General features: G+C 42.9%; 2 protein-coding genes across 2 annotated transcripts in view; one reads left to right on the forward strand and one right to left on the reverse strand.

The window, feature by feature from the left end:
* Positions 1 to 38,721: 38,721 nt before the first annotated feature.
* Positions 38,722 to 163,287, forward strand: CCDC3 (coiled-coil domain containing 3). Its single transcript, XM_063448219.1, has 3 exons — positions 38,722 to 39,331; positions 82,071 to 82,245; positions 162,638 to 163,287. The coding sequence occupies exons 1-3, from the start codon at positions 38,970 to 38,972 to the stop codon at positions 162,911 to 162,913; spliced, it is 813 nt and encodes a 270-aa protein (XP_063304289.1). The 5' UTR covers positions 38,722 to 38,969; the 3' UTR covers positions 162,914 to 163,287.
* A 109,267-nt stretch (positions 163,288 to 272,554) lies between these two features.
* CAMK1D (calcium/calmodulin dependent protein kinase ID) overlaps positions 272,555 to 288,358 on the reverse strand; it is a 294,879-nt gene continuing 279,075 nt past the window's right edge. The window contains exons 9-11 of the mRNA XM_063448220.1: positions 283,008 to 283,095; positions 274,697 to 274,829; positions 272,555 to 273,594 (exon numbers count right to left, since the gene is read on the reverse strand). Of these exons, the coding sequence (XP_063304290.1) occupies positions 273,464 to 273,594; positions 274,697 to 274,829; positions 283,008 to 283,095 (352 nt within the window). The 3' untranslated portion in view covers positions 272,555 to 273,463. The remainder of the gene's footprint in view (positions 273,595 to 274,696; positions 274,830 to 283,007; positions 283,096 to 288,358) is intronic.

Genomic DNA, 288,358 nt, shown 5'->3' on the forward strand with positions numbered 1-288,358 from the left:
TGATAAAAATTCCCCAGGAGGCTCCCCAGGTAAATCAAGCTAAAGTCTCTCTATGAGAACAAAATAAAGGAAACATGCTAGTAAAGTTAAATTAAATAGTCGTTACTCAGTTCTTGTGCTCAGTGCTGAGGTCAGCCAATGCCTCTCTGCGGTGCTCCACTTTCCTGCCAAGAAAGTCTCTGTTGCCGGCCTCGTTGCCCTGCCGAGTAGGGTCCCGCATGCATGGTTTGTAGGGAAGGCCATTTTATGGAGATTTGCATGTTTCTCCTGTATGGCCTTGTGATCCGGCGTTAGCTGTGCGTCGGGTTCTTCGCTGTGGTCAGGTCTGGTTGTGGCAAGCTTCTTGTTGTATCTTTCTCTGCCTATCTTTTGTTGGGATGCCTGGCAGGGTTCCAATGGGCGGCTCGCTTTCGTAGTGAGCTGGGTCATTTGATCCGCCATTTTTGAGCCCCCTGTATTTTAAGCGCTATGAGTTTCCCGCATGGTCGTGAAGGCAGCTTGTGAGGTAAGTTTTCTCTTGCTTCTGGCAACAGGACCTGTCGCTGCCTGAGTTCCAGCTTTCTCCAAAAGACAGTGAATAAGCTGTCCAGTCTGGCTTTGAGGTCCCACCAACTTGTGTGTGATCATTTTCTGTTTCTCCGTGGCTGTCTGCTGCTTGGTCGGTAAGTGCTTATATGGCTTGTGGAGCAGGGTTGCCTCCCTGGAGTGGACCGGGATCACCCCCGACGGTCCCTGGGGGGGTAGGACCCCAATGAATCCGCACCACCACTGGCAGGCCGAGGAGAGCGGCCGTCTCTCCCCATCTCTGCCATCCGCAGGCCGCGGTTAAACATCTCGGGCTCCCCATCTCAAAATCTCTCGGGTAAGATGTCAGGGGATACACCAGAGCCACCCTAGCTTGGGTTGAGCTATGTGGTGCTTATTCAAGCTCTGCAATGTCGATTTTCTTTGAAAAATCCCCTGAAATAGCGGAAGCCCTGTGAACATGCGGCTGTTCGGCATGCCAGTCAGACTCCGCCCCTCCTGACAGTTATTTTGTGTTTTTCCATTTGCGAATAATCGCATCAACTGTTGTCACCTTCTCACTAAGCTGCTTGGTGATGGTCTTGTAGCCCATTCCAGACTTGTGTAGGTCTACAATCTTGTCCCTGACATCCTTGGACAGCTCTTTGGTCTTGGTCATGGTGGAGAGTTTGGAATCTGATTGATTGTTTCAGAAGAGTCTTTAAGAGAGTGCTCCTTATCTCAGCTTGTTAGCTGTATAAAAGAAACCTGGTAGCCAGAAATATTGCTGATTGATAGGGGATCAAATACTTATTTCACTAATTGACATGCAAATCAATTTATAACTTTTTTGACATGTGTTTTTCTGGATTTTTTGGTTGTTGTTATTCTGTCTCTCAATGTTAAAATACACCTACCATTAAAATGGTACACTGATCATTTCTTTGTCAGTGGGCAAACGTTCAAAATCAGCAGGGGATCAAATACTTTTCCCCCTCACTGTAGGCCATTGAAACCTTAAATGTGAAATTCACTTTTAATTCTATAAATAACCTGTTATTAGTATGATCTGCTCTGCCTGGGTCTGTCAGAAAAGTTCCTCTTACATACTTCCCTACACCAGCATCCTGAGAAGGGGCTGACATGCCCAAGTTAATGGCAGGTCAGCCTGTTGTGAATACACACCAGGCTGCATGTTCATCACCCAGGCTGGCCTGCTGAGGGTAGACACACAGGGAACACTGTTCGAGAACTTCCTGCAGAGTCCTAGTGCCCTGAACATAGCGCAAGTGCATCTTATGATGCAATTATGCTATAATTGTTGGGGACAGTTCCCTGGTGTCCTCACAATCGGGAGAGCAGGGAACAACAGCTTGACAGGACCTGAAAATTGGGACTGTCCAGCCGAAATAGGGATGTTTGGGAAGCATGCTCTTATGGCAGGCTGGCACTCCCTTTTATTGTAAAATAATTTGCCCCATAGTCTGGCTAGCTGACCATTACAGCAGGATTTAGTTTACTAGTAGTTATGATGCTTGGAGTAACCATTTAACCTATCTGAGGATCTTCATCCTACTGAGGCATATCCACTAGATAGGCAATGTTTGGTGTATATGTGAATCCTATACTCTGGGCTAAAACCAGTAATACACACACACAGACATTGACTTCTACCATTGGAATGTACTCATTCAGTGGTAATGACAAAATTTCAACTGGAATTTTAACTGGGTTGCTATGGTAACTTCCTAGCCAGCGCTATTTTAGGGAATATAGGAACATAATGACATCAGTCAGATGCCAGTATGCTAACATTGAAGTTAGCATGTCAGTGTTAAAGAGAAGGTTTGCCCTGTATGAGGAAGCATCCCTGAGTTGGGCAAATCAAAGAAGACTGTAAGCAGACCAAAGGCAGGCATTACAAACGTGTAACACCTGCCATTATGAGGACATAGTGGTGCTGGAGCAGAGGATGAGGTAAGCCTGTGACAGGTTCCAGTTAAATGTGTCATGAAAGGTTGCAATAATAATTACGTCCACTAGATGGTAGCATTTGCATTTCAATTAGTTGGAATGCTTATTTAATAGACAGTTCATATTTAAACGATTACTCCAAACATCCTAAATTGTGGTTATTATGTGAGGTGTAACCTGGCCCCGGGAATGGAGTAAACCAATTTGCAATTTGGGTCTCGATCGCTGCTGTGGGTCCTTCCTGCTCCGCATGCCAAGGACATCTCCATTCATTGGTTGAAACTGCACTCAGTCAAAGAATGCAATTCTGTGCATTGAGGTTGGTTAATGACACCTCAATAAAGCTGCCAAAGATGGAGTTACACCTCCAACATCAGATGAGTTAAACTCTGTATGTACATTCCAAGCAAAAACGCCGCACATAGAGACTCCAGGCACCATGACCACTTCATGACCAAGAATCGTCGACCCAGCATTGAGGGACTCTGTAATAGCATTTTTAACCCTTGCATTGCCATGGGGGGGGGGGGGGGGGGGGGGGGAGGGTATTGTTTCGGGGGGGACAGAAGGAACTATAGTGTTAGGAATACAGATTTGTATTCTACACTATAGAATCCCTTTGATGATTAGAATTTATAAGAATTTACGTAGTACTGAATCTTTAGATTGGCCATACAGTTGTTTTATATCATTGTTCTTTCATTCGTTTTTTAAAAATTGTAATTGCTACTTGGAAAACCACTCACGCTTGCTTATCATCAGCGGTGGAGCTACTGTTGGTTCAGCTGGTATGGCTGCACCAGGGTCTGCAGGCTGAGGGGGTCATTGGGGGCCCCATGCACTCAGGGCCACCTGATGGACATGTGTGTCAGTAAGTGTCCTGTTAAATCCCCAACCATATCTTGTCAGAGCAATAAAATGCCCAAGTCACAGAAAGACATGCTCCAGACGTGCAATTGAAATATAATATGTTATCTGTATAAAAAAAAAAAATGTATATGATTAAGTGATTTGAAAAGAATGTGCCATGGGCTAGTGATTAGATATGCAGTGAACCACCTTTAATGGATGTAGAATTAAACTTTTAGAGTGTTTATTCTACCCTTGTCTATCCAACTTGTAAAATGGATTAGGAAAATAAAATGAATTTTATGACTCTTGCAGTAGCCTCACTAGTGTTGCTAGTTTGCTAGAGTTCTTCTGAATTTAGTAGGCAGTTATAAGCCTTATGCCCAAAACTGTCTTTTTTTTTTTTTTTTTTTTTTTATAAAGAAAACAAATGGCTTTTCCTGTAGAAGAGATTTATTTACCAATAAGTCAGCTATTTTCTCAGAATGCCATTATGTTTGTATATGTTATTTTTTCCCACAGAGAAAATTACATTTTGGCTAGATCTGTTTATCCAGATGCAATGCAGACAATGATTAAACTGCAATATTTGTTGACTAATGAGCTTTTTCGAAAGCAAGATTTCATTTCAGAAGAACATTCTCTGTGCACCGTGCAGTGTGGGAAACGGAATCCTCGCTCAGAGTCACATGCGCCGTCCCTCAGTGGGATACCAAGTAGAGACAAAAGAATTAATATAAGTACACAGGTCAAATAAAGTGTATTTGGCATCAACTTTAAATTATACAAAGTTAATTATTTATGTGGGTAAACAATTTTATAATTTGCCCAATCCTACATTTTAATGCATATTTTCCACTTTTACTGTAGCAGCTACATCAGGAAAATGCGATTTTATTCCATGTAACCCTACTGGGTGAAGTGATGCACAAACTTGCTAATAAACAGTTTTTTTTCTCTCCAAATAATTTCAAGGCTAATGAAATGGCCTAGTTTTTGCTAATGAGGAGCCTTAAAAGGACACTATAGTCACCAGAACTACTACAGCTTAATGTAGTATGTCTCTGCAGGCTTTTTAATTTAAACACTGCGTTTGAGAGAAAAGTCAGTGTTTATATTAAATGCCTAGGAACACCTCTAGTGGCAGTCACTCAGATGGACACTAGAGGTGCTTCCTGGATCAGCACTGTTGTTCAGCATCAGGAGATGCTGATTGGGGCAGTGCAACATTTTGCCACGCATGCGCTATAGCCTCCCAAAGAGGAGGGGTGGGGTGGAGCCAGCCACATCGAGTCCTGCACAGGGTTGGAAGAAAGGTGAGTAAACTCTTCTGACAGGGGGCCTAAATATCAATTGGAAAACTAGTGTCAGGAATACATGTTTGTATTACTGTTCCTTTAAAGCCTTACCTATGATCATGTCCATTTCAAACATTTCATCTTGTCATTTGACATAAAGCATGGCCAGTGCAAAAATGTTCTTGCCTCGTGTAAGATACAACCCTGCTTGCAATCTCTTTGTGAATTGTCTGCCATGGATCCATAGAGAGGAGTGCATAGGAATTAGCTATTACTGATATTCAAAATACTACATCCCATTGTGGACGCACTCACCTTATTCATATTTCCACTTCTATGATTTGCCTTTCAGAAATGCACTTTTACACTATGTCACAACATACTGATCAATGTTTTAGTCACATGGAGCACATGATGTACCATTTTTTCAATGTGTTAATAAGTATGAAAGTATAAAAACTGTATCCACATCAGATTAATCAGAGGGCATGACTAACAAATATAAAAGTATAATTTAGATTTACTGAGCTCTCTCCAACATTAGGGCTTAAATGAATGGTATATATGGGCAGAGGCGTAACTAGAAAACACGGGGCTGTGGTGCGTAAATTGCCCTGGGGACTCCCCAAATGTCTACCCCCACACACATGCAGACAAACAGATACACTTGTAGACACACACACATAGACACACACATATACAGAGACACACACATACACATACACAGAGACACTCACATACATACAAACAAACACACAGAGACACATACATACTGACACAGACAGACATACACACACACACATACATATAGACACACAGACATACACACGTACATACAAACACACATACACACTAACACATACATACAAGCACACACACATACATACAGACACTCATACAGAGAAACATTTATACAGATACACAAACACACACATACATACACACACATATACAGACACTTACAGACGGACACACGTACAAAATGTTTTCGTCACACTCCTGTTTCTTACCTTTTAGGTGCTGGAGGGTGACTTTCCCAGTGGCTAAGCATGATGGGAGTCAGAGATCCCACTCTGACTCCCTCCTCTCCTTCCTTCCCCCACGCGGCTCCCAGTGATTGCTGGGAGGAAGTGACCGAAGCAGTCACTTTCTCCCAGCGTCTGACATCATCGCAGGGGGCTCGGTCGCCCTGTTAAAGCTGTTCAAGTATTTCCATCTGGTGGCCCTAAGAGCATGGGCCATCCAAAGGGCCGCTGAATGTGCGGCCCTGGTGGCTCTGCTGCGTGTGCCAGGGCTGTCTTACATATCCAGTGGGCACCGCGGTCGCAGGGGTCCGCAGCTGCAACTGCTGCGACCACCACGTTAGCTCCGCTACTCTAGATGGGATAGACAAGTTGTGACTAAGTTCCATTGATATTATATTTTCTCTAAAATGGCAATTTGATTAGTGTATAAATGAGCTATTAGTATTGAGTATTGCAGCTCAATCAGTTGTACAATGCATACACAAGCTATTATTAGTGAATATGTTTCTCTGACAGTGGTCTCTCTATGTTTTCTTCCCAATCTTTGGGATGATCTCTCAGTGTAGACTTTAAAATAGAGATGTAGCATATTTAAATTAGACCTTTTGCTCCTAAAATTTCTTACATGCTGTTTCACATGGGTATGAGGGAGTAGCAGTTGTCATTTCTATTTTGAGTTTGCAAAATGTGTATATCTTGGAAATACTTAAAGTAATCTTTCTAAGGCACTTCCTTTTTGTTACATAAAACCTGAAATGGAGCCAAACATCATCCTTTGATAAGACCCCCTCCACTCTCAAAATTCCAGGATTCCAAACTTGAAGGAACACTCCAAGCACCAGCACCCAAGTGTCAGCTGGGATAGGCTGAACGTCACCAGCCAACACTATTGCTGCTCAGTCTAGTGTTATTTCATTAGCCCCATCATCACAGAGGGCATCGATTGCTAGCCTAGGGACTCTGGTTCAGCATTGAAACATTAAAAATATTAAACTTTTACCTAGAAGACAGATTTGCCTTCACAGTTGAAGTTAAAATCTGTCTCTTGATAAAATTGGGAAAATTAACCAGATTCATGAAACCACTGAAAACTTTCAAGAATATGGAACTCCTGGGTTTTAGCCCTGCTGAGATTACCCTTGAATCTTCTGGTGGAGTAGTCCTTTTGTGTCGCGACCCTTGTGGTGGTGTACCTGCCTGCCACCTGTTTGGGGGTCTCTCACCTAAGTATTCTCCTTCATCCCCCTATTATTCCCAGCTTCCGTCCTGGCCTGATTGGCGATGTAGGGTTGGGTTCTCTTCTTAGCCCTTTCGCTTACTAGGTGTCTTTTGATTCTGTCTCTCCCTTTACTATTTGGACAGGATAGTTAGAAGATCTTGATAGTAATTGAAGCATAAGTACTAAGTAATAAAAGGCAGGGTAAAGTAACCTATTGTTCCTCATTGGCGGCCGGTGGGGTCCCTAAATAATAAGGGGGGTGGACCTGTTGCCCACCCATAAAAATGAAATAACTGTAAAATAAAAAAAAAATACTTAGATTCTAGTCTCCTTTCTCCTTCCGTCTTCTCTTCTTCAGAAAAAAGGCTAAATACAAATCCAAAAATTTGCATTACAACTATTAAAATAATAAAAAGGACCCATTCGCAAAAAAAAAGTAAATGGGGGGAAAAAAAAACATGACAAAAAAATAACCCATCTTCACACGGCGAGAGCTCCGCACATATTAAGCTTGCTTAAGTGAACCAATCACAGCGCTCTGACTCAAATTGTACAGCATGGAACAGCTTTATAATACTTTCCCCGCCCTCGCTGGCTAAAGATGGATTTTTAAATTTCCTGTGGTTTTTTTTGCAATTGGTGCCGGTTTAATGGTAAGTATTATTTTATTATTTATTTTACAGGTATTCAGTTTATTGGTCTCCCCTCAGTATTATTAGAGATAAGGCGGTTGGTGAGGTATTTCTTCATAAAGGGGGTAACTAAAACTTGGGGACCCGTAGTTACCACGTGGGGAAAATATTTTATGGGGTGGAAAATAGGTCCACACTCACTTATTATTTAGGGCCCCCATCCACTGCCAATCAGTGGGGACTGAGGGGATCATAGGTCCACCCACTTATTATTTAGGGACCCCGCCAACTGCCAATGGGTGGGGGTTTGTGGGTGGAAACCAGGTCCAATAACCTTATTATTTAGGGTCTCAACCCACTGCCAATGGAGGGGGCTGGAGGGAGATGATAGGTTCTCCCCCTTGTTATTTAGGGCCCCACCTCCTGCCAATGGGTGTGGTCTGGGGGGAACACTATGTCCCCTGGTTTATTTTACTTGGTAGCCCCAACCCATGGCCACGGGTTGGGGATGAATAGGGACACTAGTTCCCCAATTTTTTTAATAGCCCAAGCTCACAGGGCACAGGTGCGGCCATGTAGATAACATTATAAAAAGTGGCTCGTTTTTTGTTTTTATAACATGCCCCTAGTAGACATGTCACTACTCACGGCATGGTGGGTAGGGGCAGGAAGGAGTATTTAACCTAACCTTACATTAATTTGGAGGTCATATTGTCCCCCATAAGGTAAGGGGACATGGGGGATTTTTAAATATTACAAGGAGGGATCCAAAAGCCAGGAGCTCCCTCCTTGTAATAAACTAAAATGAATCAATGAAGAAAAAATAGCACAGACAAAATTTCATCTAACAAGCTATTTGTTCTTCATTTAATTTGTTGTTAATTCTATTTGTTCATTCATCTTTTGGACGAATGAACAAATTGGCGAAATGTGTTCATCAGTAAACAAGTCTAATTGACAGGTATTGACACTCCTTTATATGGAGCTTGAATCACAGGTCAGATGCATCCCCTTTCTCTGGATCATCTTTGAGAGGTTTCTATACTTGGATCATCTTTGTCTCAGTATTTCTCCTAGCTTGACAATGACAAGACTTGCCAAGATGAGGGAAATATGTAACAGTAAGTCTGAAACTAAAAAGGCACTTATTAGTGATATTTCAAAGACAGCACCTGTTACACTTAGTGGGCACCCCAAAATCCCACACACATATATATATATATATATATATATATATATATATATATATATATATATATATATACAAAATGCGTGAGTGTAGTGCTAAAAATAAATCTTTTGGGGTTGATACCATATATATAAAAAAACAAAATAAAGCACACAATAGTGTAATGGGTAGTATAATTGTGAAATGCAGACAAAAAAGTGAGTGATGGAAAACTCACATTTAATAGAGCCTTTTGACGGCATAGGCTCTAAACACAGGAACCTCCGAGCCTTTAAATCAACAACACTACCTTCTTTGAGTGGATTTCCAGTATATGTCTCCAATAACATGTATATAGGGATAAAACCCAAAGATGCAATCTGGATGTAGTATATAAAATATCAATATGCATTCAAACACCTTTAAGGTTTGTATATAGGTGTGTGCTCACCTTTTCAGAAGGTTTTCAGCCTACAGACAACTGGCTCAAAATTTGTGTGTCTGAAACCCCACACCTATTCACTCTGCTGTTAATTTGCATGAATATCCATAATAGCATATTTTATCAAGACAGTTTATGCTTCCGGCAAAGAATAATTTACTATTGCTCCTCACAAAACACAAAGAGCAACTACCATGTATATGATTTAAAAGTTATGTAATCGGTAAAAATAAACAAACTTTTAATGCAAGCATGGTTTATTTTCATTGATAAAATTTCAATTCACATTGTGATTATACGATAGGAAGGCTGGATGCAAGTGATTTGGAAGTGAAATTGGGATATGTTACAAGTTGAATGGGTGTGCAATACAGTAAGCGTGACAGAAACTCCTGTGTCACTGACTTTTGGGGAGGATTGAAGGCCAGACTCCTGCCCACAGAATATGGACCTGGTCCCAAGAACCCCTAAAAGGGGCTATTGTCATTGTGGGGAGGGTTATGGGGGCCCCGGATGCTTACTGTGCTTCCCAGCTGGACTTGAAGGGCTTGTTTTACACATTGAGCGCCTGACTGGGAGATCCCCTGAAACACTCTGGAACTGTTGGATTGGGATTGCACTAAGGTCTGGTAAATCTTTAAGTGGGTATCGCTCAGCCCCCAAGCTCCAAATAGAGCACTATCATTTTTTACTTAATCCTCACTATGAGTTTTTTGAGTGTGAATGTAATCTGATGTCCTTAATGAAGATGGCTCCTTTAAGAAAATTCACTAACTATGAGAACATTTAAGTTACCATTGCAGTTTCCCTTATGTTTATTTTCCATGGCTTCTCTCAAGCAAGCCAGGTTGTATTTCATGCAGAGCGTAGTGAGCACAGTGAACATCCCAATATGAAAATTGTTAAATGTGGCTTCAGTGTCAGATTTTGTATTTTGCAAATAAGCTAAGATCAACATGTAGGGATGCCAAGAACAAAGCATACAAAATAAAAATATATTATTATGGTATATTTTATATATCATTCTGTATACATTTTCAAATCATATGACCCTCGTAGCTTTGGCCATACATCCTTTGTGTAATTTGACTCTAAACCATTGCCAAACCCATACCTTCATGCCATCTTCCTATTATTTCTGCTACATCTATCTCCCTTCTGTCAGGGTCTTACCTGAGTTTGGAATCTGTAGCGCAGATATGTTGCTCACCCTTGCAGATAGCCACAGGCCAAGGTGGTCAGGTAAGAATTCACCTGGCCTGTGGGTCTGTGCATGGGGGCTGTGCAGGATGAAGTACCAAGTCGCAGGACAGGCAAGGACTCAAACAGCAGGATTGTCACGGGATAGCCGAGGTCAAAGGATGCCAGAGCACAGGAAAAACGAGGAGTAGCCGAAGTCAAGGGATGCCAGAGGTCAGAGTAGTGAGAAGTCAATAATAAGTAGTGAGAAGTCAATAATAAGTAGCAGATCAAACGACAGGAACACAGGTACAAAACACACAACAGGATCAAAGACTTGATCCTGATTACAGGGCGAGGCTGAGTTTAAATACCCCGCTGATGTCTGATCAGGGTCAGGTGAAGCACAGCCAAGTCAAGGTACAGCCCCCAGTGTTGTAGACATGCCAGGATGAACAGGACCGGAATGACTTGTAGATAAACAAAGCTGCTGTGGCTCAGAGTTAGGAAGCAGGACCAGGACTGCGAAGTTCCCCGGTTAAAATCCCCTGTTAGGATCTCCTGGGACGACCATGTCTGGCCGTCTGTCGCGGTGAGAACCGTAAAACCTTCATACCAATACTTCTCCAATTAAACACCCTTTTTTTTAATGCCATTTGTCTCTCCCTTAATGCCAGTTGTCCACACACTTCAAGCCAGCCTTCACTCTCTTTACCATAACTTCCCTTCTTTCATAATAGGTGTTCCCCACATTTGTTTCCGTCCCTCCATCATTTTATGTAACTCATACCTCCTTCACACACTTGTTTTAAGGCAGCTGCCTTTCTTATATCATACTATTTCGCTCATTTTTGGCATCTCCAATTTCTTTAAGAAAAAGGAGACAATAGTGTGTGCTAAAGAAAAAACAATATAAAACCGGAAGCAAATTTACATGTCAGGCACATCATTCTTTGGTGCCCCTGCTCCTCCCAAGAAAAAAGATAATATAATGTGTCCCCCCCTGAAGAAACAGCAGGATACTGCATACAATCACATTTGAATTTGTAATCCAGTTAAAGGTTTAGAGGTTTAGAGAAAAAGGCCCCTTTTTTATTTTTATTTTTTAAATATTTTTTATTGAGGTTGCATACGAAAATCAACAATGGTACAAGGAGTGCATGGCATCATTCATGGGTATGATAAGATAATTGTTTTGTTAAGTACATTTGAAATAGATAAGTGTTCCGGTAGATGTTTTACATATTTTTGACATATTTTTGTTCATCATATAGATATATAGAAGGCGTATGCCTGAAGTTGTGGGAGGGATTTAGGCATATATAAACCCAGCAAACCCCTACTCACCTGTCTTCGTCGATTCCGGAAGTTCGCCTTCATTCCGCTTCACAGACCCTCTGACGTCATTCGTCCGCGACGTTCGCACAGCCCGCCGTTCAGTGCAGTAACCACGCGAACGCTGGCATCAGTAAAATCACCCGACAACCATAAGTCCACTTCGTTAGTTGATTAATTCGTGTCATTTATACATTCGCATTCGGCTAAACAGCTCATAATTTCACTTACGTTTAAAAACGCCGTTCGTACAACGCATCTGATGTCTTCAGTACTATCACTTATCCTCCATAACGGCTATTCTTAGCTCAAATTCTCGTAAAATTTCGGTCTATGTTGGTGTTACTAAACTAGTTATTTTATATCCTTAGAGTGACATGCATTTAAACACATATAACATTTCTAATTTGCAACCAATTCAAGTACTTGAACGTTTCTGCGTAACAGGAAGGTATTATAATTTAGTATAGTGAGTTATGGTGACAGTTTGGCAATATTTTGGGTTAACATTAAATTCTACACATTACCATATCTTGAATTTCACTAGCAGTTGTTATGGTATATACAAATGGGTTAACCTTGTATGTGTATATTTTCGTTTACTTGCTAATTTAATTTTCTTTATTGGTTGCTAAATTCATGGGTCTCCTCTGTATGCTTTTGTTTTTAAAAAATTACAGGGGTAATCCTTCCAGGATACGTTCTTCAATTAAAGCTGTATTACAAGTTACGGTTTGGTTAGTAATATTTCCCTTCCTACACTACGTTATTCCTTCCTACCTTGCTCATTACTAATTGGAGTCGGTAACTCGTTTGTCTATTCTAAAAAAAAAAAAAAAAAATTCATAAACTAAAATTGGCTTGTTTCTTTTCTATTTTATCTAACATCACCTGTGTCCGTTTTTCTGCAATTTGGGACGTCAGCAGTACAAGCCGACAGTGTAAATTACTCTCTAGGTCATCTTAAGTTAATCCTGTCACTAATTCATCGTTCAGGTAAGTTTAATAATATTACAATACGAGCACGTTCAGTTTCGCCGCTATTCCCCCGTCCAGTTAGTCATTGCTGGTTGCTAGGGTTTTAGGAGCCCAATAGCGGTAATCTTCCCTGGCTTCTTCGCCTAGGTTAGTGGTCCCGCGAGGCCATCTCCCATCTTCAATTCGGAGGTACTACGTCCCTCGGGCCAAATCATAGTTAGCCGCCTCGCATTTTGTATAGAGAGGGCCTCACCAGTCACCCCCAGTCTGTCTTATGATTACTTCTCACCGAGAGGCCAACACCCCGCCACAACGCTCAGTGGCCTCAATTCCCCTCGCGCCAACTCATAGATAGAGCCTCTCAAGCCACTTGGCACTTAGCAGGGCCTCACCAGTCACCAACCTAGTTTAATTGCTTCGCCACGGTGTCAACCAGCATACACACACACATAAAAAAAATAAAAATATTAACACTAAGTTTCCTCTCATGCCGTAGCATGTCAACAGCCTCGGTACCAGACGATGAACTATCAGTCGCAAGCACTCCGTCCAGATCTAGCTCCCAGCCAAGACAGCCTAGTGCCTCATCCAGCTACAGATCCTGGACTATTCCAAAGATTACGGCCGAGCTGAATAGGAGGAATATTCCCTTCCCGGCTACAGCCAGGAAAGCTGAACTCTTCCGTTTGCTTAACGCCCAAATTGCAGAGGATTCACCAGGCCCTAGTTCTGACGGTTCTATACAGAATAGTTTAGCTGAACTGCGGAGCATGATGTCCTCTTTGGTGTCCTCTGTAGCCAGCATAAGTACCAGGTTAGATACCCTGGAAGCCTCTGGTCGGTCCGGCGTTACGGAAGTTCAGGTTCCTCTGGTACAACCAGAGTCCGACTTAGGAGGTAACTCCACTACTACTCCTGTCAGAAAGTCTAATATCGTTAATCCAGTTCATTTAATCCCACAAAACCTTAGACGGGACATAATAGAAGGGAAGGATGTTAACTTAGCTTCCCTCCTCATCGCATCACAGGATGTTATCGAGAACAGGGCTTACACCTTTGAAGATATATCCGTAGTGATGAAAGCCAGGGACCCTAGGCTTAATAAAAAACTTAATATTCCCGAATTCGTATTAGCCTTTGGTTTATATAGAGACGTAATTTGCTCCGCTTTCCCGCACCGTAGGGAAGAGCTGGACTTATATTTGCACAAGCTGGTGGACCTAGCCTACAAGTACGGTGGTTATGCGTTCTACGACTACCACAAGTCCTTTTCAGCCAGATCAGCCGCATCCCTGTCACAGTTCAACACTCCCACTGATTGGAGTCAGTTGGACACTGAATTATTTTTTAGGCATTTCGCCGGGCTTAAGACACCAGCGTGTGCAATATGCGCTTCAGCTTCCCATACCTCGAACTTTTGTCCTAGTACCGCAGTTAGTCCGTCTACTAGTTTCGCTAACCCAGACTATTCTAGTCAAAGGGAAATGAAGGACAAATTAGGCAGACCCATAGTGTTTCTCAGGAAAACGCAGGTATGTAATAACTTTAATGAAGGGGGATGTAGTTATAGCGCATGTAGATTGCTCCACGTTTGTTCTGTCTGTTTCAGGGCACACGCAAAAACGATGTGCCCGAACAAACTGTTTCCGAAAAAGGCAATTACTCCAATAAATGTACCGAATTTGCAACGTTACCTGACTGCACATCCTTCTTCTCAATTAGCGGACTTTCTCATCTCCGGTTTCACCAAAGGCTTTCACACAGGTTTTGCGGCACTCCCTTCAGGCACACTAGAATGCCCCAACCTGCAGTCGGCAATATCCGACCCAGCCAGTCTAAAACATCTCCTCGACAAAGAGGTGGAAAATGGTTTCATGATAGGTCCCTTCACCACACCACCTTTCACGTCCTGGAGAACAAGTCCTTTAGGTATAGCCACGGGTAAATTCAACGACAAAAAGAGGTTAATAATTGACTTCTCTGCACCGCACTCTTCCACCTTCCCAAGTTTAAATTCCCTTATTCCATCCGAAGACTTCTCACTGCAATACGCCAAGATAGACGATGCCATTCAAGCCATTGTCAACCTCGGTAAGGCAGCCTGGTTGAGCAAAACGGACATCTCGAATGCTTTTAAGCTGCTACCTATTAAGCAGTCGCTCTGGCACCTACATGGGGTCAAGTGGCAAGGGGAATATTATTTTGCAACCAGGCTGACCTTTGGCTCGAAAAGTAGCCCGAAACTTTTCGACTTGTTTGCAGAAACCCTGAATTGGCTGTTACTCAACGAGTCCAGATGCCCAGTAGTAATCCACTACCTCGACGATTTTCTGTATATAGAACCTCACTACTGCACACCGCTCAGCCTACATAGGGCACTCTCCTTATTTGAGGATCTTGGTGTTCCCATAGCCGCAAATAAGACTGAGGGTCCCAATACAGAAATCACCTTTTTAGGGATCACGATCAATTCTGTATCCATGCAAGCTAGCCTCCCTCAAATCAAGGTGGATAGGATTTTAGATTGCATTCACACCTGCACCAACCTCGGGTCTTGCACCAGGAAAGAATTACAGTCTCTCCTGGGCTCTCTTAACTTTGCCATGAGAGTTATCCCGCAAGGCAGATCTTTTATCTCCAGGTTACTCTCGCTACTACACGGCCTCCCTGACGACGACACTAAGATCAGTTTAGACAATTCAGCAAGGGCTGACCTAGAAATGTGGAAGCTATTCTTGTCCTCGTGGAATGGTAGGTCATTGTTCATTTCTCCCATCTCCGACGATTCTCCAGTTATCTGGACAGACGCTGCAGCTTCAGTCGGGTACGCAGCAATATTTGGGGACGAATGGGTATACGACAGTTGGCCGCCTGAGACTAACACACTAGATAACTTCAACAAAACCTCAGCGTTATTCGAAATCTTTCCCATAGTAGCTGCAGCACACATTTGGGGTGAAAACTGGAGGGGTAAAGCGGTTAAGTGTCTTTCGTATAACATAGCAGCCTGCAATATAATTAACAAAGGCCGGTCTCAGTCCCTGTCATCATGAAGTTAGTAAGAAAGCTCACTTGGTTGGCAGCAAACTGGCAGTTTTACATTTGTTGTATACATGTTCCAGGAATGTTCAATAACGCTGCTGACGCATTGTCACATTTCAATTTTCAGGAATTTTTCCGCCTTCACCCTACTGCGAACAAGCAACCCAAAACTCCCCCCCAGTTCGGAGATCTAATCATGCTTTAGATCAATTATTGGCCCAGGGTAAAGTTCTAGCACAGGCCGGGTTATCGGCAAACACAAAAAAAGCATACAATAGGGCAGGGGTAGGCAACCTACGGCACTAGTGCCATGCACGGCACTCGAGGTGCCTTTGCACGGCACTCGAGGTGCCTTTGCACGGCACTCAAGGCTGCTAGAGAAAAACAGGCTCTGGCCTATCAGGAGTCCCAGTAAAACTTCAGACATCTGCTAATCCGAGAAGGTGGTGAAGGACAATCCTCAATTTATGCATTGCAGCACGTAGAGGTAGTGATCTCAGAGCACTTGTGAATAGGAATCCACACTGTAGTAGAGCAGCCTGCAGCTGCTGTTGCAGCTCCTGTCCTTGACCTGTACCTTGCCAGCCTGGCCCCCACTGGAACCCAGGGAAGCCACCCACACTGCTAGATATACACAGAAATGCAGAATAACCCTCCCCTCATACAAATAATATGGACAGCCCACACACAAACATACACACAATCCGCACAAACGAAACACCACTAACAATCCACATACATGCACACAACCTCACATGCAATACCCCAAAAAGCCCCCACACACTACCAAACACACACTGTGACATATCCATCCACACACACACACAATTGCACAAGCGGCCCCCATACACAGCCCACATTCATATGTATCATACACAATACCATAAACTACTCATGAACATAAACAATATAATAGCTCATATACGCAGGGCCATCTTTAACGCAGGGCAAACTGGGCAGCTGCACCGTGAGCCCTGCTGGCCTCAACTATTTCTAACCCTCTGGCCGGTAATCTGCACACTAAGGAGGCCCACCGGGTGGCCCATGCACAAAGGACCACCTGGTGGGCTTCTGTCAGCAGGGGCCCGCCGCACGCTGAGGCGCTTTACCAGCGCGAGCGGGCCCCTTGCTTTTCGGCAGCAGGCTGGGAGGAAGTGACGGCCGCGCATTACTTCCTCCCACAAAGAGAGGAGCGCGCGGGAAAGAAGAGTAAGCAGATTGGAGGGGGGCTGGCCGAGAGCGCTAGACCCCAACTCCCAACACCTTCAACCACCAGCAGGAAAGGTAGGAAACTGGAGGGTGGGTTTTAAAGTGTATGTCTGTGTCAATATGTGTGTGTGTGTGTGTGTGTGTGTTAGTGTGTCTGTATGTATGTGTGTCATATCTGTGTGTGTCAGTATGTGTGTCAGTATGTCTTTGTGTGTCAGCATGTCTGTGTGTCAGCATGTGTCAGTATGTCTTTGTGTGTGTCTGTGTGTCAGTATGTCTTTGTGTGTGTCAGTATGTCTGTGTGTATGCCAGTATGTCTGTGTCAGTATATCTGTGTGTGTCAGTATGTTTGTATGTCAGCATATCTGTGTGTGTGTCAGTATGTCTGTGTGTGTATCTGTGTGTGTGCACGCATTTAAGTGTGTATATATCTCTGTGTGTGTATATGTGCATACATCTCAGCATTCACACACTAACACTAAACACAAATACACCTCTGCATTCAAATCTCAACACTACGTACAAACACATGTATGTGTTAAGAAGAGTAGGCAGATTGGAGGGGGGCTGGCAGAGAGCGCTAGACCCCAACTCCCAACACCTTCAACCACCAGCAGGAAAGGTAGGAAACTGGAGGGTGGGTTTTAAAGTGTATGTCTGTGTCAATATGTCTGTCAGTGTGTGTGTGTTAGTGTGTCTGTATGTATGTGTGTCATATCTGTGTGTGTCAGTATGTGTGTCAGTATGTCTTTGTGTGTCAGCATGTCTGTGTGTCTGTGTGTCAGTATGTCTTTGTGTGTGTCTGTGTGTCAGTATGTCTTTGTGTGTGTCAGTATGTCTGTGTGTGTGTCAGTATATCTGTGTGTGTCTGTATGTTTGTATGTCAGCATGTCTGTGTGTGTGTCAGTATGTCTGTGTGTGTATCTGTGTGTGTGTGTGCGCATTTTAGTGTGTATATATCTCTGTGTGTGTATATGTGCATACATCTCATCATTCACACACTAACACTACACACAAATACACCTCTGCATTCAAATCTCAACACTACGTACAAACACATGTCTGTGTTACACACCAAAATTATATGTAAATACACCCCTGCATTCAAAAACCAACACTACACAAATACATGCTTGCAATCACGCCAACACCACGTACAAACAAATTCCATACAAAAACCTGTTTACATTCAAACAAACAAAAACTGTTTAGTGCTAAATACAGACCTGCAAACATGGGTAAATGGTAGAGCCCCAGCTATCAATGCATTTCTGGAGTTGCACGACAGATGGGGATCTACCTTTTAATCACCCGTGCAACAGGGAGACCCCCAAAAATTCTTGCACCTCTCTACTTTAGGTCCGCCACTGCGTTGAGGTGGAGGACGTGATTGCATGCCTGGGAAGGAGGGACAGGGTCCAGGGGGCCCTAAGCAAATGCTTTGCCCAGGGTCCAGTCACTATTAAAGAAGGCCCTGCATATACGCACAAATACAACAATACAAAGCAATTACAGTAAAAGTAACACAAGCAGAATACGGCAGCATACACACCTTGAATTAAAAAAAAAAAAATAGGACCGGCACGCTACAGGACATCACAATCCTATATCGGCACAGTGCTGCTAAAAGGTTGCCTACCCCTGCAATAGGGCATTTGAAATGTTTAATAATTTTGTAAGCAACTTTAACATAATAAATCGATTTTCAGTAGAAACTATGGTTGCATTTTCAACTTTTTGCCACATCTCATTAAAGCTTGCATACAACACCATCAAACTATACTTAACAGGTATACAACACTTCATGCTTACTATCTATCCCGATAAGACCCCTTTCTTGTCCACATACCCAATTAAAAACATTCTTAAAGGTATCCAGAGACTAAATAACCATAAAACCCTTGAGAGACTCCCAATTGATAGTAACATCTTTGAGAGGATCTCTGAGCTCTTAGATAAAGGTCCTTTTGATTGTCCTACTAATCTGATAATTAAATCCGCAGCTTATTTGGCTTTTTTCGGATTCCTACGGCCCAAAGAGTTTTCAGTAGAAAAAATAACAGACACAGACACTTGCCTTAAACAGAAAAATTTGACCAAAATAAATGATCATTATATATTAGTTATTCCCCGTACAAAAACAAATCAAACAGGCCCCCCCGTGGAGGTTAAGTATTTCCCTACAGGGTCTAAATGTTGCCCAGTTCAGGTGCTGGATAATTTGTTAAGTCAGCAGATTAGGAATCCAGAACTGCCGCTTTTGTCCCTACAAGGAAAACCACTCACGACAAAACATTTCATGCTATACATACGTTCATTATTACTTAGACTTGGCCTCAATCCAAACTCCTTCTCAGGACACTCGTTTCGAATCGGAGCAGCCACCACGGCTTCAAGTAATCATGTCCCATCACATATAATAAAGAAAATGGGACGCTGGAAATCTGCAGTGTATAACCGGTACATTCCAAACCCAGAGAAAGAGATCAGACTCGCTTTTCACAGTATGTCTAAATAATGTTTATTATTGTGATGTTAATAAATATATAAACGTTACTCACTTTTTGGCCTCTTTTTTACAGGCCTAGCCTCTCGTCGGTTTCGGCACACCTCAACCGACTATTATTTGTTAAAACTAAACCTACTTGGAATGTACGCCCCTTTTCATAATCCCGTACACAAATAGAAGGCGTATGCCTGAAGTTGTGGGAGGGATTTAGGCATATATAAACCCAGCAAACCCCTACTCACCTGTCTTCGTCGATTCCGGAAGTTCCCCTCCCACCACACCCTCTTCACATATCATTATAACCAGGCGGGCCCTCTTTTTTACAGGCCTAGCCTCTCGTCGGTTTCGGCACACCTCAACCGACTATTATTTGTTAAAACTAAACCTACTTGGAATGTACGCCCCTTTTCATAATCCCGTACACAAATATATATATATATATATATATATGATAGGAAGGGCTGAGACAGGATCTGCAAAGGAACACCCCTGATATCAGTCCTATTACCCTGGTAGCGGTTACTAATATAGAATACTTGGCGTAAAGTGCCTTATTCTTATAAAGCACAAAAGGGCTATAAAATAAAATAAAGTAACTTTATTCCCCTAACCAGGTACACACATCTAAAATATAAAAAGACACCAAAGTGAAAAATAAGTGCAAAAAAGAAGATCAAATCAAAATATCAACTATTAAAATTGGACCAACTACTGAAGCTAATACATTTTTTACCCTACAACCATTACAACCTCGGTGAGAGTTCTTCTCTCTCCGACGCTGTATGTATATATATATATATATATATATATATATATATATATACACACACACAAAGTAAAACAGTACAGATAGTGAAATAATATTTATTTGATTATATATGAATGTTAGTGTAACCAACTTAGTTTAGCTAGTTTCAGGGTTGGAGACCCATGTGAATTTGAACAAATTGGGATTGGCTAGGTTTTGTGTGACGTGTACTGTGACATTACAGGGAGTGCAGAATTATTAGGCAAATGAGTATTTTGACCACATCATCCTCTTTATGCATGTTGTCTTACTCCAAGCTGTATAGGCTCGAAAGCCTACTACCAATTAAGCATATTAGGTGATGTGCATCTCTGTAATGAGAAGGGGTGTGGTCTAATGACATCAACACCCTATATCAGGTGTGCATAATTATTAGGCAACTTCCTTTCCTTTGGCAAAATGGGTCAAAAGAAGGACTTGACAGGCTCAGAAAAGTCAAAAATAGTGAGATATCTTGCAGAGGGATGCAGCACTCTTAAAATTGCAAAGCTTCTGAAGCGTGATCATCGAACAATCAAGCGTTTCATTCAAAATAGTCAACAGGGTCGCAAGAAGCGTGTGGAGAAACCAAGGCGCAAAATAACTGCCCATGAACTGAGAAAAGTTCTAAGATGCCACTTGCCACCAGTTTGGCCATATTTCAGAGCTGCAACATCACTGGAGTGCCCAAAAGCACAAGGTGTGCAATACTCAGAGACATGGCCAAGGTAAGAAAGGCTGAAAGACGACCACCACTGAACAAGACACACAAGCTGAAACGTCAAGACTGGGCCAAGAAATATCTCAAGACTGATTTTTCTAAGGTTTTATGGACTGATGAAATGAGAGTGAGTCTTGATGGGCCAGATGGATGGGCCCGTGGCTGGATTGGTAAAGGTGAGAGCTCCAGTCCGACTCAGACGCCAGCAAGGTGGAGGTGGAGTACTGGTTTGGGCTGGTATCATCAAAGATGAGCTTGTGGGGCCTTTTCGGGTTGAGGATGGAGTCAAGCTCAACTCCCAGTCCTACTGCCAGTTTCTGGAAGACACCTTCTTCAAGCAGTGGTACAGGAAGAAGTCTGCATCCTTCAAGAAAAACATGATTTTCATGCAGGACAATGCTCCATCACACGCGTCCAAGTACTCCACAGCGTGGCTGGCAAGAAAGGGTATAAAAGAAGAAAATCTAATAACATGGCCTCCTTGTTCACCTGATCTGAACCCCATTGAGAACCTGTGGTCCATCATCAAATGTGAGATTTACAAGGAGGGAAAACAGTACACCTCTCTGAACAGTGTCTGGGAGGCTGTGGTTGCTGCTGCACGCAATGTTGATGGTGAACAGATCAAAACACTGACAGAATCCATGGATGACAGGCTTTTGAGTGTCCTTGCAAACTGATTTGTTTTTGTTATGTTTTTGAATGTCAGAAATGTATATTTGTGAATGTTGAGATGTTATATTGGTTTCACTGGTAAAAATAAATAATTGAAATGGGTATATATTTGTTTTTTGTTAAGTTGCCTAATAATTATGCACAGTAATAGTCACCTGCACACACAGATATCCCCCTAAAATAGCTATAACTAAAAACAAACTAAAAACTACTTCCAAAAATATTCAGCTTTGATATTAATGAGTTTTTTGGGTTCATTGAGAATATGGTTGTTGTTCAATAATAAAATTAATCCTCAAAAATACAACTTGCCTAATAATTCTGCACTCCCTGTATGTCTGTTGCCCTCTTGTGGGTACAGAAATTGTAACCTTAGTTTCTTATATTGAATAGGAGATTCAAACTTAAATAGTGTTACAATAAAACTAAACTACAGCAAAAGAAAGTCATCTCTCCCACATCTCTCCCCATCGGTGAACATCAGAACTGGACCATGGATGGCCGAGTTTGTGTGCGTTGTTTACCTGGGGAAGAACTGTCAGCAGGATGCATGATGGATAGAAAAGCAGGCCAACAGAGGTAATGCTATGCTCTGGGCAATGTTCTGCTGGGAAACCTTGGGTCCTGGCATTCATGTGGATGTTACTCAGACACGTAGCACCTACCTAGAGATTGTTGGAGACCACATACACCCCTTCATGGTGATGGTGTTCCCTTAATGGCAGTGGCCAGAATAGTGCACCCTGCTACACTGCAAAAAATGTACAATGTGTGTAGCAACATATATAGTTTTAATACAGCACCCAAAATGCAAACAAAACAGCTCCACAAATATTTACTCTGTGCTGCTAACTTCCCCCTGTTGCGCCAGGTAGGGTACATCAAATACTAAATAGAATAAATGAAGATAGCATTGCAAGATGCAGTGCTGCACACACATGCTACATACAGCTTTATTTGAAGTGCAAGGAATATCCACAGACATTTCAGGTTGTTCTTTATCAATGCCATGTGTCCTTAACCAGAGACACACACTCTAAATGTCCCAGGGCCACCCCCAATGAGGAACTCTTTCTAGATACTTTTGGAGTATTCATTCACCGTTGTTCTGGAATTTCTGTGAGTTTGATGAAGTCACAGGACACATGATGATGTCTGACATGACACACACAGCCTCCTACATCACGAACGCTCTGTTACATAGTTACATAGTTACATAGTTACATAGTTAGATAGCTGAAAAGAGACTTGCGTCCATCAAGTTCAGCCTTCCTCACACCTGTTTTTTGCTGTTGATCCAAAAGAGAAAAAAAAAAAAAAAAAAAAAAAAAACCCCAGTTTGAAGCACAATTTTGCAACAAGCTAGGACAAAAAATTCCTTATTGACCCCAGAATGGCAGTCAGATTTATCCTTGAATCAAGCAGTTATTACCCTACATTGAAAGATTATATCCTTGAATATTCTGTCTTTGCAAGTATGCATCTAGTAGCTGTTTGAACATCTGTATGGACTCTGATAAAACCACTTCTTCAGGCAGAGAATTCCACATCCTGATTGTTCTTACAGTAAAAAAACCTTTCCTTTGCCTTAGACGAAATCTTCTTTCTTCCAGTCTAAACGCATGGCCTCGTGTCCTATGTAAAGTCCGGTTTGTGAATAGATTTCCACACAATGGTTTGTATTGGCCCCGAATATATTTGTATAATGTTATCATATCCCCTCTCAGGCGACGTTTTTCTAAACTAAATAGGTTTAAATTTGTTAACCTTTCTTCATAGCTGATATGTTCCATTCCTTTTATTAATTTTGTAGCCCGCCTCTGCACTTTTTCTAGTGCCATGATATCCTTCTTTAGAACAGGTGCCCAAAATTGCACAGCATATTCAATATGTGGTCTTACCAGTGATTTATAGAGAGGCAAAATGATATTCTCGTCCCGAGAATGAATGCCCTTTTTCATGCATGACAATACCTTACTGGCCTTGGCCACTGCTGATTGACATTGCACATTGTTGCATAGTTTGTTGTCTATAACAATTCCCAAGTCCTTTTCGTGTGTTGTTATCCCTAATTCGCTTCCATTAAGGGTATACGTTGCTTGTGTATTCTTTACGCCGAAGTGCATAACTTTGCATTTTTCAACATTAAATTTCATCTGCCATTTGAGTGCCCAGTCCTCCAGTCTATCTAAATCCTTCTGCAGCAAAGTAATATCTTGCTCACATTGTATTATTTTACAAAGTTTTGTGTCATCTGCAAACACTGAAACATGACTTTCAATGCTGTCTTCAAGATCATTTATAAAAATGTTAAATAGAAGGGGTCCCAGAACAGACCCCTGAGGGACACCACTTGCCACCTCTGTCCAGCTTGAAAATTTACCATTAACGACAACTCTTTGTATTCTGTTTTTAAGCCAATGTTCTACCCAAGAACAAGCATTTTCATCGAGACCGATTTCCTTGAGTTTGAACACTAATCTTTTGTGTGGAACTGTATCAAATGCCTTGGCAAAATCCAAATAGATCACATCCACTGCAACACCCTGATCTATACTTCTACTTACTTCTTCGTAGAACGCAATCAAGTTAGTTTGACATGACCTGTGCTTCATAAAACCGTGCTGATTTTTGCTGATAACCATATTCTTCTCAAGGAATTCTTGAATATTATCCCTTAATAACCTTTCAAATATTTTACCAGCCACAGAAGTTAAGCTCACAGGTCTATAATTTCCAGGCAAGGATTTTGAACCCTTTTTGAATATAGGAACCACATCTGCCTTCCTCCAATCCTCCGGAACACTTCCTGAAAGAAAAGAATCTTGAAAGATTAAAAACAGAGGTTCACTTATTTCTACACTTAGTTCCTTAAGTACACGTGGATGGATACCGTCAGGCCCTGGAGCTTTGTTTATATTAACTTTCTTTAGTTGCTGCAGCACATTGTCTTGAGTTAACCAATTACAATGATTCTGCAAGTTTTTAGTAGCAATCATTTGCACATCTATTGCCATGGGTTCTTCTTTAATATATACGGAGGAGAAATAGTTATTTAGAATTCCTGCCTTTTCTTGGTCTTCATTAACTAACACCCCCGTTTCAGTTTTAAGTGTACCTATACTTTCATTTTTGGGTTTTTTGGAATTTATGTACTTAAAAAATGCTTTGGGGTTGGTTTTGCTCTCTTTAGCTATCATTTTTTCATTTTGAAGTTTAGCAAGTTTAATTGCCTTTTTGCACGCATTATTTGCTTTCTTATATCTTTTATAAGATGCATCTGATTTGTCTGATTTAAATGCTTTAAATGCCCTTTTCTTATTTTTAATCTCTTGTTTTACTTCTCTACTAAGCCACATTGGTTTTAATTTGTTTCTTTTATACTTATTTCCCAATGGTACATACTGAGAAATGTACCTTTCTAATATTTGTTGGAAGATGATCCATTTATCCTCAGTGTTCTTTTCACTAAAGAGTTTATGCCAGTCAATATATTGTAAAGCTTCCCTTATCTTATTGAAATTGGCCTTTTTAAAATTATATGTTTTAGTATACCCCATGTGCTTTTGTTTTTTTGAGTTTATTTCAAAGGACACTATATTGTGATCACTATTTCCCAAGTGCTCACCTACTTGAATGTTGGTCAAAAGATCAACGTTGTTTGTTAAAACCAGGTCCAGACAAGCGTCCATTCTAGTTGGTGCTTGTACAAGTTGTGACATGAAGTTGTCATTTAACAAGTTTAAAAACCTAATTCCCTTTGCTGAGCTACTAGTCCCTATGTCCCAATTTATGTCTGGGTAATTAAAATCTCCAATAATTAAAGTGTTACCAAGATTTGCAGCTTTCTCAATTTGCTCAAACAGCTGTTGTTCCTCGTCAATATTAACATTAGGTGGTTTATAACATATCCCAACCAATAGTTGGTTTCCCTTCTTTTCCCCCAAGCAGATATTTACCCATAAAGCTTCCACATTTTCCTCATCGCATTCAATTTGCTTAAGATTTGGCTTTAAATCATGGTTGACATACAAACATACCCCACCACCCTTCTTGTTTTTCCTATCCTTCCTAAATAATGTGTACCCATTTAAGTTAACTGCCCAGTCATGTGTCTCATCCCACCATGTTTCAGTTATGCCTATTATATCATATTGTTTAGTGTATGCTAATGCCTCTAGTTCCCCCATTTTGTTATTTAGGCTCCTTGCATTAGTAAGCATACATTTAATATCATGCGTCTCTTGTTTATTTTGTGAATTACCAACATTACATAGCTTCTCTGTTCTGAGCTTGCCCCTCCCCCCGTCTCCACCCTCCTTATACTGTTCTAAAGCCCATCTCCTTTCTGTCCTATCTCCATTTTGTAGATTGCTATGACCCTCCCCCCCTACTACTAGTTTAAAATCTCCTCCAACCTTCTAGCCATCCTATCCCCCAGCACTGCAGACCCCCTTCCGTTTAGGTGCAATCCATCACTACTATATAGGTTGTACCCAATCGCAAAGTCGGCCCAGTGCTCTAAAAACCCAAAACCCTCCTTCCTGCACCAAGACTTCAGCCACGCATTAACCTCTCTAATCTCCCGCTGCCTTTCCACTGTAGCACGTGGCACAGGTAATATCTCAGAGAATACCACCTTGGAGGTCCTTTTCTTGAGTTTGCTACCTAATTCCCTGAAATCATTCTTTAGGACCTTCCATCTTCCTCTTACTTTGTCATTGGTACCAACATGGACCATGACCGCTGGGTCATCCCCAGCCCCTCCCAATAATCCATCCACTCTGTCAGCAACATGCCGGACCCGAGCACCCGGGAGACAGCAAACTGTCCGGTTGAGCCGATCAGAGTGGCAGATTGCCCTATCTGCTCTCCTAATGATAGAGTCCCCTACCACCACAACCTGTCTTGCCTTCCTTACATTTTGATCCCCACCCGTACTAGAGGGGCTGTCACCTCGGCTGTTAGAAGTAACAGCTTCCTCTAATACAGCTACTCCTGAGCTGATGCTCCCAACATCTTCCCTCAAACGGGCAAATCTGCTAGGTTGCACCAAATCAGGACTAGCTAGCCCTTTCCTCTTCCCTCCCCCCCTGCTTCCTCGCCCCACTGTCACCCAGCTACATGCCTGTTCCCCATCTGTCATATCTCCTCCCTCTCCACTACCTGTCCCCACTAAACTCTGCTCAGTCAGCAGCAGACTCCTCTCAAGATTGTCGATCTCCCTCAAAGTTGCGATTTGCTTCTCAAGATCTCCAATCTGAGCTTCCAGAGAAGCCACTCGCACACAACCATCACAGAGGTATGGACCATGGACGGGTACATCCAGGCATCCATACATGCAACAAGATGTGCATTGAGTTAAACTAACAATCTTGCTAACACTCATTAGCTCATCTGTTGCTATGATACAAGTAAACAAAATCATTCAGCTGCAAATCTTGGCTAAACTAGTTTATCAATTGATGCGAACATGTTCAGACATAACGTTATTCCATAAATAAAGTGAATATGCCATAGAAAATGATTTAACAAAACCATAGAGGTTTGTAATAGAGGTAATACACAATATAATAGAACATCTCCAAGGGGGCAGTGCCTGACTTCCGGTGAAGATTCTTGGTAGAGCGCTGAAGGTGAAGGCGATCTACCAGCTAACATATGTGGCAAAACCTGTCCTAAATCTCTCCTTAACACAATGTTATTCCTACTTCCAATCCATAAGATTGCGTGAGATGGGAGATGGTTGTAAATCTAAAAATCACACAACTGTGGCTCCGATATTCCACAACCAGGAGGAGTGGGACACGCCACGTGCAGAGGAACTGCCAAATTCTGAATCTGAATCGGAAGCAAGTGACTGCAGTGAAACCTCTAAACAACTGCCACTGTCCAGCGCATTCTGAAAGACATCAAATACCATAGGGCCTCTGAATTTGCCAAACACTTGGCCCCAATCGCAGAATGCCTGGCTGACCGTACCAAGGGAACGCACGAGTTAGAGGAAAAAGTGCACTAAATGGTCGCCACCACCAATGACCACACTATTCAAGAATTCAAGAGCAGCTCTGTGTTCTGGAGGACATCCATGAGGACCTCAACAACAGGTCCCGTAGAAACAATATCAGAATTCATGGAATGCTTTTTAAAAACACAATGGGCCATAGCCATGTGCAAGAGATTTGCCAGTTGTGTCCAGGCAACACTAACTCAGGGCCAGATCTCTTTAGTCTTTTTAACAGAGGTTTTTAGGCGGACTTATTATGTTTTAAGTAAAAAAAAATAAATGCCTTTGTATTTTACTAACTTATTTCTCAAATTAGTATATATATATTTTTTTTAAATTCTTTATTTTTTCGTGCAATAGGGTTAACAGACAAGCCTGCGGTGCCACAATAACAACTCAGGCGGTTCATAGCTCATATTGACATGAAAGAGGTACGTTGCACTTTTTTTTTTTTAAGAAACAGATTATAAACATTCGGTCGACAGAGATAAGTCAAGCCTTGTGGTAGTTACGTTTAGACCATAGTAATATTATATGATTTTAGCAAGCTTGACTAAATAGTGAGATCGTTAGAGTATAATTAAGCTCGTCGTCGCTTAACAGTGCTAATTTAGTAAGAGCTCAGTGCATAATAGAGTATGCTAACAACACTCTAACACATTATAGTAAGTGATATAAAATAAACAGTGCATTGATTTTAGAGTAAATTAACAGTTGGCGCATTCTGCAGTGGCATCTGGGTAGTTGATGCTGCTAGGGTTTGAGATAGAAGCCTAAGGTCAGTGCTTCAACTTAGGGTAACACCTGAGGTTCACTGTAGCATTAGTCTAGTCAGTGTGGTATGGTGCTGCAGGAAATCTTTACCGGATAAAGACCGTTATATTAGATAGGCAGGTGACTTGTGCAGGCTATGTTCCATTGTTTATGCTAGGACCAAGTGCCCTGACCATTAGGTGCCATCAGCTGTGCATGGATAATTAACTGAAACGTGAGCTTTGTACCATCAAACCAGTGTTGATGCGCATCAGCCCAATTTAATGCTTAAAAGAAATGCCAGGTAATAGCTGGTTAGTGAGTATATAGCTTGACATTGTAATCTGCATGGGTATTGCTTGGGTCAGATGGAGATTGAGCATGTATGACAAAAGTGGCTCTTTCAAGGCATGTATTAACATGCAGCTTGGGTGCATTATTCGCCAGATGTCACTTTACACTTATGCACTGCCTAATTTCTAAGCGTATTTGTAGAGAGAGGCATGGGATTGTATAGATGTCTAAACTCTGAGCTTTGGAACGTTAGAGACAGGTGATTTCTAGACATGAGTTAACGTGATAACGGTGGAGACCGCCGGCTTCACATCTATACAATACTACAGTATGTGAGGCAGATATGTGTAAGGCCTAAACAGACTAAACATTCATTTTCATTCATTCATTCATTCATTGGAATTGTGTATAGTTGAGGGATATTAAAAATGATAGTAAAGTAATCCAATATTAAGGCATAACAAATTAAAACAGGAGGTTAAGGCATAACAATTTTAACTGCTGCACATAGCTATGCTCTTTGGACCATCTTGGTAGCATAAGTCCTGTTTGGGCTCTGAGCAGTCAAGTCCCATGCGTTGCAGAGCTTCTGGGGACGAAGGACTCTATGTTGTCTATGTCCCAGGATCCGTCAGGTTTGTCAGGGGCATCGGTGGGTGCCCGTGTGGTAGGTAGTGGCAGACCGATCGCTTCCAGAAATGCGGTCATGTCATCCGGTGTGTGGAGCGTGTGTGTAGCTCCGTTGTACTTTGCCATGAGGGAGCCCGCCGGACCCCAGCGATACTGCACCCCTGAGGACCGCAGGTGAGTAGTGACTGTTCCCAGTGATCTGCGCCACTGAAGTGTTGCCTTGGAGAGGTCTTGAAAAAAGGTTAGCTGAGAGTCCTCAAACTGTAGGGGCGTCTTTCCGCGGACGGCAGCCATGATGTGGGCCTTGTCGGTGGCAGATATGCAGCGGACTATGACATCCCGCGCTGTGGTGGCAGTTCCTGTGCCTGGGATACGGAATATCCCTTCTAGGGTGAGTCTTTTGGTCACCGCGGGTGGCATGATAGTGGCTAGCAGCCTCCGGGTGTAATGCGGTAGTTCCTCCGCTGTTATTTCGGCTGGGATGCCCCTAATCTTGACATTATTGCGGCGTTGTTGGTCCTCCAGGTTAGCCACCCGCTGTGAGAGGTTGCACTGATGGGTATGTAGCTGCTGTATTGAGCTGTTGAAGTTGGACACTGCGATTTGGGTGTCATGGATATCATCCTCAGCGGCCTTAATGCGGTCTGTGTTGGCCTGTATTTCCGTCTGCAGGAGTGCTCGGTCCGCCGCCATCATTTGATGCAGATCAGCCAAGAGTATTTTAAGATCCCCTTTGGTCGTCGGGGCTGAGCTATCGGTAAGGTGAAGGCTCGCCGGTTGGTTTGGAGGTGGCGTATCCCTTGGAGCACTCTGTGGTATTTCGGGCTGTGGGTTCTCCGCCTGCGGAGTTTTAGGCGCCGCCGGCCGTTGGAGCATGGCCCCGATGTCCCTGTCGGGTTTTTGTGATCTGCGTCCCATGTGGAGGTTTTGTGGTTGTGGGGTTGACAGTTGAGACTCTGGGTCTCCTACGTCTTGTGCCTCCAGAAAGCTGTCGAGGAACGTTTCTAGGCCTCGGGTTTGTGAAGCGTGGTAGGCCCCAGCTTTGCGTTTTGGCTTTGTTTGCCTTGGGGTGAACGTGAAAGGCATCGGTGGATGCAGCTCGTCGCCCGGCTTGCAGTGCCGTGATTTATTTTGGGCTTTAACGGGTTTTTCTTGCAGTTTTCGGGTGTAATTTACACGGTAAGCGAGGAGCGATCAGGAGTTGCGACTGCTCGGCTCAAGCGTTGGCTCCGCCCCCCTCAAATTAGTATATTTTAAGTAAAGTTTTAATAAAATTATAGTAAAGTTTATATTTTTTATTTCATGTGAGTGCACTCCCAAATTCAGTGTTCTGTATATGCAAAGGACTGTGGTGGGCTTGTTGTGAATTACTAAAACTAGAATGTTTGTTGTTGTATGAACTTTACTATTAATAATAAACATTAAATAAAACATGATAAAGTAGCAGTATCAGTCCTTAGTCTCTTTCATCTATAATGTAGCAGATAACGATAATTTAGCTTTCTGCATCATACAATTCTTCACCTAATTCCGCATACCTGTATACATTATAGGTTTTCTGTTTTTTAAAAACTGTATTAACATGTATAAAATATACACCGTGTTAACTGCAATATATTAAGTAAAGAGTTTTATTGCAGACACAAATCAGCTTTGAGCACATGAGAAAATTATTTACCAGAGTAAAATAATCTGATCCATTTGTCTGGTTTTATAACATAATAAAGGAGAGATAGCCAGTGATTTGTTTGCTAACATAAGCCTTTGTTAAGTAGATCTCCAAGACTGTGAGAAGTTTGTACAAGTCTTACTTTTGGCATAATGAGCCAAATTGCCATACCAACTTGGCATTCTTTACAATGCTCTGTCTGTGCTATTGTGTGCTTAATGGCGAGGCTTAATAATAGTCATTGCATTAATACTCCTCACTCTGTGTTAGTAACATATATATATATATATATATATATTTAAAGGGACATTATGGGCACCCAGACCACTTCATTTCAATGTTTTAATTGTTTTAATCTTGCAGTTGAAAACATGGCTGTTCTGCAAAATGCCAATGTTTCTATTACAAGGTTTAAATGCCTCTAATATCACTCAGATAGTCACTAGAGGCAATTCCCATGGAATAGCAGAGTAAGAGAGAGACCACATGATTGGTGCAGAGTGTCATACTTATTACTATAATCTGTACTGCACTGTTTCCAATAGTATCAAATAACCAACCATACAATAAACAATATAGTTGTATTGGTATTTTTACATCAGTGTATGGGAGCTATACATACAGTTTCATGAAGACGGGAACGAAAATGATTTTACTATTTGGTGTCCAGTATTTGGTAGATCAATATTACTAATTCGACTAATAAATTGCACATGTGCCATAAAACCTTACATTTGAGGGATAGTGAAATAATCTATGTAAAAGAAACATATAAATGCTTATTTTTGGTAGTCAATATTTTTTTAATTGGAAGGTTTAGAAAAACTTTGAAAATGGTACGTAATATACGTAATTACAAGAAAAGATTAACTGGTGGCAGAATTTTATCTAGCTTTAGACAGGCAGCTAAGAATAGTTAAGATTTTTTTTTAGGAATTATGGAACAGTACCAGGTAGATTTAATACACTTTGTTTAGGCATTGGAGGTGACGGGATTTTGTTATTGAATATGAGGGCAAACATGATATAGTGTGGTTGGTGTTAATAACGTATCCCCTCTCTTCCAATGGCTAAAGATGGACACTTTAATTTAAGCAATTTGTTTTTAGGGAAATAGAAGGGGGGATGATGCATTACAGAAACATTTAGGTAACTCAAGATCGTAAACATAATTATGTAACTGAGAAGAAGAAACAGCATACATTATTAACACAAAATGCATTTATTTGCTTAAGTGTAACCACTAATTTTTAACCAATTTTGGCAGCTAACCAAGTTATATACAGTGAGGGAAATAAGTATTTGATCGCCTGCTGATTTTGAACTTTTGCCCACTGGCAAAGAAATGATCAGTCTATAATTTCGTTTTTCTGGATTTGTTTTTTGGTATTCTGTCTCTCACTGTTAAAATATACCAGCCCGGGGGGCGTGGCTAAGCGATTGAACTGAATGGACGCACGGTCTCAGAGCTCCGAGACACAGTGAGATATTTACCAACTTTACCCGCAGAATAGCCGAACCGAGACCACAGGAGAGGCAGGCGGTAGACCCACACTACAATATGGGCCGAAAAAACAAGAAGATAAAGCCCGACAGACCCCGATTAAGCCACGACATTGGCGTGCTCCTACGGCAGGCTCAACAGGCCGGCAGGCCCAAAATGGCCGACACTCAATGGCCGACTACTCAGACCTGTCTGAAGAACTGTCCCTTGAGGACGACGAGGACGAAATGCCGACTAGATCGGTACCAGCAGTTAAACCGGTCAGCCCAGACAAGGAGCCGGTAACGACAGCGGTGCTGAAAAGCCTGCTGACGGAATTACAACACAATATCCTGGCGGACGTAGCAAACCTCCGTGCAGACCTCCAGGGCCTGACAGGCCGGATCGGAGCCGTAGAAGTATCCGCAGAGGAGCACACACAACAAATTGCCTCCATGCAGCAAACGATACGGGGGCTTCTGAAACAGAACACAGCGTTCGATAATAGATTGGCGATACTGGAAGATATGCGGCGCAAAAATAACTTAAAAATCAGAGGCATCCCAGAGGCTATACCTACAGAGGAGCTACCACATATGGTGAGGCGCCTTATGGTAGCAATATTATCTCCACGACAGGCCAAAGCCATGACTATAGAGGACTGTTTCCGCATACCTAAAGCACCGAAAGCTCCAGCAACAGCTCCGAGGGATTTGATAGTCCGCTTCCGCAGTGGCAGGGACAAGGCGGCTATGCTGATGGCCCTCAAAGACCGGGACTCTTATAATTTTGAGGGAACGCACCTCGCCTTTTATCCTGACCTCTCGGGAGGGACACTGGCGTGGCGAAGATCCCTCAGACCAGTTACCTCCATCCTCAGGCAGAAGAGCATTCAGTACAAGTGGCGGCTGTCACGAACACTATTAATAATGCACGGAGAAATCCAGCACACAGTCCACGACCTCACTGCTCAGGCTCTACTGCACACAATGGGACTTACTATGGACTTACTGCCACCAGACGGATCCCTAAGGCCCAACCATGCACCTCAACGCTGGGACCCAGCGAAAGTGAAGGCATTCGTACCACGGAAGACCCCTCCGGCCGGAGCCGCAACGGTCACCACCTGAACCACTGAACTCTTGCCTCTATTGCGGAGAGCTCACCGCTCGAAGCTGCTCTAAGCTACCCTAGGCTATTACATGTTATGTTTTATGTTTTATGTTTTACAAGTTTTTGAGCATTTACACATGTTAGGCTTCACCCTGGACGCAGAACATAAACACACCCTAGTAAAGCGACCCTCTGACCGCACACCAACCCCCATATACCCGACTGACTCGCACTAACGAGTGACACAAGCAGCCCCTTAACCGGGTGCCAACCTCTGGGCCCCTACGATAGCCCAAGCGAGACCAGCAAACGCTAGCAGTTGACACTTCGCCGACTAGTACCTGGAAGGTACCATATCTTTAGTGCACACCCACTTCTTTGACTCTGAGAACAGAGCCTAGTTATCCCGACATCGCCCTCACACACAGAGTTCGCGGGTGGCATAATTCTCCACAACTGCCACATAATATCTACAGCATACCCGACCATTAGTCTCCCAATGTGACCGTTACTATATTGCATATATCCTGCTTGACATAACGATGTTTCACTTATCCTTTTAAACTAAAAAATTGTGCAGAATTAATGTAAGCCACACTGAAAATGTATATTAATGTTTTGCCCTGGACTGCTGTTGTGGCACCAAGGGCTCATTTGTGATTAACCGCACAGCCAAAATAAAGAATTGAAGAAAAAAAAAAAGAAAAAATATATATATATACCAGCCATTAAAATTATAGACTGATAATTTCTTTGTCAGTGGGCAAACGTTCAAAATCAGCAGGGGATCAAATACTTTTTTCCCTCACTGTACATAGATCAATTACATATTTTCAACTCTTAAATTCAGCAATGCAACTTCAGTAGACTCTTCCCATTATTGTAGTGGTATACATTGCATCTGAGAGTTTTGTGTTGCTTCTGGAACTAATTTATCAGGTCTGATGAATATGAAGTGTGTGTTCTGATCATTGGAGACCCACTGTAATAGAAATGTTGGATCCTAAACCATGGGAATAAAAACCACTGGTTTAAACTATAGTCAGGTTAATCATAAGGCATTTTAAGGCAGTTGCCTACAACCAGGGGTTTGACAGGGGTCTAAGTTCCATGACCAAGCTTGTTCTTATTCACTATGCTTATACTGTGAGTGAAAGAGGAGGCTAACTGTTACCTGCTTAGTGACCTGTGGGATCTTAGTCATTCACTTAACATACACTGATTAGCCAAAACATTAAGAAAAACTGAAAGATGAAGTGAATAGCATTGATTAGCAGGAAAAACGGACATGCAAAAAGAGTGACTTTGATAACGGCCAAATGCTGATGGCTAGATGACTGGATCAAAGCATCTCCAAAACACATTTCTATTGAGGTGTTCCTGGTATGCACTGGCTACTACCTACCAGAAGTGGTGCAAGGAAGGACAACCGGTGAACCAACAGGCAGGCTGGGGAAGAAGGCAGGCTGGCTGAGGCAGTGTTATGCTCTGGGCCATGTTCTGCTGGGAAACCTTGGGTTCTTTCACTCATGTGGATTTTACTTTGACACATACTACCTACCTAGAGATTGTTGCAGACCACATACACCCCTTAATGGCATTGGTGTTTCCTAATGGCAGTGGTCTATTTCACCAGGAAAATGCACCCTGCCACACTGCAAAAAATAATTATTTGAGAAATATGACAAATCGTTCGATATGTTGCCTTGGCCTCCAGATTTCACAGATCTCAATCCAATTGAGCATTTGTGGGATGTGCTTGAACAATAAATCAGATTCACGGAGGCCCCACCTCGCAACTTGCAGGACTTAAAGGATCTGCTTCTAATGTTTATGTAACAGATACCACAGGGCACGTGTGAAGGTCTTGTGGAGTCCATGATTCAACAATTCAGAGCTGTTTTGGCAGCACGAAGAGGACCTACACAATGTTAAGAAGGTGGTTTTAATGTTATGGCTGATCAGTGTATATCAATGTTCATTTGATTGGAGTAAGGCTACTTGATGTACTTTTACACAAAAAACACAAAACACTATGAAGTTCTAGTAGATTGAACTGCGGAAAATTGGGACACAATCATTTTGTTTCTAAATCTACTTAGATGGTAGTTTAGGTTACACAGTCTGAAAAGAAACATATGTACATCAAGTTCAGACTTTCTCACATCTGTTTTGAAGAACAGTTTGAAGAACTTTGCAATTTTGAAAAAAACAAACTAGTAATTAATTCTCTCTCAACCCCAGATTGGAGTCAAAAGTATCCTTGGATCAAATCTGCTACCCTACATATTAAACATTATATCCCTGAATATTATGTTTTCATCAATATTGTGTATTCATCCAATTGCTGTTTAAACATCTGTACGGACTATGATAAAACCACCTTTTCAGACAGAGAATTCCATATCCTTATTGTTACTTAATTTAAAATATATTTTCCTTCTTGTATCTCTTCTCCCCCTTATAAACTAGTTCATCCTTCACCAAAATGCAATTTGCATGCATAGTGTAGTTAAATTAATACTAAATACTAAAACAACAAAATTCCAAACAAATAAATTGAGCAGCCATGTAAATAATAAAAATATAGCGAACATGATACTGGTACAAAGAGCAGCATTTGCACTAGTTGCAGGCCCGGAGTGGCCATCGGGCAAATGCCCGGTGGGCCGCGATGGCCATGGGATTAGGCTGACAGGGAGATCACAAAACTCACGAATTGGATATAGGTGAATGCATCAAACTCCCGAACTGCATACCAGGGAATAAGGTAGCACTCCAAACTGGAACCTCACGAATAGCTGCTAGCAGACGAACAGGAAAAGCATACATCAGCTTACACTCCTAGCAATCAATCTCCAACAGCATACAGTGAATCCCCCCAAGAACGAGACAAGGCTCCGTGTTGAGGGTCAAGCAGTGGTCTGTTTATTGAGGGCTACCTGCCCCTGTATTTATGCAGGTCTCCCACCTTGTGGACACTCCCCTAGGGGATCAAATGGAAGACTGTAACACAGACAGACATGTATCACATTTCAGACTTACAGAAGTAAAACATCCCCACAATGCATCCTGGCTTCCTCCCTTCTGCCCTGGAGATAATTGGAGAAGTAATCCAATTATCTCCCAGGGCAAAGACAAAAACTCCATTAGACATGTGGGGACACAAACACAGTAATATGCTTTAAAATATATACAGTTACTTGTTACACATTAAACATGGACATGTTACATATCCCCAGATAGCTCAGGTCTGAGTGCACATTATTAGGTGAATGGCACTCAGACCAACTGAATACAGTTCAATCACCATGGAGCCAAAGTCTTTGATCACACGAATAGGCTCCATGGCATAGCTATCTGGGTTACTACAGTTCACATGAACCAAACTACCGTATGAACGGCTGTTCGGCTACATCCCCACGAACAGGAACCAGGAGACGGACGGCTCAGCGGTGTTCGTGCAAATAAGTGTCCGTTTATAGTTCCATAGTGTTAGGTGCCGAACACCGCTGGCCGTACGGTACTTGTAAAATGGCCGCCGCCACGTGTTCGGTCGACGAACAAAGACCACCCTGCCTTCGTCAATTAAGCTGCGGTTAACCGCAGCTTCAGGGTGGTCAATTGGCGGCACACTCCAGCTCCCAGGGGGTCGTGCCATCGGTAGTTTGTTCGGTAGATAAAATCTACCGAACACCCCGGCAGAAAAGGCACGAATAAGCCTTTCTGCAGGGAAAATAAGTCTTTTAAAATCTGGTCCATAGTCCAAAGGCAGCAGGCGGGCAACCAGGCTCCTCCAATGCAATGTGGCGAGATTGGTCTCGTCACATACATTTTTTTTTACATTTTACTCCACCCAGCCCCCCTACCTTTAGGAGTGCTGGCATGGAGTCCCTGTGATCCAATGCGGCTGCTGGGCAGCTGGCGAGCGATCCATGGGGTCCAGTGGGGCTGCTGATCAGCTGGCGTGCGAGGGAGCAGTGAGCTCCCTGCTCAGCTCCCTCGCACGCCTCTTAGTGATGCCGGAGTGACGTCATATTCCAGCTCCAGCATCACGGCTGTGCACGCGAGGGAGCTGAGCAGGGAGCTCACTGCTCCCTCGCCACCTGCGGACATTTTTTTTTTAAACTTTTGGCGGAACCCCAATTGGTGTTCTGCAGAACCCTGTAAATCTCAGCTTAGCAAATGTTTTTAAGAATGCTGTTATTTTTAGTTTGGTACCTAGGCAGACTTACACTGTGATTTAGTTGAGTACTTTGGTGGTATCAGTTTTGTTTTCTGTTTTTTTTTTGTTTTGTTTTTTATATAATTGTCATAGCATTAGTTTTCCATGCATTAATGCAAAATAGAAACATACAAAATTAAAGGGACACTATAGTCACCAGAACAACTACAGCTTATTTAATTTGTTCTGGTGAGTTGACTCATTACCTTCAGGCTTTTTGCAGTAAACTGTTTTTTTCAGAGAAAAAAACTAGGCAACATCGGAATATCTCCACTGGCTACTCCTTGGATGGCTACTAGAAGTGCTTCCTGTGGCAGTGCACTGACATTCAGTGTTTCCACCCTATGTATGCAGACACTAAACTTTCCTAATAGTGTTCCCTTAAGCCCTGTGCTCAAACACCTACTACTCCTGGGCGGCAGCAATTTCTATAGTACACATCAGCCCCAATACATACAATAAATTAAACAAAGGAAAAGAGTTACTTGTGCACTATCCCAAATCCCTATGCATTTTTATGTAACTGGAGGTTTTTAGTATCACCCAATGACCGTTTAAGCACAAGCTCACATGCCACATCAAAGCAAAACGTCTGTGAGTCCTACACTAACAATTCACCTTGCTGTCTTTAACTTCAAGTAAAAATCTCTACTGAGACAGCAAGGGGTATTTACAATAATTTATAATAGTTTAAATGCATTCATTCAAAATTAAGTATGTCCTTTATCCAATAGTTTCGTTTTTAAATAAATAAAAAAAATCAGTATACTGGAGGCTGTATAATTAATGAGCTGCTAAGTTTTCTAATGAAAGGTGAGTCCTTAGAATAGCATTCCTATACATCCACCTTCTTTCCCTTCACAGACAGCAATATATTCACAGTGTGAGCTGCTATAACCCCGCCCCAGAACGCCTGCTTTATGACGTCATAGTCAAGTGGGCGGGACCTTCAGTGAGAGCTCTTTAAACTGATATCAGTGTTCTATTTAACCAGTGCCGAGCCGGGCGGCGTGCTCAGCATCATCTCTCCTGGCTGTCACTGACGATACAAATTGCATGGCTCTGATGGGTCACTTTAGTTTGGACAGACACCCATTACCTTAGGTGTATAATAACAAGCCCAGTCTCCTGCATTAGCTATGGATCTTCAGAACTATATATAAAGCCTGTTCTAGCAGAAAAGGAAACTACTTCCCCATAGATATCCACTGAGAGCTCTAACTATAACTGAGGATAGTTTCTTTTCATCATGTTCCACGTTGTGTTGATGGTGCTAGTCCTAGCCAGCAGCTCTTGGGAATGTCAGTTACCATCGGACTGGAGACCCCTGAGTGAGGGTTGCAGAGCAGAGCTGGCAGAGATCATAGTGTTTGCTAAGGTGCTGGCAGTCTACCAGGAGACGTACAATGTGTATAACTACCTGTCCTGGCACTATGAAGCTGGTGAAGGGGGTCTCTTCTACTCTGCAGAGATTGAGATGCTGTGTGACCAAGCATGGGGCAGTATGCTGGAGCTGCCTGCTGGATCTAGGCTGAACCTCACTGGACTGGGCTATTTCTCCTGTCACTCTCACACAGTGCTGCAAGGACAGTCCTACTTCTTCTTTCTCAGGTGAGTAAAACCTCTGTGATGGCTAATGTTGGCACTTTGTAAAATAGTTTTTTTGACGATGTATCAAGGGCCATGTAAATCGCAAATATTTGCAGTACAATATCCCTGCCATTGGCAGCATGCATCTAACATCACTGGTAACTCGTACATGCTGATACATAACTCACAGGGTAGAAGGTGTAAAATGTGCTTAACAAATGAGTTCAACTTTAAAACAAACAGTTTAATATATACTGTGTTCAAATGGCCAATTTGCTTTATTTTATAGTTGGAAACCATGTGGTTTGGATAGTTTGGGCTTAAAAAATCCATCCAGACCAAACACTATTATTTTGATTTGTATCCAAAAAAGTTAGTTTTTTTCATGATGAAACCATGCTCTTTCACGGATAAGTGCTAATTTAGAAGCCACTTGTATAGAACTGCAAGAAAAGTCATCCTTGTGTCTGATTGAATAGCGATCGTATTGCCCAAAATATGGTCTTTGAATTCTGTCAAAATCTTCTAGATCACTGGTTCCCAACCTTTTTCACATGTGTACTACTTTGCAGCCCATTTCCATAAATTGTACCCCTCATATTAGCAAAATGTTTGTAATTATTATAATTGCTGCTATTACAAATGTGTACGTTTTTCTTTGTCCCATTTCCCATTTTTCTCCACCCCAGGCTCTCACTTTTTCTCCTCTACCCCAGGCTTCCTCTGCTTCTCCAGGCTCTACCTGCTTCTCCTCTTATACTTCAGTACACACACTGACACATATGCACAGATACACACACTGAGACACACCTACAGATACACACAATGACACACATGCTAATACACAGATACACTGACACACAACCAGATACAGACACACACAAACACTGATACATGGAGGTACACTGACACACAGAAACACACACTGACACATTCAGATACACAGATGCTCAGATACACACACTGACACTTATAGAAACAAACACTGACATACATACAAGCATAGACACAAAAACACATACAAATACACAGATATAAACACTGACACACATTCAGAAACAGATAAAAACACATGTGGAGCTACACAGACACACAGAAACAAATACTGACACATACATATACACAGACACACAAATACAAACACTGCCTCACATGCAGATACACACACTCACAAATACAGATACATAGGCAACACACAGCAACACATGCAAATGTACAGACTCAGAGAAGCAAGCATGGACATACATCTAGATACACAAACACACAGGAGCAAATGCTGACACACATCTAGATACACAAACAAGAAAACACGGACACACATCTAGATACACAGATACACTGACACTTATGCAGATACACACACTGACATATGCAGACACACAGATAGAAAAACTACCACACATGCTGATGCACTGATACACAAATACAAACACTGCCACACATGCAGATGCTCAGACACACAAAAGAAAAACACTGTTACACATCTAGATACACATACACACAGATACAAACACTGCCATACATGCAAATATACAGATAGATACAAACACTGCCACACATACATATACACACACTGACACATATGCAGATACTAAGATACAAACACTGCAACACATGCTATGCACTACACATACTGAAACTCATACAGACACTGACACTCAGAAACAAACACTGACACTCAGAAACAAACACTGACACTCAGAAACAAACACTGACATGCAGAAACAAAACACTAACACATATAGATACAGATATGCACACTGACACATGCAGATACAGACACAGAGATACAAACAGACACACATACAGATACACACACTGACACACATACAGATGTACTGACATACAGATACAGTGACACATACAGATACCCAGACACACAAAGCACACACACAGATATAAACACTGACACTCATACAGATACAAATTGTAGAAAATAATCCAGGCACTCCAATGAATTCCAAAGCATAGGCAATTTATTAGAACCAGAAGCTACACAGCAACGTTTCAACCCCTCAGGGTCTTTATCAGCTTTATCAGCAACGTTTCAACCCCTCAGGGTTTTTATCAAGCTGATAAAGCTGATAAAGACCCTGAGGGGTTGAAACGTTGCTGTGTAGCTTCTGGTTCTAATAAATTGCCTATACTTTGGAATTCATTGGAGTGCCTGGATTATTTTCTACAATTTATAACTTTACATTTGGTCTATTTTGGTACTGGGACCTATCCATTGGAGCACCCTGGATTCCTTGATGAAGGGTTGAGTGCACTTCCATCATTTCTTTACACTCATACAGATACAGACACACAGATACAAACACTGACATACATGCAGATACACAGACACACAGAAACAAACACTGACACATACATATACACAGGCATACAAAACACACACAGCTACAAACACTGCCACAGATGCAGATACAGACACACACATATACACACACACACACACACATATACACACATGCAGATACATAGACACAAACTGCCCCACATGCAGGTATACAGACTAACAGAAGCAGGCACTGACACACATCTAGATCAGAAACACACAGAAACAACTACTGACACATATCTAGATGCACAAACACACAGAAGCAAACACTGACACACATCTAGATACACAGGTACATGGACACACATGCAGATACAGACAGACACAAAAATTACCACACATGCAGATACACAGACACAGAAGCAAACACTGGCACACATCTAAATACTCTGATAGATACACCTGCAGATACACAGAAACACATATACAAACCCTGCCAAACATACATAAGCACAGACATACAGATACAAACACTGCCACGCATGCAGATACACAGACACAGAGAAAAAAAAATGCTGAAACACATCTAGATACATACTGACACATGCAGATACACATAAACACAGATACAAACCCTGCCACACACACAAATACACAGACAGATCTAAACACTGCCACACATGCAGATGCAAAGATAGACACACTGACACACATACAGATACAAACACACTGATACAAACACTGCCACATATCAGATGCACAGATAAACACACAGGAACACTGACACATGCAGATACACAGACACACAGATACAAACAAACACACATACAGATCCACACACTGACTCACATGCATATGTACATACACACAAATATACACGCTGACACACATACAGATACCAACACTGACATACATACAGGCACTGACACACACAGACACACAAACATACATACATAAACAAACCCTACACAGGCACACAGAAACAATCACTGACACGTACATACCCAGTCACACAGATACAAAAACTGATACACATGCAGATACAGACAAACATATAAACACACATACTGCCACACATGCAGATATACAGACTCACAGAACTAAGCACTGGTACACATTTACATACACAAACACACAGAAGCAAATACTGACACACATGTAGATACACAGACACACAGATATAAAAACTACCACACATCCCGACACACAGAAGCAAACACTGCCAAACATACATATGCACAGACACACAGATACAAACACTGCCACACTTGCAGATACACAGACACACAGAATAAAATGCTGACAAATATCTAGATACACAGACGCAACTACTGACTCAAATCTAGACACACACTGACATATATGCAGATACACAGATACAAACACTCACACATGGAGGTACACTAACACACAGAAACAAACCCTGACACACATATAAATACTGGTACGCACACTGACACATACAGATACCGATACACAGATACAAACAGACACACATACAGATACACACATGCAGATGTACAGACAAACAGATACAATGACACATACAGATACCCAGGCATACAGATACACAGGAAAACAAGAAATGTATAAGCCCACACCTCTCGAAATAAATTGTACAAAATAAATAACTTATCGCAGTGATATGACAGCTCCAGTGATATGACGTTCCAGACCTTATCCCGTATAGATAGAATGTATATATAGATAGCAGAGGATTATAGCTGATAATCTACAGAAAGAAAAACAATACAATAGTATAATACTGTAAATGAGCAATAACACTGTGCCAATATCAATATAACTCACAAGATGTAGATGGTAAAATCGCCTTATGGGGGTATATCCAGAACTCTCTCCCAGCTGGTTGGTGTAGTAGCCACAATATGGAAGTCTGGACACAGGAAGTGATAAAAAATAATCTGCTTTGCGGGGGCGGGGCTTAGCACCTGTGTCAAGTGGACACAATTATTCAGAGCTCCAGACACCGACCGCAAAAAACACACCTAATAACGGGGTACCCCTGGTCATCGGACCCCCTAACGGCACTCACCATACTCCTGAAGGGATAAGCTACAGGACTGGAGTTAAGGAAGGTGCACGTCAATGAAAAATTTCCAAGGCACACCTTCTTTAGATTTTTTTAACCTTCATCTTATTTTATAAATGTCTTATTTACCGCTTTAGTTTTTCTAGAAAAATGTGTATACTTCTAGATGAGAGGTTTATCAGTTTGAAGTAATTGTCAGATAGGAACAGTGCAAGCCAAGCACCATATTCACAACAGTGCACTGTAGTGGTTAGGGGGACAAGAGTGCACCAGTGCCTTCCAGGGTCAGTAGTTAAGCCATTTGGAAATGGTTTGACAATTTTAGTAGGGTCTGACAGGTGCTGGTCACCTCCTTCAGGGTTATCCCGTTGGTGCAAGGCTGAGCCAGTGAGCTAAGGAAAGTTAAGGGGAATCTCTGTAACACTCCACTTTCACATACAGACCACTACTGACACACACAACCCCACCTAACTAACAACAAATTCACTCACAAACACATGCAGTGGGACCAGGAAGCCTGCTTTAGTATTGCATCCCTCACAACATTGGGAGGTACGAAAATAGGATAGAGTGGGCTTGCCCAAACTCGGCAGTCTTGTTAAGAAAGTTGGTGGGGTCAAACAGAGAGAGAATTTGTCACCATTTGTTAAAAATCACACCTGGGTGACGGACAGTGTCAGTGTCAATCATGGCAGACCATACAGAGATTATTGCCAAAGTGCTCCCAGCATGGTCATATTACTCTCAGCACAGTAGTGTGTCTATTGTGTCTAATTATGTGGTAGCACTGTGTTGGCTGAGAGCAGTTCCATATTGTCCAACATATGGGACACCAGGGGCTGAAACTGCATTAGTTGGAGGGGATGTTTTGGATAAGATGTATAAAAGACAGTTTGGGTTAAGGATTTTCCTTTTACTAGGGAAATTGTATATATAGTTTGTGTGTTGACTGGAAATTGTGCTTCTGTTCCCTGGGGTGGTGCATCTGCAGAGCACGGTAGGCCTGAACTATGTGCCAGCCATGGGGAGCTGTTATGTGTTCAGAATAGTGGCGGATCTACCACGGTCTTAGGGTTCACAGCTGCGACCAGGCCGCTCTCCAGCTCCTCCCGCGAGCCCTGCCAGGAACCCTGGGGAAGAGCAACATCTACAGGCTGTCAGTAGGGTTAGGGGAGGGCCGGCAGGGGAGACACGTGTGTGTGTGTGTGTGTGAATATTTGCATGTATGTCAGTATGTGTCAGTGTTACTGTGTGTGCATATCTCCCGTAGTATATCCGTGTGTATATATGTCTGTGGGCATCCGTGTGGAAGTGAACATGTGTTTTTGAGTATAGCAAAGAGCCCCTGTATGTCTGTGTGGCAGTGCATATGTATTGGTGAATACACATTTGTATGCAATCACCAAAAGTAAACACAAACACACTCCTGCATTCAAACACCAACCTGTACACAAAAACAGCCCTGCATTTGAATGCCAACACTACATTCAAACACACCCCATTAAGCACACCGCTGCATTTATACACTAACGCTACCATAACAAAACCTTGCATTCAAACACCAACACTACACACCCCACTTATTTAAATGCCAACACTAAACACAAACAGAACCCCTGCACTCAATTTCTGATGTGGGTCCCTAGGGACCATAGACCATCGACACACATCGAATGCCCGGCCATTGCGAACTCTTTGAGAATTTGGGACGCTACCTCAACCAAATATGGTTTGTCACCCCGACTTTCCCCCCTAACTCCCTTTTTGAGAAACACAGCATTTCCACCGGGACTAAACGCTAGGGATTTTAGGGGTATTGAAGGCACAGGGGTACAACGTCTCTGCCACCTATATGAAGGCGGCTCTGTTATTTCATTTGAAGAACTTAAATCCAGGGCTACCTTATGCCCCGCTGACTTTTTTCGCTACCTCCAGGTGAGAGACTTCGCCCAGGCCCCTCTGATTAAAACCAGTGCACTGAGGCGGCCAACCTTCTTTGAATCTATGTGCCTCAAAGAACGGTTCCCTAGGAGCCTCATTTCCATCCTGTATACTCACCTGAGTACACATACGACGGAATGGGACGACCTCACATACATATCTCAGTGGGAAGCTGACCTGGGCGAGGAGCTGGAGGGCGTTGACTGGCAGGAAATCTGGGAGGCAGCAGCCACTTCGTCTATATGTGTCTCTATGCAGGAACAAGCATATAAAACCACCTTTCGGTGGTATACCACCCCGGTGAAGTTATATAAAATGCACAAAACGCCCACGGATCTATGCTGGAGAGGCTGCGGTCGGAAGGGATCTGACATACACATGTGGTGGGAATGTCCTGAAGCACAGAAATTTTGCAAACGGGTGGTGGGACTTTTGAAGGATATCTTCGATAGAGAGCTTAATTTAGACCCCTGGGTGTTCCTCCTGGCCAGACCTATTGATGACTGGCCCAGAGGGGAACAAAACTTACTACACAAAGTGAACTTAGCAGCCAGAAGAGCCCTGGCCCAGGTGTGGCTCCAGAACGAGACCCCCCCAATCGATGTAGTCGTACAAAAGATCAAAGATGCTTTCCTTATGGATAAGCTGACAGCGCGAGTTAGGGGCACCATTACAAAGTTTGACAGGGTTTGGGCCCCGTGGATAAACAGCGGATTTGGGGACTAGGGGAGGGGAGGAGGGGATCTATCCCGGAGCCCCCACTTGTGATATCATCTTCTTTGCTACACACCACCCTCTCGTTTGGGCCTCCTGCTGGAGCCTCCCAAGGCCCCACTGGGAGGGTTTTGGCTTGAGGCTTACGCCTGAGGCACCCTGATCTCCACCATGGCCCAATACCTTACATTATCGAGTTTAATTCGTGGAACCTACTCATAGTGATTGCGCGTTGCTACAGATTGTACCTACTCCTCCCATGAAAACTACAATGGAGGTATATAACCTGCACTAAATGAGGTTAGCAGAATGTCAAGAGAACCCTATAATATGTATCAGACAGGCATAAAGCTCTCCATCCATATATAATACACCAGTAAGGGATCCAGAGACCTCTCTACCTACTCCCCCATTCTGAAGACTTAATACTACCTTAGATCTATCCCTGTTACCTCGGCATAGCATAAAGCTATTGCCTACCAAAACCACTGGTTCTATAATAAAACTAAATAAACAAACAAGTGCTAACACCCATAACCCAAGTGCATGGTGAAAAAAATAACATCAAAAGAACGCCCGACGCGCGTATCGGCGTATCAAGACGCCGTCGTCAGGGGCAAAAAGCAAACAAACTAGCCACATCTCCAACTTCCTTAAATACCCAATATGTAATTAACCATATTGGTATCAGCCGGTTCCCATAAAGAATCCTCACATACCGTTGGTCCGGCCGAAGAACCGCCCAACTGACGTGCGGCAGCTCCCAGTTCAGCCCACATTACCTCTGTGTATCCTATGTATCAAATACATCACCACTAGGGGCGGTATCAATCACTCTTAGCCCAAGTTTTGGGCTGAAGGGCAGTGCCCAACCGGACCTGGAGTCAACCTTTAGACAGTTATTTGTATAGTCCTCCCTCTTCTCTATCCATTGCTCGCATCTGTGAATAGTAGGAAGCGATAGATAGTTAACTTGCAGCATTTTGTTCCTGGTATTAAGTTGGGAGCGTTTTGTCTTGTAATTTTTCAAGCAGTAGAGAATGCTTCCAGGTGTCATCCTGACTTAGAGCTCCAGGGGTATATGACATCATATAACATTGCATTGAGTCAGGATAAAGGACAGGAATGCAAGGAAGCCCCACAACGCTGGCACATGAAAACGCAGAGACCATACCCACCAACAATCCTAGATTTCACTGGACATTTCCATCCATTGGGGCTTCAAGTGAATTATTAGAAGCACTCAAGCAGTGCACAGTGTACTCAGTGGATTCAGCCTATGCAAGAGTGGTTCGCCAGGGCTCTGTGCATGCACCAAACGAGTGGGGTTGGACAGAGATGCCTGCCCCTACTTGCATCGTCACCATGTTCCCCCATGGATTGCCCAATACCCTGTCAAACATAGAATGTGAAAGTGTAAATTCTGCATTATTAATGTGGTCAAGGAAGGGTCAGTTGTTAGGTGCAGGGAAAAGTCATGTTTTTTGTCAAACCAAATGGTTTGATAACAAACATGTTACGGAACCCGAAGATTCCTTTGCATCATAGCTATTACACTGAATGGAAGTGTTTATTGTGCATAGAGTGTCCCCTTTAAAATTGCTAATTTAATGTTTTTTTACTTTATCATTTGTCTGTTGTTACACAACGTCATTAAAGGGACACTTCACTGCTCACTGCTTGACTGAGTGCCTGACTGTCAGACCTCCCCTGGCCACCAGTCTGACTTGCATCCTTATGATCTGCCCTGGTGCTTCAGAGCTTACAGGAGGAATTCCAGAAGAGGATCAAGCTACACAGAGCTCAGATGTTGTCAGAATTGCAGTTATAACCCAGAAATTCATTAGACCATCAAAATAGATATTACTGTAAGCCAGTTTAATCATCCTAATTTTATAACCTTTACAAGGATAACATGTTAAGTTGACTTTGGCAGCAATAGAATCAACAACATTGAAGTCTGAACAGATTGTACAGTTGTTGTATTACACTACTGATCTATAAATATATTAATTATTCAATGACGTTACCATAATTTCACATATTGCCGCATATCAAAATATTAACCAATTCTGGCCACACCACTAGGATTATTAGCATGACAGGGATCTTACACAAGGCAGGGTTATTCACTAGTGAGAATTCTAAGTAAATTTCAAATTTAACGGGACACTCCACTGTACAAGTCCCCCCCCCCCCCCCCCTCCAAAAAACAATCAATGTTTAGTAGATAGAACCCAATGAAAAACATGTACGTAAGTATTCATGGATTTTGTCCCTGGGTGTATATCTAAAAATAGCTAGCATAGCTGTAGTTCTTACATAAGGCCTGAAGCTGAAGTACTTTAGGGGTCTGGAATGTAACTTTAAGGTAACAGATGAACTTGAAAAAAATCTCTAAGTCAGCAAAGGTCAGGTCAGCTACTTTGGCCTTAAATTTGAAATTCTTGTTTAATTCTCACTTTAGTGAACAATCCTGACAGTGATTAATTCTGTTGAGAAGGTAACATTCAGTATGTAATAGCAATGCTGCATTCACATAAAGCTGATATAAAATATCAAAGTGTTGCTGTTGATGTTTAATTCAAAGAAATTAACTTTGGATTTTATGTTCTATATTGATTGTTGCCTTCTTACAGGGAGGGATAAATAGCTATAGTTGCCTTTGAAAGGAATAAATAGCAATAGTGGAAAGAAAATCACTTCCTACACGTTTTAAGGAGATGGCTAACTGTGCTTGAGTCCCTAGTGGGCTCATTTTTAGCCACAAACCAGCAGTTCTGCTTTTGGCCGAGGACTTGGAGAGAAAGCTGAAGTTCCAGCAATGTGCAGTTAAGTGTCATGCTGGAACTTCAGTGAAGTCTTCACAGACTGGGATGGATTCACTTACAGTTGCTAGCACACTAAGTAGTTGACTGGCTGGCGGTGGGGGTGACATGATCACTTGCGGTGGCCCTAGGCTTCCCCTGTTGTATAGATACCTGATGCTGTCCCTTGCTGGTGCTGTCATCTTCTTTCTTCAGCTTCTTATGCTTCATCTGCCATGAGCCTACGTCAGTCCTGTACTTTTGCACATGCACCAGAGTACAACATTAATGTCCATGGAGGATGCATCAAGACCGCAGGATATTATGTTGGTATGAGATCATTTGACGGCAGGATTTTACCATAAGTGGTCACTACTTTATCTAATATATTTTATCTGATATCTTTTGAAGATGTTATCTTCATGAAAAGCTCAAGTTTTTTTCTGATGACAGTGGTACTTTAAAATGCAGCATGCATAAGGAAAACCAAAGGGGAAAAAATGACAATGCCCCTTTCATTTAAAAAAAAAAAATGAAATACTAAAAGGATCTCTTCCTTGACATTTAAAACAGCACCCACTTAACCACCAAAATGACACTCAAGGTATTGTGTGATGCCACCAGAGCCAGTTTAGATAGGTTCAGATAGGTTCAGATAGGTCTTGGCCTGGTGCTGCGGCTTTAGATGAGGTGTGGAGCTGGACAATGGTGGTCTTGTGAGATGTCTTCCCGGAGCTACTGCTCACAGAGACAGGAGACATATTTGTAATATTGTTAAACAAGCAAAGCAGGAAGGGAAATTGGATGTACTTGTCCATCTAGGGACAAATGCAATGAGGTTTCAGAGGTAAAGGAAGTTTTTAGTGCTTTTGCCAATGATATACGGCAGGTTGCTTCCACGCTGTCATTCTCTGAAGTTCTGCCTGTGCATAACACTCAGAACGACAGGCAGATGCGTAACGGACCGTTTCGCTCACCAGAGGTTAAAAACCGTTTAGGTGATATTCCCCTTTCCAGATGCACAGGCAGCAACTGTAAGCACCAATCTCCCGAACTGCAAACTCCACGAATCCTGGAAACAGCCGAACTGGAAAAACCATACGAAAGTTTTACACTCCTGGCAGTCAGCATACAATCCAATTCCCCCAATAACGAGACGACACTTCGTTTTGAGGGTCAAGCAGAATCTGTCTGTACTGGTACATACAGTCTCTTTTATTCCCAATCCACAAACACAGTCCAGCCCACAGGGTTTTACAGAACAACCAATCAATCCGTACAATATACACTGACACTCCCACACAAAATCCTCCCCTCTGCCTGTGATATGATTACTGAACACAATGGGTATTCTCATTATCACAGGCAGAGGAATACAGTTTTTACACAATATTTATAACTTCTAAAATATACATGCCACAAACATAAAACATACATTTTCATAATCAGCATGTGGGAAATAAACACATACTCAAAAATCAGGGCAATCGGTTCAGGGGTTAAAAAGTTAGGTGGAAGTCCCATTCGAACGCTTCCTGTTCAGCAGCCGGCTGGGAGGAAATGAGTGCCGCGCGTCACTTCCTCCCACCGGAGATCAGAGCCGCGCCGGAGGACAAAGGCAGGGAGGAGGAGAGTTCCAGAAGATAACTCTTAACTGCCTCAGCCTGCCACTGGACCCCAGGGAAACCATCCTCTAGAAAAAGGTAAGAACCTGGAGGGTGGCTAAATGTAGCATGTGTGTCACTATGTGTGTGTGTCAGTATGTCTGTGTGTGTGTGTCAGTATGTCTATGTGTGTGTGTCAGTGTGTCAGTATGTCTGTGTGTATGTCAGTATGCGTGTGTGTGTCAGTATGTCTGTCAGTATGTGTGTGTGTGTGTCTGTGTGTCAGTATGTCTAAGTGCATGTCAGTATGCGTGTCAGTATGTCTGTTTGTGTGTGCATGTCAGTATGCCTGTGTGTGTGTCAGTATGTCTGTGTGTGTGTGTGTCACTATGCCTGTGTGTGTGTCAGTATGTCTGTGTGTATGTCAGTGTGACGGTAGTCATCTGTATCACCGTCCAATATTCCCTTTTTCCAATAGTAGCCCATTCCCAATAATCCACAGGAATAAATATCGCTGGTATCGCCAAATAATCCACACATGAGCCAAAGCTTAATGCTGGAACAAGACTGATTTACTGGAAGCAACCGGCATTCAATTTATACAGTAACAGACTCCTCCTCTGCGCCAGGCTAGATAATTGAGTTTCAGCAACATACTAAACTCAATTATCTGCTGTCCAGAAACATTACAATTTTCAACGTTTTTAGAAAAGTACTTTCTATATCACATACAAATATAACATTTACATCCCTGGGTAGCTGAGGATACTTGGAGTCACATATCCGAATCTTACGAAACTACGTTCGGTAGTTTCCGTGTCGCATCGTGTGGAAGTTTGACTGGCTCGCCATGGGGTGGTATCCGATTTACAGTTCCATGAAATCAGCAGCAAGAGCCAGTCTCCGTTCGCGCCTAATTACACGGAAACTACCATACGAACGTTGCAGTTTGTTATATGGAAATGCTCCCCTTGTTCGGTAGGTTCCATCTCCCGAATGCCGGTTTGATTCGTGGAGTGGAAAGTGGTCTCTGTTCGGTAGACGAATACATTGTTCAAATACATAGAAAAATGAACCGATTACAAGCATTTAAACAGCAGGGAGAGGATATAACCGAAGGCACACAGGTAAGTACATGAAGATCCTTTACAGTCCTGTGTGTGTGTGTGTCAGTATGTCTGTGTTTATGTCAGTATGCCTGTGTGTGTGTGTGTCAATCAATACATCTGTCAGTGTATGTGTCTGTGTGTGTTTCAGTATTTCTGTTAGTATATGTCTGTATGTGTGTTAGTATATTGGTCAGTGAATGTGTCTGTGTCTGTGTGTGTGTGTGTATGTCAGTATGTCTGAATATGTGTCAATATGTCTGCCAGTATATATGTGTGTGTCAGTATGTCTGTGTGTGTCAGTATGTATCTGCAAATCATAGGCGTGCGCACGGGGTGTGCCGGGTGTGCCTGGGCACACCCTAATCCCCATGGCACGCACTATGTATTGAGTCCTGCAGGAACAGCGTTCCTGCACTTTTATTTGAGCAGGAACGCTGTTCCTGCAGGCACTCAGTGCCCCCCAAATGCCCCCATGTTCCCCCTGTCATGGGGGGGGGGGCAAGAGGTGATCAACCCCCCCCCCCCCGTTCGGGTGCCTGTCTTCATCTCAGCCGCGGCGAGGGAGCTGTGTGCTCTCTGCTTCCTCTCGCCGCGCGCCGTTTGCTGATGCCGGAGCCGGAATATGACGTCATATTCCGGCTCCCAGCTACAGCAGACAGCCCGCACGGTGAGAGGGAGCAGACAGCACACAGCTCCCTCGCCGCGGCTGAGATGAAGACAGGCACCCGACCCACTGGACCCCAGGGACAAGTCCACGCCAGCACTCCAGGTAGGGAGGCTGGGTGGACATTTTTTTATTAAAAGAAAAATAATTTGTATGTGTGTGTCTGTAAGTGTGTCTGTCTGAGTGTGTGTGTGTATGTGTCTGTGAATGTATGTGTGTGTGTGTCTGTAAGTGTGTCTGTCTGTCTGAGTGTGTGTGTGTTTGTGAATGTATGTGTGTGTGTCTGTAAGTGTGTCTGTCTGTCTAAGTGTGTGTGTGTGTGTGTCTGTAAGTGTGTCTGTCTGTCTGAGTGTGTATGTGTCTGTGAATGTATGTGTGTGTGTCTGTAAGTGTGTCTGTCTGAGTGTGTGTGTCTGAGTGAATGTGTGTGTGTCTGTAAGTGTGTCTGTCTGTCTGAGTGTGTGTGTATGTGTCTGTGAATGTATGTGTGTGTGTCTGTAAGTGTGTCTGTCTGAGTGTGTGTGTGTCTGTGAATGTATGTGTGTGTGTCTGTAAGTGTGTCTGTCTGAGTGTGTGTGTGTCTGTGAATGTGTGTGTGTCTGTGAGTGTATGTGTGTATGTCTGTAAGTGTGTCTGTCTGAGTGTGTGTGTCTGTGAGTGTATGTGTGTATGTCTGTAAGTGTGTCTGTCTGAGTGTGTGTGTGTCTGTGAGTGTGTGTGTGTCTGTGAGTGTGTGGGAGTATGTGTGTGCACGCGTGTATATATATGTGTGTGTCTGTGTATGTGTGTCAGTATATATATATATACACACACACACATACACGTGTATATTATTTTTTTGGGGGTGGGAAAAGAGTTCCCACACTTTATTCCCCAGGAATTCTCCGGAGATCTCCGGATCTCCCCTGTCGGCTCACGCAGAGACGGCACTATCTGAGTGCCGGCTCTGCTATTAGCCTCCATGGGCTGGCGGGGAGATCAAAGATCTCTGCCAGGTTCCTTTCACAAGATCTGAGCATTGCCACGGCAACACTCAGATCTCGCGAGAGTTAACTCTAGCTCCGCAGGCTAGAGTTCACTCTCCACTGGACCACAAGGGATGGCGCATGGCAGCAAGGATCCCCCCTCCCTACATAAGGTAGGGAGGGGGGATATTTACTAACCTGCCCCCACCTCCACAATCCCTCCAAACATACAGCCCACACACACACACACAGCACCTAGACACATACAGCACGCTCACACACACAGTACACTAACCGCACCCTCACAAACACACACAGCACCTTTACAAACACACAACACCCTCACACACAGCACACTAACAGCACCCTCACAAACACCCACACACACACACAAACAGCACCCTCACAAATACACGACACCCACACACAGCACCCTTACACAGCACAGTAACAGGACCCTAACAAACACACAAACACCCTCACACACAGCACACTACCAGCACCCTCACACACAAACAGCACCCACACAAACACCCTCACCCACATAGCACACTACCAGCACCCTCACACACACATCACACTAACAGCACCCTCAGACACACACTAACAGCACCCTCACGCCACCCTCACACAGCACACTAGCAGCACACACACACACACAGCAGTGTATGTGTATATATATATATATATATATATATATATATATATTACACATGCGGCGTGCGTTGTGCTTTAGGGTGCACACCCTAATGCAATAGGCTGCGCACGCCTATGCTGCAAATGTGTCAATATGTTTGTCTGTGTGTGTAGTATGTGTCAGTATGTCTGTCAGTGTATATGGCTGTGTAAGTATGTTTTGAACCTCTCTACTTTAGTTCATCCACTGCATTGGGGTGAAAAGTGTGATTGGGGGTTGGGTGTAATTGGGGGGCTGAGAGGGGCAGGAGACCCAGAGGGCCCAAGAAAATGCTTTGCCCAGGGTCCTATTCATATTATAGACGTCCCTGGGTTTTGCTAGGATGTATTTAAACTATGAGGGGGGCAAAAGGGAGATAAAACATCAATCCAATTGCCCCCCAAAACAAGGACAGAAGGTGCCTGTAGCAAGTGTGTTAAAATGATAAGCTTAGTGTCATGTCTACAAATGCTCATAGTTAGGGAATAAGATCCACGAACTTGTGGCAATAATGGCAACTGATAATGTAGATTTAGTCTCTGTTACTGAGACATGGTATAATGAGTAACTCGTGTTGGTGTGATTTATAGGCCCCCAGGACAAATAGAAGAGTTAGATAATCTAGTAGTTGAGGAAATAGCTAAAATGGCAATGAAGAGGGAAGTTATCATCATGGGTGACTTTAATCTTCCTGATGTGAATTGGAAAACCAAAATAGCTGCTTGTGCCAGGAGCACACATATTCTAAACCCCCTACTGGGATTGTCTCTAAAACAAGTCGTTGAGGAGCCAACTCGTAAAGAGGCCATAGTAGATTTAGTGTTAACAAATGGAGATTTGGTATCAGATATTACTGTAGGTGAAAGTTTAGGATCCAGTGATCATCAGTCAGTGTGGTTTAATATAAGAACAGAAAGATGAGACGGGGGGGGGATATAAACATTTAAATACATAAAGGGAATCAACACAGTAAAGGAGGAGACTATATTTAAAAGAAGAAAAACTACCACAACAAGAGGACATAGTCTTAAATTAGAGGGGCAAAAGTTTAAAAATAATATCAGAGTATGGGTAGTGGATGCATGGAATAGCCTTCCAGCTGAAGCGGTAGAGGTTAACACAGTAAAGGAGTTTAAGCATGCCTGGGATAGGCATAAGGCTATCCTAACTATGAGATAAGGCCAGGGACTAATGAAAGTACCTTATATACTCGAGTATAAGTCGAGTTTTTCAGCACATTTTTTTTTTGACAATCTTTATTTATTGGGTTATTCAAAAGAAGATGTAACAATAGTCAGTCAGGTTAAGTACAATTAGTCTGGAAAAACAACTGTGTGCTTACAAGGTTTTGTGCCAGCAACAATATAATCCCATCAATAGTTTCTTTTAATTGGACCCTCAAACTGTTTAGGCTAGTTCCTGCGGCTTTGGAGTGCTCTTACGAATCTAGACTGGAATCCCAGGCCTTTGCGGCGATCGCCGCCTTGAGCTCTTTCTAGTTTTAGACTGTGCGTTTCTAGCTGTCCGCGTTTGGTACGCTGTCGCTGGTACTCTCTCCTAGCTTATTCCGTAGCCTTAGAGGGTTATCACTTAGGTGAACAGTGCTGCTTGGAGTGCTATGTACCTGGTTGCCTGTCTAAATCCAGTTTCACCGGTTTGGGTCTGTCGCCCTAAGGAGTATCTTCCCTACAGCAGCTTGCGGTTCTAAGTGATGGGTTGGTCGTATGGGAGGTTGCCTGTGCGTCTCAGATTCGGGGGGTGCCCCTGTTTTACTTTGCGTCTGTCTACCTACTGCAGGTGCGTTAATCGGGGTGGTTCACATTTGCTTTGGGTTCTTACTATTTGCCGGGAGTCGAGTGATCTCGTTTCTCAAACCTTTCTGTGTGCTACCATCTAACTCAAGTTGTCCGTCCTGGTTAGCTCCAGGTCCTGGTGGTGTGGGAAATTTGTCCGAGTGGGTGTTATGTCTTTCAGTCGTCAGTTCTGGTCGAGGGGAAAACTGTCTGTAGTCTGTGTGTGAGTAGCTGGCAGGGCATGTCTGTGCTTATGGGGAGTAAAGTATGTGTCATGATGCTCTGCTTGTTTCAGCTATGTTGGCTCGGGGGCTGCAATCCTGTCAGCCACGTATGTGGTCCATGGATACCAGGTCAATGCACACCACTCCGGTCTCCCGTGTAGGTCGGCCGTCAGGGTTTCCATTGAGTGTATGTCCTCTACTGCCGCCACCCACTGCCTCAAGGTGGGCACACTTGGCTGTTTCCACATCTTTGGGATGAGCGATTTGGCAGCATTGAGCAGCGGCAGCGGCAGGGATTTTTTGTATACTTTCAGTGGGCTACGGGTGTGGTGCAAAAGCATCGGTAAGGGTGCCAGGGGGGTATTGGAGCCTGTGATTTTGTTGATCTCTCCTCTAATCTGTTCCCAGTATGGGGCGATTCCAGGGCATGTCCACCACATGTGGATATATGTGCCGGGTTGTGTGCCGCATCGCCAGCATACATCTGACGTAGTACCGTGCATGCGGTGTAATGTGTCGGGAGTTCTATACCGGCATGTTAGTACTTTATAGTTTAATTCTTGAAATTCCGAGCTAATAGAGCATTTATGAGTGAGGGTGTAGATCTTATCCCATTCTTGTGCTGTCAGTGTCTCTCCCGCGTCCCTCTCCCAGTGGTCCTTGAACCTAAGCTCCATGTCCCTGTTAGTCATGAGTAGTGTGTACAGAGTTGAGATACCTCTGGTGATGTGTGTGCGGTGCACGCATAGGGTTTCGAAGTCGGTTAAGGGTCTGTGCAAGTGCCCCCTACCCAACAGGGATGAGTAGTATGATTTTATTTGGCGTATCTGAACTGTTCAAGGAATGTGGGAGTTCTGTCAGGGCATAGTTCACCGAGTGTTTTGAGGCCGTTGGAACTGAGCCACTGGTGTATATACAGCCAGTCCGTCGGTTGTAGTCCGGCTAAGTCACCGCGTGTTAGTGTATCTGCCAAGTCCGGGTTATGTATGATGGGGGTCAGGGGACTGGATGAAGTGGTGAGTTGCAGACGGTATCGAGTTGCCGTCCAGACCCGTAGGGTGGCGTCTAGCAAGGGATATTTGGTTTGTAGATCTGGGTGTGTGGCCGTGTGTAGCCACAGTTTGGGGGGTATGTGCCCTCCCGACTGTTCTAATTCCAGTGTAACCCATTGTTTTGTGGGGTGTTGTGCATGCCAGTCCGTGAGCCTGTGTAAATGTGCGGCCCGGTAGTATGTCTCAATTGAGGGCAGGCCAGCTCCCTCCAACGGTTTCGGCAGTTCCAGTGTAGTTCTCTTGGTGCGTGTTGGACGCGAATTCCAGACAAATCTGCGGATGGTGGCCGTCAGGGAGCTGAAGAACGCTCTGGGGACCGCGATCGGCACTGTCTGAAATAGGTAGAGCAGCCTGGGTAGTAGGTTCATTTTGACTGCGTTAATGCGTCCAAACCAAGATATATATTGAGGGGCCCATTTTTTTATGTCTGCCTGGATCGTTTGTAGTAGTGGATGATAGTTGTGGTAGTACAGTTGGGCCATGTCTTTAGGTATCCATATGCCCAGGTATTTCAATTTTGTGGGACACCACTTGAAGCGGTATTGGGTGTATAGGAACGGTGAGGGGTCGGGCGGGCCTGGTAGGTGAAGGGACTCCGACTTATCCGTGTTGAGCTTGAGGTTTGAGATCAAGCCAAATTTTCGGAATGCCGCCAGGAGGTTTGGAAGTGAGATCCGCGGTAGGGTGAGAAAAAACAACATGTCATCCGCGTATGCGGCTACCCTATATTCTCGTCGACCGACGGTGAATCCCGTGATTCCCCCGTCCTGTCGGACCGCCCCCAGGAAGGGTTCCAGGGAGAGGGCAAACAGGAGGGGGGACAGCGGGCATCCCTGGCGTGTTCCGTTTCGAATAGGGAAGGGGGCGGACAGTGCCCCGTTTAACCGTATCCGAGCTGTCGGGCTCGTGTACAGGGATAGGACCCAAGATCGCATGTGCGGGCCGAATCCCATGTGTGTAAGTGTTTTTTCCAAGTACACCCAGTCCACTCGGTCGAAAGCCTTCTCGGCATCCGTCGAGAGCAGGAGTAGCTCCCGACGGTGCGACCGAGCCACTTGCAGAATGTTTAGGGCTTTGATGGTGTTATCCCTTCCCTCTCTTTCAGGGACAAACCCGACCTGGTCTGAGTGGACCAGGTGTGGTAGGTGTTTCGCGATTCGCAAGGCTAGTGTCTTGGCGAACAACTTGAGGTCTGCGTTGAGCAGGGATATGGGACGGTAGCTAGCGCAGTTCGTTGTGTCCTTGCCTTCCTTGGGTATCACCGTGACTTTGGCCGCCAGTGTGTCGGTGGGAAACCGCTCCCCATCTTGGAGTGAGCCAAGCCCTTGTAAGAGGTTTGGTAGTAAGATGTCGCGGAATGTACGCAAGTATGACAGTGGGAGGCCGTCTGGGCCGCGCGCCCTGTGGGATTTGGAGATTTTCAATGCTGCTGCTAATTCTTCTACCGTGAGGGGTAGTTCTAGTTCCTCTTTCAGTTCGTGGGTTAGTTGTCGCTCTACGTTTTGGTCTAAGTACTCCGATATTTGGTTGCGGCGTTGAGTTTGTGCGGCGTCCGTTTTGGGTTGGGGAATGTTATATAAGTCGGTGTAGTATTCCACGAAGGCACGTTGGATACCGTCGGGTAAACTTGCTTCGGTTTTGTCTCTTGTTTTAATTTTGTATATGTGGTTCGCCCTTCGTCTGTCTTGTAGTTGGCGGGCTAAAAGCCTACCTCTTTTGTTGAAGTATTCAAAGAAGTGCCGAGCTGACTTTCTAAGGGTGCGTAAAAGACCTTTGGCTAGTATGTCCCGCCTCTGCCGCCTATGCTCCGTCAGTTGGAGGAACTCGTCCTCTCCCTGATTTTGTTTGTGTGCCTGCTCTAGTGTGGCGATTTGTGCGTTTAGGGTGGACAGTTGTTGTGAGCGTTCTTTTTTACGTCAGAACAAGTATTGTCAGAACACAAGTATTGTGTCAGAACTTGCCTGGCTTGTTCCTTGTCCACTAGATCGAGCAATAGGTTCTCGTTTAACTTCCATTGCCGTTCTGCGGGTTTATGTAGGGGGGACTGGATTTGTACTGTAATTGGGGCGTGGTCTGAGTCCGCAATTAGCCCTATGTTAGCCCGTTGGAGTAGTGGTAGGGCCTCTTGTGTCATTAGGATGTAGTCAATTTCGGCTGTAGCGCTGATGCACAGCCGAATAATAGGTGTAATCTCTGCCCTCGGGGTTTGCCACCCTCCAGTAGTCAGCCAAGCCACTCTGGGCTAAAGCCCTCCCTGTTGAGTGTATGCAGTGACCTGGTATCGAGGTTTCTCCCCTGGATGTATTTAATCTAGAGTCAAGGAGGGTGTTTAGATCACCAGCCACAATCAGAAGACCGTCCCTAAATTTGTTTAGTAAGGCTAGTGTCTTAGTTAGGAAGATGTGTTGGTTTCGGTTAGGAGAGTACAAGCAGGCAAATGTGTAGGTGATCTGTGCAATGGTACCTTTGACAAATATGTATCTACCCCCAGGGTCTGACTTCTGCTCCGTACAAACAAATGGGACTTTACTGGAGAGTAAGATTGCTACTCCGGCCTTCTTCCCATCTGGGTGATTAGCATAATATACCGTGGGGTAACGCCCATTTCTCACGGTCGGCGCTTCTGCTCCCTGAAAGTGAGTTTCCTGTAGAAACGCCACTGAGGCGCGCTCTGCCCAAAGTGTGTGGAGTAGTTGGGACCTCTTCTCGGGGATGTTTAGGCCTCTCACATTGTTAGACCATAGGGTCAATGGTGTCGGCTTATAGTTAGAGCCCATCGCTCTCAGCGTTATGTGAGCGGTGTGTGTGTGTGAATGTGTGTGTGTCAGTGGTTGGGGAGTATAGGGGTTAGGTCTGTCCGGTGTCAGGGGAGGGGGGAAAGTCTGTCAGAAAGTAAGGCAACTGCGATTCGCCTCGGTTTTTGTCGCCCTCTGGTGTCTGATACCCTTGGGGTGAGTCACCTTGGTGGCTCCCGAGTGTATATACAATGTGAGTCCATTACTTGGGGTATGTGGTCCTTCTGGTCTAGGTCGTTCAGTAATGTCGTGACGAACCATTTCCTTGGCTCCCAGCTCACCTATCGTATCGTTTTGTAGATCTATCCAATTATGCTTCCACCCCGGAAATCCCACCCACCATTGACGTCCCTCCTTGTCGTGGCCTACGTGTGAACTATCTGGCTCGGGCCCCTAGCTTCTCGCTAGTTTGTAACTGTCTCTATACATGCATTACATCGCCTAGGCAATACTTTTCAAACATTATAAACCATGTAAGAATCATAAAAACAGTTGTGGAACATGGCCCCTCCCTTACCCCCCAAGGAGCCTTCCGTTACCCCTCTTAGATGGCCCCAATTTGTGCCTGAAAAATCCTTGGCTGTACAGAAGGTGCTGGGACCCGTGCTGTTGGTTGTGCCCGCCAGACTTGTGTATGGGGAGTTACTCCTCTCTGTGGAGGGTACAACCCTGGTATGGTGGCAGTCCCCTGGCCCCCACCCCCACCTCCCGCCCTCCCAAAGGTGGCTAGTGTTCCCAGGGCCATGGCAGCTGGACGAGTCCTAGCGTGGTATTTCCATGCAAAGTCTGTCCCATGGGGGCCTCCCACCCCCATGCTGTGAGGCTCAGGCTGGGCCACCCCCTGGTAGTGTGGTTCGGGCTCCGTGTTATGGGCCTATGCCAGGGAGTCAAGTACATACCGAGATGTGCCGTAGATCGACCAGATGCGTGGTGTTCGACTCCCAAGAGTGCGTCCGACGGTTGGTGGTAAGGCCTTCAGAGATGTCGCGTGGTATCATTCAGTATTGGCTGGGGGGTTCGTTAGTGTGGCGGCAGGTCTGCGGTTGGGGTAGCCGAATGGGAGATAGGGGGCCAAGACCGTGGGATTCCATTATTCTTCGTGGCTGTCCGGGCCGCCCCGCCGGAACCCTCCACCGGTGAGGCCCGTGCCCGGCCTTTCGCTGGTGGCTCGTGGATGCTGTGGTTGTCGCTCCAGGACCCAGTTGGAGACCGTCACCATGGGTAGACTGGCGGCTCGTAAGAAGCGTGGTACATCTGCCGGCCAATGGATAATATGCCAGGTGGAGCCCACCTTCGCCTGCAGGCTGAAGGGGAAGCCCCATTTGTATGGAATCCTCCGCTCTCTGAGAATGGCGGTTACTGGACGCAGCACCCTCCTGGCCTCCAGCGTGAGCATGGAGAGATCTTGGTAAAGCGAGACCTGGCCATCTCTAAAGGCGATGTTCTGCTGATTTCTCGCCACTTTCATGATGTCATCCTTTAAGGCGTAAGAGAGCAGGCAGCATATCACGTCTCTCGGTGGCCCCTCCAAGGACAAGGGACGCAGCGCCCTATGGGCTCGTTCAATGCCGTAATCTTCTGGGGCTCTGTCTCCCAGAATATGGGTAAACAGGTCTGTCAGGAGTTCTGGCAGCATTTCCTCCGCGTTTTCAGGGAGGCCCCTAATGCGGATATTGTTTATCCGTCCGCGGTTGTCCAGGTCTTCCAGTTGTCTTCTAAGATCCAGTAGGATGTTGCCCTGTCTGGAGGTGGCAGTGTCAGTGGCTTGTTGGTGCTGCACATTCTGAGCTCTGCCTGCTTCTAGGGCCTCCACCCTGTGTTCAAGGGCTGTCAGATCTTTCCTCACCTCCATAACTTCCTCCCTGATTGCGGTCCTGATTTCTGCCAGCATCTCTGTTTTATCCGCTCGAGACAGCATATTGGCAGTGATCTTGGCCACATCCGATGCAATTTGGGAGAGTGATTCTCCTCTGGGCAAGCCCTGTGTCTGGCTGTCACTGCTGCTAGCTCCGGGGGAGGCCGGCGCCATTTTGGCTGCGGCCGGCACGGACCGCGTGTCTCGCGGCGTGCAGACATAGCTGTCCATGGGGCCCGAGGTGCGACCCGGCGAACCGGCTTGCGAGGGACCCGGCATGTGGGGTCTCCTGGATCTACCCATCTTGGGTCGAGCAGAGCACGTTGATGGGTGCAAGTGTGAGCTGGGGCTGCAGAGCAGGTACGAGATGCGTCCTACTCCATTCCCGTTCAGGCCACGCCCCCTTCAGCACATTTTTTGTGCTGAAAAACCCCAACTCGACTTATACTCGAGTCAATGTCTGTATTATGGCAACTTACATTGCCATAATACAGACTGAGAGCTGGCAGAGAGCGCTTACCTCTCCTGCAGCTCCTGTCAGCTCCCTTCTCCTCCGCGCCGGTCCGGTCAGCTCCCTCTGCAAGTCCCAGTGTAAGTCTCGCGAGAGCCGCGGGGTCATAGCACGGCTCTCGCAAGACTTACATTGGGACTTGCAGAGGGAGCTGACCGGACCGGCGCGGAGGAGAAGGGAGCTGACAGGAGCTGCAGGAGAGGTAAGCGCTCTCTGACAGCCCCCCTCCACTGAACTGCCAATGCCACTGGACCACCAGGGAGTGAGAGCCCCCCTCCCTGCCATGTATCAAGCAGAGAGGGGGGATGAAAAAAAATAATTATAATAATAAAATAAAATTAAATAATAATAAAATAAAAAATAAAAATGCAACAAAAAAATTATTAAAATAATAATAAAAAAAATAATAATAAAAATGCCCACCCCCCAATTAATATAATTTTTTATTCAATTAATATAATTTTTGTTAGGATCTAATTTTATTTAGAAATGTACCAGTAGCTGCTGCATTTCTTACCCTAGTCTTATACTCGAGTCAATAAGTTTTCCCAGCCTTTTGGGGTAAAATTAGGGGCCTCGGCTTATATTCGGGTCGGCTTATACTCGAGTATATACAGTATTTAGAAAATTGGGCAGACTAGATGGGCCAAATGGTTCTTATCTGCCGTCACATTCTATAAGAAATCTCTCTGTGTCACCTCATCTGGTCAATGTAGCTTTGTGGCTTGCACCTCTATTAGGTGGCCCCAATGGAATTCGTAAGGGGATTTGAACCCAACAGAAGTGCAGACCACAAAGCTCCCTTTGCTGCCTTAGCACTTCTTAATAGTGTCTTGCAGCCAGTGCTCAGAGTCATTAACTGATCTCCGATGCACCTGACCATGAGAGATCCAGTTCACCCTCCACAAGACCACTAGTGATTCTGTTTATTAGCACACCATACATTGGACCACAAGGGATTATACCCACTCGTGCCAAAAGTTAAGAAAGAGGAGTGCAAAAAATAAATAAATACAGACTACCATTAAACAAACTACCAACAGGGGGAGGAGCTAAGACTAAAGGACGTGATGTGCATCACTCGGCAAGAGGTGCGTTACAAACACCGAGCCACGAGCTACAACTGTCTGGCGTCCCATCTATGAATCCGAGGAGTGGCAAAGAATCCCTGTAAAAAAGACACAGAAATAGGGTGACCGTATGCAGAATGAAGTCGGAGGTCGGATGCCTAATGGATGCTTGATGTGAGAACCGCGAGCAAAAAACTTTAAGATCCAGCGAGGAAGTCCAGAGCCACACGAGAGAGGGGTGCCGAGGCTCAGGAAACCTGCTTACCTACTAGCTTATGAAGCAGAGAAGTGGAGCAGAATCACAAACACCATAAAGGCCTGAATAAGAGAAATAATACGCTGATAATCTTATGTGTATAGAGATTCCATGGACTTATGATTGTATAAATTAAAAAAAAAGAAAGAGAGAAGGGGGAGGAAAGGTGTACAAGGAGGAAGGAAAAATTAAAAAGAGGAGAAAAATGTATGGATGAAAAAAGAAAGTAAATGAACACACATTACTCTCCACGTATGTAGAGGTCTGGAGGCTCTGGAATAATTGGTGGGATGAAAGTCACATGTAATTTGGGCATAAATAATAGTTAAAAGTCAATAGACAAACACAAGCTCAGTAGCAGATTTATAGCTACTTAATTGAGTCAAATTAAAATCTGACATTTCTGTGCTGGCGGAAAAATATATGGCTTATTAAGCTTTTTTAAGGAAATCTTTAGCCTTTTTTTTTTTATATAAATCCCCGCGGATAAATCACTGCACAAGCCCAAAGATGCTCTATTTCAATACAATATCTTTCTAAAAGGAAAGAGAAAGGAAGAAAAAAGAAAGAAAGAAAGGAAACAGAAAGATAAAAGAAGAGCTAAGTGAAAACAAAAGAAGCACAACATAAGGACTAAATTAACTCACTAACTAATTTAGGAGTTAAATCCCTTTGTTTATGAACCCTAGTCACACCTCCCTGCATGTGACTTGCACAGCCTTCCATAAACACTTCCTGTAAAGAGAGCCCTATTTAGGCTTTCTTTATTGCAAGTTCTGTTTAATTAAGATTTTCTTATCTCCTGCTATGTTAATAGCTTGCTAGACCCTGCAAGAGCCTCCTGTATGTGATTAAAGTTCAATTTAGAGATTGAGATACAATTATTTAAGGTAAATTACATCTGTTTGAAAGTGAAACCAGTTTTTTATTCATGCAGGCTCTGTCAATCATAGCCAGGGGAGGTGTGGCTAGGGCTGCATAAACAGAAACAAAGTGATTTAACTCCTAAATGACAGTGAATTGAGCAGTGAAATTGCAGGGGAATGATCTATACACTAAAACTGCTTTATTTAGCTAAAGTAATTTAGGTGACTATAGTGTTCCTTTAAGGGGTTAAGAATCAGTGACTCCAGAACAGATGGAGAAGTATCTTTCAGGATTATTTGTATCAATAGGTGTTAGAAGATCAGAAAGATTCCATAGAGTTCCAAAGTCCAAGGTGACACCTTCAGCATCCCCACGAGATGTCATAGTGTGTTTTTCCTCATTCACAAATAAATCACAAGTGTCCAGAATATTTATGCACAAGAAACGGATCCTAGAGAGTCATCAAAAATGTAAAGTGTTTCAAGATCTCTCATACAGTAGAGAGGAAAGGTGTACAAGGAGGAAGGAAAAATTAAAAAGAGGAGAAAAATGTATGGATGAAAAAAGAAAGTAAATGAACACACATTACTCTCCACATATGTAGAGGTCTGGAGGCTCTGGAATAATTGGTGGGATGAAAGTCACATGTAATTTGGGCATAAATAATAGTTAAAAGTCAATAGACAAACACAAGCTCAGTAGCAGATTTATAGCTACCGTATATACTCGAGTATAAGCCGAGTTTTTCAGCACATTTTTTGTGCTGAAAAACCCCAACTCGGCTTATACTCGAGTCAATTGTCTGTATTATGGCAATTTGCATTGCCATAATACAGACAGGGGCTGTGGGGGCTGCAGAGAGATGTTACTTACATTTCCTGCAGCTCCTGTCAGCTCTCTCCTCCTCCGCCGGTCCGTTCAGCTCTTCTGTCAGCTCACAGTGTAAATCTCGCGAGAGCCGCGGCTCTCGCGAGATTTACACTGGGAGCTGACCGAGGTGCTGAACGGACCGGCGGAGGAGGAGAGAGCTGACAGGAGCTGCAGGAAAGGTAAGTAACATCTCTCTGCAGCCCCCACAGCCCCCTCCTAAACAGTGCCCATCCACTGGACCACCAGGGAAGGAGAGCCCCCCTCCCTGGCCAGCTAGCAAGCAGGGAGGGGGGACGAAAAAAATTTATATATATTAATAATAATAAAAAAAATAAAAAAATAATAAAATAAAAATAATAAAATAAAAAATAATAATAAAATAAAAAAATAATAATAATAAAAAAATGTAATGAAGCAAAAAAAATATTAAAATAATAATTAAAAAATAAAAATGCCCACCCCCCACCAAGGCTCTGCATCACACTCTGCATTACACACACACACACACACACACACACTGCATTCATACACACACACACTGCATTCATACACACACACACTGCACTCATGCACACACACTGCATTCATGCACACACACTGCATTCATACACACACTGCATTCATACACACACAGCACTCATACACACAGCACTCATACACACAGCATTCTCATACACACACACTGCACTCATACACACAGCATTCATACACACACACTGCACTCATACACACAGCATTCATACACACACTGCATTCTCATACACACACTGCATTCATACAGACACTGCATTCTCATACACACACACTGCATTCTCATACACACTGCATTCTCATACACACACACACACTGCATTCTCATACACACACACTGCATTCTCATACACACACACTGCATTCTCATACACACACTGCATTCATTATATACACACACTGTAAATAAATATTCAATTAATATAATTTTTTAAGGATCTAATTTTATTTAGAAATTTACCAGCAGCTGCTGCATTTCCCACCCTAGTCTTATACTCGAGTCAATACGTTTTCCCAGTTTTTTGGGGTAAAATTAGGGGCCTCGGCTTATATTCGGGTCGGCTTATACTCGAGTATATACGGTACTTAATTGAGTCAAATTAAAATCTGACATTTCTGTGCTGGTGGAAAAATATATGGCTTATTAAGCTTTTTTAAGGAAATCTTTAGCCTTTTTTTATATATAAATCCCCGCGGATAAATCACTGCACAAGCCCAAAGATACTCTATTTCAATACAATATCTTTCTAAAAGGAAAGAGAAAGGAAGAAAAAAAAAAGAAAGAAAGGAAACAGAAAGATAAAAGAAGAGCTAAGTGAAAACAAAAGAAGCACAACATAAGGACTAAATGAACTCACTAACTGTGTGTATAGATTTTGCTGTCTACTCTTAAAGAGATATATTTCCTTAAATACAGAAGAATAGATAAAAAGAAAAAAGACAAGAAAGAAGAGAGAGAGAAAAAAAGAATAAAAACAAAGACAAAGGAAGGATGAAAAAAAGAAGGGAAACGGACTTTACAATACTAAGCTATATATAGCAGACATACACCTACCAATTAATATGGAAAATAAAAAGGAAATGAAACCTGCACAAAAAAAGAGAGAAAAAAAGGTCCCAGAAATAGAAAAGAGAAAAGATTATCAGGATTTTTTTCATTTCTGGCACAAAAAAAATCAGTGAAGAGAACGTAAAAACTCCTCAAGCAACACCCTAGAAGAGATTTCCTCCATAAGGAGTAGAACTCTTACAAGATGTCTCATCAGATTTAGAAACTTCAATGGTAACATCTGACCTATTAAGATCATGTCTTAATGATCACTTGGAACTAATAAAAGCTGAGATACAATCCAACACCCAAAATCTAAGAAAAGATTTTACTAAATTTGGAAGAAGAGTACAATTAATTGAAGAAAAAATGGATACCCACTAAATAAATACTGAAATTAAAGAGAAACATATTCAGACAGAAAAGAAGATCATGGAACTTGAAGCAAATATTACAGATCTGGAAGATCTGTAATAGAACGAGATGAAACAACTTAACCACTTAAGGACCAAGCTTCTGGAATAAAAGGGAATCATGACATGTCACACATGTCATGTGTCCTTAAAGGGACACTATAGTCACCTGAACAACTTTAGTTTAATAAAGCAGTTTTGGTGTATAGAACATGCCCCTGCAGCCTCACTGCTCAATACTCTGCCATTTAGGAGTTAAATCCCTTTGTTCATAAACAAAGGGATTTAACTCCTAAATGGCAGAGGATTGAATAGGGGGCGGACCGACCATCACATATGTTCGCCCGCCGTGTTCGCCACGAACAAGCTATGTTCGCCGTCGAACAGTTCCTGGTGAACTGTTCGGGACATCACTAAATGGTATAAAAAATTAATAGAGAATGGAGAAATTTGACATTATCACGAAAGGCATAATCCACGAGAAAGAGTTAGAAAGATAATATGATATTCATAAATAATATATTTTGCATTATAGTGTTATTTCTTAGAATTGCAAATAGAATAAAAAATAGACATAATGTTGTCTGGCACAAAATTTACTTGATAATAATTATTCATAATATTATTTATTCATCAAGAATAAGTATATATTTTTTTCTTCTTAGATGCAATTGGATAATATAACGTATAGCGCTAATTGTAGAGGTTCAATTATTGATAATATTGTCTATGACATTATCCAGACTCCCGCTAGTCCTTGCCGCGAAGGAGAGGGGGACTAGAGAGACAGGGAATTGCGGAAGACCGAGAAGAATGTTTACAATTCATATTTGTGTTAATTTTTTTTTCATTTTTGTATTTGTGATTTCTTTGCTTGAGGTGAAAAACATGGTATGGTAGAACTAGGCAACTCTTTTCAATGATTACATTTATGTCTATTAATGCTCAAGGGTTAACTTCTCCATACAAAAGATCAGCGTTAGTTAAATTATAAAAAAATAAAAAAATTAACACATGTTTTGTACAGGAGACCCACTGGTTGAAACAAGATCGGGTGCTATTGTCGGATAGCCACATTTCTCAAATTATAGAGTCCTCTTCGGAAGATACAAAAAATAAAGGTGTAGATATAATAATATCTAAAAAAAAAAAGTAATGCTAGAAATAATATATCGGGAGTGTGACCCTGAAGCTAGATTTGTAATTCTGATTTGTAAAATTCAGGGGAACATCTATACTTTGATTAATATTTACGCACCAAATACAAACCCAGTTGTTTTTATTAAAAAGGTGCTAAAAAAAAAAAAAAGTCAAAAAAAATCTATAAAGGATCAATCATCTTAGCGGGTGATTTTAATTGCATAAAGGACACAAAGACTGATAAGTGTGTTTTACAAGGTAAAACAATAAACTACAAACTTGTAAAGACAGCACACTCTTTAGAATTATTAGCCAAAAAATTTAAACTCTACGATATATTGAGAATTACAAACCCATATGCAAGAGATTACACTTGTTTTTCTCCAGCACATTGCTCATATGTAAGAATTTACATGGTTTGGACAGATTATACAATGACACACAAAATTAAAAAGAGTTTCATTAAAGAAACAGTATGGTCTGACCATAATGCATTAATATGGGTTGTCAAAGACAATAAAGAGACAATGGAGATTAAATGAAAAGCTTTTAATAAATGAAGATAATCTAACACATGTAAAGAAGATGACATACCTGTATTTCAGCGAGAATATTAATTCGGTAGAATCTAAATCTGTTTTGTGGTGCGCATATAAAACAGTGTGCAGAGGTTACTTAATAAAATTGGGCACAATAGAAAACAAAAAAAGAGGGGCAGACATTAATACCTTATACATTAAGTTATATAATCTACAAAGAGAAAACAAGCTAAATCTAACAATTAATAGAACCAGGGACATTCTTAACCTTCAATAAAGGATTAAAGAAGAAGAAATTAAAAAACTTAATTGGCAACTAGAAAAACTAAAGTAGACTTGGTATCATAAAAATAATAAAGCAAATAAAATATTATCTAACCAACTAAAAAAAAAAACAGGCCAATAACCATATACCGTATTTATCGGCGTATAACACGCACCGGCGTGTTATAAAAAACTTAATTGCCAACTAGAAAAACTAAAGCAGACTTGGTATCATAAAAATAATAAAGCAAATAAAATATTATCTAACCAACTAAAAAAAAAACAGGCCAATAACCATATACCGTATTTATCGGCGTATAACACGCACCGGCGTATAACACGCACCTCATTTTAAGAAAGAAATTTCTGGAAATTTCCCCCCCTCCCATAGTATTCTCCTCCCCCCCCCCATAGTGTTCCCTCCCCCTCATCCCATAGTTTCCCCCCCCTTTCCATAGTATTTCCCCCCCCTCCCATAGTATTTCCCCCCCCTCCCATAGTATTCTCCACCCCCTCCCATAGTATTCTCCACCCCCTCCCATAGTGTTCCCCCCCCCTTGTCCCATAGTGCACTTTCCCTCCCCTTGTCCCATAATTACTTACCTGTCTTGAAGCGTGGGCCGGCTTCACAGCGCGCACCGCGGTACAGGAACTTCAATTTCAGGTTCCGGTTTCCGGCGGGACTGAAAGGAAGTGTGCACACTGAGTGCGCACTTCCTTTCAGTCCCGCCGGAAACCGGAACCTGAAATTGAAGTTCCAGTACCGCGGTGCACGCTGAACACCGGCCCACGCTTCAAGACAGGTAAGTAAACCTTCACATTCGCTCCATAAGACGCACAGACATTTCCCCTCACTTTTGAGGGGGAAAAAAGTGCGTCTTATGGAGCGAAAAATACGGTATATCGACGTATAACACGCACACATCATTTGCCCCCTATTTTCAGGGAAAAAAAGTGCGTGTTATACGCCGATAAATACGGTATATAAAATAATAGATGATAATGGCCAAATACATATGTCACCAAAAGATATTGGATTAGCTTTTATTGCATATTATAAAACACTTTATAATTTACCTTTTAAAATAACTGTAGATAAAATTAAAAAGTATATAGATAAAAAAAAATGCCTAAAATTACTAAGGAACAAAATATAGAATTAAAAAAAACAATTAGAGAGGACGAAGTCATACAGGCCATAGAGAATTTAAAGAAACAAAAATCGCCAGGACCAGATGGTTTCAGTTGGACAGGAAGAATACAAGATCAGTTTATATGCGGATGACATATTAATAACTCTATCAGATCCTTCAGAATCTCTTAGAGCTATGATGGAAGAGTTTGATATATATGGGTCTGTCTCAAATTATAAACTAAATCTAGAAAAAAAATATGATTTTGCCAAAACATTTTTAACAATTAGATTTTACTAACTAGCCAAAATGAATTTGGGTGCAAATGGGTTTCAGAAGAATTTAACTATTTAGGACTGGTTATTACTGCAGATCCCAAATGAATGATGGCAAGAAATTTTATGAAAGTATTTAATGAGACAAACCATATGTACAAAGAGTGGAAAAATCTACCATTGTCTTGGTTGGGTAGAATCAATGTTTTTAAGGCTTATACATTACCAAAATGGATATAAATTTTTAATCATATTTCCTTGAACGCATCTGAGATCTGGCTAAACCAAGCACAGTCCTATGCCTCTAAATTCATATGGGCGGATAAGAAACCTCGATTGAGTTAGAAGATTCTGGCTTTAAAAATAAAAAAATGGAGGGCTTTGAACCTAATACACGTTGTGACTTCAATAAATATATTGAATGTAGGGCTTTGTTTACCCTCTATTAAACAATACTATGATGCAAATGTGTTATACCACATTCAAATGATGCATAATGAAAACAATCACTAAGACGCATGGTATAAAATAGAATGTGAAATATCTAATAGAACATGTTTATCCCAGCTTTTGTGGAACAATAACACACAGGTACCTATCAATACAAAATCTATTCAAAACTTAATTATAAATAACTTAGTTAAAAGATGAAATAACCTAAAAACGAAGTTAGATGTAAAGAATAACATTGTTAGATCATTGGATATCGAATACATATCATACAATATAAAAGATCTATTTTGAAGAGTTGGACTGAGGTTGGAATTGATAAAATAGAGTTATTGCTAGAGGGACCTACGGTAAAAACATTTGCCAAACTTGTCCAGTAATATAATTTACAAAATAAGCAATTTTTACTTATTTACAAAAAATTATTGAAACAAATCATTAAGTAAGAGACACGATAATCTAACATGGAAAATTGAATATTTATTTAGTGGACAAAAGATTGATAATGAACTTTCAGTGTGTAATAAGATTGTATTACAAACTCAAATACCAACGAGAATTCTGGCAATGAAAGCATGGAATGAAGATCTAAAAACAACCATATCCATTGAAATTTGGCTTAAAGCCTTGAATACTGCTAATAAGTATATCCATAGAATAAACTTAAAGGGACACTATAGTCACCTGAACAACTTTAGCTTAATGAAGCAGTTTTGGTGTATAGAACATACCCCTGCAGCCTCACTGCTCATGACATGCGCATAGTCGACCTTTTGGGCATATGTTCCAAAACATTACCTTACACCTCCCCAATAAGACACGGACACAGATTTAACCCCTTAAGGACCAAACTTCTGGAATAAAGGGGAATCATGACATGTCACACATGTCATGTGTCCTTAAGGGGTTAAAGTGGAGAAAAACTTTGCCACGGCTTTATTAAATATAATAAATATATAAATAATAATTTGGGTCATTGCCAAACATTCCCAAGATCACATAATCTGTATTTTACCCCAATTATTAACAGTACTAGACCCACCGGCAATGACCCCTAACATATAATACAATAACACATAACCATACATAATTGACATAACCAACATGGCCACAACATGCCTCATACCAATTGATTTTCGTAGTAGGGGCATACCGAGACACCCCTACCCCACCAGGTTGAGAACCACCTCCGGGTTCCAACCTCCAAATTTAGATAGTAGGGGCATACCGCCGACACCCCTACCCCACCAGGCTGAGAACCACCTACGGGTTCCAACCTACCAAATACCAAATTCAACCATGTAAACATTGTTAACCAACCAAGCTTCCAGCTAGCAAAACTACCTCACTTCCAATATCTTCCGCCACAGCTCAGGGCTTGACCCCTCAAGCCATCTGAGCGCCCCCCCCCCCAGCAGAAACAACGCACGCTGCAGGCCTTCTTGAACCAAAATTAAGAAACTCATTACCGACATTGGAAAGGTGCATCCCATCATACCTATAATAACCATGGAGCCTCGCTTCCAGATCTATATGTCGCACAACCACTCCCCCTATACATCTCACGAAAATGAACAACCGCTTATTAACTTGTCCCCTGCCCCCAGACACTGCCATCAGATCCCTAGCGTGACGCCCAAGGAACCGGGGCACCCATTCCGACCAACTCGAGATTACACCTGGCACCCAAGCCCTCAATCCGTCTAAATCCTGTTACCTACGGTGCACTAGCTCCCTCTGGGGTACCCCCCCAAAATCATTACCAACTGCATAAAGCAGCAGAAAATCTTGTAACTGCCCTGCACCTAAACGCCTCCAAAGTTCTGAGCAGACTTCTGTCCATCAAAATCCCTATAGCCAAACCACAATAACTTGACCACGCGCTGTGGAAAGCCCAGCTGTCCTCCTTGGGGTCGAACTGCAGCTCTCTTGCGCTCCCAATGGATGAATGAGTTGCCCACCAACCAGGCGATCGAACCTTCGGAGGAAAAGAAACAGGTTAACCACATGTAACCACAACCCGTAAGCGTAACTGTACCATTTACATGCAACATTGTTTTTCCATTTCATTTCATTTTTTTTTTTTTTTTAATACGGTCTAACCTTACATATGACCGGAACCTGACGGACTCCCACCATCCAATCCGCTTAACCGACTCGTCACCAAGGCCCAACCTGGCTGCTTCTGCAGCAGCCCCAATTCTGAGCGAATGTGTACCAAACTGCCGAGGACCCAACCCCTACTGAAAACCCTGAAAACTGGTACTCCGATAATGACGACCCCTCCTCATGAGAGAAAAGGGAGCCCGTCCCCCTTGGGCGGGCCCGCACATATGCAGTTGCACAGGCAACCGGACACACTGATGACCCCGGAAACTCATAAGGTGTGACCAAGCCCCCAAACAAAACATGTTTTTTTTTTGTTTGTTTGTTTTTTTGAGCGCCTCAAACTCGCGACAAATGCGATCCTGCCGCACGTCAACATCCTCCACCTGGATTCTTCCACTGCCCGCTCGACAACCACTCACTAAATCACTTACCCGGAACGCCCCAAAGAACGCTAACGCAAACGCAAGCGAGATTAAAAGTACTTCATGGCGAGAGTAACAGGGGCCCGGGAGCACCCCTACCAGCTGCCTCAGAATCCCTATCGACACCGGCCTCCTGGGATCAGGCGTCCTCCGACAGCTTGGCGCATAAGGAAACTTTTATTAATATCCTGCCTGCCACTCAACTGAAACAGAAAAGCCAAGGCAGCCATGTGCCTATCCACCATGAGATGAGAGGCCCCAGCAGCAAACAACCTGCGCAAAACCACAATAGTGTATCCGCCCGTACCTCAGCAGAATGGTGGCCACCCACGCATCCGCACACCTCCTCCCACTCCCTCCTGACCTTAACATACGCCTTCCAAATACTCGGCTAACGATTCCTTGATTAGGCGTCCAAACAGGAGGTCCCTAGCTGCCACATGTCGTCTGGACAGACCAGACCCTCCAACTGAGCCCCCGGCGCCACCGCACAGAATTTCTTCCAGCAACAAGACGGCGCGTCAGCGACAACATTCAAGAAACCGGGCCCATGACGTGCCCTAAAAACTATGTTAAAATTGCATGCAAAACAACCCAAAATGCCGCAACAAGCGAATAACCGGAGAAGACAAGGCCAACAAATGAGTAACCACGGACACGACCGCCATGTCGTCTGAAAGAAAGCTCACTTTAGTATCCCGTAACCTCGGACCCCTAGTGCAAACGCAACTACCAAGGGAGACGATTCCAAAATTCCAGATTACGAATTATAGGGTCCGCCTTCCACTCCTCCAGCCACGGTTCCGCACCCAAGTGTCCCGCAAAATACGATCCAAACCCCTCACACCCCGAGGCGTCTGTAAAAAGTACCAATTCCTTAGCTTGACCCGTGGGCTCCCGGAAGAGACCCTGCCAATAAAGTCCCTAAGGAACACATCCCGCACAGCCAAATCCTCCCACATCGGGATCGTAACCCAAGGAACTAACCCCACATGTCGCCTTTGCTAACAACCTATTGAAAAACCCGCCCCACTGGAACAATGCTACAAGCAAGTTCTAACGCCCGAGCGATGATTGCATTGGTCTCGACGTCACCTTACGCGCTGCCCCAGCCTCCCGGACAGCCTGACGTAATGCCACCAATTTGTCTACCGGCAATTGACATTCCCCTGCCATCCAATCTATTTCCAAACCCAAGAAACTGAGACATGAGGTCGGTCCCACTGTTTGTCAGCCGCCAAAGGGACCCCAAACACTTGGGCGACCCATTCCAGAGTTCGCAACCGTAAGCGGCAATCCTCCGAACCGGCGGGACCGACACGGAGGAGTCATCCAGATAATGAACTATAAACTTGCTACCGACTCCACCTTAACTATCCCTACCAAGAAAGTCTTAAACTTCTCAAAATACACACATGAGATGGAACGTCCCATGGGCAAACAAAGGTCAATGAAGAGCTCCCCGTCAACCCAACAACCCAAAAGGTAACAGACAGACAGCCGATTCCCCAGCAGCTTTCGCCACTACCGCCCCCCGCTCTGCATGCCAAACCAACTCGACAGCCGTGTCGAATAATGTAGAAGACACCGAGCGTAAACCCTCGTCAATGTCGTCGTTGACTGACAACCCTTTTGGGTACGAAGGTGATGTATGAGCCGGAACTTCCCCGGCTCCTTCTTCGGCACTACCCCCAAAAGGGGGGGGTACCCGAAGACTCCCCAAGGGCGGGACGGTGAAGGGGGGTGAGGTGTTCCGCCAACCTACCTCGCACTACCTCTGGAAATTCCACCACCGATTTCTATTCATGCAACCGACATTCCAGACGGCGATCCAGAAAAAAGGGGGGGGAACAAAGCCGAGTGGGAAACCCTCCCGCAGCTGCTTGTCGTAGCGCCCCCAGGCTAGACCCCCATACTTTCTATGAGCCTCCCAATTACCGTCTAAATAACAAAAGAGCTGTGAGCACTTCCCTGGACACTTCTTGCCAATCACGCCGGCCCAAATGCAGAACGCTCGCAACCAATTGCCAAAGGACTTCAGGATCATCCTATACTTATCCCTCCCCCTCCTTGTTAGCGTCCTTGTCCTTCAAATCAAATGCACTTCCCCAATGGGAGAAGCACAAAATTTCAAGGAACCCACCCTTCCAAATCCTTCCCTTCAAGTCCAATGTTTTAATTTGCAACCAAGCGGCCCCGCGAAGGATATGTGCACATCCTGCCGTGCAGCATCAGGGTTGCTACCCGCCAGTTCCGCGCGTTCATTTCCGCCCTCCGTACACATCGATGTTGATGCCCCAGCCGTGACTACCAACTTTCCTGCTTCTGACTGCGCTAACTTAAACCCCTAAACCCCCGGGCTTGGTTCCCAGACACGCCCAAAAATTAAATCCCTGGCTGATCCTGCCCAGAGCCCCAACTATCTAACAATGACCGCAAACCATGTAAAATTGCCAGACTTATCTGTATTAGCAGATTCACCAGTCGCTCCTTTGGTCGAGAGCGTGGGGGTATCCGTCGAGATTCCGCCGTCCAAGGACCAGGAGTACTTGCCAATCATCCGGTCCCTGTGTCCTGGGCCCTCTCACGGCCCATGGAAGGATGCTCCAGTGATCTGTAAGGAGAAGAAGAAGACCTGGGTAGGGCGTCTTGTGTATCACCATAACCCTCCGGTCCAGTCACTGCCCTTGTAGCCCCCTGCCTACCAACTGCCCCCCCGCCGTCACCAGCCTGACCCGTACCGGGGCCAACCACCGGTGCTACCCTTGGCATGGCAACCGAAGGGGCAATGGTGTCAGAGGTCGACTCACCCGGGCGATGAACTCCTGCTGTCCTAACTCCGCCACTGCCAACAGCACTTCCAGCGCTCCCAAGTCCTGCTGCCAAGCCTGCCGTACTGATCCTCCCTTCCTTGTAGATCCCCGTCTGCACTGGCCGTTTGCCCGAACTCCTGTCTCCATCCGCCACCTCTCCTGCTGTACCTGCAACAGAGGAAGCAAAAAAAACGAACGTTCAGCAGATTTTCCTGCTTCCCCGTTCGGCAGCCAAACGGTCGGCAGTATGGCTACCTCTACATTCAACTACCGAACGGTCGGCAGTATGGCTACCTCCACACTCAACTACCGAACGTTCGGCAGTTTTCTTACCTCCCCGTTCGGCAAACGAACGGTCGGCAGTATGGCTACCTCCACGTTCACCTCCCGAACGTTCGGCAGTTTTAGCCCCTCTGCTATTTCCCCTACCTCCACGTTCACTTCCCGAACGGTCGGCAGTGTCAGATTCTGTTCCCGAACCAGCAGCCTGCAACTCCTACCTCACTCGACGCCGTGTTTGTACGGCCGCCCAGCGACACCTCCCGCGACCTGATTCCACTTGCGGCCTTCCTGCCCGCCGCCTCCAGAATGGTTCCGTGGATGCCGGGAGCCTGTAACCCTGCTGAGGCTCAACCTCTGAAAGGGAGGGGGTGCCTTGTCCTCCTGACCGGCCTCTGTCCCAGGGAGCTCCCAGAGCCGGACGGCAAGGCCTCACCAAGGCGGTCTCTCAGCAGGGCCGTACTGGGAATAAAAAGCAGCCCTGGGTGCCACAGCTCACTGAGCCCACCTTGCTCCTTGATCTGTGCTTGCTCAGCTCCTGGCTGAAAAGCAGCCTGCCTGTAGCTCTGTCTGGCCCCCTGCTCACTCCTCTCCCTGCCAACAGCTCTGTCTGGCCCCACTCCTCTCCCTGCCTGCAGCTCTGCCTGGCCCCACTCCTCTCCCTGCCTGCAGCTCTGCCTGGCCCCACTCCTCTTCCTGCCTGCAGCTCTGTCTGGCCCCCTGCTCACTCCTCTCCCTGCCAACAGCTCTGTCTGGCCCCACTCCTCTCCCTGCCTGCAGCTCTGCCTGGCCCCACTCCTCTCCCTGCCTGCAGCTCTGCCTGGCCCCACTCCTCTCCCTGCCTGCAGCTCTGCCTGGCCCCACTCCTCTCCCTGCCTGCAGCTCTGTCTGGCCCCCTGCTCAGTCCTCTCCCTGCCTGCAGCTCTGTCTGGCCCCCTGCTCACTCCTCTCCCTGCCTGCTGCTCTGTCTGGCCACACTCCTCTCCCTGCCTGCCAGCACAACAACAGGTAAGTGTGATTACTTAAAATGGCTCCTGATCTAAGATGCTGGTTATTAATATCTGGCATCCTGTTAATGGCCACACCCCTTGTGACCACCTGACCATAACTCCCCTTTCCACATATGCCCGCCTCCTAGCTCTGTCAAGACCCACTCCCCTTAGCTGCGCTGTTCCATGGGCTACAATCCTCTGCCATTTAGGAGTTAAATCCCTTTGTTTATGAACCCTAGTCACAACCCTAGTCACACCTGCATGTGACTTGCACAGCCTTCCACAAACACTTCCTGTAAAGAGAGCCCTATTTAGGCTTTCTTTATTGCAAGTTCTGTTTAATTAAGATTTTCTTATCCCCTGCTATGTTAATATCTTGCTAGACCCTGCAAGAGCCTCCTGTATGTGATTAAAGTTCAATTTAGAGGTTGAGATACAATTATTTAAGGTAAATTACATCTGTTTGAAAGTGAAACCATTTTTTTTCATGCAGGCTCTGTCAATCATAGCCAGAGGAGGTGTGGCTAGGGCTGCATAAACAGAAACAAAGTGATTTAACTCCTAAATGACAGTGAATTGAGCAGTGAAATTGCAGGGGAATGATCTATACACTAAAACTGCTTTATTTAGCTAAAGTAATTTAGGTGACTATAGTGTTCCTTTAAGGTAATGAACTGCTAGTATATGGTTCCCACAAAATTAAAAGCAATATATACACAAAAACAGGACATCTGTTGTAGATGTAACATACCGTATATAAAGGGACATATATCCACATATGGTGGGATTGCCCCATGATAGAAAAACCTAGTTTTTATGTTTCTAAGAAATATGGAAATAACATTGAAATTAAACACACCGGAATTTGCCTTATAAAAACTGTGAAAATAAAAATTTGATTTTAATTACCCATGTAATGACTGCATCTAAACCATTAATAGCCAGAAAATGGAAATCGAAAAAATGTATCCACTTTATCAGAACTTACAGAGCAAGTAAGATATCAGCTGAATATGGAAAAAGGTTTTAATGGGTTTGCCCAAAAGCAAGGAGAAATAATATAATTTATATACAATGGCTAGATCTATTAGATAAGTATGTGATAACGAAGTAAGAGATAAGACCCTGAGCTTGAATACTATGGTCTAGTGAAATACCTATGACATGTTTTTTAAACCTCGAGCAAATGTTGTATAGTATGTCTTGTATGTTGAAAAAGAGAAAAATAAGAGAGAGAAAAAAGGAAGAATAATCTATAAATGTAATGATTGATGTATTAAATGTATTGTCTTTTTTAAAATTCTCCTTAATAAAATAATTTAAGGGGCGGAGCTAACCGCGGAACAGAATGGACGCATTAGCTGGAGCTCTGAACCGACCGTAGCAATAATCGCAATTTTGTGGTGGACATTGGACACACAACCAGCCAACTCCCTTAATCCCTTGTCGGGGAACACGATGGGCAGAAAACACAAAAAAAACAAACCCAGGAAAAGCCCTAAAGTCTGAGATATCGGAGAAATGCTGCGAAACACACAGCAGGCCACATGGCACAAGATGGCACTGGAAGAGGAAAGTTCTGTCCACTTCTCAGATGGCACCCCCCCGGATCTCGGAGAGGTACCATACAGAGGCCCAGCACTAGGCTTGCCACCTGAACGTTCTCCCACACAACCACCAGCCGGGGCGCCTGTGACAGCGGATCTGCTCAAAACCATGTTGGCAGACCTGCGCAAAGACATTGCCACGGACATGGCCTACTTTAAAGATGCAATTGAAGGCGCAACGGCCAAAATTGCCCTCCTAGAAGCCTCTACAAGCACCCACGACACCAGGCTCACCTCGGTCGAACGGCAGATCGAGGGTCTAAAACAGCAACAACTTGCCACGGCTCACAGGATGGACAATATGGAAGACCAATGGAGAAAATACAATTTAAAAATCCGTAGAATTCCGGAGTCGGTCACCCTCACTGACCTGCCACACAATGTCAGACGCCTAATTGTAGTCCTTCTACCTCCTAAACAGACAAAATCACTGAGGCTTGACGGGATGTTTCGCCTCCCAAAATCAAAGTCGGCACCCCCAGCGGCTACTGCGGATCTTATCATTAGGTTCCAGTCCATACAGGAGAAAGCCATGCTCCAAAATGCAGCACGAGCGAAGACCCCCTTAACCTTTGAAGGTTAACGATGTTCCCAGACCTCACACGCACAACCCTCACCTGGAGGAAAACCCTACAGCCGCTCCTGCAACAGCTGCGCCTTAAGAATATACCCTACCGCTGGGGAACACGAAGGGCGATCATGTTTACTCACCAGGGGACTGCCTACAGATCACACAGCTACCCCGAACTGGAAGCCCTCCTGCTCCAATTGGGCCTCGCCGACCAAGCTGGCAAAGCAGCCACAGGACTGTCCCACCTGAACTCTGCGAGGATCGCAGAGTTCTTCCCGCGCCAATCCCAACGGCCCACCTCCGCACAAGGCCCGACATGAGAAACGGAGGGAGTGCTCACGTCCTGAGGAAGCCGATTGGCGAAACGCGTTGATGTCACAAAAGGGGGAGGAGCTTGCAGACCACGGAGTCCTGAAGCGTTTGTTCCGGTATATGGCAACACATGTGAAAAGTTTCCTGCAGCCGAGCAGGGAGAACGCCGGACAAAGCAGCCTGCCACCCCAATACATAAGGCTCTAATAGTGAGTTGACATATATGTGTCATACTCACCAACGAATCTAGTAAGGGGCTTGTCACCCTATTTTCTATTTTATTTTATGTATTTATGTACCATTTTCTCTGCATGTGGCAGATAATAAATCTATGTAATTTTTTCCTATGGGAATTCTACCATAGCATTTCTTAAAGTGATATTTTTCAACCTGTGGACCAATACATATGCTTATATTTTTTATGTAGACAATCTGCACTACTACTGTTTTCTCTTTTTTCCTTTTATATACATCATTATTGCTGGAAGCTACACCTAATACCGATAACAGTTTGTATATATATATACTTCTTTTTTGTCTCATATATGGTAAATTGCTCCACTCACTATCACACATTATTGGTTCAATGAATACAATTGTATTCATCAGAGAAACCAGATTCTGTTTGATATGATAACTGCACTTTCATAGTTATTGAATTTATTTAAAATTTGTTTTGAAGAAAAATCATGGATGCAGTAGTATGCATCTAGGGAAGTCTCTGTGAACAAGTCCCAAGTCCTAATTTGCCCAATGAGTTGGTGTTCCACAAATAATGTTAAATATGGTCCTGCCCTTTCCAGTTTACACTTGTGCTCTCAGACCTCAAGCAGAGGTACATCTTCTGACTGTCATTCAATGGATTTTAAAATGGGTTCTTTCTCACACTGTGCATAAGGTCCAGCTCCTTCAATTAAAGTCTATTTAGTATTATAACCTCCATCTCTTAAACAAGGTGCAATATTTCTAGGTATAGTTCTACCAATTCTGTATTTTGGCATCCAGTTTCTGTTTGCTGTCATAGTTTTTCATCCTGAGAATAAACGAATCAGAGCTAGTTACGTTCCACACAGGTCAAAACAAATCACTTTCATCATTACATATATCTCCTTTACTTCCACTTTAATACATTGACCTAAACAAGACACTTTCCCCACATGGAAATGTCAGAGGACACGGATAATGCATTTGATACATGCGCCATCATTTCCACATTGCCATTCTTGATTGATGATACCTTACTGACCATGATAAGTTTAAATCCTCGGAGTCCCTTACTTTATGGAAAGTCTTCACTATTTCATGCACTGTCTGGGAACACAGCCAATACTGAATGTTTTTGTTACGATATATTATACATTTAATATATCTGAACCCTATGCCAGAAAGACAAGTAGCCAAACATGTCCACTGTGATTCTATCACAAAAGATGGTGATTTAATTAACTAGCACATCTGGGCAAAAACATATTTGTCAAGATAAATTGCATGATTTTGCTGTAACTTGTTAAACAAAAGAACAAAACTTGGGATTACACGATTATGGCACTTCTGGAGTGGCACTGGCGTGTTTACAAATGGAAAGACGATTATTTGATTACAGAAGTTTTTACTTGTAAAATGATCAATCACTGCCACTGGGGAATTGTGATACTGTGGAGCAGACACAAAGGCATTTTAAGAAAATGAAATCCATCTTTATTTTATTTATTTTTATCCAATTTCCTTCTGTCTTTTTTTTTTTTTTTTTTCTTGTAGAATGGATGAGAATTACAATTTACTCCCACATGGGGTGAACTTCCAGGATGCAATATTTGCAGATACACAAGAAAACAGACAAATGTTTTCTAGTCTTTTCCAATTTGCCAACTGTTCTCAAGGGCACCACAAGACAGCATTGTCCCCGGACTGGGCAGTCCAAGAAGACAACAGGGTAAGGAGGTTTTGTTTTTATTATGTTTTGTTTTTTCCAGTTACACCTATAACCGTTTCAGGAGAGTATGGGTGTTTGACAGGAGACTCACTCCTCTTCTTAGTACTGCTGTTAATATTGAAGAGATATAATTGTAAAGAGTAAAAGCTATTATAATCACATTTTAAACCACTATACTTTACTTTGCATTTAGAATTTTCACCTAGAATATGTTAATGCATAGAAATAATTATTAATAAATGTGCAGTTGAAGCCTCCTCACAACATACCTCCAAAGGGGTCAGACCCACCAGAAAGGTGGGGGGAGGGAGGGGGGGGGTGGTCCACCCATAGAATTGACATGTCAGGCTGGCATGAATACACACCAGGCTGCCTGACAATTACGTAGGCCAACCCACCAAGGGCAGACCATACAGGGAGCACTGTTTCATTGCTGTCTGCAGAGTACGAATGCTCTGAGTGAGGTACAAGAGCGTTAAATGATATGCTTGCGCTATGCTTGTAGGGGACAGTTACCTGGGGTCCCAAAAAGTGGGACAACAGGGAACAAAGTCGGAACAGGACCTGGAAATTGGGGCTGTCCCACAGAAAACGTGATGGTTGGGAGGCATGTCACAGTTCTCAACCATGGATTGTATGTTAAAAACACATTATTAGTCTTTAGTTTGTGTGCCAATATAGTCCACAGCACTATACAGTGACATGAAGAAACTTTGTATAAATGATAAATGTTTACAGGATGAGAGGTGAGAGGGCCTTGTACAAATAAGCTCATTATCTGGAATCTGAATGGATGTAAACATGTTTTATCTGGCTAAAGAGACAGTAAGTGGAGGGCATCGGTTTATTAATATTTAGCATTCTAGTAGTCACTGTCACATGTGAGTTTAACACACTAACATGTATTTAAAAATAAAGGACATACTTCCAAACTCAGCCTCCTGTTATTAACCCATGCTGTGTTTTCCCTGATGTTCTCTTGTCCTGTGACTCCCAAGCAGTATAACCACTCTCTTGCTGCAGAGTAGTGCTGCCCAACACCTGGATAAACTGCTAGGTGGGCACTGAGGACTGGCATCGGGAGAGCATAACACTCCTTGTTTGCTGTGTGGAGCGTTCGGCACTGGCTGTCAAAATCAAGGCATTTGTGAGGTGTGAAATATAAAATTAAATGTAGAAATTGACACTTGCAACCGGGTGCCTCCATCTTGACTCCCTGTCAATCATTATTACAAGCTCTGTTCTTTGCACCTGGTGTTCTCTATAGAAGCATAGAGAAAGCATACAGAGACAAGGAGAAACAATGAAACAATGGGGTCATGTATGAATTTTTAAAAATGGTCTAAATTACTAAAAGTGGGGCAGTCACCTTTGAAACCTGTAAAAACAGCAGGTACATTGTATTTTACTATGCTACCTTATATATTTTCACCACTTTTCAGAACACAACACTTTTACAACCCTATAATCCTATAACAAGTTATAGGGGATTATCAGTATTTAAAGGGACACTCTAGTGCCAGGAAAACAATCAGTTTTCCTAGCACTGCAGGTCCCCTCTCCCTCCCACCCTCATCCCAGGTTGCTGAAGTGGTTAAAACCCCTTCAGTGACTTACCTGTATCCAGCACCGATGTCCCTCGGCGCTGGTTCAGGGTCCGCCCACGCTCCTCCCCCGCCAATGTCATCCAGCGGGGGAGACCTTTGCGCATGCACGGCCGGCGGTGGTGGAGACCTAATGCGCATGCGCGGCAATGCCGCGCACGCGCATTAGACCTCCCCATAGGAAAGCATTGAAAGATGCTTTCAATGCTTTCCTATGGGGATTTCAGCGACCATAAACCAGGAAGTACCCACTTCTAGTAGACAGCCACTAGAGGTGGAGTTAACCCTGCAAGGTAATTATTGCAGTTTATAGAAAACTGCAATAATTACAGTTGCAGGGTTAAGGGTAGTGGGAGTTAGCACCCAGACCACTCCAATCGGCAGAAGTGGTCTGGGTGCCTGGAGTGTCCCTTTAATTCAGTGTTGCAGTTTTCAGAGAAGTGTCCGTTCCCTTTTAGTCTCTTTATGGTCTAGCTATTTGGCTCACATAATGTACTACTATACATTGACTCAGCAGATATTGAATGACAGATCCATTTTATATTGCAGCCAAATATTTTTCGTCAGTGGGAACCAATATGCATATTTAAATTTTGTGACTGGGGCAAATTCTTTGTTTTATATGCATTTCTTAGCACATTGTGCCATTGTCCTTTGGTAAATAAGCACCAGAAAGATTTCATTATTTTTTCTTTCCGACAGATTGCCTTGTCTAGGCAAATCTGCTTTTCTCATTAAATTGTTGCTCAAAATAAAGTGACTTGTGTGGGAGCTGGAATGTAAGAACGTAGCTTCATATTTGCAGTCAATGATCTTTCATTTGTTTCTTATATTCCAAACAATACTCTATGAAGTCCCTGCCAGCCTTTAAATGGACAGAGCACAATATTGCATTCTTTTGCCATTTCAGTCTGCACTTTGTATCCTGAGTATGATTTACCAGTCTGTTCTGGTATTGCTGAATATTGACTGTGTCAAAAGGCATAAAGAAGCCACTAGCACCCACCTACATATATACAGTTGTGCTCACAAGTTTGCATACCCTCGGAGAATTGGTAATATATGTACCATTTTTAACAAAAAAAAAGGGAGCAGGCAAAACACATGTATTTTATTTCTGGCCACAATCATAAAACAAAATATGGCAACAAAGAAAAAAATGAAATGACCCCTTTTTTTTTTTTTTTTTAAATACTTTATTTTTGCATCTTGGCAGACAGAGTTATGCTTCAAACAGTGTATGGGCTTGCGCAGAAGCCACGAAACATATTCATCATGAGTACATAATTTCAGGCTGTACAGTTATGCTGAGACAAGTCCTCCCATATCATAATGCTATCATCATCACAGTCCGCCAAGGCATTTTTTCTTATATTTTCCTTCTTTGCGTTGTATAGGTGTAACCATTATAAAACATTAGAAAAAATAAAAACATAACATGACATTACGGAACATATCGTAACTCAATGGGCCAGAGCGACAAGTCCCTCCACTCGGGACCTCACCAGTTGTTGTGTACCTGCGTATTTGTCTGGCACTTCGAGTTTGAGTACAGGTTATGCACTGAAGTGTGTTGTGTGGTTATTCGCTAGTGTTCTGGAGATTATGAGAAGGATCCCCACGTTCTCCCTACCCCTAATTTGTAGGGAAGGAAAGACGCAGAGGGAGAGAAGAAAAAGAAGAGAAGAAAGAGAGAAAAAGCGGAAGGAAGAGGGGGGGGGGGGGGGAGGTCCCATGCGACGTCCCAGCTCGGCTTGCAATTAATGTGAAGCTTTTGGTAAACTGTTGATCTAGGGGGGATTGAGAAGAACATAGTCATGCCAAGGCTCCCATAATTTGTCGAATTTAGATGTGGTCCCTCTCAGTCTAGCCGTTAGGCTATCCATTAGGTGTACCTCCTTTATGTTTCCTATTACTCTCTGGATGTTGGGTAATTCCGTTTGTAGCCAAGTTTGCGCCATAGCTCTCCTAGCCGCCAGAGTGATTTTATGTACTAATTTTTGTTCCTCTCTCGTCCAGTTAACTATGGGTCTGTTTAGGAGGTATGTCCATGGGACAAGGTCAGGTGCTTTATGGAAAATTCCAAACAGTACGAGATGTATCTGAGACCAGTATCGTTGAGCTTTGGGGCATTCCCACCACATGTGAAGGTATGTGCCCCTGTGTCCACAACCCCTCCAACACTCATCAGTGGGTGTTTGTCTCATGCGGTGCAGTGTGACTGGGGTGGTGTACCACCTAAACATTGTTTTGTAGGATTGTTCCTGTAATGTTACACAGATGGATACGTTGTGGTTTGCCTCCCAAATGTCCCTCCAATCCTCCCCCTCCAGCACCTCCCCCAGATCCCTTTCCCACGCCTCTGTGTATGTTAGTGGACCCCATTCCTTTGTTTCTGAGCATATGTGTGTGTACATCGTCGTTATTAAGCCTTTTCGCGTGGATTCGTTTAGGCACATTCTCTCAAAAAATGTCATAGGGCCGGTCGCTGAAATGACCCCTTTTTAAAAGTCTGCATACCCTTAGTTCTTAAAGGACCACTATAGGCACCCAGACCACTTCAGCTCAATGAAGTGGTCTGTGTGCCGGGTCCATCTAGGGTTAACCCTGCAGCTGTAAACATAGCAGTTTCAGAGAAACTGCTATGTTTCACTGAGGGTTAATCCAGCCTCTAGTGGCTGTCTCATTGACAGCCGCTAGAGGCGCTTCCACGCTTCTCACTGTGAAAACCACAGTGAGAAGATGCTGACGTCCATAGGAAAGCATTGAGGGGGATGGGGGGAAGGACATAGTGCATCCACATAAGAGCTAACAAACTCATTGACTATTTATACACAGACACCAATTGCAATTTAAAAAGCCACCCATGTGGGAAATTAACCTTTAATTGCCATTTAACCTGCGTGTGTCACCTTGTGTGTCTGTAACAAGGCCAAACATTCAAGGGTATGTAAACCTGATCAGGGCCATTTAGGTGATTTCTGTTATCATTATTATTTAAAAAGGAGCCAAACAACTATGTGATAATAAATGGCTTCATATGATCTCTACCCTTTTTTTGCATATTCAGTTCTATTTTCAAAATATAATAGAAAAATCTCCCCATATATGTACGTTGGATGTAGACAGGAGGATCAATGTAATCTTCTTTATCCCAGCATTTTAACTTTAAGGGAAAGAAGATAAAAGAACATAGTGTACCACTTTAAAATATAGTAAACACTTTATTGTCTGCACTTACAACATGCAAGAAGGTTAAATGCCCATCAGGTATTGTTGTGAACTTCTTGGTAGATCTCCCAGTCGGAAATGCAGGAAACCAAATTGAAGAAACACGAACAAAATAAATTGGAACTTAAATAAAATCAAAAGTCCGTAAATAAAGTGTTCTTTGCCGCCCTGTTTTCAAAATCAATGCCAAAATTTCTGTTAGGGTATGCAAACTTTTAAACACAATTGTATACATCTATACTCACTCTTTTCCAAAGGTGCAAAATTAACTCTGGGTCCACAACGAACTGCTGAAAATATGTACAATTTTCAGGCTGGAGTATCCCTTTAAGGAAGAATTTGGTGCTATGTTTAACCTATGCTGATAATGTTGTAGGAGTGTTTCTGTACTTTTCATAACATCAAAGAAGAAGATCGCTTCCTTGACAAAATTATTCATGACTACAACTATATGGTAATGAGGCAAGATGTAAAATAACATATCATGCCATTAATTCTGTTTGTGATATATCTATATATATATATATATATATATATATATAAAACACTCTTTTATATATGTATTTTATTATATATATACAGATCAGCCACAACATTAAAACCACTGAATAACATTGATTATATTGTTACAGATGCACCTGTCAAGGGGTGGGATATGTTAGACAGCAAGAGAACAGTCAGTTCTTGAATTTCATGTTTTGGAAGCAGGACAAATTGGCAAGTGAGAAGATCTGAGTGACTTTGACAAGGGCCAAATAGTGATGGTTAGACAACTTGGTCAGAGCATCTCCAAAACAGCAAGTCTTGTGAGGTGTTCTGCCTCATGCAGTGGTTACCTACCAAAAGTGGAGTAAGGAAAGACAACCAGTGAACCAGCATCAGGGTCATGAGCACTCAAGGCTCATTGATGCATATGGGGAATGAAGGGTAAAAATTGCTGAAAAACATAATGCTGGCCATGATAGAAAGGTGTCAGAACATTGCAGTTTGCTATATATGGGTCTGCGTAGCTGCAGACCAACCAGAGTGCCCATGATGACCTCTGCCCACCGCCTACTGCATCTTCAATGGGGATTTGACTGTCAGAACTGGACCATTGAGCAATGGAAGAAGGTTGCCTGATCTGATGAATCACATTTTCTTTTTAGATCAGGTGAATGACTGGGTGCATGTGCGTTGTTTACCTGGGAAATAGATGGCAGCAGGATGCACTGTGGGAAGAGGCAGGCCAACAAAGGCAGTGTTATGCTCTGGGCTATGTTCTGTTGGGAAACCTTGGGTCCTAGCATTCATGTGGATGTTCCTTTGACTTATACCACCTATCTAGAGATGTTTCAGCCCTTCAAGGTAATGGTGTTCCCTGGTGGCAGTAGCCTCTTTCAGCAGGATAATTTACCTTGCAACACTGTAAAAATTGTTTAGGAATGGTTTGAGGAGCATGACAAACCGTTCAAGGTGTTGCCTTGGCCTCCAAATTCCCCAGATCTCAATCCGATTGAGCATCTGTGGTATGTGTTGGGACAACAAATATGATCTATGGAGTCCACATCTCACAACTTGCTTGTCTTTGTGCCAGGACACATTCAGAAGTCTTGTGGAGTCTATGCCTCAACACTTCACAACTTTTATTGCAGCATGAGGGGGACCTACATGATATTAGGCAGGAGGTTTTAAAGTTGTGGTTGATTAGTATATATAATGTTTTTATTTTTGTGTATGAATTTATTTAGTCTAAGATAAACTCTAATTGAACTGCGTTGTGATGTAAAGTGTGCTCTACATTGCTAAAAATAATAATCTAGGTTTAGAAGAAAATGGAGCATCAAATGCAAAAAATAAAAATGTGAAAACAAGTTATAGGTGACATACCATGTTTTATGCAATAGTTTAAGTTTCAGAGAAGTTACATTTTAGATTTAAATCGAAATGTGTGACATTATAGAGCCTGTTAGTCTGTGATGACAAAGAAAGGGTCAAACCTATATAATGTCCTGTAAATAATGGAAATTAACCCATATCATATTTTGATTCATTTATTCATTTAAAACTTTTGTCCATCTGACTATTCCATTTAAAGTATCTATACTTTATATCAAACAGCTTGATGGATTTGGTTGGCTGGTTTATTTTTGTAGCTAATGTAAAAGCTCCTACCATTTTTTGGGTTTTTTTGGGAACATAATCCTGATAATATATTTCGTTATATTTGTGAAGTAGTCCTACCTTTATGTTTTTTTTTAATGTATGTCAATTAAGCAAGCCAATATGTTTGTTTGTATATTGGAATTAGCTTTACCAGTGTGTTTGTTTATATATGGCGACATTAAACCTCTCAATCTTCACCTGCCTGGCACAGCCTGTGTGAATCTGTCATCTGTGTCACAGTGTGCTATTGGCAACATCCTGGGATAGGATGGAATCCTGCTGGTTTAGTGGGCTAAGAGAAAGGGACATTGCCTCTGCTTCAAATAATCATTCCAGGTCTGGTTGGATAGCTAGGAAAATAAAATACTGACTGCCATTTAGCTGCTTTGTTGTCCAATTACTGGAGTTGTTATACCATCATTCAGTATATTGGAAATATCACAAGGAGGTGTACTGTGTATTCTTAGAGATATTTTACTCCAACCTGTCTCTGAAGAATAACATTATAATGGGAAGGTTTTGTCAGAGAAACGGTCTTGTTTTTTTAAGAAGATGCAGGAACCGCAAACAAGCATGATAAAGACCTGTTTGGTCGAAACGTTGCTGCTTCTACTCATTTTGTGACAATAAATCTGCCTGCGGCTTACACAATTAGAGTGCCTGTGATTCTATTCTACTGTCTTGTTGTTTTTTTAAATGTATTGCTACTTTTACAGCTTTTATTATAATGACAGCCTTGATGCGGTTTGTGGATTGAAATTAGATATTAGTACAACTGTAAATGTACCGTCAGAAGAACTCTCACATTAGTCAACATTTTCAGGTTTATTATTATTATTATTGCCATTTATAAAGCGCCAACAGATTTCGTAGCACTTTACAATATTATGAGAGGGGGGGATTTACCTATAAATAGGACAATTAGAAGAAAACTTACAGGAATGATGGGTTGAAGAGGACCCTGCTCAAACGAGCTTACAGTCTATAGGAGGTGGGGTATAAAACACATTAGGACAGGAAATAGCAGTCAAATTAGGTGGGAGTGAAGAAAGTTTTCAGGTTTGTCACAGTTTAGTATATTTCCTCTGATTTCAGCATAGGCTATGTTAATATTAATCAAAAACTACATGCATGTTAAACATTATGCTATTTATAATGAACTTTACAATCCAAATCTATTTTCCCCAGAGCAAGAAAACCCTAGGGTTTTCTTATTTCCAAACTCTTAGTTCCACATTTAAAAAACAAAAAGGCAAAACTGAGCCTTCAGAACTGAGCCTTATAACCACCGCCAATATGACCATCTTGATTCATAACATAAAAATGAATCAATTTAGATATGTACCAATATCCCATATTTTTACATGTTCAAAAATATCCCAAACACCAGACAAGATTGGATTGTACTCCACTCTCTCTGCCTCTTCAGCTTGAATAGCCCTGCACGGCCGAGGGTACAAATGAGGCTCCATTCTGTATGGCCCTGTCTCTCTCTCGGTAGAGCAGAAACTACTGGAGGTGCTAACATGGCCAGGAGGGCCTGTGGCAACAGCAGCACAGGGCCCTATATTTTCCCTCCAAAGAGCAGAGGGAGGTCCCCGAATCCCTTTAGGGCCCTGGCAAAGTCATATGATCAGCTGCCCTGCAGGAAGTTCCACCATTGATGATCTCACTATGGACCCTTACATTTTTCAATCATGATTTTAAACCAAACACTCCAGATACTAGTTCTCACTTCTCACCAAATTTAATTTTCCCTTAGTAAGCACTGCGTTCTAATAATGCCAGTCTTAGAATTCTAGATGCAAAGATTCTCTACGTCAAAAACTCTTAGGAACAACTTTTATTGTCTACAAAATCTGAAACCCCAACAATATAGTTTCCAGCCTTTACTTATTAGTGAAGCCAGACTGGGATTATTTTTTTTTCCACTTTGAAAGGTCATTGGTGTATTCCTGTGGGATTTGGCTTTTCATGCTAGTTCTAATGCCAACCACATGTTGGAACCCTATAAATAATTGTATGTAAGTTTTGTTATTCTTCTTCTATGCATATAATATGTTTAGCACCCAATCTGTCAGTCTAACTAAATGTTAAGCACTCTCTGAAACAGTTCTAGCAGAAAACAGAGTAGTGAGGGTAACAACACAAGTTTGAGGAAATTGGAAATTTAGGGAGTTAAAAGCAGACACTGGAAAAAGCCCAGAAATTGAAAGAACTTAAAGAAGCACCCGAGTGAAGTAATTCTTTATTTATTTATAGAAACATAGAAACGTAGAATGTGACGGCAGATAAGAACCATTCGGCCCATCTAGCCTGCCTAATTTTATAAATACTTTCATTAGTCCCTGGCCTTATCTTAAGTCTAGGATAGCCTTATGCCTATCCCACGTATGCTTAAACTCCTTTACTGTGTTAACCTCTACCACTTCAGCTGGAAGGCTATTCCATGCATCCACTACCCTCTCAGTAAAGTAATACTTCATGATATTATTTTTAAACCTTTGCCCCTCTAATTTAAGACTATGTCCTCTTGTTGTGGTAATTTTTCTTCTTTTAAATATAGTCTCCTCCTGTACTGTGTTGATTCCCTTTATGTATTTACATTTTTCTATCATATCCCCCCTGTCTCATCTTTCCTCCAGTCTATTCTTTATGACTTTTTTTATTCCATGTAAACAGGGACAGAAATTCTGCAGGGGCTTGCATTAGGCAGTGCTGTAATTTAACATCATTAGACCTTGTGTTGCGGTGCACAGGTTGTGTAGCATCAGTGGCTGTTTTATTAAAGGAAATCTGTGAATCTTGACATTTGCACAGACGTTATTCGGCATGTGCTAAACGTTTATATAAACCTTTGTACAGACGATATTCGTCATGCACTATAACCTTAAACTAAATAAGACACGGACACAGTTAATTCTGTTGGAGTATAAAGTCCACAGCTTTTATTAATTAAATTATTAATTAAATTATCATAAATTAACATAATTAACATAATTCAGGGTCATTGTCCAACTATACATTAAATTACTATACCCCCCACACAGTACCCCTGACAATGACCCTACCAATAGAACAATATATAACAAATAACAATTCACTTGAAACACGGCCTACCAAAGAGGCCCCACATCATATTGTTAACTGTAGGGGTGTACCTCAGACACCCCTACACCCACAGGTTCGTCGCCACCGAAGAGCTAGAACCAACCAGTCCTTAATTCCATCAGGCCTACACCTCGGCCTGTCCAGTCCAAACTCTACGCCAAATTCCAATTTCTACTATGCCCTGTTCCGCCACAGCACATGGCTTGACCTCCTTAAGCGCATGTGCGACCCCCACCACACCTAAACAGGGCCTGCTCAATACCTTCGTGGAACCCAAGGTTCAACAAATCGTTCCCCACGTCTGACAGGTGTACACCGTCCCTCCTGAAATACCCAGGTAACATGCCCTCCAACTCTCTGTGACGCACCACTATGCCCCCAGAACGCCTAATAAAAACTGACATAATCTTATTAACCTTACCCCTCGATCGAGCTATTGCAGCCGGATCCCTGGCGTGCCGCCACGCAAAGCGCGGAACCATCTCAGACCACACCACCACCACACCAGGAACCAGCTCCCTCAGCCGATCCACATCCCTTTTCATCCTTCTCACCAATTCCCTTTGTGGAATCCCACCTAAGTCGTTCCCCCCTCCATGAATCAATACCACATCCGGGACCGACCCACCAACCACCTTCTGAAACAAGAAATTACACAAACTCTGCCAACTAGCGCCCCTGAAACCAAACCAACATAGAGTCACTCGTTCCAAAGGAAAGCCCAGCTGTGATCCGCTTCTGCGAACTGCGGCTCTCTTCTCCGCCCAGTACACATACGAGTGGCCCAGCAACCAAACTTCCAAACCTGAAAAGAGACAAAATTAGTGGCAGAAAAAAGGCAACGTCCCCATCCCATATACTTGCACCCTAGCAATTACACCAACTTATCTGGCCTTACATACGAGCGGAATCGCACGGACTCCCACCTCCCTATTTGTTTGATCTTCTCGTCCCCCAAACCTAAACGCGCAGCCTCCGTCGCTGCCCCAATGCGAAAGGAGTGCGTCCCAAATTGACTCTGCTCCAGGCCCATTTTCTGCAAACCCCTTCGAAAGACCCGCAGAAACTGAAATCGCGACAACGCTGAACCATCGGCGTGTAAAAAGAAACAACCCTTACCTTCCGGCCGAACCTCACAGTACTTTGTGCCACAAGCCACCGGGCAAGCCTCTGATCCTGGCAACTCATACAGTACCACCGCACGTCCCTTGCCGTAAACGTCCGTTTTAGACCGGCGCAGCCATATCCGCACCTGATCATTACCTATGACCACATCCTCGAACATCAGACCGCCGTTCCCCAACTTGTTGGCACTCACCAGCTCACTAATGCGAAAAGCACCAAAAAACGCCCAGACAAACGCCCCAGAAAATAGTGCTACTTCGAAAGGGGAATTACACAGATCGATCAACACCCCTAACAGGTTTTGCAAGACCGAAAACGACACCGGTCGCCTCGGGTCCGCGAGCTTCTTACCCTTCTTAAAGCCCTTCAAAGCCTGGCGTATTAGAAAATTCTTCGTAATGTCCTCCCACCCATTGAACTTGAACAAAAACGCCATGGCAGACATGCACCTATCTATCATTGCCGGTGACGCCTGGTTAGCAAACAAGCGACACAGTACCCACAACAGCACGTCCACCCTCTGCCCCTGCGAACTGTCACCCCCTACCTGCAGTACCGCCTCGTCCCATTCTTTCCAAACCTTGACGTAGCCTGACCAAGTGCTCGGCGCAAGAGAATTCTTTATACACTTCCCCAAGCATGCGGTCCCGAGCTGCCACATCTCGCCAGGGCAAGCCTGCCCCTGTGCCATAGCTTCCGGCGCCGCTTCCCGAAATCGTTCCCACTGAAAACGAGAAAGGGCATCAGCTACCACATTCAACATACCAGGGATGTGCCTAGCCCTAAACACCAAATTAAAAGACATACAAAGAAGGACAAAACGCCGCAGCAAACACAAAACAGGGGGAGACGACGCCGACAAACTATTGATCGCCTGTACTACCGCCATGTTATCCGAGTGAAATATAATATGCTTATTGGACAACACCCGCCCCCACAAACTCACCGCTACCACCACCGGGAATAGCTCCAGAAACGCTAGGTTTTTAATCAGCGAACTCTGCCTCCAGGCCTCAGGCCATGGCTCAGCGCACCAGTGACCCCCCAGGTAAGCCCCAAAACCTATGCTACCAGAAGCGTCGGTGTATAGACCAACAACCTCCCCTGACGCCGCCGGCTCTCGAAAAATCACCGTCCCATTAAAATCCTGCAAGAACCGGTCCCACACCATTAAATCCGCCTTCATATCCGCCGAAACCCTAATGTAATGTGACGGCAGACGCACCTTACTCGTAGCTTGCGCAAGGCGCCTACAGAAAACCCTCCCCATGGGTATGACCCGGCATGCGAAATTAAGGCTCCCTACCAGCGATTGGAGCCCACGCAGTGTCACCTTCTTGGCCCTCCCTACCGTGGCCACCAGCTCCCGTAGCCGTGATAATTTGTCCCCCGGCAACCTGCATTCCCATTTACTTGAGTCAATTTCTAAGCCCAAAAAACTAAGGCACGTCGTAGGCCCCACCGTCTTGTCCTCCGCCAGGGGAACCCCTACTCTGTGCGCCACCCACTGAAACACGTCCAATATCTGTCTACAGCGGTCCGAGTCCCGCGGGCCCACGCAAAGAAAATCGTCGAGGTAATGCACCACCGCACCCCCTGCCGATTCCGTCCGCACAACCCACTCCAAGAAGGTACTAAACCTCTCGAAATAGGCGCACGAGATCGAACACCCCATAGGCAGGCACAGATCAACAAAATATTCCCCTTCAAAACAGCAACCGAGCAGATGATGGCAGTCAGGGTGTATCGGGAGCAGTCGAAATGCTGCTTCCACATCTACCTTGGCCATCAGCGCACCATGCCCCAGCCTCCGAACCAACTCGACTGCCTTGTCAAATGACGTATAAGAGACGGAGCTAAGAGCCGTGTCGATGTCATCATTCACCGAAGCCCCTTTCGGGTACGATAAATGGTGAATCAACCTGAATTTGCCTGCCTCCTTCTTGGGAACCACGCCCAGCGGGGATATTCGCAAATCGGGCAATGGCGGTGCCGAGAACGGTCCCGCCATCCTCCCCAGTTGCACTTCCTTACTTAGCTTGTCCTTCACTACCTCTGGGTGTTCCCGCACTGACTTAAGATTCCCACATAACGTACCAGGTCCCCTAACTACGTAGGGAATAAAGAACCCCTCCCGAAAACCCCGCCACAAGAAAATAGCATCTTCCCTGTTAACGTATCGCCTTAGCCAAGGCAACATCACGCCTATTTTCACCGGAGACACTCCCAACGGAAGCAGCGGTAGCTGCCGCCCCTGCGGGCCCACTTCCCCCGCCAGACTTACCCTTTTTGAAACAACGGTTGACACCGTGGGTCCCCCCGCAGCCTGAGCATTCGTGCCGGAACCTGCAATTATTTCCCCATTTGCAATGTCCCTCGTTGAACATCCAACAGAAACCTTTCTTTTGCCCAGCCGACCCGGCCCCTGGGGCCGTGCCGGCTGCCCCAGGAAAGGGCGCCGTCTTCTGGGCCATCATAAGGCGCATCCATAACGGCAGGTCCATTTGGTCCCACCGCATGCTCGCATTCGCTGCCAGCCGCTGACGAAATTGTTCGTCGTACCTCCACCAAGCCAAACCTCCGTAGGTTCGGTACGCATCACCTATCCCATCCAAATAACAAAATAGTTCTGAGCAACGCCCCGGAGCCTTCTCCCCGATTACACTAGCTAGAATGCAGAAGGCCCTCAACCAATTCCCAAAGGTCTTAGGTATCTTGCGATACCTCCGCCTTTTCTCCTCCTCCTCCTTTTTGGCATCCTTCTTATCCTCCTCCTTCAAGTCTAAGAACTCCTCTAGGGGAAGGAGGGAAAATATCTCCACAAACTCACCTTTCCATATCTTCTCTTTCACTTCCACTTTTAAATGACATCCGAGGGGGCCCGCGAAGGACACGTGCACATTCTGCCGCGCCGCATCCGGGACATCACCTACCTCACGCTCTTCGCCCCCTCCTTCCAACCCAGACAACTCAGCCCCCGCTCCCGACTCACCTCCGCCGTGCGCGGACAGCTGTGTCCCCCCGAGCCCTGCAGCCGTGCCCCGACTACTCTCTCGCGCCCACACTTTCCCGAATTGCGCAGGCGACCCCTCTGTCCCAGACCAAGAATCTAAAAATGTTCTTAAATCATTTAACAACTGTCCTGGGTGTCGTGTGTGTGGGAACTCACCACTCAAACCTCTGGCCGCAGCTGGCTGCAGAGGCGCCGTCCTTCCGTCCACCTTTTCAGGCACCGGAGAATCCCGTTGTCGCCGACTCCCATCCGCCTGGACTCGCCTCGAGACCGTAGGGGTATTGCTCCGAGACCTGTAGGGAGAAGGAAATCTGGGTAGTCTGTCCTGAACCTTCCTCACCCGCCTTTCCTCCCTACGTTCCTCCCAATCCTCCTCAGCAACGCTGCGTCTCGCAGGGCGACTGCCCTCACGAGGTGGTCCCCTCCACCGATCACTGAGCCTCTCTCCCGGCGAACCTGATCTTCTCCGCTGACTCCTCCTCCTGCTATCCCTGGAATCACGCCTCCTGCAACAGGAGCCTGCTACGCTGCACCCGCTCCGCGCAGGCGATCTTTCCCTGCTCCCTGAACTCCTTGTTCTGCTCCTCGAAACGCTGCGCCTGACGCCATAGAAGCGTCGTTCTGCTCTCCACTCACTCCCTGCGGCCTCCCTGTCATGAAGCTGACCCTGGGAGCGGCCAGATGGGCCCTCTCGCCTACCGCTGACATCCCGAACCAGCTTAACAGCATGAGCACCCTGTCCCTCAACTGTCAGTGCCGAGCCTGGCCTCTCCTCGGCCATCTGCCCCAAGCCAGATTCATCATCGCTATCCTGCCCAGACCCACTCGCTTCTTGTGAGATCCCCTTGTCCCTGCATCTGTCTCCCCGACCTGCCTCAGCCTGAGACGTCCCTGCCATCACTCCGCTGTCCTGGCCTCCCCCCACGGCCTGAGGGGCCGTCATACATCCGCCATCACCATCACTCCCCAGCCCTCCAGCATTCACACTAGTGGCTGACTCACCGGGACATGTCCGCTTCGTGCCGCCGCTCACATGACTCCCAGCCGGCCTGGCCTCCGTCCCGGCCGTCTTCTGAGATCCGCCCGGACCGTTCCTCCTGCCAGCCGCGGAACCGCGTGGCTTGGATCCTTCCGCTACCATGCGCTGTGCGGCCGTCCTCGCCAGGCCGCTGCCGCGCCCACCGGAGCGAGCCGTGCGCCTGCCTGGCTCTGTTGACCGGGCCTCACCCGGACCGTCGGTCACACCACATCCCGCCGAAGGGCTCCTCCTCCGCCGCGCTGCGGGCCCAGCGCCCGGGCTCAAACGCTGAGGTGGTCTCGTCCTCCTCGCCGGTCGACGGGCCGGTACCGCAGGAGCAGGCCCGGCAGTCCCCAACTGCTGATGAAGCCAATCCAGTCCTCTGTCCTTCACAGCTGCCCGAACACCATCCAGGATCTCATCTAGCGACGCCATAATCCTGCAGAAACGACAAAGAAAAAGAACCTCGCCGACCTGACACAATTTACAGGTAAGAAAGGCTCTGGTTAAAATGGCCCCTATTCTAAAATGGCTGCTCTTTATACTCCCTGTCTCCGCCCCCAAGCTCCATTAAACTAATCCAACCCCCAAACACTGGCACCTGCCCACTTCCTGGCTCTGTCAAGGCCCACTCCTCCTACTGCGTTGTTCCATGGGCTTCAGGACTGTAGCAGCACGCAGAAGAATAAGTGTATACTAAGGAAAGCTAAATGAGAGCTTTGGTGGGAGAGGATCGCTTCATTGGTGGGAGAGGATCACGGAAATGCAGTAAGATTAAAGGAGGATACATGGGTTTAAAGTAAATTAGGTAATGCTTTAGAAAAAAATAAATTAATTCTGTATGACCCAGAATACAGTGAAATCTTGTATATGTATATTTTACATTCTTATATATGTGACTACTAATGCATATTCTTTGAAATATTATTATTATTATATATTTAAAAAGTACTAGACATGTATATACACTTTATTTTGCACATATACCAAATTTAATTATGTACTGTCACAGGCAAGCACAACACATTTTATGATGTCATTAGGGTGTGCACACAGAACTTTTTAAATTGGTTTTACAAAGTTACCAGCTAAACCGTACTTAAAAATTATGAACAGAAAATGGGCACAAAAACACACTTTTTTTTAGCAATAGTAATAAATAGGCTATAGTTACTTTCAATATCTTTTTTTTTCTCTTAGATACTAATAAAAATGTGCAGGTCTGACAAGCAGTCAGACAGATTTGAAGCATACTAACCATACCCTAGCCTTACTGACCCTGATGCCGAGTAACCTACCAACCATGAGAGTACGCTGCCCTTTGCGTTTTACTGGAGTTGGCAACTCAGACCGGCTAGACACGATCACCCGCAGGACTTGCACTAGAAAGGCTAGATCTGACATGGACACAAGCACTGCACGATAGGCTTCACATATGAATACTTAATGCATTCATGTTATTAGGCTGAGCTAGAAAGTTAAGCTATTGCTCTACCACATTAAACTACAAGGTACACTGTTCATCATGTTACATGCCTGTTATAACCTTGCTTGTTGTTCTGCTTATGTCTAACTACACTCACTACTATTATACTAAACTAGCTAGCATTACTCTGGAACGTCTAATTAATATAAAACGAGGCTGTTACTCAAGGGAAAGGTTGTATAATGTTATTGTACTCCCAATCTGTAGGAAAAACAAACAACCCCTCTTCTTCCTTCTGTACCCCATTTACCAAATGCCTCAACAAAATAAAGATTGACGAAAATAAATAAATTTGCAGGTCAGTCAAGGGGTCCAATTTGTCCCTGCTCCTCAGCACGTCTCTATGTACTCTGTATTATTTTTGTTCAAGTAGATATTTGATTAAATATTTAATCCATACTCAGTGTGTTAACCCCTTAATGACGGATGCAGTTGTTCAACTTCTGAACCAAAACCAAATTTAGAATTTGTACTGTGTGTTTATTCCACTTTAATTTAAGGGTATTTCTTTAAGTGCACTCATACATACTATATATTCTTGTTTCAAATAACAAAAATTGCCTTTTTTAATATCCTACATGTATACCAATACATGTGGTATGACTAAAATGTTTAAAATGGGAAAAATTGAAGTAGTTTTGCTTATAAAAAGTTTTACACATCAAGTACAACTAAAGAAAAGGAACTCAAAATAGATTCACGTATCAATCCTGATTGTTAAATGTCTCATATGTCTAGGATTACAATAAATAATTAGTAGTTAACACTGTGGCATACTACCCAGTCACCCAGGATTGGTACATGTCTCCCAACCATCACCTCCATTTAAAAAGAGCTATTTTCACCTCTCCAGTCCATGCCTCCCAACCCAGTGTCCTTCCCAGCAACCCCAGAATCATCATAGACCCGCAGGAAGCTTTAACAGCTATAATACTATATTCACTGAGGGAAAGGAAACCATTGATGGAGACACTTTCTGGGTGGGGCCATAGAGGGAGCGTGGTGAGTCATCACCAACGACAAGCATGCTCCACCCTCAAAGTGATCATGTTAGAGCCCTGCTAAAAAGCTCTTGCATGGCAAAAGGCCCTTAGTTTTTTTGTTTTTTTACGTGACACAGGCATATTTAATAACATGCTTGCACTATATTTGGTTGTGACTTGCCTCTGCTGTTTCCATAAGTTGGATACCAGATGACAAAAGAGCCAGGAAAGAGTATGAATGGAGGGTGAATGCGGGATTGCGTGTGCGCAGAGTGAGCTGATTGTGGTGTGGTATGTTGAGTAAATAGGTCGGCTCCGGTTGTGCTTTGTTTGGAGTTTAGTACGTGTGGCTAGGGGTTGTAGGGTGTCTCTGTAGAGAGAGAAAGATTTTTGTGCATAGGTGCCATAGTGTGTTTATAGAGGATGTAATGAGTGTGTGCATATGGGATCCAGAGTGTGTATAGGGGATACAGTGTGTGATTCAAGTGTGTAATTGGTGCAATCTACAGCAAGCATGTCAAACTTGCAGCCCGTGGGCTGCATGTGGCCCACAATGAATATATTTGCGGCCCACCTGCCCCGGGGCCGCTTTCTGCCGTGGCTGCGATCAGCTGCAAGACAGGAAAGATCTTTCCTGTCTGATTCTTGTCTTCCCTCCCACGGCCGCAAGAGGGCAGAGTGGCTGTCTGTCTGCAGAGCAGGTCAGCCACTCCCCCTTCCCTCCTGCTCTCAGTGCCAGAGGAGTGTTTGGCCTGCTTGCAGAGAAGAGCAGGGCTGGAACTGGAGAACGGGCGACTCATCTTAAGGTAGGAGAAGAGAAGCTTTGGGGACCTTCCTGTGTAGTGTGTTAAATTGGGGCGGGTGGGGGGACTGTATTAATTTGAAGGATGTAGGGGGCCGGTGTATTAAATTGGGGAGGCAGGGCAGTGTATTAATTTAAAGGGAGGGAGGGGGCAATGTATTACATTGGGGGAGGGAGTGGGGCTGTATTTTAGAGTGGTGATGTGGGGGCAGTGTATTAGAGTGGTGGAAGGGGGCAGTGTAATAAATTGGGGGAGGAAGCCCGTGTGTTAGAGTGGAGGGAGGGGGTTAGTGTATTAAATTGGCGACGGCAGGGGGCAGAGTATTAAATTAGGGGGAGGGCAGTGTATTAAATAAGAGTGGTGAGAGTGGGGGCAATGTATTAGATTGGGTCTGCATGGAGGCGCTGAACGTTCCCCATGGAAATGCTGATTGGCCGCACAACTTTTTGCCACACATCCACAATAGCCTCCCAATGCTTTCCTATGGGAAAACATTGGATTGGCTGAGATCATGAAGTTTGATGATCTCAGCCAAAGTGAAGAACACACTCATAGGAGTTCAAAATCAACAAGATAACATAATTCTTTTTTACAGCTGTGCAACAGCATACATTCACCATTTCAGTCTGATTACCAAAATTTTCTGAATATTGGACTGAGGTAGTTGGACTGAAACATTGGCTATATGCAAATGTACCTCTCTTTAAAATGTATTTGCTCTTTTGTTTACTTTGAAGCCCTATGAGCATGAGGACATCCAGTGTCAGTTAGGCAATTTTTTTACTGTACGTTTTTAAATAGTTTTTTTGCGGCCCACATAAACTTAAACCTTGTTTATTTGGCCCATGATAGCCTTTGAGTTTGACATGCTTGGTCTACAGGGATCTAGTGTGTATGTGTATAGGGGATCAAGAGTGTGTTTAATGTGTGTAGGTGGTTCAGTATATGTCTAGGGGATCTTGCGTGTGTGTGTGTAGGGAATCCAGTGTTTATTGGGGATGTAGTGTGTGGGTGCTGCATTGTGTGTATGTAGGGAATCCTTATTGTTTGAAGGGTGTAGTGTGTGTGTGTATGAATGTGTTGGGTGTGATAATGCCTGTTTTGTAGGGAGAGGTGAGAGGAGAGCAATCATATAGACTATATTTTAAAATTATAATTATTTTTATTAAAAACAACAAACTTTATCCCCCTGCTCCCTTCTTCATACCTTTGGCTAGGGAGGTGAGACACTGAAAAAAAATTGGTGGTCCAGTGGTATTTTATTATGTATTTTTGACATTCTTTATTTATGCTTGGCTCACATGCGTGAGAGGGCATTCATTTTTAATGCAAGAGGAGACATGTACATCATGGCAAATAAGCATAAAAAAAAATAAAATACAATAATTTCATGTTACGTCTCCCATAACCTGTGTTCTGATGGTTTTCTATTCTAATAACTATAAACCTGGCCCAAATGGACACCTTAATGGTTTTCCCAGATGGGGGGGAGGGGGGGGGGGGTGGATGGCATCCGCCATCGGTACCTGATGTTGTGGCCCCAAAGCAAGACGGTGAAAGATTGCATCAATTTGCGCAATTGTAGAGTGTCTCCCGACATGTCTGCATAGAAGGAAAGGACCATATTCTCAAAGTTGTAGGAGGTAGTGCCCTTAAAAAACAGCTTGTATGGCCGCCTTATCAACGCTGTTACGGAACTGCACTACCAGATCTCTGGAGGCTGACTCCGGCACCCATCGGGGTTTCAAGACCCTTAAGATTCCGTCAAAGGGGACGCTTCTGCTTATGCGCTAGGAACTTTCCTATTAATCTTCACAGTAGATGTGCAAGCCCTCCTGTGGGGATGTCCTCTGGTACTGTCAGATCTTCAGGTTGTTGCGGGGCTGCTTGTCCTGTAGCGCAGCAAGCCGTTGTTCGAATGTTGCCTGCTGCTTCTTGAGCGATTGGACCTCGAGACGGAGCTCCGCATTTGATTGAGTGTGTTGTTCGGAGGTGGTCTCCACTGCTCTTAGGCAGCCCACGAGGCCTGTAAGGTCGGCGCGCAGCGAGGTCACATCCGCCTGTATTGGCTTCTGAAGGGACCCCAGGCCTGGAATCTCCTGGCTTGGGTGCGGTCTGTGGCTGTATCATCTGCTGCATCACTCCACCACCTCCCTGTAGCGTCATCAGCATTGAGGTGTCCGAGAAATCTTCGAAGTTGGTGTCCATCTTGGGCCCATATGCCCCATGTGCTTGTCAGAGAAGATTAACAATATCCATGACCAATTTGGGCTTATCAGGTTATTGTGTTTTTGTTTTGCGACCCATAGTGATGTGTCACTTGTAGACCGTCGTTTCCTGGCTCTAAATCTGTGAGAAATAAGCAAGAAATTAGCTAGTATAAGCACGGAGCCCATTGAGCGTCCTTTCTGTTTAACTGCTTGGCTCTTTTTAATTAATATTATTTATTTTTTTATAATATATATATATACACAATATATATAGTTATTATATATATTATATATATGTGTGTGTGTGTGTAATTTTACTCTAAGTGTATTTTTATATATGTATATATTAATAAAAAAATACACTTAGTATGACGTAATGTCAAAGATATATATGTCTCACCTTGTGGTATCCGTAATGGCAAATGCCTTTCTGGCATTAAAGGAGGTGCTACTCAGCAGTATGTCTGACTCCTGCGGCATGTTGAAGGACGCCAGACGCTTCGGATCAATTCCCATTTGTAGCCCCATGTCGCCCATGGCATTGATGACGTCAGCGTGCGTGTGACGTCACACACAGGACGCGCATGCACGTTCTGGGGTCAAAGGCCGGGTACGGCCAATCGGATCTGAAGGAGGCTTATTTAAACTCCTTTTTCCTTTTCCTCGTTGCCCTGTCATTGATTCCTTTAGTGGTTGTCCAAGAGTGTGTTCCTGAGCATTTATTTCTTATTATTGACTTTGGCTTTGTTTTGACTTCCCTGTATTCTGGTATCCTTGACTTTTGGCTTTCCCTCATCGTTGTGTCTCATCCTGTGTCCCCGAACTCGGCAAGTATTCTGACTATCCTCTGGTACATTAAGTCGGTCCATTCTAAGGCCCAGTAAGACGTTACCTAGGTGTGATACAGTTCTACGTGCTGGATCAACTAGTAATCCTGACAAAATATATATATATATATATATATATATATATATATATTCATTTATTTACATTTATTAACTTTCTTTTAAAACTTTTTTTCACCAGCAGAGCGGTCACATGGCCCATGGGATCCTATTTAGCCGAGGGCGGACTGTCTGAGCTGTCAGACAGTCCACCCAGATGGAGAGGAAGTCTGATCGCTGGCGGGGAAACGGCACTCATTACACAGGTAGAGCATCGGAAGCCTGCCTGATGGCTTCCAATGCTCTGCCTCACTGCCGGTCGCCATGTGTAGCAACCCGGAAGTGATCGCTCTGGGGGAGAAATTACCCGGGGGCCCGGCAGTCAGGGGGGTATTGCAGGATGCATCGACATGAAGGCATCACTGCAATACCCTTAGAGAGGTTGGAAGTGATCACGATTGCTTCCAGCGCTCATATTTGCCGCAGATGTGCAGGGTACATCAGCAGTCGTTAACGACAATTTTTTGTCTGATGTACCCTGTACATCCGCGGTCACTAAGGGGTTACAGACCTCAAACAAGTGTCTGCATTTTAATATTTCTGGATTAGAAACATACTTTATGCAAATTTCTTTAGAGCGCTACTTAGTGTCCTGGAAGGCAGACTTTAGAGGTGACCTTTCACAAATAACTGTTTAAGATAACCAGTTTGTGCAGATTACTTTTTTATGTTTGATGGATGAATAAACACGCTCGAAGCTGTATTCCAAGCACTATAGCTCCCTCTGTCTCGCGGTGAATAAAGTGCTAAAAAGTATTTGTTTAGTTACCTGATCCTAGCGCGTTGCGGTTTGATGAGTGGGCGCTAATGAGCATGCACAGAAAGTTCTGCGCACGCATATGTCCCTCCCCATAGGAAAGCATTGAATTAATACTTTCATATGGGGAAATAGGTGACACTGGATATTCTCATGCAGAGCATGAGGACATGTCAGGGGTTTGGTCCGGAAGGGGTGCTGACCAGTGCAGTAACCTTAGGGTGGAACCCAGAATGCAAAGAAACCAATATACACACGAATCAAGGCAAAAAATTAATGTATTGATTTAAGGAAGACAGTTAAATAAAAAAACAAACACAGATAACGGAGTTTCTGGACAGGCAGGACAGGCTTCTGGGTACTGGACAGGCAGGCCTCTGGATACTGGACAGGCCTCTGGATACAGGGAAGGCAGGACAGGCCTCTGGATACAGGAAACACGGACAAGAAGACCAGACCAACAACATAATATTAATGAACTGGCAATCAAGAAAGGGTGAGGCTCAACTAAACAGGAAGAAGTTAATCACAAAGAAAGGCCAGCAGGGAACAGAGAGAGATCTCAATCTGGGTGCAGCAGCCTGGAATAGCACCACAGACAGGTAGTGGCACTGTGAGGTACTGCACCAGACAGAGACTAAACCGAATCATGACAGGATGTCCAGTGACGGTTAGCGAACCACAAATCCGGTAACATTCCAGAGGCACCTCTAGTGGCTGTCTCGTAGAAAGCCACTGGAGGCAGACTTAGTACTGCAATGTAAACATTGTACTCTCTCTAAAACTGCAATGTTTTACATTGCATTACTAATTGCAATAGGGACACTTCAATGAGCTGAAGTCGTCTGGGTGCCTATAGTATTCCTTTAATTCTACCCTGGCTCTGTACCTTATAAAATAGTCATATAAAAAATGTGTAAAGAGCAAGGGCAGTTATAGGTAGTTCAATAGAAAGAGAGTACTAAATTAAACAAAAAAGAGCAGTCTTCCCACAGTGAAAGGATAAACAGATACAGATAGATCCTGTAATAAATAAATATTTTCCCCTACATATGCCTGCAAGGGTACGTGGACTTTGGCCAGACTGTAATAAACACTAAACTGCACTAATAAAACTATCCCTAAACAGCACAATGATGTAAATAGCAATGAGAAAGAGACAGGGTAGTAAGTAGAAGCCACTCTAGACATTGTTTATAAAGCCAATCATGTCATATAACATGACTATAGTAAAAATAGGGAACAGACCAACAAAAAGAGAGCCTCCCGACAATCATTTTGTCGATGAGGCAGCTTGCTGAAGGTGGCTTGGAAAAGGTCAGATGTTCTGGCCCACAATGCCATTGAGCTCCACTGGTAAGTATCCTAGACCTATCCTGCACTATTTGCATTATTTAATATTTATAAATCATCAATATATTGTACAGCACTGTACAATGCTTTAAGTGGTGCTGTTACGACTATTTTTAATGGTGCTTCCATTGGGTATCATAATAGCGTTCACAGCATTTCCTGCTGTTTTTCTGCATATGTTACTCTCATTATGACCCGCTTCCTTTGCCCATGCACAGCATTTACAGCTCACTACTCTTAGCTGATTGTCACCAGGCTACCTGGCAAAGATTCTGAGGTACCCGCCATGATCCTTTAAAATCTGAAATGGACATCCTAAGCACCAGCAGTGACCATATCTTAATGGATAGTCTAAGTACTATAATTACTTCATTTTCTTTAGAAAAGGCAATGCTACATTTGTCCTGTAGGTGATGAAACAATGAGGGGCACAGTCCTTCTTAATAGGTCTGCCTTTAGTATCTCTGAATCATCCTATCCACAATCCTCCCTTAAACACTTGTGGTGTATGTATGGTGTAGTATTACATGTTTGTGAGTGCTCCACTAATCCAACAAAAGTTGGACAGACTGTATTGGAAGCTCTGAGCCAACAGTCTGAGAGCAAAACTTATGCAGGTTTATCAGAGATGCCATAAAAACAGGCCCTGTGGGGCAGTGATCAGAATTGGAAACACATATGTCTGTCTACGAATGCGATCTTCAATGACGTCCGTGTTTCAGAGATGTTTTAAAGAAGACTCAGAGAAGGGTGAGGAATTCCATCATTTCCAGAAACCCCCCTGCCAAATGATTTAACACCTGGCTTAGGACCAATGATTAGAGTTAAAGTGGTGAACATTGAAGAATATTGATTATGCAGCCGGACTGTGTGATTAATGATGACATTTTGTACTGTACTTTGGGGGTGCAAATTTCTCTTTTTATGGTTGTGGGAATTACTGCACAAATCATATCATAGAGCTGCTTTAAAGCGGTTCTGTTATTTCTCAATATTTCATGAAGATATCTTTATGTAATACTGATGTTGACTACACTGGAATTTCACTGCAACCCAAAGATAACATAAAACAAAGTAGAGATTACTTATGGGCAGGTCTGAGGGTGACAACAGGAGATCCGCCATTAACTTTTGTCCAATCCCAGTAGGCATCACAAGTGATGGCTGTGGGATTCAGGCATCTTCTCACTCATCACAAGATATGATCCATGGATCTTCCATAGACCTCAGTGTTGTACTCTCACACACGTGCTAGAGTACAACACTGATGCAACTAGGCTGAAGCACTAGTAGCTGTGTTGTCCTGGACAGCTTCAGTAAACCTAACTTTCACTGCACCCCACAGTCACCAGGCCCTAAACAGAAATTTCCCCTCCAGGGGTCTTTGCAAAAAGTTACCGATTATTTTTAAATCATACAAGGCAGGTTGGTATAATGCAGTGTTTCTGATGTCTGCAGTACCACATTTATTCTCTTAATCAAAATATCCTCCCAACTCTTGTGCCTGAATTCTGCTTTCCGTGCTGAGCTTATCCTTCATTCACTGACTAGTAGGAGCATGCCTGAGGTAAGTGACAACTTGAATCTGAAACAACCCCAAATATGGAAGATACATTGTCCCTACATAATTCACAGTATTTCCCTTTCCTGACTGGTTCTTGCTGATTGTTTGACCATTCTTTAGCTGAGCTCCAACTAACGTAAACTATACTGTAGCTTATTAAGATCAATGAACCACTGACTCCCCAGCAATTATCCCCCCTGGCAAAGTACATCAGCTTGCATGTGTATAATTATCTAAGTGTTCCAGATAAGGACATCTCAGCAGCTGCAGCTTGTCTTTTCATATACTCTGTCTGTCTTTAATCTCTTGGGAAACATTCCAGTGGGTGACTGAAAATGATGAACATTAAAGCTTTAACAAAATATGTGTTGTCAGCAAACAACTTCCCCCTATTAATTGAAATATTTAGTGCCAACACTTCAAATAATGGCTCCAGATGCTGATAATCATTAATAAAGGCTCTGTACTAGATGCAGTTTTTTTTCCTGTTTTTTCACAAATGTCTTGCTTCAATGAAATATATGAGTCTATAAGATACCCTTTATTTGCATTATACTATCTCCGAAAGTGATTGCTAACCTTGGCACTGCACATGTCTGAGAACTACATTTCCCATGATATTAGCAGTTGGACTAAGTACAGATTATTCACATAATGATTTACAAAAGATACATTATTCAGGGCACTATTCAGTAAAATGGCTGCAGTGCGTAGTATAGCGTTTAGGCAATGCTCCACTCAAGAAGACATTCTATGTAGGTGCCTTTGATCAAAGAAGTGTACCAAATCAGTGACAGTGACGGATCTTATGTTGAGAAGGCTCTGGTACAAGAAAGTTTTTGGGCCCCCCTCTAGTGCAAGAATGGCGAAAAGAAAGATCTCAATCTATACCAGCTGGGGATCTACCATTTGCCCATCCTTGCAGGGTTGATTTGTGAGCAGTGTTTGTGCATTTGCATATGTTTGTGTGCAGTAGGGGTATATGTAATGTTGCCATTGGAATGCAGTGTAGTAAGAAAGTAACAGATATCTGTGACAGAATCACCAGTAAACCGTTGCAGGATAATAAAGGACCTAACCCCAAATGGAGAACAGAATAGTTAGATTGGATAAGACCTCAAAAGAGGACATGATACCACAATGAAGATAGTTAATTCAACAAAAGCTCATTTTCATCTTGGTAGGTCATAAATACAGGTGATACTCGAAAAATTAGAATATCGTGCAAAAGTTCATTTATTTCAGTAATGCAACGTAAAAGGGGAAACTAATATATGAGATAGATGCATTACATGCAAAGCAAGATAGTTCAAGCCGTGATTTGTCATAAGTGCGATGATTATGGCTTACAGCTCTTGAAAACCCCAAATCCACAATCTCAGTAAATTAGAATATTATGAAAAATGGGCAATATTCTAGGCTCACAGTGTCCCACTCTAATTAGCTAAGTAAGCCATAACACCTGCAAAGGGTTTCTGAGCCTTTAAATGGTCTCTCAGTCTGGTTCAGTGGGAATCACAATCATGGGGAAGACTGCTGACCTGACAGTTGTGCAGAAAACCATCATTGACACCCTCCATAAGGAGGGAAAGCGTCAAAAGGTAATTGTGAAGGAAGTTGGATGTTCCCAAAGTGCTGTATCAAAGCACATTAATAGAAAGTTATGTGGAAGGGAAAAGTGTGGAAGAAAAAGGTGCACAAGCAGCAGGGATGACCGCAGCCTGGAGAGGATTGTCAGGAAAAAGCCATTTAAAAGTGTTGGGGACTTTCACAAGGAGTGGACTGAGGCTGGAGTCAGTGCATCAAGAGCCACCACACACAGACGGATCCTGGACATGGGCATCAGAAGTCGTATTCCTCTTGTCAAGCCGCTCCTGAACAACAAACAACATCAGAAGCGTCTTACCTGGACTAAAGAAAAACAGACCTGGTCTGTTGCTCAGTGGTCCAAAGTCCTCTTTTCTGATGAGAGCAACTTTTGCATCTCATTTGGAAACCAAGGACCCAGAGTCTGGAGGAAGAATGGAGAGGCACAGACTGAAAGATGCTTGAAGTCCAGTGTGACGTTTCCACAGTCTGTGTTGATTTGGGGAGCCATGTCATCTGCTGGTGTTGGTCCACTGTGCTTCATTAAGTCCAGGGTCAACGCAGCCGTCTACCAGGAGATTTTGGAGCACGTCATGCTTCCTTCCACAGACGAGCTTTATGGGGATGCTGACTTAATTTTCCAGCAGGACTTGGCACCTGCCCACACTGCCAAAAGCACCAAAGCCATACCTTGAGATCCATGTGATCACCACCCATACATTGGGTATCCTTGACTACCCAGCCTTACCTCCATATCTATGTGCTCACCACCCATACATTGGGTATCCTTGACTACCCAGCCTTACCTTCATCATGTGCTCACCACCCATTCATTGGGTCTCCATGACTACCCAGCCTTACCTCCATATCCACATGGAACTGTAATTCTGCAGCTGGCAGGGGAAGGAGAGAGAGAGAGGACCCAGGGGAGCTCTAACATGCAGCTTCACCGGGCTCTTCTATTGCAAGCTCGGAGCGTTGCCGCGGTTACCACAGCAACACTCCAAATCTTGTGAGAGTGAGATCAGGAGCTGCAAAGTTCTCCCACAGGCCACCAGGGATTAGTACTGTCCCCCCTCCCAGGCAAAGGTAAGAAGGGAGGGGGGATATGAAAAATTAAATCAATAGAAAAACCCACTTATATATTTATTCATCTCCTCTCCTACCCCCACAGACCCACAATAACTCTCTCCTGCCCCCCCATACACAGACACCCTGCTCCTCCATACACACACACACATTGTCCCCCATACACACACACTGCCCTCCCACACACACTGACTCCCCATACACACACACACACACTGCCCTAATAAACACATTGCCCCCACACACACACACTTACTGCCCACCATAGACACACACACTGCCCCCCACACACACTGCCCCCCCTACACATACACACACACTGTACCCCCACACACACACACTGTACCCCTCACACACACTACATCCTTCACACACACACACACACACGCATCCTTCACAAACACAGTGCACCCCCGTACACACACTGGACCCCTCACAAGCTCATACACTGCAACCCTCACACACACACTGCACCTCTCACACACACGCACACTGCACACCTCACACACACTTCACCCCTCACACACACACACACACACACCTTACTGCCCTTATCCCCTACTACAGCCCCTATCCTGGCAGATCCCAGGAAAGTTGTCAGACTGTTCTTAAACAGTTTAACTACTTACCCTGGGAGCGCACCACGGCACTCCTGGCACCATAACCACTACTAAGTGCTGTAGTGGTTATTGTGCCTGGATTGTTTCTTTAAATAATCTACCAGTGCCCCTCCCAAGATTAGGTTCTGGATTTGCGCCTGAACAGCAAGCATTTCTGCCAAACATGGGCCCAAGTTTATGCTGCAGCGCTGTACATATATACAACCTAGAAAATTGTTGTGACTTAGGGCGCCTTGGAAAAATATTGAAATATTAAGGGCGCCTTGAAAATTTAGGAACCACTGATTTATTGAATGAATACAAGCCGAGAATATTGCACATACACAAATGTTACATATAAGTTCTGCAGGACGTCATTCGACTGAGCATTTTACCACTAATGCCTGATGATCGGTGAGGTCAGTCTTTCCGCGTCAGACCTCATTGTGCGTGTGCACTGTGCTGCTGTAATGTATTTTTTACAGTTTGCAAATTCTATGCAAGGAAATACCAGGAGCTATTCACACGGAGTTCCCAAGTTTGACTGAAATATTATATCCTAGGCCATAAAGTCAACAATGCAACAATGCAATGAGGCATTCTAAGAATTCAAATGATATTGCTGCCTCCAGGTTTGGAGCGCGTAGAAGCAGAGATTACCCTGTGCATGCACTGTATAGGTAGACAGGTAGACTGATTCATGTGTAGCTTATATTTCATGTTTAGAAAAAAATAGATATTTCAGCTATTGTGTTCATTTTAATATCATTTTGATATAAAATACATTTTACAAAAGCTTTTTTTTTTTTTTTTTTAAAGAAAAACCTGAAAAACTAATTTGGTGCTGGAATAGATCCACTTACAATTTGTTAATAAATACCTTCTGGGCAAAGTCTCAGTTGTTGAGTCTTTTGAGACAACCTTGTCTGCCCTGTCTTTACTATCAGGAGATATAATTAACATGGCATTAGTGACAGCAACTGTGCTGAGAACCTGGCCTCTGTAAAATCACAGCTGTGTTTAAGACAATATACCTTCAAACAGTCATGAATAGGGTCTGGCGGTATATCCTATTCATTCAGGAGCATTATCTGTTACAAGAGAAAACATACACATTTAATAGCATAGCCACCCAGGCAGAAGAGAATATTGTTATAATGCCATATTTAATAACATGTAGCTTGTTTAAGTAGCATCTGTTATAGTGAGGTTGTGTTATATAACATAATATTGCAATTACAATCTAATATGTTTTGCTGCTAAAAGTGTGATTATATGGAATATAAGGCAAATTGCATGTTCGCGAACACAACTGCAATGTCAGAATTGACATATGTACATGTATTCACAAATATTTTTTTCACTCATATGGTGTTTATCACAACATTTAAACCATATTGGACTAAACAGGAACAGGCCTTATGGGAGTCTATTACCCAGTCGGAACTGGCAGTCTCAAATGGCACCATTTGCTTTTATCACTAAATGAGAATTTCTATTTAGGTATCAATTATGGTAACATGAAAGTGTGCTGACGTGAAATACTAAATGGTTAAAATCACTTTAAGGCTGCTTTTTAACAGCCCAACATGATGACATTTCTATTGGATATTAGATGGCTGTAAATGATATAGATCGGGGTTTTATGAATGAAAATTTATTTATATTACATTACTGGGAAAATACAGCAAGTGGACACATTAGAATTAGTATTACATGATGGCACCATCGTTTTCTCGTTTTCTCTTTGCTGTGTGTTCTCCTTCATCTGTCCTCTCTTGGCATTGTTTGGATAATGATGGAACCTTTCCATTAAATGGGAAAACGTCTGCCATTCATCTTCGAAAGATAACAGGGTTATTTTTTACCGCCTGTCTCTTTATCTCATTTCGTTCTCTTTTCTCTTTCTCATTAAAGAGAGCCTTCTCATGCACGTATAGTCTTCTCTTCATAGATGATAGAGAGGTTTCAGTGATTGCAAACTGTTCTATTTGTGCTTAAGAATGTGTAAAATGACAATGTATTAGTTTATGTTGTGTGTTGTTCAAGACTAATAATGGTCTATAGCTGTTACATATCTGGAACCTCAGTGGGGTTTTGCTGTAAAGCACATGACAGGCGCACAGTCGGATTTGCCGGCATATGTGCTAACCTTACCCCAACCCCCATTAAAACACGGACACAGGTTATACTGTTGGAAATAATTAGTCCACAGCTTTATTAAATTATTAATAAAATAATTAAGGAATAACAAATGGGGTCATTGCCAACAAATCTTATTAAAGTTAACATCCCCCCATATACATAACATACCCCTAGCAATGACCCCACAATAATAACAATAGATAACAATCTAAAAACATGTTAATACAGAAACTGGCCGTCCAATATGACCACATTTCCACCAGGTTAAATTGTAGGGGTGTACCGAGACACCGCTACCCACCATATCGATTGTAGGGGTGTACCAAGACACCGCTACCCACCATATCCATTGTAGGGGTGTACCAAGACACCGCTACCCACCATATCCATTGTAGGGGTGTACCAAGACACCGCTACCCATCAGTTCCAGTGTAGGGTGTACCAAGACACCACCACACCCCCAGGTTCGGAGACACCGACGGGCTCGAACCTACCAACCACGTGCAACACTGCCCAATCCACACTAAACCTCAGGATGCCCACTTTCTCCTCCATCTACCCTCCGATTTAACCAGGCCATTCCCCGCCGCTGTGAAAAAACGGGAAATCAACTAACCTAACCAAATACAGGGAGGGTGGGAGGGACAACTGACAGGTAAGCTTAGGTTCAGTTAAAATGGCCACTTCATATAATGGCTTGTGTAAATATTCCCCTTATGGCTCCGCCCTACCCAGCATGCGAGCTGTCACTAACTTCCTGTGGTTGCTATGCCTACCTCCTGGCTCTGTCAAGGCCTATTCCTCTTAGCTGCGCTGATCCATGGGCTACAGGTTATTTAAATACAGCACAAACGTTTGTTCCCACCGATTCTTGCAAAGTAAGAATAGCAATCAATATCCATGGGATATTTGAAAGCCCATGTATGGGAAATGATGGGATAAATGGGATATTTAATCTGTCCCACTCTCTGCCTTTATGAGTTTAGAAAAAAAATCTAAACTTTACTACGACCAGATGGCAACTATTTTTACTCACAATAGAGACAGAGATGCCTTTTAAAACAACTTTTATGGCCGCCACACTGAACAGAGACATTTCCAGTAAATCACTTATTGTAGTGGGAGCATTTCCAGCATGTTATTTTTTTATTTTCAGTTTCGACATGTGTTGCAATATGTTTAAGTATGTCCATTGTATTTCTTCAGATTTAGGTGGGTATTTAGGTGTAATATATTTATTTTTCTAGATTAAAGCTAATTATTTGATTTGTGCTTTAATTGGAATGCCCTGCAGCAACATATGGGTTTATTTATTGACATAAAACGTTTTACAAGTAGAATAAAACAATGTTGTAAATTTTGAGAGGTCCTGCATAATGCCTTTGACCATCATAAACACAATAACCATACACTTTACCTTGCAAGCCATAGTCAGACACCACTGTCTGATGTGATTGATTGTGAGTACTAATGGGACTCTCCCCTTCTCCAGCTCTCAATATCTTCACTCACATACCTCTGTGTGCTGTTTCATTAGAGTATACAGTGAAAATCAACAGTGAGAAACCATATGCATTATCTATAATTGCCTAGGGAAGCTCTTTTGAAGTAGTTGTACCTTCGACTGCTAGAGTTCATTGTGGTTGGGAAACCAATGCGTTCCCTTTAGGCATCTCCTACATTCCCCCCCCCCCCCCCCTCCTCCTCCCTTTTTTTACCTTTAAATTTTAAGGAACACTATAGGACAGGAACACAAACAGGTATTCCTGATCCTATAGTGCTAAAAATACTCTCCGGCCATCCTGGCTCCCCTTTCCCCCTAAATATAGTAAACTTTTACCTTTATTCTAGTCTGCTGGTGCTGGCTCCACCCCTGATCTGCCTCCTTGACTGACATCATCAGAATTGATAATCTCAGCCAATCACTATGCTTTCCCATAGGAAAGCATTGGATTAGCTGGGTTGTCCATTCTGATTGATCCTGACCAATTGGCCCTGGCCAATCAGCATCTCCTCATAGAGATGCATTGAATTAAGTGACTCCAGTTTAGTGACTCCATGCAGGGAGTAGATACAATGAATATGCAGCACTGCCCCAAGAAGCACCTCTAGCAGCCTCAGCCTTTGTTAACTTAGTTGTTGGCTATACTCATCTCATTTCAGCTTCACTTAATTTCAAGGCAGTCTGTGTTGACTCTCACACAATCATGAGAGTTAATACAGGTACACTGGAGGCCTTCAGCATGCACATAATTTGACGCACACACCCAAGGAAATGTGAAATTCCCAGCGCCACCATCTTAGGAACATAAAAATGGTGGTTCCCCCTTCATTCAAGGGATACGGGACAACCATAACATTCAGGGCCTTACAATCAAACAACAAGAATATAAGATCACGGCTTTCGCAGATGATTTACTGTTCACTATTTCTCATCCCATGACCACTATTCCAACCATACTAGAGGAAATGGACATTTACAGCAAGGTCTCCTTCTTCCAAGCAAATCTCACTAAATGTGAGCTCCTGACAATCTATACGACACACTCGCTTAATAGCCAACTCCAAGAAACATTCCACTTCACGTGGTCTAACAAATGCATCACGTACCTGGGGGTACAACTCCCGACTAACCTAGACTCTTTATACGAACTGAACTTTCTCCCACTCCTCCACTCCATCCAATCTGACTTTTAAAAAGATGGCACAAACAGTGTTTCGAGTGGATCTGTAGAACAAACATAGTTAAAATGAACGTACTTCCCCGCATATTGTATCTCCTCCAAACGTTACCCATCATGCTACCCAGGGGCGTATTAGCCGCGAGGCAAACAAGGCATTTGCCTTGGGCGGCATTTTTCAGGGGGCGGCAAAAAAAGCGACGTCATATTCCGGCTCCGCCTCCCAGCATCACTCTGCGGCGCGCAAGGGAGCTGAGCAGACAGCTCAGGGGAAGTGCTCACTCGCCGGCCGCCCACCTACCCGCACTGCCCAGCAGCCACTGGACCACCAGGGAGACAGATACCCCCCCCCCAGCATTCCCAAAGGTAAGGAGGCTGGGGGGGTTAAATTTAAAAAAAAAATTTATTAAATATGTGAGTGATTGAGTGTGTTTGTATGTCTGTTAGTGTGTGTGTATGTCTGTTAGTGTGTCTGTGTGTGTGTGTCTGTTAGTGTGTGTGTGTATGTCTGTAAGTGTGTGTCTGTTAGTGTGTGTATGTCTGTAAGTGTGTGTGTGTGTGTGTATGTCAGTGTGTGTGTATGTCTGTTAGTGTGTGTGTGTATGTCTGTTAGTGTGTGTATGTCTGTTAGTGTGTCTGTGTGTGTATGTGTCTGTGTCTGTGTGTCTGTTAGTGTGTGTGTATGTCTGTATGTGTATGTCTGTTAGTGTGTGGGTCTGTGTGTGTGTGTGTGTCTGTTAGTGTGTGGGTCTGTGTGTGTGTGTGTTAGTGTGTGTGTGTATGTCAGTGTGTGTGTTAGTGTGTGTGTCTGTAAGTGTGTGTGTATGTTAGTGTGTTTGTCTGTTAGACTGTGTGTGTGTCTGTTAGAATGTGTGTGTGTCTGTTAGACTGTGTGTGTGTCTGTTAGTGTGAGTGTGTGTGTGTATCTGCTAGTGAGTGTGTGTGTCTGTTAGTGAGTGTGTGTGTCTGTTAGTGAGTGTGTGTGTTAGTGTGTGTGTGTTTCTGTTACCTAGTGTATGCGTATTTGTCAGTGAATGTGTGTGTGTGTATTTAGAAGGCGGGACGGGGGAAGGGTTGGGTGGGGGTGGCGTGGGTCTTGGGGGGAGGGTTGGGTGGGGGTGGCGTGGGCGGGAGGGGGGCGCCTGAGTTTTGTCCTGCACAAAACCAGGATACACCACTGATGCTACCCAAGACCTTCTTCGATTTAGTAAAACAACTCATACACTACATTCAAACAAACCAACTGCTACCCAGAGGAGATAGAGAACTAACAGAATTCGAGGTACTATGTTCTACCCATTCCATTAAGAATAAAGTCCTCTCTGCCATGTACAAATTATTACAGGACCTACAAACCTCAACACTCCCGAAGCTCACAGCCTACTGGTCAGAGGAACTACAAATTGACCTATCACATCAACAGTGGAGGTCCATATTTACCATGATACATAAGTCTTCCACTTCAACACTTACCCAAGAAAGTAACTACAAAAGAATCACTCGCTGGCACCTAACCCCTGAGAAAATTCACAAAATACATAAAACCTCAGACAACTCATGCTGGAGATGCTCACAACCCAAGACGCACCACGCTCACATCTGGTGGCAATGCCCAACAATAGAGAAATTCTGGAGGAGGATACATACCATAACCCAATCCATCACTAAAACCCAACTCACATTCACGCCGGACCTCTTCATTTTTCTGGTAACACCGCCGGCCATAATAAAACCAATCAGATCCCTGATTACACATTTACTCATAGCTGCAGCACAACTAATACCTACCGTAAATACTGGAAGCATGCCAACCCCCCTCCCATCAGGGAATGGATAGGGAAGGTGGAATTAATTAAACGAATGCAGTAGCTAATTTAAGCCAGATCCAAGAACTTTGATCGATTTACCAACACCTGGGAGCTATGGACCAATTTCATGCTCTCAAAACCCCAGAATGCCAAATGTGACTAACCTTAATATATTCTATAGAACCACGAGTTATAATAACCCTACACAGACCCCTCTGCCACACTGTTTATCCACTCTATAACACACTAGCATACCGTATCCGACAACAAACTCATACCTATGATGCTCAATTTTAATTGTTATGAGAGTACATGTTCAAACCGGAACTACCTTATTGTTTACATGTTTGTTATATGCAACTTTAACCCCTTAAGGACCAGCCTGTTTTTGCGATGTTTGTACGTTAAGGACCAGAGCAGTTTTAACACTTTTGTGGTGTTTGTGTTTAGCTGTAATTTTCCGCTCTCCCATTTACGGTTCCCATACAAGTTATATATTGTTTTTTTCAGGACAAAAGGGGCTTTCTTTACATACCATTATTTGTATTATGTCATATATTGTATTTAAAAAAAATAAAATATGGTGAAAAAAAAAAAAAAAAAACATGTTTTTGGACTTTTACTTGAAAAATCTTTTACTTATCTACAAAAGCTAATGAAAAAACTGCTAAATAGATTCAAAATTTTGTCCCGAGTTTAAAAACACCCAGTGTTTACATGCTTTATTGCTTTTTTTTTTGCAAGTTATAGGCCTATAAATACAAGTAGGAAATTGCTGTTTCAATATATATATATTTTAAATGTATCAATAGTGACCTTGTAACACCATTATCTGTCATAAATCCCCGAAACACACCTAACATGTACATATTTTTTTAAAGTAGACAACCCAGGGTATTCAAAATTGGGTATGTCCAGTTTTTTTTAGTAGCCACCTAGTCACAAACACTGGCCAAAGTTAGCATTTATATTTGTTTGTGTGTTAAAAATGCAAGAAACGCTAACTTTGGCCGGTGTTTGTGACTAAGTGGCTACTAAAAAAGGCTGAACATACCCCATTTGCAATATCTTGGGTTGTCTTCTTTTGCAAATGGTATGCCATCATGGGGCTAATTCTCATTCCTTGGCTACCATACGCTCTCAAAGGCAACCTAACCAATCCGACAAATTTCAATAAAAAAAAAAAGTAAAATCAAGCCTTATATTTGACCCTGTAACTTTCACAAACACTATAAAACCTCTACATGTGGGGTACTGTTATACTCAGGAGACTTCGCTGAACACAAATATTAGTGTATCAGAACAGTAAATGTATCACAGCAATAATATCCTCAGTGAAAGTGCTGTTTGTGTGTGAAAAATGCAAAAAACTTCAGTTTCACTGACAATATCATCGCTGTGATATGTTTTACTGTTTTGAAACACTAATATTTGTGTTCAGCGAAGTCTCCCGAGTAAAACAGTACCCCCATGTACAGGTTTTAGGGTGTCATAGAAAGTTACAGGGTTAAACACAGTGCTAACAAATTAAATTATCTGGACTTTCGGCCTGGGTTGGCAGGCAGGTCCCTCAAATTGCAATCATTAAAATTACTTAATTAGGTAAAAATATTACATAAATACGCACGTAGAATTTTAATATATATAAATATTTATATATTTGACGTCTACGTGTATATTAATGAAATGATTTATGTAATTATGTAAATGGACATATGTATATTTCGTATTGTTTTTATTTATTTATTTATACATAGATATATATATCATTACATTCTAAGTGTATTTTGATATAAATATATATATATATATATATATATATCAAAATACTGTTAGAATAAAATTGCATATATAATTTTTTTTATAATTATTAAAAATTATTTTTATTTTTTGTTATTTATTTTTATTAACATATTATTTGTATTTTATAATAATATATATACCATATATATAGCAATTATATATATTGTATATATTCGTGTGTAATTTAAATATAAGTGTATTTTTATATTAATATACGTATATATATATAAATATAAAAATACACTTAATATGACATATATATGATACATATACATATATTATATATAGATATAATACATGTATATATATCATATATATATATATATATATATATACACATATTATTTATTTTTTTTACACTGATTTTACACTGTTTTTTTTACTTTATTTTTTTGATTTTTTACTTGCAGGGAGACTGCCTGTCAGCACAGACAGTCCCCCTGCAGGCAGACACATGGACACCTATTGCGGTCATGTGATTGAGTGATCACATGGCCGTGGGGTCCTGATCTGCCGAGGGGGGACTGCCCGGGCAGACAGGCAGTCCCCCTGGACCGGGAGGAGAGCTGATCGCCGCCGTGGGACCGACGGCGATCAGGTAAGTAGCCCCAAACCGTTATGACGGTTCAGGACCGTCAGCGGTCCAAACGCACGTTTTACCGCTGACGGTCCTGAACCGTCAGCGGTCCTGAAGGGGTTAAGCCACAAATGTAATACTGTTTACTTGCCTATTTTATGCAACAATACGCCACTATTGTAACCCCGCACTTGTAACTGCGTTTGTACAAACTTTGAAATCTATGTATTGTTCATATGTTTCTTTATGCTCCAAATTCATAAAATAAAAACGTTAAATAAGAAAAAAAAAATGGCGGTTCCATGAGAGAAGACCTGGCTGCATCGGCACAACGCTGGAAAAGGTAAGTTGCACTGGGGCCGTGGGTGGGTTGTGAGGTCTAAAGAAAGGCTGAGAGCTGGACCCTGTAAAAAACAACAGAGCTGCTTTAAAGGCCAGAGTAGCCATACTGCAAGTATAGATGACTTAGAATTTTTCCAGTACAGCTATTTTGATCTTAAATTTGAAATTCACTTTGAATTCTTACTGAGAAAAACGATAACAAAGGTAAAATATTGACAGAGGGCAACAAGCCACTATGATCAGAAATATTTGTCATTGTAGTTGAAATTGGAGGCAGTAGGAGAAACCAGAGTACGACATCTCCTTGCTGCTCTTAATGAAGTGCCATCACTGTACTTCATACCGTTAACCTGTCTACAGAGTGAAACATCAGGTTGGCATCCATGTAATTACATTAGACATTCTTTTCTGACACTTTGTGTCAGGTAGAGAAGAAGAAAAAATGCTTTTTTTCTCATCAGATTCTTATCTATCCTGGGAATATTTTCAAAGCAGTGCTGCATGGTCTACTCTAAAGTGATACATAGCAGCCATTCTCAAGCTTTTGGAATATCGTCCAGGTAACTTGGACTCACAGTCGCAATTCTTTTTTTTTTATTTTTTTTTTATTCTTCATCTTCTATATCTTCACTAGGTTGCCTAAATATAGCCAGCATGACTTAAAATAAATACATTTTTAAAAAGCTAATTTTTATATAATTATTTTTATATACTATCTATGGCCATTATTTGTGTAGCCAGTTGCAATTTTCACATATGTAACGGGTAATATAAAATTGCAGCTGGTTCCCCAAGGATCACTTTACACCTCACATTACAATTTTATTGCTGGATTACCCTTTAAAGGGCGAGATTAATCACGATAAGCACTTTGCATCATTACAAAGTCCATGGCACGTAGAGATCCCTGAGACCACTTTCATGTTTTAGAGTGACTAAAAGCACCAGCGATAATACCTCTATAACACAGCCTAGTAAGGCTATCAATCAGCAGCCTGGAACACGTACATGGTTATTAACTAAAGGGAAATCTCTTGGGAATTCAAACTGAATTAAACATTTTAGGCCAAAATAGCTAACCTAGAAGAAAAATTGACTTGGAGAATATTCCCATTTTGACTATTTTTACCCTAAATTTTAATTTAAATTCAAATTCTGAATTCCCGATACTTCTCACTTCAGTAAATAAACTGATTAGTACTGATTTACCTGTATCCTTGTTCTTTTGCATGGTTGCCAGTTCAGTTGATGGTTAAGCACAGTCTGGTTCACTAAACCTTGAACAAGCTGTAAAAAAACTAATAGCAGCAGTGATATGGAGTGCATTATCCTGGTGAAGATGGGGTCAGCCTGCCAGGCAGCACCACTAACCTGTGCATTGAGCAACACTTTAAAACGCATGTAACTTTATTTTTTTTTTTTTTTACATTTAATTTATTGGCTCTATTTTTGATCTTTACATAGACTAACACGTTAAATTCTTATTGGTAGGGTTGATTGGTGAGGGTGTCAGTATTGAGAAGTTGTGATCTTTATAAAAATATTTTGTAGCAGAAATCTAAGTAAACTGGCTGTTTCTTTTTGCTTTAAGATACTGAAGTGGCAAACTTTTGATTTAAGAGCACTGTAATATATAATAACAATAAAAAACTTAAATTTTTGGAGATGTGCAGTATAACATTATGCAGCTCAGATCTTGACTCGAAATTGAGTTTTTGATCAATTGTACCATTACAAATGGAGCCTTTCAATTTGCATATCAGACAGATACCACCCATAGAGGCAGTCCAGAATCGAAATGCCAGCAAGTACTCTCTGCACGAGAGATACAGCAACCCCAGCCGATCGCCTTGCCAGTGCATTGTAGATAATACTACTCTAGGCAAAGTGAGCACCAGGTCTAGCTAGACTTCGCTGACAACGTCCAAAACAGTCTAAATGAAGGCCTGGGTTTGCAGTATCTCTCGTGCGGGGGTAACTTGCCAACATTTTCCTTCTGGACTGCCCTTATGGGTGGGATCAATCTTATATGTAAATGGTATAGGTTTCCTTTGTAATGGCAGAAGTGAGCAAAAACATATTGAGAGCTGAGCAGGGACTAACTGAAGTTTCTCTAAGCTTTTACCTGTTCTCGTATAGAGTTCTCATAATCTCTGTTTTTGTTGCATGGCATTATTTATGCTTTTGTACAAACTATTTATCTCTTTTTTACCTCTGTCCTTTAAAGCTACATTTCTCAGCAACATGCTAAATTAATATTATTTTAGGTCACAATTTAAAATGTCAAAGAGGTGTCTATACATCATCCTGTATTTCAGCTAAGACTGTTGCGTGTTGATTCCTGTCTACAAAATAAAATACACATTTGCTTCCTGCCATTTCTGTTTTGAGGCCCTCTTATTTGGTATGTGAGCATGTGTTACTCTTAAACATAATAAATTCCATTGTTCTAATGGGATTCCATAAAACCGCTTTCACACCTGAGAATCTACCTGAGAGGAAATTGTAACACGTACACTGTCATAATTAAACGCAAAGTGGTTAGGCCAAAATTTATATCGGATTTCGTGTTGCTTATTAATTCTTGATTAATTAATTTATTATAAATTAGTCCAAAGGTTTGTTTAATACAATTTTGGAATGGAATTGAAATACTGCTGAACTGCAGTCAGGGAACAGTCAGCAGTGGAGCAGATTGGAAGTTTTCTGGGCACATGGTTTGACAACTGTGTTTAGCATGGTAACTTTATTTAGTCATTATGCCCACATACAGTATCATGATATGTACATCATGATGGGATTTGGTCCCTGACTTCACATGTCGCAACTGATGAGATCTAAACTGGAAGGGGGGTTGGGACTACCCTCATTTCTAACGTACTATAGAGTTACTCATCTGACCAGAATAGTGGAGTGGCATAAGACCTGGACCAGAAAGATCTGGTGCAGCCTCGAATGGGAGATGGCCGGTGGAAAAATACCATCCGCAGTACGGTTATCCGAGGGGGAGACTGGATCATTTCTACAGCAACAGCCATTCATAGGTGCCACACTGAGAGTATGTTATCAAAAAAGGCACAAACTCTCTCTAACAACACCTGGGGGCCCTATGTACCTGGTATCGGGAAACCCAGCATTCCCACCGGGCCTTGACAGGCGAGCACTAGATTTCCTAAGAAGAGGCTCATACGTCCGACTGTCTGACTTGTGTAACCCAACAAATGGTACAAAGCAAGCATATGCAGACTCAGGTTCTTTAGCGAAACCCATTCGAACACTGTATGGCTTGGAAAGATCAAAGTTATGATTCTAATGTTTATTGGCACTGTGCTCTTTACATACTTTTTAACTGGCCACCAATAGATCAGGGTAATTTCCTTGTTTTGTACGCATTTCTTTAATCCTCCTGTATAACCTATATTTTTTACTCTATTACTTGTAAATCCTGTACTAAAATCTTTCAATAAAAACGAGATTGTCAAAAAAAATAAATGATGGGATTTGGTAAATCTGCATTTCCAGAAATACCAGTGGATCCTTTATCTACCTATCAGGTGTTTTAACAATGTTAATTGAAATATTTTTATTGGAGAAATTGGAATTTAAAAGCCTAAATTTTGCTTACCATGAATTTCATTTTTCAACATGCAATGAATATACCAATACTGACCCAATGATCGCTATTAGTTATTTAAATCCAAGATGTTCATATAAACACATAACTTCACTAGAGAATTACTAACAAGCAAAATTAAACCATATATCAATTAACATGTAGTATACCACCAATCAAAATGCACATCAATTATAACTGGGAGCAAACTTATATGGATTTACATCACAGTTATGATCATATAGTCATAGTCCAATAGTTACCAGAGAGTAAAGGTATATTCGACTTTATGGATTCATAAGAGCAATTCCTTATAACATCATCCCCAGTTCCCCTGCAGAGCTAAGTGAGGATTAGAAGTATTCTAAAACTATATTTCAATAGAAACAATAATTAATTATGGCCCCTTTCACATATAATATACATTAATTTGATTGGATAGAGATAGATTATATGAGCAAAAGCGGTACATTACTTTATGTTGAAAAAAGATGACAGTCTCCCTTATTTAGTGAACAAACTCTCTAAGGCAAGGTGTGTATAATGGAAGGTGTCTGTACCCATGTGTCCTCCACTTTCTACTTGTTTTCCTTTTCCTTTCTTTCTTTTTCCCTTTATTTTATTTTATTTATTTATTTTATTAGAAATTGTGTTAAAGAACTCTCACTGGGGGAGTCTAGCTTAAGATTCACTATTCTACTGGGCTGCTAAACCTAATGAACAACTTGGGGCGTGTACAGTAACATTTAATGTTTGCCTAAGTGGATGCTTTACCTGTCCACTGTATGATACAATGGGGATTAATCTTCATCATAACATGTTTTACCAAGATGGTAGGCAGGTCAAAGCTCTGATTCATGTATACTTTCATTGACCCAATATACGTATGTTGCTTCTTTCTGGGATGAATTAATATAATCATACTTTGCCTCCACACGTATGATTAAATTAAGTCATATAAAAAAATCCTTTTAGAAACATAGAATGTGACGGTAGATAAGAACCATTCGGCCCATCTAGTCTGCCCAATTTTCTAAATACTTTCATTAGTCCCTAGCCATATCTTATAGTTAGGATAGCCTTATGCCTATCCCACGCATGCTTAAAGTCCTTTACTGTGTTAACCTCTACCACTTCAGCTGGAAGGCTATTCAATGCATCCACTACCCTCTCAGTAAAGTAATACTTCCGGATATTATTTTTAAACCTTTGTCCCTCTAATTTAAGACTATGTCCTCTTGTTGTGGTAGTTTTTCTTCTTTTAAATATAGTCTCCTCCTTTACTGTGTTGATTCCCTTTATGTATTTAAATGTTTCTATCATATCCCCTCTGTCTCGTCTTTCCTCCAAGCTATACATGTTAAGATCCTTTAACCTTTCCTGGTAAGTTTTATCCTGCAATCCATGAACCAGTTTAGTAGCCCTTCTCTGAACTCTCTCTAAGGTATCAATATCCTTCTGAAGATATGGTCTCCAGTACTGTGTACAGTACTCCAAGTGAGGTCTCACCAGTGTTCTGTACAATGGCATGAGCACTTCCCTCTTTCTACTGTTAATACCTCTCCCTATATAACCAAGCATTCTGTGAGGCTGGGAGTGGATCTCTAGGGCAGAAGAGCTATTAAACGGATACTACAGTGCCGGGAATACAAAGCTGTCAACCTTGTCTGCTTCAACCCTGCCTGCTACTTCTGTCTGCTTATTTCATATCTGTGAATCAGTACAGAGAGACAAACTCTCTTAGAGAGTCTGCACACACAGAGATTCCAGAAAAGCAGAAAGCCTCCTACAAGGGATTTTTACTGTGCTAGCAGGCTATATGTGTGCATCTAAGACTGTCTATAAGCAGTTTGTGGAACTAATTTTACTGCAATATAGCGGGGAGCCACGTCTCTCTCTATTCTGAAATCTGCTCAGTTATACAGTTTGCAATTAATGCTTTTTAATAGTACCCATTATTAATTGATCTACAGGTCCACAAGATTTCAACAAGCAGGACAAACCTGGAGAGCAGAAATTCTACTGTCCTGGTACTGTGGAAAGCTGAAATTAGTAAACACTAGCTCAGTACTCAAGAATGTTTGAGATGTTGTGAATACTATCCTGAAGTACAAAATGAAATCAGTCTAAAGTTTCATAATGAGAAGATTTGACAGGCCAATTGTTTGTTTGCTGACCTCAGAACATGTTATGTTTACTGGCGTTTGTTTGCATTCCATAACTCCTATCCCTATTAATATTTCTTTATTCTAACGTCCAACACATGTGTTCCCTTCTATTCTGCTTATCCATGCAACATTCATGAATGGCCGCCATGGACCTTAGCCAGGAGAAAGAAGACTAGTAAATATGAATAGATTTCTCTTACACCAATGATGGATACATTTTCTATATTTTTTGTTGTAATAGATACTAAATATATTATGCCCCCTTTTCCCCCTTTGGCTCTCGGATAATTATTGTAATCATTAGTTTGCAATATCCTTTCTCTTTTTTTCCGCTCTCAGTTAATTTTCTCTTTCTTCATCCTGAATTATGTTTTAGGCAGGACAGAGACTTTAGGGAGTAATTCAGCAAATGTATGTTAAACATTTATTTCCTGACATCTGCTGTGTCTCTTCTCCAACTGCAGGACTCCCTGACAATGCTATCAATGAAAAGCTCCGGAAATACTCTTAATTGCTTATGTTTTTATATCACAGTTTAAGAAAAATATGACCTAGTCTTAATTACTATGGTATGTCACAAAACACTTATTTGAGAGATCAAATATTACTGTACTTAAGAAGGTTAGGTAATGGAAATTCTTCTTTTATTCAGAGAAACACAAAAACATGACATCATTTTCAGAACACGCATACACAGAACTATTGATTTAAACCTTCCAGTAATTGGGGGGGCTGTGGGATCTAAATGATTCTCACCTGCTAGAAGTTAGCTATCTGTGGTTTAGAACTTTCTGCAATTTACATTGTTGACTTTCTTCCTTTATTGCATTATATCATCAAGCTGGCAGAGAGATTAGTAATCCACTTTTCGCTGGTTTATTTTTGTTTGTTTGTGAATGACTCTTGTTAGTGTATTCAATAACACTGGTTCCAAGCACAGTTTTTAAGAATACCTTATGGACCAGGAATGTTCCAGTATATCAGAACATAATTAAATCATTTCATTCCAGAGGATCTTTAATGAACAGTTTTGTGCAAGGCTTTACTCACTGGCTGAGAGCTTTCAGCTGATGCACAACAGTCCTTAGCTCTGGGGAGCTAATGGGAGCTCCCAGCAGAAGCTTCCGTCTCTAATTGGAGGAAGTTAATGGCACCTAGCATACCCCAGGTAAGTTGTCGAACATTTTGCAAATAGTTTGACTACTTAGCCTGGGGGGGCACCAATGGCATTCCTGGTACTATAACTCAAACAGTGAGCTATATTAGTTATAGTGCTTGACGTGTTACTTTAAAGCATGCCTTTGGGGCCAGGGGGGCTTTTCAGGGGTGGATCTGTAAGGGCATCAATGAGGTTTGCCATCTGGTCATTCAGGATTGAAAGAATACAGTTACCAGACAGGTTTCAACTACCACAGTCAGAATCTCTTTGGATAAATGAGCTTCTCCACTTTGTGCGGTACCTTTTAAGTGGATGTCTATGTTTTTTAAATTCAACAGCTGACTATCCCATATGAAACTGGGGCAAATCTATATCCTATATTCCCACTTTATTTCTTTCTACATGGGAAGTGGGAGCTTGGGCTGATATTTTTACTAACACGATGCATACTGCCCAATCAACCCACATAGAAGATAATTTTTATAAAGTGCTGGTACCTACACCCTTCAGGATTATCAAAAGTCCAACCTGGTATGATTTCTGCTTGCTTTTGGTGCTGTGGAGAAGAGAGTACATACCTGCATGCCTGGTTGTCCTGCCCCAAACTTAAGCCACTCCCTCACAGGTCCAGATTGACACTAGATTTGAGATTTGATCAGAATAGAATAATTGAAAGCCATCATGGACTCTATCTAGTTTCTTGTCCTTCCTTCCTTTTCCTTACTCCCGACTCAGATGGCTTCTTCTGTTTTGGGCATTAGACCCTTGCTTATAGTTCTTTTACGACTCTTTGCTTAGCAGACTTTGTCACTTTGGTTCATTGTTCTTATTTTCATTTGTAAAAAACAAAACCTTCAATAAAACGATAATTACGAAAGAGCACTTTGTAGCCTCCTGGCAGCACAATTTATGACAGAGCCACTGTGCTAGAATCCTAGATAGAGTGTATACCCTAGAAAAATAAACTCAGTGACTCAGTGTATTGTGAGATTAACACAAAGGATTAAAAAATAAATAAAACTGCACAAAACATGCAAAAAAAAGAAAAAATCTAGGAGCCTAGGAAAACCATCATTCTGTGTATAGTAACAGTCTTTTATGTATAATGCAAACCTTGTTTGCTCTCTCCATTCATTGAGCACCTCTGCATTAGGTCTCTTTATTGCACTCTGTGAAGAATAGCTCACATGAACTCACACACATGAACAGCTTGACGACTCACTTTTCCATTGTGAAACAGGCTCAGTGACACATTATTCAATTGCAGGGCTTGGCAGCAGAGAGAGTTTAAGCTATAGGGGGAGGGGGCTAGGGACCCACATTTAGTGTTAAATTGTTTGATATGGTTTAATGAATAGTAAAACAAGGTGATTCCATCCACCATAACGGCTTCAATGAGATTAAAGGACTACTCCAATATCCATGACAACGTCTGCTTGTAGAAGTGGCCATGGAAGTAGGAGTCTGGATGTGCTGTGTTTCTGCTAAAAACACTGCACATCTAGAGATATTTGCACTTTTGTGCTGGGGACTAGTTACAACCCCAGCACACGTGACTTTGGCTCCCTAGAATTCTGTTCCTGACCGCCAAATATCAACTCCTTGCATATTTTACATCTCTCACCATCACACTCTGCCTGCAAAGGAAAGCTCCCTCCCTCCTTAAATGACTGCAGCCCTCACGCATCCCTATACCCTCTGTTACATGATCTCCGAGCTGTTAAAACGGTCCAATGGGATTGCTTGATGCAAGGAGAGACATTCAGAACAGCTGATTTCGAGGTGAGTAAAAACTAGCAAAAAATTTTTTTTTACGTGTTTGGAGGGAGGACCTAAAGAATATTGCTCAATGGGGCATTATTCGTTTTTTTAAAAAAAATGCTAAAATGGGTTGGAGTAACCCTTTAAGGTGCCAAGAGTGTCCTTTTAAATTATATGAACACCGGGAACCATTTTTTTTTTCTTTATAAATCATTGCGCAATGTCACTATTCCAAAAATAATCCTTCTTCAATACATTTGCAGAGTTATTCGGTAAAGGGGAATTCAAAGTAAATTTCGAATGAAGGCAAACCAGTCAAAATGGAAGCATAGCTCACTTTGGAAAATGCTTCTAGTTCGGCTATTTTGACCTTCAATTTGGAATTCACTTTGAATTCTCATTTTTAGTAAATAGCCCTGTTATATATTAATTTCTGAAGCCTATGTGCTGTTCCATACAAACAAATGAAATGTGTCTGCATGCTTCCAATTAGGTATGGGCAAATGTATCATTTGTTTGGAATCCTGTTTGAATTGGTTTGAATGTTAGGTCATTATTGGAAAAATAAACAATGCATTGAACTTTATAAACTCCATACACACTGTGCCTTGGGGATCCCTGAAATGTTTGAGAGTTGTTCATACATTAAAGAATGATCTCTGCTAAGATTTCACGGAAAATGGGCCACAAGTACTGAATCAAGTATAGAAACAATTATAACAACCTCAACAAAGTGTGCTCCAGATACAATACATGAAAATGACTATTCTTGTACTACAAATGTTTTATTTTTCAAAATTATGCCTTAAAGGGAAACTCCAGTGCCAGGAAAACGATCCGTTTTCCTGGCACTGGAGGGTCCCTCTCCCACCCACCAATCCCCAGTTACTGAAGGGGGGAAAACCCCTTCAGTCACTTACCTGAGGCAGCGGCGATGTCCCTCGTCTCTGTCTCCTCCTCCGCGCCGCTCCTCCTTCTTACTCCGTCGGCCGGCGGGCGAGACTGATCCCGCCCACCGGCCGGGGAGACCAAATGCGCATGCGTGGCAATTCCGCGCATGCGCATTAGGTCTCCCCATAGGAAAGCATTGAAAACTATTTTCAATGCTTTCCTATGGGGATTTGAGCGATGCTGGAGATCCTCACACAGCGTGAGGACGTCCAGCGACGCTCTAGCACAGGTTTCCTGTGCTATGGACCAGGAAGAGACCTCTAGTGGCTGTCTAGTAGAGAAATGCTTTCCTGTTGACACTTTAAATGCGTGCGCGGCACTTGCCGCGCATGCGCATTTGGCTCCGCTGACGTCAGGCGGGGGAGCTGACGTCGGCGAGGGAAGAGAGGTCACCAGCGCCAAGGGAGCCCGGCGCTGGATTAAGGTAAGTGGCTGAAGGGGTTTTAACCCCTTCAGCGCCACGGGAGGGGGACCACCCTGGGGAGGGGGACCACCCTGAGGGTGGGCCCCCCCCTTAGGGCACTCCCTTAGGGCACTATAGTGTCAGGAAAACCGCTTTGTTTTCCTGACACTATAGTGATCCTTTAATAATATGTCTGGGTAGGCATTCAGCTTTCCATTTGCTCCTTCTAGAAAGGAGTTTTTAACGTTTGTGTCACTTTAAATATGTAACTGATGCTTGAAACATTACTCGCGTCTGTAAAAATAGTTCCAGGGAAAAATAACATTTCATATAGACCTTTTATGTGGCAATCTTGTCTCAGTTTTACAATGCTAGTATTTGTAGAAATGACATACAGTTACTATAGTGTAACAGAAAGATTAACACTGTATTCATTTTTTGTTTTTACTTTATTTGTCTTGAGATCATTGTTCAAACTGAGACTTAAAAACAGCACGGCTACTAGGAAATTGATGGGTCTTGTGACAGGCGTTAGACAAGCAGCAACCTGTAGTTTGGCAGTAAAAATGCCTCTTTTCCAAGCAGGCGCAGTCTTCCAGCTGTCTGACTGCAAATGTAAACCTAACCACATACTTTACAGAGCCACGTTCTGTCTCCTTACCTTGTACAAGTGGTACATTTACATTCCAATGACTAATTATAAATTGGAATTCTCACCAACAAGCTATTCCTATTTAAATGTCTGACAAATGAATACACACAATATGAAAAAAATAAGTCATTTATAAATTTGGGTATTTAATCCAACAAAATAAAATTAATTATTCTTGGTTGATTTTAGACTAGAAATAATTTTAGGAATTTGTAATGTAATTTCCCTGCAGTGCTTGACAGCAGGAGCAGCTAAGTTCGGCTAAAAATCTGCAACTGGAAAAAAAAATCGAAATATTTGTGCCAATTCATAATTTCAACAAATGTAAATGTTTCCTGAACTCCAGAGTTTGTTTTGTAAAATGGATGGTGGTTGTTTCATGATACTAGGTATATGCCTGTCCCACTGAGTTATATGCAGTATCAGCCATCATTGGCACAGAATCAGCATTTATAATATGCATTTCCTTCAACTCATAGTACATTGACAAGCTCTCCTTGCATCACTCATTCAGTCATTTACTGCCACCAGGGGAGGGCTGGAAAGGGGGGCAGGTAGGCAATTCTCACACCCAAATGCCTTAGACATACAAGAATTGTAGTGTGCAGCCTTAAACTGCCATTCTTCTGATGATTGCAAGTAGCTGGAGCTGTGATTGGATGTCTGTTAGCAATATATGTGAAACAACAGGCATGAATTGTGCTAAGGCCTTTGCTATCCTAGCAATGTGTGGTTTCAGTTCTACGTACTATCCAGGTGTGGATTGGTCCACTGGTTTATTTCCCAGGAGGCTGCAGTAACTGGGGGCCACCAGGCTGTCAGACCATGATGACTATGTTTGATGTGGAGATGTATTCATGTAGATGTAGATTGGAGTCCAGGGAAATGTAGTAAACACATAGGAATGCAGAGATTTCTGTGAATGCTCCCATGTGCTGCACAAGTCATTGCTGAAGATTTCAGAGATATATTATGTCACTAATTGTGACTCCAGAAGCCTCCATCTGTCAAGCCTATATATCATCTGCACAGCATAAGCAGGTCCATGCACAAAGGAACCTGTAAGTTTACCTGTGCAAAAGAAAGAAACGCCATTAATTTGCACTTGCCCTAAGACCAAAAGTTGTAAGCCTTCTATTAACGTTCCCAATTGCAAAATAAATTGAGTACCAGTTTCTTTTGGCCACCATTGTTTGTTTTTTTATATATTGGGACTTACAGTCTCCATGCTGCTGAGACATTTGCTAACCACTACTTTACACGTATCCTACAAGTGGGAATTGTACCACTGTATGTCAAACTTGAGTTGGTACTAGCTCTATAAAACGTACGTACCATTAGAACTATCCCCTGTTGATATACTACACCATTTGATTGTTCCTTCTGTTTTCTTATATATCTACATGGATCCCGAGCTTTTTCCTGATCTGATACTGAGACTCCCCTACATATTTTGGCTGTTTTTTTCGCAAGTTTATTTGGACATTTTTATTCAATTGTATTTTTATAGCTTGGTTTTTATTCTTCTGGTTTTATCTATTATTATTTTTATTTTATTTTATTGGCGCAACCTTCTGCTCTTTTTTGTCACATTGTTCTATTTCCTTTGGGGTTTTTGAAGGAGCCCCATTGCTTCTAGATGTGCTGCCTTCCCCTTACAATTTTGGTTTGGTTCTATAAGTGCTGACCCTTTGTTTTCCCCTTTTTGTGTATTCTCTACATAATCCTGCCACTGCTTAGTGAGTAAGAAATGTTTTTTGTTGATATAGCATCTTCATTGACCATGCTAATAGGGTAGCATACACCTCCAATGGCCCCTAAAAGGATAAACCCTGTCTGCAACATAGCAATTACTTTTTATCCACATTCATATCTGTAAAGGGATGCTATAGTCACCCAGACTACTTCAGCTCATTGAAATGATCTGAGTGCAGTGTCCTTGTCCCACTAAGTCCTGCATTTTAAATCATTGCAGTTTTCAAGAAACTGCAATGATTGCATTGCAGGACTAAGACTGCCTCAAGGGGCTGTCAATCAGACATACACTAGAGGCTCTTCCTGGATGTTAAGCAACTTTAGGTCGCCTAACTGATGCTGCACTATGTGCACTGCTTCAAGTGTGTACCTTGGCAGGTGACACCATAATCTATCCAAGGTAATCATCCTAACTTGAGGATCATTTCTAGGAGGATGAATGATGGGTCATTGAAAACACATATTTCTTACATTTTGACACAACTATCTTTTAATGGTTTGGGGAACAAACCCCAAATCACAGACTAAATATTCTTCAATAGTCATTCAGTGAAAGGCAGATTGTAACTTGACCTCAGTGAGTTTATATAAAAAATCCTAGCATTCTCTGCCCCTTCTCTCTTTTACTCTGCCCCTTCATTCTCTGCCCCTTCTCTCTTTTACTCTGCCCCTTTATTCTCTGTACCTTCATTCTCTGCCTCCAAGGAGAAGGAACAAAATCCTGCGACGTCAACGTCCAAGAGATCACGAGAACTCAGACTGAGGACGAGCAGTGACTGTACATCCGTCTGCGTTCTCGCGATCTCTTGGCCCCTAGTGAATCCCTGCGTGCCGCTCAGGACCGCGGCATTCAAAGATCCAGGGATCCTGAGCAGCACTCAAGGATTCACTCGGGCCCACAACAGATAGCTTAGCCAAATAACCTGTGGGGCCGTATTAAACCGGAATGCGGGACGCAATTGGCCCGCTGGCCGGACTTTGGACATGACTGCTTTAAACAGTCTTTCAACTGAGGGGGAATAAAAAATAAATAAAAGCTTAATCAGATGCATTGATCTCCTGGGAAGGAAAGACATTCCGGGAGAAACTGTGCTTGTAACAGGGTACATGGCTCAATTAGCTTTTGGATATTATCAAAATACATTGTTTAATGAGTATTATATGATTAACGTTATAACGTGTTTAACCTTCTTATGCTTTGTGCTAAAATTATTTCTTACATTAATTGCAGAACTTGTTTGTGCCACTAATGCTGATTAGCTGTCTTTTCTGCCACACACATTTTTTTGTTTGTGCTGAAGTCTTATCACTGAGAAGCACTGTGGACCCACTTAAAATGTTTGCTATTGCCATAATCTCCCATGAGTAACAGTAGACATTGTCAGGGAACAGTCACTTGTTTGTTGGCATTAGCCAGCAATTGGGCTGTGACCACACTCCACTGTGCACACAGCTCTGAGCATGGGGATTAGGAGAACTTGCAGGCTCATCCCTGGGAAGACAAGTCATAACGACAGCACTTGGCAGTTTTGTATGAATAAAAATAACATCATTTATGGAAGTGTTTTAGGGTGGCTGTCTGACAGCAGGGGGTGTGGAAAGAATGAGAGAAATAATGTTTATTTTTCTTCTGTTAGATTCTGCAAATTGGGCCGAGAGAGTACAGGACAAAACTCTTTGCTTATACTGTCACTGACCCTTTAAAGGAATGGTTAACAATATTTATGTTTTGAAAGAGTAGCCTAAAGGCGATATTAAAGGTACACAGTTGTAGCTGAATCTTGAATTCTAAGACAGTTGGTGGGAATCTGTGTATTCTAATAGGAAATTGTTACCATATGTGTAATACCATCCTTCCATTAGTACATCCAGAACAGTTATGTCTCACCTGTAGCTATACCTGTTCAGATTTCCTGTAAATTTGGAGTTTGTGATATTATCGTTTAAGGAGATTAAATCAATGCTACATGATTTGGATACATAGAATTAAGTTTAGCCCTATGTATATTTTGTGTCATGTTCCTGCTGGGAAAACAACACTCCTATAAACGTCCACAAGGTGGCAGTGCTTGCTGAGATAACATCTATAACAGGAATCGGCAACCTTCGGCACTCCAGATGTTGTGGACTACATCTCCCACACATCTCCCACAATCCTCTCACAGCCATAATGTTGGCAAAGCATCATGGGATGTGTAGTCCAAAACATCTGCAGTGCCGAAAGGTTGCCTATCCCTGATCTATAATCTAGTCATACTTTTAAACTAGCATACATTGTCTACCTGTAGGTCCAGTTTCAAGTTTATATTCCAAAGAGTAGGCCTACTGAAAGTATTCTGGCAAACCAGGGTAATCTGCCATGACTTCAATTGCAAATACATTATGATGTCACCAGATTCCACTGACATCAGAATGATTATGGAAATTTACATTATTTACAATACACATACCGTACTCTGAACTGAAGCTCAAATAGGCCTATAAACATAAGAGAAAACATATATTCACATAATGTAACAAATCTAAGAAAAAGGATGACATGGATTTGACACTAAATAAACAATATAGATATAATGTTATGGCGCATATATACTTCAGCTTAGGCAAAACAGCAGTGCAGGAGCTTTCATAGATTTTCTCATCATTGCACAAATATATATTTATGTAAAGGTCTATTATGTATACCATAAGAGAGAGAGAGTGTGTGTTGCCATATAAATGAAATGCTATAAATAATAATGCTACCACTAATTAAATGTTTAAACAAGGATTACATTGCTTAAAGTGACAAAAGCAGAATTAACACACAGCAATAAGGTGCTAGACCACTTGCTGAAGTGAGAATTGAAAGTGAATTTTAAACTTAAGATCAAAGTCAAACTGTATGCTTAGAGTCCAGCTATTCTGGCCTTAAATGAAAATTCATTTTGAATTCTCATATTAGTGAATAACAGTGCTGTCATAAAAGCTCTATGACGAGTAAGCTATATTAATTATCATGGTAATGCGTTTATATGCCTCCTAATTAGTTTGCACGTGTGGATCCTTTGACACTATGTCATAACATTGTACGTATGCTGACATATGGTCTAACATAATTTGCTTCTAATATTGGCATTGAACCCAGCAACCTTTTTTGAGTAGGTGTTGTGAACTTTGGTTATACATGGCGAATAAAGGATTACTTAACCATTTATTTGCTTACCTTAATCCAGCCTAGGGCTCCCTCGGCACTGGTGACCTCTTCTCTTCCATCGACGTCAGCTTCCGAGTGGAGCCGAATGCGCATGCGCAGCCAGAGGCGCGCATGCATTCAAAACTGTCCAAAGGAAAGCATTACTCAATGCTTTCCTATGGAGATCTTTTTTGACACTGGACTCCGTGAGGACATCCAATGTGATTTACTCCGTGTAAATTGCAGAAGCGGCCTCTAGTGGCTGTCGGAGAGACAGCCACTAGAGGTTGGATTAACCCTGCAGTGTAAACATAGCAGTTTACAGCTGCAGGGTTAAAACTAGGGGGACCGGGCACCCAGACCACTTCATTGAGCTGAAGTGGTCTGGGTGCCTACAGTGGTCCTTTAATATCTATTCATGCTTGATGTTTACTTGATAAAGTTTCTGGCTTTGGAGCTGAAAGGTTGCTCCATCGTCTAATAAATTGCTGTAGTGAACTTTACTAGAATGCCCTATCACTAGACTTCCATTCACTAAAGGGAACTTGCTAAAGGCTGTATTATTGCATGAAATGATGCCGTATTTCACTTGTCGGACTTAAATAAAAGGACACTGACATGCTGGATATTTTTCTATATATTTCAACAGCCTCTAGAGGCACGCTTTCAGGAAAATGTTAACTTTTATGTATCTCTGGAAAAGGTACCGCATGTCAACTTTGTTAAGAAGCAGTGGTTTCATGGTAATACTGTCCCTCTAATTGAACATTCATAATGCATTAAATATGTATGACGCAATTATACTTATATTTGAACCGCATTTTACTTAACCTGCAATTATACTTTTATTTGAACCCCTTTGCAACAAATGGCTTTATAAATTCAGCACTAAACTAGGAAGCAGCTTAGCCAGTCACGATGCTCCAAGATTATCCATGGGTGTTCTCAGCAAAACCCTGCACTGCATGACATTGTCAGCATAGGAGGGGTATCTGGGAGTTGTTTAGTTCCGCTGTCAGTATTCTACTTTACAAAGTTAGCAGAATAATTCCTAGAAGCCTCTGCTTTGCAGCTTTATAGGACACAATATTATAATGCAAATACATTCAGTTGCAATACATTATATATTTCCAGTCATCTCAAGCTATCTCTGAAATGAATGACAAGATAAGAAATCCAGTTGAATGTTTTACGAACACAGAATGAAATTCTTCTAAACCCGTCGAACGCATTTCCTCTAGAGCCGTTGGCTTGTGAACTTTTAATTTTGATAAAACCACAAAAAGTTCATGCACTGTACACATAGTTATGTTTGTTGTCTCTTGTGCATATTTTCTAGGCTCTGTCCACCTATCCATTGACTTTGGAAAGCTGAATAGAAATATCTAGACACTCGATCCCCACGCATGCAAAACAACATTCAATTCAAACCATCTTTTCGTCTTTATCTTTTTATGGGATGCTCCAAACACCTCACAAACATGCATTGTATAGCTTTATGTAATCATTTTAAATAAGTTATGGTGTAGGTTTAAAAAAACAGCAGAATTAAAGGACCACTATAGTGCCAGGAAAACATACTCGTTTTCCTGGCACTATAGTGCCCTGAGGGTGCCCCCACCCTCAGGGACCCCCTCCCGCCGGGCTGGATGGAGAGTAAAGGGTTAAAACTTGCCTTTATTCCAGCGCCGGGCGGGAAGCTCTCCTCATCCTCTCCGCCTCCGATCCTCCCTTTCGGCTGAATGCGCATGCATTCTCTGAAACTGCTATGTTTATAAAAAAAAGGGTTAATCCTAGAGGGACCTGGCACCCAAACCACTTCATTAAGCTGAAGTGGTCTGGGTGCCTAGAGTGGTCCTTTAACCCCTTAAGACACATGACATGTGTGACATGTCATGATTCCCTTTTATTCCAGAAGTTTGGTCCTTAAGGGGTTAAGCTCAACCTTCAGCATCCATTATAAAAGTAAAGGCAGTATAAATTCCCAGTTATTGCCATACACAGTAACACCGGGAGTTTTTGTCTCTTAATCTGTTGTCATCATAAGCCTCACAGCAAACCCAGACTCTTTTCAGAGCATTTAAGTGATAGTTGTTTAACTTTTGTGTACTAGATCATGCTTAGTTTCAACCACTTGCTGTCTTTGACCACTTTTTTTTATGCAATATTGAGTACTTCTATTATTCTAGACTTCTTTTTGCACTCTGACATCTTTGTGTCTAGAAGAGCCACTATAAGGACCAGTTAGAGCTGTCTGACCTTTTATCCTACCTAGCCTCATTAGTCTTTTCCTGCTCCTTTACAAAGTATACTAGTACTCAATACCTGAATTCCTTCAGGGCTGAGGTATATGGGATATAAAAATTGCATAGACCAAAATGAGAGGCTCCAAAGGGATTCTATTCCTAGTCTTGAAGCAATCTACCTGCTGCAGCAATTGTCTAAGCAAAAGCTGAGCTATGACTAATTCCACCCCTTTTCATACACTAATCATTTATTTTGGACGACTTTCACTTGATGGGTGACCTGAGAGTGCTGTAGCTGTTCTAGAAGCATATGTTATATAGTCTTCACAAAGACAAGAGCCCAGGGGGTGTAACTCTACCTCTGACTTCTGACAGTGTGGCTCCATGTATTTTGCCCAATGCTTCTGCTGTGCAGAGGTCTATGGGATAAGAGTTTCCTCCTTTGAGGAAGAAGTCTGACTCACTGAGCAGTGCTCTGAAGGAACCTTTAAAGGTGAGTAATGTTTTATATAATAATTTATGTGAATTATTTATATGCATTATCTTTATAATACCAATCAAAGGTTGCCTCTTTTTACAGAGGAGTGTGTATAACAAAAGTGCTTAAAAAAGTCAGAAAGTGATTTACAGGCAGCTCAATACACTGGTGTGGAAATATCCTCTATTCCACTGAATAAATTTAGTAGATATTGGTGCGGTGTAAGTGACAAGGACCTACACCTATAAGTGGAGCGCTCAAACACAGATAAATCTTACCAAAACGTAGTCTCATTCAATGGTAAAATATGGGGTACATGTCAAAGTAAAATACAGAAAATACAATATAGTGTAGATGGTACTGAAAAATGGCTTCACAGTGATTATAATGATATCGTGCTGAATATTACACTCACATTTCAAGGAGCCTGTATATAGAAAACACTGGCTCCGTATCAAGGCTTGTGTGCTGTTATGGTAGCACCACCCTCCTACTTCGGCTTGAAGAATTTCTCAGGAACACGAAAAAAAGGGAAGAAAGCAGACCAATGTGTAGACTTATTGTGATAAATGACACAGGTATGTGTTCAATAAATGGGGTGCTCACCTGGTCCTGAGCCTACGAATCCCGGCTCTAGGTGTGTAGGTTTTGTGCCAATTTGAATGGGGATGGCACTTCCCCTGTGAGGATTCCTTGGAGGCTCCAAAAAGGACTTGGATGAGGTTTTGAATGAAAATGGTGAATTTATTGGTTTAAAATAAACATAAAAACAAAGATGATAAAAGTCCTCAAATAAAAGTCCTTTAAAAATGGCCAATACGCGTTTCACTCTCAAATAGAGCTTCTTCAGTCAGCTGTAATGTTAGTCCTCTGAATCCTCCATCCCAGATGACATTTAAAATGGAGGATTCAGAGGACTAACATTACAGCTGACTGAAGAAGCTCTATTTGAGAGTGAAACGCGTATTGGCCATTTTTAAAGGACTTTTATTTGAGGACTTTTATTATCTTTATAATGTATAAAAAATGTAAGAGATAATTTTTACCCCATAGTTTCTCGTTGATGGTTCTTACATCGCAGTGGAGTCAAAAAGAATTGAGAAATCTGGACATGTACTTCTGAGAAGGGCAGAGCCTCACAACATGGATTTCAGCTTCAAAAGAAGCAGGCAAGTGAGCAAGATTTAGACAACTAGAGCTCCTGAGCCATGTTTTGTATTTAAGGAATTCATTCTCAATATCTGCAATTTTAAGTGACCTAAAATTATTCAGATACTTCCTCTGAGGACTCTGCACTTCTGGGGATACTTTCGGCTCTCCTTCATTGGTCTTGTCCTTTGCGGCCGCAGGGCAACCTTCTGCCGACAGCTCCAGCTTGTCCTTGCTCCCCGCATTCAACCGGTGGGGTTTATGCCAGTATCTTACTAAGCTTCACTCCAAACACCAGGGTATACTCACCTAAGATGGCGGCTGAGCAACATGTGGCCCTGAGTGCTGATAAGCTCCAGCCATCTTGCAGAAGGGATAGCAAGTGGAGGCATCTATCATGTTTCAGGAGGGCTAATAACCTACAACACTACCTCTACCCTTTGGAGGAGCCATAAGCCTTAACATGGATGTTGTTCTTCAATCTCATGTAAGTTCAGGCCGCACTTCAGCGACTGGAACATTCAGGCGGATTGTCCTAGCTTGCCACTCTACCTGGAAGGTAGAAGGTTCTTGGCCTCCATCCCAATAGGCATTTATTTTTTTTGTATTCTTTAATTTTGGTATGCAGGTAGTTACAACAGTGCCTGTGTTGCCACAACAGCATTAGCAGGCTCAGTTTTCATAGACATATGATAGCAGTATTGTGGCAAGCTGGATATGCATTTGTTTTTTAAAGTGAAAAGGGTAACGATACAGCAAACGAGCTATTAGCAATACAGTTTGAGCTAAATTAGTGAGACTAGCTTGAGGCATCATGGTGAGATCGACAGGCAGAGCCGGACTGGCCCACCGGGATACCGGGGAATTTCCCGGTAGGCCGGTGGACTTGGGGCCGGCAGTGCAGCATCTGACACATTTTTCCCTCCTGTGAGGTTTTGTTTGGAGGCTGGGGCAGACAATTACCGAGGTGGCTGCTACACAGTCAGAGGTGGCAGCCACCTCCAGCAGGGAGGAGAAAAAGTCTCTCCCACATTGCCAGCTCCTTTGCACGGCCTGTCTGATAAGGATCCAGCCCCTGCACTGGAGCTCCGCCCACCAGCCTCAGCCTGGTAAACTTTCACACAGGAAGAGGAAGTTCAGGAAGCACCTCATGAAGGATCCTCACACTGAACTTAGGATACACACTGCCAGGGACAGGTAAATGGAAGATTGATACTGAAACAGAGAGAGAGTGTGTGTGTGTGAGAGAGAGAGAGTGTGTGTGTGTGTGTGAGAGAGAGAGAGTGTGTTAGAGAGAGAGAGTGTGTGAGAGAGAGTGTGTGTGAGAGACAGAGAGAGTGTGTGTGAGTGAGAGAGAGTGTGTGTGAGAGACAGAGAGAGTGTGTGTGAGTGAGAGAGAGAGAGTGTGTGTGTGAGAGACAGAGAGAGTGTGTGTGAGAGACAGAGAGAGTGTGTGTGAGAGACAGAGAGAGTGTGTGTGAGAGACAGAGAGAGTGTGTGTGAGAGACAGAGAGAGTGTGTGTGAGAGACAGAGAGAGTGTGTGTGAGAGACAGAGAGAGTGTGTGTGTGAGAGACAGAGAGAGTGTGTGTGAGAGACAGAGAGAGTGTGTGTGTGAGAGACAGAGAGAGTGTGTGTGAGAGACAGAGAGAGTGTGTGTGAGAGACAGAGAGTGTGTGTGAGAGACAGAGAGAGTGTGTGTGAGAGACAGAGAGAGTGTGTGTGAGAGAGAGAGTGTGTGTGTGAGAGAGAGAGAGAGAGAGAGTGTGTGTGAGAGACAGAGAGAGAGAGAGAGAGTGTGTGTGAGAGACAGAGAGAGTGTGTGTGAGAGACAGAGAGAGTGTGTGTGAGAGACAGAGAGAGTGTGTGTGATAGACAGAGAGAGTGTGTGTGAGAGACAGAGAGTGTGTGTGAGAGACAGAGAGAGTGTGTGTGAGAGACAGAGAGTGTGTGTGAGAGACAGAGAGAGTGTGTGTGAGAGACAGAGAGAGTGTGTGTGAGAGACAGAGAGAGTGTGTGTGAGAGACAGAGAGAGTGTGTGTGAGAGACAGAGTGTGTGTGAGAGACAGAGAGAGTGTGTGTGAGAGAGAGAGTGTGTGTGAGAGAGAGAGTGTGTGTGTGTGTGAGACAGAGAGAGTGTGTGTGAGAGACAGAGAGTGTGTGTGTGTGAGAGAGAGAGAGTGTGTGTGTGTGAGAGACAGAGAGAGTGTGTGTGTGTGAGAGACAGAGAGAGTGTGTGTGAGAGACAGAGAGTGCGTGTGAGAGACAGAGAGTGTGTGTGAGAGACAGAGTGTGTGTGAGAGACAGAGAGAGTGTGTGTGAGAGAGAGAGTGTGTGTGTGTGTGAGACAGAGAGAGTGTGTGTGAGAGACAGAGAGTGTGTGTGTGTGAGAGAGAGAGTGTGTGTGTGTGAGAGACAGAGAGAGTGTGTGTGTGTGAGAGACAGAGAGAGTGTGTGTGAGAGACAGAGAGTGTGTGTGAGAGACAGAGAGTGTGTGTGAGAGACAGAGTGTGTGTGAGAGACAGAGAGAGTGTGTGTGAGAGAGAGAGTGTGTGTGTGTGAGAGAGTGTGTGTGTGAGAGAGTGTGTGTGTGAGAGAGAGTGTGTGTGAGAGAGAGAGAGTGTGTGTGAGAGAGAGAGTGTGTGTGTGTGTGAGACAGAGAGAGTGTGTGTGAGAGACAGAGAGTGTGTGTGTGTGAGAGAGAGAGAGTGTGTGTGTGTGAGAGACAGAGAGAGTGTGTGTGTGTGAGAGACAGAGAGAGTGTGTGTGAGAGACAGAGAGTGTGTGTGAGAGACAGAGAGTGTGTGTGAGAGACAGAGTGTGTGTGAGAGACAGAGAGAGTGTGTGTGAGAGAGAGAGTGTGAGAGAGAGAGAGTGTGTGTGTGTGAGAGAGTGTGTGTGTGAGAGAGTGTGTGTGTGAGAGAGAGTGTGTGTGAGAGAGAGTGTGTGTGAGAGAGAGTGTGTGAGAGAGTGTGTGTGTGAGAGAGAGTGTGTGAGAGAGAGAGAGTGTGCGTGAGAGTGAGTGTGCGTGAGAGTGAGTGTGCGTGAGAGAGAGAGTGTGTGTGCGTGAGAGAGAGAGTGTGTGTGTGAGAGAGAGAGTGTGTGTGAGAGAGAGAGTGTGTGTGTGTGTGTGTGTGTGTGTGTGTGAGAGAGTGTGTGAGAGAGAGCATGTCTGTATTGTGCAACTGTTTGTCAGTGTGCATGTGGCTATCAGTGAGCTTGTAGTGTGCATGTGTGTATCAGTGAGTTTGTGTGTGTGTCAGTGAGCTTGTAGTGTGCTTGTGTGTGAGTGAGCTTGTAGTGAGCTCGTAGTGTGCTTGTGTTTGTCAGTGAGCATGTAGTGTGCTTGTGTATATCAGTGAGCTTGGCTGTAATAAGCTTCTGTGTGTGCCAGTAAGTTTGACAGTTGTGAGCTTGTGTATGGTGCAGGGAGCTTGTCTGTAGTGAGCTTGCTTGTGTGGGTCAGAGAGGTTGTGAGTGTGTTGAGCTTGCCTGTAGTCAGCTTGTGTTTGCCACTGCGTTAATCTGTAGTGTGCTTGAGTGAATGTTTGTCAGTGAACTTGTGTGCGGCAGTAAGCTTGTCTGTAGTGAGCTTGTGCATGAGTCAGAGAGCGTTTGTGTGTATCGGTGAGCTTGTCTGTAGTGAGCTTGTTTGTGTCAGTGAACCTGTCCATAGGGAGCGAGTGTGTGTCAGTGAGCTTTTCTGAAGTCAGTGTGTGTGTGTGTGTGCCATTGAACTAGTGTGGTTTATTAATGTGGAACATCCTTTTAATATATATATGCTGAAATTATACAATTGACACACTGATGCCAATATGCTGATATCAGCATGGAGTATTTCCCTGCTTAAAGAATTGTCCCCAAGCAGAGCCAATCACAACAGACAGGAGGCGGCCTGGAGGGTGGGTGTTACAGCACTGTAACACCCATGGATCATCTGGAGCGAGGGGCTGCACATAAGACAAAATTCTTCCAAAGCACATACATATAAACAATACAAGCATACTATGTGACACAATGAATTAGAGGGCTGGAATTATTTTTTTCCAGGGCTGCTTTCTGTTCCCAGTCCGGCCCTGTCGACAGGCTTGGATATTTATGAGAAAACAGTAATGTACAATTCGCTTGCCGTGTTTTAAAGCGCACAAATTAGTTTGACACTGCTTTTTTTTTATTTATTTTTTGTGCTGGTGGTAACATAACGTTTTCAGACGCAACAACAGCGTATTTATATATAGTCTCATAATCTTGGTATACAGTGGCATAATAAAAATGCACAATTTTTGTTTTATGGCTCGCTTAACATTACTAGTTTGTTTCTAAGAGTTAATAATTGCTAGCAAGAGATATGGGTTCCACATATTAAACAGGTTAAGCAGGTTGAAACAGGTTAATTAGACACTTGTGTCTGATGCCGGTAGGTGTATTTAAAACCGGATTATTAGTTGGCTATTCTAGGCATAGACATTGTTTGCTTAGTGGATAGTAGTTAAGAGCATGCTTATTTTCACAGTGTAGCTTAAGTTAGACTAGTGTTATAAGAGTAGGCGACAAGGAAAATAGAGGTACTTTAGAGTCAAAACATATATCTGAAAACATGACCGTGTCCTCAATAGTAGGAGGTTTCCAACTCTGGTGCTTCAGGGTTGTGGGGATTCATCCGACTCCGACCTCCTGCATGTACCTCTCGTGGTTGGGAGATGTAGCTGTGTCTCTTTGCACCTTCTGGAAGGTCTGTGTTTGATGCTGGGTCTCGTGTAGGTGAGTGTCAGTCCTCCGCTTTGTCTCCAGCCTAGGCTGCTGTGGGAAGCTGTTTTTAGCTTGATGTGCAGTGTATGTTTGTAGGCTACTGCTCTTCAGGCCTTTCGTGGCGTAACTTGTGGTGTATTGGGCAGGTGATATCTTGCGAGCTAAGGGGGGTCCGTGTGCAGCTCTCATGTGCGGCTTTGGCGCTGTTATTCGGACTCTGTGTGTCTGCTTCGGGCATGCAGTGCCCCCCCGTCACTTCCTCCGTTTGGTTGTGATGCCGCTTACCTGCACCTGTGGCGTCATTGCCTTGCTCAGGCGCTCTGGCTGCCAACGCTGGGGCACACGTTGGCGCGGTAACCCCGTGGCCGGCAGCAGAACATGAGGTACGTTTCCCGCCTCTAGTCGCTCCCAGAATTTCTGGCAGATTGCATTGAATTTAGTTTCGAAGGCTGCTGCCCACTCATCAGCGGTCTGTAGCTTTGCGTTGTCAGCCTCCCAGTCGGCCATCTTGACTGGGCCTCGTGTGATCGGCTGGTCGGAGGTGTGCTGAAAGATGTCCCAGAGGTAAGTGGTCTCCTTGGGCTGGCGGACCGGGATAACCCCCGCCGGTTCAGAGGGGGGGGGGGGGGGCAGTGGCCTTTAGTCACAGAGACGTCTAGTGGTGGTGGGGGGACAGCGTCCGTCTCTCCCACGTCCGCCTTTTGAGTAGGCCTCAGGTGCTTGTCTGGTGAAAACTGCCCGTTTTGAAGTGTTTGGGGTCTCATTTTGCTCTGTGCAATTTCCTCATTCGATTGCATGCCTTTGGGGCACGATTTGTTGCCGTTTGGGCCTTGAAAGGTTTTTTTGCAGTTCAGTGCAGGAGCTCCTGAGGTAGTCAGCCACTCAGATAGGCATTTTAAAGTCTCCAGACTAGGCATTGATTGAGTAGGCATGATAAACACAAGTGCATTGTGGTCTTGATAGTTACAAACCCGAAAGTGACACACCGAGAGGGCATGTGATACGTTACTTCTTACATACAAATCTTGAAGGAGGAGGAGAATACATCACCTTTCAAAATGGCACGCACCTGCACATTGGAGTAATCAAGGAGTAATTGATGAAGGAGGTGGGGACAACTCTATTTTAAATAAGAGAATTGGGAAGACACGTCTCACCAATTGAATAAGCCTGTATTGGTGAAATGTGCCTTGGAAGAAGGAGGAAGGGACTGACTGCTGTTAAAAGAATTTTGTTTGCTTTTACTTGGTTTTTGACAAAATAAATATTTTTTTAATACAATTCCCTCTCATCTTTATTTGTATCTGGTTCCAAAAGGCTAGCCCACCTGGTCAGATCACAAGAGCTACTGTAGCTCATATTGCAGAAGAACGTGATGTTGGCCATGATAGATAGGTCTGATGAATCATATTTTCTTTTAAATCAAATGATGGCAGGTTGCGTGTGTGTTGCTTACCTGGGGAAGATACGGCAGCAGGAGGATGCACTGTGGGAGGAAGAGGCAGTGTTATGCTCTGGGCAATTTTCTTCTGGGAAAACCTTGGGTCCTGACATTTATGTGCATATGTTACTTTGACATGTACCACCTACCTAGAGTTTGTTGCATACCATGGACATCCTTTCATGGCAAAGGTGTTCCCTGATGGCAGTGGACTCTTTCAGCAGTATAATGCACCCCTCCACACGGCAATAATTGTTCAGGAGCAGTTTGATAAACATCTCCCAGATCTCAATCTGATGTGGGAATGTGGGATGTGCTGGAGCAACAAATCCGATCCATGGAGGCCCCACCTTGAAACTTGCATGACTTAAAGGATTTACTGCTCATGTCTTGTGCCAGATACCACAGGACATGTTCAGGTATTGTGGAGTACGTGCCTCAACCTATTAGCGCTATTTTGAAAGCATGAGGGGAACCAACACAATATTAGGCAGGTGGTTTTAATGTTGTGGCTGATCACTGTGAGTGCTTGTATAATTTTAGAAATTAATTATGTATATTAGGAAACATTTCTCATATGTGATATTTGTTTTTTAGAGTATATTGGGTACATTTTTGGAAACAGTTTGAAAAATATTAACTTATAATTCTCCACGCTTTATAGATGTAAAAGTGAAGATAAATCACTAAAGAGTATTGTATTTGAATAGACAAATACATTAACACGTACGTAAAAATGCTTTTTACCGAGGAACTCTAAGCTTAAATAGTCAATAATGCATTTAGTATTTACTGTACCAGAATGGTGAACAGACTAAAAAACTTTCCTTAGCAGATTATAAATCTAAAATAAACAGGGCAGTTTTAGATAATGTATTCCTCAGTCTAATTAACTAATGGAGTCAGAAGGTCTCCAGCACCAATTAGAATATGGTGTTTTCTTGCATACTTAATTGGAAATTTGTAATTTATTGTCACATTGAACACATGCATTTTCCCAGCATTGCTCATAAATACAACGCAAGTAATTCTTGCCGAGTGGAGCCTTAAAAAGGAAATTAAAGGCAGATGTTCTTAAATGCAGGATATTTTTTTTTAACAGCTGATACACACTGGTTGTTCTCATCATGCCATAACATTTGCAGAGTCTGTATTTACTGTAAATCAAAAATCCCCTTAGGAATATTAAGGATTAGAGAAGTTATTAAATATATTTTTGCATTTTAGAAAATATTTTGTGAATTTGAGTTTGTAGTCTGGCTGTTTTCTATACAAAACCACTTCAAATGATGTTTCCTATCAATACTGTTATTAGGTTTGTTAATTATTATATTTTTTATTGGAGGATGCCATTAAAACATTTTACCTTATTTTGCTTTTACATTTAAATTTACCGCAATTAACTAAAGAAAAGAAATGTTTGCTGATCCATGCTTTGATGGCTTTCAAGATGCCCATTGCAAAAAAATGGAAAAAGACACCAATTGATTCATGGCAGCATATTAAGGAAATTATTCTAACTCAATGTAAAATGGAAAGGGGTATCGCCTCTAATTTAAGCATTAATACACGTCAGTATGAGATCTGGGATAACTGGATAAAGGCCCTTGAAAGGCCAACACTGGCAAGAGTACTTTGACAAACATTAGATATGAAATTCGGAGGGGGAGGGGGGGGGGGGGGGGGATTCTACTACGAATTAAGACCGGGATTAAATATAATATGAGTAATAAAGAAAGAAATGTCAACTTCAATGTTTGTATATTTGTATATGAGTAGAGTTGGAAGTGAGGGACATTTGGCACCTTCACCTCTACTGATGTTTGTATGTATGGAGTATAATTCTTGGAGAGTTGTAACATTGTGTAATATTATTGATGATGTACAAGCCTTGGAACAATTTATGTATACTCCCTTGTGTCTATGTATGTAAATGAAATTCATTTTTTTATTTTTTTTGTGTACTAAATAATAAAAAAAAAATTACAAAAATTTTTTTTTTACCTTACCAGCCAATTAAAAGATTGTTTTTGGTCTCAATGTAGACCTCTGATCTAGAGATGGACAAGCTATTCAATATGTATTAGTCGAGTGGATAACTATTTAGTTACCATGCAAAAAGTCCAGTCCTGATGCATATAGCACAGCAGAATCCCCCCCAAAAAAGAAAAAAGATTTTGTAAAACGTAAAAAGCTCTTATTTCTTTTGTTATTCCAAAGTAAATGGTCAGTAAAATAGACAGAGACTTTAATAGCTATGAAGTTATGATCCTAAATTCTTTATTCATGAAATATGGGTACAGATACCTTGTTACTAGCTTAATGGAAATAGTCACTTCAGATTATTTGTTGCAGGATAATATCTTTGTCTGTGATTGTTTTTTTACTTCAGAACGTGTGGGATGTTTTTGTAAGTTAATTTATCCCTTCCTTTGACAACAAATTGATTGTTGTGAGAAAACCCACATTTGTGAAGCTGAAAGGAGAGTCGTAGAATTTAGATTCAAAGAATTTAACTTTAATCACACGCAGGATGTTGTTGCAGGCTCTAGCATGCTATTAAAAGAGCAGGAGATTTGGGGGGCAGGGCCGGACCGCCGTGCTGATCGGTCGCATGGCGGAGAGGCTCCGGAGGAACCAGGCCTTTAAGCCACAATAAGCAGATAATCTCACCTGAACGGAGCCTGACAATACCCACACAGCTGTGGGAGAGGTTGCGGATCCCCGAGATCGGGAGTTTCGGACCCCCCACGGGAAGCACGAGACTTCGGGGGCTGCGGCCTACCCTGGGAGAGCGGGGTGGACGGCCGCTGCCCTGTCTCCCCACCACACTGCCACACGCTAGAAGGATGGGGGCTCGCCGGCCCTGTTCCCCCCCCTCTGGGCCGGGGGGGGTCATCCCGGTCCCCACTGGGACGAAACCGAGCTGACTGAAGGGCCGACTAAAGGGTGCTGAATACCCAGGTCCCACAAGCAAAGATGGCGGCGGCGCAGAGCACCTAACCAAACGCTCCGGCAAATTAGAACCAAGCCGCTGACCTAACCAAAGGGCAAAGCGGGCACGCAGTGAACCCCGGCTGGAGAGCGCCTCCCTGGCCGACATATGCAATACTCACCTAAGATGGCGGCTTGTCAAGACCTCAAGCAACAACCACCATGCAGCACAGCAGCAATCTCGCCGGAGACCAACTTTTTCTGAAGCAATCGACACTGAAAGATATTGGGACTCTCAGAGCCTCCTGATCCGCGGTTCCAAGAAGCTGGCTACATTACCTATGTTTTTCTCCTTTTTGTTACTACTTAGTGTTGCATAACGTCCATGCCATGTGTAGCCAATTCCTGTTTAAGCATAATTAGCGACCACTGTTTATTTTAAATACTCTAGCATAAAGAGAGGATTGTGTAATCTCATGGTGTTGGGCAAAATGTTCACCTAGTAACAAACTACTACTGTGTTTTCAGCCCATATGTCTCTTCTAAGCTATTTGCATCCAGTGTTATGTCAGCACACTGAATACTCATATTCACATTATTTAATTTCCAAAAACTGATAAGTTGCCTTGCTAGCCTTTCTTGGCCTGACTTATTCTTTATCTAACACGGAACAAGTGGCATTTTTGTTCATTTGTTTTGGTAATTTTGTAAGTAATAATCTCTACCCAGTGGCACTGCTGGCTAGGTGTATTTGGGCATTGGGAGATAGATTGAAGTGCATGCACCCGCCTGTAGATATATTTTGAGATGGGAAATATCTGTCAACTTGTGCACCTGAAGCATGTTAAACTATGCCTTGCCACCTTACCATATAGTCCTACGTAGATCTAGCATGTTTATTATAATGTAAAAATGTGCAGTTGTATCAAATGCCATACAGTTGTCTATTTTGAAATGCTTGCAATAGCTATTGTGGCATTGTGAGTTTGATGTAATTTTTTGCACTACAAAAAAAAGAATTAAAAAAAAAAAGAGCAGGAGATTTAAAATAGAAATAAATTAAACACACTGTGCAATAAAGGAAAATACAACATTTAGATACTCTCAGGAAGTGTTTAGGACTTCATCTATAATGAGAGCATTGTGAATATATAATGCAACATTAATGTGATAAAAAAGCACAATTCAAAAAAATACAGTGTCAAAACTTAAAGTGATAGAGCTTTGATATATATATACACTAACAAATTAATATAATATATATATATATATATATATATACACACATATATATTTATTTATATATATATACTACAGTATTAATCAAAATTATTCATAATTAGTTTCATTTTTAGTTACATTTGGGGAAACCACTTGAAGTATTCGTTGTGTTGAGCTTGTTCAATTGCTTTTGTTTGATTTACTTATTGCAAACAGCTGAAAGCCTGTAAAATTTGACAATAAACCAATTTTTTTATTGTGGGTTCAATAATTTTGATTACAACTATTTGTGTGTGTGTGTGTGTCTATGTGTATATATATATATATATATATATATATATATATATATATATATATTTGTGAGTATATATATATCAAAGCACTATCACTTTAATTAAGTTTTGACAGTATATTTTTTTTAATTGTGCTTTTTATCACATTAAGTTTGCATTAAATATTTACAATGCTCTCATTATAGATTAATTAAATACACTTTACTTTTTTTTAGCACTAGCATTATTTAATTTGTCTCCCATGCTGGACTTAGTGCAGGGCCCACTGATATTGGGGTACTATGGCGTAGTGGTGGGTTTAACACAATATGGCCATATGGCGAAACTAAATCTCCATATTTGTTTCCTGAGACAGGTGATTTAAAGCGGCCTTTTAGACGTTTAAACTGTATTTTTGTATGTGCACTGCTCCTTAACCCCTTAACCCCCCTTAACCCCACATGATTCCCTTTTATTCCAGAAGTTTGGTCCTTAAGGGGTTACGCTGCATATTATATAAATTGTGGTATCTACAGCAGCACCACTGCTGAGAAGTGCATGCTCCAGGTGTGCCCCCAATTCCCTTTTTTAAAATTCTTTAATGGCAGAGAATTGAGCAGTGAGACTGCATGGGACATGATCTATATACCAAAACTGCTTCATTAAGCTAAAGTGTCAATTTAACCGAATGGCATGTTCCTTGCTTGCTGTCTGATATTTGGTATTGACCCTAACTGTTGTATCAGTTTCTCTGATATTCTTAATTTCGTGACTGCTGCTTCAGATACCAACCACACACATATTAGCGTGGAGCTGGGAAAGCACAGAAGCACCGTCTGAGCATGCACACTTCAACCTATAAAACCAATAGCAACAGGCAAGCAATTCAGTGACTGATTGGTAGAACTTAATTGCAGGGTTGGAATATATATTTTTTTTGTATTGATAAGATGTTTAGAGATTTAGCTGTCATTAAACTCTTTGTATACGCCCATATCAATCGAGGTGCAAACTCTTACAAACAAATAACTAATCAATCACACACAAGTACTTACATATATACAAAAACATACACTCACATAACGATACATGCATTCATACATAGCCACAAGATCACACACTTACATACATACAATGCGCACACACTTGCCAGTGTAGTTATTTAACCGCTCCTCCCTCTTTTGTTCAGTTCTGCCGATGGAAGTCTGCAGCACTGTCTCTTGTCTTAGTAGAGGAGCATGCTGTTCCTGAGTGCTGTGATAGCAGAGACAGCTTTCCCAATGTTTTCTAACTAATGCGCAATATCCAGACTCAATGCTGAGAAGATTAAATGTAATATTCTATCAGCGATGTCAGTGAGGATGGTGCTCAAGATTGAAAGTACCACACCCACATGTGATGGGACTACACAAAAGCGAAAACATTCTGGCAGGGCATCTGAGACTTCTTAGCCAAGGTGTTCAATAGACCATTCAACTTTAACCCATGGGCCTTTCTGTTAGGTAGACCTGTTGAGGGCCTACCTGCCAGATCCCAGTTATTAATGGACACAATAATAGTGACTGTAAGAAGGACCTTGGCTGTAAGGCTGTGGGTGGCTGAACGATACAGCTCCCATAATGGCAAAGGTAACGCATAGAATTAAGGAGAATTATCTCACAGCCGTAGTTCATTACTCCTTAGTTCATACAGCAATAGTTCATTAGTCTTTTGAGAATGCGTGGATTCCCTGGGTGGAAATGGAAGAGTAGGGGGCGCAACAGATGAGTAAGGGGTCGGTGGTCATACCTGTGAAAGGGGTCTTCCTCCTACAATTGTCTAATTTCCATTACTCTAGCAAACATGGATACAGTTGGGTCACTTTTGGTTTGCTTGGTTGATACAGTTGGTTTTATGGACCATCATATGGGGTTCTTACTAGGATTTGCCTCTATTCTATTTTAAACATCATGGGGGGGAGTAGTAGTCTGTTATCGCAGAACACACCTAGTCAGATAGCTTTGGAGATGCGCTGAAGAAAAACAGAGCCTTCAACCCATATAAACAGAATAGGAGACCACTGAGATGGCACAGCTATAACACTGTAATGATATACGGGCAATGGGCTTTTTTTAGCATCCTGGGGTATGGGCTTGGCATTTGACGCAACCATGTAAGTTTCACTCGCACATGTACTTGAAGGCTGCAATGTCAAAAATATGATTTGTGCACTGTTTTCCAATAATGAACATTTTGAGTTTTTGATGTGAACTTGTGCTATAACAAAATTGTAAAATAAGTGCAGTAAACAATGTATTCTGAACGTGTCACTGAATGTTTTGTATGGTACCCGTCTTAAATAAAGAATAAGGGGGCGGGCCTAGCCGCCGATCAGACTGGTCGCACTAAACATGGGCTCCGAGCAGAAACCCGCTTCCAAGCAACATTCCGCTGACATATCAAGCTGAAAACCACTGAATTGGTGCAGCAGAGCATCCAAGATACCCCGAGATCCAACCGGGTGGAATTCCGAGCTCAGAGAAGCATCTTGAGACTGCCCACGAGTTGTGGCCTACCCGCGGGTGCAAGCGTGGGAGAAGCGGCCGATCTCCCTGCAAGCAGTCCTGCGGGACCACGCTACGGTGCCTGGGACCTCCGTACCCCCCCTGTCAGTGAGGGATATCCCGGCACAGCCAATCGACATACAAGCCCTACTGTAAGGCAACTAGTGGAACCAGGAAACCCACCTGATCCTGAGCATCGTACGGTACCACGGCCTGAGCTAAAATGGCGACAGTATCACTGACTACGACGACCTAAGGCCTGCTGGAAAGCTTCGACCAGCGGCTTGAAGCAATCTTTAACGACTTTTGGAGGAAGCTGTGGTATAGAGGAGCACAGGACGGGAGGAAGCGGCAGCAGACCGTCAGGTGCCGACCCTCGCCTCCCAGTCACCCACACCATGAGGATGGCAGGCATCGGAGACCCGGATCAGCCCCCAGACCAAAGAGGCCGGGAAGAAGAAGAGGGTACGCCCGAAAGCCACATCATGCCGGGTATTGCCCAACGCTCACCACCGCCTTCCAAGAACCAGAGCCCAAAAGGGGATAACCCGGATACTCAACCCGTACCCTCAGCGGGGACAACCACAAGCTCAAACGGTGACAGCATCTTACCGAGACCATGCCTACAATGTTGTGAGATACCGGAGCAGTGGGGATCGCACAGAGGCTTCCGAGATCACCCGGGGCTGGCGGAGCGGCCAAGTGTGGACTGTCCGGTCGGGTGACAGCCGGCCAGAGGGGTGTCTGGCACAAGCTACAGACTGGGCAATATAAGGCTTTAGGCTTCCCTTCTTTACGGCAAAGTGTCACCCTGGCTCCCACCAACCATTGACTCTAGATGTTATGTTGATGCCTGTCTTTCCTGCTCAATTTCTTTTATTTTACCTTACTATGCATATCTCGAGTTGAGTAGTTATACAGCAAAGCTAGCAAGCTATTTATTAGTTTCAAACTTACCAACGTGCTATATCTCTGCATTCCCGTCATACTTAAATCAAGCATGTTCCATACACTCGACGAATTGTTATAACCAGCACACCCAGTTCTCAATGTTAACTACAGCCTAATACCTTTGCTAACCAATGTAAGATTATTCATAGCATCATAATGAGCCAAGTTATTAGTTTATCTTTCCTGATTCATCCTAATGCTTAAATGATGTAAACTAGCTACAGCATGGATAACACTCTCGATTGCTAGCAAAGTTTTATTTACTTGACCTAGCATGTTTATGTTCAGCAAGTAATGTCATAATCGTTGACTTTTGAAGCGTGTACCTTAACCAGACATACAGGGACCTAACCTAAGAAATGTTATTTGAATGTTCAGTCTAACATGCTAAACCATACTACCTTCATGTTTCTCTGCCTGTATTCTTCATGTTATATATAAAAAAAATGTGCTGTCTACACTGCAAAATGGTTTAAAAAGCATGCAGAAGCTGTTGTGGCTCTTCATGCCTGTTGTAAATCTGTGCACATGAAAAAATAAAGAATAAAAAAAATAAAAAATAAAGAAAAAAAAAATATTGAAAGTATCAAGATAACTATGTCTGTCACTAATCCCATGCAGCCTATCAGGGCAGTCAGATACCTCTTGATCTTTTTGGACTAAAACACTACTTTTCTGTGCCAGGTTCCATTTTGGGCCTTGAGCTAAGGGAAATTAATCTCTCTAAACCTATTGTGCCAGTTAGTTTGTCTGTCAACATATATTTTATTATGCAATTAATCACTGTATCCAGCACTGGGGAGTTTTTACTCTATAAAACAAAGTGCATTTCGATAAGCACCAGAATACAAAAACTGCAATCCAAAGTGTGATGTAGTTGGAATAAGTACATAAAATCACACTCTGTGCTACTGGGTTTCCTGCTGTTTAAACACTATTGTCTATTGCTGTCTACACAACTGTTTCTCATCATAGACACACAACTAATTTATATTAGAACAATATCTTAACAATGACGTCAATATTTTGTACATTTCGTTAGTGCTACCAAAATCCATCTTATGATATTGCATATAATTACTGAATATAAACAATTCACACAATTTATAAAACAAATGTTCTATGTTTACTTTGTGCAAACATTTGTTTTACACATACAGTTTAAGATTAGCTAGAATTTCTCACTGACTATTCATCTCCATGATTATGAGTGTATTATAATTGCAACTGAAATAAATATTTAGTCTGTAGGATTTTATGGCAAGATGCAGAGTCTCATCTTATGCATTATCTCGCAAATGCATGTATGACAAGTCCAAGGTATATATCTTAAAATCTCCAAATGATTGAATTAAAACTTGTTGCAAATGTAATATTTCACCCGAAAGTTGACTATATATATACACTTTTTTGCAATAAAACAAACAAGAAAAAATAATAAATGGAGCGGACAACAAAAACACCAGAACTTATTAACTCCTGATATGCTCGAATATCGTGCAGCCTTAAAACAAAGAGGTGTTTTCTTCAATAAGCTAGTTAGGATAACTAGAAAGACAAAAGAGACCGAACACAGGCTAATGTGATGAAATGAAACTAGTTTAATTCATTAAACTAAGTGGCTTTCCTGACACAATAGTGCGCTGAAGGGGTTTTTCCAGCGCCGGGCTCCCTCGGCGCTGTTGACCTCTCCTCCCCCGCCAACGTCAGCTCCCCTTTCAATTAAATGCCTCCAGCGTCGCAGATGCGCCACTAGAGGCTGGCTTAACCCTGCAATGTAAACATAGCAGTTTCTCTGAAACCTGAGGGTCCTGGCACCCAGACCACCTCTTTGAGCTGAAGTGGTCTGGGTGACTATAGTGTCCCTTTAAATACAATATAAAATCACAAATAACAAAAAAAAGAATAAATACTAAACCCAAAATATCCTAGTTAGAATAAAGGTGAAGGATCTCCTAATATATGAAAAAGATAATAAATGAGTCCACTTTTAATTCTCAAAAGAGGAGACAGAATGAAATTGTACCAATAACTTCCATATAACTCTTGAAACAAAACGAGGCTACAGCACAATGTGGGTAGTAAACAGATGAATCTCACAGTAGAAATGGACATCCTTAAAGTAGTGTAGTGGCACCTGGATTATTCACATTGTGAGATACTCATAAAGGATCTCGCATAGTTCTTAGCCACTTAAATTATCAACCAAACTAACCTCAAAATTACTAAATGTAGAGGAAGGGGGCGGGGCCTGACCGGGGAGCTGAGCAGATACGCTTTCAGCGAGCTCCCGAGCCTGGGCCCGATTTTCGGCGATAAACTGAGGAAATCTTGCCTGAATCGGTCCTGCCAACACAGCAACCGGCACCATGCAAACTGAGGAACAGAATGACACCTTACAAGCCTGCACATATGCTGAGAAACGGGGCCGGGAACTTTGGGCCTACCACGCATGGGGGATGGGAGAGACGGCCGCTCTCCTGACCCGCCGAAACAAGCAGCACCCGCAGCATCGGGCCTTCCAACCCCCCCCCCCCCCAGGACCAGCGGGGGTTATCCTGGTCCACACAAGCTTGTACCCGAAACCTGAACTAAGCGTAATGGGTGAGAACAGCCGAGAGCGTGAAACGAGAGACCAAGCGACCGCACCTAAAATGGCGGCAACAGGCCCAATTATAGACCAAACCTCCACCCAGCCTCTGCATGAGCGTCTTGACGCTCTGCTCAACCGTTTCTGGAAGATGTTGGAGGAGCGGATGGCACTCCAAACCTCTAACTGCATGGAAGAGTCAAGGCAGCCCCAAACTGCGAGGCAGAGTGAGCAGACCCCAGGAACAACCGCCACGCACCGACGGGCGGTACACCCACCCGGGCAGGGGTACGCTAAGAGACTCCCTCCTATACACCTACCACATCGCCGGAGAGCCGCCCGCCGCAGGCGGCGGATGACCAACAAGACGCTCCTCAGCGCCCATAATGGGAAAGACCCGGCCCCGAGAGGCAACCGAGTCTGTGGACATAAGGTGCCAACCCCACACTATGCCCGGAGGAAGGGAGAAGCCCCCTGCAGCAACCACTTCCATTCCTCGCTGACCCACCTGCAGTCGCTGCCGGCGATACTGCCCAGAGGGAGCTGGCGCGACCCACGTCTACCCGGTCATGCAAGCAGAGCTACCAGAACAGGCATCGGGTGAGGTAATCCAGGAACCTGCAGGTTGCGGCCCCCATCTAACAATCCAGCCCGCGACGCAGTAACTGCAATTTGACCAACCGAACTATGGACTTTAAGCATCTAATAACTCACATCAGCATGATACAGTACGGATTCTAGCTCTGTCTTAGCAAACATAGTGGCCATATACCCTGACATAGAGCAGAGAGCTTTGCTCGGGTTTTTTAAGTGTGATAAAATGTGCAGTGGTACTGACGAGAAGCACTAACGGATTACCCGAACCAATTGCACAACAATAAGGTTATGCTACAGTTATTATGTATATATTTGCATGTCTATAACTGAACTGTACCATATCATTTCAGTTTTACACTGTATCCTGCTACCTAGTATGTACAGCTCTAACATAGTGGCAGCTCAGAGAGTAAATTCTCAGCTGATCGCATACTGTCATATCTCTGCTTAGCCGATGCTGCTGTAGACAAGCTGGATTAACCTATTAGCTTCTTTTATAACCATAACCTGCAAGGAACTTACACAGCGTGATGTTTTACCTGTCTCTTTACATTTAACAAATTAGCCTTACTGTGCTCTTTACGATATAAGTGCATATAGTTTTGCCGTTCTTGTTACCACTATGCATGCCACCCTGCTGTCTCTTACTCTATAACACTCTTGGGATCGGATAATTATCCTCATGATGATTAAGATTTTCTTGTTCTTAAGCCTGGCGCAAATTCCCAACGTGTTTCTACCCATGTTTTACTAGACAAATTATTAGCCTGTTACTGCCAAGATTCTGCGCTATTAAGCCGTGTATATCATCTATATTGATCCTCACCCTGACATCTTTACTTTAATTTGTACCACTTAAGTTAAGCTTGTTCTGTTAATCCTAAATTGAGCGTATACTGTCTAACCGGGTTTCTCCAGAGGTCTGGTTATAATAATTCTGCGACTTACCAATCGGATCTTATGGTCCATAGCCTGTATTTTCAAGCTAAAGTTTAACAACAAAAATATTTAAAAATGAGGCATCGCAATCCTGGAAACATTATCTACTCTCTGATTGATGTAACAACCCTATGCTGTAAATCTCTTGAATGTTTTCCCCAATTTTTCTTCTGTACCCCATTCTACATGCCTTAATAAAAGAAAGATTGACAAAAAAAAAAAAAATGTAGAGGAAAACATAAAGGCTACAGCTGCTAGAGGGCTAATGGATGCTGTTGCAACTCGTAACAGAACTGTAGTATGTTAGCTGGTACTTGTATAAACAGTTACAATTGTAACTGAGATGTCTTGTGTTAAGGATGGTAGCTGTTTTTTTTTTTGTTTGTTTGTTTTTTAAATTTTTTACTTTTGCAGTGCAATGAAAAATAACAGCATGCGTGTGGTACCCCGACGGCATTCCTCATGCTATCAACATTTTTAACATCAGGGTGTTCGAGGATATGTGCACATTTTTTACTTTAGGTGTACAGATGTTGTTCACATATAAAACATAGAATTTACTTGTCATAGACACTGTGTGTGACTAGGAGAGTCTCAAGAGGTTCTGGCAGTCTTCACGAGATTGACAAGATTAACTTAATGAGTAGCATAATGAGTAACTGCCTGGCTAAGGTTACTACCAGCGTGGTGACATATGTTTATACTTTGCTAGGCCTGTGTGTCTGACTACAAATAACAGATGAGAGATAATGCACTAAACAAGAAATAACAAGAGGTAGGCTGTAGCATACATTACGGCAGCCAGTAGGTTAATTATGAGCTTTTATGTCCTTGTGTGGTATACTTGGAGCTGTGTAGGTAGTCCAGGTGCACCTGTTTAGCCGATGCCCGTGCGTGAGGCCGGTTCCAGCTGGTCTGTCGGTGGTGCAGCAGGGAACGGGTTCCACGTGTCCCGGTGGTGCAGCCTGTGGGAGATTTTTGTGGGTGTTTGCCTGCGTATGGAGCTCGTTTGCGGTGCCGTCCCTGGAGTATGTAAGCAGGTTAGGTGAAGTCACGGGTGGTCTTGATGCTTTCCACTTTGTGTTCGCCTTGCTTTTCCCCCTCCTTGGGCGTTGGTGCGCCGCTTGTGCTGTGCACGTTTGTGGGGAGCTTTTCGCGCCCTCAGGGATTGTTGGGGTCTCCGTGTCTGGCCCAGTTTTCCCGCCTTCGAGGGGCCTCGTGGGCCTTTCGGCAGGGCACGCATGGTAGTGGTGACGGGCCCTGCCACATGTGTGTCATTTGGTGCTCGTTTTAACCTAGGGGGCTCCCCTTGGTGATGTCTGTCCCCAGGGGCTGCGCTTTCCCGCTGTACCTGCTTATGATGTTCTGCTTTGCTTTCGAGCTTTTGCCAGAATCTCTGGAACAGGTCGTCCAGGGGGGAGTGTCTTGCCGCGGCTCCTGTTACCGCTGATGCCCCAGGGAGCGGCCGTCTCCCCGTGGCTCGGCCCCAAGTAGGCCGCAAACCTTGATTTGTCGGTATGGCTGTGCAGGGGCTCGTGAGGGGCACCGTTCGAATCGGTAGCGATCCTGAGTAGAGGCACTATGCTCTCTTAGCTGTGAGCGGCTATGGTCCGGCCGGCTTTTTTTTTTTTTTAACAGCGTTAACGGGTCAAATGTGTCTTATTGCAACTACTCACTCATTGTTAATAATAATTATAAAACTCACTGTATTGTCTCATTATTAGAAGGGACCATATAAGTCAAGCATGTCAAACTCAAAGGACAACACGGGCCAAATAAACTAGGTTTAAGTTTATGTGAGCTGCAAACTAACAAAAACTTCAGTTTTCATAGAAACTTAGGTTTATTAAGAAAAGTACAGTATAAAAAAAGTTGCCTAACTGACATTGGACATCCTCACGCTTGTAGGGCTTCAAAGTAAACAAAAGAGAGATTTATTTAACCCCTTCAGGACCGGCCTGTTTTTGCGATGTTTGTACGTTAAGGACCAGAGCAGTTTTAACACTTTTGTGGTGTTTGTGTTTAGCTGTAATTTTCTGCTCTCTCATTTACGGTTCCCATACAAGTTATTTATTGTTTTTTTCACGACAAGAAGGGCTTTCTTTACATACCAGTATTTATATTATGTCATATATTGTATTTAAAAAAAATAATGAAATATGGTGAAAAATAAAAAAAAAAACATGTTTTTGGACTTTTACTTGAAAAATCTTTTACTTATCTACAAAAGCTAATGAAAAAAACTGCTAAATAGATTCAAAATTTTGTCCCGAGTTTAAAAACACCCAGTGTTTACATGCTTTATTGCTTTTTTTTGCAAGTTATAGGCCTATAAATACAAGTAGGAAATTGCTGTTTCAATATATATATATTTTAAATGTATCAATAGTGACATTGTTACACCGTTATCTGTCATAAATCCCCGAAACACACCTAACATGTACATATTTTTTAAAGTAGACAACCCAGGGTATTTAAAATGGGGTATGTCCAGTCTTTTTTAGTAGCCACCTAGTCACAAACACTGGCCAAAGTTAGCATTTATATTTGTTTGTGTGTTAAAAATGCAAAAACCGCTAACTTTGGCCGGTGTTTGTGACTAAGTGGCTACTAAAAAAGGCTGAACATACCCCATTTGCAATACCTTGGGTTGTCTTCTTTTGTAAATGGTATGCCATCATGGGGCTAATTCTCATTCCTTGGCTACCATACGCTGTCAAAGGCAACCTAACCAATCTGACAAATTTCAATAAAAAAAAAAAAAGTAAAATCAAGCCTTATATTTGACCCTGTAACTTTCACAAACACTATAAAACCTCTACATGTGGGGTACTGTTATACTCAGGAGACTTCGCTGAACACAAATATTAGTGTATCAGAACAGTAAAATATATCACAGCAATAATATCCTCAGTGAAAGAGCTGTTTGTGTGTGAAAAATGCAAAAAACTTCACTTTCACTGACAATATCATCGCTGTGATATGTTTTACTGTTTTGAAACACTAATATTTGTGTTCAGCGAAGTCTCCCGAGTAAAACAGTACCCCCATGTACAGGATTTAGGGTGTCATAGAAAGTTACAGGGTTAAGCACAGTGCTAGCAAATTAAATTATCTGGACTTTTGGCCTGGGTTGGCAGGCAGGTCCCTCAAATTGCAATCATTAAAATTACTTAATTAGGTAAAAATATTACATAAATATGCACGTAGAATTTTAATATATATACATATTTATATATTTGACGTCTACGTGTATATTTATGAAATTATTAATGTAATTTTGTATGTGGACATATGTATATTTTGTATTATTTTTATTTATTTATTTATACATAGATATATATATCATTACATTCTAAGTGTATTTTGATATAAATATATATATATCAATATCTAAATACTGTTAGAATAAAATTGAATATATATATATATAATTTTTTTTTAATTATTAAAAATTATTTTTATTTTTTGTTATTTATTTTTATTAACATATTATTTGTATTTTATAATAATATATATATACCATATATATAGTTATTATATATATTGTATATATTCGTGTGTAATTTAAATATAAGTGTATTTTTATATTAATATACGTATATATAAATATAAAAATACACTTAGTGTGACATTATATATATGATACATATACATATATTATATATATAGATATAATACATGTATATATATATCATATATATATACACATATTATTATTTTTTTTACACTGATTGCTATTTTTTTAACTTTATTTTTTTATTTTACACTTGCAGGGAGACTGCCTGTCAGCACAGACAGTCCCCCTGCAGGCAGATACAAAGACCCCTATTGCGGTCATGTGATCGAGTGATCACATGGCCGTGGGGTCCTGATCTGCCGAGGGGGGACTGCCCGGACAGACAGGCAGTCCCCCTGGACCGGGAGGAGAGCTGATCGCCGCCGTGGGACCGACGGCGATCAGGTAAGTAGCCCAAAACCGTTATGACGGTTCAGGACCGTCAGCGGTCCAAACGCACGTTTTACCGCTGACGGTCCTGAACCGTCAGCGGTCCTGAAGGGGTTAAAGGAGATATGTATTTGCATATAAACAATGTTTCAGTCCAACTACCTTGACATATTAAGAAAAGTTTGGTAATGGGACTGAAATGGTGAATAGCCATATCTGGAGTGACAAAATATCGTTTCCACTATCTATAAACTTATAGTTAACCCCTGCTTTCTATTTGAACTTTAGAACATTTTAATGTAAAATGTCTAGAAAGAAAGAAAGAGGAAAGAATAATTTTGGGAAGATTTATAGAATGACATTTTGCCACTGTAGTGTTAATTATTTTGTTGAGGAGGATGTTTATGTGGAAATCTTTATTCTTTGTGGCTTTCTTGGCCATTGGTGACAAAGTATGTTTGACTCACATACAATAACGTTCCATTTTGATTTGTTTTAAACTACTAACAGATTAATTTACTAAAGTGAGAGATCTCGGGAATTCAAAGTCAACAATCCTTCCATTTCAGCTAATTTGGTCTTAAATTTTAAATTCACTTTAAATTCCCAACAATTCTCATTTTGGGTAACAAGCCTGTAAATGTTTGCCTTTAATATGGTTTTTGATTGTTGCATTTCTCCCATGTCAGTGTGTAATAGATTGTTCTCTCTTTTCACAGCTCATGTGCTCATCCATCCAGAGTGCATTATTTGAAGAAGAGGACAGAGTAAAGAAGCTTCAGCAGAAAGTGGCCGCATTGGAGAAACGTAACAAACAGTTGCGAGACCGTGTCAAAAAAGTTAAGCGTTCCTTACGGCAAGCAAAAAAGAATGCAAGGCTGATGGAAATGACAAACAGGAAGCTAAATGAGAAGCTATCCTCTGAAGACAAACACATCCCACATGTAAACGCTTTCAAAAAAACAAAGACCCATCCCACCTACTTTAAAGTATAACACAGCCTGTCTTATAGACGCTAATGTAGAGCTATTTGCAGTAGGCTGAAACCATGGGCTTTGGAAGAAGGAGAACTCAGCATTATGTGCTTATGTATCTGTTATCCTAAACATCTCTCTGCTTGATAAATATGCTTTATTAAGTAGACTAGGCTTAGAGGGAGTCCCATGGGGGTTTTTCTAACGGCTTCTTAGTGGAGTTGCAGGGCAGCACCACATTTGATAGAATGTGACTAATGTCAGTCTCAAAGAAAATAGTGTTTAAATTACAACAAAAGTGCGTTAATACTGTTTTATAGCTGTTCTTGATAAAATATTATGTTTGTGTTTATTATCTACTGTGTATTACCATTTTATATATATACTTTTGAATACCTTGTAAGAAATATTTTTTACTACAATGCCATTAAATGCTGAAACGATATACTTCTTTTTCATTACCAGGATTGATATTTGCATATATGTTTATTTTAATTCTTTATATTAAAGAATGAGCGAAACATTTCAAGACAATTCATGAACAAAAGAAACAAAAAAAAAAAAAGGAGAGGGGATGGGATGGGAAGAGAAGAGAAGGGGAACACGCTGTGGTGATGTTGCCTAGATCAGTAGCAGCATTATCAGTTAGGTGGTGGAAATGTAATCCGTCCACGTCATCTATATCGTTTCAAACAACGGTAAGGTGTTAACAACTAAGATGCTGTTAAAACTCTTCTAGCTGTTAAGCAAATGTTGATCTCTCTTGGGCAAGCCCTCTAGACAGTGAGATAATAAAATAACCAAGTCAAATGATCTTTGGAATACAAATGCCAGCAACCTCTCCACCTCCTTCTAAAAGGGTACCACCATTGGGCATGTCCACGCTGGCCGCATAGTCAACATCAAGTATCAAATGGCATACTGCTTTCCATATAGAGCTATTGCATGGGGGTAGTATGCCATCTAAATAGTATTTTGTACATTTGTTCCTGGGAAAGCACACAAATAGAAACTTTAACTGCAGCTTTCCATATTTTCTCTAAAGAGTCTCTCTCTATAACTTACTCCTGTTCCCATTGCAATTTATTGTAAGGGTCACCGTTCATGACGAATAGATAAGAGATATAAGACCTGATCTTCATAAAATGTTAATTGAGAATTTGCGGCTCTTTTGATTATGTCCTGTGTTGTGAAGGTCTTGAAAAGCTACAACAGAGAAGTCTCTTCAGAGGTGTAAATACTAAATAGTGCTGACCTCCAGCCCCCTCCAGGTGTTTAAAGTCTCTTGGTTACATGCATGGAGAGAGATCTCTGTTTCTGAGAACTGGGGTTAGGGGTGATGGGGTAGAGGACAGTTTAAATTTCAACATCATTGTGGCGTCATTTTGTATAACCAAATTGAACCACTTTGAAAGCCCCAGTTTAAGAGTGAGATGAAGAGTAGTTGCAGGTCAGATAGGAGACTTATGCCAGGGTTGTTATTTAAAACTTTATTGGTGCTTTAAGACATATTATGCAACTTGAGGGAAAATAGACTTTAGGCAATATGCCACAAAACAGGATACTTGCCACAGAACAGGTTACTTGCAAATATAGGAAGACTGTGATCTCCAGGTAGGGTTGAAACAAAGGCAGGCTGGTTACAGAGGCAGGCTGGTTACAGAGGCAGGCTGGTTACAGAGGCAGGCTGGTTACAGAGGCAGGCTGGTTACAGAGGCAGGCTGGTTACAGAGGCAGGCTGGTTACAGAGGCAGGCTGGTTACAGAGGAAGGCTGGTTACAGAGGAAGGCTGGTTACAGAGGAAGGCTGGTTACAGAGGAAGGCTGGTTACAGAGGAAGGCTGGTTACAAAGGAAGGCTGGTTACAGAGGAAGGCTGGTTACAAAGGAAGGCTGGTTACAGAGGAAGGCTGGTAACAGAGGAAGGCTGGTAACAGAGGAAGGCTGGTAACAGAGGAAGGCTGGTAACAGAGGCAGAGGTCAAAATCATACGTAAGAGTGGAGCAGGTTTGAAGGTAAGTCTGGAGCAGGTTCACCGGAGCCAGGAACTGAAGTGATTCAGGCAAATTACCAACGTCAATGTAAAGGCCCTGTTGTGAGCAGGGTGTAGCCTTATGAAGCCTCTTCATTAGTCCAGGCAGGTGAGGATGATAAGGTGATTGAGGAGACTAGTGGCTAGGGAGACCACTAGAGGCGAGAAACAGGTGTGGCATGAAATATTAACAGAAGAAAAGGAAACATGTTCCTGGTTGTCAGGATAGGATCCTGACAGATGCACTTTAGGCAATATTTATCACATATGTGCATCAGTAGAGAGGTGGAGTCTGGAAGTCCTAAGAGTACACGCAAAAGACCTGTCACTTTGGGAAAGTTCATTTTCTAAAGATACGCTAGCATAGGTGTAGGCAAACTTTGGCACTCTAGATCTTGTGAACTTCATCTCTCCTGATGCTTTGCCATCAGGGGAGATGAAGTTCATTTAAATTACATTTAATTTCAGATAATTGCAGTAATAAAGTTGATTCTTGAAGAGTTCACATACTGTATAATACATAATTCTTGAAAAGTTTACAAGTGGTATAATACAGACTGTTTATAAATAACCCAGTAGAGATTAGGAGCCCTTCATTTAACATGTTCATTTTATTAATCCAAGTCAGGAGGATAAACTTCTTTTAAACTTGCCCCATTTAATGACCCTTGTATTTTGAATTGAACACTTGCTGTTCAATCTCCAGTGTAATTAGGCTGCTGATACATTTTTCTCAATCAGGAGACCTGTCCATTGAATATATTTAATGTTTTTGGTCAGGATCACACAGAGTAATTTAATCAAGGTTTGTAACAGGTCAGCTGTAGCAGCAAGCTAAGGGATTACAGGCAAACAGACAAAGTCATTATATATTTACTTTTACGATGCCATCAATAAAATATGAACATATTATTCCCAAATATTGAGAATTGTCCAAATGAAGCTTATCAAAGGGACAAGTTGCAACATCTGACAAACAGAGCTCCAGTTCTACAATGCAATATTTAAGAATACGTAAGGCAGCTAATAATGCTTGAAGAAACTTTTAAAAAATATGAAAAACAATCAATATTTCAAAAAATATCAAAATATTAGGACATCTTAAGTATATTAAGGCATTTCAACGTTTATCCAAAACTACTTAAAAACAAATTAAACACTCTTCGGTAGAACAAAGACAAAAATCGTCCCATACAGAGACGACACACATACAGTTAGAGACACAGTAAGACGGTCAGTGAAGGAGCTTCTCTTAGACGAAGAAGGCGAATAGAATGGACACTTTTTTGTCCCGTACATTGAGACCACGACAAGCCGGACACCACATTACTTCACTGAAACACCCGGAAGGTACCACGAAGACGACCCCTGCCGACATAGCCTCGATATTCACGGACTTTTATAAGTCCTTATATAATATTCACGGACTTTTATAAGTCCTTATATAATCACTCCCCGGCCACCGCCACTCAACAGAAGGAGGAGGCCTATTCGACTGCCTCCTTCCTGGGGCACCTGGGTTTACACAGGTTGCCCCTGTGATAATCTGCCCAGAAAAGGGCAGATTATCATATGCTGACCATTTGGTGAGTTACCTCAGGGAGGTATTGGAGGGTGTGGAGTGGCAGGAGATTTGGGAGTCAAGTGCCACCTCCTCCATATGCATGTCCATGCAGGAAAAGTCTTTTAAGACCCTGTTCAGGTGGTACACCATCCCGGTACAGCTCCATTGTATGCAGAGAACACCATCGAACCTGTGCTGGAGGAACTGTGGCCTTAGGGGCACATATATACATATGTGGTGGGAGTGCCCAAAAATCAAAACCTTCTGGGAAGAGATTAGGGTAATACTAAGACAGGTCTTTCAAAAAGCACCAGCCCTCGATCCCTTGGATATACCTTTTAAACAGATCAATCGAGGACTGGCCAATAGCTATTTAAAAAAAACACCCTGGCGGCCTGAAAGTGGTAGCACAACATTGGCTAAAAATACAGCCCCCCCCCCCCCCCCAGATCAGCGGTGATAGGGAAAATAGAAGATAACCACCTCATGAGATACCACAGCTAGGGTATGAGGCACCTATGGGAAATTTGAGAGGATCTGGGGACTGTGGAGGGAATGCCCACTGGCAGACGAGATGACCTGACGTGGGGTTGACATTAGGGCATTGGAGGGACCGGTGTGCCTCGGGGTTGGGCGTTTGCCCTCCCTCTCCTCCCCCTTCTCGCTCCTCCCGGCGCTCGACCCACTGTCTTCCTCCTCTCTACCTCTTTTCAGTATACCTCTCTTCTTTCTATCTCTTCGGTCCTATCTCTCTAATAGGACCTCTCTATACACATCTAGCCTGACAGGCGTAGATAGCACACAGATGCACACATAAGGCAACACTATCCCACTAGGGGTCCCATTGCAGACCAGCAAGTATCATGATCTACACTGGTCTTACTTAAGCCTTAGGTGTATCAGACATGGAACATAGGAAACATACACGCCCTGTATCATATTAAATGAACACCTTTCCCAGTTCAAACACGGCTGTCCTTAGCAGAACAAGGTACCATGCAGATCGTCCACGGCACCACCAAAAATCTTTATATATGACTGTCCATTGTATAACACCAACTGTGGTCCGAGCTTAAGACCCTCCGTTGTCACCGTGTACCTGTTACTAAGCGCGCCTGTCGCGTCCATAATAATTAGCTGATAAAATACAGAAATGATACCATGTATAATGACCAATATTGCTCCAATGTTATGTATGCCATGTTTATTTTATTATCGTGTTTGCATTATCTTATGTAATCCACATTCATACTATTCCATATCAGTACTGTATTACCCCTTGTGCTCAAGCTTGGTACAATAGAGTATATTGTCATTCTGACTTGTCAATCCAAAATAAAGAATTTAAAAAAAAATATATATATATATATAAGTCTATCTAAAAATATTAAATCAAAACCAATACTGAAATAATAATACTTTATGTAGATTCAAATTGTAAACTATGTTACATATGCTCTTTACTAGATCAAATATTTACAAAATATGTGAAATCAGGCCAGAGCCCGACTTTTGAAGCTGTGAAACATTCGCTACTCACAGAGGTTAGCATCAGCAACGTTAAAGGAATACTATAGCGTGGGGGGGCGTGGCTAACCGCCGAGCAAGATGGACGCCTGAAACTCTGCTCTGGCACGAGGGCTCCTCTAACTTCAATTCTATTCGAGCTGAAACTCAGATTAACCCTAATAAAACATAATGGCAGCTTCTAAAACCAAGAAGACCTCATCGAAAGCCGAGAAAATGAATTTTTCGGGCACAAATCCTCCTCCACGGCGGACCCGCTGCATACAGCAGGACATGAGGAAACAGACGCCGACGCTTCAAACCTCCCTCCTGGGTTGCTGAAAGATCCCCACGCTACAGAAGGCCTAACACGGAGCCACTTTGAAAACGCCATGGAGGCTATGGCAGAAAAGCTCATACACACCTGGCAACTGACCGCCGACCAGATCAAGAGAGAGGTGAAGGACCTCTCGGCCAGGACTTTAGCGGTGGAACAACGCCATCAAGAGCTCGAGGACAAACAAACGTCCGCCTCGGAACACCTCCAAGAACTTCAACGCAAGATGGCGCTTATGGAAGAACGCATGGTGGATCAAGAGGATAGGGCACGTAGGAACAATCTGTGGCTCCGCGGCGTTCCTGAAACAGTTCTCCCCGAAGATCTGCAGGCCTACGCAAGAGGTCTTATGAGGGCTTATGCCCCTGACATACCAGCAGACAGGCTCTTGGTGGACCGGATCCACAGAGTGGGCTCCTCAGGTCCCACTACTTCCACATTAAAGAGCTGGTTCTCCGCGCCCATAGAAGCAAGGTGGACCCTCATGAAGACTTTCCGTCTGTGCGCATCATGCCGGATATTTCATCGGCCACTCTCCGCCGCAGAAAAGACTTCCAGCGGATCACCACGACATTGCGCACCCATGGCATACGCTATCGATGGGGGTTCCCAACAAAGCTGATCCTCACTAAAAATGGAAAAACAACCCTTCTCCCATCTCCAGAGGAAGGTCTCCAACTGCTTGAGAAGTGGGGCCTACTGGAAGACCCGTCTGAAGACCAACAGCCCAAAAAACGACCACTGGGTCGCCCAAAGCACATGGATTGCCAAGTTATCCTAGAAGCGGCAAGCAAGCGTGCGCAAGTATCACGAACTGTATACTTATCTAATTTCCCTTTTATTTTTTATTTTTTCTTCTTTAATTTTACTACCTAAGGCGCTATATATTTGTATATAATGTTGGTCTCATTATCACCTTTGCCAATTGTCACTCCTGCACATATGTACATATGACACAACCCAACACGCTAATTTAGAGAGACGGGCAAGGCCGCCGCTGGAAGCACGAACTGTTTCCCTATATGGCTTTTTACCCTTCTTGGGTGCTACCTAATTATATCTAGTGTCTGCCTCCTTACCACCTCTGAACAGGTGTCCCACCTACCTATATGCACATAAGCCGTAGCCTAGAGTGTAATATCGGCACTGGCAAACGTGCTTATAGCTAACATCAGGAACCGTTGGTCTAAACCAGCCAACGGGCAGCTTAAGGCATTATGAGTTGCCATATATTACCCGCCTATCTATCACACTGGGAACATCCCCTGCTCATAAACGAGCGCATCATGACACATTGCCTAACCCGGCCTAAGCCGCGAGTCAGATTCCCTTGGGGTAGTATTATACACCTACGCGGGGGATAATCCTACGGGACATTTAAGAGCTCCATGTGCGCTGACACTGACCCCGAATTGCTTGATTTCTTTCCACACCAGACGCAACTGCTCAGCGCGTTGCACTGTAGCTGGGGGATGGGCACACACACTGCGGGTATGGTCGGGTCTGCCGCCCTCATACCACCCACACGTCCATACGGATGGTGACTAGACGCTCATGACCCTGCCAGTGCTAGATTGAAAGATTATGAACAGTGCAAGCACACACTATGTCACTCAGGAATATCCCGCTGCCCCAGGGAATACTGTATGCTCCAATGTGTCATAAGCCCGGAAGCCAGTTGAGGACCCACCCCACTGACAGACCTAGGCTTTCCTTAACAGCCACTACACCTCATACATCTACACTTCTTAGCACCGCCGCCTTAAGCAGACGTCTAGTGGCAACTTGTTGATACGGGGGAACCCACGTCACAACTCAAGGGGATCTTGAGCCCTCATCCTGTTAGCCCCGCCAGATGGGTATTGCCCGCCCCCATGGGTACACAGGTCCAACCACAGGTATACTAACTAAATACACCACACAGGTCACATGTGGGTCATAGACTCATGGAAGCGACACACGAACCGGTGCGCCCAACAAACCTGAATACAGTATGTTCCACTTTTACACGGTGACAATAGGTGCCACAGAACCCACTGCGCCAAGTAAAAGAATGACACCTGCTTGCCCTTCTGTAACCACGGTTATCAGTTCTGTAACCACTGTTATCAGTTCTGAACTCAATGTTCTCAATTATTTGTTATTGTTATTATGTTTAAATGTTCACCGACCTCAACAGCGAGGTCTCATCTCTATCTCAGCATTTACAAAAGAGCCCCTTTAGCCACATATTTGGAAGCTCCCACTCCTCAACCCCACGGTACGACTAGCGTGCCAGACTGCCAGGTCTTTGTATAGTCTATCCTTATCACTACGAGATCCCTCTCGACTCACCATCCCCACCCTGACCCCTGCACACCAACACTGTTCATACACGAACAAGCCAGCTTCAGCTACGTAGCACTCTGATATTTCCCCACAACCTCATATCACGCAACAACAAACATGATCATCTACTCACACAACACCAAAGGCCTCAACGCGCCACATAAAAGGCGCATGCTACTAGACGACGTAAAATGAATCAAAGCAGACATAGTCTGCGTGCAAGAAACACACTTTGTATCTGGCAGAGTTCCCTCGTTCGCCAGCAGAGACTACCCTATACAATTCCACGCCACACACTCCTCCAAATCCAGGGGTGTATCTATCCTGTTCCATAACTCTCTGACGGTGGAAACGCTCAGAATCAAGAAAGACAGCCAGGGACGCTATATAATTCTACAATGCAGGATTAATGAACATCCGTACATTCTTGTATGTCTTTATAGCCCAAATGACCAACAACGCAATTTCCTATATAAAGTACTTAACAAACTTCCTGAAGACACAAACGACCCCAAGATAATCTGCAGCGATTTTAACCATACTATGGATACCCGCTTGGACTCAACCACCCCAAGCACGTTGCCCAGACACCTTACACTTAAGCCGTACACTAAGGCATTCACGAAACTTATCCACGAAAACAGCCTCTACGACGTATGGAGAACAAGACACCCCTTAGACAGGGAATATACGTTCTTCTCACAAGTACACAAGACATATTCACGAATAGATCATATACTCATCTCCGGAATGCTCCTCCCGCAAGTAGAGGCCTGCTCCATAGGCAATATAGTATGGTCGGACCATGCCCCGTTAACAATGACGCTACACTCCAACTTCCAGCATAGAGGAAAACCGCCGTGGCGCCTCAATGACTCACTACTTTACGATCAATCCTTCACACTATCTTTGCATTCTAACCTAAAACCAAAACCTAACCAAAACTATTTCGAGACGAATGATAACTCAGAAGTCTCCATCTTTTCAATATGGCAAGCCCATAAAACAGTCATGAGAGGCCTGCTGATTAGCCGTGCGTCCTTTCTGAAACGCACGCGGGAAAAGAAGCACATAGACCTCCTACGTAAACTGAGGGACACCACAACAGCTCATCTCCTTCACCCTTCACAGGTCCTATCAAAGGAAATACAAGACATCACCAATCAAGTCAATTCACTTTCTTTGGAAAAAACAGCCCACGCCCTTACCAAACTAAAGTTAAGAACATATACTCCAGGCAATAGGGCAGGGAAACACTTGGCCACCCTACTTAAAAAGCAACAGGCCCATTCTAAAATCCCACACTTAGCCACCACCTCAGGCGATAAAATATACAACCCGCAAGACATCAACGACAATATGGCCGACTACTATTACTCCCTTTACAACCTCAAAACGGACCCAACACTACACCAACCGACACCAACAGAAATAGATGACTTTCTTGCGTAGACTAAGCTCCCCACTCTCTCCAACACGCAAAAACACGCTGTACAACTACAGGTCACAACACAAGAAATCTTAGACACCATTACCTCATTACCTTCCGGGAAGTCACCGGGCCCAGATGGCATGACTAATACCTATTACAAAAAATTTGCACCACTCCTAGCCCCCTACCTACAGAAAGTATACAACCACGCCATACAAACAGGGACACTGCCAAGTGAGATGCTGTTGGCCCATGTTGCCACCCTCCCCAAACCAGGAAAAACCCCTAATAGATGCCAGAACCTCCGCCCCATATCCCTACTGAACACAGACATCAAAATCATAGCAAAGATCTTCTCCAACAGATTATCACCTATAATACCCTCACTGATACAGGCAGACCAGGTAGGATTTGTGGGAGGCAGACAGGGAGCAGATGGCACAAGGAAAACACTAGACCTTCTTCACGTGATACAACAAAATAAAATCCCCAGCGTCCTACTATCATTAGACGCTGAGAAAGCCTTTGATAGGCTTCACTGGCCTTTCTTAATGGCAGTCCTCAAAAAATTTGAATTCCCCCCACAGTTCCTGTCGATTGTCACCGCACTTTACTCCTCACCCACCGCCAGAGTTGTTAATGGAGGCTTCATCTCCAAACCGTTTCTCATATCTAATGGCTCTAGACAAGGATGCCCCCTCTCCCCACTGCTTTACATTCTAACACTAGAACCCCTCGCACAACTGATAAGGGAGGACCCAAATATACATGGTATTGCAGTCGAGAGCAGGGAATACAAATTGTCCTTATTTGCGGATGACATACTACTCACCTTAGAACAACCGCATATCTCTCTACCCAACTTCCACAAATTTTCCCAATTTAGCGCCTGTTCCTACTATAAACTGAACATCTCTAAAACCCTAGCCCGGGGCATTAACATAACGAGTCAGGAAATGACTACCCTTAAAACTAATTTCCACTATGATTGGAGGCGTGATCACATTAAATTCTTAGGGATTCTTTTTACCCCCTCTACAACCTCACTGTACAAAGCAAATTACACAAAATTATCCACAGAAATCAAGAGCCTACTGCTCAGCTGGAAGGGCAAATACGTGTCCTGGACTGGCCGGATAGCCTCTATTAAAATGGTAGTCCTACCGAAAATTCAATACCTGTTCCGCACACTTCCACTCAAGGTCTCAAACAAGTACTTGGGAGACTTACAACGCACCATGAACAAATACATATGGGACTATAAAAGACCAAGGGTAGCTCTCAGCACAATGTTCCAATCCCGTGCCCAGGGAGGGATGGGGCTACCGGATATTAGAAGATACTATAGGGCAGCACAGATTGCTCCTCTAATCGCGGCGTCCCACCACAAAACACCCTTGCCGTGGGTTGAACTTGAGAAAACTAGAGCTGGAGGCCTCTCAATCTCTACACTAGCCTGGCTACCGGCAAACCAAAGACCCCAAAAGTCAGAATTACTACCAACAACTGCAATGACCCTCTCCATATGGGATAACTACCGCAAGAAAAGAGGGGCAACATCGCCCCTTGCACCAGCAACCCCAATAGAAGCGATCAGACAATTTATCCCAGACTTTAATTACAAACTCTGGCTCAGACATGGTATTCTCACACTTTCGCAAGTAATGCAGGGCAACAGCCTCAAACCCTTCCCTGATCTATGCAAAGAATTCAGAATGCCTATGATTGCAAACTTCTCCTACATTCAACTACAATCATGGATAAACCTTCATAAACCGCGAAGATCCAAGAGCCCATCTGACCCACACTGGCTTAAAATAACAGAGATATGTACAAAGACGAAGCCGGCAACAAAACTCATCTCACTAATCTACACTTCAGAAAGCGTAATCGCCCAACCAAAGTCACCGTCCTTCAAAGCAGCATGGGAACTAGACTTAGGGTACAAACTCACGAACGAGGAATGGCTAGACATTTTCCAAGCCAACAAAAAACTGACCCTCTTTACGTCTCACACAGAACTCACTCGCAAACTACTTTATCGGTGGTATCTAGTCCCCACAAGACTTAAACATAGTTATCCTAACGCACCTGATACCTGCTGGCGCTGCCAAAGAGACCGAGGCACTTTCATGCACATATGGTGGCACTGCCCACTTCTACAGCATTACTGGTCACAATTCCTGGATCTAGCAATACGGTGCACCCAAATGCACATTTCCCTACTACCGGAACTATTTCTGTTACTCCTGCTCCCCCGAACGCCTCACACCCATACCAAATATTTGTTATACCACATCTGTATAGCAGCCCTCACCGTCATAAGTAGACAATGGAAACAAACGACGGCTCCAACGATCCACCAATGCATCGCAGCAGTGGAAATGAACAAGACTTATGAAAGTGCAGCGCGGAAATCAAAACGGGGTGCCCCCTTCTGGGCCATAGCATGGGCCATATGGGATAACACTAAATCAGGATGAACCTACTACAACACGCCACGTGTCCTAGACAACACACCTCCCCGATTGGAGGCAATACGTGAGGTCTCACATTCATGCTGGCTGGCTTGCACCAACCCACCAGGCCACACCTATATGCCTACACCACACACACGCCTGCTGAATACACACATACACACCACTCATCCCACAAACATCTCCTCTGCTCCTCCCTCAACCACACCCTGCCCCTACTGTCCCCTCGCCTAAATAACGTTTACCACGCAATAAGAGTTGAATCATTAGACCAGACTATTTGTGACCCACAGTGGTGGCACACTGTCCATGAACACATGTAGATGATGAGATGCAATAGAACCATAAATGTCTCGGGCATGATATGTTATCTGGTTCATGTATTGTACTGTACGGTATTGAACTGTCTTGCTTGAGAATTATACCCATGCTACTCAACTGTAATCTTGATCTGCATATGATAATCTACATTGATCTATCTAACCCCTCCCCCCCCCCTTTTTGCCTTCTGTACCCCCTCCTAATTTTACTGCAAAATAAAAATTGCCAAATCAAAAAAAAGGAAAACTATAGCGTTAAGAATACAAATGTGTATTCTTTGACATTCTTTATTTTTACGTGCTTTGTGAGATATACAAGAGTAGAAATACATTTTTGCAGAAATATATTCAAGAGTAAATGACGTAAGTGCAGCTCAATATCTCATGGAAGAACACTGCATATTTTTATAATAGTAAATCATGGTGGCATTGCATCTAAGCTAATGCAAGAACAAAAGCATTACAGACATGAGAGAGAAATACACGTTTGCCACTGAAATATCGTACATTACTAACTCACTGGATGACATAAAATAAAAAAAGAGGGGGGGCGGGGCCGGACCGCCGAGCGGGAAAGTCGCATGAGAGAGCAGCTCCTGCAAATCATAGGCCATTAACGCTAACATTCGGGGGGAAAATAATAATTATGGACCGACACCAACGGTAATCAGTGCCGAGGAGGTGCTGGATCCAGGGAGAGGCCGGCTTCCCAAGTTTCAGTCCCCTGGAGGGAAGGTCGCCGCCAGACCGGTTGGGGCCTTCGCCGGCGGTGAGTGGGGCGGACGGCCGCTGCCCCACTATCCTGCCTGACAGCACCCGGCCAGAGACCCAATCCCGGGCGGGTCCGGCCCCGTCTCCCCCCCCTATGGACCGGGGGGGTGATCCCGGTCCTTACCTAGCAGACCCAACACTCGGAGGCCGCAACAAAATGGCGGAGACCGCATGCGGGGCGACCCCAGTAGGGAGTAATAAAGTCGCACCCGCCACACATTAATGGACAGCCGACACGGGCCACGAGGCCACTGTTGAACACCTGCTGTGACCCACCCTGGGTTCAACCACATGGTGGAGGAGCAGACAGAACCACGCCGACCCGATGCTGGCAGCAGCGCATATCACCAGCGGGGGCCAGCACCGACGACCGGCCAGCCCAGCGTTTGCAGGAGAAGCTCCAGCAATGAGAGAAGATGCCCCAGCGACAAAACCCTATAAGCAATGCCTCCCAGATCAACGCGGACACACATGGCCCGACGACTCACAGCCGCAAGGCCCAACCGGACAACCAACGTGGCAGCAGGGTCCACACTCCCACTAGAGGCAGGCACAGGACTAAAAATAGCAAGTATAGCACATGGGGTCTATCACTCTGCCACCTATCTGGACTGTACCTGACATAGCAAAACCCTTGCTTTTGTCCCCTTGCTGCCCTCAGACTGCATAGGCAGATCCCATGTCACAAAATCATGGACTCTTGGCTTGCTGCTGGGGGGGGGGGTTAATCTGGGGTGGAAAAACCCATGCATATTTGAAGCTCTCATGTGCCACAATTTTAAGTAAATAAGCTTGGTCCTCTGCTGTCCTGTGACTAGCCTTTATGTTAACGACACCAAATCTGAACGTTATTATGTGACTTAACTGCAATAGCCTGTATGCATCTCATGTTTAGATAACACAGCGATGATATTTCATAATAGGCCTTTGTGGAGTTCATACGTCTGATTGATGAGGATGTCTTGAAGCACCAGACGAAGGAAGATGATGACCTCTTCGTGTGGCTGAGATTTCAAGCCAAACAAGGGGTGGCATCTGCTCAGCAAGCGGTTGGACGGATGCTATTTTGGGGTCAACAAGGGATCTCATCAAACATCCAGGCGGCAGTCAAGTATTATGAGAAGGGAGCCGTCCAGAAGAAGGACCCAGTGATGATGTACGACTATGGAGTGGTTCTACTGAGGGGTCAAGGGGTGAAGCAGGATATTCCCAAAGCCGTTGAGTTTCTAAAGAAGGCAGCAGACTTGGACTTTGTTCCAGCCCTTAATAGTCTGGGCTGGTATTACGAGACGTTTGAGAAGAATTACAAGAAGGCGATTGAATACTGGGAGAGAGCTGACAGGCTGGGGAATGCTGAGGCTCCCTTCAACCTTGGTATCATGTATTATCATGGCCTCTACCCGGGGAAGGCCAAAAACCAGACTGCTGCCTACTTGTATTATTTAAAGTCTGCCACGCGTGGTCACATTGATGCTGCTGTGCACCTCTCTGCTTTCTGGATTCAGGGGATCCCAGGGACTCTGGAAAGGCACCCCTATGATGCTGTGATATGGACTAAATGGGCCACGGAACAGAACGGGTACCTGGGGGCCATGGTTCGGAAAGCCCTGGATGGATATCTTCAGCAGTCCTGGCCAAGTGCGATTCTTCATTACATTCAGGCAGCAGAGACGGGGTTTGAGATCGCTCAGTTTAACGCAGCTTATATCTGTGAGCAAGACCCTAGTGGTCTAGTGAGCCGGCACATCCAAATCGACTGTGCATGGAAATATTACAATCTCTCAACCCATAGTGACCGCCCACCCTCCTATGCTCAGATTAAGATGGGTGATCTTTACTATGGTGACCGTACGAGGAGGAAGCGAAATGTGCGGGCCGCAGTGGAGATGTATAAACAGGCTGCTTTACAGGAAGACCCACAGGGTCTCTATAATCTGGGTCTCCTCGTAGAAGAAGGAGTCTCTCTGCCTCTGTCGACCCTCCTTGAGTTGGGCTTCAATAGCTCTGTGTATAACCATAACTACACGATCATCATGGAGCTTTATCGAAGATGCAGAGACCATGAGAAGGAAGACTCGTACATTCCCTGCAGCCTGGCATTACTCCAAACCCACCTACAGTATGTGTGGACTTACCACGGGCCTCTGCTGAAGTGTTCCAGCGCTGCTGCAATTGCCATTGTCACAGCCCTCAGTCTGATGACTATCTTTGCCAAGTTACACAATGGGGCCCTCAACCTGCACCACTCTGTATGATGGACAATATACAGGACAATGGGCCCTCAACCTGCACCACTCTGTATGATGGACAACATACAGGACCTGAGGCACTCAACCTGCTCCATTCTGTATGATGGACAATATATGGGACGATGAGCCTGTAATCTACACCACTCTGTATGATGGACAATATATGGGTCGATGAGCCCGCAACCTGCACCACTCTGTATGATGGACAATATACAGGATGAGCCTGCAACCTGCACCACTCTGTATGATGGACAATATACAGGACATTGGGCTCTCAACCTGCACCAGTCTGTATGATGGACAATATACAGGATGAGCCTGCAACCTGCACCACTCTGTATGATGGACAATATATGGGTCGATGAGCCTACAACCTGCACCACTCTGTATGATGGACAATATACGGGACGATGGTACCTTCAATCTGCACCACTCTGTATGATGGACAATATATGGGTCGATGAGCCTGCAACCTGCACCACTCTGTATGATGGACAATATACGGGACGATGGTACCTTGATCTGCACCACTCTGTATGATGGACAATATACGGGACGATGGTTACTCAATCTGCACCACTCTGTATGATGGAAAATATATGGGTCGATGAGCCTGCAACCTGCACCACTCTGTATGATGGACAATATACGGGATGATGGTACCTTGATCTGCACCACTCTGTATAATGGACAATATACGGGACGATGGTACCTTGATCTGCACCACTCTGTATGATGGACAATATACGGGACGATGGTACCTCAATCTGCACCACTCTGTATGATGGACAATATACGGGAGGTGGGGTATCTATTTCTATCCTTGGCCTTCACAGCCTTTGAGGAAGATTAAACAATGCCCATGTCTCAGGGTGTTGGGGTACCAGCCGGAGGGATATTCAATACTAATTCAGTGCTATAGATCAAAGCTGAATGCAGAGAAAAAACTAAGTATAACATTGTATTGGAGAAGAACACCCAGCTCTTCGTGTTTTCTGATTACAGTAAAACATTCTACTTTCCTGATGATGGTTTAAAGTGCAGGCTCTGTGAAAACTCTGATGTATAGCTTTTATTTTTGTGGGATTATTGTTCATTCTATGCAGCACAATCTATAGAAATAGACATTATGGATTATATTTTGTTGTCCACTGCTTTGGCATTGAAAAAGTTAAATACATATTCTATGCCCCTTCCATCTGGAATGATTTGATTTCTATAAAGGTTTCATTCTCCTTTTTCTGTGCTTAACTTATCCTAAAATTCTTTATTCTTAATGATAATTTTTTACTTATTGAGTAAACATAATGTATGAAACACATTAAAATATATTTGGATTTGGTTCCAATGTTCAGACATTGAAAAAAAAAAAAAAAATAAAAAAAAAAAAATAAAAAAAATAAAAAAAGAAACAAAAGGTTAAAACAAAATAATAGTGAGAATTCCATGTGTCATTTATCTAGCGATGCTAACTATGCAACATTTGCCAACATAATATATTAGTGCAGCTTAGGCTGTGGGCTCAGAGTCTGTGTTCGCCGATCCCCAGAAGAGGCCATGGTAGGGCACAGTTACGAGAGTGCTTGTTAATATCCACAGAGCTGCGCCAAAGCAGGGTTCCCCTTCAACCCCATGCCTGAGTGAGAGTGGGAATTTTCAAACCACGAACTTGGAGTCCTATGGGTGCCAAGTTCACCCTCCACCAAAAGATCCAGATGGCAAGCGCCACTGACTGTGTTGGATGTTTGACTTGCGTAGTCGATGAACAGAGGCATAGCCTCTTGAGGCTCTTGGCCCAGGATGGCATACACTAAGGTAGGTAAATGCTTGCAAACTCAAAGAGCCTTGAGTGGTACCACCTAACTCTGGATCACTAGGCGTGTGACAGCCATCACGTGGTGTGGTCGTTGACTCAGCCAGGCGTTTACATAGTTTGAGCTAGAACAATTAAGCGTAGCAGAATAGTTTCCATAGATCCACCGTGGGGACTCTGATTAAGGAAAAAGACTTGCGAGGCTGGATTAGGCCCAACTGCCATCTTAGTGAGGTCTAATAATCGAGTTGTGGCTGGTATTTGACTCTGGTCAGAGGTGAGTGCAGTAGCGATTGCCACGTCGGCTTCAGTGGGGAGCGTGATATCCCCTGCAGGTCTACAGGGGTGCGGGGAGAAGTATGAAGCAAGTCTGTACTGGGATCAGCCGAGCGGAGAGATTGTCCGCCTCTCCCCAGCTCTGCTCCCAGAAGGCCACGGCAAAGGTGTTTGGGTTCCCGGAGGCACAGAGAGTGGTGTGATGGCTTAATGTGAAGATCTGGGAAACCCTTGCACCCATGAAGCACCGGAATAGGAATCACACCCCTGAACCGGACTAATTATCAGGAGCTCATGCTTCATGCGTCAGATTTGGTGGAAAGTCAGGCTCAGCTCCCCAAATGTGTATTCCTAATGCTATAGTGTTTGGATGACAGCCCCCTTCTTGTAACTATTCTAGTTACCTTTTATTTTTTTATTTTTTGCGCCATTCTACTCTCCAGGGCTTGCCCCTCCTCTTTGACTGATATCATCAATCTTGATGATTTCAGACAATCCAGTGATTTCCTATAGGTAGATGTGCATCTACATGGTTTATGACGCCACCTGGTATGACAGCCACTAAAAGCATTTTATCCATGCAATACGGAAATTTATGTTCTTGCAGAATAGCTTGTTTTACGTTGCAGGGTTAAAACCAGAGGGACATGGCACTCAGATAACTTCCTTGAGATTAAGTGATCTGGGTGCCTATAGTGTCCCTTTAATGCCTATAATGGTAGATCGGTGAAACTTACTGACTATACTGAAAATAAGCCAAGCTGGCACTTGACTCGCAAACATTTCTTCCTCTCCACAATCCTTGAAGTCCAGTAACCATGGTGGCATGTGTTTTATATTTGTGTGTGCCTGATGTTTCCCTTCCAGGGCCTTGTGGTTTGTGTCTCTGTGTACTCATTGATGGACATGCATTGTTTATCTTGCAATCACAGCAAATGCAAAGAATGTGTTGTCACTTAGTTTGATTTAGCTTAATTGGATTAGAAAAAAAAGAGTGGATGCTCCCAGGACACCCAGGTAACAAAGGAAACATAACACATGGTGTTGCCTCTTCTATCACTTCATGCACGATGGTTGAGTTAATAACACTTGCATCAGGTAACGTCTAGTCCCCTGGCCTTAAGTGCTTCTCCCCCATCCCTTAATCATGTGGCTAGATGTCTCAAATGTCTTACATTCTCTGGCCATTTTACTGTAATAAAGAAACAACAAAAATACAGCCTGTTTTCCAAAACTTCAAATATTTACATCTTCCCCTTTTCCATAATAAAAATGGATTATATTATTTCATATTTAAAACTGTAATATAAATGACTCCCTTGAACACGACTACATCCTGGTAGGATGTCTCAGAGGTGGATGGATCTCCAGAAACAAACTGTTCCTAAATACTGAAAAAAGGGTTTAAATTGTCTTTGAAACAAATGACAAATTACTCAAATGAAGCAATCACAATTTAACCATCAGACTATATCATATATAAGTACTAACTATATAACTACATAGCTGCTAGTGTTCCTTGCCCTTGTTATAGTACAGAGGGGGTAGGGGCAGGTAAGAGCACAGGCTGCACAGGACTGGGGGGAGGCATGCACATTAAAAGGCTGGCCGCTTATCCCCTCAACATGACCATGCATGGAGCACTGCTGAATAACTCTGTGCATGGTCCTAGTTCCCATTCCCCCTGTACTTTGAATTATATGACAGTAGATTTCAAAATGTGGGAAAGGTTCCCAGGATTTTTTTTGGGCTGTAGTGAGTTTATCCCATTGCTGAATAGAGGCATATTTTATGACAATTTTTTTTTTTTAAGATTATTTTTTCCTATGAGATCCTTTGAGTGGAATATCAAGAAAACATCCAATATTCATCTAATACAATATTACTGAATAGACTGTCTATTTATCAAGCCATGCATTTAACAACTGCTAATGGATAACGAGTTATTTGAGTTTTTCGTATGTTTTATGTGTAACCTTGCGGCTGTATTTTATTAATCGTTAGTTCTGCTGTGAATTTGAATATTGGAGAAAAATGTTTTCCTTATAAAACACTCTATAAATATAAAATTTAGACAGCACATATTATGAGTCTTTTACTTTATCATCACCTTCAACACTGTGTTATATAGACATTGCTAAATTCTGCTCTGATAACAGATTCAGCAGTAACATAATGTCTGACACTGTTTCCACATTTAGTCAGTGGAGGAGGAGGATGTAGGGAGGGAATGCAGTGATTGCTAACTCCCTTTATGATCTACATTTTGCAAATATCAAAGTTCAGTTTGAATATCATTATTGTCATCTGCAATGCAAGCATCACCAGTACAAAAAAAACAACATTTTTTAGACGTATTTATTCCCAGTCCCATTCTCATGCCTCCCACATTTCCTGCATTTTGTGCTTGGTTACCAGGGGCCCTAAATTTGAAATAACTCTTGTTCAACTATAATGCGTTGCAAAACACTCCTATAAATGGAACACTAAGGGATTCTATAGGCATCTCAGTGAAATGGTCTGGGTGCAGTGTCCCTGTCACCCTTAGCCCTCAGAGATCACATAGCCACTAGAGGCACTTCCTGCTGTCAGAGTTTGACACTGTGCACGGTGTCTTCAAATCCCCCATGGGAAAGTATTGATACAATGCTTTCCTATAGGGAAGGCCTAATGCGCACGGCACTCAATGTGCATCCGCTTTAGGTTCCCCCTTGCCTCTGACGTCAGAGGAGGCAGTGATGGAGCCAGTACAAAGGGACCCGTCCCTAATCAGAAATTGACATCTATTTAACACACGTCTACTAAGCTTTTATATGTCTTTCTATGTTTCCCTGTTTGTAAAGGGAATCTAAGGATAAATGGCACAGCTGTTTTTTCTCATGTCTTAAAACATTACACTGATTAAATGCACATTTTGTTTATAGTTGAAAGTTTATTTTACAGATATAGCTTGTCTTTTAATGCATTGAATAAGAAAAGTAATATAAATATATTGGGGAAGTTAGAATGCAAAAAAAAAATCTAATCAAAACAAAGAAAAAACAAACATAGAAATCAAAAATCTATAAACAAGAAATCAATAATGCAGAATTCATAGTCCAAATATGTATATAAAGTCCAACCTTGAAATGCAGTGAGTGATCTCAAATAGAAAATTTAGAGCAACAAAGTGCTTACTGCAAACACATCCTTTTGAGACACATAAATTTAAAAAACTCCCATTTCTAAGTGGAGGTATAAGCACATAGTAAATCTTGTATTTTGATAGCCCATGGCAGGCAGAGAGGTGTATTACTTTCCAAGCTCCCACTGAATTTTCTAATGTTGATTTTCTATTTCAGATCACTCACTGAATGTCAAAGCTTGAGGGTATTTGGACTCTTTATGAATAAATATTTGGACTATGTTTTTAGTTTTTATAGATTTTAGTTTTTGTATGTATTTTTGTCCTTTGATTTTCCTTAGTTTTACTTTTGATGTGTTTGTTTTTTGTTCGTAATTTTTGACTGGATTTTTTTTTAGTTATCATTCTCTCATCCAGTAGAGGAATAAGAGACATTATTGAAAAAGAGGTTAGAGTTATTAACACCTTCGAAAGAGAGGAATTCCTTTCGGATACAAATAAAATGAAAAAAGATGTCCCTTTCAACTATGCTTTTAAGACGAGGTTTAACACCCATCATAATGAAATAAAAAAATAATTACAGAAACATTGGTCTACATTACTAAATTATCCCGTTATGGGACAATCATTACCAGAAAAACCTTTGATGATTTACAAGAAGAATAGAAATTTAAAGGATATGATAGCACCTAGTTATATTACACCTATGGAAACACATTCGTCTACAAAAAGTAGTAAAGGCTTTGCGGGTTGTCATAACTGCAAAGCATGTACTACAGTATCCCCAACTAGCTCCGATATCTTCTATAGTTTTATTACAAGAGAGACGTTTTCCATTAATTCCCATATTTGCTGCCTCACAGACTTTGTGATATATCTACTTCAGTGCCCGTGCGGTAAGCAATATGTTGGACGATCTAAAAGACCTCTTAAGGTCAGAATTATGGAGCATATTAACAACATTAAAAAGGGACTAACCACCCACTCGGTTCCAGTGCACTGCCAATCTTGTCCAGCTTTTAAGTTCAAACAATTGATTTGTAGGGGAATAGAACGCGTTCTTCCTCATTGGAGAGGGGGAGATAGAGTAAAAAAGCTATCTCAAAGAGAAACTTACTGGATCCATAGGTTGGAGACACTGGAGCCGAATGGGTTAAATGTTGATATAGACCTGATTTGTTTTATTTAAAACAGGTCTCTTTGTTAATGGTTATGTTGTTTTGATTGTAATAAGATATGTGGGATTATTAATTTGAATACATATTTGGATTGTTTTTTACATATGATATGTTTTTTGTAACTATATGTTATTATTATTATATTTGTTTTGAAGCACTAAGACAAAATATTTTAATATTATGTATTTTTTTCTGATTCTAACTGATATGTATATATATGATAAATACATATTATGGGCACTAACAAACATCTCTTTTCATAGTGTCCCCTCCCCTATTGATAGCAATTGATTTCTCCATTAAGAGGACTTTTGATATAAAGTACGAAAAAATCACTATCACACATGCGCAGCTACCAACTGACCGCACAGAGGAAATTACGTCTTTGGAACACATGGAAGTGTTCCGTGGAACGCAGACATCACATCTGGAAGCGGGATGGCTGAACACCTGAATGGGATGAACAACTGAAAGCAGATGTTCCGTAATTACGGAGGAAATGAGGAACACCCCCACTACACCACCAATGACTGAGCAGAGGAGTCCTATATATTATGAACTATGGGAGGGTGGGAATCAAGTGTTTTTTTTTAACTACATATAAGTATTGTACAAAATTGTTTTATAACTGCAAAGGTCCCTGAGGAAGTTCTATGTTTAGAACGAAACGCGTAGGACCGCTGTTTTTTTTATAAACCATTAAATAAACCATTTATATATTTAATTCCTGCTTCATTCCGGTTCCTGTATTTTCAAGGAGTGAGGTGGATTTCTTCCAACCCCCCTAAGGGACTAGGGGTGGCATCTTGGCAGAGGCGGCTCTCTAATTAGGCGGTTTAGGCGGCCGCCTAAGGCCTCACGCTGGCTGGGGCCTCGCGGCCGCCTAAACCGCCTGTTGGCAGAGTGTGTCAGGTCCTCGGTCAGTGACCGAGGACCTGACACCAGGAGGGGGCCCGGCGGCTTGCCCGGTATGCCGCCGGGTGCGAGGCCCCTCCTGGCTGCCGGCCAGCCACCGCAGACACTGGTCTGCAGCTCCGCAGTGTGCAGAGCTGCAGACCATGTGACTCGCGAGAATTGGCCAATCAGAGCGTTGCCGCGGGTTACCACGGCAACGCTCTGAAATCTCGCAAGATTACACGGTCTGCAGCTCTGCGGAGCTGCAGACCGGAAGTAATGGCCACCGGACCACCAGGGAGCCCACTGGACCACCAGGGAAAGGTAGGCTCTCCCTCCCTATCACCCCCCACCACCATCACCACCCCCAGCCGTACCCCCCACAGCCTCACCACCCCCATCACCAACCATCACCCTCAGCCTCACTCACCATCACCCCCACCACCCTCAGCCTCACCCCCCCCACCCTCACCATCACCCCCACCACCCTCACCATCACCCCCCACCACCCTCAGCCTCACCCCCCATCCTCACCATCACCCCCACCACCCTCAGCCTCACCCCCCATCCTCACCATCACCCCCCCCATCCTCACCATCACCCCCAACCACCCTCAGCCTCACCCCCCACCCTCAGCCTCAACCCCCCCTCAGCATCACCACCCACCACCCTCAGCCTCACCCCCCACCACCCTCAGCCTCACCCCCCACCACCCTCAGCCTCACCCCCACCACCATCACCCCCCACCACCCTCAGCCTCACCCCCCCTCACCATCACCCCCCACCACCCTCAGCCTCACCCCCACCCTCACCATCACCCCCCACCACCATCACCACCCCCAGCCGTACCCCCCACAGCCTCACCACCCCCATCACCAACCATCACCCTCAGCCTCACTCACCATCACCCCCACCACCCTCAGCCTCACCCCCCCCACCCTCACCATCACCCCCCACCACCCTCAGCCTCACCCCCCCTCACCATCACCCCCCACCACCCTCAGCCTCACCCCCCACCCTCACCATCACCCCCCACCACCCTCAGCCTCACCCCCCACCCTCACCATCACCCCCACCACCATCACCCCCCACCACCCTCAGCCTCACCCCCCACCCTCACCCTCACCACCCTCAGCCTCACTTACCATCACCCCCCACCACCTTCAGCCTCATCCCCCCACCCTCAGCCTCACCCCCCACCCTCAGCCAAACCCCCCACCCTCACCATCACCCCCCACCACCTTCAGCCTCATCCCCCCACCCTCAGCCTCACCCCCCACCACCCTCAGCCTCACACCCCACCACCCTCAGCCTTACCCCCCCACCACCCTCAGCCTCACCCCCCCACCACCCTCAGCCTCACCCCCACCACCCTCAGCCTCACCCCCACCACCCTCAGCCTCACCCCCCACCCTCACCATCACCCCCACCACCCTCAGCCTCACCCCCCTCACCATCACCACCCTCAGCCTCACTCACCATCACCCCCCCACCACCCTCAGCCTCACCCCCCCCACCCTCACCATCACCCCCCACCACCCTCACTCTCCCCCCCCCTCTACCATCACCCCGCACCCCCCTCAGCCTCACCCCCCCAGCCTCACCCCCCCTACCCTCACCATCACCCCCCACCACCCTCAGCCTCACCCCCCCACCCTCACCATCACCCCCCCCACCATCCTCAGCCTCACTCACCATCACCCCCCCCACCCTCAGCCTTACCCCCCCACCCTCACCTTCACCCCCCCATCCTCACCATCACCCCCCCCCCATCCTCACCATCACCCCCAACCACCCTCAGCATCACCCCCCCACCCTCAGCCTCAACCCCCCCCTCAGCATCACCACCCACCACCCTCAGCCTCACCCCCCACCACCCTCAGCCTCACCCCCCACCACCCTCAGCCTCACCCCCACCACCATCACCACCCCCAGCCTCACCCTCACCCCCCCACAGCCTCACCACCCCCCATCACCAACCATCACCCCTCACCACCCTCAGCATCACCACACCCACCACCCTCACCATCACCCCCCACCACCCTCAGCCTCACCCCCCCACCCTCACCATCACCCCCCACCACCCTCAGCCTCACCCCCCCTACCCTCACCATCACCCCCCACCACCCTCAGCCTCACCCCCCCTACCCTCACCATCACCCCCACCACCCTCAGCATCACCACCACCCTGTTAGGATGTTCAACAATCCTATCCTTTAACATGGTTTCCATCACTTTCCCCACTACTGAAGTAAGGCTTACTGGCCTATAGTTGCCCGACTCCTCCCTATTACCTTTCTTGTGAATGGGCACAACATTCGCTAACTTCCAATCTTCTGGGACTACTCCTGTTAACAATGATTGGTTAAATAAATCTGTTAATGGTTTTGCTACTAAGCTCTTTTAATAGCTTTGGGTGTATTCCATCAGGTCCCATTGACTTATTTGTCTTTACTTTTGACAGTTGAAATAGAACCTCTTCCTCTGTAAACTCACGTGTAATAAATGACTCATTTATCCTTTTTTTTAACAGAGGTCCCTTTCCTTCATTTTCAGCTGTAAATACCTAACAAAAATATTCATTGAGGCAGTCAGCTAGACCTTTATCCTCATCTACATACCTTCCTTCTTTTGTTTTTAATCTAACTAATCCGTGTTTTACTTTTCTTTTCTCATTTATGTATCTAAAAAAAGTTTTGTCCCCCTTTTTTACTGACTGTGCTATTTTCTCTTCTGTGTGTGATTTGGAAGCTCTTATAACTTGCTTAGCCTCTTTCTGCCTAATCTTATAGGTAATTCTGTCTTCCTCACTCTGGTTTTTTTTTATAATTACTAAATGCTAACTTTTTGTTTTTTACTATTTTGGCCACATTTGCGGAGTACCACAGTGGTTTCTTGAATTTTTTGTTTTTACTGACAAGCCTAATGCAATTTTCTGTTGCCTTCAGAAGTGCAGCTTTTAAATAATCCCATTTCTTTTGGACTCCATTTAAGTTGCTCCAGTCTGATAATGACTCCTTTACACATATTCTAATTTTAGAAAAGTCTGTTTTTCTAAAGTCTAAAACTTTTGTTTTTGTGTGGTGGGACTCAGTCACTGTTCTTAAATTAAACCACACTGACTGATGATCACTGGATCCTAAACTTTCACCTACAGTAATATCTGATACCAAATCTCCATTTGTTAACACTAAATCTAGTATGGCCTCTTTACGAGTTGGCTCCTCAATGACTTGTTTTAGAAACAATCCCAGTAGGGAGTTTAGAATATGTGTGCTTCTGGCACAAGTAGCTATTTTTGTTTTCCAATTCACATCAGGAAGATTAAAGTCACCCATGGTGACAACTTCCCCCTTCATTGTCATTTTAGCTATTTCTTCAACTAGTAGATTATCTAACTCTTCAATTTGTCCTGGGGGCCTATAAATCACACCTACACGAATTACTGTGTGATTACCAAATTCTAACGTAACCCAAATGGACTCTATGTTCATCTCACTAACCTTTATTAGGCTAGATTTTATGCTATCCTTCACATACAGGGCCACCCCTCCCCCTTTCTTGCCTTCCCTGTCTTTTCTATATAAAGAGTACCCTGGTATTGCTATGTCCCAGTCATTTTTTTCATTATACCATGTCTCAGTAACAGCGACTAAATCTACACTATCAGTTGCCATTATTGCCACAAGTTCATGGATCTTATTCCCTAAACTGCAAGCATTTGTAGACATGACTCTAAGCTTATCATTTTTTAACACACTTGCTACAGGCACCTTCTGTCCTTGTTTTGGGGGACAATTGGATTGATGTTTTATCACCCTTTCCCCCCCTCTCCCCCCCCCCCCCCTAGTTTAAATACATCTTAGCAAAACCTCTGAACTGCTCACTGAGAACATTTGTTCCCTTTTGAGAAAGATGCAAACCATCTTTTTTGTACAGTTTATTTCCATTCCAAACAGAGCTACCATGAGCAATAAAGCCAAATCCTTGCTCCCGACACCATTCACCAAGCCACAAGTTAAAGTCCCTAATACGCATCCGCCTGTCATTCTGAGTGTTGTGCACAGGCAGAACTTCAGAGAATGACAGTGTGGAAGCAACCTGCCGTATATCATTGGCAAAAACACTAAAAACTTCCTTAACCTCTGAAACCTCATTGCAAGCCTAGCCATTTGTCCCTAAATGGACAAGTACATCCAATTCCCCTTCCTGCTTTGCTTGCTTAACAATATTACAGATACGTCTCCTGTCTCTGTGAGCAGTAGCTCCGGGAAGACACCTCACAAGACCACCATTGTCCATCTCCACACCTCTTATGATGAAATCCCCCAACAACAACTGCTTTCTATTAGGCCTCACCATAGTCTTCAAGCCTCTCTGCACAACACCACTAGCCTCAGTGCCTCTCTGCACAACACCACTGGCCTCAATGCCTCTCTCCACAACAGCACTAGCCTCAGTGCCTCTCTCCACAACACCTCTAGCCTCAGTGCCTCTCTGCACAACACCACTAGCCTCAGTGCCTCTCTGCACAACACCACTAGCCTCAGTGCCTCTCTGCACAACACCACTAGCCTCAGTGCCTCTCTGCACAACACCACTAGCCTCAGTGCCTCTCTGCACAACACCACTAGCCTCAGTGCCTCTCTGCACAACACCACTAGCCTCAGTGCCTCTCTGCACAACACCACTAGCCTCAGTGCCTCTCTGCACAACACCACTAGCCTCAGTGCCTCTCTGCACAACACCACTAGCCTCAGTGCCTCTCTGCACAACACCAGAACAACAGACTGTGCAATATGCCTTTTATCCACAACTCTAAGTCTACCAGATCCTACAGTAATCCATCTGCCATTCCTAGTATGTCTCTGTGGCAGTGGCTTTGCAGCAGTTCCAGCCTGAGTTTGTTTACCAGATAATTTACAAATCTCAGATTTCAAAAATACAATCTCCTGCCGCAAGATAGAGAACTGTCTACAGATTAGACAACAACCAAACCTCCAAAAAGTGGAACGCGAAACAAATGCATAGCAACTATTACACTGAACTAAGTCTGCCATTCCAATGAGATGAATTATTTAAATCAAACGAATCTTTACTTTTTATTTATCCTCCTGAATACCTCAGATTACCTCCAGTTTATCTCCAGAATATCTCCAACCACAGACACTTAGAAGCAACACTCTCCAGAATATCTCCAACCACAGACACTTAGAAGCAACACTCTCCAGAATATCTCCAATCACAGACACTTAGAAGCAACACTCTCCAGAATATCTCCAACCACACCCACTTAGAAGCAACACTTAGATGAAGCAACCAAGCTATATTAGCCAAGCTAAGGCCAACAACTCTTATATACTCCTAAAATCACCTCCCACTAAGAATGTTTAACACCTGGGTAGGCCTCTGCTTATTAGCAAACAATAGCTAATTTACACAGCAATCAATAGCAAGTAGCTAACTAACCAAATCAAATGCCTTATAATTACCAACAGGAAATCAAACCTTGTGCAATCAGTAACCTTTTCCTACAGATGAATCTTACCAACAGGAAATCAAACCTTGTGCAATCAGTAACCTTTTCCTACAGATGAATCTTCCTGTAACAGTAAAAAAGAAAACTCTTAGCACAACTCTTAGACAGTTGAAGCTTCTGTAAAACTCTCCAGAATATCTCCAACCACAGACACTTAGAAGCAACACTTAGATGAAGCAACCAAGCTATAAATAAGTGAAAATAAGATTGTTGAGTAGCTAAACTTCCAAATATTCACTTAATTTTACACAATTTAACCAGTTGTTTAGTGTCTTTTCCTTTTCTAAAGGGCATCCGTCAGACAATTAACATCAATGTAATGTACTTATAAACAGGGTGCACCCTAAAGCCAAGCATACCGAGATAGTTCCATTATAGAGTATATTGCAGAGTGGGCCAGAGACTTTCCTAAACTCTTTAGCACAGAGGCAGATCAGCACTATGTAACCACTCAACATGCTTATTGTGATCCCTCGCCACTTTTGAAAGTGTCTGCGAGACTTCCCTCCCCCAAAATGCATCTCTAGCATTTATACCACATGCTAGTGGTAAATCGATACCCCATGCTACTCGCCTGCACCTGTTCTTGGCAGTGGTGCTCAACATAAATTTGGAAGAAGGGGAGTGGGACAAAGGTATGCTACTAACACACAAATGTGCACTTCGGTTTGGTTCGACACTTTGGCACTTCAGGACTTCAGGTAAGTGTAGGGTTAGGGTAGGGTTAGGGGTAGGGTTAGTTTACAGTTAGGGTAGGGTTAGAGGTAGTGTTAGGGTTGGTTTAGGAGTAGGGTTAGGGATAGGTTTAGAAGTAGGGTAGGGTTAGGTTAGAGGTAGGGTTAGGGTTGGTTTAGGTTAGGGGTAGGGTGGGGTTAGGGTAGAGTTAGTCTAGGAGTAGGGTTACGGCTGGGTTAAGGTTAGGGGTAGGGTTAGAGGAAGGGTTAGGAGTAGGGGTAGGTTTAGGGGTAGGGTAGGGTTAGGGTTAGAGGTAGTGTTAGGGTAGGGTTAGGGGTAGAGTAGGGTTAGGGTTGGTTTAGGGTAGGTGTAGAGGTAGGGTTAGCATAGGGTTAGATTAGGGGTAGGGTTAGGAGTACGCTACCCCTACCCTAACCCTACTCCAACCACTAACCCTACTCCAACCCCTAACCCTACCCCTAACCCTACTCCAACCACTAACCCTACCCCTAACCCTACTCCAACCACTAACCCTAACCCTACCCCAAAACCAAACAAATTGCACATGTCTATTAGATGGTATAAAACGCCCCAATCATTGCATGCCAGGGTGCCGCATATGTCAGATGTATAGGTGTACATGTGTCCTATCTGTCACACCCTCTGCTAGCCTCCCCCACCTTTGTCTATGGTCATCTTCTACAACCCCACCCAAACCAAAACCCCTGCCACCCTTCATCAAAACAATCTGTTTAATAAAAAATAACACAAAAAGCAATAATAAGATCAAAAATAATCATACTTATCTTAAAGCCTGCTGCTCCCTGGTCCCACCTGACAGTGTTCCAGTTCGAATCCAAATTCAAAAGCACTGGCCCTGGCCGCCTCCCTCGGATGACTGTGAGGGTGGAGCACGTCATGTAAGTACGCGGTGTCGCTCCCCTTGCGTGCTCCAGATTTTCTCTTCCTGCACCACAATAAACGTCATTCTCGTCCCCGACTTGCCTCAGAATTCGCAAGTCAAGTGCATAGCACTATGCACTTGACTTGCTCTGCACTGCAGTCTGCAGACAGATAACTCGGGCCTGCCTGTGAGTGACCAAGTGTGAGCTGTGTCGTCCGCCCGGTGCCCCTTTCACCATGGCGCCCAGTGGCCGCACAGCTTGCACACCCCTAAGGCCGGCCCTGTAGACAGCTCAAAACAAAGCTTTGCACATGACAGTTTATTGTTAAAAGCCTCATTCACAAAACTGTGAATGTGATAAGATCCGTTCTCACCCTAAATGAGACTAAAAGGAGAGATTACTAATGAAACTTTTTCCTGGTCTGTGAGTTGCTTTTCACTACTGCTACAGTGATTTGCGTATTTAAGCGCAGTTAGCGGAACTTGATAAGTATAGTTTTTATTTAAATGTGTTTGATTTTTTTAGTTTTTCATTTATGAAAGGCATCAACATATATTATAAAAGATTACTCACTAAAACTCACTCACTTAAAACTGTAACAAATTAAATCCAAATGGCAAAATGTTGGCTAAAATAGCCAGGCCCTTACAAGCTGAATTGGAGAATTTCTCCCAGCTAAATTAGCCTACATTTTGCCATTCAGATTTGAACCCAGTACAATTTGGAATTTAGTGAATTACCCCGATAGAGATGCAACTGTCACACAAATCTAACACAGAAAGGAGATGCAACATTTTGAAACATAATTTCAAAAAGTCAGATGTTTAACCAAAAGTGGTCTTAAAGGACCACTATAGGCACCCAGACCACTTCAGCTCAATGAAGTGGTCTGGGTGCCGGGTCCCCCTAGTTTTAACCCTGCAGCTGTAAACATAGCAGTTTCAGAGAAACTGCTATGTTTACATGGAGGGTTAATCCAGCCTCTAGTGGCTGTCTCCCCAACAGCCACTAGAGGCCGCTTCCGCGATCCTAAATGCGAAAATCGCATTGATGGCACGCTGACATCCATACAAAAGCATTGAGTAATGCTTTCCTATGGGTGGTTTGAATGCGCATGTGGCTTTGGCCGCGCATTCGCATTCGGAGCTGACGTTGGCAGGGGGAGGAGAGGTCACCAGCGCCGAGGGAGTCTGGTGCTGGATTAGGGTAAGTGGTTTCAGCCCAGTGGGAGGGGGGCCCAGAGGGAGGGAGTGACCTAATAACCCTATAGTGCCAGGAAAATGAGTTTGTTTTCCTGGCACTATAGTGCTCCTTTAACGAAGAGTTATTAAAGAAAGACAGTAAAATATGTTGTCTGTGTGTACCAGGGTCTCATGGCCATATGGAACACATTAGTGTCAATTCATGTCTTGCTTATTAATCACTTCTATTGGTTTAAATCAGAGATATCAAACTCTGTCCCCTTGATATTGATGGTCTAGAACCCCCAGAATTCTTTAATTGCAAAAGATGTCCAAAAAATGATGGGAGCTTGTAGTTCAGTAACAACTGGGGGCCTCATGAGTCTAAAGAGGCCATATGATGTTATGAGTGCAACCAAGATAATAAAGTCCAAAAAGTGTACCGCTTTGGGCGTTGCCAACACCAGTCTAGTTATCTTATGACTACATAACTCAGGGAGCCTAAGAGAGTAGGAGGGTATTAATGCGATGTTGCATAAACAGGAAATAATCAATTTGCTCAATGCATATATTTTTAAATCATGTGGGAGCTGTGGAGGAACCGTAGACCATAGAACTTGGCAAAGGACCACCATTTAAACAATGACTTCTTAATGCACTTGTTTATTATCTACATTTCTTTTTGTATCTTTTAGGCGGAAAGAGTCAGCAGCTTAATGAGTTAATTCAAACCAAGAACCACCAGCAGATGAATAATTTCAGGGAGAGGGAGAACGATTTAGGCATATAATAGTAATAGTACAGCCAGGAGCTGTGGCATTTCAGCCTTCAGATGTCAGGAAACCTGTTGCAGTTTTACAATCTCTTATAATCCAAACATCTGCCGTCTGCCAATGCTATGTTATATAAGTAAATCCATTACATTCATATTAAAGGGAAGAGGTGAGAGAATATCACACAGGCTTACAAAGGAAGCATTCATATGAAGTTAGATAACCGTCTGTTATATGTCTGGGCTTCTTCAAAACATTGTCTTTGTCCAGGAAAATTAGAAAACGACCTTTTCCTGCTAAAAAAAAATAATAAAAAGCAGCCACATTTCACATTTTAGCCTAATTGCTGAAACAAACTGGGATTTCTCTTAGAATGCATGGGTAGAGATGGTTTGGCTTACTATGTGATCAGGAAGTATTTTAAATCACTTTTTTTCAAGCAAAAGTAGTAATTGATACAGTACAAGCTGTTCAATGTCCATTCTTCAATTTCAAAGAAAGTAACACAAACATTTTCTGCTAAAACCATTTGCAAAAACAGCTGATGTTTGCACTGTAATATTTCAAAAGACACATCACAGACAGTTGTCCATTTCCACTAACATATGCCAGAGCTACTACATTTTAAAGGCATTTTTTTTGGAGATCCTGTGGCTCAGCACTGCCCACTACTGCATACCATGGACATCCAATACGGAGCAATTCTGGAACATCACTTTGAGCAGTCTAGAGTTTTGTTAAATTCTACAGCAATTGCTCCAGTTTTATTTTGAGAAACACAATACTAATACCACTAATAATAATAATAATAATAATAATAATATTAAGGACTATAAGTGGAGGCATGCCAATTTCCCATGAGAATTCACCAACCGTTGCTTAAGTTATTAAGCTATTCTCCCTGTGGGATGGGCAAATAAGGATATGAGCAATCCACAAATCTCATGTCGCTTAAAACATCTAAATGCAGTTGTATATTGTGATGATAACCTATGCATGTTGCATGATAATGACCGAAGGTTGTTTTTTTAATACATATATCACCATTTTCAGGTTTGGGTTAGCATAATTGTTAAGGTAGTGGTTAAAGAAATACTCCAACATTAAAAACGCATTTATTTATGTATGTAAAATAATTCCTTCCTTTCTTTAAGTTTATGGCCCTCTTTTTAAAGCTATAACACTTATAGGCATTCTATAGTTTTACGAATACAAACCTGTATTCCTAACACTATAGTGTACTCTGGTCCCACCCCACCTTACTGAAATTTAAGCTGTACCATCCAAGACTGTTACATGGTCTTTTGGAGGAAGACCCAACCGTCTGTTGCAATTCTGTGACATGATGCTTAACCAAACCTCCAACCTTCTATATAAGATCATCTGGTCAGATGAGGCTTATTTCAAGTTGTAAGACCACATGAACAGACATAACTGTTTGTATTGGGCAGATAAAAATACTTATTTGATTATCACATCTCAACTGAACCAGCCAGGAGTCACAGTGTGCACTGTCCAGCGAGGGTGTTGTAGAACTGTTTTTTTTCTCTAGAACTGTGGAAAACAATTACCTAAACCGGTAGCGCGACATGGTAGTGCCACAACTCAGAACCAGGGCTAACTTTGCTGAACTGCTCTTCCAACAAGATGGGGCTCCTCCTCATTATGCTTTTGCAGTAATGGACTATGTTGACAACACCTTCCCACAGCATTGGAACAGATGCCGTGGCAACAGAGAATGGCCGCCACATTCACCCAACTTAACACAAGTGGACTTCTTTTTTTCGGGTGTAGTAAAAAAAAAAGGGTTTTGAGAGGAAGCCCCAGACTATGGATTAATTAAAATAGCTCATCCTGGAAGCATTTATGGACATTGCTGCCGACCAGAATTTGTGTCACAGTGTACTGGACAGTTTTGAGGAATGTTGCAACAATGATGGAAGACTTTTGAACACTTATGAGATTAAATAGAGTTAACAAATATAAATGTAATAAAATACAAATAAATCACCCTGTGTATATATATATATAAAACAATGTTAAACACAAATCTGCACACCAGTAAAAGCATAAGACTTGCTTTTCCCACAGAAATCACAAATCTGCAGTGATGTTACTACGGCAAAAGATTCTGAGTGGGCATATGTAAATTAATTTAACAAAGAATCACATTTTTGCCCCATTCCATTTTAAACATTGGTTCCTTTGAGTCTGTATTTGCTGTATACAACAGCTTTGAAACACAACTTAGGAAAAGATATAAAGCCAGTGAATCACTCATGGACAGCTGTTTCATTGTTAATGCAAATCATCTGCAGGAAAAGCAAGTCTTGACTGGTGTGCAGATTTGGCACTACCAAGCCTCAAAAACAAACCAGTAACCAACCTCATGCTGATGATTTGCATTAACAGTGAAACAGCGGCCCATGAGTGGTTCACTGGCTTTGCATCTTTTCCTAAGTTGTGTTTCAAAGCTGTTGTATACAGCAAACACAGACTCAAAGGAATCCATGTTTAAAATGGAATGAGGCAAAAATGTGATTCTTTGTTTAACTATTTGCATATTCATATATATATTCAATTTTAATAAAAATGTGAAGATGAAAATTATAAGAAAATGCTGTTCTATAGTTGATAGTTTAAACCATGCTTGCATAACACTGTCTCAATATTAGCTTACTGTTATCAGAATAAGTTAATCGGACATACTTGACAATTCTCATGATTTAAAGGATAGAGGTCTGTAAATTAAACACTAACCACATCCTGTATCATGTCAATAGTTAGAGAAAGAGCACAATCAAAATGTGTCTGGATTTTCTCCCATTCACTTCTGGATGGATGGCTTTAGGAAAAAAGTCTGTTTTTAAACAAGTTACCAATTATTGAGATGAAAATTGGAACACTTCCAAAACATTTAACATTAACAGTATTTAAATCTACTATAAGTAATTATCTTACATAAGGCTGTGACAGCAACAGTAAATTCTAATTATGACTCAATCCCCCCCGCAGATGAAGTGATAGTCTGTATATGAGTAATTTGTCTGATGTTCTCAAATATATATATTTCCAGACAGACTGATTCTCTTTCACAGACAACGGTATTCTCAGATTAAAATATTACTATACAGATATTGTTTTATGGTGCTACGAAACAAGGTATTTAGAAATAGTCTACGAACCAAAATGTTCTAGACAAAGCACTAACATACATAAATAAAAAGAGAACATCAACAATGCATGGAACTCATAAACTCATAAACAATATATTTATATTAGCCATGGGATGTTCCATTTAAAAAAAAATTGTGGGGGGGGGGGGATTTAGGGGTCCCTCATTTCACCAATAAACAACCTCAACTTTTTATAAATAACACCACAGTGGTTGTAATTTGTGGCAAAAGAGTCACGGGAAACAGCCTGTGTCCATCAGACATCACAGATATTTGTGGGTGCTTTATTATGGGTAGCTGGCAGGAGAGGATGCAGCGGGGCCGTTAGGGAGATCAGAGATCAAATCTTACCCCAAACTAGTTGCAGTCACCAAAAATATATATGCGTGTGAGGGCAGACTTGATACAGCTTGCCCCTACAGTGATAATGTATTCATTGCACTGGGACAGGTGGCTGACTGGCAAATAAGTAGGGAATAATGAACACTGTGTTCTAACCTTAAATTAGACTAGGAAACAGCTGAGCCATCTTTCCGAGTGCCCAAAGAATGGACTGCACTATGAATGTTGGAATAACTTTTTTTGTAATATTTTTTCTTACAATTTCTATCATTTATGGAATTGAGGATTATACTCCTCAATTGATTTCCTCTTTATTAGGGATTACATCATTTTGGTTTTGTATTTTTGCACATTGGAGCCCTTTTTAAATACATAAATAGACAAATAAATAAATTATAGACAATTGTAACCATCCTTGTAGGTGGCGTTTAACCCCTTAAGGACCAAACTTCTGGAATAAAAGGTAATCATGACATGTCACATATGTCATGTGTCCTTAAGGGGTTAAGTGGATTCACAACCTGATCCAATGAGACTCATTACTTGTCACAACCAGCTATAGGTTGTGACAAGTAACCTACCTTCAAATAGGTTGTAATTACCTCCTTAGGTCAGATTCGGCTAGTCACAAGTGTCTCTTTTTTATTGCAACTCATTTGTCTAATTCATTGACACTTTGACCTTACCATCTTCCCCTCTTTTGTTACAGTAGATAGGATGACTTAGGATTCATATTGATCTCTTGACATGACCCTACTTTTTAATAACGATTTGTCTTTTAATTGTTGTTACATTTAAAGTTATGTTTTAAATTATACCACAATATTATATTTTGTGAAGTTGAAGGGCGAGAACCCCTCGGTCTTGTGGTGGACCACAATATATTACTCTACAAATCACTTGGCTAAGAATGTCAGGGGGTGTGATTTGTAATTGGAGTCACCTATCCAATCACATACACCACGTGTTGTGTGTGTATATATATATTTGTGGTCAGGGGAAAAAGCCATATTAATGTTAAAACCTTGTAATTAACTAAAGTCGGTTGGGGTGTGCCGAAACCGATGTTCGGGCGGGCCTGTAAATAAAGGGGGCCCACCAAGATGTAATAGAATAGAGTGAGTGGTGGTTGGGGTGACCAGTCAAGGTCAGCCCAGTATGGAGGTAGGTTTGAGTTTATATAGGCTGGATCATTCCCTCCCACAACTCCAGGCTCCGCCTTCCCATTTGTGGTCAGGGGAAAAAGCCATATTAAAGTTAAAACCTCGTAATTAACTAAAGTCGGTCGGGGTGTGCCGAAACCGATGTTCGGGCGGACCTGTAAATAAAGGGGGCCCACCAAGATGTAATTGAATAGAGTGAGTGGTGGTTGGGGTGACCAGTCAACGTCAGCCCAGTATGGAGGTAGGTTTGAGTTTATATAGGCTGGATCATCCCCTCCCACAACTCCAGGCTCCACCTTCCCATTTGTGGTCAGGGAAAAAAGCTGTATTAATGTTAAAACCTTATAATTAACTAAAGTCAGTTGGAGTGTGCCGAAACCGATGTTCGGGTAGGGCTTTAAATAAAGAGGGCAAAAAGGATATTTAACCGTGCCACTTTAATACGTATGAAATCGTTTACAACAGACATGCAGATGTGACGGTATACTTAACTAGCTTGTCTTAGCTCTTTCTCTGGTTGTGGGATGTATCGATTGTAAGCCAACGATTTCCATCGTCACAGTCTTTTAATTATATGTACCGGTATGTTTTGGCTTGAGGCAGCAGTTGCTGCTCCTATTCGAAACGAATGGCCCGTGAAGGCTGTTGGATCGCTCCCTATTTTTGTAATTAGAGTTTTCACATATGACATGAATTTTGTTGTTGTCAATGGGTTGCCGTAACAATAGAAGGAGTGGTAAGTTGGTAGTGTTGTGCTGATACCAACGTATGGGTAGGCCTGTATAAAGAGGGCCGACCAACGAAAAGGGGGTGTAATAGTTGAGTTAATTTAAGGGAGCAGTGCGTGGGGTCCCATGAACAGGAAAAAGGCACAGGTAAGCAGGGTAAATAGCGGTTTATAGGACAAACTCCTCCCAAAAATTCCGGCCTTTGGCCTTCTACATATATATACACACGGGACAAAGGTGCTTTGATAAAATTGGCCTTTGGGCAGCAAACTGACTAATGAGGTCCTATATATGATGTTACATCGCAAAACTCCAGCAGCCTTCTTCTGTCATATCCATATATTGCATAGGTACTCATTTGCAGGCCCAACCACACTGAAATCTGTGGGTTTTATGCTTAAAAAAAACATTTGTATGCACCTAACCTCAGGCCAAAGGGTCAGCTCTCCCCTGATTGATATGTTTTTGTAAAATAAGAGGTTTCCTCACATGTAATATGCATGCATTCACACATTGTTAGGATTACATATTCTGTGCGCAAAAAGACAATATCTGAGTTGTAGGTAAGTTAAAGTTTGATATTTAACCCCAGAGCCAGGAGATAGATAGTTACCCTGTGGAAAAAATTGGTTTGGCTGAGATCATCAATTCTGATGATGTCAGCCAAAGAGGCAGATCGAGGCGGGGCCAGCAGAGCTGTGGAGAGCTGTTAAAAATGTACTTTGTAACATTTCTTTCTAATGTACTTTGTAACCCTTTCTAAGGCGGTAAAGGGGGCAAGCCACCTAAATTGGGGTTTTAAACACTATAGGGTCAGGAATACATGTTTGTGTTCCTGACCCTATGGTGTTCCTCTATTTTTTTTAAAAAAATGCAATATCTATCTGTATCTGAATTATCAATTTAAAGACAAAATTATTGTGACTTTTATGCAATATCTATCTATATCTGAATTATCAATCTAAAGACACAATTATTGTGACTTTTATGCCTGAGAAGCACACACACCAACAAAATGGGGAACCTAGAAAGCAGGACATAAGGAGAGAAAAAAGGTATTAAAGGGATCCGAACACAAATGAAACAGGCTCACTTGAGAGTTATAGATTTATTAGTACTTCTATAAATATATGCAAAAAACACTGTGTCAAAAAATCATGTAACACTGGCTGCAATGTGTACTAATTTCAGATTACAGATTACTAATTGTCATTTAAAGGCGTGATCTAAGTAGTGTAACAAATAAATGGCTTATAATTACAGAGAAGTTTAGTTATCAGACTCTGGTCTCCTGCTGTTAATTTAGTTGGGTTTGATAGATTTAAAATAAGTGACTCAACCATCTGGAATGTTATTGCAGTGCTCTTACCATAAACATACAATCTGCTGATCACTCTGGTGACAAGATGTTATTTTCCAAAAATATAAATTTTCCCAGCTCTGAAAGCTTTAGCATTTATGTGTAAACATAAAGATCGGCATGCAGTTCACAAACTAATTCCAGATTACACTTGATATATTGCACAGTGCTAAAGTGGGTTCTTTAATATAATTTTAAAAGAGGACAGGACAGACCTAGGTTGGAGTGTGGATCATGTGTACTGATCATATTTTTACGAACCTCCAGAATATTGACATATTATAGAATCTTCCACATTGTTAATAATCTCATGTCATTTATTAGCATTATCTATCCTATAGTAAATGATCTGTGATCAGGATCATAGCTTGAATTATTAAACAATCTATGAGTCTCTATTTTTCATTTAGACACAGTTACTAATGAACATTTTTATTTTTTAACTCAACAAGCAACAGAATATACTTTTTTTCAGACACTTTCTTTAGAACAGATGGTCTTTTAATAGTTTTTGGTAATATTTCATTGGAAGTCTGGAACATTTAGTTTTGCCCTTTGGTGCCAGCTCTTCTGGTGTCATCCGCGCTGGTGCAAGGATTCCTGCCGCCCTAGGCAACACTACATTTTGCTGGCCCCTCATGATTGCAACTACGTTCCCTCAGAGGTTTATTCACTAAACTCTGAATTGCAGTGAAGAGACATTTAGAGCAGGAGATACACTGGGTAGACATTGTGAAAGCAGACGCATGGTGAGAAGTTTAGAGAACAGAAATAGCCTAGGGAGACATTTAGGAAAATGATAGAGAGACTGTTGAGATATTTAGGGAACATAGTCTGTGAGACATTTTAGCAGAGAGACACAGTGAGCACACATTTAGGGAAAGATGGAGACACACTGCCCAAATATAAACACACTCATCCAGTATATGCATCCATATACACACGCTGCCTAATACATCCATACATACTGCCTATTACATACAATCAACCATACACACACATAGCCCAATACATAAATCCACACACACATACATACACACACACTTCCCTATACATCCATCCATTCATCCACACTTACACAGCCTAACACATACATCCATATGCTCATACTGCCTAATACATACATCCATACACCCATGCTGCCTAATACATATATCCATACACTCATACTGCCTAAAACATACATCAATGCATTTGGTGGGATTTAATTTACAATAATGGTGGGACTTTATTTATGTTACAGTGAACTTTAAATGATCACTATAGGGTCAGGAACACAAACATGTATTCCTGACCCTATAGTGTTAACACCACCATCTATCCCCCCTGGGCCCCTCATGCCTCCATAAATACAGTAAAAATCTTACTGTATTCAAGCCAGAAGCTGTAACTCTGCATGCTGTTAGACTCAGAAAAACAAGCAGTCTGCTGACATGTGGTAGCCTGATCCAATCACAGTGCTTCCCCATAGGATTGGCTGAGACTGACAAATCAGGGGCAGAGCCAGCATAATTCAAATACAGCCCTGGCCAATCAGCATCTCCTCATAGAGATTATGAATTGAATCAATTAATCTCTATGAGGAAAGTTCAGTGTCTGCATGCAGAGTGAGGAGACACTGAATCACACGGTGCTGTGCACAGTGGTGCCCTGTGCTCTGCTGACAGATCTGAGTGGGTGGAGGCATATTATGCCTCCATCAACTCCGAAGTCCCCCAGGTTCACTCTGAGTGACTGCAACTGGAGCTGTTCCTAGCTTTCAATGTAAACACTGTATTTTCTCAGAAAATACAGTGTTTACACGAGAAAGGCTGCAGGTGCTATAGTTCTCACCAGTGGTGTATCCTGGTTTTGTGCTACCCTAGGCAGGACAAAACTCAGGCGCCCCCTCCCACCCCCACGCCACCCCTTCCCCCCGCCCCGCCTTCTAAATACACACACACATTCACTGACAGATCCGCATACACTAACAGGAACACACACACACTAACAGAGACACACACTAACAGACACACACACACTAACAGACACACACACACACACATACACACACTAACAGACACACACTAACAGACACACACACACACTAACAGACACACACACACACACAGTCACACTCACTAACAGACACACACACACTCACACTCACTAACAGACACACACTCACACTCACTAACAGACACACACACACACACACTCACATTAACACTTTTTTTTTTACTTTAACCCCCCCAGACTCCTTACCTTTGGGAATGCTGGGGGGTCATCTTTCTCCCTGGTGGTCCAGTGGCTGCTGGGCAGTCGGGCGGCGCTGGCGGGCGGCTGGCGAGTGGCCGGTCTTCCTGCGTAGTGGCCAATGCTTTGGAGGTATCCTCCTTGCAACCCTCGGCCCGGGTGGGCGTTTAGTGCACTTTTTGCGTACGAGGGGGTTTGCTTTACCCGGGATAGGCTTGCTCCGTTTTCGCACTCCCGTTCCCGTCCCCTGTGGCTTCTCTCCGTGGGTAGGGGGAGGCCCAGTGAGGAGCTTCACTAGCTGGTCCCAGAAGTGTTGAAAAATCAGATCGAGGCTTGCAGTCGGTGACTGCGTGTGTGCTGGTGTCGATATTCGGGCTGCGTCCCATATTGCTGGGCCCGGCATGTCCGGAGCCCGTGCTGTAATGGGCAGGTGTAGTCGACAGTGCCGTGCATGCCAAGTTGGTGGAGACCGGGATAACCCCCGCTCAAGCTTTGCCTTGCAGTGTGTTGAGACGGCAGGAGAGCGGCCGTCTCTCCCGTGCCTGCCATGCCTGTAGGCTGCAGTGTCTGGGCTGTCAGAACCGTTGCAAAAGTCCACTTGTATGGTATCATCCTGTCGGGCTCAGTATCCCAGATATCTTTGCAGCCAAAATAAGTCGGGTCACAGCCTCTGCTCAGCGTAAATCAGCTAGATATGCGGTGAGAAGCAAGAGCAGCAGTAACATGTGTCTGCTCTGCAGTCAGGCCCCGCCCCTTCCTTCTTTTGTTTTTAACCCCTTCAGGACGCAGGACGGTTCAGGACCGTCCTCGGCATTTTTGCGTTGCCGACCGAGGACGGTCCTGAACCGTCCTAACGGAAAACGGGCGGCAGGAGCGATCGGCGAAAACTTCCGCCGAAATCACGTTGTTACTATCTGCCTGGCATCCCAGGCAGATAGTAACAGCCAATTGCGGCATGTGAGCGATCCGCTCATCCCAATTGCGGCATGTGAGCGATCCGCTCATCCCAATTGCGGCATGTGAGCGATCCCAATTGTGAGCGATCCGCTCATCCCAATTGCGGCATGTGAGCGATCCCAATTGTGGCGATCCGCGATCGCTCACAATTGGCTGGTGTCAAAGTGGGTGTTACAAACACTCACTTTGACACTGATCTCTGCCTCTCTCCCCTCTGTAGCGTTTTGTGAGGCGAGAGAGACAGAGATCGTGATATATTGTTGTAGCAGGTGTTCCAGAGTTGTCAAAAGTATCTGTAGTGAAAAAAAATCCCTTTTTAACCCCTTCCCTGCCAGATCTGTTACAGACAGTGCATTTGTACTGTCTGTATTTTTTTTTTGCCCTTAAGGGTTAACTTTATTTTAAAGATCTGTGTCTTAGACTGTCGTAGTCTGTCGTAGTCTGTTGTAGTCTGTCGTAGTCAGTCAGTTTCCTTCCCCCAAATCTCCATTAGATTTTTGTAACAGGAGTTAGTTTAGGGATTACTGTTTTAGTCTGTTTTAGTGTTAAAAAAAAATAAAAATATATATATATATAAAAAAAAAATATAAAAAAAAAATTGTGTTTAGTATTTTGTTAGTTTAGTCTGTTAGTGTGAAACATGCAGCGCATGTACAGCTTGGAGGAGGCATATGCCTTCTTGGCGTCAGACTCTGACGCCACTGACACTGCGTCCAATTTTGACCCAGGTCAGTTTAGCAGCACGTCTAGTGACATGTCGTCATCTGTGTGTGAGCCAGCTGCTAAAAGAAGCTGTGCTCCCCCTGCTACGCCAAATGTGGAGGAGGACTGGGTACCTCCACAGTCAGCTGAGCCCAACATCCCCCCTTTTAGTGCCAACGCAGGCATTAATGTGAATGTGGTTGACTTCTCCCCTACACAATATATGGAGCTATTTTTAGGGGATACCATCTGGGAGGAGATTGTTTCCCAGACTAATTTATACGCTAGTCAATTTATTGAGACCAATCCAGGTAGCTATACAGTCAGGGAGCATGCTTGGCATCCCACAGATGTCCCTGAACTTAAAAAATTCTGGGCGCTTACCATGCTCATGGGGATAATAAAGAAGCCATCAATCCGCTCTTACTGGAGCATCAACCCAATTTGTTCGACTCCTATATTCTCCCAAACAATGCCTAGACCAAGATATGAGCTGCTGCTGAGATACTTACATTTCAACGACAACACGCTCTGTCAACCCAGAGATCACCCCCAATATGATAGGCTTCATAAAATTTGCCCTCTGGTAGACCATCTTCAGAACAGATTTTCTGAAGTTTATACCCCCCAACAAAATTTATCTATTGATGAGTCCCTAATGAAATATAAAGGGAGATTAGGGTTCAAACAGTATATCCCCTCAAAGCGGTCTAGGTATGGCATTAAAGTATACAAACTGTGCGAGAGCGAAAGTGGCTACACATTTGCCTTTCGTATATATGAGGGTAAAGATGCTCAACTGAACCCTCCTGGCTGTCCTGACTCTCTGGGGACAAGTGGGAAACTGGTTTGGGACCTACTGTTCCCCTTGTTCAATAAGGGTTACCACCTTTATGTGGACAACTTTTACAGCAGTGTCCACTTGTTTAAAATTCTTTATAGTTTGCAGACACTGGCCTGCGGCACTGTAAGAAGAAATGCCAGGGATTTCCCCAGACCGCTCATAGAGGCCAAATTAGAAAAAGGTGAATGCAAATTCCTGCGCAAAGCTGAACTGCTTGCGCTAAAATTTAAGGACAGGAAGGATGTGCACATGCTGACAACCATTCATAACGAAGGCATGTCAGACGTCACTGTCCGAGGCAGGGTACAGACAAAACTGGTTTGCATCAGGGCTTATAACAGGCACATGGGGGGTGTTGATTTGGCTGATCAGCTAATGCAGCCTTATCTTATCTTAAGAAAGACAAAAGCCTGGTATAAAAAGGTGGCTATTTACCTGTTGCAAGTAGCAACACATAATTAATTTTTACTCTTTAAAAAAATGAATCCAGGAAGAACCACCTTTCTCCAATTTCAGCTCAAGCTGATTTCCACAATAATTTATGGAGATGGTCAAGTACCAACAACGGTGCAAGAGGAGCCCAGACATTTTATTTTTAAGATACCGCCAACACCAAAAAAAAGAAATCCCCAGAAACGTTGCCGGGTCTGTTATAAAAAAGTGAAAAGGACAGACACCCCTTTTCACTGTCCCGATTGCCCTACAAAACCTGGACTGTGTATCGGAGCATGTTTCAAGGTCTACCACACAGAAAATACATTTTTATAATACTTGTTCCTGATTTTTTAATTTTTTTAATTTTGAAAGTGGCAAATTTCTGTTAGTCAGTATCCTTCCCCCAAATCTCCAGTTAGATTCTTTTTGCAGGAGTTAGTTTACAGATTGCTGCTAACGGAAGTTTTAGTCTCATTTAGTCTGTTTTTATCAGTTTTAGTCTGTTTTTAGTATAAAAAAAAATTGTGTGTTAGTAACTCTGTGTTAGGATGTTAATATACTAACCACCATCCATGACGAAAGCATGTCAGACGTCACTGTCCGAGGCAGAGTACAGACCAAACCTGTTTGCATCAGGGCTTATAAAATGCACATGGGGGTGTTTATTTGGCTGATCAGCTGACGCAGCCATATCTTATCTTAAGAAAGACAAAAACCTGGTATAAAAAGGTGGCTATCTACCTGATGCAAGTAGCGACACATAATTCATTTTTACTCTTTAAAAAAATAAATCCAGAAAGAAACACCTTTCTCCAATTTCAGTTCAAGCTGATTTCCACAATAATTTATGGAGATGGTTGGAGAAGTTTCAACAACGGTGCCAGAGGAGTCCAGACATTTTATTTTTAAGATACCGCCAACTGCAAAAAAACACAAATCCCCTGAAATGTTGCTGGGTCTGTTATAAAAAAGGGAAAACGACAGACACCCCTTTGCACTGTTTTTTTTTCTTTTGAAAGCAGCACATTATAGTTAGTCAGTTTCCTTCCCCCAAATCTCCACTTAGATTCTTTTTGCAGGAGTTAGTTTAGAGAATGCTGCTAAAGGTGCATTTGATACCTGCACATTTGGTTAAAAAAGTTTTATGGTAGTAACATATAACTGGCTGGCCAAAACCAGATGACGTGTGCATAAAAAGCAGAGTTCAAAAATTACCACCATGCACGTTCTCTGAAATTTGTTTAGCACAATGGTTGGGGGAAGGATGTGAAAACACCTCATATACAATACCCTGGAATGTCTACTTTATAAAAATATTAACTTTCATGATGTTAACATTAACTGGGGGATGCAAAAATATGCCAAACTGAAGATAGGCCAAGCATACCTATATATGAAGTTGAAAAACTGATATGTACAAGTCTCGATTGTGGCCTTTTAGCCCCCAAACAACCCAGCAAACCTATGCATGGGTGATATCACTGTACTCAGGAGATGTTGCTGAACACATATTGGGGTGTTGTTTGGCAGTGATACATAACAGGACCTGTTAATTCATGCCTAAAGTACAATGTATGTGTCAAAAAACACGAAGAAAATTACTACCCAAAAGTTTGCCAAAGGCTGGTGGTAGAATTATTGCATGAAAAGTATTAAACTACCACCATTCAAAATACCCTGAGTTGTCTACTTTTCAAAAATATATGGTTTGATGGGGGTAAAATAAATTGGCCCAAATAGGACAGGGGCGCCGGTTTACTACATGTCAAAATTCCAAGTTGGAAAATGGATATGCGCACCTGCCAGATTGGGCCTTTTAGCCCCCAAACAATCTGACAAGCCTATGCATGGGTGGTATCACTGTACTCAGGAGATGTTGCTGAACACATATTGGCGTGTTGTTTGGCAGTGACACATAACACGATCTGTTAATTCATGCCTAAAGTACAATGTGTGTGAAAAAAACACACAAAAAAGGACTACCTAAATGTTTGACAAAGTCTGGTGGTAGAATTAGTGCATAGAAAGTGTTAAAAAGCCACCATTTGAAATACCCTAGGGTGTCTACTTTCCAAAAATATATGGTTTGGTGGGGGTAAAATACATTGGCCGGCTTTACAAATGTCCCAAATAGGACATGCAGAGGCGGCTCTCTAATTAGGCGGTTTAGGCGGCCGCCTAAGGCCTCGCGCTGTGTGGGGCCTCGCGGCCGCCTAAACCGCCATAGGGCAGACTGACATGTCGGGTCCTTGAGGACCCGACACAGGAGGGGGCCCAGCGGCTTCCCCTGTATGCCGCCGGGTGCGAGGCCCCTCCTGTCAGTCTGCCCGGGAGAGCCAGCCTTCAGTCTGCAGCTCCGCTGGGTGTGAGCTGCAGACTGAAGTGTCTCGCGATTTTGAGCCAATCAGAGCGTTGCCGCGGGTTACCACGGCAACGCTCTGACTGAAGATCGCGAGACCTTCACCATGTGGTCTGCAGCTCTGCATCCGGCAGAGCTGCAGATCGGAGAGCCCACTGGACCACCAGGGAGTCTGCCACCACTGGACCACCAGGGAAAAAGGTACCTGTCACCCACCCTGTCACCCCATCTGCCACCCCCTCACCCTGTCACCTCATCTGCCACCCTGCCATCCCCCTCACCCAGTCACCCCATATGTCACCCCACCTGTCACCCCCCTCACCCTGTCACCCCATCTGCCACCCCACCTGTCACCCCCCTCACCCAGTCACCCATCTGTCACCCTGCCACCCCACATGTCACCCCCTCACCATGTCACCCCCCTCACCATGTCACCCCCCTCACCCTGTCACCCCATCTGCCACCCCACCTGTCACCCCCCTCACCCAGTCACCCATCTGTCACCCTGCCACCCCACATGTCACCCCCTCACCATGTCACCCCATCTGCCACCCCCCTCACTCTGTCACCCCATCTGCCACCCCCCTCACCCAGTCACCCCATCTGTCACCCTGCCACCCCACTTGTCACCCTGTCACCCCACCTGCCACCCCCTCACCCAGTCACCCCATCTGTCACCCTGCCACCCCACATGTCACCCCATCTGCCACCCCACCTGTCACCCCCTCACCCTGTCAACCCCTCTGCCACTCTGCCACCCCACCTGTCACCCCCTCACCCAGTCACCCCATCTGTCACCCTGCCACCCCACATGTCACCCCCTCACCCCATCTGCCCCCCCTTCTGCCACCCCCTCACCCAGTCACCACATCTGTCACCCTGCCACCACACTTGTCACCGTCACCCCACCTGCCACCCCCTCACCCTGTCACCCCATCTGCCACCCACTCACCCAGTCACCCCATCTGTCACCCTGCCACCCCACCTGTCACCCCATCTGTCACCCTGCCACCCCACCTGTCACCCCATCTGTCACCCTGCCACCCCACCTGTCACCCCATCTGCCACCCCGTCTGCCACCCCCTCAACCTGTCGCCCTATCTGCCACCCCCTCACCCAGTCACCCCATCTGTCACCCCCTCACCCAGTCACCCCATCTGTCACCCAGCCACCCCACCTGTCACCCCCCCTCACTCAGCCACCCCACCTGTCACTCTCCCCACCCAGTCACACCACCTGCCACCCCACCTGTCACACTGTCACCTCCCTCCCCCTGCCACCCACCTGTCACCCCTCTCTCACCCTGCCACCCCACCTGTCACCCCTCTCTCACCCTGCCACGCCACCTGTCACCCCCTAACCCAGTCACACCACCTGCCACCCCACCTATCACACTGTCACCTCCCTCCACCTGTCACCCCTCTCTCTCCCTGTCACCCCCTCACTTTGTCACCCCCCTCACCCTGCCACCCCATCTGTCACCACCTCACTTTGTCACCCCCCTCACCCTGTCACCCCACCTGTCACCTCCTTTCAACATGTCACCCCCCTCTTACTCTGTCACCCACCCTGTGACCCCCCCACTGTCACCCCCTTACTCTGTCACCTCACCCTGTCACCCCCCTCACCCTACCACCCCACCTGTCACCCCCCTCACCCTGTCACACCCCTCACCCTGCAACCACCCCACCTGTCACCCTTCTCTCACCCGGTCACCCCACCTGTCACCCCCTCTCACCCTGCCACCCCACCTGTCACCCCTCTATCACCCTGCCACCCCACCTGTCACCCAGTAAATCCATCTGTCACCCCCTCTCACCCTGCCACCTCCCTCTCACCCCCTCTCACCTTGTCACCCCACCTGTCACCCCCTCACCCTTTTACCTCCCCCTCACCCTGTCACACCCCTCACCCTGCAACCACCCCACCTGTCACCCTTCTCTCACACGGTCACCCCACCTGTCACCCCCTCTCACCCTGCCACCCCACCTGTCACCCCTCTCTCACCCTGCCACTCCACCTGTCACCCAGCAAACCCATCTGTCACCTCACATGTCACCCCATCTCACCCTGCCACCTCCCTCTCACCCCCTCTCCCCTTGTCACCCCACCTGTCACCCCCTCACCCTTTTACCTCCCTCTCACCCTGCCACCTCACCTGTCACCCCTTTCTCACCCCACCTGTCACCACCTCACACTGTCACCCCACCTCTTACTCTGTCACCCACCCTGTGACCCCCCACACTATGGCACCCCCTTACTCTGTCACCTCACCCTGCCCTCCCCAAACAATATGTCACCCCCTCTCAGCCTGTCATCCCACCTCACATTGTCAGCCCCTAACACTGTCATCCCATCTCACCCTGTCACTCCACCTCACATTGTAAGCCCCTAACACTGTCACCCCCTCTCACCATGTTACCCCACCTCACATTATGTCACCCCCTCTCACCCTGTCACCCCACCTCACATTGTCAGCCCCTAACACTGTCACCCACCTCACACTGTCAGCCCTTAACATTATGTCAACCCACCGCACACTGTCAGCCCCGTCACACTGTGGTTATGGAATTTTGCATGAGTGTCTGAGTGTGTGTATGTGTTAGTGTGCCAGTATGTCTGTCAGTGTATCTGTATGTCTGTGTGTGTGAGTCTGTCCGTGTCTGTGTGCTTCAGTATGTATGTATGTATGTGTGCATGTCTGTCAGTGTGTCAGTATGTCTGTGTGTGTGTGAGAGTCTGTCAGTGTGTCAGTATGTCTGTGTGTGTGTGAGTCTGTCAGTATGTGTGTGTGTGTGTGTGTGTGTGAGTCTGTCAGTATGTCTGTGTGTGTGTGTGAGTCTGTTAGTGTGTCTGTCTGTATGTGTGCCAGAATGTCTGTATGTCTATGTGTGAGTCTGTATGTCTGTGTTTGTCAATATGTCTGTCAGTGTATGTGTGTTTCAGTATGTCCATCTGTCTGTGTGTATATGTGCCAGTATGTCTGTCAGTGTATCTGTATGTCTGTGTGCGTGAGTCCGTCAGTGTCTGTGTGGTTCAGTATGTCGTTGTGTATGTGTGTTTCAGTATGGCTGTCTGTGTCAGTACGTCTGTCAGAATGTGTATCTGTATGTTGTCCATTTGTGTTTGTGTGTGTATCTGTATGTGTCAGTGTTTGTATCTGTATATCTGCATGTGTGTCAGGTTGTGTATCTGTGTGTCTGTATGTGTGTCGGTGTATCTATATGAAGTCAGTGTGTGTACCTTTGTATCTGCATGTATGCCCGTGTTTGTATCTGTGTTTGTCTATGTGTGTGTTAGTGTATCTATATGTAGTCTGTGTGTATCTGTATGTTCTTGTGTGTATCTATATGCGGTCAGTGTGTATCTGCGTATGTGTGTCAGGTAGTGTATTTGTGTGTATCTATATGTAGTCAGGGGGGCCCAAGTAAATGCTTGCCCGGGGTCCAATCAAAATTAAAGACGGCCCTGTATACACACAAATCAACTGCTATTTTTTCAATAATGGTGTTAGTGGGGGCCTCATGTATGAGTCTCGCCTAAGGCCTCGCCAAGTCTAGAGCCGCCACTGAGGACATGTGCGCAGGTTGACTACTTGTCAAAATTCCAAGTTGAAAAATGGATATGCGCACCTGCCAGATTGGGCCTTTTAGCCCCCAAACAATCTGACAAGCCTATGCATGGGTGGTATCACTGTACTCAGGAGATGTTGCTGAACACATATTGGCGTGTTGTTTGGCAGTGACACATAACACGATCTGTTAATTCATGCCTAAAGTACAATGTGTGTGAAAAAAAACACACAAAAAAGGACTACCTAAATGTTTGACAAAGTCTGGTGGTAGAATTAGTGCATGGAAAGTGTTAAAAAGCCACCATTTGAAATACCCTAGGGTGTCTACTTTCCAAAAATATATGGTTTGGTGGGGGTAAAATACATTGGCCGGCTTTACAAATGTCCCAAATAGGACATGTGCGCAGGTTCATTACATGTCAAAATTCCAAGTTGGAAAATGGATATGCGCACCTACCAAATTGGGCCTTTTAGCCCCCAAACAACTCAACAAGCCTATGCATGGGTGGTATCACTGTACTCGGGAGATGTTGCTGAACATATATTAGTGTGTTTTTTGGCAGCAAGACATAACAGGATCTGTAAGTTTATACCTGAATTGCAATGTATGTGAAAAAAAAAAAATACCTATGTGAAGTTTGGCATAGACTGGTGGTAAAATGGATGCATAGAAAGTGTCAAAATATACTTAGATAAATACCCTGGGTTGTCTACTTTAAAAAATATATATACATGTGGAGTGTTTTCCAGAGATTTATGACAGATAATAGTGTTACAATGTCACGAGTGATACATTTTTAAAATGTATGTTTTGAAACCGCCATATCCTACTTGTACCTATAGCCCTATAACTTGCAAAAAAAAGCAAAAAATCATGTAAACACTGGGTATTTTTAAACTCAGGACAACATTTTGAATCTATTTAGCAGTTTTTTTCATTCGCTTTTGTAGATGAGTAAAAGATTTTCCAAGTAAAAGTCAAAAAACACGTTTTTTTTTCAATTTTTTATCATATTTTTTCATTTTTTTAAAAATTAAATTACATGAGATTATATAAATAATGGTATGTAAAGAAAGCCCCTTTTGTCCTGAAAAAAACAATATATAATTTGTATGGGAACAGTAAATGAGAGAGCGGAAAATTACAGCTAAACACAAACACCACAAAAGTGTCAAAAAGATGCCTGTCGCAAATGTACAATATCGCAAAAAAAGTCCAGTCCTTAAGGGGTTAATCAAACTAATCCTTGTTTTGGTTTGGTGATTATACAGGCATAATGCAGATAAAGCATTGCACAGCAACCTTCTTCTTTCATTTCATGTATATTTAATTATGAAAGTGCCATTGTTTGGTCTGTAGAACCCAGGCTGTAACCAATAAGAACTGATGTAAGACCCAATGCTTTACAGCTGAATAGTTTTTCTGCTTTTAGATGCAAATTATGTTTACTGTTATTGCTATGCTTGTCAAGTGAGTAGGCCCAGGCTAAACCACACGAGTAGTTAAGTGACAGATAGCATTACCATGGGAGGGGGAAAGCATGTGTTTATGCTTTTTGTGAAATTTTACCTTAAGACTTTAGTCACAAAATACATTCATTATTTGGAACTTTTGTCTTCTAATGTTTCTAGATTTCCCATGCTGCTCTCCTAGTCTTTAGTGCTGAAGGTGAGATGTGTAAAGAGGAAATGGCAAATTTCGAAAAGGGCATTCACCACAGCGAAATTCTACACCATTATGTCACAGATTTTTGCATATTCTTCTGAGGCAACTAAAAGCTCATTATACCAACCAAGATCCACAGCAAGGAAATCCAAGGTAAATTGCGCAAGCACAACTAGAATTTATATTTCATGTTGATAATTCTGAACTTAAATTTGTTCTGAAAGCATTTCATCAGAAATACCCCAAAGGATCTATGCATGACAGGGTGAGAAGTGAGTCAAATACAGTGAACCCATGTGTCCCTGGAAGGATCTTGTGACATGAAATGCACACATGATCTGTCCATAGTAAAGGTTGACTACAATGAATAATTCAGCAGAGTTCTAAACATGCTGCTGTATTCTGACCAAGCCGCATTTTCTTATTTCCATTTCTTCGTTTTTTTTTCTATTGGCAAAACTCTCTGGCAATTCCTAACAGACTATGTGAATATGCTTGAAGCATCATGACTCACCACGGCTTGCAGAGATGAAAAAAATATTAATCAGACATTATTAACATCAGTTAACGCGAGTGGGTACAAAATTTTACTTTGTAACTGGTGCCTTCTTATTTGTCTGACATCTTCCCTTTTTACACACTGTTGCACCATGACTCTAAAACATCAACCAGAGGCTAAAAGTAGCTGGAACACTGCCCTGGAAAAGAATAGCATTATTTTTCTACTTTTAAAAAAAAAAAAAGAAAGAAAAATATTTTTAATCCTCAGACAATGATCATAAGATAGCTATATACAAAAAAGGATAGCCTTTAACGGGACAATATAAGCACCAAAAAATCTGAAAATTTAATTTTTAAACTTCCTTTATTGGACATTGTGTTTAATTTTACATTTATTATGTCCTGCTCAATTAATAGCCTTGTGTATCCTGCAAGAGCTTCCTGTGTGGGAAGAAAGTTCAGTTAATAGAGCAGGAAGTAAAAACTTATAAAGTAAAACACACTGTGCTGTCAGATCTGATAAAAATTAAAAAAAAAACATTTAATGTAGGCTGTGTCAGTCACAGCCAGGGAAGGTGTGGCTAGATCTGCATAAACAGAAACAAAAGTGATTTAACTCCTAGATGGCAGATAATTGAGCAGTGAGACTGCAGGAGCAAGAGTTATACACCAAAACTGTTTCATTAAGCTAAAGTTGCTTTGGTGTTTAGAATATCACTTTAAATGTCCAGTACCAAAATAAAGCTGCAAGGAGGACTATTTGTGTCAAAAGGATGCACACTTAAAACAAGGTTTTTTTTATTTCATCAATATTTCTAAAACTAATATTTGGGTATTTCAGCTTTTAAATATGAGGATCAATAGAAGGTTTGTGACTTTTATTGTAAGGTGCAAATATAGTTGTGTGACTAATTATGTAACCTCCACAGATGCACATTATCATAGTTTTTTTTAAAGTTTTTTTAATTCTTTATTTTTGTTGCGCAGGTGGGTACAGAAATATTGACGAATGCAACAGCGTACATGTGCATATCAACGTGTTAAACAGTGGCAGCGATATGTGCGCATTTTTAGATTTTTAGGTACAGGCTTTTCCATGCGCCATAGTTGCGTTCATATATACGTATACATGCTTTTTTTTTAGTTTTTAAAACATAAACAAACTATACAATTACGTGCTGAACATAACTAGTGGGTTTTTACGTTGCTAAAGATTATAGTATAGTAGTAATAACAGTTGCACATCTATCATATTATTATGACAAACAAGTGATCATGACACAATGCTAGATGTCAGTAGGAAGGAGAGTCTCTATAGCTTAGTAATCTTTACTGACGTGGGTGCCCTATGCTCTGTGTGAGTGAACTAGTATAAGTGTGACGGCATGAAACACAATGACAGACTATGGACTTGCATCAAGTTTGACATTCTATGCGCCTTTATATTAGGGATAAGCGTGGTGTCACGTTCGCTGCTTGACGTGGATGCCTGTGTCCTAATATTTACTGGTGTGGCTTACTAAAGCATGCTCCATGTCTAGTACATTATGTGGATCATGTTGTCCTCTCTTAGGCAGTATGCCTGGCTGAGCATGGTTGCAGTCAGTGCTAGGTCAAGTATTAACAAGCAAAAGCAAAAGTCTATGTCCATGGGTGTATGCTTATTTACAGGAGTCCGCCATGTGTAGCAGGATTCAGGGGTTGTCTGTGCCGGCGTCATCACCGGAGCTGACCAGCAGGCAGTCCGGGTCTTCTTACCCGCTTACCCAATTTCCAGTCTGTGGGTATGTTGTTTGCCGCTGTGCCTTGGACCTGTATGTGTGCCTCTTGGTAGGTGCCATTGTGGTTTGCTTTGTCCCCTCCTGTGGTACACATGGGCTGACTGTGTCTCTCGTGCATGAGTGCTGTGGGTGGTCTGGGCTGGATCGCTGAGTGTGTGAGCTGGCAGCCGGTGTCTCCATGGAGTGCCCGGTATCCGAGGCTGAGAGCTGTGCGAGAGCGGTCTCACGTGCGCGGACCGGATTCCAGGTGAGTGAGCTCTGGTAGTGGGACGGTTTGGTATGTTCTGTGACTTCCTCCGTCTCTTCATTATGATCAGCCTCTCGGCGCCTCTAAGTGGTGCAGGTTGTGGTGCTTCTGTCGCCGCCAGCTTTTGTACTGGGTCTACGATTGCCGGTCCTTGTGGCTGTATTACGAGTTTCTCCCAGAATTGCGTCCAAAAGCGATCTAATGCCCTTGTTATGTTGTCCTTGTGGGGGGCCCATGGGTCTGGGTTACGTGCGGCGGCCAACTTTGCAGCTAGCGAACGCAACCTGAGGCCTGTGGGAGTTGGAGCCGGGGAGAGGCGGCCGCTCTCCTCGACACCGGACACCCCAGAAAGCACTACAGACCTCCTAACCCCCCCCCCCCGGACCGGGGGGACATCCCGGTCCCCACTAGACAGGTGGGCTAGAGCCGAAAGCAAGTGTGAAAACCTATCTAACTGACAGAAACGCAAGTCAGCCGTGTATAAGATGGCCGCCCGACGACTGCCAAAGAGAAAGAATGAGAAGAAGCTAAGGTACCCTCACTCCTTGGCGGCCCTAGACTGGCTCTACTCGGCCTTCTGCGAGATGCTGCACATCAGGGGAATGCCCTACCCTCAAGCGGCTCGGGCGGTGGCCTCGTGGATCCGCCCGGAGACCCGCCGTCGCCACTATGGAGCCCCACTACAGGCCCTCAGGGCGGCCGTCCAACCACTTCAGCTCCGACACAAGAGGTGGCGGGAAACCAACCACGCCGACCCAGATACTCACATCCGCATTCACAAACGCAGTAAGGACAATACCAAGCGACCCCACAATCCCAGCATCCTGCCCAAGCAAAGCACCTCAGACCGGCAGGTTCACATGAGACGACCAAGAGCTGGGACTGAGCAGAGGGCTGCGACAAGGGGGACAGCTAGACAAGAGCAGGGCACTCACCGACCCCTGCTAACCAGCATGGAAGAGTGTGGGAGATCCGTAAAAGACACCCCCATGATGGCCAACTATAAACCCCCGATGGGCATAGGCTGAAAGGGAAGCCTTCAAAAGGCATGTGGGGCTGGACTTTAATCTATACGTTAAGCACCTCAAGGGACATGGTCACCACAAGCAAAGATCTGCAGCACAGATACTAACCTCATTACCAGTTAATAATTATACGTTTTGATATTCACATAATCCTGCCTGCAAGCTGAGCTATAATACACCGCTAGACCTTTTGAGATTAGCTTAATATGCCAACACATAGCAACCACATAAGCGACTACGACAACAACCTAATTAGCATGCAACCTAACGCTAGGCCCTAACTGCACTAACATAGCTAATCTGGTCAACTTTTAAATGTTTGAAATGTGCTAACTGCCCAACTCACTTAACCACGCTAAGCTAATTCTCCGCAGAACTATTTAATGTTATGTATGAGCTTGATTAATGTTTTCTTAAAAAACTATAAAATGTGCATGTATTCATGATTACCCCGATGTACCAAGCGATGATATTCAGCGAGGGGAATGCCGTTAGGGTACCCCAAGCCTGTTGTTCCAATTCTATGCACTGCAAAAAAAAAAAACCCCAAAAAAACTTTGCAGCTAGCATGCCGGTTTGTGGGTTCAGTCGCTTGGTGCTATTTTGCACTTGTTCGTGTCCTGTCGCTTTGTGGGGGCAGGGATAACCCCCACCGGCCCATAGGGGGGGAAGCGTGGCCAAGACCGTCGTCGATTTGTAGGTGAGGTGGGAGATCGGCCGCATTCCTCCGCCTCAGTGTGGTCAGCAGGCCGCAATGACTGTCAGGGCCCATAAAGCACACCGTAAAAATTGGTGCCCGGTCACTCCCGTGCCTTCAGGGATCGGGTTCAGCCGGTACTTTATAGCAGGTATCAAGTTTTTGGCCAATTTCTCTGTATTTGCAGAGGAGCTCCTTCAACATGCGTCCTGCTTGCTCGGTAGTCAGGCCCCGCCCCCTCACATTATCATAGTTTTAAAGGATCACTATAGGGTCAGGAACACAAACATGTATTTCTGACCCTATAGTGAAAACCCACCATTTAGGTTGCTCCTCCCCCCCCTTCACCCACCTCATAATGGGTTAAAACTTACCTTATTTTCACCTCTCCACAAGGTCATCAAAATTGCCCATGGGGAAAGCATTGTATTGGATAAAATTGGCAAGGGGGCGGGGCCAAAAGCCATTTTGGCCAACCAGCACCTTCTCATAGAGATGCATTGAATCAGTGCATCTCTATGAGGAAAATTCAGCGTCCCTATGTAGAGCGTGGGGACACTGAACGGCAGGGCTGATTACTGTGCAGCCCTGAGCCAGGAAGCCCCTCCAGTGGCCATCTGAGGAGTGGCCACTTGGAGGTGTCCCTAGGGACAATGTAAACACTGCCTTTTTCTCTGAAAAGGCAGTGTTTACATGAAAATGCCTGAAGGGAGCGATTATACTCTCCAGAACAACTACATGAAGCTGTAGTTGTTCTGGTGACTAGTGTCCCTTTAAATACAAATCCAGATCTGGCCTTAATACCTAAGAATCTGACTGAGCATTATAGGAAACATAACAAAATTTGGCATTGCATATGTTTGTTGATTGTATTTCCCTTAATGCTCCACTAGCCTTTTGTAGGATATAAACGAAGGATCAGGCTTTAAGAAGAAATGAGAGGATGTACCTATGGGCTGTCTTGACTATGAGTGGGTAGATGGAGACTGACCACAGAGATCATAAATTACATGATTTTGCTATTTCATGCCAAAAAGTCATGATTTTATGAAAGACTCGGAGGTGAGTATTGTGTATATCTCTTTCTTTACTTAGTATACAGCAGCAAAGAACAACCAATAAGAAAAAGGGATACTAATATGAGACCTCCCAAACTCCACCCCCTCATAAGCAGCCATCCCTATAATCCAGGATCACACTCCTAAACTTCCTCTTTCTTTGGTGAACTAACAGACCAACAGTAACTGATCAGCAACCAACCAGTAGTAAACAGAAAACAGAACTATGGACCAGGAGCTGCTGGTTCCTGCTTGCACCACCGTGTTCTTCCTTACGGATTGGACTGCTGCTTGTCTCACTGTTGGAGATGTGTGTTGACTGTATTTCTGTTACTACTGGTTGTACTGTAGTAACAGTACTACAGTACTAGTTACTACAATCCTATCCTTTAACATGGTTTCCATTACTTTCCCCACTACTGAAGTAAGGCTTACTGGCCTATAGTTGCCCAACGCCTCCCTACTACCTATCTTGTAAATGGGCACAACATTTGCTAACTTCCAATCTTCTGGGACTACTACCGTTAACAATGATTGGTTAAATAAATCTATTAATGGTTTTGCTAATACACCACTAAGCTCTTTTAATAACTTTGGGTGTATGCCATAAGGCCCCATTGACTTATTTGTCTTTAATTTTGGCAGTTGAAATATAACCTCTTCCTCTTTTACTACTGGTTGTACTGTAGTAACAGTACTACAGTACTAGTTACTACAATCCTATCCTTTAACATGGTTTCCATTACTTTCCCCACTACTGAAGTAAGGCTTATTGGCCTATATTTGCCCGACTCCTCCCTACTACCTTTCTTGTGAATGGGCACAACAGTCGTTAATTTCCAATCTTCTGGGACTACTCTCGTTAACAATGATTGGTTAAATAAATCCGGTAATGCTTTTGCTAGTATACCACTAAGCTATTTTAATAACTTTGGGTGTATGCCATAAGGACGCATCGGCTTATTTGTCTTTACAGTTGAAATAGAACATGTTCTTTGAACTACGGAACCAGGAGCTGCTGGTTCCTGCTCGCCCCACCGCATTATTCCTTATGGATTGGACTGCTACTCGTCTCACTGTTGGAGATGTCTGTTGACTGTTTTACTGTTACTTCTGGTTGTACGGTAGTAACATTAATACAGTACTAATTACTATAATCTTATCGTTTAACATGGTTTCCACTACCAACCAGTAGTAACCAGGAAACAGAACTGAGGTGAGGCGAGCAGAAACCAGCATCTCAAGCCCATGGAACAGGCTAAAAAACATAAAAGTCAACTTATGTCACCACATCAGGTAGACAGGGAATGTATCCCACAAAACCAAGTAAGCATGTCAATGCAACATAAAAACCCAACCATAATATAGCAAAGGAACTAACAAAGGTATATCATTTGGCACAAACCTGACGGAGGTGATAGCCACCTGAGAAAAATCAAAGAACTGTAATGAAGTATAATAAACAAACAGGACAGAAGGTAGGCGAATGAAGCCAAAAGAGTATGGGTGGGACAATACACGCCTACGTGTCTTTTATAAAATCATGGCTTTTTGTCTTGAAATAGCAAAATCATGTAATTTTATGTCAAGATACAGAGGCTCATATTGTGCAAGTTCAAAGCTGTGCAACCGCAGAAGAGAAATTATGACTTGCTTAAAGTAAAACGCTCTGAAAGTAGACTCCTGTGACCAATCACCAGAATGCATCAAGTTCTCCAGGCGGCCCCCCAGGGACACTACATTCGAAGTAGAGAGACCGAGAGACATCCACACCCACTTGGCCCAGAGTAGGGCTAGAGGTAGGGTAACTGGGGGACCATAAGGTGAGAAACAAAGGGAAGGCATCTGAAGGACGGTGGGAGGCAGCCCTGCGTTCGCACTCCCGAAGGCATGAGACCAGGTACAAATGTGGCCTAGAAGGGAGTGCAGGGTAAAAACGGACAGCAGGAGGTCTTCGTGCACCTGTAGATATCAAACTCCTCACCTCCTGGAGTAAAGGCGCAGACCCGTTCTAGAGCCCGAACGCTGGAGACACACTTGCATGACATCGGGCAAAATAAAGTTACCAGTTTAGCAGACAACTGATAAAAAGCAACAGCTCTGCATTTGGAGGCCAGGATCTCCATCACAGGTTCTGAAATGGGATCCAGGTTCCGAGCCACTCACCAGCTAGCCCGGACGCGCCAGGCTGAACAGTAAGTGGCCCTAGTACCGGTGGTCCATGAACCCACCAGAAAGTGTCTAGATGAGTCCTGGGATATACTAAGATCCCATGAAGTCAGCCATGCCAACAGCGGAAGCCATCCTTCGAGCACCAGATGGTGAGGATGGCCGTTGGGATCCAGAAGGTGAAGAGGGTATAGCCCGAGCAGTCTGGGAATCTTGATGGCCAATTCCAGAACCTGAGGGTCCAGCCAGAAGGCTATGAGAAGAAACGTTGCTTACTGAAAACAGACCTGAAAAAGCTTCCTGGGTAGCATGGAGTATGGGGGAAAGACATAGTGGCGAGCCCCACTCCAACCCTGAAGAAAAGCGCCCAGCGTCAGAGAGTCGGGGTCTGACCGCAGCTGAAGAAGAGGGGTAGTTACCAACTTGAGTGAGCAGTGAACATGTCCAGGTTGACCAGACCCCACAGCACGAGAAAGGAGAGAAACACAGGTGAATTTGGTTTCCAGTTGGCCGTGACGTAGGAGAGGTCAGGCATGAAACAGAAATCCCAAAAGTCTGCCATGTGTGTCCCACCCAGGTGATTGATGTATCGGACAGTCATCACATTGTCCATGAGGACAACCGTCAGAAAATTCTCGAAAGGCGAAGGAACTTGCCAGCAACTCCAAATAGTTGACTTGCAGATGGGACTCCATGAGGGATCAGCAAATGCCTGTGGAGACGGACACGAAAACTTGCTTCCGATTCTATGGACACTTCTGACTACAGCCCAAAGATGATCTGCCATTCCAGATGTCCAGATTCAGGACCCCCAGTGGAGTTCTGTCCTCGACTTTATGTCCCTAGTGATGAAATGCCTGTACGAGAGGCTCCTGTGCAGATGAAAGATTTGGGGGCGCTGTAGTACAGGGGTACCGGAAATGTCATCTGGGGTTACACTACCAGGAGACCAATGACCCAAGCCAAATGCTGCAGGGATATTTAACTGCAAGACAGAGTCTGGTGAATCTCCCTCCGGATGGAGCGAACCTTGGAGGCAGGCAGACTCAGGGTCTAGTCGACAGAGTTGATCAGGAATCCTAGAAATTGCATCCTCCTCATGGGAGCCATCTACTACTTCTCCCAATTTATGATGGAGCCAGAGGGTGACTTTATCCAGTGACAGAATGAGGATGTCATCCAGGTACACCATCAGCCTGACACCTCTGACCCGCAACAAGGCCAGAATCTGGTAGCAACATCTTGGAGAAGCACCAAGGCGCTGACAAGAGTCTGAAGAGCAGGCAAGTAAACCTCCATTTCTCTCCTCTTTTAAGGTGGAAGTCTCTGGACTCTGAAGCGATTGGGACCATGAGGTACGCTTCCGTAAGGTTTAATTTCACCATCCAATCCGTGGTGAGGAGGAAAGGTAATTCCCTCCATCTTGAAATGTCTGTAGCACACCATTCAAAGAAAGGTTGATCGCTGGCCGCATCTGGCCACCCTCTTTAAAACCAGGAAAATGTTGCTCACGAATGCACAATGGAACAGGCGTGTGGGCTCTACTGTCCCTTTAAGGCGTAGATCCTCCAGTCCTGCATTGACCAGGTGTTTGTCGGACCTGAAGAAAACAATCGGATGGGGAGAACTCAACTGCCCAGGGGTCCTTGCAAACTGTATATGGTAACCTATGACTAAACAAGGTAGTACTAGCGCTAATTTGCAAAGTGAAGAAAACGGATGAGCAGCTGTAACACCAAGTTCTTATCTTAAAAGTAGGTCTAGTGGTAGTATGCTGGTGCAGCGCTAGAAGTTTATATAATTGTAACAGTTGTGAATATTAATGGTAACACTTGTGAATAAACTTAAAGTGTGGGTATATATATAGACAGTACCTTTTGGTATACAAAAAATGTCCTAAGTAGATATTCAATACCTTAAAAATAAACAAAATATACAAAACATAGTGTAAACTGTGACAAAAAGTGAATTTCAATTAAAAGTGAAAAATTCCCACTCACACTTTGGAGAGCTAATAGTATATAGCTCAATTTGATAGCTTGTGGGGTCCGTGAAGGCGACCCTATCCCTTCTTTTTGCTGGATATTCTTTTCTTTAAATTCTGAAATGTTGAAACATATATATGGTGCAGTACCGTATGGTTCCAAATATGTATAAAAAAGAACATGTTGGTACTTACAAACACAGAGCCATCCACATCGGCTCTGATCAAGGGTATATGTGGTTAAGGACCACACACCTTCTTTAAAAGAGCAGGAACAATGCCAGCAGTGTTTATAAAAATATAAGTATATTTATTAGCATAAAACTATATATAACAATATAAAAACTATGTATAGCAATATAAAAACACTGGATAGGCATATAAAAAGTCCAAATAGATAAAGACCGGTGTATTCCAAGCTCCAGGACGCGTTTCGCTGTAACATCTTCAACTGGATAAAAAAGTCTCTATTTCTTCTTAGGGACCAGTTCCTGCTTTTATACCTCTTTAAAAGTCCAATCCTAGATTATGAGTCCGTGATTCCGCGGGCTTTCTCCATGGAAACGTGACGCCCTGCGATTCACGTCTCGTTTTCGTTTATTTCCTGGTTTTCGTATCACTTCCGGTCACGTGTCACTCGGCCGATACGTCATGCGTTCCACCTTGCGGTTCACTCGGCCGATACCCGGAAGTGTGTGAAATCATTTTACCACAGTGAGAGGTAGACATGGGAAATTGATTAGGCGCATCAATACATAACAGTAAAAGTAGTATATTTTTATTCCTCTCAATGAGAGGAATCTGTGGGTATCTGGTAATCTATTTTATCGTTAAAAAGTCATACTGATATATAATTTCTATTCCTCTATTACATAGAGCCACAAAAAATATTCAGGAGATCTTATATGGATTCAGGGAACATAAATCATAAAAATGTCAAAAAAGTCATAAGGTGCATATGAGATGTTATAGGGGATCAACTTAAAGCAGCAAGAGGGGACATTTGTTAATACATCTGTGGAATAAAATATACAATCTAAAGGAACTTTAAAAGGCATACAAAAAACCCCAATATAAAGTGCAACATAGGAGCAGTACCTCAATAAGAAATAAAACATATATTTATTTTAAAAAATGGCACATCTCAAAGTCCGTATTAAGACCATATGGGATGAGCGTATTTAATTTAAAAATCCATTCCATCTCGTTCTTACTTATTTTTGTATCGAAATTTCCTCCTCTCCAATCTCTTTCTAGTTTTTTAATCGCAAAAAATTGGATACCAACCATTTCACAATTGTGGTGGATTTTGTAGTGGGCCGAGACGCTATGGTTCTCAAACCCTTTAGTTATGTTCCTTCCATGTTCTTCTATTCTTGTATGTAATGCCCTTGTGGTCTTACCTATGTATTGCAAACCACAAGGGCATACCACACAGTAAATAAGGTTATTAGAATGGCAAGTAAGTAGTTCTTTGATTTTATATTTGGTTCCGTCTTTGCTAAAAAAATTGGTTTATATGTCTCTTTCTGCTAGTAGTTCTTTTACATGCTAGACAGTTTCCACATCCAAAAAAGCCTTTTTCTAAATTTAAAAATGTATCATTAGATTTTCTTTCTTTTAAAAAGCTGGATGTAAGTGCCGTGCGTAAATTATTCACTCCTCTATGTATAAATCTGGGTCTTTCAGGAAGGAAGGTTTTTGCTGCAGGGTCTTGTAGGAGGATGGGCCAGAATTTGGAAACAATATTTCTGACTTTATGATTTTGTGTGCTGTAGTTGCATACAAAGGGAATTTCTTTGAATTCGTTAACCTTTTTCTCTTTATATTTTAAAAGCTTCTCTCTCTCCATTATTTTTACCTCTCTTCTGGCATTCTCCAATTTTATTTCCTCATAGCCTTTGTCTAAAAAATCTTGTTTTATCTTATCTGATTGAGTCTCAAAGGTGGTAAGGTCGGTACAGTTCCTGCAGATACGCAAGAATTGTCCTCTAGGGGCATTCTCAAGCCAGGGGGCAAAATGACAACTTTCCCTACCTATGAAGCTATTTGCTTCTACAGTTTTGAAGTGATTTCTGGTCTTAATGTTTCCCTCTTCTATGTATATCTGCAAATCCAGAAATATAATTTCCGATTTGCTCCAGTGATTAGTGAGTGTTATCCCCCATGTGTTGTTATTAAGAAAGTTTAAAAATGCAATTAGGTCTCCTTCCTCTCCTTCCCAAATGAAAAAGATATCGTCAATATACCGGCCATAGGTGACCAAGTTCTGCCTCCAGCCATGCTGGCCATAAATAAACTCTTCCTCCCCCTTCCCCCCCTTCCCTCCCCCTTCCCTCCCATTGGGAGGAAGAGTTTATTTATGGCCAGCATGGCTGGAGGCAGAACTTGGTCACCTATGGCCGGTATATTGACGATATCTTTTTCATTTGGGAAGGAGAGGAAGGAGACCTAACTGCATTTTTAAACTTTCTTAATAACAACACATGGGGATAACACTCACTAATCACTGGAGCAAATCGGAAATTATATTTCTGGATTTGCAGATATACATAGAAGAGGGAAACATTAAGACCAGAAATCACTTCAAAACTGTAGAAGCAAATAGCTTCATAGGTAGGGAAAGTTGTCATTTTGCCCCCTGGCTTGAGAATGCCCCTAGAGGACAATTCTTGCGTATCTGCAGGAACTGTACCGACCTTACCACCTTTGAGACTCAATCAGATAAGATAAAACGAGATTTTTTAGACAAAGGCTATGAGGAAATAAAATTGGAGAATGCCAGAAGAGAGGTAAAAATAATGGAGAGAGAGAAGCTTTTAAAACATAAAGAGAAAAAGGTTAACGAATTCAAAGAAATTCCCTTTGTATGCAACTACAGCACACAAAATCATAAAGTCAGAAATATTGTTTCCAAATTCTGGCCCATCCTCCTACAAGACCCTGCAGCAAAAACCTTCCTTCCTGAAAGACCCAGATTTATACATAGAGGAGTGAATAATTTACGCACGGCACTTACATCCAGCTTTTTAAAAGAAAGAAAATCTAATGATACATTTTTAAATTTAGAAAAAGGCTTTTTTGGATGTGGAAACTGTCTAGCATGTAAAAGAACTACTAGCAGAAAGAGACATATAAACCAATTTTTTTAGCAAAGACGGAACCAAATATAAAATCAAAGAACTACTTACTTGCCATTCTAATAACCTTATTTACTATGTGGTATGCCCTTGTGGTTTGCAATACATAGGTAGGACCACAAGGGCATTACATACAAGAATAGAAGAACATGGAAGGAACATAACTAAAGGGTTTGAGAACCATAGCGTCTCGGCCCACTACAAAATCCACCACAATTGTGAAATGGTTGGTACCCAATTTTTTGCGATTAAAAAACTAGAAAGAGATTGGAGAGGAGGAAATTTCGATACAAAAATAAGTAAGAACGAGATGGAATGGATTTTTAAATTAAATACGCTCATCCCATATGGTCTTAATACGGACTTTGAGATGTGCCATTTTTTTAAATAAATATATGTTTTATTTCTTATTGAGGTACTGCTCCTATGTTGCACTTTATATTGGGTTTTTTTGTATGCCTTTTAAAGTTCCTTTAGATTGTATATTTTATTCCACAGATGTATTAACAAATGTCCCCTCTTGCTGCTTTAAGTTGATCCCCTATAACATCTCATATGCACCTTATGACTTTTTTGACATTTTTATGATTTATGTTCCCTGAATCCATATAAGATCTCCTGAATATTTTTTGTGGCTCTATGTAATAGAGGAATAGAAATTATATATCAGTATGACTTTTTAACGATAAAATAGATTACCAGATACCCACAGATTCCTCTCATTGAGAGGAATAAAAAGATACTACTTTTACTGTTATGTATTGATGCGCCTAATCAATTTCCCATGTCTACCTCTCACTGTGGTAAAATGATTTCACACACTTCCGGGTATCGGCCGAGTGAACCGCAAGGTGGAACGCATGACGTATCGGCCGAGTGACACGTGACCGGAAGTGATACGAAAACCAGGAAATAAAAGAAAACGAGACGTGAATCGCAGGGCGTCACGTTTCCATGGAGAAAGCCCGCGGAATCACGGACTCATAATCTAGGATTGGACTTTTAAAGAGGTATAAAAGCAGGAACTGGTCCCTAAGAAGAAATAGAGACTTTTTTATCCAGTTGAAGAAGCTGTTACAGCGAAACGCGTCCTGGAGCTTGGAATACACCGGTCTTTATCTATTTGGACTTTTTATATGCCTATCCAGTGTTTTTATATTGCTATACATAGTTTTTATATTGTTATATATAGTTTTATGCTAATAAATATACTTATATTTTTATAAACACTGCTGGCATTGTTCCTGCTCTTTTAAAGAAGGTGTGTGGTCCTTAACCACATATACCCTTGATCAGAGCCGATGTGGATGGCTCTGTGTTTGTAAGTACCAACCTGTTCTTTTTTATACATATTTGGAACCATACGGTACTGCACCATATATATGTTTCAACATTTCAGAATTTAAAGAAAAGAATATCCAGCAAAAAGAAGGGATAGGGTCGCCTTCACGGACCCCACAAGCTATCAAATTGAGCTATATACTATTAGCTCTCCAAAGTGTGAGTGGGAATTTTTCACTTTTAATTGAAATTCACTTTTTGTCACAGTTTACACTATGTTTTGTATATTTTGTTTATTTTTAAGGTATTGAATATCTACTTAGGACATTTTTTGTATACCAAAAGGTACTGTCTATATATATACCCACACTTTAAGTTTATTCACAAGTGTTACCATTAATATTCACAACTGTTACAATTATATAAACTTCTAGCGCTGCACCAGCATACTACCACCAGGTAACCTATGACTGTCTGGAGAACCCAAGCGTCCGAGGTGACAGCGTACCGAGCCTTTGAAACATGGGTGAGCCACCCCAGTTTAGTCAGAGACTGGACCATCTTAGGTCAACTCCGGGTGTCTCACACACATGGCCCGCATTCAGCTTATTCCGGGTAACTTTAGAGGGGGGGCACCTAACCCTCAACTGAAAGTAAGAAACAATATAGTAGTCAGGAACTTACTCTGATGCAGTGCTTCCTTGGTTAAAGAGCGGATCTCCCAAGGAATACATAATAGCTTCTGTATGGGTCCCAGGTTAAAAATAAAATTTTAGAGCCTGTGAAGAGGCAGGGCTTGGATTAGGGAACTTGCCCACATACTCGGCAGCAGGAGAGCTGTTGTCAAAGTCCGAGGCAGATTCTATCAAAGCCTCCTCTTGAAACCCAAATTTACTATCCGGTAGTGCTCTGGCACTTTTCCATTTACGCGTCCATTCTGCTTGACGTGTTAAGGCTAGTTTGTGTTGGTATTAACGCTATCATGGATGGCATTATGATCATCAGTCAACAAGGTTCTGGAGCCAGCCCAGTCAGACAGAAATGTCTAGCCAATTGATTTGGAAATGTTAGAAGACCACTCTACTTAATTGCAGCAAACCAGCAGCAACGTCCCCCAAGGCAAGGGAGGCATGTTCCCTGGGCTCAGGGGAGGGTCAGAAGCCTTCACTTCAGGGCTGTGACATTCCCCATCATCTCTACTGGTAACAGGGGGAACAGACTGCCAGACTGGGACATGCTGAAGTCAGAAAAAAGGCTGCAGGAGGTTATAAACAGTAGGCAGATAAAAGGACAAACAAAAAACAGTACAGAGGTATAGAGATAGAGAACCAACACAGATCAGGCACAGCATGTGGGAGCGCCCAGCATGGACCAACCTGCCTGGGTGCAGAACAGCTCACTGGAGCACACAGGAGGTACAAGCAGGCCTGCATGCAGCACAGCTCGTAGAGTGCACAGCAAGGACTAATAGGCCTGGGTGCGGCACAGCTCATTGGAGCACACAGCAGGGACAACCAGGCCTGGATATAGCATAGCATTTGGGAGCACCCAGCAGACACAAACAGGTCAGAGACCACACAACCAGAAGGGGCTATGATCTAGTGAGTAAAGGGCTAAATAAATCCTCAAGGGGAAAAACTGTAGTTGTAAAAGGTAAAGGAAAAGAAACTAAAGGCCCAGAAGGGTACAAGACATGAAGGGTGCGAGAAACAATGCATATAAATATATACATAAATAAAACACAACTGAGGTAATCTGTGCTTAACTTGCATCCAAGGGAGCAGCAAAGAAAGAGGAAGTTGAGGGGTGTGATCATGGATTATAGGGATAACTGCTTATGAGGGGGTGGAGTTTGGGAGGTCTCATATTGGTATCCTTTTTTCTTATTGGTTGTTCTTTGCTGCTGTATATTAAGTAAAGAAAGAGATATGCATAATGTGAGCTTCTTGAGATAAAATTGTTGATTAGGGAGATATAAGGTCCCCTGTACAGGTCTGGCATTACATACAGCGTTGCAAGTCTCAGCCACCTATGCAAGGAATCCTCAGCATTGGATCAGGTGACATGACAGCACTGAATGGCCGCCACACTCACCTGACATCACCAATGGACTTCTTTTTTTGGGGGTGTAGTAAAGAATAAGGTTTTTGAGAGGAAGCCCCAGTCAATGGACGAATTAAAAGAGTTCACCTCTTAAGCGTTTATGGACATTGATGCAGACCGGAATTTGTGCCGTACTGTGTGTCACAGTTCACTGGACAGGTTCGAAAAATGTTGCAACGTTGATGGAAGACATTTTGATAAATATGAATGTAATAAACAATGTAATAAAACGCTAATAAACTATATTGTATACCTACTTTGGGGCGTGTGTGTGTGTGTATAAATAGAGAGAGAGAGAGTAATAAAAAAACAAAAGCATGTATGTGTGTGTGTATACATAATATGTGTGTTTGAATATATGTAATTTGTCCAAATGTACCTTCTTTTACTCTCCTTTAATTCCCTACTTAGTCTCCCCTCTATTAGAACCCTCCCTAACAAACTCAATAAGACAAGGGCTTGCATAATGTAGGTCTAAGAAATATGGAAATTGAAGACAGGAAAATGAGACTGAGTGTTAGAAACAGGACTTTGTTGGACTAATTAAAACAATCTGAGGTGTGTCAAGGGCAATATCCAATGGACAGCATGCAATTAATTTAACACTATAAGCAGTGGTGTATCCTGGTTTTGTGCTGCCCTAGGCAGGACAAAACTCAAGCGCCCCCCCTCCCCCCTCCCCCCCCTCCCCCCGCGCCACCCCCACCCAACCTTTCCCCCCGCCCCGCATTCTAAATACACACACACACACACACTCGCTAACAGAAACACACACACACTAACAGACACACTCACTAACAGACAAACACACTCACTCACTAGCAGACACAAACTAACATACACACACACTCACAGGCAAACACACACTAACAGACACAGACACACACTAACAGACACACACACTAACAGACACACACACACACACACTAACAGACACAAACACTGACACACACACACACTAACAGACACACACACTAACAGACACAGACACACACTCACCCACCCACATTAACCCTTTTTTTAAATTTATTTTTAACACATTAACACATTTTTTTTTAATTTATTTTTAACAAATTGTTTTTTGAATTTTTTTTTAACACGTTTTTTTTTATTTTATTTTTAACACTTTTTTTTTTTAAATTAATTTTTAACACATTTTTTTTTTTTATTTAACACCCCCCTCCTTACCTTTGGGAATGCTGGGGAGGGGGGTGTCTCTTCCTCCCTGGTGGTCCAGTGGCTGCTGGGTGATCGGGCGGCACTGCCTGGCGGGCGGGCGGGCGGCCGGCTGGCCGGCGAGGGAGCACTTCCCCTGAGCTGTCTGCTCAGCTCCCTCGCCAGCCGCAGAGTGAGGCTGGGAGGCGGAGCCGTAATATGACGTCATATTCCGGCTCCCAGACTCACTCTGAGGCTGGCGAGGGAGCTGAGCAGACAGCTCAGGGGAAGTGCTCCCTCGCCGGCCAGCCGGCCGCCCGCCCGCCCGCCAGGCAGTGCCGCCTGATCACCCAGCAGCCCGCCGGCATGTCTGTTAGCCGCAAGGCTAACAAGACATTTGCCTTGGGCATTTGGGGGCGGCTTTTTTTGCCGCCCCCTGGAAAATGCCGCCCAAGGCAAATGCCTTGTTTGCCTCGCGGCTAATACGCCCCTGACTATAAGTGAATAGGTTACACTAATAAACAGAGAGATACCTGCAGGGTTATCCACTAAAGTGTGAATTATGAGGATTCCTACATACATTATAACATTTCTCCAATTCTAATATGTTTCCACTTTGGCCATTTTGGATTGAGTTTGAGTTCCTGCCAAGTCATACTTCTTTTAATTCTGAATTTTAGTTTAGAGACAAAGCATGTGTGCAGACACTGATATTGATCCAATCAATACAATTGATATAAAAGGCATTGGAAGCCTGTGTACAGAAAATACAGTGTCTCCATTCGAAATGTGTAGGCACATATCAAGGTAACTGCCAATTTAGACTTGAGTGAGGAATCCTTACAGTCTTGTTTCTTGTTTTCTTGTCCATCAACACACTCAATGGTCACATGAACTTTAATTTTTTATGCATACATTAATTGTAATTCTTATTTAAATTATTACTAATTCCATATAATATAGAAAACAATTACCGGTAGTAGGTGCATTGAAACATAAACGTAAATAAATACACAGAAAAATACAGAGCAGCACAACAACTCATGCAGCTAATGGAAAAATAGAAAAATGAGAGTTACCAGTATGACGTGAACTGACACAAGTGAGTTCTATATACTGAGCAGTAGGTCACAATGCTGATCAGTGACATCACACTCTGTACTATGGTAACCAGCTTACCACAAACATTTTGTTGGTAATTCCACATATGTGTATCAGTCAGGTTTGCTTGTGTATATGTAGATGACATTTTCTTGGTTAAGACAGGTTAGCTATCTGAGCTTATAGATAGTTATTGTTACAAACTGCCATTTGTAACTGTCCCTTTAAATGACAAATTGCCCTGCTTCCCTGGATTGTGGAGAAGTCTATTTGCCAGCCTCCTTCCTCATGACTATGGCCCCTGGGAGATTGTGCCCCTGAAAACCTATGTACTTTTATTGGGTGTGTATGGCCCTTTAAGAACAGTCTGGGGACATATTGTGACTTTGGTGAACAATGCCCCTTTAAGACTATGTCCCCCAAACCTTTAATATATTGTGTTCCTGGCTATTTTCCACTTGGTTCAGTAAATGGGGCTTACTGAACCAAGTACCACACAGGCAGACCACCCAGAAGTGGAAGTGTGCAGGCAATTTACCTCCCAGGCTGTGAGGTTACTGCAGGTTAATTGCCAAGCGCTGGGTGGCCGCAGTTTGTGCAAACTAACACCTGGCGGCGGCCATCTTTGCTCATTCGAACGAGGTCAGCGGTGTGTGTAGCCAAATTCATGGAACTAAAATCGGCTACACATTTCCGCGAACACCGCTGACCCTTACCTTCTCCCATACTGAACTTTCAGCTGCAGAGACTAAGTCCCGTTCGAAGATTCGAACGCACGTTCGAATGGGACTTAGTCGTTTTTCTGCATGAAATTGACTGACCGCACAGCCCAAATCTATGGAACTGTTTTGGGCAGGAAAATGTGCTTGCGGTCAGTCATAAAGGACTTCCATCTAACTTTTGATCTACTGGATGGATTTGGCTGATTTTTGAGAGTGTTTATGTTTAAATTGTGTTGATTAATAATATTGAGCCTTGCAGCCTCGTTTGTAGGGAGCAGCTATAATCACTTCAGGGATTGCTATGCTCTGCATGCTCCCTTTGCTACTGAGCTCTTGTTCCTGATCCTGCTTCGCTCTGCAGAAGGCGGCTCTCTAATTAGGCGGTTTAGGCGGCCGCCTAAGGCCTCGCGCTGGCGGGGGCCTCGCGGCCGCCTAAACCGCCTGTTGGCAGAGTGTGTCAGGTCCTCGGTCACTGACCGAGGACCTGACACCAGGAGGGGGCCCGGCGGCTTGCCCGGTATGCCGCCGGGTGCGAGGCCCCTCCTGGCTGCCAGGCCGGCCACCATCGCAGACACTGGTCTGCAGCTCCGCAGTGTGCAGAGCTGCAGACCATGTGACTCGCGAGAATTGGCCAATCAGAGCGTTGCCGCGGGTTACCACGGCAACGCTCTGAAATCTCGTGAGACCACATGGTCTGCAGCTCTGCGGAGCTGCAGACCGGGAGCAGTGGCCACCGGACCACCAGGGAGCCCACTGGACCACCAGGGAAATCAAGGTAGGCTCATCATCACCCCCCACAACACTCAGCCTCACCCCCCAGTCACCATTACCACACTCAGCCTCACCCCCAGCATCACCCCCACCACCCTTTTACCACCCCCCACCACCATCACCCCCACCACCCTCAGCCTCACCACCCCTAGCCCCCACCACCCTCACCTTCACCCCCCACCACCCCTAGCCCCCCACCACTCTCAGCATCACCCCCTTCAGTCTCACCCCCAGCCCCCCTCAGCCTCACCCCTCACCCCCCTCAGCCTCACCTCCCACCACCCTCAGCCTCACTACCCCTAGCCCCCACCACCCTCACCCCCACCACCCTCACCCCCACCACCCTCAGCATCACCCCCTCAGTCTCACCCCCATCCCCCCTCAGCCTCACCCCCACCCCCTCAGCCTCACCCCCCAGCACCCTCAGCCTCACCTCCCACCACCCTCAGCCTCACTACCCCTAGCCCCCACCACCCTCAGCCTCACCCCCCACCACCCTCACCATCACCCCCCACCACCCTCAGCCTCATCACCCCCACCACCCTCACAATCACACCCACCACCCTCAGCCTCACCACCCCTAGCTCCCACCACCCCCACCACCCTCAGTATCACCCCCTTCAGCCTCACCCCCCACCACCCTCACCATCACCCCCACCACCCTCAGCCTCACCCCCCATCACCCTCACCATCACCCCCACCACCCTCAGCATCACCCCCCCACCACCACCTTCAGCATCACCCCCCTCACCACCCTCAGCATCACCCCTCACCACCCACCACCCTCACCCCCACCACCCTCAGCATCACACCCCTCACCACCCTCAGCATCACACCCCTCACCACCCTCAGCATCACCCCGCTCACCACCCTCAGCATTACGTCCCTCACCCTCACCACCCTCAGCCTCACCTCCCCTCACCACCCTCAGCCTCACCTCCCCCCACCACCCTCAGCCCCACCACCCTCAGCATCACCCCCCCACCACCACCCTCAGCATAACCCTCCCACCACCCTCAGCCTCACCCCCTCTCACTCTCACATTATCCTCACTCTCACATTACCTCCCCCTCTCACATTACCATTACCTCCCCCCCCCCGCTCCCTCTCACCATCAACCCCCCGCTCCCTCTCACCATCAACCCCCGCTCCCTCTCACCATCACCCCCCTCTCCCTCTCACCATCACCCCCCTCTCCCTCTCACCATCCACCCCCCTCTCCCTCTCACCATCCACCCCCCCTCTCCCTCTCACCATCACCCCCCTCTCCCTCTCACCATCACCCCCCTCTCCCTCTCACCATCACCCCCCCTCTCCCTCTCACCATCACCCCCCTCTCCCTCTCACCATCACCCCCCTCTCCCTCTCACCATCACCCCCCTCTCACCATCACCCCCCCTCTCCCTCTCACCATCACCCCCCTCTCCCTCTCACCATCACCCCCCTCTCCCTCCCACCATCACCCCCCTCTCCCTCTCACCATCACCCCCCTCTCCCTCCCACCATCACCCCCCCTCTCCCTCTCACCATCACCCCCTCTCCCTCTCACCATCACCCCCCCTCTCCCTCTCACCATCACCCCCCTCTCCCTCTCACCATCACCCCCCCTCTCCCTCTCACCATCACCCCCCTCTCCCTCTCACCATCACCCCCCTCTCCCTCTCACCATCACTCTCCCTCTCACCATCACCCCCCTCTCCCTCTCACCATCACCTCTCCCTCTCACCATCACCCCCCCTCCCTCTCACCATCACCCCCCTCTCTCTCACACCATCACCCCCCTCTCTCTCTCACCATCACCCCCCCTCTCCCTCTCACCATCACCCCCCCTCTCACCATCACCCCCCTCTCACCATCACCCGCCTCTCCCCCCCCCATACACACAACACACTTCAAGCAGCTACCCCATACACATAGGGTCTCAGACAAAAACGCAAACATGTTCAGAGACATACATTCACACACACAAGGATACTCTCTGTCAGACACACTCTCAGGCACATACACAGGTAGACAGTACATCAATGTGTATCAATGTGACACTTTTTTTGTTAGTGGGGCCTCATGTTTGCGTTTCGCCTAAGGCCTCATAAAGTCTAGAGCCGCCTCTGGGTTCACTTACTGGAACCTGGAGCCTGGTCATAGGTCCAGGGCGCAGAGCAGACGGCGAGATACTAGCCCAGCAGTGGTGGTTCGTGGAGTCTGCAGTACTTATGGTGGCTATGCAGTAGTTATGGTGTCTACGGTGCTGATGGTCCTTTGGTGCGCTAGGGGCATCCTTTTCTACGGTCCAACTTCCAGCCAGCCTGGAGGCAACCCTAACAGTTATCTTCATTTTGACACCAAAAGGATAGGTAGTTGTTGTGAAAAATGTGTGTCTTCATTAAAGGGGAACTATCATTTATCAATATTTCTAATGCTATGTTTACCCATTCCCAATTTGTAACAAATATGTGAGGTGTGAAAAATAAAATGTAGTAATCCAAACAATCGTCTTTATCATGCAATTGGGCACCTCCATCTTAGCTTCCTGCCACTCATTACTATAATCTTTGCCCTGAGATAAATGCCCCTGTCAGACAGCATAAAGAAAATATACAGAGAAGAGAAAAACTGGAGGTGGGAAGGTGAGGGGGGAAATTTTTTTTCTGTTCATGATTTGCAATGTATGCCCTGGCACGGAAAAACTTGATCAGAGTTAATTAATTTAGGCTCCACCAATACATTGTATTTACAGTATCACTAAGATTTATTAGTACAATTATTTGTACTTTGTTTTTTTATTTTTCACGTGGTCAAAAGAAACATCAAGTAAAATAGGGGTAAGTCTACCATACTGTTGAGCACTCCACTCACAACATTATTTGGGTAGGGGTCACCAAACAATTGTATATTTTAAAAATGTGGGTTGTTTGCTGTGGAACACAGGGGGAATATCCACAAATGCTGCTTTTTTCACTAAATGTTTAGAGCATACCTATTTGTAAAAGCATCTGTACACACCTTTTTATTTATTGTAGTTGTATTAGTTTAGTTTTATTTTTTACATGAGAATTGACAGCCCCCATTTAAGTTTACAGTAGCTCCACTTACCTCGGTAACCTGTATGTTAGGCTTTAACTCTGTTGCATGTGCTGAATGAATACTAGCCACTGCAGGTATTACAAGGACATATCACAACCAAAATAACAATTCCAACACTTGTGAGATAATCTCTAAAGACCAAGACCAAAGTAATATCCAGCACTGTAATAGCTCTCTCCAAATATCTTCCTCTAACCTGACAGGGAGAAACTATAGAGCACAGTAACACCTTATGAGCATTTCAGGGTGAGCAAGTTTCTAAATATATTCCCAAGCAAAAATAGATTAATAATTTTAAGTTTCCAAAATAGGATAATGCCAACATTATTAGGCCGCTTTAACCAGCTTGGGCCTCTACTTCTGTCAAGCATCATTCTCGCTGGGGCAACTAACTTTTTTGGGACAGCTAGTACAAAACAAATGCTTTCAAATCCCCTAGGGAGACACACTATTGACAAAGTATATTTAAAGGGATACTATAGGCACCAAAACAACTTTAGCTTAATTAAGTGATTTTGGTGTATATGTCATGCCCCTGCAGTCTCGCTACTCAATTTTCTGTCATTTAGGAGTTAAATCACTTTCTTTCTACTTTATACTGACCTAGCCATACCTCTCCTGGTTGTGACTGAGAGCCTGCATGACAAATGGTTTGATTTTCAATCAGATATTAACTTAATTAGAAGATTTGTTTTTTTAAAAATTGCCTGCTCTGTTAATTGAACTTTAAAGTCACACATAGGTTCCTACAGGCTAGTAACAGAGTAGAAGATAAGATATATGAATTTAAAGGCACTGTGCAATAAAGGAAGTTTAAATATTTCTTTACAAGACATGTGTAGGGAGACTAAGCGATTTAACTCCTAAATTGTACAGAATTGAGCAGTGACACTGCAGTGGCATGATCTATACAGGCATTCCATGTATTTATTCATTAGGTTGTATTATTTATGAAATAGTATATTTGGCGTAAACATATTTAAAGAAAGTTAGGTATTTCCCAGATACTTTGCTAAGTGACACAATCCAAAGTTAGGGAAAGTGACATTTTTGGTAATGTTGTTGATTTTACTGAGGAGTCTTTCAGCAAAAGTGTTAGTCCCACATAGTGAAAGAGTTCAAGAAAGATTTAGAGAGGTACTAAGCAGAAAACAAAATCAATAGTGTACTTTTAAAAAGGACATAAAGGGACACTATGGTCACTAGAACAACTACAGCTTAATGTAGTTGTTCTGGAGAGTATAATAGCTCGGTTCAGGCCTTTTTTTAATGCAAACACTGCCTTTTCAGAGAAAAGGCAGTATTTACATTGCCCCTAGGGACACCTCCAAGTGGCCACTCCTCAGATGGCCACTGGAGGGGCTTCCTGGCTCAGGGCTGCACAGTAGGCAGCCCTGCCATTCAGCGTCCCCACGCTCTGCATGGGGACATTGAATTTTCCTAATAGAGATGCATTAATTCAATGCATCTCTATGCGGAGGTCCTGATTGGACAAAACAGCATTTGGCACCTGTCCCCGTGCCGATTTTAGCCAATGGATTGGCTAAAAATTGGCCATTTTGATGATGTCACGAAGGGGGCGGAGCCATCGCTGATGGACCCGTGCAGTGCTGGAAATAAGGTGAGTTTTAAACTTTTATAGGGAGGCCAAGGGGGGCAAGCCGTCTAAATGGTGGGTTTAGCACTATAGGGTCAGGAATACGTTTGTATTCTTTAATTGATGGATTAATTGGGTCAGTCAGCTGACTGCTTTTTGCAATCAGGGCCGGCCTTAGGGGTTTGCGAGCTGTGCGGGCTGATAAATGGGGGCAGAGGGCTGATCAAGGGGTGGGAGGGAAATGATCAGGGGGGCAGGGGACTGATCAGGGGGTGGCAGGGATTGATGAAGGGGTTGGATTAATTGGCAGGGGATGATAAAGGGGTGGGAGGGAATTGATGAGGGAGTCAGGGGGCTGATGAATGGGTCAGAGGGCTGATAAAGGGGTGGGAGGGAATTGATGAGGGGGGCAGGGGACTGATGAAGGCGTGGCAGGAATTGATGAAGGGGTGGGAGGGGATTGATAAAGGGGAAGGGGTGGCCAGGAGTTTGATGAAGTGGTGGCCAGGGGTTTGGTGAAGTGGTGGCCAGGGGTTTGGTGAAGGGAAGGTGACAGATTGTGAATGCACCTGAAACAGTTTGAAGGGGTCCAAACAGAGACAGGTGGGGGTGGGGGGTGCCACAAGATTGTTTCGTACAGGGCCCTGTTTGCAATCAAAATCTATGTTGCTATAAAACCATATAAACAAACATAGATACATCATTTGGGTTATTTTCTAAACTGTAATTTGATGTGAAATTCATATTTAAGGCCACAATAGCCATACTAGAAACAATATTAACAGAAAGTCAGTAATGTTTTCAGTTTGCCTATTCTGAATTCACTTTTACAAATGTCAATGAAACTGGTACTGTTTCCATACAACCAAAATATCCCCATAGCTCCCATTGCTCTAAATATGTAAAAGTGAAGGAATGCTACAAAATTCACATTGAGGTGGATAAACTGGATTTATTTTGTGCTGGTGGGGCCTGGCAAAGCAACAGCTCAGACGCCATATTTTATATCTCCGTGCGCTGTGATATTGTCGGCTGATAACCGACCAAAAGTGGTTGCCAAGAGTGGGGGAACTCTCACAGACTCCGCTCATTCCCTTTTAATTCGGTTTGCCTGCCATGCCACCCCGTAAGATTCAACAGAGGCTTAGGCACGAATTCCTACCTCCCTACCCGAGAGACCCCAACTCTGCAACTATGGGTAGCTAACTCGGAAACTAACCATCGTGCCACCACAAGAGGCGAGAGATATCGGGGCATTTCCCAAATGCACGAGGTCCAGACCAGTGGAGCACTCAGCTCACTCAGCCAACAGAGAGGCCTCTGAGGATGAAGAGGGGAGCGGGATGGAATGCAGACTGTAAAGCACACATGCTACAGCGGCCGCAACAAGTGAGACCCACAGACTTACACCTGCAACTAAAAAGGACATATCAGACCTCTACGCTAGAATCAGGCTGCTGTTTGATGCTGACAATGCCCTGGTAAAAACTGAGGTCTTGGACAGACAGCATCCTGGCCACCGAGGAAGATGTCATTGACCTCAAGCAAGGCCTGGTACTCCTGGGTGACACTGTGCAACAAATGCAAACCTCACACTACAGGAGGACAGGAGCAAGCGACAAAACATCAAAATCCGCGGAGTCTCTGATGCAGTGATCACAGAGGAATTGCCACACTTCCTCAGACGGCTGATATCCACAGTCCTATTCGCCAAACAGGTTAAACTGCTGCTGGATGGGGCCTATCAGGTTAACAGGTCCACACGTGCCCCAGCGAGCTCACCAAAAGACATTTTATTCAAATGACAATTTTTTCGCGGACAAGCAAAGGCTCATGAAAGCCCTCCAGGCCAAGGCCCCTTTGGACTTTAAAACTCACCATCTCAGTTTCTTTCAAGATGTCCCCCGAGCCACTTTACTATGGAGAAAGGCTATGCAGCCTATAACAAAGAAGCTGCAAAAAGCTGGAGTGGCATTTCACTGGTCTGCATTCCACACGCTGATGGTCCTCAAAGAAGGGAAGACATACACAGCAGCATCTCCACCAGACGCCCCCGCTTTCCTCACAGCACTTGGCCTTGTGGGGGGCGCAGAAGCTCCTGCGAGAACCCCGACCACTCATCAGTGGGATGTCTTGAATGCACCACCTTTTGTACCATCCAGGCTCCAGGCTCCAGGACTCAGTAACTTAGACTCTGAACCAGAAGCACTAACTCAGTGCACTTCACCACTGTTGGCGGCATGGAGATAATTACCAATGAACCACACAAAAATGGTACCCCTCGGAATGGGCTGTAGTTCATGTTTAAATATTAATAAATAATACCTGTTTTATATTAGTTTTCTGTGTTCTTGCAAGTATTGTTTGTTTAAAAAGTAAAATGGAAGCACACACAGAGAACTCCTACAATCCTGATACACTCCCCCCGCTATCGCCATAGTTAGGGGTAAATACGAGTAAAGGAGGCACCAAACATTGTCCCCCATCATCCACCACATCCCGAAGGCACATATTCATTCACATGAATCACACCAAAGGCTTACCTGCCTAATATCCAGCTGCACAGCTTTCTCTCTATACTGTCAGACAGCAGCAATCCCAAAATAGATGGTGGCATCTGGTACAGCATCAGCAGGAATATGGTCAGCACACCTCTGCGGAACACCAGGAATCTACACCTCCCCACACACACCAGGAAATGGTATTCATACAATAGTTGAAATGAAAAAGATATCGTCAATATACCGGCCATAGGTGACCAAGTTCTGCCTCCAGCCATGCTGGCCATAAATAAACTCTTCCTCCCAATGGGAGGGAAGGGGGAGGGAAGGGGGGGAAGGGGGAGGAAGAGTTTATTTATGGCCAGCATGGCTGGAGGCAGAACTTGGTCACCTATGGCCGGTATATTGACGATATCTTTTTAATTTGGGAAGGAGAGGAAGGAGACCTAATTGCATTTTTAAACTTTCTTAATAACAACACATGGGGGATAACACTCACTAATCACTGCAGCAAATCGGAAATTATATTTCTGGATTTGCAGATATACATAGAAGAGGGAAACATTAAGACCAGAAATCCCTTCAAAACTGTAGAAGCAAATAGCTTCATAGGTAGGGAAAGTTGTCATTTCGCCCCCTGGCTTGAGAATGCCCCTAGAGGACAATTCTTGCGTATCCGCAGGAACTGTACCGACCTTACCACCTTTGAGACTCAATCAGATAAGATAAAACAAGATTTTTTAGACAAAGGCTATGAGGAAATAAAATTGGAGAATGCCAGAAGAGAGGTAAAAATAATGGAGAGAGAGAAGCTTTTAAAATATAAAGAGAAAAAGGTTAACGAATTCAAAGAAATTCCCTTTGTATGCAACTACAGCACACAAAATCATAAAGTCAGAAATATTGTTTCCAAATTCTGGCCCATCCTCCTACAAGACCCTGCAGCAAAAACCTTCCTTCCTGAAAGACCCAGATTTATACATAGAGGAGTGAATAATTTACGCACGGCACTTACATCCAGCTTTTTAAAAGAAAGAAAATCTAATGATACATTTTTAAATTTAGAAAAAGGCTTTTTTGGATGTGGAAACTGTCTAGCATGTAAAAGAACTACTAGCAGAAAGAGACATATAAACCAATTTTTTTAGCAAAGACGGAACCAAATATAAAATCAAAGAACTACTTACTTGCCATTCTAATAACCTTATTTACTATGTGGTATGCCCTTGTGGTTTGCAATACATAGGTAGGACCACAAGGGCATTACATACAAGAATAGAAGAACATGGAAGGAACATAACTAAAGGGTTTGAGAACCATAGCGTCTCGGCCCACTACAAAATCCACCACAATTGTGAAATGGTTGGTACCCAATTTTTTGCGATTAAAAAACTAGAAAGAGATTGGAGAGGAGGAAATTTCGATACAAAAATAAGTAAGAACGAGATGGAATGGATTTTTAAATTAAATACGCTCATCCCATATGGTCTTAATACGGACTTTGAGATGTGCCATTTTTTTAAATAAATATATGTTTTATTTCTTATTGAGGTACTGCTCCTATGTTGCACTTTATATTGGGGTTTTTTGTATGCCTTTTAAAGTTCCTTTAGATTGTATATTTTATTCCACAGATGTATTAACAAATGTCCCCTCTTGCTGCTTTAAGTTGATCCCCTATAACATCTCATATGCACCTTATGACTTTTTTGACATTTTTATGATTTATGTTCCCTGAATCCATATAAGATCTCCTGAATATTTTTTGTGGCTCTATGTAATAGAGGAATAGAAATTATATATCAGTATGACTTTTTAACGATAAAATAGATTACCAGATACCCACAGATTCCTCTCATTGAGAGGAATAAAAAGATACTACTTTTACTGTTATGTATTGATGCGCCTAATCAATTTCCCATGTCTACCTCTCACTGTGGTAAAATGATTTCACACACTTCCGGGTATCGGCCGAGTGAACCGCAAGGTGGAACGCATGACGTATCGGCCGAGTGACACGTGACCGGAAGTGATACGAAAACCAGGAAATAAACGAAAACGAGACGTGAATCGCAGGGCGTCACGTTTCCATGGAGAAAGCCCGCGGAATCACAGACTCATAATCTAGGATTGGACTTTTAAAGAGGTATAAAAGCAGGAACTGGTCCCTAAGAAGAAATAGAGACTTTTTTATCCAGTTGAAGAAGCTGTTACAGCGAAACGCGTCCTGGAGCTTGGAATACACCGGTCTTTATCTATTTGGACTTTTTATATGCCTATCCAGTGTTTTTATATTGCTATACATAGTTTTTATATTGTTATATATAGTTTTATGCTAATAAATATACTTATATTTTTATAAACACTGCTGGCATTGTTCCTGCTCTTTTAAAGAAGGTGTGTGGTCCTTAACCACATATACCCTTGATCAGAGCCGATGTGGATGGCTCTGTGTTTGTAAGTACCAACCTGTTCTTTTTTATACATATTTGGAACCATACGGTACTGCACCATATATATGTTTCAACATTTCAGAATTTAAAGAAAAGAATATCCAGCAAAAAGAAGGGATAGGGTCGCCTTCACTGACCCCACAAGCTATCAAATTGAGCTATATACTATTAGCTCTCCAAAGTGTGAGTGGGAATTTTTCACTTTTAATTGAAATTCACTTTTTGTCACAGTTTACACTATGTTTTGTATATTTTGTTTATTTTTAAGGTATTGAATATCTACTTAGGACATTTTTTGTATACCAAAAGGTACTGTCTATATATATACCCACACTTTAAGTTTATTCACAAGTGTTACCATTAATATTCACAACTGTTACAATTATATAAACTTCTAGCGCTGCACCAGCATACTACCACCAGGTAACCTATGACTGTCTGGAGAACCCAAGCGTCCGAGGTGACAGCGTACCGAGCCTTTGAAACATGGGTGAGCCACCCCAGTTTAGTCAGAGACTGGACCATCTTAGGTCAACTCCGGGTGTCTCACACACATGGCCCGCATTCAGCTTATTCCGGGTAACTTTAGAGGGGGGGCACCTAACCCTCAACTGAAAGTAAGAAACAATATAGTAGTCAGGAACTTACTCTGATGCAGTGCTTCCTTGGTTAAAGAGCGGATCTCCCAAGGAATACATAATAGCTTCCGTATGGGTCCCAGGTTAAAAATAAAATTTTAGAGCCTGTGAAGAGGCAGGGCTTGGATTAGGGAACTTGCCCACATACTCGGCAGCAGGAGAGCTGTTGTCAAAGTCCGAGGCAGATTCTATCAAAGCCTCCTCTTGAAACCCAAATTTACTATCCGGTAGTGCTCTGGCACTTTTCCATTTACGCGTCCATTCTGCTTGACGTGTTAAGGCTAGTTTGTGTTGGTATTAACGCTATCATGGATGGCATTATGATCATCAGTCAACAAGGTTCTGGAGCCAGCCCAGTCAGACAGAAATGTCTAGCCAATTGATTTGGAAATGTTAGAAGACCACTCTACTTAATTGCAGCAAACCAGCAGCAACGTCCCCCAAGGCAAGGGAGGCATGTTCCCTGGGCTCAGGGGAGGGTCAGAAGCCTTCACTTCAGGGCTGTGACATTCCCCATCATCTCTACTGGTAACAGGGGGAACAGACTGCCAGACTGGGACATGCTGAAGTCAGAAAAAAGGCTGCAGGAGGTTATAAACAGTAGGCAGATAAAAGGACAAACAAAAAACAGTACAGAGGTATAGAGATAGAGAACCAACACAGATCAGGCACAGCATGTGGGAGCGCCCAGCATGGACCAACCTGCCTGGGTGCAGAACAGCTCACTGGAGCACACAGGAGGTACAAGCAGGCCTGCATGCAGCACAGCTCGTAGAGTACACAGCAAGGACTAATAGGCCTGGGTGCGGCACAGCTCATTGGAGCACACAGCAGGGACAACCAGGCCTGGATATAGCATAGCATTTGGGAGCACCCAGCAGACACAAACAGGTCAGAGACCACACAACCAGAAGGGGCTATGATCTAGTGAGTAAAGGGCTAAATAAATCCTCAAGGGGAAAAACTGTAGTTGTAAAAGGTAAAGGAAAAGAAACTAAAGGCCCAGAAGGGTACAAGACATGAAGGGTGAGAGAAACAATGCATATAAATATATACATAAATAAAACACAACTGAGGTAATCTGTGCTTAACTTGCATCCAAGGGAGCAGCAAAGAAAGAGGAAGTTGAGGGGTGTGATCGTGGATTATAGGGATAACTGCTTATGAGGGGGTGGAGTTTGGGAGGTCTCATATTGGTATCCTTTTTTCTTATTGGTTGTTCTTTGCTGCTGTATATTAAGTAAAGAAAGAGATATGCATAATGTGAGCTTCTTGAGATAAAATTGTTGATTAGGGAGATATAAGGTCCCCTGTACAGGTCTGGCATTACATACAGCGTTGCAAGTCTCAGCCACCTATGCAAGGAATCCTCAGCATTGGATCAGGTGACATGACAGCACTGAATGGCCGCCACACTCACCTGACATCACCAATGGACTTCTTTTTTTGGGGGTGTAGTAAAGAATAAGGTTTTTGAGAGGAAGCCCCAGCCAATGGACGAACTAAAAGAGTTCACCTCTTAAGCGTTTATGGACATTGATGCAGACCGGAATTTGTGCCGTACTGTGTGTCACAGTTCACTGGACAGGTTCGAAAAATGTTGCAACGTTGATGGAAGACATTTTGATAAATATGAATGTAATAAACAATGTAATAAAACGCTAATAAACTATATTGTATACCTACTTTGGGGCGTGTGTGTGTGTGTATAAATAGAGAGAGAGAGAGTAATAAAAAAACAAAAGCATGTATGTGTGTGTGTATACATAATATGTGTGTTTGAATATATGTAATTTGTCCAAATGTACCTTCTTTTACTCTCCTTTAATTCCCTACTTAGTCTCCCCTCTATTAGAACCCTCCCTAACAAACTCAATAAGACAAGGGCTTGCATAATGTAGATCTAAGAAATATGGAAATTGAAGACAGGAAAATGAGACTGAGTGTTAGAAACAGGACTTTGTTGGACTAATTAAAACAATCTGAGGTGTGTCAAGGGCAATATCCAATGGACAGCATGCAATTAATTTAACACTATAAGTGAATAGGTTACACTAATAAACAGAGAGATACCTGCAGGGTTATCCACTAAAGTGTGAATTATGAGGATTCCTACATACATTATAACATTTCTCCAATTCTAATATGTTTCCACTTTGGCCATTTTGGATTGAGTTTGAGTTCCTGCCAAGTCATACTTCTTTTAATTCTGAATTTTAGTTTAGAGACAAAGCATGTGTGCAGACACTGATATTGATCCAATCAATACAATTGATATAAAAGGCATTGGAAGCCTGTGTACAGAAAATACAGTGTCTCCATTCGAAATGTGTAGGCACATATCAAGGTAACTGCCAATTTAGACTTGAGTGAGGAATCCTTACAGTCTTGTTTCTTGTTTTCTTGTCCATCAACACACTCAATGGTCACATGAACTTTAATTTTTTATGCATACATTAATTGTAATTCTTATTTAAATTATTACTAATTCCATATAATATAGAAAACAATTACCGGTAGTAGGTGCATTGAAACATAAACGTAAATAAATACACAGAAAAATACAGAGCAGCACAACAACTCATGCAGCTAATGGAAAAATAGAAAAATGAGAGTTACCAGTATGACGTGAACTGACACAAGTGAGTTCTATATACTGAGCAGTAGGTCACAATGCTGATCAGTGACATCACACTCTGTACTATGGTAACCAGCTTACCACAAACATTTTGTTGGTAATTCCACATTTGTGTACGGGATTATGGAAGGGGCGCACATTAAACTGTGTGTAATTTTAATATATGAAAGTCGGTTGAGGTGTGCCGAAACCGACGTGAGGTTAGGCCTGCAAAAGAGGGCCCACCCAGGTATAATGATATATGAAGAGGGTGTGGTGGGAGGGAATTTCCGAAATCGTCGCAGACAGGTGAGTAAGAGGATTTGCTGGGTTTAAATAGCCATAAAATCCCTCCCACAATTTCAGGCATACGCCTTCTATTTGTGTACGGGATTATGGAAGGGGCGCACATTAAACTGTGTGTAATTTTAATATATGAAAGTCGGTTGAGGTGTGCCGAAACCGACGTGAGGTTAGGCCTGCAAAAGAGGGCCAAAAAGTGTGTGACGTTTATTAAACATAACAAAACATTTAGACATATTATAGAAAGCGAGCCTGATTTCTTTCTGGATTTGGAATGAACCGGTTGTATGCCGAGGACTACCAGCGACCCATCTTCTCTACAAGATGAGTTGGAACTGGATGACTTAGGCTGCTGAGGTGGCCCTAACACGGAATGAATGTACCGAGAAGGAACTTTGGATTGAGGTCAAGACTAACGAACAAGGAGCGAATGTATAGCATGAACTGTTTGAGAGATGTGGCAAAAATTGTACGAGCAACCATTATAATCGGAACACATTTAGCATCTTGAACCACATACAATACTTACACATATCGAAAGCCGTAGAGTACGTTTGCTTAGTATTGGTGGACAAATCTTACCTGCATAGACTCTAACTACAGGCATGATTGATACCTTTTTTGACCTGCAGAGGAAATCTGGACTGCGTGTGCTTTTATCTCAACCGTTACATTTAAGCAGGGTCCGACTTCAGGACTTCGGAAGTGGCTAAAGCGGAGGAAACTGCAGGGGAACTTGAGACGTCAGGGTCAGCGTTTATTAAAGATAATACGATACCTGGAGCTAATTCTTGTAGCGTGCTGTGAGGAGGAAGGAAACGTAATAGGTTTAAATTATGCAAAACTCAGAAGCTCATTGAGCTTTCTCGTGTAGTAGAGCTGCTAGCTAATGGGAACCAATGGTGAAGATAAGGACTATCCCGTAAGAGTTGAGGCCGTGCCAGTAGCCCTGGGTTTGAGAGAAGCCCTACCTACAATTTAGGCCGTGTGGACTTGTACCATCTAAGCGCGGCAGGGTATAACCTCTTGTGGAAAAGTGTTAACCTGACCGAACATGTGCGATTACCTGCATTAGACCATAGCGAAAAAGGACTGTAACCGGTGCCTGAAGAAACTGCCGTGACGTGAAACGAAGAATAGAATGCAAAACCGTGACCCACCGTAGGGAAATGATTGCACGAGAGAGGAACCTGAAGAGGAGCTTTGACAAAATTTGAAGACGATATGTGTTCGTATAGCAAGTACCCTATAGCAGTTACTTGGTAGACGTGAGATCGTGAAAGTTTGTACAACAGGATGCATGAGGTGTTACGCCTTAAATGAAAAACGTCCAGCATGACCGAAAGTAACTCCCGATGGACTACTTAAGCTTACATAACGAGAAGCGTGACCAATGACAAATGCGTGGCAAATGAATTGACTGCGCATGGAGGACCCTGTGAATGTCAGGCGTGCAGACAAGTCCCTAATTAGTAGATTGAGGATTCGAATGGTATTTGTTTTGGCCAAAAAATGGAGGCGGAGTGATGCCTCGATGTTCGAAGTGAAACAAGTGGGAATACTGTTCACCCGGTCCCATCAGAACGTTAAAGCTTATCCTGCATTGCTTGTATGAGCGACGCCGACGTGAGAATTGAGTGATAGTATGAGTCGACGAATGGTCATTGAGGACTCAAGGTACCAAAGTGTCCCCAAAACGTTGTGAAGAAATGAACGGTATATCCGTGATACATGAGTCCGGAAGCAGTCGCTGTACATCACGGCAGCGCCCGGAAGACCCGACGATGGTCCGATACGAGGCCGAATCTGTACGACGTGCATCGCGGAGGGCAACGTGAGACCCAACATACCAATTCGACTGTACATAAGCAAGAAATGCCTGAAACAAGTTGGAGGAACCGCTGGTCTCGGGGTCTCCGAGCTCGGTCTGGGCACGTAGTGTACGTGGAACCTAAGGATCGCCAGTGAGCGACAGGTTGGGGTAACATATATATGTATATATAAATATACATGTATATATATAGGTATCCTCGAACAGCTAGCACTAAGCGGCCAGCAGACCCATTGCCCGTAAGAGATAACATATTGAAAGCACCGGAGTAGCCGAGAACGATAGTTCTGAAATACCGTTATACATCAATGTGGGAGTATGTAACTCACGATCGAAACTAAGGCGGGAAATAAAGCACCAGGATACCGGAAGCGGTTAAGGGATCTAAAACATAGTGACTATGCTTGACGGGCCTGGGGTGTGTCGCCCCCCCCCCAGCATACTAGGAGCGCGAGCGTGAGTGCGTGTGTGCTGGCCGACTAGCTAGTGCCGCAATGCGGCGAAACAATTACACTAGGTTGGTGACGGGTGAGGCCCTGCTAGTTGCCAAGCGGCTTGAGAGGCTCTATCTATGCGTTGGCGTGAGGGGGTAGCGTGGCCACTGAATGAGGTGGCGGGGTGTCGGCCTCTCGGTGACGGTTAAACATAAGATAGAATGGGAGTGACGGATGAGGCCCTTTCTATGCCACAATGCGAGGCGACTAACTATGATTTGGCCCGAGGGGCATGGTACCTCCGAGTATGAGGATGGGTGTTGGCCTCGCGGGACCACTAACCTATGGCGAAGAAGCCGGGGAGAATAACAACTAGTGGACACCTAGGAACCTAACAGCCAGCAGTTGCTAACTAAGAAGGAAGGGTAGTTAGTGAGCGAGGACATACTACAGAACGAAACGTGGGTAGCGAAGAGTAATGATCGTATGGTTTGACTGAAACTGGAGTGCCCAGAGAGCATGTGGGGACCGGATGGTCGGGACGTATGAACAAGGATGCGAGTATGATCGTATGTATGGCCCTCGAGGCTCGTGGTGCCAGACCGTGGCCTCGATACGAAATGCAAAATGAATAGACGTGTATACCTTTTGATATTAAATGTACATATATATGCAGATCTAGTTGTAGTATTGTTAAACGCGTACTTGACGTAGCCGAGGCTCGCTCACCGGAACTGCAAAGTGAAAAGTAGATGCCGTTGTCCAGTAACGTGTGTGCTTGTCTGCGTAGGAGTACGCCGGGTTTTACACGTAACGCAAATTGCCTCACTGACTGAGGATGAAATTAGGGCTGGTACAGACCACGCTCCGTGTGCTGTGTACCTACATCGCTCAAAAGACCCTCACAATGATGAGCAGGATTAAGAAAGTCAGAATAGCCAATTATCCAAAAATTCAGCCATAACCAAACGAGCAGGCAAATTTCCGTAACCGCCAATGCGCGACTTTGTATATCAGTATATCAGTGTTTATATCTGCTCATGCGTGCGTACGTGAACATCAGGGATAATGTATTAATATAATTACAGAATCATTATATCAGTATAAAATTTTTTTTTTTTTTTTTTTTTTCTTTTCATTTTTTTTTTTTTTTTAATCAGGTGAGTGAGCAGTGTAGAGAGCTTTAATTATGCATTTGTGTAATGCAGCCCTGAATAGTGGGAAATAAAATCAAAAACTGTGGACGAAATGGAAAGCTTGGGTAGAGGCAGAAGTGAGCTGTAGTGTAATGTCAATGGCTTTAGCGTCGACCTGGAATCACATCAGTAATGTGTTTAATGACAAGTAAGTAGGGAGCCCATTAGTGGATTCACTTCAGCACAATAGCAGCACAAACCACGCCATGAAAATAAACAGATATTTGGACAGCTGAGATTTACATTGTAGAAATAAAGAAAAACCAAAGACAGTGCTGGAATACCTGGGGCCGTTGTATATGGGCACTAGGTACTCCATGAGCCACAGGTGGCTGGGGAATGGCAAAGTATGAGGATGGTCCCTGCACTGGGGTGTACTGAGACCTATGCACTGCGGTGTGCATAGGGGACAGTGGCAAAACACAGTGGAGTTTCGTGCCCAGGGCAGCTGCCCCTGTGGCCCCCCACAATACGCCACTGGGTGGGAGTTGTATCTTTGAGCTAATGGAATCTCCATAAAGATTTGCAAATGAAAACAGTACAATTATTGATTATCGATCATTAAAAGCGATTAGGAGAGTCTTAAGGAGAGTGAAGCACGCAGGAAGTGACAGCAGACTGTCCTTGTGATAATGGAGCCCAGCAATTGATTCACACTGTGATATACAGGACTAACCGTCTGCTGATCAGTGCCGTCCAGCTTTGGCCCTCCTAGCTCTTATTAGATCAGAATCTTCCCTAATACAACACAAGGCATTTTACAGAGATTAACAGCTGGGTCCCACTTACCACCATCTAATAAACGGCTCCGATGGTGATCAATACACGGTTGGAAGATGTAAACGAGGTGCGTTGTCAGCTTAGCGTACTTTGCATTACTGTGGAAAGCTATACAATAAACGGTTTGCTCCACAAACTCTTTGCACATGTACATATTATAAAGACAGTACTGAGCCTCATTTTATATTGCAGGTGTGTATATATATATATATAGTTGGAAATATAGATATATGAGAATTCGAATCTAATTGTTAACGGTGGAGCTAACATACCTAGGGACATTACATACATAATGTATATTATTGTAATACACTCATTCACATGGCACATTGTTTCACATGAATATTCCACATGGTGACTGACATGAATACGCATTTTCGATTAAAGTTAGTTACATGTGAACCGTTATTCTAATGCAAATTCTTTTGACGAACAAAAACTGCTCTTTAGCCACGTGGAACTGGAAGACTATTTACTTTATTCCCGCTGGCTTTCTATGTAAGACTGATCTCCAAATATTGAAACAGAAAATAACCTAGCACGAAGGGGTTGCAGTTGTAACAGCCGGCTAGAGAGAATGAAACGTGTGCGGGAAGCTATATGGGCATTTCACGTCGTGGAGTGAGAAAGCGAAACGGAGCGTACGTGTGAAAGGAGGATAAACTCGAATGGACTCACGGTTTGGGCGAACCGGCGAACGGCCTCCATGTGGATGAAAAAGACTCACGAAACCGGCGGGCTGCGTACGAGCGTCGCGGCGGATTGACGTCAGAGGTCTGTGAAAACGGAAATGAAAGCGAATTTCCGAAATCGTCGCAGACAGGTGAGTAAGGGGATTTGCTGGGTTTAAATAGCCATAAAATCCCTCCCACAATTTCAGGCATACGCCTTCTATATGTGTATCAGTCAGGTTTGCTTGTGTATATGTAGATGACATTTTCTTGGTTAAGACAGGTTAGCTATCTGAGCTTATAGATAGTTATTGTTACAAACTGCCATTTGTAACTGTCCCTTTAAATGACAAATTGCCCTGCTTCCCTGGATTGTGGAGAAGTCTATTTGCCAGCCTCCTTCCTCATGACTATGGCCCCTGGGAGATTGTGCCCCTGAAAACCTATGTACTTTTATTGGGTGTGTATGGCCCTTTAAGAACAGTCTGGGGACATATTGTGACTTTGGTGAACAATGCCCCTTTAAGACTATGTCCCCCAAACCTTTAATATATTGTGTTCCTGGCTATTTTCCACTTGGTTCAGTAAATGGGGCTTACTGAACCAAGTACCACACAGGCAGACCACCCAGAAGTGGAAGTGTGCAGGCAATTTACCTCCCAGGCTGTGAGGTTACTGCAGGTTAATTGCCAAGCGCTGGGTGGCCGCAGTTTGTGCAAACTAACACCTGGCGGCGGCCATCTTTGCTCATTCGAACGAGGTCAGCGGTGTGTGTAGCCAAATTCATGGAACTAAAATCGGCTACACATTTCCGCGAACACCGCTGACCCTTACCTTCTCCCATACTGAACTTTCAGCTGCAGAGACTAAGTCCCGTTCGAAGATTCGAACGCACGTTCGAATGGGACTTAGTCGTTTTTCTGCATGAAATTGACTGACCGCACAGCCCAAATCTATGGAACTGTTTTGGGCAGGAAAATGTGCTTGCGGTCAGTCATAAAGGACTTCCATCTAACTTTTGATCTACTGGATGGATTTGGCTGATTTTTGAGAGTGTTTATGTTTAAATTGTGTTGATTAATAATATTGAGCCTTGCAGCCTCGTTTGTAGGGAGCAGCTATAATCACTTCAGGGATTGCTATGCTCTGCATGCTCCCTTTGCTACTGAGCTCTTGTTCCTGATCCTGCTTCGCTCTGCAGAAGGCGGCTCTCTAATTAGGCGGTTTAGGCGGCCGCCTAAGGCCTCGCGCTGGCGGGGGCCTCGCGGCCGCCTAAACCGCCTGTTGGCAGAGTGTGTCAGGTCCTCGGTCACTGACCGAGGACCTGACACCAGGAGGGGGCCCGGCGGCTTGCCCGGTATGCCGCCGGGTGCGAGGCCCCTCCTGGCTGCCAGGCCGGCCACCATCGCAGACACTGGTCTGCAGCTCCGCAGTGTGCAGAGCTGCAGACCATGTGACTCGCGAGAATTGGCCAATCAGAGCGTTGCCGCGGGTTACCACGGCAACGCTCTGAAATCTCGCGAGACCACCAGGGAAATCAAGGTAGGCTCATCATCACCCCCCACAACACTCAGCCTCACCCCCCAGTCACCATTACCACACTCAGCCTCACCCCCAGCATCACCATCCCCCCACCACCCTTTTACCACCCCCCACCACCATCACCCCCACCACCCTCAGCCTCACCACCCCTAGCCCCCACCACCCTCACCTTCACCCCCCACCACCCCTAGCCCCCACCACTCTCAGCATCACCCCCCTCAGTCTCACCCCCAGCCCCCCTCAGCCTCACCCCTCACCCCCCTCAGCCTCACCTCCCACCACCCTCAGCCTCACTACCCCTAGCCCCCACCACCCTCACCCCCACCACCCTCACCCCCACCACCCTCAGCATCACCCCCTCAGTCTCACCCCCAGCCCCCCTCACCCCAACCCCCTCAGCCTCACCCCCCAGCACCCTCAGCCTCACCTCCCACCACCCTCAGCCTCACTACCCCTAGCCCCCACCACCCTCAGCCTCACCCCCCCACCACCCTCACCATCACCCCCCACCACCCTCAGCCTCATCACCCCCACCACCCTCACAATCACACCCACCACCCTCAGCCTCACCACCCCTAGCTCCCACCACCCCCACCACCCTCAGTATCACCCCCCTCAGCCTCACCCCCCACCACCCTTACCATCACCCCCACCACCCTCAGCCTCACCCCCATCACCCTCACCATCACCCCCACCACCCGCAGCATCACCCCCCCACCACCACCTTCAGCATCACCCCCCTCACCACCCTCAGCATCACCCCTCACCACCCACCACCCTCACCCCCACCACCCTCAGCATCACACCCCTCACCACCCTCAGCATCACATCCCTCACCACCCTCAGCATCACCCCGCTCACCACCCTCAGCATTATGTCCCTCACCCTCACCACCCTCAGCCTCACCTCCCCTCACCACCCTCAGCCTCACCTCCCCCCACCACCCTCAGCCCCACCACCCTCAGCATCACCCCCCCACCACCACCCTCAGCATAACCCTCCCACCACCCTCAGCCTCACCCCCTCTCACTCTCACATTATCCTCACTCTCACATTACCTCCCCCTCTCACATTACCATTACCTCCCCCCCCCCGCTCCCTCTCACCATCAACCCCCCGCTCCCTCTCACCATCAACCCCCGCTCCCTCTCACCATAAACCCCCCGCTCCCTCTCACCATCACCCCCCTCTCCCTCTCACCATCACCCCCCTCTCCCTCTCACCATCACCCCCCTCTCCCTCTCACCATCCACCCCCCCTCTCCCTCTCACCATCCACCCCCCCTCTCCCTCTCACCATCACCCCCCTCTCCCTCTCACCATCACCCCCCTCTCCCTCTCACCATCACCCCCCCTCTCCCTCTCACCATCACCCCCCTCTCCCTCTCACCATCACCCCCCCCTCACCATCACCCCCCCTCTCCCTCTCACCATCACCCCCCCTCTCCCTCTCACCATCACCCCCCTCTCCCTCTCACCATCACCCCCCTCTCCCTCCCACCATCACCCCCCCTCTCCCTCTCACCATCACCCCCCTCTCCCTCCCACCATCACCCCCCCTCTCCCTCTCACCATCACCCCCCTCTCCCTCTCACCATCACCCCCCCTCTCCCTCTCACCATCACCCCCCCTCTCCCTCTCACCATCACCCCCCTCTCCCTCTCACCATCACCCCCCTCTCCCTCTCACCATCACCCCCCTCTCCCTCTCACCATCACCCCCCTCTCCCTCTCACCATCACCCCCCTCTCCCTCTCACCATCACCCCCCTCTCCCTCTCACCATCACTCTCCCTCTCACCATCACCCCCCTCTCCCTCTCACCATCACCTCTCCCTCTCACCATCACCCCCCCTCCCTCTCACCATCACCCCCTCTCTCTCTCTCACCATCACCCCCCTCTCTCTCTCACCATCACCCCCCCTCTCCCTCTCACCATCACCCCCCCTCTCACCATCACCCCCCTCTCACCATCACCCGCCTCTCCCCCCCCCATACACACAACACACTTCAAGCAGCTACCCCATACACATAGGGTCTCAGACAAAAACGCAAACATGTTCAGAGACATACATTCACACACACAAGGATACTCTCTGTCAGACACACTCTCAGGCACATACACAGGTAGACAGTACATCAATGTGTATATGTGACACTTTTTTTTGTTAGTGGGGCCTCATGTTTGCGTTTCGCCTAAGGCCTCATAAAGTCTAGAGCCGCCTCTGGGTTCACTTACTGGAACCTGGAGCCTGGTCATAGGTCCAGGGCGCAGAGCAGACGGCGAGATACTAGCCCAGCAGTGGTTGTTCGTGGAGTCTGCAGTACTTATGGTGGCTATGCAGTAGTTATGGTGTCTACGGTGCTGATGGTCCTTTTTTGCGCTAGGGGCATCCTTTTCTACGGTCCAACTTCCAGCCAGCCTGGAGGCAACCCTAACAGTTATCTTCATTTTGACACCAAAAGGATAGGTAGTTGTTGTGAAAAATGTGTGTCTTCATTAAAGGGGAACTATCATTTATCAATATTTCTAATGCTATGTTTACCCATTCCCAATTTGTAACAAATATGTGAGGTGTGAAAAATAAAATGTAGTAATCCAAACAATCGTCTTTATCATGCAATTGGGCACCTCCATCTTAGCTTCCTGCCACTCATTACTATAATCTTTGCCCTGAGATAAATGCCCCTGTCAGACAGCATAAAGAAAATATACAGAGAAGAGAAAAACTGGAGGTGGGAAGGTGAGGGGGGAAATTTTTTTTCTGTTCATGATTTGCAATGTATGCCCTGGCACGGAAAAACTTGATCAGAGTTAATTAATTTAGGCTCCACCAATACATTGTATTTACAGTATCACTAAGATTTATTAGTACAATTATTTGTACTTTGTTTTTTTATTTTTCACGTGGTCAAAAGAAACATCAAGTAAAATAGGGGTAAGTCTACCATACTGTTGAGCACTCCACTCACAACATTATTTGGGTAGGGGTAACCAAACAATTGTATATTTTAAAAATGTGGGTTGTTTGCTGTGGAACACAGGGGGAATATCCACAAATGCTGCTTTTTTCACTAAATGTTTAGAGCATACCTATTTGTAAAAGCATCTGTACACACCTTTTTATTTATTGTAGTTGTATTAGTTTAGTTTTATTTTTTACATGAGAATTGACAGCCCCCATTTAAGTTTACAGTAGCTCCACTTACCTCGGTAACCTGTATGTTAGGCTTTAACTCTGTTGCATGTGCTGAATGAATACTAGCCACTGCAGGTATTACAAGGACATATCACAACCAAAATAACAATTCCAACACTTGTGAGATAATCTCTAAAGACCAAGACCAAAGTAATATCCAGCACTGTAATAGCTCTCTCCAAATATCTTCCTCTAACCTGACAGGGAGAAACTATAGAGCACAGTAACACCTTATGAGCATTTCAGGGTGAGCAAGTTTCTAAATATATTCCCAAGCAAAAATAGATTAATAATTTTAAGTTTCAAAAATAGGATAATGCCAACATTATAAGGCCGCTTTAACCAGCTTGGGCCTCTACTTCTGTCAAGCATCATTCTCGCTGGGGCAACTAACTTTTTTGGGACAGCTAGTACAAAACAAATGCTTTCAAATCCCCTAGGGAGACACACTATTGACAAAGTATATTTAAAGGGATACTATAGGCACCAAAACAACTTTAGCTTAATTAAGTGATTTTGGTGTATATGTCATGCCCCTGCAGTCTCGCTACTCAATTTTCTGTCATTTAGGAGTTAAATCACTTTCTTTCTACTTTATACTGACCTAGCCATACCTCTCCTGGTTGTGACTGAGAGCCTGCATGACAAATGGTTTGATTTTCAATCAGATATTAACTTAATTAGAAGATTTGTTTTTTTTAAAATTGCCTGCTCTGTTAATTGAACTTTAAAGTCACACATAGGTTCCTACAGGCTAGTAACAGAGTAGAAGATAAGATATATGAATTTAAAGGCACTGTGCAATAAAGGAAGTTTAAATATTTCTTTACAAGACATGTGTAGGGAGACTAAGCGATTTAACTCCTAAATTGTACAGAATTGAGCAGTGACACTGCAGTGGCATGATCTATACAGGCATTCCATGTATTTATTCATTAGGTTGTATTATTTATGAAATAGTATATTTGGCGTAAACATATTTAAAGAAAGTTAGGTATTTCCCAGATACTTTGCTAAGTGACACAATCCAAAGTTAGGGAAAGTGACATTTTTGGTAATGTTGTTGATTTTACTGAGGAGTCTTTCAGCAAAAGTGTTAGTCCCACATAGTGAAAGAGTTCAAGAAAGATTTAGAGAGGTACTAAGCAGAAAACAAAATCAATAGTGTACTTTTAAAAAGGACATAAAGGGACACTATGGTCACTAGAACAACTACAGCTTAATGTAGTTGTTCTGGAGAGTATAATAGCTCGGTTCAGGCCTTTTTTTAATGCAAACACTGCCTTTTCAGAGAAAAGGCAGTATTTACATTGCCCCTAGGGACACCTCCAAGTGGCCACTCCTCAGATGGCCACTGGAGGGGCTTCCTGGCTCAGGGCTGCACAGTAGGCAGCCCTGCCATTCAGCATCCCCACGCTCTGCATGGGGACATTGAATTTTCCTAATAGAGATGCATTAATTCAATGCATCTCTATGCGGAGGTCCTGATTGGACAAAACAGCATTTGGCACCTGTCCCCGTGCCGATTTTAGCCAATGGATTGGCTAAAAATTGGCCATTTTGATGATGTCACGAAAGGGGCGGAGCCATCGCTGATGGACCCGTGCAGTGCTGGAAATAAGGTGAGTTTTAAACTTTTATAGGGAGGCCAAGGGGGGCAAGCCGTCTAAATGGTGGGTTTAGCACTATAGGGTCAGGAATACGTTTGTATTCTTTAATTGATGGATTAATTGGGTCAGTCAGCTGACTGCTTTTTGCAATCAGGGCCGGCCTTAGGGGTTTGCGAGCTGTGCGGGCTGATAAATGGGGGCAGAGGGCTGATCAAGGGGTGGGAGGGAAATGATCAGGGGGGCAGGGGACTGATCAGGGGGTGGCAGGGATTGATGAAGGGGTTGGATTAATTGGCAGGGGATGATAAAGGGGTGGGAGGGAATTGATGAGGGAGTCAGGGGGCTGATGAATGGGTCAGAGGGCTGATAAAGGGGTGGGAGGGAATTGATGAGGGGGGCAGGGGACTGATGAAGGCGTGGCAGGAATTGATGAAGGGGTGGGAGGGGATTGATAAAGGGGAAGGGGTGGCCAGGAGTTTGATGAAGTGGTGGCCAGGGGTTTGGTGAAGTGGTGGCCAGGGGTTTGGTGAAGGGAAGGTGACAGATTGTGAATGCACCTGAAACAGTTTGAAGGGGTCCAAACAGAGACAGGTGGGGGTGGGGGGTGCCACAAGATTGTTTCGTACAGGGCCCTGTTTGCAATCAAAATCTATGTTGCTATAAAACCATATAAACAAACATAGATACATCATTTGGGTTATTTTCTAAACTGTAATTTGATGTGAAATTCATATTTAAGGCCACAATAGCCATACTAGAAACAATATTAACAGAAAGTCAGTAATGTTTTCAGTTTGCCTATTCTGAATTCACTTTTACAAATGTCAATGAAACTGGTACTGTTTCCATACAACCAAAATATCCCCATAGCTCCCATTGCTCTAAATATGTAAAAGTGAAGGAATGCTACAAAATTCACATTGAGGTGGATAAACTGGATTTATTTTGTGCTGGTGGGGCCTGGCAAAGCAACAGCTCAGACGCCATATTTTATATCTCCGTGCGCTGTGATATTGTCGGCTGATAACCGACCAAAAGTGGTTGCCAAGAGTGGGGGAACTCTCACAGACTCCGCTCATTCCCTTTTAATTCGGTTTGCCTGCCATGCCACCCCGTAAGATTCAACAGAGGCTTAGGCACGAATTCCTACCTCCCTACCCGAGAGACCCCAACTCTGCAACTATGGGTAGCTAACTCGGAAACTAACCATGGTGCCACCACAAGAGGCGAGAGATATCGGGGCATTTCTCAAATGCACGAGGTCCAGACCAGTGGAGCACTCAGCTCACTCAGCCAACAGAGAGGCCTCTGAGGATGAAGAGGGGAGCGGGATGGAATGCAGACTGTAAAGCACACATGCTACAGCGGCCGCAACAAGTGAGACCCACAGACTGACACCTGCAACTAAAAAGGACATATCAGACCTCTACGCTAGAATCAGGCTGCTGTTTGATGCTGACAATGCCCTGGTAAAAACTGAGGTCTTGGACAGACAGCATCCTGGCCACCGAGGAAGATGTCATTGACCTCAAGCAAGGCCTGGCACTCCTGGGTGACACTGTGCAACAAATGCAAACCTCACACTACAGGAGGACAGGAGCAAGCGACAAAACATCAAAATCCGCGGAGTCTCTGATGCAGTGATCACAGAGGGCTGATATCCACAGTCCTATTCGCCAAACAGGTTAAACTGCTGCTGGATGGGGCCTATCAGGTTAACAGGTCCACACGTGCCCCAGCAAGCTCACCAAAAGACATTTTATTCAAATGACAATTTTTTCGCGGACAAGCAAAGGCTCATGAAAGCCCTCCAGGCCAAGGCCCCTTTGGACTTTAAAACTCACCATCTCAGTTTCTTTCAAGATGTCCCCCGAGCCACTTTACTATGGAGAAAGGCTATGCAGCCTATAACAAAGAAGCTGCAAAAAGCTGGAGTGGCATTTCACTGGTCTGCATTCCACACGCTGATGGTCCTCAAAGAAGGGAAGACATACACAGCAGCATCTCCACCAGACGCCCCCGCTTTCCTCACAGCACTTGGCCTTGTGGGGGGCGCAGAAGCTCCTGCGAGAACCCCGACCACTCATCAGTGGGATGTCTTGAATGCACCACCTTTTGTACCATCCAGGCTCCAGGCTCCAGGACTCAGTAACTTAGACTCTGAACCAGAAGCACTAACTCAGTGCACTTCACCACTGTTGGCGGCATGGAGATAATTACCAATGAACCACACAAAAATGGTACCCCTCGGAATGGGCTGTAGTTCATGTTTAAATATTAATAAATAATACCTGTTTTATATTAGTTTTCTGTGTTCTTGCAAGTATTGTTTGTTTAAAAAGTAAAATGGAAGCACACACAGAGAACTCCTACAATCCTGATACACTCCCCCCGCTATCGCCATAGTTAGGGGTAAATACGAGTAAAGGAGGCACCAAACATTGTCCCCCATCATCCACCACATCCCGAAGGCACATATTCATTCACATGAATCACACCAAAGGCTTACCTGCCTAATATCCAGCTGCACAGCTTTCTCTCTATACTGTCAGACAGCAGCAATCCCAAAATAGATGGTGGCATCTGGTACAGCATCAGCAGGAATATGGTCAGCACACCTCTGCGGAACACCAGGAATCTACACCTCCCCACACACACCAGGAAATGGTATTCATACAATAACTAACCTGATGGTTCTTTTATTGCTTTCTTATTTTTGTTTTTCATTGTGACATGAATGCTGACAAACTTGCAACTAGTCATATATACAAAATGAGTTGGTTAACCTGTTTGAAAATGCTATACAGGCTTCACGATGTCTGGCTTTCTAACTCTAAAAAAGGTGAACTCTATTGTGATTTAATGCTTACTACGCACTGCTGGCAAACTCTGATTACCACCAGTTACATATGTATATGAGCTTTAACCTTCTCACTAATATGTTGCCTGACTCACCTTTTATTTGTCTTGTATTGTATGATGCATTAACCACTCAATAGAAGAGAGAATAAAAAAAGGAAAAAAAAAGGATTTATTTTGAGAAAACAGTCAGGCATCCCTTTAGATTATTATGATAGACATATTGATACGTACATATGATTGTCAAGGCAAATCATTATAAATATAAGCCCATTATTCAAGTCAAATCTAAAAGTTTGGTATATGATTATTCTTTAATTTTCTTTACATGCATTAAACCATTTCCCTTCATTCAGGAAGACCAAGAACACTGTGGAATCTGATATAAACCTTTGTCTTTGAGCATGCAACATATTGTGGTGCATGCTAATGTTGTCAGCTGCGATTTAAACGCAGAAAAGACAGTAACATCAAACAAAACCCTTTGTAAAAAATCCAAGCATGATTAAGGTTGGCTACACATACATTTTCAAAGCATATTTTTATTTCAGCAATAAATGCCTCATGTTCCGAGGCAGAAGAGTAGAACTCAAAGAGGATTCACAAAATGTCATAACATTGATCATCACAATCTCAACTCAAATATATTTGCAATTAATTTTAATTGAACTGGCAGTTAAGTAAAATTACGAAACTAAATATCCACACACAGGATTTTGTGCAGTGAGCCGTCATAAAAATAAGTAAAAACAAAAACGGATCTCTCTTTTCACACGTTTTCAAACTATTTTTCCACAAAATGTCAACCATGAACCAAATACCTGATTAGAGCAACTAATCTGCATGTAATGCAGGTAGGTAATTGTAACAGCACATAGGGTATCTTTATATAGAAACTAGCATATGTGATTTTTGTGATAGATATTTACCACTCATGTAATCATGCAGAGAAGTCATTCAAGTCTATTTATGTGAGCCTTTCAATAGCAATGGGAAATCGCTACCCAGTTTATTGGCTAAAGGTCAATAAATGAAATTACAATTAACTCTATAATTACCATCCCACATGTTTTCACCGAAACAGCACGGCCTGGATATTAATTATCTCCTTCTGTATTCAACATATAAACTGGATAGTTGGTTAGGTTTTTGCAAGAATGCAAAGTAGAGCATATAATATCATACTATCAGGGCATATATTTTTATGCTATGACAGTGGATAAAATTATTGGGAAAGGGGGGATCTTTACAAGGTCTGAGTTCCTAGCTGGTTAATAGAATACCTATGATGGTTTCATAAATTAGTACATTTTAGGTAGAGATAGTAATATAGTTAGTATATTTGTATTTTTTGTGTATACATTCATATATTTGTTTGTGAAGTATAAACAAAAATAGATGTGTTATCACACTAGAATAGTTGTTTAGTCAGTGAACATTGATGCAAGTAAGTTGAGAAATATTATACTAACCACAAATATGGGGATTTACCATCTACTTTTTTAATACATTTTTAAAAGTTGGCTAAATTGCAAAACATTTCAAAGCAACAAAGCTTTTTATCGAGGGTGGGGGAATGGGGGCAGAGGGGCACAATATATATTTAAAGAAACAAGAGGTCACATCCTCAAAATTGATTACCCATCTTACTTCAGACCTGACCAGCTCATATATACTTTAATATATAATATATTGTTTTTCACACTGAGACTCCAAGATGACAGATCTACATGGTTCCTTTAATTTGCAACAAGTCACATTTCCAAAAGTTGTCCATCTGTGCTCATATGATTAAATAAGCTTTGAAACCTGGCACTTGCAATTTTTTTTCATAATCCATTTTTCAGTAGCAAATTTACAATATATATTTTTCATACTTGATGTTTGCTTACTTTAAGTGTTTTCGTAAAATTTGGAAGCTCATGCAACTTAAAAAAAAAAAAGGTATTCTTATATTTCTGACGATGACAACATTTCCAGATACATATCATGGTTGGAGTGAAATTTTTAATCAGCCACTTAGTGTACATAGTAATACAAAGCAGAAAGACAGACAAAGAAAGACATGCATGAAAACATTCATATATTGTAGACACACAATGATGACAGTCAAATAGGATTAAGCTGTAAAACAGAGAACATTTCTTATCTAGACACCCAAACTACTGCATAGATATTTAGCACATTGCATTTCCCATGAGAGCTTGATGCATTTTTCCTTCAGCAATCTATACTTTGCGATATACAGCGGCTCTTGTGCTTAAAGGAACTACTGTATAATGCATAAAGATACGTCTTTTTGCGTATTTGAAGAACAGTGCTTTGGCCTGGAATGTTTTCATAAAATAAATGAAAGTCACGGAAGTAGCATATAGAATTAGTACATTTTTGGACATGCATTGTAATTTCATGCAGTTTTATTTGCGATTTCTCTTATATAACTTATTTGGCCCTGATATGATCAATACTTTTGTCAGCAAATGACAATATAACTTGTAGATCATTAATTCCAAAGAGATTAAATTGAGCTGAAATGGTGGTGTGTTCTTGTGTGCACTTGCAACTTGTTGATTATTTTAATGTTGGGCCATTATTGGTATAATCAGTACAGAAATTATATATTCCTACTGACCCATGATCTATGTAACATTGTGCCATCCATTTATATTCACCATTTCATTTTGTATTCAGTAGTAGGAAATTGCCACATTTTCATGATTGGTTAATTCTTTATCCATAATGCAGTATTTTTTTATTTTGAAACTTTATTTCTCGAAGGGCATACCCACAATGACAGATTGCTCTGATCCCACACCAGCTAAACCCTTCATGTACCACTTAGTGTTGCACCTCTTAAATGTTAAATAAATGTTTAAAGATGTGTTTAAATGATTTGGTCACATGCAGAGCTTGTTAAAGGAGAAACTAACATCAAGTCTATTATTTTAAAATTATCTGTGATGCTGTGATAGAAGCTTAGAAATTGCTACATTTTAGAAACAGTCATTATTTGTATCATTACGTTGCACTGAAAATTAGTTAGCTAATTAAAGGGATACTCTCTAAGCAGTAACAATTGTGCATCACTGTGATGGTTATGATGCAAGGTAAACACTGCTTCATGTCTCAATGCAAATAGGGACTTATAACTGCGAAGACTTGGAACAATCACTGCAACTCTAAGCCTGCCCCCACGTATTTGATATTTTACGCATTACTTGTAATGGATTAAAAATGAAGTTTATTTTCAATACATGGCATCCCTTTAAGGACACATGGTTAGTAAACAGACAAAATATCATAGCTGGAAAAAAATCTGCAATGCTTAGAATTGAAGATTTCTTTCCAACTTATGATTAAGTCTATTTTCACATTACATCACTGCATGAAGATAATCCATCTATATTACTCAATGCTTTTCATTTTGATTGATTAAACAACAAAATAACCATAACATAAATTATCCTGCTTGACTATGGGCATGACTATGAAATAAAAAAAATAAGAAAAAATGAGAAATTGCTGTAACTAATTGTTCATCTCAAGCTAGGAGGGATAATAGTTCTAATATAATCCTGGTCCATACCACCTACCATCCTAAAACATTTTATGTACAATAAAAGAAAGATGGGGAAGTGTAGACACCTTCTGAAATCAAGACAGCCTAGGAGAGTAGTAAAGTCTCTTTTTCCATAATGTAGGCCAGTATTGGAATCGTTATCTCCAACACACACGTCAATAAAGCACAGGGAATACAAATTAAACAGAAAGAATACATTTAAATGTTCCTGGGATTTTAAATTGACTCAAGCTAATAATTTAAAAATCAACAACAGATGTTGATGAGAGTATAGTTCAAGTGCTCTCAACAATGGCACACAGACAGGAAACATTTATTTTTAGGGTGAGGAAAGCAAGAAGTCTGCCTAAAACACTCTTTCAGCCAAAATATTGCTCCAAAATAGTCATAAACTACGTAGGTTTATAAATCATCCCAAATTGGCCTTTGAGTAAAGCTTTTCTTGGATGGAAATAAAATGTATTGTGTTTCAAGAAGGTTACTTCTGCCCATGTTACATAATCTATGAACTTTGTTTAACAATAAAAATAACTGTTTAATTTGTTGGTGCCTATATTACTCATCCTAAAGTAAACTATTGTTTCAAGGAATCTGCAAAACAATGAAATCCTAAGAAGTAGATACTATTTCAGTCACATTTCCAGAAAACTTTTTGTTCTGAACAAATGAACTCCACAATTATAATATTACCCCCTCACTCATTCAAAGAAGATCCTTGAACCTTCCACCTACCCAGTCAAAGAAGGTTGCATAATTTTAGCAACAGTCAACAACCTCATTAATATCACCATGTAAACGGTCAAGCCACCAATATTTCAGTAACAATGAAACTACAAAAAAAAGGATAACCAATAAGACTCAGTGCTGACACCGATTGTGCAGAATCCCAGGTGGACCTTTAAAGGAACTCTATAGTGCTCCATAACATTTTGTTGCCCCAAACAGTTAGTGGAATTATATATATTACAGGGCCACCTTTTGTAACAACACAGCAGGTAAAAACCCATAACTTACCTGTAACACAGTTCAGAGACTGCCTCTTCTCTGCAGTCTGTTCCGCCACTGCTGTGTCATCAGTCTTTTGACCATCTTGTTCAAATCAAATGCTTCTCATAGAGAAGCATCATGGACTTAATGCACATGCTGGCAATTGCCACAATGCACCAATCAAATGCTTTTCTTAGAAGATCACCGAATCCAGTGTTTCTCTGAGAAGCATTAATTTAATGTTCAACGTCCTCATGCAGTATATGAGGATATCAAATGTCTAAAAACAAGACTGACTCAATTGTCCCTGCAGAAGCACCATCTAGTGGCTGTCATGGTTACTAGAGGTGTGTTTAGCCTTGCAATGTAAATATTGTCTTATCTCTAAAATGGCAATGTTTTCCTTTGTGGGAGCAAAAAAGTGGTCTGGGTGCAAATGCTGGTAGTTTAAATAAAACAGATTGACAATATACATGGCTATATAGACAGATGGAGGCAACACTGTAATGGGATAATTGCTTGTTCCATTTATTATCTACCAATTAACCTTTAAATGCTTTATTGTTGCAGAGCTTACAACATTTTGCATTTCAAGATGCAGGAATCTGAATACATTTGTTTTTTTAAAAGCACAATTGTTATGCAGCTGGAGCAAAACGTAAGGATATTTGGTATCAAAACAATATTCCGTCAGTTAATGATTATAAAGAAAATCTGTTTGTCAACATGATCTAAATTATAAGCAAGTTTCTTCTTTTAAAAGCCAAAAGAAAATAAGCTTGCAGTCTATGGGATCACAGCTATGATTAAAGGATTTGCAGACTAATCCTATTCCCTGGAACTCATTCTTAATATTTCTTTATTATTTTATATTTAACAGCCCTTTCACAAAAGCTGCAGAATGTCAACATACTGCATAATTTAAGTATGAATAAGCCTTCTTAAGATTCTAATCTTTTCACCACTGCACAGCACAACAGAAAAAGTTGATTAATGCGTAAATAAACATACTACACATTATAAAAACATCTTATTTGAGACTACTGAATGTGTTCGTTGCAGAACAAGAGACAAGTAAAGCTAATTCGTTATGGTTTAATAGATACGGACTGCAAACCTAGGTCTTACTTTCAGCTGAATTTGCCATAAAAGCCTTAAAGAAGATATATGTGTGGACATTAAAGACTATACCGGCCTTTGATTCCATCACACTATTTGTCCTTCAGTCGATGGCTGGTCTTGGCTGATTGTATTGGATGTGTCGCACTACAAGCAGAGACGTTGCCTCAGCTAGCAGCAGCAATTAAAACATGTGGGATGGATTTATTCTTTCATACGTGATTACTGTTTTTGACTTTTTGATAATTCCTTATATATTATTGTTTTCTACTTAGCAGTGTCAGCCAACTGGATTGAGTATTTAACAGTGTACAGGTGATTGGGCATTGTACTTGGCAGTGTACAGCCCTCTTGTACGTAGTTTGGCTTTTGTGAACATAATATATTCCCTTTACTAGCTCATATATTTTTCACATTTACGGCAATTGTCTATATATTTTAATGCATTGAACATAATTCAATCTAGCACCTTGTGCAATGTGATATCACTTCTATATAGGGGGTGCTGTTATGTAATGAAGTGCTTTTTGTTGGTATGCTGTACATTCCAAATCTTCTTTGAACGTACAGATTTAGCTTCTACCAATTTCCAAGCACATCCATGAATCTAGCGGGTTTTGTCATCCAATTTAATGATACGCGTTTCATAGACCTCAGAAGGATAAAAGGTGACCGTACCAAGAAGAAGAATCTGCAACTCTGAGATATATCTCTAACCACTGAGCTATTTTACTGACTGTACAGTTATCCTCTTTGGCTCACTTATATCTACATTCTATCCTATGTAGGTTGCATGGGGATTATTCATTTAACACTGGATTCTAGTGAACTGAAAACTGTACCTCAAAATTGAAATAAAGCATGCACAGTTTGAAAAATGTTATAACTCCATATGGGGAGTAAGTTCCATCTCTACTGAGTAGTGGCTAAACTGACAATCTAAGCACCAAAACTGCCCTGACCTTTTTTTTCTTACAATGCAAAACATGTACTGGTTCAAAAAACATGGCAATATTTAGATTTGCGCAAAGCCAAGCAGGCTGACAGCTACTATAGGCATTTCCTTATGAGACAAACATTTTAATAATAGATACATATATATTTAAAGATAATAGTGTTCTTTTAAACACAAATGACATTTGAACATTAAATTCCACAATGTGTTTATGTCACCAGGATTAATATTTAAAATGCATCAAGGTGTCCTTCCTTAAAAATGAATTAGGGTACAAATTAACAGATTGGCCTTGGTTTATTAAAGTAAGACCCATACTCCAGATCTTGTTTTTTGTGTTTGGGTTACCGCTACTTGGCAAGTTTGATGAATTATATTTTCTTATTTAAAAGTTGATTTGAAATGTATAAATCCTGTTTGCTTGAAAGAACATTTGCCTGTTTAGTACTTTAAAAATCCAAATGCAAGGAAAAGATTCTTTATTGATAAGTGGATTTTTGGAAAAATATGTAAAAAAAAAATGCTTCAAACATCTGCATTTTGCCATTTCACATCAGATTTAAGTCAAGATGGCCAAAGAATGGGGACTGTACTCCAAGCACATAATTAGTTTCTTGTGGAATAATGCACAAAGGAAAAATAAAAAGACTGTGGTGCTCCAGACTATGGAGTTGGTCACATCTCTCAAATACATACAGGCCTTTATGAATCTTGTGGCCAAAATGTTTGTGATATGTTCCATTAAAAAGCTGTCAAGACTAAAACCGCAGAATGCCTGTAGTTCCTTGTTCCTTGTACTACGTAATTCAAGATGGCTGCTGGGAACAGACATTTTCTTATGCAATAAAATATGAATGTCTTTGCCGCATATGCCATAAGATCTATGGATCCACAGACCCCATTTTGTACACTTGCGCATAAGTAACAGTGCACCAGTGATGCATGTCATGGCATATGAGACCCCCTCATGCTACAAGCAAGATATATAATGATCTGAATAAAGAGCTGAAAAGACCCAGGAGGGAGAACTTCATTATCCAATTATAACAAAATTATTTTCTTTTTTTGGCCATGCAATCAATTTTTTAATTACAAAAGGTGCAGATTCAATGAGAAGTTGCCGTGGAAACCAATGACGTCTTCTGCTCCGCTTAGAAAAAAAAATCCTAAACACTGCATTTTATAAATTACTTCTAAACTGTTTTGTTCACTCTACTCTTATGGCAATTATTCTTTTATGTTTTTCTGATGCGTTTGCCCAGGTCCTGAGTGTTTGTGTACAAAACACTTATTCTTTACACGAAAACTCCATTTTCATTTCTGTGGTGCATATTCACCAGGAGATAAAAATACATACATAAATGTTTAGACAGAAAAAAAAACAAAACATTGAAATCCACTTTATTTTGCAAATTATCTTTGTGAATCTAACTTGGTTTTCCTGCTTGAAAGAGAATGTTTTCATGAATGTTTGATAAACACATGTATCTACACAAAAGATCATATTTATCACAAAGTGCTATTCTAGGGCAAATACACATAATCTGGAACAATCACATTGTAACCATTAGAATGTCGCAGTGTTTACAAACCTGCCCTAGAATATTACCTGTTGAACCCTAACCTAACCCAGCAACTGTGCATGAAGGACATGCAATGATAGTCTAAGCTGACCCCAGAGCTTACAGTCTGTCTCTCTTCTGTGTGATTTGGATGAATTACGGGGAAATTATTGTTTTCCTATTTTTTTTTAAATGGAACAAAAAAGGTTTGACAAAAATTGACAGTTTAGTGGAGTGTTTGCACCAACTAGTTCAAATATGTAATTTAGTTTCGGTAAGACTAAATATTAATGTACATATATTAAGTAAGATGTCTGTAGAATGCATCAAGTTGTAGCAAAGAATAATAAAGTTTTGCTCCAGTTGCAAATACAACTGCAATCCAAAAAGAAAAATCCACTGAATTCTCAGCACAATTTATTTTTACTTTATTCATAGACACTGAGTGTTTAATGGCTTTCAATAAAGAAAACAAACAAAATCACTAAAGAGAAGTTCAATTATTTAGAGTTACTCTGTAATTCTAGTCATTGTTTCGCAATATAACAAAATGTAAAAATATAGATATATAGAAATGGTAAGGCAAATTCTTAAAATTCTGGAAGAAGAGGTCGCACCTTTATGCATAAGTTCCATGTTTCAAGATTAACTTGGTCCCCAAATCATCAAGGTTTTACACCCCATACATGATACCTGTTGATAGTGGGTTACATGTAACTACAATTGGTAATTTATAGGCATGGATTTAATTGTGTCCTAAAATGAATCCATTTCTTCTGTAGTAATCTATTAGGGTATAAACATAACACCAGGTCTCAAATACAGATGTTTAAAATACCTATAAAACCCGGGACACTTGGCTATTTATGCATAACAGCCAACTCTATGACTGGCTGAGCCTGGCGACAACCGTTAAAACAAATGGAAGGCTGAAGCTTCCTTTTTTAGATCTATCTGCATCAGTTTAAAATAAGGTTAGAAGTAAAATAACAGTTACATATATATGATTTTAAAGAACACACTAATAACAGAGGGAAATGGAAAGACGTGTCTCATTTTAAATAAAATGTAAAGGAAACTATCACGATTTTACAATACAACTACCACTGGAATGAAATTAAAAGTATATGTGTATATATTTTATTACAGGTTTCAGAGATGCCAAAAGCCCAATTTGCAGGTTAAATACACATCAAGTTTGCTTGCCATTCACAAGTATTATGAATGAGAAGTCTATATTAAATCCAGTATACGCATAATGCTTGCCAAAAAGCTAGGACATGTAGAACTCAAAATGCATCTTTTTGGAGCTATTAGAAAGTATGCAAACTATTTTTATTCATACCTTTATTCATACCATACTCAGTATGGCACATGATTTCCAGACCTCTGAGGCAGTGCAGGAACCGCTAGCTGTGGGAAGTTATGTTTATCTCAGCCCACTTCCTTCATTTAGCCGGCCACTTTATCCAGGACCAGGTTCTTCCCAAACCAATGGTTTGAGGAAGGGTGATACTTACTAGTCGGTGATACCACATAGTTCCTATGAATACTTCCAAGCCACTGAGGAAGGTGCATCTAAAATACCCTGTTTGAAACACCCCACAATGCAGTGCGTGTATTGCATACACACACACACACACACACACACACACACACTACTCTCCAGTGAATTTTTAAAAAGTTATATTAAATTACTTGCAAACTTACATTTGCTAACAATTTGTACAGCTGTATTTATATATATTTTATTGTATTTAAAATGCAACTGTCATCTGGAGACAGATACACTTAAATACATAAAACTATCATTTATTATGACGCAATTCTAGATTATAAATTGGGACTCTATTATAGAGGTGATTAAATAAAAATCATGTTGCCCTCTTTTCTATAGTTATTCCTCACATGGTTCTTCTTATACCTCCTCACTCTTTTTTATTTAGAGTGTTCCCATCTTTAGTATAGAAGATGGGAATATTTCATATGGTCTCCCCCCCATCACTTGGGGTCAAATGGCGTCTAAGGTGAGGGGTTGGTGACTGCGTTTAATATAGGACAAAAGGGGAAATCGGGGTAAGAATTTGGAAGAGGACAACTTGTGGAGACTGATAATGGGTATAGGTTATAACCCATACTGGGTCATTATAGAATACTCATACACTGTGAATTGATAGGCTGTTTGTTGTCTTTGGTGTTTGTTGTCTTTGTAGTTTTGTAATTTGTGCCAAAGTAATATTATTGTAAAGAATTGTAAATTGAGTTTTATATACTTTGTGATAAAATTAATACAAATATTTAAATAAAAAAAATAAATAAAAAAATCATGATAGTTTCATTTTATCTTTAAGGAAGCAAACGTTTACATTTTCACACCTTCTCAAATGTATATTTGTTCCTAATTGAATGCTATATGGTGCATTTAATTTCCAGCCAAAAACAGTGGGTCTGAAACTTTCATCTCTGAAGCATGCCATATAAACATTTATACGCAACACATCAAAAGACAAACACCCCAGAGCCCTTAAAATATATTCTCCTTGGTCCCCACTTATACAAAAATACAAGATAGTGAGTAGGCGCTTCCAAATATGCAACAGAGATAGATGTAAAACAGGGTATGATACAGCAGTGTTTCCCAGACACTAAATCAGAATGAAAATAAGTAAAAGGTGTGTATCAGAGACCACATAGGGAGGAAAGATCCCCAAAACAGGTGTAGTAGTAAACAATAATAATAACCATAAGATACGACCTGAGCACAAGCGAGTGGCAGAGTCTTATCTATAAAATAAGAATAAAAAACATAACATAGTGTATACTGTATACTGAAAATATGTAAATAATATGAGGATGGACTACCACTCACATTTACCAGAGCCGTACCAGGCTCTGTATAGCAGGCTCAAAGGTGCCAATACAGGCTAACGAAACTCCAAAGCAGAAATATGATGAATTCCGTAGTAAAAAAGAATTTATTTGATGAATAAAAATATAAAATATCAAACTCCCGGTTACAAGGGGGTGGAACCCAAACAGCAAATGGTATAAAATAAAGGTATCCACTTACCCCAAACAAAGTAAACCGTAGGAGTAAATATAAAGAACAAATAAAATACAATCAAATGCTAGAATAACCGGGAGTTTGATATTTTATATTTTTATTCATCAAATAAATTATTTTTTACTACGGAATTCATCATATTTCTGCTTTGGAGTTTCGTTAGCCTGTATTGGCACCTTTGAGCCTGCTATACAGAGCCTGGTACGGCTCTGGTAAATGTGAGTGGTAGTCCATCCTCATATTATTTACATATTTTCAGTATACAGTATACACTATGTTATGTTTTTTTATTCTTATTTTATAGATAAGACTCTGCCACTCGCTTGTGCTCAGGTCGTATCTTATGGTTATTATTATTGTTTACTACTACACCTGTTTTGGGGATCTTTCCTCCCTATGTGGTCTCTGATACACACCTTTTACTTATTTTGGTCCCCACTTACCCATGGATACATAGTACAAGACATATTTTTGAAGGATGTAAAAAGAGGAAGCAAGTTGTATGCCAGCATATATCAGCTCTGTGGAAGGCATTTATCTTAGAGGTAGACAGTCTTGGACTCTCCAGTTGATGTTGGAATTCAAATTCCATATTTAGCAATGAGCTAGGCTTTTGGGTAATTCTAGCCACTTAGGACTTCAAAAGTATCACCCTAATGCAACGGCTGATGTGGAACAATAGAAGTTGCATTGCAACAACAACTGAAGTGCTACAAGTTAGCCAAGCCTTATTTATATCATTTTTGGCAAACTCCTACCACTGTGGAAAATTTAAAGTATTCTTACACTCGTAGTTACCTTTTATTTCAACCAGTTTTCGTTCTATCTTTAGCAAAATATATTTTGGAAAACTATTCTGAATTTCACTTGTCACTCACACATTTCTCCCTATCTGTAGGAACAACAAAAAAAAAGGGCATCAGATTAAAATTATTTCAAAAGTAAATACTACTACAATGATAGTTGAAAGCAATCCACCAAAATTAGTATTAAATAATCCAGTTGAAACCTCAATTAATGAAAAAAATTAACAAAAACAAAACATGTACAGTGCCAACACCCACATAGAGAATAAAGCAAAATTTTCTAAAAATAATAACAATAATAATAATGTCCAGTAGCAAGACACCGCACCCCATATTAATTAACTATTTGCCTTAGGTGGGGCTGGAGTCATTGCAGTTTATAATACATGAAACATTTTTTTTGTTGCAGTATAAAATATGGCCATAAAAAAATTCCTTTTTTTAAACTCTGAGTCCATCCTGGAGTGCACATTTTAGAATGAATCACACGTGGCGAGTCAGATACTCTCAACCTCCATCCTGCTTCTCTTTGACTGCTCACTTGCTCCCAGTAAGCACCGTTGCAACAGAGGTTGGTCTCGGTCTTCTTTCTCCACCCATTGCAGAGACAGCTGAAGAGGAAGAGGAAACTCCTGACAATAAATTGAAGGGCGTAGATGGAGATTTACCTGCAAAGTAGAAAAAATATAAATCAGGAAACACTTGAAACATACAGCAGAATTGAGTCTTTAGATTAAAGGACTACTCCACACCCCAAAAGATAGAGGAGTATCCTAGGGTAAACCCAGTTTATAAAAGTGACGATTTCTATGAGAAAAGAGCATTTTTATAAATTAACTAGAAAACACGCCCTGGATGTCAGTCAAAGAGCCAGGATGATTCCTTCCTACTTCCATTAGCTCCCCTGAGCTAACAGAAGTGGCAGGCACGCTCTGCATGAGTGTCCCTGCCACCTCTCACACAGACCTCAGACCAGTTCCTCAAGTCCTCAGACCAGCATTTCCAATGAGATGCCTCTAATTGATTATTTCCCTGTGAAGAAATTATTCTGGGAAAAAGGGTGAGTCTTGCAAAGGCTGTAATTCATAAGATCTACAGCCTTTGCCAGATCTTTTAAGATTTACCCCAATGAATACGAGCATGAATAATTCACACAACTAGTCATTATCTTATTATTATCTGTATAGTATTTCAAAGCTATGCTAAGGGGAGATAGGGCATATGATAAGAGAAAAGTGAATGGCTGTGGGGTGGAATTATGTCACACTGATCTCTGATTGGCTGACCTGAGTTGCTTTGTAAAGAAGAAAGCATGGCTGAAGGGGACCTGGTTGCAACTTTTTTTCTTTGTATGAAAACTATTGAGATTCAGATGTAGAGAAAAATACAGCATGAATATAAAGCCAAAATCTATCAAATGCAATCAACAGTTGTGGGCATGACTGGAGCGTCCTTTTAAGTCAATCAACATTTATTTCACTGATCCCGGATATAGATAAAACAGGTTGCGTTGCCATCTACTAGATCGTGAAAATAAGAAATTTCAACACACATATATTCTTTTTTAAATATGTATATGTTTACACTAGCAGAGATAACCATAAGGCGACCTAAATAAACCACCTGGATCCAGAACCAAAAAGAGAATTGCCAATGGTTGGCCTTATTCAACTTTTCTATTTAAAGAATGAAGGGTGGGAGGCTCAACCTGGTAACCTGCTAGAGCCATATAAGATCTTAAACCTTAGCTTATTTTTGTAAAACACTTACAGTCTTTGCGATTTGTTCCATCTGGAAGAGAGCTTGCAGGGCTGTGACCACTTGACATGTTGGGATTGTCCTGGCTGCTTCCAAGGTGCAATTTTCTCATGTGTCTCACAACTGCAGTAGCATTAAATGCTTGCTGGAAGAAGTTAATAGAGCATATTTGGTTAAATGGTGATCATTTAACAAATGGTATAAAGCTTGATTCATACCTGGTAAATAGGCAAAAATAAAACAAAAAAAAGAAACAGACACTAAATCAACAACAACATGTACAGTTTTGCATTGCTTTTGCTCACAGTGGCAAAATGTAATATTGACAGAAGCAATAACCTTATAACGTCGAACCATCCAACTCGTAAGGGAACTACTTGTTGCAATTTAACCAATGGTCTTCAATGAAGATTGAATCAAATGGTAAGGAAGCACTATACACTACGTAGACAAATGTTCGATAGAAGCAGACATTCAACATTATCATTTTAACTCTAATCTAGTTTTCAAAGTTGACAACCTGTTAACAGCTCCCTAGATTACACTAATGTGGTAATGCTAGCTCCAAAAAAAAAAAAAGAAAAAAAAAGAAAATCAAAGTCAGCCTAGTAGAAAAGAAATAGAGGGAAAAAAATGCTCAGAGCATGTTTGTGGAGGACCTGCTAATTTAGACTACCTTCACCTGAAAAAAACAAGTACTTACCTCTAATCCAGCAGCAAAAGGGTCTCCTTGCCGCAGCACCACTCTGCCTATAGGAAGATCACGTGTACTGACAATTTCATGGAAAATATAATGTAGACAAGCAATGGGAAACAGAGCACACTGCATTTCATTTAGTGCCAGGGCACAGAGCAAGCAGGAGGAGCTCCCTCCTGACTGTCTAATTGACATCCAGAAGGGTGCCACCTTTCTGCTTTTTAAAGTTGCCAATTTCTCTTCAATTAGGCACTTTTACAAAGTGCGAAATAAGGTACACTGTTTTAACCTTTGAAGCACCTTAGTGAAGTGCGAAGTGCTTTAGAGTGGAAGCGTCAGTTTGCTTTTTAAAGATCTTTGTGAAAAACCTACAATATTCTTGGGAGTGAATTACAATACATTCCAGAAAAATCAGTTTGACATATCTGAGCATGTTCAGAAAGTTTAAAACAAATATGTGGTATGTATCTAGATAAGCTAGTAATATATAAGTGAACACACATATAAAATTGGAAATATATTCAGTATAAAAAGCATTATTCCAAGTTTTAAACTGTTTTTTTTTTATGTGTTTAATGTTATCCAAGTTTATTCCTCCCAATAGCCATTAACATAATAATATGTTATTAATATAATATACTCACCTTGCAGGCTCATATGTAATTGTAGAAGAAACCTATTTTACTTAATTGGTATTTTATTAGAGAGGATCTCACAGGCTCCAGTTGCTATTTCAGCCTGTACATAATCCATGTATTGTCCTTGTTGTTTTTAGAGCCTTCTCCCCCTAGTACTCCCTGGCTGGCAGAATGCAGCCATCACATTTTGACCTAATATAGAATGAAGGTAGGGATTTCCAGTTACAGTAACTCTGCAAATATGCAGAGGTACAAAAATGGAGCCTAGCAGAAAACTTTGTTTCTCCACAGTGTGAAAAAAACAGCAACGGTAAGTTTGTCTTGATAGGCTAAATGTAATGTTGCATTGCAATACATAGAAAGTAGTGTTAATATGAGCATACACAATGGGAGGGAAGAGAATAAGAGATTGAAATATAAATTATGTTTACATAATCTATAAATGTATCTATCTGCAAATGCAATTATCCTATTTTTATTCATCCTATTTTTCCATTCAAATAATGCATGCAGAGCGGAAATTAGAAATATTAAGTTAGCAAATTTTTTTCTCTCCTCAGCAAATAGTTATAATAACTAAAGAATGAATTCATATTTTAACACCATGTTAGCCACGTCTGTTTAATATGTTACCAATCCTATATTCCTGACAAAAATGCCCATGTGAAGCAAAAGATGACATTTTATGTTTGTAAGCTGTATTTAACATAATTCTTCATAATGAGGAACTGTAACTTCCTGAGATTTAAAATGAACGTTATAGTTACCAAAACCACTTTAATTCAATGAAGCGGTCTGGGTGCCATGTGCCTCTCATTTATCCCTGTAATTTAAAACATTATTGTTCTGCAGGAACAGCAATGTTTACATTGCAGGGTTTAAATGCCTCTAGTGGCTATCATACAGAAATAGCAGAGTGAAACATATCTATTTCAATTAGATGGTCTCGTAGAGGCACAGCAAGGCTTTTTGTAGTACATGCAGTACATGCGATTTAGGCTCTCAATGCTTTCCTATTGGTGGATCTGAGATCATCAAGATTGGTGATCTCAGCTAAGAAAGCGCAGACAACTGCAGAGAGAGCAGCAAGACATGGAATAATAGGTTTTTAACCCTTGTTGGGGGGAGAAAAGGGGGGGGGGGGGGGGTCAAAACAATTTACAGATGCTTTTTAATGCTTTATTCAATTTTGTAAATTCCAGAGAAGTGACAGTACCCCTTTAACAGGGGGATATACATATATAAATATTTGGACACTGAATTTTTTTTCTGAATTTTGTTGCTGTGCGCCACCACACTTGATTTGAAATGAAACAAATGAGATGCAATTGAAGTGGAGACTTTCAGCTTTAATTCAAGGGGCTGAACAAAAATATTGTGTGAAACGTTTAGGAATTGCAACTATTTACATACAAAGCCCCCTTATTTTAAGGGCTCAAATGTAATTGGACATATTAACACAACATAAATAAAATGTTCATTTGTAATACATTGTCGAGAATCCTTTGCAGGCAATACTGCTTGAACAAAACAATAAATAAACACTAATATGTGAAAAAAATAAATTAAAAAATAATATGTGAAAAAAGTGGTATCCCAGGTGTACCTCACAAAAACACCCATAATTACAAGAAAAATAAAGAATGTAGAAAAACACAATACACGTGTAAAATAAAGAATTATAACAACATGGAAGAATGAGAATCAAATATTCCACTAGAGTGAACTGGCATCTAAAAGAAATTCTAAATAGCACACAACGTAATACAGTAATAATAGAAGTATTAAAGTGGGTATAAGGCAGAGCTCTCACAAACATATGATAGTTTCAGGCCCATCACCCTACCAAGGGTACAATAATATGGATCTTCAGGAGGGAATGTTCTTAGTAGAAACAAAATAAAAAAAATTGAGAAAATGTATTGATACTTACCGTAATTTTATTATTCATGACAGCATTTAACATATGGGTTTAGCTCCTCCCTCTAACCCTCAGGACCGGAAACACAATCAATTAAACAATTAAGCATACCTTCCCCTAGTATAATAGGGACCCCAGTAGCATCCACAGCTCAGTCCAGTAACAAGACAAATATACCAAGAGAGGGCGGGAAACCAAATGCTGCCATGAATAATAGCCAGGAAAAGAAAATTACTGTATCAATAAATATTCTCTATTCCTGGCTAATCATGGTAGCATTTAACATATGGGATTCCCAAAGCAATAACCACTCAGGGAGGGTAATTCATGCTACAAAAATTGTTTAATTTTAACTTACGGCTTATAAGAGTTCAAAACCGATAGGCTGAACTCTGAATCAAAACGAGATGAGACATCCACTCAGTAGTGATGCACAAAGGTTTTCAAAGATGACCAATTGGCAGCTTTACAAATGCTCTCTGCAGGGACTCCGGACTCTGCAGCCCATGAAGTAGCAATGTACCTTGTGGAATGTGCCTTGATGTCCTTGGGAACCGGTACCTGTTTTTGACCTGTATGCTCTAGAAATAGCCTGAACTGTCCAGGAACAAAGGGTTGCGACAGAAGCAGTTCACTTTTACGAGAACCCCAAGGTATCACAAACAATTGGGGAGACTTTCTCCAAGAAGCTGATCGTGCAATATACGTGGAAAGAAACCTCCTTCGGCCTAGTGTATGACATCTTTCTTCCTCAGGATAAGAAGGGTCTTGAAAATCAATATCTCTTGATTCAGATGGAAGGATGTAACAACCTTCGGAAGGAACTCAGGTCTTGGACGTGGTACAACTCTATCATGGAAGAAGGTAGTGAATGGTTCCTTAGATGACAGTGCTCTAATGTTCGACATTTTCCTTGCAGAGAGTAAGGCCAGTAACAACAGGGTCTTTAGAGAAAGAACCTGCATCGGGACCTCATCAATAGGTTCAAAGGGATGTTCCGTTAAGGCCTGCAGAACCAGACGTAAATTCCAAGGAGCTGAGAATTTTTTGATAGGAGGTCCAATCCTAATGACAGCTTTGAAGAAGCGAATCACAATGGGATTTAATGCCCAACGAATACCAGAAAGAGCCGAAAGAGCTAAGCAGTGTACTTTAAGAGTGTTAAGTTGAAGGCCCCTCTCCAGGCCTGCTTGCAGGAAACCCAAAACTTGAGACACGGAAGGGGAACCTAAATCTTGAACCGTGGAATTACTCCATGGTGCAAAGGCTTCCCATATCTTATGGTAGGTAGAGCAAGTAGACGAATTCCTAGAACGTAACAGGGTTGAGATTACCTGGTCTGAAAGGCCCTGGTCAACTAGAGATTGCCTCTCAACAGCCATGCATGGAGCCTGAACTTGTGAGGCTCCGGATGAAACACTGGACCCTGAATCAGCAGATCTTCCGAGACCAGAAGCTCCCAAGGCAGATCCCTTGATAACCTCTGTAACGGGGAAACCAAGGGCGACGAGGCCAGAAGGGAAGAACAGCCATCACCTTGCAATGTTCCTTGGAGATCTTTCTCAGAACAGTGTGGATGAGGGGAATTGGAGGAAAGATGTAGGCTAGGTCAAATTCCCATTCAGAAGAGGTAGAGGCTTGCGGTGACTTCTGGCGATCAGACTCTCCTGCAACCATGGCTAAGCACCTTCTGCAGAGCCTGCAGTTATCCATTGGCTTTGCACCACATCCAGGGCAGGCTGACGGTTTTTCCCTTCTCATCGATGGGGATCTGGGACAGGACCGGTCTTGAGGGCTGTAAGACACAGATGTCATAAGACTGTACCCTCCAGGCACTCTTTTTAGTAACGTGAAAATTCAAAGAAAAAAAATGTTCACTTATGACCTATTGCAGATCTCGTTGATTTTGCAGAAGTGGATGATGGATCCATACTGACTGTAGGGCTAAGAACATTAAAAAAGGTAATGTATTCCCAGCCTAAAAATTTTGGATCATTATAAATGATAAAAGTATATTTCTTACCTGCAGAGCTTAAGAAACAGTGTAATAGAGCACTGTATCTTTAAAGGAAAAAGAAACAAGTGTTTTTGATACTGTAATACCACCATTTCGAAATTTCCAGCTCAGTACCTTTAACCCCTTAAGGACCAAACTTCTGGAATAAAAGGGAATCATGACATGTCACACATGTCATGTGTCCTTAAGGGGTTAAAGGAACGCACATGCGCTCATTGGTCGCGAGATCGCGAAACCGCCATTTTGGAAAAGGGCAAAATTCACTCTGATACCATCATGCTGATCATCTGATCGAGGTCTGGAGTTCCCATTCCAGCTCCCAGGGGGTCCCAACTTCTCAGAGATTGGGCTACATGTGCCTGGGCTTCCTGAGGAGGGAGGCTGACCTCCACAGGGACAGGACAATATTAGACATTTAAATTTAAATTTAAATTTAAATTTTATTCAGACAAACTGAAAAAAAAATAACTGTCCTAGGGCTAGGAGGACAGGAAAAGACTGAGGTGTGGATGCTACTGGGGTCCCTATTATACTATGGGAAGGTATGCTTAATTGATTGTGTTTCCTGTCCTGAGGGTTAGAGGGAGGAGCTAAACCCATATGTTAAATGCTGCCATGATTAGCCAGGAAAACCCAAATTCAGAACAAGTAAAAATTTATTGTATTGCACTTACAGGAATACAAACATTATGAGCGTATCTCCCCCTGTAGTGGTAATCCAACAGGACCAGGAGAGGAACGGGATCAACTCCAATCTGATGGAAATAGCAGCAATAAAAATATGTAAACAAATAAAAATACTAAAGTACATAAAATAAATATAAGAATCCAAAACATCGAACGCGATTCGTCCTTCATTTTAGTACTTGTTCATGAATATGTCGATACCGTCCAAGAGTTGGTATAAATAGGTTAATCTTAATGAGTAATTTGATCCACTTGCGTGTCAGTCTGGACTGCTTGAAGACATCTTTAAAAGCTGGATTTCCTCCTTTGTGATGCTTTCCAGGCCTTTAGCAGCCGTGTTCAGTTGTTTGTTTGTGAGTTTTTCTGCCTAAACTTAAGGTTTTCTCTTGTGAAATGCATGCTTGATTGGGTTGAGTTCAGGTGATTGACTCGGCCATTGCAGAATATTCCACTTCTTTGCCTTAAAAAAACCTCCTGTATTGATTTTGCAGTACGTTTTCGCTCACTGTCCATCTGTAAAGTGAAGCACCATTCAAACAACTTTAATGGATTTGGCTGAATCTAAACAGACAATATATCCCTATACACTGCAGAATTTATCTGGCTGCTTCTGTCTTCTGTCACATCATCAATACACACTGGTGCTACAATGCCACTGGAAGCCATGCATGCCCATGCCATCACACTGCCTCTACAGTGTTTTATAGACGATGTGTTATGCTTCGGATCATGAGCTGTTACAAGCCTTCTCCATACTTTTTTCTTCCCATCATTATGTTACAGGTTGATCTTAGTTTCATCTGTCCAAAGAATGCTGTTCCAGAACTCAACTCGATTTTTAGATGTTTTTTGGCAATGTCTAATCTGGCATTTCCTTTTTTTTAATTCAATTTTTTTTAAATGTATTTCATTTTTAGCAATTTTCTGATTATACACACCACTTAATAACATTGAAACAGACAGCATTAAAGTTCAAATTACATATAATAGTTAGCAAATGTATACCAAAATGAAGCAAAAAAAAAAAAAAAGGGAGGGAGAAGCGGTGAAAGTAGGGATAACACTGTTTCAAAGCATTTTAATTAAAAAAAATAAGCTGCTCTTTACCTCTTTCCAACAAGGTTGTTTTTTGACTAATTTGGCCTTTCTATTATTGAAGTTCATGAATGATTTGCACCTTGTGGTGAACCCTCTGTATTTGCTCTTGTGAAGTCTTTTGTTTATGGCTTGGATACTGATATGCCTACCTCTTGGAGAGCGTTCTTCACTAGGCTGGATGTTGTGAATGATTTTTCTTTACTTGAAAGAATCCCATGATCATCCACCACTGTTGTTTACCATGGACATCCAAGCCCTTTTGTTTTGCAGAACTCACCAGTGCATTCTTTTTTTTCTCAGAATGGACCAAACTGTTGATTTTGTCAAATCCTAATGTTCCTGTTGCTATCTCTGATGTATTTATTTTTTACTTTTTGCAGCCTAAGGATGGCCTGTTTCACTTGCATTGAGAGCTCCTTTGACCGCATGTTGTGGTTTCACAGCAACAGCTTCTAAATGCGAATGGTACACCTGGAATAAACTCCAGACCTTTTACCTGCTTACTTCATGAAGAAATAACAAAGGAATAGCCCACACCTGTCCTTGAAAAAGCTTTTGAGTCAATTGTCCAATTACTTTTGGTCCCTTGAAAAAGAGGGAGCTTCATATTAAAGAGTTGTTATTCCTAAACCATTCATTATATATGGATGTGAACACCCTCCAATTAAAGCTGAGATACTGCACTTTAAGTCCATATTCATTATTTAACTATAACTTGAACTTTTTTTGGTAAACAGACAAAAATTACAAAACTTCTGTCAGTGTCCAAATATTTCCAGACCTAACTGTATATATATATACACACACACATATATACAATCTATGCAGCTTTGTGCCATACAGTACAGCAGTTTAGACTATTATATTATCGACAACATTTGTATTTTCCACAGGCCAGTAATCATTTATCATGCTTCTGTTATTATGTGTTTCAAATAAAAAGTAGACCTACAGTTTAAAAAAACGTCCGTGAGTTGTGGAGACATGTTGAGGACCCATAAACATAATGTATCGCCCAAAATATCTTTTCACTTGGGCATGTTTTACAACAATGTGACAAGATAGAATTACAGTTGACTTCACTAAACTAAAAGACAGCTAAACACAAACTACTTCTAAATAAAACATTTAAGAATTCAACATTTTAATAAATCTAACATTTATGCTGGTCTAAAAACATTTTTAACTACTTTAAATTGGATAATAAAACATTTCCAAGATAGTGTAACTTTAAGCCAATCAAAAGAAAGTAAAGATTAACTTACCCTCCATTTGCTTTTTGCAAAGTTTTTACGGATTTGTGCACTGACTGATTCATGTATATTTTTACACAGAGCTGTATCTCCAGCAATCCTGAAGGAAGAAAACATGTAGTAACTCAGAAATATGTGGGATATTTTTTACAAAGTACATCTAAGATAGACAGAATAGACAGACAGACTTACCAGGTTATTCCCTAAAATGTAAATTGTCAGAATTTCACATGTCAAATTTTAGGCCGAAGAGGTCAAACTGAAAAAACACAGCTGACTAGGAGAATTTTTTTAATTTTGACATTTTGGCCTAAAAATGTATATTCACTTTGAATGAATAACAATGTATACTTTAGTGAATGCAAAAATACTTTACACAAAGTGTAAAGGTGCAAAAAATTGTGCTAGTGCGGAAGTAAGTGCGACTTCCCCAGTGTCCAAAAACCACTCACAAGACACAATTTCAAATGTAAACAGTAAACAATACAGATAAGTGGCACTGATATATAAAAAATAATAAATTAGTGAAATAAAAGATATATATAAAATACTTATTCACTCTTGATCCTCTGTGAGTGTTAAGTCAACCTAAAAGTATGAAACAGTCCATAGTATAATACTGTATATGCAACTTTTACAAATTTAGGTGACAATTGCCAACTCACAATCTGCAGAGCCACATATAGCAGTCTCTGACTATATAGGCTTTTCAGAATCACTTGTTCTGGTTGTCTCCTTTCATCCACCTTTAATGCAGCCACTGGTAAAAGGGATTCAGTTGGAGATAGTTTAAAAAAACTTTAATAACCAAAACAAAGTAAAAATTCTGCACAATAAAAAAATCAAATAAATAAACAATAGAAGTCCATAAAATCTGTAGCACGACGCATTTCGACCGGCCTGGTCTTTATCAAGGTGCATAATCTCCATGTCCAGCATCCAGAATTTATATCGAATGGGAAATAAATTTTTCGCACCATTTCCTTGCGTCTCCGCCACCTACATCACGTGGTATCGTTAGTTGCGTCTGTCCGTCGAATCTTGATGACGTACTTCCGCAAACATCATAATGTTTCACTGCACTTTTTAGAACATCACAATAAAGACCCCTCGGGATTAAAGTTCTATAGGATGCAAATGATTACACATACCGCTGACCTCGTTCGAATGAACAAAGATGGCCGCCGCCACGTGTTCGTTTGCACGAACTGCGGCCACCCAGCGTTCGGCAATTAACCTGCAGTAGCCTCCCAGCCTGGGAGGTAAATTGCCTGCACACTTCCACTTCTGGGTGGTACGCCTGTGTGGTACCTGGTCCAGTAAGCCCCATTTACTGAACCAAGTGGAAAATAGCAATTTAACAAAATATTTTAACTAAGTCTGGGGACACTGGGGACACTGTCTTAAAGGGTCATTGTCGCACAAAGTCTCAATATGTCCCCAGACGGTTCTTAAAGGACCAGCATGGTCCAATACAAGTCCACAAGCCACAATGCAGTTCTTAAAGGGCCAGCAGCAGCACAATATAAATCCATTAGCTCAAATAATGTTTGTAAAGGGCCATACAACCCAGGGCCATAGCCATGAGGCAGGAGGCTGGCAACCAGACTCCTCCAACAGCCAGGGGCAAAGGGCAGCTTGTCACCTAAAAATCCGGTGACAAAAGGCATTTCGTCACATATTGTTTATCTGATTTTGTTTCTATGCAGCATTTTTACTTTGTTTTGGTTATTAAAGTTTTTTTAAACTATCTCCAACTGAATCCCTGCTGCCAGTGACTGCATTAAAGGTGGATGAAAGGAGACAATCAGAACAAGTGATTCTGAAAAAAAACTATATAGTCAGAGCCTCCTATATGTGGCTCTGCAGATTGTAAGTTGGCAATTGTCACCTAAATTTTTATAAAGTTGTATATACAGTATTATACTATAGACTGTTTTATACTTTTAGGTTGACTTAACACTTACTGAGGATCAAGGGTGAATAAGTATTTTTACATATCTTTTATTGCATTTTTATATATCAGCGCCCCCTATCTGTATTGTATACTTTAGTGAAAAATCGTCATAATTTTGACAGTGACATTTACTGTACATCTACAAAATTCTCTAAAACTCACACAATCTCTCTTTCAACATAGGTCTAGTACACAGTAATACTTTTCACAATTCTGTAAATTACTTTGCACACGGTATGCTTAATCTTTTTGAATGTCAAAAAATAAGGAAATTGCCCTAGAAACATCCAGTCTGTAAAATATACTTTTCTGGCTACACTGCATTTTAATAACTGAAGATTTATTATTAATCTTGCCAGATCGACATAGGGTACATTTTTTCTTTGTTATCCATTCCAGGATAGTTTACTTCTAAATTTGAGCACTCTACTCAATGTTAAAGAATAGGCCTTAAAACCCATCTCTTCAGGAAAGCTTAAGGCCTCCCACAGTAACCTCTACCTTACATACCTGTCTCTTGCTCTGTCCTATAGGACAGTGCTTTACTCTCTCCTCCAGCTCTGCTTCACTCCCACCCTATTTGATATTTCCTGTCCTAATGTTTCTAATACCCCACCTCCTATAGAATGTAAGCTCGTTTGAGCAGGGTCCTCTTCAACCTATTGTTCCTGTAAGTGTTCTTGTAATTGTCCTATTTATAGTTAAATCCCCCCCTCTCACAATATTGTAAAGCGCTACGGAATCTGTTGGCGCTATATAAATGGCAATAATAATAATAATAATAATACAAATTTGAAAATCAGACAAGAGGTTCTATTTAACTCCTAGTATGTCAATAGGAATTACAGCTATTTAATGTTTCAGATTACGTGGTCCTAGATACTGATATCAAAATTAGCCATGAGGGACAAATAAATAAATGTCGGAGTACATAAACGCATGCTCACACAAGGAAAACGTTTTTGTAATTTCAGCAGTTTTAATTTGGCTCATTTCTCCATCATTTAGTTGCAAAAGGAACACTCTAAGCACATATTCACTGCATTTTGTGTATATGGTGCCTAGAGTGCCTTGCAAGTAGTCATATTGTTTTAGAATGTTTGATTCTGGTGGCTATAGTGTCCCTTTAAAAAACTGAATTCTTTTTTTTTTTAAGTACTTTATTTTTGTGTGAAAGTCTTGTTACAATAACAGCATACAATGGTTGGTGTACATTGGGTATAAGACATATTCAATTACAGTATTCCAGACGTGGTGTTGGTAGTTCTTTGTCTGCTCTTAGTATCAAGCATGTCACATAACAAGGAGATTTCACATTTTATGTTATACATATAACTTGTATATCAAACTATCGGTGTTCCTGGAACGATAAACTATCTACGCTATTGTGATCCTTTTAACCAAATTAAATCCTGAATTTCGGTTGTGGGCTGTGTCACCCTTCCCTCTTAGTGCTATCCTGGTCCAGCCAGGTTGTGTGAAGCCTATGTTGCTTAGGGATTTGGCACTGAACCCTTTTCCTAGTTTAGGATGAGAAGTAGTGAAAGAGACTGTCACGATTCCGGGGAACCCAACACGCTAACGCACACACAGACACACACACAGAAAGTGTGCAGTACCGGTCCTTAGAGTGGCCGGGCTAAGCACACACAGAATAGTCAGGAGACAAGCCGAGTAAGGGGAACCAGAAAACAGAATAACGAGAAACAAGCCGAGGTCAAAGGGTAGGAGAAAGTCACAAAGTCAGTATAACAAGCCAGAGAGTACGTAACCAGAAAGCACACGTTCACAATCAATACTAAGAAGCAAAGACCACAACAGGGCACAGAAAGACAGGAAAGGTAAGTATTTAAATCCTAGCCTGAATCCTGATTGGCTAACCACCAATCAGTATTAACAAACACACGTGGGGGATATCTATACCCCCCACTGTGTTTGTTGCACTGTAGCTTTAACGCCGGGTCACGTGAGTGACCCCGGCGCTTAGATAATAGTGCCGGCTCCCAGCGTGCAGCGTTAGACATGCTGCCGCTGGGAGGAGGAGAGGAGGACGCGAGCGGCGTGTCAAGAGGAGAGGACGCCGCTCGCTTATCGGTAAGGGGAGAGGGGACCACGGGCGGCGACGGACCGAGGGTGAGTGCTGCGAGAGGATTGCAGCCTCCCCTCACTGCCGCCCGCAGAGCCCTGACAGAGACGAGAAGAGAGAATAGAAAGGGGGGGAGGAGGAGTAGTATAGGAGTAGTGGTGTGGAAGGGGAGGAGTGCGTCAGGTCGGTGGGAGCCGGGGGTGTCCGATGCCTCTCCTTTTTTGCTTATCTATTGAAGGTGTCTCTGTTAAGTGCATGCCTCGCCCAAAAGGTTGTGAAATGATGCGTCAAAGGTTACGTCATTCGCGGAAAAGTTCGCTACTTGTCCATGGTTCCCAGATCTTTTCGAATCTAGCCATGGAGCCGCGCACCTTGGCTGTCAAGTTATCCATGAGATATACTTCCTTCAAATTAGAGATCACCTTCCGTATGGAAGGTAACTTTACCTGTAGCCATGACTGTGCTAGTGTTCTTCGTGCTGCCAGTGTTACTTTCTGTACTAATTTTTGTTCCCTGTTAGTCCAGTCATCTAGGGATCTATTTAGCAGGTACGTCCAGGGGTTCAGCTCGGGTGCCCTGTGGAAGATCTGTCTAAGCAGGTCGTATATTTCCGACCAGTAAGTTTGTACCTGAGGACATTCCCACCACATGTGGAGATATGTGCCCCTCTGGCCACATCCCCGCCAGCAGTCGTCGGATGGTGTTTGGTGCATATGAAATAGTTTTACCGGGGTGGTGTACCACCGAAACATGGTTTTAAAGGATTGTTCCTGGAGGGATACACATATGGATACTGCATTGTTCGCTTCCCATATTTCTCTCCATTCTGTTCCCTCCAGGACTTCTCCCAGTTCCCTCTCCCAAGTCTCAGTGTACGTGAGTGTTCCCCATTCTCCTGTTTCCGAGCATATGTGTGCGTACATTGTCGTCATAAGTCCTGATGGTGTGGATAAAAACTGGAATTCTAATAGAATTGAGCCAAATAGATATCTGCTTTATTAACATAGACTCTGAATTAATAGACTGAAAAACCAAAGATAAAAACACAAATTCTACAGTGAGATTCATTTTTAAATACCTGTGTACCATGGCTCCTCTATACCCCTGCCCAGCACTAGCACGATACTCCTATGTGACACTTGCTTGCTATCAATCTTCCTAGCTTGGTAAACAGCCACATAATGGCAGGTTTCCTCTATCTCCTTCAATAATTAATATATGGTTTTCATTTGGTGGAAATGTCTTTTCATTTACGTGTCACTCTTTTGTGCAATGTTTGGACAACCATTTAGCATCTATGAATAGCATTGTCGTGCTGTT

The sequence above is a fragment of the Pelobates fuscus genome, chromosome 3 (genome assembly GCF_036172605.1).
Source record: "Pelobates fuscus isolate aPelFus1 chromosome 3, aPelFus1.pri, whole genome shotgun sequence".
In the NCBI taxonomy this organism is placed as follows: domain Eukaryota; kingdom Metazoa; phylum Chordata; class Amphibia; order Anura; family Pelobatidae; genus Pelobates; species Pelobates fuscus.

Bases quoted from the DNA above. Each gene is read 5' to 3' on its own strand.
- CCDC3 (XM_063448219.1), top strand. From the start codon at position 38,970: ATGTTCCACGTTGTGTTGATGGTGCTAGTCCTAGCCAGCAGCTCTTGG. The intron at 39,332-82,070 runs GTGAGTAAAACC...TTTTTCTTGTAG, and splicing joins TCCTACTTCTTCTTTCTCAG to AATGGATGAGAATTACAATT. The intron at 82,246-162,637 runs GTAAGGAGGTTT...CTCTTTTCACAG, and splicing joins CAGTCCAAGAAGACAACAGG to CTCATGTGCTCATCCATCCA.